Source organism: Neoarius graeffei, chromosome 22 (genome assembly GCF_027579695.1).
Source record: "Neoarius graeffei isolate fNeoGra1 chromosome 22, fNeoGra1.pri, whole genome shotgun sequence".
Classification (NCBI taxonomy): Eukaryota; Metazoa; Chordata; class Actinopteri; order Siluriformes; family Ariidae; genus Neoarius; species Neoarius graeffei.
In genome coordinates, this window is record NC_083590.1 from 56926516 (window position 1) to 57143913 (window position 217398).

General features: G+C 44.2%; 3 protein-coding genes across 6 annotated transcripts; 1 reads left to right on the forward strand and 2 right to left on the reverse strand.

The window, feature by feature from the left end:
* Positions 1–6637: 6637 nt before the first annotated feature.
* dazl (deleted in azoospermia-like) lies at positions 6638–51465 on the reverse strand. The gene is made up of 9 exons (XM_060903966.1): positions 51373–51465; positions 48638–48745; positions 42278–42369; positions 35590–35641; positions 35320–35404; positions 33318–33439; positions 26723–26803; positions 17113–17163; positions 6638–6775 (listed from the first exon to the last, which is right to left on the reverse strand). Exons 1-9 carry the CDS (start codon positions 51463–51465, stop codon positions 6638–6640), a joined length of 822 nt encoding a protein of 273 aa, XP_060759949.1.
* Positions 51063–144324, reverse strand: tbc1d5 (TBC1 domain family, member 5). Of its 4 annotated transcripts, none has more exons than XM_060905018.1 (23): positions 144237–144324; positions 95754–95806; positions 91982–92081; positions 88167–88209; positions 87961–88069; positions 87785–87874; positions 87615–87689; positions 87454–87521; positions 85797–85899; positions 85484–85572; positions 81162–81212; positions 79331–79400; positions 79059–79231; positions 72968–73110; positions 68106–68212; positions 62375–62460; positions 59849–60120; positions 59033–59095; positions 56773–56981; positions 54643–54739; positions 54457–54536; positions 53968–54225; positions 51063–52095 (listed from the first exon to the last, which is right to left on the reverse strand). In XM_060905018.1, exons 3-23 carry the CDS (start codon positions 92076–92078, stop codon positions 51868–51870), a joined length of 2511 nt encoding a protein of 836 aa, XP_060761001.1. In that variant the 5' UTR covers positions 92079–92081; positions 95754–95806; positions 144237–144324; the 3' UTR covers positions 51063–51867. The 4 variants fall into 4 exon arrangements, with proteins under 4 accessions (XP_060761001.1, XP_060761000.1, XP_060761002.1 ...); XM_060905017.1 differs by having other exon boundaries at positions 88167–88212; XM_060905020.1 differs by having other exon boundaries at positions 52002–52095; positions 53997–54225; positions 88167–88212.
* Positions 144325–190472: 46148 nt separating this feature from the next.
* Positions 190473–196200, forward strand: LOC132870336 (zinc finger protein 383-like; the record flags this gene model as incomplete). The annotated part of the gene is made up of 3 exons (XM_060903967.1): positions 190473–190623; positions 195039–195157; positions 195793–196200. Coding segments are annotated over exons 1-3 (678 nt in total), but the record flags the coding sequence as incomplete, so codon positions are not given.
* Positions 196201–217398: the final 21198 nt, after the last annotated feature.

Consider the following 217398-nt stretch of genomic DNA (forward strand, 5'->3'; position numbering starts at 1 on the left):
ACGAGACTCTCTCCATTCTGATGTTCTACGTGAACGTTAGCTGCAGCTCTTGATCTCTCTCTGTACGACTGGCCGATTAGATAACTGCAGAAACGAGCAGGCGTTCCTATTTAAATGAATGAGGACTGCAAGTGCTATTCTTCCTGCCTCCAAGCAGCACAAGTCTTCAGTCTTATCTGTAATGGGCTCGTGTGACTGGAGGCTTTCATTCCAAGTCAGCAGGACACGCACTTGAGCCCACTTCTTTAATCTGCTGATGTTAGTAGGCAAGGCCCCGACTGGGCCAGAACGAAGGCCTCCAGCCACATCGGCTCATTGTGGACAAGATTGAAGACCCCTATCTTGCAGAAACTATGAAATACTGGAAAAAAAAACCATTAATGAAGAAGAGGAGCGAGTTCTTACCAGGAACAGAGTCCACATCTCGACAGCCTACAGAAGTGTCAGCAACGTCTGGACTCCACAGTCCACAAAGTTCTAAAACACACATGCATGAAAATCAGTGTACTGCTGTAGAATTCTTCTCAACCTCCACTTAGGCTCACAGAATAGTACATACGGAAACATCTTGTTATTGCTTTAATTTTTAATGTATACAATTATTTTGTGCTGCTTTTACTTTCTCTTGACATTCAGCAATTATTTAGATCAAAAGCCCTCAGCTAGAAAAAGCTGTTATTACTTTCATTTGAATGTCTTCGTTATTCCAAAATTTATATATTTTATATACACACACACACACACACACACACACACAGTGGGGCAAAAAAGTATTTAGTCAGTCACCAATTGTGCAAGTTCTCCCACTTAAAAAGATGAGAGAGGCCTGTAATTTTCATCATAGGTACACTTCAACTATGAGAGACAGACTGGGGGGAAAGAATCCAGGAAATCACATTGTAGGATTTTTAAAGAATTTATTTGCAAATTATGGTGGAAAATAAGTATTTGGTCAATAACAAAAGTTCATCTCAATACTTTGTTATATACCCTTTGTTGGCAATGACAGAGGTCAAACGTTTTCTGTAAGTCTTCACAAGGTTTTCACACACTGTTGCTGGTATTTTGGCCCATTCCTCCATGCAGATCTCCTCTAGAGCAGTGATGTTTTGGGGCTGTCGCTGGGCAACACGGACTTTCAACTCCCTCCAAAGATTTTCTATGGGGTTGAGATCTGGAGACTGGCTAGGCCACTCCAGGACCTTGAAATGCTTCTTACGAAGCCACTCCTTCGTTGCCCGGGCGGTGTGTTTGGGATCATTGTCATGCTGAAAGACCCAGCCACGTTTCATCTTCAATGCCCTTGCTGATGGAAGGAGGTTTTCACTCAAAATCTCACGATACATGGCTCCATTCATTCTTTCCTTTACGCGGATCAGTCGTCCTGGTCCCTTTGCAGAAAAACAGCCCCAAAGCATGATGTTTCCACCCCCATGCTTCACAGTAGGTATGGTGTTCTTTGGATGCAACTCAGCATTCTTTCTCCTCCAAACACGGCAAGTTGAGTTTTTACCAAAAAGTTCTATTCTGGTTTCATCTGACCATATGACATTCTCCCAGTCCTCTTCTGGATCATCCAAATGCTCTCTAGCAAACTTCAGACTAGGGATGTTAACCGATGACCGTTTGACCGGTGGTTGACCGAATCAACGTCAACCGGTTAATTTTTTTTGGTTGTCGGTTAAAAAATAAATAAATAAATAAAATAAATCGTTTTGAAGCTGCCGATTTTGGAACGGACAGCTGACAAATCAGAAACACCCATTCAGTCATGTCCCGCCCAGCTGCCACTCGGTGAAAGAAAAGTGTAGACACAGGCTTGTTAGCTTACAAATTACTATTCTGTTTTTTTTTTTAATTATTATTAGAAGGCCCATGGAGTTTAGTCCTGCCTTGGCCAGTGCATTCTGAAAGTATGTTTCGGTCTGTAGCCAACAATGCATGTTATTGCAGATCAGATCTCTCCACACAAACTAAAGGTGCAGATGCCGACTTTTTTTTTTTTTTTTTTAATCGCGCAGATCTGTTTTTTTTTTGGGGGGGGGGGGGGGGGCGCGTTGGAGTGTCTGATTGTAATTTCAAGGTGGATTCTGTATTAAAATTACTAAAGAGGCGGTGCCGTTGCAGTCCATGAGGCGTGGGGGGTGTGAGAGGAGGGCAGTGGATCGGGGGGCTGCGCGCGTTTGCGCGGAAGCTGCGCAATCAGTAGATCAGAATGCGCACATTAAATTTTGCGCGGCTTCGGCGCGGCTTTCTGATTTGCTGTTTTCTTCTCATGCTTGTACTTCCTGTGTTTCGTGGACTGTGGCGGCATTTGCTTATATGCAGAATTTGCTTTGATGAAGTTGTGGTCGGACGCTCCAACGCCCCTCCTTGGGAAAGGAAGGTCGGATCTGCGCGATTCAGCCGTGGAGAGGGCGCCATCCGCCAAAAGGTGCGCCGTTTGCATCCCTGTAATAATTCCAATTCTAGAATTTTAAACTCCTAGGTTAACCGACTTTAACCGGCTAATGAGGCTCGGTGGTTGGTCAAGATTTTTTTTTTAGTTTTCGCCATCCCTACTTCAGACGGGCCTGGACATGTACTGGCTTAAGCAGGGGGACACGTCTGGCACTGCAGGATTTGAGTCCCTGGTGGCGTAGTGTGTTACTGATGGTAGCCTTTGTTACTTTGGTCCCAGCTCTCTGCAGGTCATTCACTAGGTCCCCCCGTGTGGTTCTGGGATTTTTGCTCACCGTTCTTGTGATCATTTTGACCCCACGGGGTGAGATCTTGCGTGGAGCCCCAGATCGAGGGAGATTATCAGTGGTCTTGTATGTCTTCCATTTTCTAATAATTGCTCCCACAGTTGATTTCTTCACACCAAGCTGCTTACCTATTGCAGATTCAGTCTTCCCAGCCTGGTGCAGGTCTACAATTTTGTTTCTGGTGTCCTTTGACAGCTTTTTGGTCTTGGCCATAGTGGAGTTTGGAGTGTGACTGACTGAGGTTGTGGACAGGTGTCTTTTATACTGATAACGAGTTCAAACAGGTGCCATTAATACAGGTAACGAGTGGAGGACAGAGGAGCCTCTTAAAGAAGTTGTTACAGGTCTGTGAGAGCCAGAAATCTTGCTTGTTTGTAAGTGACCAAATACTTATTTTACCGAGGAATTTACCAATTAATTCATTAAAAATCCTACAATGTGATTTCCTGGATTCTTTCCCCCCATTCTGTCTCTCATAGTTGAAGTGTACCTATGATGAAAATTACAGGCCTCTCATCTTTTTAAGTGGGAGAACTTGCACAATTGGTGGCTGACTAAATACTTTTTTTGCCCCACTGTATAGAAAGCATTTGCACACCAAAACATGACCTTACCTGTTACAACAAGAAGAGTTCAACCAATCGCATTAACTAAAGCTTGGACCAGGAGTGGGTTGCCTTCAAAAACAGTGCGAATTGCAATATAGAGTTAACTCCAGGGACTTTCATCACCCAGTAGTTCTTTTACAGCATTTAAATGAGAGCAAATGTACTGTAATACTTTTGGTTTGTTTGGCTTCACACTGCACATAATTAAACAAAGCAAACAGTGAAACGCCAGCTGGGGCGTCTCAGGCTGAAAATTCATTTTTGTAAGACTCTTAACTTCTGATCAGAAATACACTGATGAAAAGATGGCACCTTTCCAAAGCAGTAAAAATACCAGTGGAAAGTTGAGCAATTTCTCAAATACTTTGCTTCAGTTGAAAGAAAACCTGGACAGGATCAACATCTTAATGGTTTTAGAATTCTAAATGAACACCATGGTAATGTCAAGATCTACTGGAACAAAGATGGTACCCTTGGCACACAAGTTCTACTGAACAATTTGTTCTATTCAGTGCTGAATACCATAAAATGACTGAACTCACGATTTGATTGGCTCTGCAAAGAGACAATATTGTAGCTCCCTCTTCTGTGGTGTTGTGCAGCTTATCTAAACTGCAGCCTCCTTTCATTTGGCCTGTGTGAACTTGGGGGGATAATGCTGAAATGGCCCATAGAACACTACTGATCACATGCTCCAGAACTTGCAGCAGGTCAGTCGTGTAGCGACGGCCGCTGTACAGCGCACACGAACTCACCTTATAGTGCTCAGCTCAGGAGCCCGAATCATCACACAAAAAAGAGGAACACCCCCAAACAAACAAACATCACAGCCATGTTTTACTAATTTGCTCCCACAAGATCTGATCATTCCCTCGTTGTAGTTAAATTGTAGGCATGTTCAAAACAAGGGGACGGGTTATTAAAACTTGTGATGGATAGTCATGAGCAGGGCTTAACTGAAACTGACGGGTGGAAGCTGTTGTTGCCTCATTTGTTTTATAATTTAAGGCACAATGCACTTTCAAATAATATTTTATATATATATATTAATCTTCCTATATTAATAACATTGCCACAAAATACTTTGACAGTTCCACTGAAATGATTAAAATAATGGGTGAATATCGGGGAAAGCTATACTTTCTATTATAAATCCTGATCTACTTGGTTTTTTTTGGAAGTAAACTCCAGCAGGCTGCTTCTCGGACTCGCCTCAGTATCTCCGTGATTATAGCGACACTTATCTGGCGAGGAGCTTACAACCAGAAACAGGAAAAAATGTCCACTTCCAAATTAGCTCATCCTGTTGCTTTTTAAAGCAGCTGGAATCCAATTAAATATTATACAAAAGAATGCATTCGTTTAAAAAAGAGACCCTCATCAGTGTAACAGATGTTATTATCCAACATGGCATCCACTACAATAATTTATTTTTCTACAAACATCCAATTATAATTTCAGAGCCTAGGTTATTGGTGCTAGTTGATTATGTTAAATGAGTTTGAGATACATCAAGTGTGTGTGAGAGAGATAGAGACCCTCCATTACAAAACCAGACGGAAGTCACAAGTCATGATTTTGAGATAAATGGGGAAATGCATCGTGCGGGCTAAAATAGTTGGATTTTAGATAGTGTCACACCATCAGGGTATAACCGACACTTTCAGGTTTTGAAAGGATTTTGCAGAGATTCATAACTGATGACTTTTAAAACATGTTTTTACTGGATGATGGATTCAAATCCTGGTAGAAATTTGTTTATTAAAAAAAAAAAAACGCCCTTCAGACTTTTGGACCACTGATCTTGTGTTTCTGAGGAAAACCCTTCATGTCTCGTATTAAAAAGGCGCGGGGGGGGGGGGGCATTAGGCTGCATCAGTCGCCCTCACTTTCATAAAATCTGATGCATTTTTGTTCGGGTGTTCCTTTTCACCAATAAAGACATCCTGTAAAATGTTTTGACCATATTCAAAAGTCTAATGGTGGCACCATGAGGTTCATTTTTTGCCAAAAAACGCTTAATGTTTTCATGTAAGGTTTGAGTCACAGTGTTGGACTCCATTTATTGATTTCTTGTGACCCAGAGATCATGTTAAGAACCTTTGCAAGGGATGGAGAAGCATTAATGCGATTCATAATACATGTACATGTGTATCGTATACTGGTAAGTGTACAAGGGGATATGTAACACGCCTTGGTGGATTCCGGCTGTAACCAGACCTCAATCCACCAAAGCCTGGTGCAAAGTGAGGCATTTGGGAAAGCAGAAGTGGTGAAGGTACTGTGTGCGCACGGGGATGTTTACAACTACCCGTTCGTGTCCGTCCACATTCTATTTCGGGGAGAAAAGCATAGAGTAAAGGCGGTGGTTAATCCTTGACCCACCCACTCTTTGATATTGGGAACCGATTGGCCAGGATTTAAAGAACTGATGGAACACATGGTAAGAGGTGGTCCTGCATTAATACATCACTGGGAGATCCCGGTGTGGCACTGACTGGGGAAGCTGTCACAGAGCCGTCAACGTCAGCACCGCGTCAGGGTGATATGAGGAGTGAGGAGCAGCCCGCCCCTCCTCCCTCTCTTGGGGATTCCCTTGAGAATTTCCCGTTAGAGCAGTCGCGAGACGAGACTCTGCGTCATGCATTTGACCAAGCGAGTAACCGATGGTCAAACTCTCCATTCGAGCGCGACACTGGCCTTCCCCTATTTTGCTATTAAGGATAGGTTGTGCAGAGTGACGCAGGACACTCAAACTGGCGAACAAATAACTCCGTTATTAATCCCAAAGAGCTGTAGGGAACTCGTATTCCATGTGGCTCACTTTAATCCCATGGCCGGACACTTAGGGCAGGAGAAAACACTAGCCCAAATAATGGCCCGGTTCTATTGCCCGGGGATTGGCGGGGTGCGTAGCCACCCTTACCGCTTGCTCGAACACAAAAAAGGGTGATCCGGGATGAGCTCAAGGCCATACTCAAAATGGGCATAATTGAGGAGTCCCACAGTGACTGGAGCAGCCTGGTGGTCCTGGTTCCCAAGACTGACGGGTCGGTCTGGTTCTGTGTGTCCTATAGAAAGGTCAACATGGTGTTTAAATTTGACGCATACCCAATGCCTCGCATTGATGAGTTCTTCGATCAATTAGGTGCTGTTCGCTTTTATTCAGCACTGGATCTAACGAAGGGATATTGGCAGATCCCCTTGACTCCTCTATCCCGAAAGAAAACAGCCTTTTCCACACCCTTTGGGTTACACCAATTCATCACGCTTCCTTTTGGGTTATTTGGAGCTCCCACGACATTCCAGCGGTTTATGGGCAGGATTCTCCACCCTCACGCCGCCGATGCAGCAGCGAACCTCAATGACATCATCTACAGCAATGACTGACTGCACCACCTGGAACACCTTAGAGCCGTCCTAGAGTTGCCGAGGTGTGCGGGTCTCACCGCAAACCCAAAAATAGTGCGCGACTGGGCAGGTGGAAGTTCGGTATCTGGGTTTCCACTTCCATTAATGTGATTCATAATACATTTGTATTGTTTAAAAGTAGCTGAACAATGATTCAATGAACAGCTAAAACTCAAACTGTGCTTGATAATATATTTAGAATATGGACTAAAAATGTGTCTAAGATATTTGGTATACTCTATAAGGTGCCATAACGTTTCATGAAAAGTGATCGAAACTGTCATAAAATAGCAGCTTTTTCCATAACTTTGAGCTCCTGGTGCCACCAGTAAACTTGTGAATTTTGTCAAAATATTTCACCCAGTGTGTTTTCTTACCAAAAGGAGCATAAAAACAAAAATGCATCATGATCGGAGGAACTTTTCATTTTTAGGGGGCAACTGATGCACCCTAGGGGGCATTTCACACTCACTAGATTCAGTATTCGTTTTCACGTATTTTCAACAAGTAGCTGATAAAAGTAGGCTTGACGGCGCGCTGCTGCACTCATGAACCTCCTATACGTTTATACGGGAGAACAGCACGTTTTCATTTGGCCTTTAAAAGATGTTTAAAAGCATTTAATGTATATAAAACTAGAGTCAGTTCAAGGATAAACAACATTTACGGAACATCTTGTTAACTTTGTGCAGCATTGTGATGACCTTTTACTTCAAGTGTTTTTTTTTTTTAAACGCCGTGTAATAGAGCCCTGCACTCCCGCGGGACCCGACGCAAAGCAGTGCGGCGCGGGACAAATTCTGAAAGCTCATTGCGGGCGCGGGCGGGAGGGGGAGTGCACAATGCGGGCGCGAGAGGTGATGAGCTGCAGTCCCGCTAACTAAAAACATGTTTAAAATAAAATTTATAAATTATTAATTTATGTCTATCATATATAATTTGTGCTGGATATTTTATTTGGCGTTAATAAAAACATTTTAAGATGCCTAAATTTGCGGATGTGGTCTAATCTCGCATACGTTTCCGATTCCTTTCCGCTCTTCCGTGTTTGAGATCTCCGATCATGGCAGAAGAGCAGAGCTCCTCTAGTGAAGCTCACAGTGCTTCAGAAGTAAGTGCTGCTTTAAAAAGAGGTACATTTACTGTTAAAAAGTCAAGAGTCCTGAAATCAGACATTTGGAAGTCGTTCTCACTCGTGTACGAGGCAGAGGGAAATCAGCTGCCCTTTGCTTGTTGTGATAAGTGCCAAAAGGTTCTGACATACAACGGCCATAAATCAGGTACATCAGGCCTGAATCGCCATGTACGTACTGTGTTAAAAGGACAACAATTGTTGGAGTTCAGAGGGAACAACGCAAAAGTGACAGATGCGTTGAAGGCAAAGACCGTGGAGAAATGCGTTGATTTTGCTGCTGCGGACCTCCGCCCGTATGACAGCATCGCTGGTCGGGGATTAGTTCAGTAACCCCAGCACTTAGGCCGAATCCCATTTCACCCCTTGGACCAACCCCTTGGCCCTTCCCCTCCATTTTGCGCGTTCACGTGAAGGGGTAGGGGTATCCCAATCCCAGTTAACGCGGAGGGGTAGGGGAAGGGGTAGGGCTTCTGTACCCCTCCAAACGGAGATTTTCCTGGAGCTGACTCCGAACGAAGGGGTTTGAGTGATTTCCCACAATGCCATGCAGATTTCAGCGAGATTTCATGCGGATTTCAGAAAGATGGCGGTTCCCGCGGCGAAAGATTGTCATAAATGTATTTTCTCCATTATTTACGTGTTTTAAGTTGTTATCCAGAGGAAACACGCCGCTTGATTCGCTTTCGAGCTGAGAATGAGCAGCGATTTCTGAAATCCAAGCTGCTGCTAAAAAGCTTTGGGAGTGAGTATTGTTTTCGGTTGCTTGACTGCGTACGTTTTGTTCTGTTATTCTCGCTTTTATTGTTTACATGAGTGTTCTGACACCTCATTCTGTCGGATGTGGTGCACGAAGCGCCAAAGATATCCCATTCAGTGGTGTTAGTTAACAAATCACACCCTGCCAGCAGAGATTTCTGGTTCTGGCTCTGACTGTAGCGGCTGGTCGCAGCCAATGACGCATTTGGTCGCGTTTTGCTAACGTAAACGCTGACGGAGGTACGCGATGACGTATGCGATCGTTGAAGGGCTATCCCAATACGTAGGGGTTGAATTTCAAGCCCTATCCCTTGTAGCTCAGTTTCAAGGGGAAGGGCCAAGGGGAAGGGGGAGGGGTAGGGGTAGAAATTAGAATTGGGATTGGGCCTTAGTTGACACAGCAGCCACAATCGGCAAATTCGATGTGCGAGATATTCTGCCCCATCCAACAATTGTGTCACGTCATGTAGATGATAGGGCACTCAAATTTAGAAGAGCTGTTGTTGATGACATGAACAACGACAAGAACTTTTGTGAGAAATAACGCGAACGTCTGCATCATGCGGGATTTGCGGGCGGGAGCGGGACAAAATATGGCAGGCGCGGGCGGGAGCGGGCCTGAAAATCATAATTCTTTGCGGGAGCGGGACTGAAAATTCTGTCCTGCGCAGACCTCTACCGTGTAATGCAGTACATCAAACTGATGGGCGCCGCCATCTTGAGTTTGTTGGTGATATTCGTCACCGGTCGTGTGTTTTCTTGTTGCTTCCAGCTCACTCACTGTTTGTTCAATCAGCTTGAAACTCATGATTCCCCCCAGTGGTCGAATCCCTCATGTTGACTTGTTTTTCCAATAAAATCAGCTGAACACTTTGCTGTCTCGTGCCCGCGAAAGATCAGATCACTGAGGAAAATTTTGTATCCTTCCTAAAAATCCATGATTTTCCAAATATTTTTTTCATGGAGAAAAAACGAGGTGTGTAAATATCAGTAATACTGTTTTGAAGAGAATTAACAAAAAGTTTGAGCCTCTTCTACACAACACATTAGAGCACCGCCATCATTAGTCACGCTCGGTGTCCACAATTTAAAGTGAACATGCCACGAAATTCTGGTTTTTATGTTTAAACACACAGAATGGACCAGTTTCACTGAAGTGTTACGTTTAAGCCTTCGAGGTGCAGAATTGTGGTCTACAAGAAGAAGCCTTTATCTGTGCTTTCTACCCTGATACTCAATTCTACAGTACATCTCTATTTTTGATCAACTGATTTCTGATTGAGGTTTTTTCTCATGAAAGGAAAATTAAACCAGCGGAAAAATACGATTGCTGGTTTGTGACCGGGGCAATGGACAAAAATGGAAATTTTATAAAACAGTGGATTTTAAAACATTCATAACTGAGTTTTTTATGACATATTTACAAAATTGAACAAGTTTTCACACTCTAATCCCATACATTACACAACACTATGACGAATACTTTAAAGAATGTCCCATCACTGATGATAAAATGGTATAAAACAAACTCCTCTTTGTGTAAACAATTTGTATGATGATATTGAATCGCCTTGCTGCTACGCATGAAAAGGCTTCGGATTGAAACACCCCATTTCCTGGATGAACCATGTTAAGAGAAATCGCAAAGCTTGTAAGCTGCCATGACAGTTAAAAGTTAAGCGATTTAGCTGTGGATTTCTTTGCACAACCTGGGAAGAGGATAACGGACATCAATAACAACAAAGATTAATTTGAAGATGACGTTGGGGAGAAATAATAAAAGTTATTCTAGATATATTTATTGGTTCATATGTTTAAAATCTTTATTTTTCTGTAAAGCTGCTTTGCGACAACGTATATTGTTAAACACGCAATACAAATAAGTCCACTTGACTTTGGACCCTCCCCCCACCGCCAAAACAACCCTCCGATTTCAAATCGTCGTGGAAAATGCCCCCTGTGGTAAATATGCTGTCAATGCCAGCCAAGTCAAGTGAAAGTCTCGATTTATGCGAGTCATGGTTTTGCATCTTGTGAGCAGTTACTATAATCTTTCTGTAGTCTTCACTCTTACTCAGTATATACTTGTGTCTGCTAGCTCACCATTTTCCTCTCGTCTGTGGGAGTAAAACTGAAATGGTATAAATGCCACCCATTCAGCAGCACTCTCTTCTGACTCAACACTGTGAAGGGAAAAGACCCCAAGGAGCACTACCCCCTCAGCCTCATGAACACGGTCTGGAGGCAGAAATCAGGGAAGATAACAGAAGTACAACTTTTCACTCAAAAATATGCCAAACAGCAATCTCAGTCTATAGAGATTTTGCCCCCTTGCTTTCCGTCAGGGAAAATAAAGAATGCTTTGCATTCATTCACGGAACACAAAATCCATCAGTGTACGTCTGACCAAAGGCCAATTTATGCTGACAACCCAGTCCTCGCAGATAGCGTTGCAGACAGTGTCTGCGTAGCCCCCCCCTTCGCAGACGCTCTGCGCGCACATCCCAAAAATTGTGACCACCGCAGAAGCCTCGCAGACAGCGCCGCAGACAAGAGGGCTCCGATTGGTCCACTCTACATCCGCTGTACACGCACTTCCGCTTCCCTACTTTCCCGGTTTGGTTTCACGACCGGCATTTTTAAAAACACGAGCGAAGATGGAGCAGCATGAAGAGCGGTTGATCGAGGAAGTACGTACATCTATACGACTCCAGTTCTAGTCATTATAAAAAAAAAAAGTTCTAGTCATTATAAGTAACCGGAGGATAAACACTCCACTAACCACACCCACCAACTACTCCTAGCGATTTCACGCCCCCTTGCGTTATGCCGGTGAATAACATCGCGCACGCCTATTACTCCCCGCTCAACGATAAATTACAACTATCTGCGAAAAGCTATCTGCGAAAAGCTGTCTGCGAAAGCCTTGTCGCACGAGCATGCAGAGGCCTTTAGTTGACATTAGACATGTATATAATTTACAGTTATACCATGAAATCAAGTCGTACATGAGCTGATAGCTGACGAGGCGCGTAGCACGGAGCTGTCTATAATCCATGTACGACAAGATTGAGTGGAATCACGGTTTTATTCTGTCCACATTCACTGGATTTTGAGAAACAGAGCATTTTTGTTTTTTTGCAAATCTGATAAAGAAAAAAAACTTTATACAAAAACAAACATCCAACAAAATAATTTCTGCTTAGAATGTAAACAAGCCGGCAAAATGACGAGCAATTTGTGGTGATAATTCTTGAGAAATAAAAGATACATTCTTACCATCAAATACTTTTATTCCATATTTTGCTGCTTTTTTGTATTGTTTGGGGTTTTGTTTTTGAGTAAGTTTTTTTATTTTGTCCTCGGTTGGTTCAGCAACATGCCCGGCCATTTTGTTTTTCTTGACTCATGGTATATGAGCTGATATCCTAGTAGTAGAGTAGCCAATCAGAGCACGCGATTGATCATATCCCGTGAATGTGGGCAGAATAAATACCAGTATTTACTATATTTATTAGGATATCACCAAAAAACTCTAGCTGAAAATAGTCAAAATTGCCCTTTTAGTTTTCAGCTGCAAGAGAAAATAAAAGGTTTTGCCACAAACCGATCAAATCAAGTATCAAATCTAACACTTTACAACTTTTGTGAATGGAGGGCAGGGTCAGGGAAGGTGAGTGGCCAAGTTGTTATACCTGTTGTCAATTAATGTGTGTGTGTCTTGCAGTGATGGTGGAGCATAAGAGGAGTAGGAGAGCAGAGAGGAGCTGGCTGGGACCAGAACATACGTGTGTGTGTGTGTGTGTGTGTGTGTGTGTGTGTGTACGCGCTGATTGCCCTCTGGAAGGAGCAGAAAATGCTTCGAGGTCTTGATGCTGGCCCAGCAAGAAGACGGCCAGGCGTTCCGACACCTGCTCACATCGGCGGGGTCCTTGACCGCCACCGCAGCGGACCCTCCCCACCTCACCCTAACGAAGATAGGTCCGCACAATGATCCAGAAGCCTTCAAACCGCCGAAGCGTGGGGGTGGCCAGTTGAGCAGCGTGCCTACTTCCGCTGCTGAGTGGTGAGGCGCAGCTCGACGCACTAATATATATATAAGGGCTGTAACGATACACCCAACTCACGATTCGAATCGTGATTTTTGACCCACAATTCGATACGCCCATGATTTTTTTTTTAAATGTTTTTTTAAAAGTAGTAAATTTGACTTATTAACATTTACTTACTTACATTAACTATTTAATAACAAATAATTCAGACCGCTGCAGAGAATGAGTAATATGTATGCAAAAATGAACAAATGTATATCCAAAGACTGTTTTATTTCTCAAAATAATACTGTTGAGCCGAAAGCTCTGGTTTTTTCAGTTCTGAAAAAGTCATTTTTCCAAATCGTGTAAATCCGTTAAGATTTTTTTTTGGGGGGAGGGGTGGCTCTCTCACTGTCTCACTCTCATAGGGCCGATGATTTTCTGTGATCGCGGAAAACAGATGGAAATTACGGAATTTTTATGGTGAAACATCGCTCACGTGTCAAAATGTAACTGCCGCAGAAGGCTTCCGCCCAAGCAGACATGCCTTCAGTGTTGCCAGATATTGCTAACGTTTTCCACCCCAACATATGTTCAAAACCAGCCAAAAAGCACCTAAACCTGCCCAATCTGGCAACACTGCATGCCTTTCCGGTCAAGTGATTGTGATTGGCTTGTGGCACACCTAGCCAGCCAATGAGCTGCTTGTTTACAGATTCGCTCCCCGCGTCGCAACCAGAATGGCGAGCGCTTAAAAGAAATGAATGCTCTGCCAGTGGCGAGTGTGGACGTTGCGTGACTCGCAGAAGATTGTCGCAGGTCGGCGAAAAAACGACTTACTAATAGATATAAAAAAATAAAAGTAATTTAAGTAAGTTTAAAATGTAATTTAAATAAAAAGTAAAGTATTAATAAATTGAAGTTTGGAAGCGCCTCTGTTTTTGGGCTGAGGAGAAGTTTGAAAGGGTGTACCGCGATTCTGCCTTCTTGTATCGCGATACGGATCGTGGCTCTGCGTATTGCGATTTCGATACGCATATCGTTACAGCCCTAATATATTTTATATATATATATATATATATATATATATATATATATATACACAACCCCGATTCCAAAAAAGTTGGGACAAAGTACAAATTGTAAATAAAAACGGAATGCAATAATTTACAAATCTCAAAAACTGATATTGTATTCACAATAGAACATAGACAACATATCAAATGTCGAAAGTGAGACATTTTGAAATTTCATGCCAAATATTGGCTCATTTGAAATTTCATGACAGCAACACATCTCAAAAAAGTTGGGACAGGGGCAATAAGAGGCTGGAAAAGTTAAAGGTACAAAAAAGGAACAGCTGGAGGACCAAACTGCAACTCATTAGGTCAATTGGCAATAGGTCATTAACATGACTGGGTATAAAAAGAGCATCTTGGAGTGGCAGCGGCTCTCAGAAGTAAAGATGGGAAGAGGATCACCAATCCCCCTAATTCTGCGCCGACAAATAGTGGAGCAATATCAGAAAGGAGTTCAACAGTGTAAAATTGCAAAGGGTTTGAACATATCATCATCTACAGTGCATAATATCATCAAAAGATTCAGAGAATCTGGAAGAATCTCTGTGCGTAAGGGTCAAGGCCAGAAAACCATACTGGGTGCCCGTGATCTTCGGGCCCTTAGACGGCACTGCATCACATACAGGCATGCTTCTGTATCGGAAATCACAAAATGGGCTCAGGAATATTTCCAGAGAACATTATCTGTGAACACAATTCACCGTGCCATCCGCCGTTGCCAGCTAAAACTCTATAGTTCAAAGAAGAAGCCGTATCTAAACGTGATCCAGACGCGCAGACGTCTTCTCTGGGCCAAGGCTCATTTAAAATGGACTGTGGCAAAGTGGAAAACTGTTCTGTGGTCAGACGAATCAAAATTTGAAGTTCTTTATGGAAATCAGGGACGCCGTGTCATTCGGACTAAAGAGGAGAAGGACGACCCGAGTTGTTATCAGCGCTCAGTTCAGAAGCCTGCATCTCTGATGGTATGGGGTTGCATTAGTGCGTGTGGCATGGGCAGCTTACACATCTGGAAAGACACCATCAATGCTGAAAGGTATATCCAGGTTCTAGAGCAACATATGCTCCCATCCAGACGACGTCTCTTTCAGGGAAGACCTTGCATTTTCCAACATGACAATGCCAAACCACATACTGCATCAATTACAGCATCATGGCTGCGTAGAAGAAGGGTCCGGGTACTGAACTGGCCAGCCTGCAGTCCAGATCTTTCACCCATAGAAAACATTTGGCGCATCATAAAACGGAAGATACGACAAAAAAGACCTAAGACAGTTGAGCAACTAGAATCCTACATTAGACAAGAATGGGTTAACATTCCTATCCCTAAACTTGAGCAACTTGTCTCCTCAGTCCCCAGACGTTTACAGACTGTTGTAAAGAGAAAAGGGGATGTCTCACAGTGGGAAACATGGCCTTGTCCCAACTTTTTTTGAGATGTGTTGTTGTCATGAAATTTAAAATCACCTAATTTTTCTCTTTAAATGATACATTTTCTCAGTTTAAACATTTGATATGTCATCTATGTTCTATTCTGAATAAAATATGGAATTTTGAAACTTCCACATAATTGCATTCCGTTTTTATTTACAATTTGTACTTTGTCCCAACTTTTTTGGAATCAGGGTTGTATATATATATATATATATATATATATATATATATATATATAAAAACTGCTGTCAAGTGATTAAAATATTTAATCGCGATTAATGTCGCGACTGTCATAGTTAACTTGCGATTAATCGCAATTTAATCGCACATTTTTGTCACATGAAAAACCATTGTAATTCTCTTATCAGCATAAAAAAGTGAATGGGCTTGCTCACTGTTCGAACTACGGAGGTACTCGGGGGATCCGAGATCCCCTGAAACAGACATGAGATCCCTTGAAAACATGACTTGGGAAATGTTGGGGGGTCTCTAAAATATTGGCAAAATGATGTTTACTGACATAGCAATCGTGTGTAACGGGAAGCATTTGCATATCCGAAGTGAGCGCGCGATGGAGATCCGCGCTCTGAGACAAGCGCAAGCACCCCCCCAAAGGGAAAATAAAGGGACCCCCGAAAATATCGGCATAGTTCGAACACTGGTTGTACCAATGTTTTTTTTTTTTTATTGCAGAGCATAACACGTCTTGTCACAGCCACTGCAAAGTGGGGCTGGAGCCGCCGATGGGAAAACGAAACTTAAACCGAGCACCGTGGCTCTTCGGGGGAGGGCAGAGGACTCTGGCTGTGCAGGGCGTGGCATCATGTCACAGAGCGTTAATCTCGCGATAAAAATTATTGCCGTTAAAATTGAGTCAAGTTAACGCGTTAATAACGCGACATTTTTGACAGCACTAATATATATTTTTTTTTTTGCCCGCAGTCAAGCGCTGCACGCCAGAAATCCGGCAGGGGGCCGGAATACTTTAATCCCTGAGAATGGCCTGATATTTTGTGAGATATTACAGAAATAAACAGATATCACAATCACCACATTTCAGACGGAACTAAATTTCACCGATTTTATGAAATTGAAAGGCCGTCTCGCTTTAAATTAATTTAAAAAAATCAATAAATTTCAAATCCAATAAAAAATAAAATGCTACCAAAAAAATGAATAAATTTATGTTTAATATTATTCCAGTAGAGAATGTGGTCCAATGTTATTTTCCTCTTTGAGCACCTGATTCCTCCTGGATGGAGATATGACCCTTCTGAATGTCCATGCTGTACAAGGTGTCCAAACTTCCGAATTTATTGTTCAGAATAAAAACTTCCCATATAAAGAATCTTACTGGTTTATTGTAATTCCTCAGAATTGTGTGTGTAAAATACGTAGATTGGGGCTTGCAGATGACGAGAGGAATGTAATCTGGGAAAACATGTGGTCCAATATAAGAGATGGACTGAGGTCAGAAGGTCGCCATATGTGGAGATCAACTTTACTTCTTGTTTCTAGTTATATTTTATACAAAAATAGTTTTATTAATGTAATGTAATGGATTTACAGCATTTTGGGGGAAAAAAATAATCAGATTTTTAAATAACGTTAAAATCAAAATCTAGAGTTGCATTTTTAATGTTATTATAACCTAAGAGTGCTGTATTAAAAGTTTCAGACAGAAAATAGTGGTTTTCATGCTGCCAGTTTTTGGTAGAAGAAAACATGTTCTCTCTCGAGTTAATTACAGTGGATTTATTCCCACTGGAGTTTTGGAACCGAACTCTTCACACACACACCGCCAGTAAACTCTTTATCGGACAGGCTGTGTATGTAGTTTTTACGTCTGTTAACTGACGTTTCTTTTTTCTTTCAATTTTTGTTAAAATAAGAACAAATGAAACTGACCTGATTCATAAACCTTGTCCTCTGGTCACCACACCACTGTGGCAGAGAATACTGATGAAAAGGGAAAAAAAAAAGAAAAAAGGACAAACATCAACCTCTATGCTATAATTTTGCACTAAAAATTAGCATTTTTCTGTGTTATGGAATAAAGCTGTACTACTACAGAGATCTCAACATCGTCTAAATACTCTAAACACCTGTGGCAGGAAAAAAGAAATAAATTACAAGTACCAAGTCAAAGAAGTGTCTGAAGTCATGTGGTTTTATTATTCTTCTTTTTTAAGTACCATTTCCAATGAAATACAGAGCTTCAGTGATTTGCAAGCCACCACAGACTGTTATGTTTTACACAGTTTTTTTCTGTAATTGGGGCTGTAGTATAAACTGCTTTCAAACGTGCCCGTGTCTAAAAACTCTAGAACAGATAAATTAAAACTGCACTGGGAAAACGAAAATCAACTGATGAGCAAGTCATCACTCTCAAACCTCAAGTCTGCCTCAAGTCCTCAGAGACGCTTTCTCCTCCCTCCGTCCCTCTAATCTTCAAACAAGGACTCCCAATCAACCTTCAGCCTTACTTTACATTTCATCTGCGTCACCCGTCTGCTGCGAGCACCAAAATCAGTCATTTCTCTCTCCGTTATTCTAAAATGACTGACAGTACGTGGGAAGGAAGCTCCTCATAGCCTTTCCCTGCTAGTACTCTCTTTACCACCGTGTTTCCATCAAACCGTGTGTATGCACAGCTCATAAACGAGACCCAGTGTTTCAAAACGTTTCACCTGCACTGGAAGCGTGCACCTTGTTGCTGAAAGTTTGCCACAAGGGCCGTCCATATATAAAACGATTTGCTCATCACCCAGACATTCCAGGCCGTGTACGGTAACCTGCGTGTATATTCCCCACCCCCCAACGCTTCCAAGTGAAACAAGCAGTACCTGGCTGCTTCCCTACAAGACCATTTAAACAATAAAAATAAAAAAAGTGTGTATACACGTCTCACTAACACATGCATATGAGCAGAGCTACGCTTCAGCAGTGACCATTCACCCATGTTTAATTTACTCCGGTCCACAGACGGCACGGTTTAACTGTGATCAAAGCCATCACTGGGTTCTGTACCGCTTTGGTTAAGGCCCATTGTAGACCAAGTTAACTGCGGACATATCTATCTACTGAGCACAACGACTGGCTACATCACATCACATCACATCACTGACTCTTCCAGGGATGAGAATAGGACATTTAAAAAAAACTCTGAAATGTCTGCCAACTTTCCCATTTTATTTATATATATATATATATATATATATATATATATATATATATATATATATATATATATGAGTGATTCCACGCTTATGGGTACTGAAATGGGGACATGAACTTATTTTTAAAAATTCACCTAAAACCATTTCTTTTTTTACCATCAGGTCACAAAACATGTAATCTTTAATGAATGATATGTTAAAAGATAACTTTAATTTTCTGAGATGGAATAAAAACATATTTATATGCCAAAGTCAGAACATAACAGAAGTGTTGTGGACATATATATTCTCAATTTTAACAATGTAGAATTACTTTTTGAAACATAGGAAGGTGATGTTTTAGCAAATATAATTAATAAACATGTGTAGTAGAATAAACATACACATTCTTTCAATAAGATTAACATGGTATAGAGCTAGATTGTAATTAATTTGTAACAGACGCGAGATGGACAATCGTAACAGAAGTAATGTAACAGACACAATTTTGGAACTCATAGGCTTGACTTTGGCATATAAATATGTTTTTATTACATCTCAGAAAATTAAAGTTATCTTTTAACATATCATTCATTAAAGATTACATGTTTTGTGACCTGATGGTAAAAAAAGAAATGGTTTTAGGTGAATAAGTTCATGTCCCCATTTCAGTACCCATAAGTGTGGAATCACTCATATATATATATATATATATATATATATATATATATATATATATATATATATGTGAATGAATGTTTTCAAATTCACTGATGGCTTAAAACGTTTATAAACTTTAAGATAACAAATCCCTACAGATATAATTTTATATATCGTGAGCGATAATGGAGGTAACCGTAACGATAGATTAGATTCCTCCTGACTCTATCTTTGACAATTTAAGTAAAATCAGGGATGTGATTGGCCAAGGACAAAAAAGCAGGAAAATATATAGACCCGTAATGCGACGTGGCAGCAGTGTGGTATAAACAGGCAGTTTCAGAGAACTTTACCCATGAGATGTTATAATGACTCAGCACCCCGTTAATGGCCAAATGGAATTCAAGCTGAGCAGTTTAACTCCACACAGAAAGGCTCGAACCCAGGACCTTCTTGCTGTGAGGCAACAGTGCTAACCACTACACCACCGTGCAGTCTAATAATAATAATAATAATTATTATTATTATTATTATATAATTATATCATATAATTACCATCATGCGTATGAACAGGCCGAATCCCAAACAGCTCCTGGTTGGAGACGGAGTGCACTACTGTAGAAGCCTTTTTATACTTTCTATAGGGCGGTTTTGGAGAGAGCTGGGAGGCATTTGGGATTCAGTTAATTATTATTATTAACAAAAGAGCAGCTAGCTGCGGCTGAATCCCAAATGCCTCCCAGCTCTCTCCAAAACCGCCCTATAGAAAGTATAAAAAGGCTTCTACAGTAGTGCACTCTGTCTCCAACCAGGAGCTGTTTGGGATTCGGCCTGTTCATACGCATGCGTAATAGCGCTCGTTTATAGATGTGTTACTAACTAACTACAATTTCCAGTGAATTCAAACTGGGACACTTTAAAACTACTACCTGGAAAACAAAACTGTTGATGAATTAACAAACTGATTAATTCCTAACTTCACTCGTGTGTACTTACAGTGGGGCAAAAAAGTATTTAGTCAGCCACCAATTGTGCAAGTTCTCCCACTTAAAAAGATGAGAGAGGCCTGTAATTTTCATCATAGGTACACTTCAACTATGAGAGACAGAATGGGGGGAAAGAATCCAGGAAATCACATTGTAGGATTTTTAATGAATTAATTGGTAAATTCCTCGGTAAAATAAGTATTTGGTCACCTACAAACAAGCAAGATTTCTGGCTCTCACAGACCTGTAACTTCTTCTTTAAGAGGCTCCTCTGTCCTCCACTCGTTACCTGTATTAATGGCACCTGTTTGAACTCGTTATCAGTATAAAAGACACCTGTCCACAACCTCAAACAGTCACACTCCAATCTCCACTATGGCCAAGACCAAAGAGCTGTCAAAGGACACCAGAAACAAAATTGTAGACCTGCACCAGGCTGGGAAGACTGAATCTGCAATAGGTAAGCAGCTTGGTGTGAAGAAATCAACTGGGGGAGCAAATATTAGAAAACGGAAGACATACAAGACCACTGATAATCTCCCTCGATCTGGGGCTCCACGCAAGATCTCACCCCGTGGGGTCAAAATGATCACAAGAACAGTGAGCAAAAATCCCAGAACCACACGGGGGGACCTAGTGAATGACCTGCAGAGAGCTGGGACCAAAGTAACAAAGGCTACCATCAGTAACACACTACGCCGCCAGGGACTCAAAATCCTGCAGTGCCAGACATGTCCCCCTGCTTAAGCCAGTACATGTCCAGGCCCATCTGAAGTTTGCTAGAGAGCATTTGGATGATCCAGAAGAGGATTGGTAGAATGTCATATGGTCAGATGAAACCAAAATAGAACTTTTTGGTAAAAACTCAACTTGTCGTGTTTGGAGGAGAAAGAATGCTGAGTTGCATCCAAAGAACACCATAGCTACTGTGAAGCATGGGGGTGGAAACATCATGCTTTGGGGCTGTTTTTCTGCAAAGGGACCAGGACAACTGATCCGTGTAAAGGAAAGAATGAATGGGGCCATGTATTGTGAGAGTTTGAGTGAAAACCTCCTTCCATCAGCAAGGGCATTGAAGATGAAACATGGCTGGGTCTTTCAGCATGACAATGATTCCAAACACACCGCCCGGGCAACGAAGGAGTGGCTTCGTAAGAAGCATTTCAAGGTCCTGGAGTGGCCTAGCCAGTCTCCAGATCTCAACCCCATAGAAAATCTTTGGAGGGAGTTGAAAGTCTGTGTTGCCCAGCGACAGCCCCAAAACATCACTGCTCTAGAGGAGATCTGCATGGAGGAATGGGCCAAAATACCAGCAACAGTGTGTGAAAACCTTGTGAAGACTTACAGAAAACGTTTGACCTCTGTCATTGCCAACAAAGGGTATATAACAAAGTATTGAGATTAACTTTTGTTATTGACCAAATACTTATTTTTCACCATAATTTGCAAATAAATTCTTTAAAAATCAGACAATATGATTTTCTGGATTTTTTTTTCTCATTTGGTCTCTCATAGTTGAAGTGTACCTATGATGAAAATTACAGGCCTCTCTCATCTTTTTAAGTGGGAGAACTTGCACAATTGGTGACTGACTAAATACTTTTTTGCCCCACTGTATGTAAAGTATTAAATTAGTTTGCAAGCTAACAGTGTAATGTGTTTCTACATCCAGGCTGCTTTAGTGCGCGCGCGCACACAGCCAACATGGACTGAGAGAGGAACCCCACACACACACACACACACTCACCCAGAAGTTTCTTCACCTCATCTTCACTCATGTAAACGCTGACACTCTGGTGGTTGTTATGGCTGTTGGTGCTGATTATCCCGCTGGGTCTGGCGAGGCACAGGGCCGCCTGGAGCAGCAGGAGCAGCACGCAGCCCCCGAGTGTCCTGAGGGCTGGAAGCGGCCGAGCGCGGAACTCCATCCGGCGACCCTCAGTGCCCCGCGCCGCCTCCTTTTGCCCCAGCATCGCACCTTCACACTGCTTCAGCAAACCCGGTGCTTCCTGGCCGAGCTAACCGTAACGCTAACGACGCCAGCTAGCTAGCTAACTTTGTTCAAGTCTTCAAGACTCGAGTCACATAAAGGTTACTCTCACGTTATGCATAATGGGCTTTTTTTATTATTGGTACCGCTTAACCTAGGGTAGGTTATTACGCGCACGCGTGGCTCACTGGAGTTGCCTATGGATAATGTCACAGACATATAAACAGACGCCGCATTGAGCTGGTGGCCCGTTGCTGGGATACGTCAGAGTGTCCGCCATATTTGATGTGGCAAATCTTCCCCGTAAACCAATGCAAGTAAATGGACTGAACTTCATAAAGCCCCTTTCTACAATAATGTTTAACTCGATGCCTTTTATTCACCCATTAAGACACACACGTATATATTTGGGAAACAAACAGGCATCAAAACAACACATATAACTTTTAATGTGATGGTTATAAATAGTGTGCGAAATACCCTGTACACTGCAAACTAGCGACAGATCCGCGATAGATAGCTCAGGTAAGCTAATCAGGCAGCATACCGTAGCAAGCTACCAAAACCTGAGGCCACAATAACCAACCTACAAGACTGAATATGATAAATGATGGAAATAGTGGAAAAACTGGAAATAGTGAATGAAAATAAAAATGTACTGTTTTATTTATTGAGTCACCACACAGACCTGCTCTCGCTGAATAAAGTGAGCTGAATGAGCGCCAAACTGAGTTCGGCCAGGTTCTAACGTCATACCAAAACAAAACACATCACTGATTCCTTCCCATTCAGAAAGGTTAAAAACATTCATCATACGTTCAAAAACGTTCATCATAGTGTGGCGCTGTATTCTCTAATTCTCACTGCTTATAACTCTACACCCCCCCGGTGGAGATGAGCTGGGAAACTGCAGACTGAAGGAACAGGATTGAAAAGTATTTTTCCAGTCTCACCTGTGAAAGGTAATCCCATGTGATCTCGTTTGGACGGTAAACCTGTTGGTACGCTTTGCCACATCCAATATGGTGGCGAGGATGACGCATGATTCTACACAGAAGGCGGCGTCTATGTTTATATGTCTATGGATAATGTGGTAATGTGGTCCTACCCCCCCCCCCAAAAAAAAAAAAACTAATTTGCATGATTCACGAGTGTCGCATTTTTATGCCTGAAAATCCGTAATTCCGGAAAAATCCGGAAGAATCACATCCTCGAAAACGTACCTTTGTGCTTTTTTGTTTTGATGTGCTCCTGGATGTTTCTAGCTCCTCTGTTTCCATAACTGATCGTATCTGAGCACAGAATACACAGAACCTTTCCCGGCACGCCCACTTTTCGGATATGTTCCGTCAGGCACGTCGTCACAGTTCATGTCCCTATCTGCACGGTAACGCTACTATCGAGCCATGCCCATCGGAAACAGTTCTTTATCCCGTTCAATTTATCCATTTCCCTGGCACGATCCTCATTTTTGCGGTCCAAAACTTTCGCCATATTGGCGAAGTAACTTTGAAAACTAACCAAAATAACTAGAACTTAAGAAGCGATCAAAACCGCGTACGCACAGCTTGTTTCTCCGCGAATTGTAGAAGTGAGATGAAACTAGCGCCAAAACGTTGCCGGAAATCGTCGTGAGTCGTCGTTAGCATAAATACTGAAGAAATCTGAACGACACAGATCCGATTTTTTCACATGCGACCCAGGCCGCTTGGATATGTGGTCCTAAATCCGATGCATATCCGTTATTTTCACATGCGACTGCAGTCTGACCGGACACGTCGCATTCATGCCACCTACACGTCATCAACAAGAGACAAACGTCACGATTCTGCGTTGGCTAATCCCGCCTCTTTGGTGGAAAACAACAACATTTGTACAGTTTTCAGAATTTAAACAGACTTTTATAGAATTGATCAAGCTAATGGTGGATTTGGTAGGGACCTGGATGTTGATCTGTTAGCCTGATTAAATAAAACAGTTTCTATAACTGATTTATAACTTAAACCATCCTGTATTACAAGATTATAAGATTGTTCTGGAAATTTCCAGTAATTTGACACCTTCGGTCTCATTAGTCTGCTGCCCACATTAATCAGATTATTGTGTGAGTTCCGCCGCCGCCACAAAAACCACATCGCCAGGTCTCGCCTCATCTCCATGCTTTACTTGCAAACTTGAAGAGTGCGCTTTTTTTGTTTGTTTACGTATTACGTAGATGTGCTTATTACGTGTCAATTTGCGCATGCGGGACACTTTTGGGTCGTTTTCCGTTCATATTGGAGATCGCATACAAGTCTCATATAATTGGTAATGTGAACGGCCTAACAAAAAAAAATCGGATTTCACAACAAATCGGATATGGGTCGTTTCAGGTTGCAGTCTGAACGTAGTGTAATTTTGTGATGAGCGCTGCCGAAAGATGCTGGCGGGCGGGCGGGCGGTCCTGCCTGCTTGTGCCACCACAAGCCTCGCCTCACCTCACGCTGACCCCCCCCAAAATTTTCTCAACAGATTTACACATTTCACAAAAATTACATTTTCAGCAGGAAAAACTCGGAATTCCGCAGATCCGTGGAAAATTTTCATCCCTGCTCTTCTCATCAATAAAGAGATAAATATCTGTGTGAAGTAAAATGACTGGCTAAACGTTCTGGCAGGGAGCAGTTTAAGTGATTTCATTGCAACTCTTGTGCATTATACTGATGTAAGAACCAAAGTCGGGTCCGTCGTCTCCTTCCTGTCAGCGTTTTGGGGAACTCTGATGTCAGTCAGCGGTATCCTCTCGCTCCTATTGGCAGTCACTTCAAAGTTGAGAGCAGTTTAACTTGGTACCTGCCCACTTCGCATCACTAGCAGGCATTTCGCCTGTCATCGCTACACGTTGCTAACTTTCATTGACTTTACCTCGTCACTCATCACCACAAATCACTTCATGCGTGGACGCACACACACACACACACCCTACATTTTTATATACAGGGATCCCAGCAGTAATTGAAAAAAATAGAGGAATGTAAGAAACTATCACCGGGCGGCACGGTGGTGTAGGCTAGTGGTTAGCGCTGTCCCCGCACAGCAAGAAGGTCCTGGGTTCGAGCCCCGTGGCCAGCGAGGGCCTTTCTGTGTGGAGTTTGCATGTTCTCCCCGTGTCCGCGTGGGTTTCCTCCGGGTGCTCCGGTTTCCCCCACAGTCCAAAGACATGCAGGTTAGGTTAACTGGTGACTCTAAATTGAGCGTAGGTGTGAATGTGAGTGTGAATGGTTGTCTGTGTCTATGTGTCAGCCCTGTGATGACCTGGCGACTTGTCCAGGGTGTACCCCGCCTTTCACCCGTAGTCAGCTGGGATAGGCTCCAGCTTGCCTGCGACCCTGTAGAACAGGATAAAGCGGCTAGAGATAATGAGATGAGAAACTATCAGCAGGGGTGAAGGGGGCTGCCTGAAGCTGTTGAGATTTTAACATTTAAAGATGCTATAAAACACATTTTTTATAGATTTAACATAGAAAAGCAACAGAATTTAACCATAACGTGTATCTATTTGATGCCGTATTTTGTAATCAATGACATAAGCGGCAAAAAAAAAAAAAAATTATAAAAATTAGACGAAAATGTAGCTTTGAAGAATATACTTGCCTAAATATTCCACTGATTGTTATAACAATAGCATCCATAGTTCATCTCATTTGTTTATTTTTTTGTTTTAAGTTAATGTCGAAACTAGTCTAATATAAGCCACATTCATTTTTCAAAAATCATGAATATGAGCAGAAATCAATGATTCAGTAATATTAGATATAGACATATGTACAGCAAATACTGGAGATATTTGATTTAAACCTCTTTTTTTGAAAGGTTTCACTGCAGAGGAATGTAATGCTCTTTTCTGGGGTGCATTCTGTCTTTCCTCCAGTTTTCTCTGCTTTTGTTTCTCTGATCTTTCCTTCTGCTTTTCTGATGTTCCTGCAGGGCTCTGAATTAAGTTCAACGCATTAGAAACAAAAGCACGAACGGACTTAAAACATGTTTTCTAGCAAATGGGCGCAGCCGTATTGTTTTCTTGTTCTATCGCGTACAGTCTCGCGGTCAGTGTTGCCAGATACTCCTGACGTTTTCCAGCCCAAAATATGTTCAAAACCCGCCAAAATGCACTTGAAACCCCCAACTGGGCAGAGAACCGCGCAATCTGGCAACACTGCTCGCGGTATTTACATCAATTTAACTTCCGAGTGTTCCCGAATGTCAACGAGAACAAACGAAGCCGACGAAAACATCGCTAAACAAGCAAACCAAATCAGAACGTATTCTGCTGGTCATTTTACTTAAACATATTTTTAATGGATATACAAGAGATTTAAAAAAAAAAAAAAAACTTTCGCTAGAAAATAGCGGACGTCTGGGATCCCTGTATATAAATCTCTTGGAGCAGCCTACCACTGTTCGTACTGAATAAATTAATTGACAAACGCTGGTAGTTTACATCTAAATTTGTCTCATTAACCCACGCCAACACAATACATGGCATTCCTTCATCACCATTCAACTCACCAACAGGTTCTCCTGCAGGTTACTGTGAAACCTGCCACTGCTTAGGGATGAACATTACAGAAACACGCTAACGGTCGAATGTGAGCACTCTGGAGTGTTAGACAGACATGGGCGTGCCCAGCACTAAAACAGAGTGTTCGCTACAGAACGGCTGTGTACATGTGATGGTGACTGCATACCGGGTAGGCGTAGGCGGCCTGTGTGTAATTCACAGGCATCTGAGGAATCATTACTCCTGGAAAACTCGGGTAAGAATACGGCTAGAGAGACAAGACAGACATCATTGGTACGGCATGACTTTTTTTTTTCCTCCTAGCAAATACTACACAGCTAAGCAGCACATCTTATTTATACTGAACAGCCCGTTTACTTTCTGATTTAAATCTCATACACAATAACATCGAGGAAATGAACATTTTTTAAAATGCTGAACTTTGCTTATTGCAACAGACCCCTTCGCAGTAAACGTCATTCATACGCAAGAGGAAATTGCACGCGCAGCCTGGACTCAAAAAAGACTCAGCGACGGTAGAGACGAGAAGAAATATTTGGAAGAAATGCCTAGTTGTTGTGTTGTCGGGTGTCAGAATCGTAGCAGTGATGGGGTTAAAATGTACAGAATTCCAGCAGGAGCTCTCCCATTCCAAAAAAAAAAAAAAAATCGCCGACGTCTATGGCTACAAGCCATCAAACGTGTAGACTGGGATGAAAGCGCCATCAAAAATGCGCGGGTTTGCGGCGCCCACTTCATCACAGGTAAGATCAGGCTATTTATTAAATCTTTCTTTTTTATTCTTTCTAGTCTTCGTTTATTGATGTAACAAAATACTTTGGTAACGTTTGTCTGATTAGCTGGGTCATAGTTACACAATGTAATGAATATTGTTAGCATGTTAGCTTAAACCCCTCCTAGAACTGCCACCTTATTGTGGTGGAGGGGTTTGTGTGCTTGAATGATCCTAGGAGCTATGTTGTCGGGGGCATTATGCCCCTGTTAGGGTTTCCCAAGGCAGACAGGTCCTAGGTGACAGGCCAGACCAAGAGCAGTTCACCAAAAAACCCCTATGGAGAAAAAATCCAGGACCGTGACGTCGCCCGGTAGGACGCAGCCGGGGCCCCACCCTGGAGCCAGGCCCGGGGTTGGGGCTCGTATGCGAGCGCTTGGTGGCCGGGCCTTTGCCCATGGGGCCCAGCCGGGCTCAGCCCGAAGAGGTGACGTGGGCCCGACCTCCTGTGGGTTCACCACCCACAGAGGTAGCAGTAGGGGTTTGGTGCAGTGTGGATTGGGTGGCAGTCGAAGGCAGGGGCCTCGACGACCTGATCCCCGGACACAGCGGCTGGCTGTTGGGACATGAAATGTCACTTCGCTGGGGGGGAAGGAGCCTGAGCTTGTGTGGGAGGTTGAGAGGTACCGGCTAGAGATAGTCGGGCTCACCTCCACGCACAGCTTGGGCTCTGGAACCCAGCTCCTCGAGAGGGGCTGGACTTTCCACTTCTCTGGAGTCGCCCGTGGTGAGCGGCGGCGGGCTGGTGTGGGCTTCCTTATAGCTCCCCAGCTCAGCCGCCATGTGTTGGAGTTTACCCCAGTGAACGAGAGGGTCGCCTCTCTGCGCCTTCGGATTGGGGAGAGGGCTCTTGCTGTTGTTTGTGCCTACGGGCCAAATAGCAGTATAGAGTATCCGGCCTTCTTGGAGTCCCTGGGAGAGGTACTGAGGGGTGCTCAGACTGGGGACTCCATTGTGCTACTGGGGGACTTCAATGCTCACGTGGGCGATGACAGTGACACCTGGAGGGGCGTGGTTGGGAGGAACGGCCTCCCCGATCTGAACCCGAGTGGTGTTTTGTTATTGGACTTCTGTGCTAGTCACAGTTTGTCCATAACGAACACCATGTTCGAGCATAGGGGTGTCCATAAGTGCACGTGGCACCAGGACACCTTAGGTCGGAGGTCGATGATCGACTTTGTAGTCGTGTCATCTGATCTCCGACCCTATGTCTTGGACACTCGGGTGAAGAGAGGGGCTGAGCTGTCAACTGATCACCACCTGGTGGTGAGTTGGATCCGCTGGCGGAGGAGGAAGCTGGACAGACCTGGCAGGCCCAAACGTATGGTGAGGGTCTGCTGGGAACGTCTGGCCGAGCACTCTGTTGGGGAAGTCTTTAACTCCCACCTCCGGGAGAGCTTTTCCCAGCTTCCGAGGGAGGCGGGGGACATTGAGTCTGAGTGGACCATGTTCTCTACCTCCATTGTGGACGCAGCTGTTCGGAGCTGTGGCCGCAAGGTCTCCGGTGCCTGTCGTGGCGGCAATCCCCGAACCCGGTGGTGGACACCGGAAGTAAGGGATGCCGTCAAGCTGAAGAAGGAGTCCTATCGGGCCATGTTGACCTCCGGGACTCCTGAGGCAGCCGACGGGTATCGGCAGGCCAGGCGTGCTGCAGCTCGGGCAGTTGCAGAGGCAAAAACTCGGAACTGGGAGGAGTTCGGGGAGGCCATGGAGAAGGACTATCGGTCGGCCTCGAAGAAATTCTGGCAAACCGTCCAGCGCCTCAGGAGGGGGAAGCAGTACTCTGCCAACACTGTTTACAGTGCGGGTGGGGAGCTGTTGACCTCGACTGGGGACATTGTCGGGCGGTGGAAGGAATACTTTGAGGATCTCCTCAATCCCACCGTCATGTCTTCCACTGAGGAGACTGAGGCTGATGACTCAGAGGTGGACTCGTCCATTACCCAAGCCGAAGTCACTGAGGTGGTTTGCAAGCTCCTCGGTGGCAAGGCACCGGGGGTGGATGAGATCCGCCCTGAGTATCTCAAGTCTCTGGATGTTGTGGGGCTGTCTTGGTTGACACGCCTCTGCAACATCGCGTGGCGGTCGGGGACAGTGCCTCTGGAGTGGCAGACTGGGGTGGTGGTCCCTCTTTTTAAGAAAGGGAACCGGAGAGTGTGCTTCAATTATAGGGGAATCACACTTCCCAGCCTCCCAGGGAAAGTTTACTCCAGGGTACTGGAGAGGAGAATTCGACCAATAGTCGAACCTCGGATCCAGGAGGAACAATGCGGTTTTCGTCCTGGTCGCGGAACACTGGACCAGCTCTATACCCTTCATAGGGTGCTCGAGGGTTCATGGGAGTTTGCCCAACCAGTCCACATGTGCTTTGTGGATCTGGAGAAGGCATTCGACCGTGTCCCCCGTGGTATTCTGTGGGGGGTGCTTCGGGAGTATGGGGTTCGGGGCTCTTTGCTAAGGGCTGTCCGGTCCCTGTACGAACGGAGCAGGAGTCTGGTTCGCATTGCCGGCAGTAAGTCAGACCTGTTCCCGGTGCATGTTGGACTCCGTCAGGGCTGCCCTTTGTCACCGGTTCTGTTCATAATTTTTATGGACAGAATTTCTAGGCGCAGCCAGGGGCCGGAAGGAATCCTGTTTGGGAACCACAGGATTTCATCTCTGCTTTTTGCGGATGATGTTGTCCTGTTGGCTTCTTCAAACCAGGACCTTCAGCATGCACTGGGGCGGTTTGCAGTCGAGTGTGAAGCGGCTGGGATGAGAATCAGCACCTCCAAGTCCGAGGCCATGGTTCTCGACCGGAAAAGGGTGGCTTGCCCTCTCCAGGTTGGTGGAGAAGTCCTGTCTCAAGTGGAGGAGTTTAAGTATCTCGGGATCTTGTTCACGAGTGAGGGAAGGATGGAGCGTGAGATCGACAGGCGGATCGGTGCAGCCTCCGCAGTGATGCGGTCGCTTTACCGGTCCGTCGTGGTGAAGAAGGAGCTGAGCCAAAAGGCGAAGCTCTCAATTTACCGGTCGATCTACGTTCCGACTCTCACCTATGGTCATGAGCTTTGGGTAATGACAGAAAGAACAAGATCGCGGATACAAGCGGCTGAAATGAGTTTCCTTCGCAGGGTGGCTGGGCGCTCCCTTAGAGATAGGGTGAGAAGCACAGTCACTCGGGAGGAGCTCGGAGTAGAGCCGCTGCTCCTCCACATCGAGAGGAACCAGCTGAGGTGGCTCGGGCATCTTTTTCGGATGCCTCCTGGACGCCTCCCTGGGGAGGTGTTCCAGGCATGTCCCCACGGGAGGAGGCCCCGGGGAAGACCCAGGACACGCTGGAGGGACTATGTCTCTCGGCTGGCCTGGGAACGCCTCGGTGTTCTTCCCGAGGAGCTGGCCGAGGTGTCTGGGGAAAGGGAAGTTTGGGCTTCCATGCTTAGACTGCTGCCTCCGCGACCCGGTCCTGGATAAGCGGAAGAAGACGAGACGAGATGTTAGCTTAGCTTTGCGTGCAGTTTTGTTTGTAGGAGAGGTCTCGCTTGACTCAAGCAGTCCAGATTTTGTGCCGTCATTATTTGTGTTTGCCGAAAATCACAATTTTAAAGCAAGGATGGAAAGGTAAAATTGTGTGCCCTCACTCTAAATGCCAACTTACGCTGACTGCTCTACCCTAGCTCCCGCCCCGTTCAGTTCTCGCTTTTTACGCAGCTCTGATTTCTCTTAGCTGCACTCTTTACACCATCATTCCCTTCATGCCATCACCTCCTGCTAATTGCTGTTTAGTGTACGAGTATATATCTGGCCATTGTATACCAGGGAACTTACTAACATCGTCCGTCCACTCTTTAATTAAATGCGGATCCGGTAGGCGATGTCCACTTGTTAGAGTTAACTTATTTATGTAGCATTCTCGATCTTGTAACGACAATTGTTTTGCATAATCTGACAGCTCATAACGCCGGTCTATGGGCAGCGCCATTGAGTCCAGGCTGCGCGCGCATCCTGGCAATGGTCGGTTCGATTACAAACATGCGAAGGGGTCTATAATACACCACCTGGCCAAAAAAACCGAGTCACCATTTGGATTTAAATAAGCAAATATTTAAGAGCGTTTGATTGGATAGTTACTAGAGTGAGTAGCTTCTCTTTTCTTTAACAGCCACGTCAGATGACGTACCGTACCCTGTGGTCAGAGAGAACATGTAACTGTGCTTTAATTATTGCCCTGCGTCAAGCAAAGAACACTACTAAAAGAAATCCTGACTGACTGACTGGGAAAATCACTTAAACACTTGAAGTCGAGTTGTTAAAAACAAACAAAACCCGGTTTTGCGGTCGGGTTTCCGTCGGCGGGGGGTTTATAGCATCGATGAAACTGACTTCATGTTAAAACTGTTAATGTTATAGTCAGGCTGTCTGTTGTTGCCCAAATGAGGATGGGTTCCCTTTTGAGTCTGGTTCCTCTCGAGGTTTCTTCCTCATGTCGTCTGAGGGAGTTTTTCCTCGCCACCGTCGCCACAAGGCTTCATCATTGGTGGATAAAATCAGCTCATGTTTTAAGTCGTTCAAATTCTGTAAAGCTGCTTTGCGACAATGTTTATTGTTAAAAGCGCTGTACAAATAAACTGGACAAAAAAAAAAAAACCCTGACAGTAGAGCACACGACTGTTTAATAGTGAAAGTAAGATCATTTCCACATATAGCGGGATGAGAACTCCTAGAACTGGGACGAAATGGCTGTGCGTCCATAAGGAAACCACTTGTTCGGAAAAAAGGTTTCAGTTTGTTCAGGAGCATAAAGACTGGACTCTAGAGCGATGGAAAAAGGTCATGTGGCCTGAGGAGTCCAGACTGACCCTATTCCTGAGTGAATAAGAGTGAGGAGGGAAGCTCACGAACCGATGCCCCATCATGCACAGTATCCACTAGGGCTGCGTACCCAAACGTCAGGTACCGGTACAGAGGTTTAGGTACAGGTCCGGACCTGTACAACTTGACAAATTAACGTGTTCTGAACTTCTTCAATAATGACAGAAACATTAATAAACTGTTGACAACTTGTCAGTATCTTTATTCAAAGAAAACTGAACATAACTAGGTTTCCGACCTCACTTCTCAGCCACCCTCTCAGTCTCGCACTTGGTTAACTTGGGACAAAAAGTCAGAAGTTGTCTCACAGCGAGACAGCTTGCGTTCTGGCCCTCTGAAAGCTTTGTTACGTGATCCCAGACCTTACTGGTCTTCCCACGTGGCATGACAGACAAATTCACTCTGCGGCCTTTAACTTACGCGGCAAAATTACACAAAGCAACAAAGGCCGCCAATGCCAGCAAAGGAAAAAATGGCTGACCTGCTTTTGAGTCTTTTTGACCAATCAGAACGCTGGATCAGCCAAGCTCTCGCAATGTCTCGTGACACTGTGGCGAGAGGATCTCAAATCAAAGATGGCTCCGATTTCAAGTTTCAGCGCGGCATTTTGTCTCTTTTCCAGTGCTAAATTTTCGTCTTTGTGGTAGGATTTACGCATCTTCAGTCACAAAATAAGCAGATACTTGGTGTAAATTTATATCGGTACAGTACCGGTACTTCATGATCCGGTATTTTGGCCCGGTACCGAATCGATTTTCACGGTACGCAGCTCTAGTATCCACTGTCCAAGCCTCTGGAGGCAGTGTGGCGATCTGGGGTTGGTTCAGGTCGAGGATCAGTAATGTTATGATGACCTGAATGTACTGAACGACCAGGTTCGACTCTCCCATTGTCAAAACACGATCTCGGCGAAAAATCAGTGAAAATCTGGACGGAAAGAAGATTGAATAAAGTTGGCAAAACAACACCACGGCAAATGTGTGCCATAATCATAGCTAAAGGCAATCCAACAAAATACAAGTGCGCGTGACTTTTTGTTGGCCAGGCAGTGTACAGTGCATCAGCTGTGTGTATTGTGTATCGTTAAGGCTCGTGTTTAAAGCAGTATGACGATTCCAAGTGTTAAAATAAAGCTTACCTGTAGGTACTGTGCATCTCCACTGAGCACAGTGGGCGTGACCAAGCTGGGAGAGCAGCAGGTGCAGTACACACAAGGGCTTACCCACTGCGATGGGTGGATCAGAGGGGACTGGACAGAACCTGTATTATGAGAACATTCACCAGTTACACAAAGCTTCCCCGTTTCATGTCTTAAAGTAATGATGGATGTCGTTTCTCTTCACATAGTTGCTCAGTTCTTAAAATAAAATGGATTACTAGAGTTGTGGAATAGCGCTGTTTATTGTATTATTTGATATTTATTTGATCTCAAATGCATTAAGGAGGCAAGAAATTCCTCTAATTAACTTTTGACAAGCCACACACGTTAAATGAAAAGCATTCCAGGTGACTACCTCGTCTTTCTGCTCTGACAGCTTGGACTTTTTACAGAGGTTGGTGATCACCAAACGCCAAAGAGCCGAGTCTTGCATTCCTCCGGGTGCTCCGGTTTCCCCCACAGTCCAAAGACATGCAGGTTGAGGTGTCCTTGAGCGAGGCGCCTAACTCCCAACTGCTCCCCGGGCGCTGTTAGCATGGCTGCCCACTGCTCTGTGTGTGTGTGTGTGTGTGTGTGTGTGTGTGTGTGTGTGTGTGTGTGTGTGTGTGTGTTCACCGCTTCAGATGGGTTAAATGCAGAGAGGAAATTTCACAAGTGTGTGATGAATAAAGCTGTGCTTTCTTTTCTTCTTTCTATGCACAAACGCAAAGGAAATGGCATTTACGAACCTTCTGCAAATCCAGCATACACTACTGTTCAAAAGTTTGGGGTCACCCAGACAGTTTTGTGTTTTCCATGAAAAGTCACACTTTTATTTCCCACCATAAGTTGTAAAATGAATAGAAAATCTAGTCGAGACATTTTTCTGGCCATTTTGAGCATTTAATCGACCCCACAAATGTGATGCTCCAGAAACTCAATCTGCTCAAAGGAAGGTCAGTTTTATAGCTTCTCTAAAGAGCTCAACTGTTTTCAGCTGTGCTAACATGATTGTACAAGGGTTTTCTAATCATCCATTAGCCTTCTGAGGCAATGAGCAAACACATTGTACCATTAGAACACTGGAGTGAGAGTTGCTGGAAATGGGCCTCTATACACCTATGGAGATATTGCACCAAAAACCACACATTTGCAGCTAGAATAGTCATTTACCACATTAGCAATGTATAGAGTGGATTTCTGATTAGTTTAAAGTGATCTGCATTGAAAAGAACAGTGCTTTTCTTTCAATTTCAAAGTGACCCCAAACTTTTGAACGGTAGGTGTAAATATTTTTGTTTACGCAAACATTAACATAACTTTACTCGCAGAGTGAGGAGTGATGCCTGGTGTCAGGTTTCGTCAATAGCTCTTTAAAACCACAAAAGACCTGGAGCTTCTTTTCTCCCCTTTTTTCTGTGATGTTCAACATCATGTTAAAGAGGAATGTAATGCCGAGTTAAAGGAGACAGCCAAAGCTGGACAAAACTGCAGAGTGCGATGCGGCTATAAGACAGAAACGGCGCCGAGTTACAGCGCACTCTGCTTGGCTAGACGGCGATCTATGAGATGGCTGTATGACGTCTTTGATCAAATATGAAAGCTTTGGAATCCAATCTGTTTAAGCAGAGTATCCGGATAAAGACGCGAGAGCGCGAAAGACTTTAATGTAGAAATGGGGAATGGCTGTTTCCAACACAACAGAAAAGCGTTCACCCTATTGCTGGGAGATCGCAAGTGTTCCCCAGGTGGGAGGGGCATACTCCCTCTCCTCCCAATTACAGCGACACTAGGCAATCGTGGGTGTTTGTGAGCTCGTGCATGCGGAAGAGCGTGTTATGCTGCCCTGGGACACAGCATTCATGTCTCAGAGGAAGCAGGTGTGAGCCCTCACCCCTCTGAACGCAAACTATTGGACAGCACCAGATCCCACTCCTTGACCTTCTTTTGCTAACAGCACGCATGGCCCTTTCAAACACACTGCCATAAACACAGGACAAACCTTGAAACCCTGACTCGCGAGAACTCCGCTCCTTCATGATGGCAGGGCCCAGTTTGAGTTTCTTTCCTTTAAAAGTGATCTGTTGCTGGGAGAGAGAGAGAGAGAGAGAGAGAGAGAGAGAGAGAGAGAGAGAGAGAGAGAGAGAGAGAGAGACATCAGTGTTGCAAGGCCAAGTCATCAGCTACTGAACTCAAATAAGCAAACACATAATGCACTCCTATGGGTATAGTTATTATTACAGCTATTAATGCTTAACAATCATCTCCTTACTTCAACAATAGTCTGGATGTCGACATCCTCGCTGAAGTAAACAAAACCGTAACTAGAGAAGGGAAAAAAAAAAATTACAGCATCAGCAACAGTGGAGTCCCCTCCCCTCTCTCTTCTTACGGAAACGGAGCTTACTCAAAAAAGAATGTTTTAATAACTATAAGATTAAAAAACAGAACTAGAATTAAAAAAGAAAGAAAAACACCCACAGTCAGTGGGCTATATTAGGCCATTATTAAAAAATGTTCTGTTTCTGGTCCACCGGCCGGGTGAGTGCCGTTTGTGCGGTTGAAGTTTTTTTTTTTTAACGCCGGTTTTCCAACATTTTTTTCGGGTTCGTAAATCTAAACTCGAACTTGACATTTCCACATTCCAGGGCTTTCCACTAAGGCTCATACTAGCCAGCCATGACAAATAAGTAGCCAGCCGGGGGGAGTAAACACAAAATAAACTCCTGTGCACGCAGTTCCCAGGATTAAATGTATTTTCCACAGACCGTTTATTTATTCACTTTACTCAAATACAAAGTAAAATGGCAGTAAATCTTCTTTCTTTTCTTGCGTATTGCATCATGAGGCGTTCCTGGCTTGTAAATCTCTTATTTTCGGTGCATGACACATTCACGCAGCTGAGCATGCTATGAATTAACAACGACAACGGTCTGCAGTGGGGCGACACAATTACACACTCAGCCAACATTTCTCCATTTGTGTATGAAAATACACTCCAACCACTCAGTTTGGGTTCATTTACAACCAACGGTGTCTTTTGATGCCAGCACGTAATTGAACGAGACAAGACTGGTTTACCGGAGACAAAATAAGCGTTATCTCTGCTTCTGTTCCCTCCGACGGCCCCGACACACTACTGCCTCCGCCGAGTGCGCGCACACACACGGCGTGTCGGGGCCGCGGATGAGTTACTCTCCCCTGATCAACGAAGTCTGCGGGGAATTTGTGGTTATTATCGGTACAAACAGCGCGAATCACAACTTAAATGAGTGCGGTTCAGTTTGACATTATTGTCAGTCCGTTAGATAAACATTTAATTTTATTAAAATCGAAAATTAATATTTAGAGCCTGTGGGCTACAAAAATAGTCATTAAAGTAGCCGGCTGGACTTAATTGTGTAGTCGGCTGTATGGCCGGCAGCCGGCGCTTGTGGAAAGCCCTGCATTCCGCGCAGAATATAGAACTGAATCAGCTCTGCGCATGCGCCGTGCGGCACAAAAAAACGGCAGCCACCATGAAGGAAGGAGATCCGGAGTTTTCAAACATTTACTTAAGTGTGAAATCGCAAAATGGTATTCTAGCGAACAATAAAATAGTAAAGATTCAGAAAAACAAATCATTCAGTGATGATTTTAATCGTGTAATTTCATCCGAACTCGGCCTAACGCTCGATTTAGAACTACAAAAAGTCCGCGTGTCGGACATTTTAAGTACCTTTGTAAAAGTTCTGCAAATGTTGCAGTCAGCATTTAAAATGCTAACTTAAAGTTTTTGTACAAGTTTCAGTTGATTAAACTGTCATTTTATTAAATGTGTCTGCTTTTGTAATAAAGTACTGAAAGAAAAAGCAAACACAGCATTGCGATTTCTTATCCATCCATAAAAAAAAAAAAATCCCTCCCTCCCTCCTGACTGAAAATTTTTTGCTCACCCGGTGGACAGGAAACGGATTTTTTTTTTTTTAAGGATGGCCCTATGAAAATCAGATTTTTCCTGTTTTTGCAGCAACACAGGAAATTTTCAAAACTCCATGCTAAACTCACTATAATTATACTATATATATATATAAAATCTCAGCGATTAGTGAAAAATACAGGTGAGTGGAACTGCACGGTTTAGCTTGGGGTTAAAAGTGGATCAGGATTTCTGCTTAGGTTTGGAACAGCAATATTTTACAGCAGGCCTGACTTGAAAGACTACATCTGCGTATAAACATGAAAAATGCTTCGTCTGTGAAGCTGGTCTCTCGTATAAAAAGAAGTTCAATAAAACATGTATTTAGTATTTGTTTGTAGTGAATAATTACTGTGCACTAGTTTGGTTTTTGATGGCATGTGAATGAAATAAGACCCACCCGAACTACACGCAAGTCCCTTTTACACAGATATGACGCCCTCGTGATGGCTGCTTACACAGAACCACACAAGACCACGGCAACCTGTGTTTTTACAGTGATTCGGGGCAGAAAGGCACATGGACTTTCGGCGCTGTGGACAGGGTTTGAATTTGCGCTGCTCTCAAAGAAGAATGTCAACGTCAGAATCACCACACGCCGTCCCACAGGTCCCTTTTACACAGACAGACATCGATTCCAGCTCTCTTCCTCCCGATCGCTCTGCCTCAGATGCACAACAAAACGATCCCCCATTCCATATTCAGATGTTTTCCACAGAAAGGGGTGGCGGGAAAAATGTGCAAAATTCCCACCTTGGACAGTATGTGTAAAGCTGTGTTCACACTTATACCGGTACGATAGTGGTGTAACTGTATCGATACAAAGTATAGCGGTACAGTTTAGTGCATCTGTCCACACTAGCGAGAAATATTTGCGGTTTTCTTTCACGGTAGTTGAACTGCGCGTGCGCGAAATGTTTCCGTGGTTACCGAGTAACTTCCTTCCGAGAATATGGCGGATGAAACAGCGTGTGTGTGCTTTTTGTTGTCAGTGTACAGTCTGTGTTTCTGGTGGTCATTTATTCAGTCGAATCGTATAAAACGCGCGAGGCAGTTGAGAAAGAAACAAAGAAAACGAATCTCCCTTCTCCCCCCTCACTTTCTCCCTCTTCCTCCTTTCTTCCTCCCTCCTTTTCCCCCCCTTTCTTTGCTCCATGTAGCTCCACGGTCGTTTTGAGCCATTTTGATGTTTTATTTACAGCTGGAAAGCGCGTGCATATTGCCGGAAGACGTAGGAATGGTTCATTGCGCATGCGCATTATATTTGTACCGATACAGAGCTGCTTCATCTGTCCACACTACAGCGAAGCGCTACAGTACCGATACTGTACCGGTACGAAACCCATACATTTGTGGGTTTCGTACCGATACAGTTATACCGCTACAGTACCGGTATAGTTGCTAGTGTGGACAGGTGTTGCGGGACGAAAGTAGTTTCAAACGTTATCACCAAATTGTTTTTTGCATGGTAAATAGAGCCATCACAGGGCTATAATAAGTTTATTCAGTCAAGCCTTTTGATATTGAAGATAATAAGTGTTAAATGTGATTTTTAGCTTGCGTACCCTGATTGTAAAACAACCCACATATAAAAAAAAAAAAACAACCACAACATTCCATTATTCACTAACCCACTGCAGGCTTATTATCTCCGTTATGTTTGAGGAGAATTTCAGAAATGCCAAAGTAAAATTCAGAAAGGAAATTGACAGAGCAAGTGGACTCCAAAACCTATCAGAAGATACAGCAGCACTCCAGTATTTGAGGCTCGCTCGCCTGAAAGACACAGAGGTGCTCAACGTGGCCAGAATAAACCAAGGAAACACTGATGACTGAATGACGCCTGGCTATTGAATAACTGCTGTAATACCAACTGTTTGCTTAATTTTATAGCTGTGCATGAACTTGAAGAAAACGTAGCTAAGAGGCGAAACATTCACTGCAGAGCAGTGGCGGCTGGTAGTCTTTCAAACAGGGGAGGCTGGTCGGTTACGATATTTCCAAATTTCAAAAGAAAAAACACATCAATTTTGCCCATACTCTTGCCTCTGATCTGGCTGATTGTTGGCAGGGTCACCAACTGTGAAATAACAGGTTCTTTTGGCCCATTAGCCTACTGCCCAATATACATGATGGTGGTGTTGGGGGGGGGGGGGGGGGGGGGGGGGTATATTTTAACATTTTATATTTTAAAATTGTGGCATGTTGTTTAAAAATTGATCATTATTGAAAGCAGCTCTTTGTCAGGAACCTCAGCAGTAACAGCAGAGTGTTCTGGAATAGGCACAAGCACTGACCTTGGGGAGCCAAACATAGAGCTGGGGGCCACACATTTCATTCAATGACACTTTCCCTATATTTTACTTATTTTGACTGAGAAATGTTTTATTGACAATTTTGATAACCCTTCACTTTTAATCCAGGTCTGTAGTGTGAAATGTTCTCGGCTGTGTTTTTGTTTAAAAATGTTTTCCAAATTGTAGCTGTGTTTAATTCATATCCAGAGAAATATATATTCCAATATAATATACTCAGCATAAACATTTTAAATAGATTCTATATTTTTGGTCCATCCATGACATATTACTAAAGTAGCCTATGTTGTCAAGTTTGCTGACTAGCCCCCTCAAGTTCAAGTTCAGTCACTCAAATAAACGAAATTTCTGGAACTAAGATAGCAAACTTGACAACACTATATTTACACTTTATTTACAATGAAAATATATACAAACTAAAAAAGCTGGTAGAAACCGTATGTAATGAATGAAATCGAAATGTAAGCTGATCTCTTACAATACACCACAGCACTTGCGAATCCGCATGGGACTGAACTGAGATTCACCGCTGCCTGTCTATATTTGAAACGAGCTGTCAATCAAAGAAAATATCCGGCCGCTTTCACCAATCACCAGTCTCCTCGCGGAAACTGCCATGTCCCTCCCACTGTCAGGCTCGGAGTCCGTGGGCAGGCGTTTTCGCAGTATTTGTCCAATAACCGTGTTGCATTTTGAGATTGAAAAGCGCAGAGCTCCCAAATGCCATTGAAGTGCACTGAGGCTGGGCTGCATCGCGCTGTCACGAGGGGGAAAAACTCACGCGCACATTAGGCGAACTGGGGAAAGTTATAACGGAATGATTTCGCACTGTAGTGGGTTGAGCACATATATTTCTATGATTCTGGATCTGAAATAGCAATGTTATAAGGTCGGCTATAACATAAGCCTAGCGCAATTCATCCTACATGATGTTCGTCATTTTTAGAGGAGGCTGAGCCTCCCTCGCTGTCTTAGAGCAATCGCCCGTGCTGCAGAGCTATCTTAATTTTGTTGGAGCGACTGTTCTCGAGTGACTTTCTTTAATCCTTGCAACTCGAGCCTCGCAAAATAAAACACGGAAACGCGGTCAACTTTACATGCACAATCCGCAAACCACAACCTGCATGTCCCAACATCACACCACATCCAGGTGTGTATACAACACTAGAACAGTCATCACGCTACTTGCTTACCTTTCACTAGAACCTATTTTAGTTAAACTGACATGGTGCTCCATACAGGAAGAACTCAAGTGTGGCATTTGGATCTGTTCAAAGAAGAAACCTTTATTTGTCACATGCACAGTTCAAGCACAGTGAAATTCATCCTCTGCATTTAACCCATCTGAAGCAGTGAACCGGAGGAAACCCACGCAGGCACGGGGAGAACATGCAAACTCCACACAGAAAGACCCTTGCCGGCCGCTGGGTTCGAACCCGGAACCTTCGTGCTGTGAGGCGACAGTGCTAACCACTACAGCACAGTGCTAACCACTACACCAAGGAGTAGACATAAAGAAAGTTGGTGAATTCAAGTCCCTGGGGTCAACTGTGCAGGAAAATGGGGGCTGCAATAGTGAGGTGAGAAAGAGAATGCAGGCAGGGTGGAGCAGTTGGAGAAGGATTTCGGGAGTCTTTTGTGATCGGAAAGTCCCAGCAAAAGTGAAAGGTAAGATGTATAAGACAGTAGTGAGACCAGCTGTGATGTATGGATTGGAGGCCGTACCCTTAACGAAGAGACAGGAGGCAAAGTTGGAGGTGGCGGAGTTGAGGATGTTAAGGTTTGCGATGGGAGGTTGGACAGGATAAGGAACGAGCACATCGGAGGGACAGCACATGTAGAGAGCTTGGGAATGAAGCTAAGAGAGATGAGACTGAGATGGTCTGGGCACATCCTCAGAAGAGATGCAGAGCATGTGGGAAGGAGAATGTTGAGGATGGAGCTGCCAGGCAAACGAAAACGAGGAAGGCCAAAGAGGAGATACATGGATGTGGTGAGAGAGGACATGAAAGTGGCAGGTGTGGTAGAGAAGGATGTGAAAGACAGGGAGCAATGGAGACGAAAGATCCGCTGTGGCGACCCCTAATCGGGAGCGGCCAGAAGACGACGATGACATTAATTTCAATGAAAAAAAATTAATTCAGTTCACGAACTGAGTCAAAGAACGAATTAAGTTCATAACGCGAGGTACCACTGTATAGAGTTATACCTTTCAATCTTTATTTTATTATTCTGTGGGAAACTCTGTACACACTGGCGTAGTCTCCGTAGCCCCCACCAAGTCACTGAAACGGTGGTCTTGATCAGCAGGCCATATCTTCTGAATCAGATGAGGAGACCTCATGAAACTTTCACACTGTAATATTGAGATATGTGGAAACAAAATGCACTGACTAAAAACCTGAAACTAAACTTTCAAAAAATGGCCATTTTGGATCAGAAATGTGGACCCCGAGTGAAAACATGCAGTATGGAAATAAACTTGACATTCTATACCTTTGTGGAAGCAGTTTAGAGAAGAAAGACATTATAGGTGCAGTGTGTACTTTCTGACCGTGGTGTGTGTGTGTGTGTGTGTGTGTGTGTGTTGCCTTGTACAGACACCCCGAGCCAACACCAAATGCAAATAATGATTAGTTGGTACTTTGGTCCACTGGTGGCCCTTCAGGGCTCCCTGGCAGCCTCACCCTTTACAGATTCCTCCACGGTAGGTGATGATTTTAACCTCCTTCACTGCACCGTAGCGAGCAAAGAAATCCCGAATCTCATTTTCTTCAACCTGCACAGAGGGAAAAACGGCATGTAGGGAAGCTTTAAAAGCTCTTCTCACCTGTGTAGAAAGAAAGAAAGAAAGAAAGAAGAAAGAAGAAAGAAAGAAAGAAAGAAAGAAAGAAAGAAAGAAAGAAAGAAAAGAATATTTGCCAGCCCTCCTGATTTCGGCGGGAGGCTCCTGATTTTAGCCTCCATCTCCCGCCTCCCGATCGTGTTTGTTAAAACTGTATAATCTCCCGGTTTGGGAAATCCCTACCGGCAAGTTAAAAATACTCCTGATTATGTCCAATCAGAATCGTATGAGAAGCACTGCTGACGTCAACTGATTTTTAACCAATCAACGAACAGAACGACAGTCACTTCCGTAATGTAGGATTCACCCGGGCTGTCCGACATTTTTTATAAGCAGTCACTCATCATGGCCACTAAACCCAATACCACACGGCAAAAACATGAACACAAATCCCAGGTTGCCTGGGGGAATGAGTTTCCGTGGATAAGCAAACGCTCGACCAGCCAGTTACACATTTTAAGGTAAAGATCCCTTAAATCAGAATATAAGGGACATTCGAGTGTGAAATTAAACTCGTCTTCCGTAGCATTTCAGAAACAAACTGTACAACTTCTGAAGTGTTGCGTGACATTCTGCAGGACGGAGGATGTGTTTGGTGAGTGTATCTGAATAGCGTGGGAGTGTCTTACTGCTATTTTGAATTTGTGTTTGAAAGTTTACAAGTGAATTATCTGGAAAGGGACTGATTTTGATGGAGTTTTGAGGTTTTAAGTGAAAGAATGCTAGCGAGTGTATTTTGGTCGGACTAAAATGTTGCATTCGAGTGAATTTCTTTGTGGAGTATATTTTGATAGTATGGTAGTATTTATAGATAGGGTCTGGTGTTAACCAGACTATCACAAGTGAAATATGGTCTGGAATCCGCCTGTTGAATTTCTCGTAGGGGAGGTGTGGTTTACGATTGTCAACGGCCGTTTATTGGACGTTGCGAATGTCTATCATTTGGCGTATACGTAGCCCATGGCCAATCATGGCAGGTGTACCCGGTGACGACGTTGGCGCGACGAAGAGGCGAAGAAGAGAATGAAAGAGAAGGCAAAACAAAAATAGGAAAACAATGGCACCGAACGATTACTGCCGTTTGTGCAAGACAAATATGAGAGAAGCTGGTTTGGTTCGTATCGCTCGCCGCCATGTTAAATGTGATCCGTAAACAGTCCCAAATAAACTACAAGCTTCCGTTTGTCGAGTAGTACGCATCACCGTCTTTCCACCCCTCCCCACTCTCTGATTGGCTCCCTAACTCAGGCGAGCCTTTAGACCATAGTTTCCATGCTGTCTTTTCAGATCGGAACGATTGTGCAAAGCAGTATGGGATTTCCCAGGCTAATTTATAGAGCCATTTTTACATTTTGTTTGAAAACTTTCAAAGTTTGCAAACGAGCAAATTCCTCTGCTGCATTCCGATAGGATTTCTAGTGCTTTTTAAACATTCTGCTGGAAAGTGTTTAGTGAGAGAGATGCATTTCAGTCGTACTAAGACAGTGCAGTATTTATTTAATTGAGTTGTTACTATTTTGGTCAAATCTTATTAAAATTTAATTATGCCTCCGCCACCTTAAGGTGCAGGAGGCATTATGTTTTCGGGTTGTCTGTCTGTGCGTCCGTCCGTCTGTCCTGAAACGCTGTGAACATGATATCTCAAATGCAAATGAAAGGAATTTCACCAAACTTTCACCATTTGTGCGCTTTGGGACGAAGATGAACTGATTAGATTTTGAGGTTAAAAGGTCACAGGTCAAGATTACTGTGAGGTCAAATGTCCATCCCCAAATCACAACTTAATAAGGCGTGTAGTGTACCAGGCGGAGGCGTCCCCATCGAGTTCTATCTAGTGCAGGGGTTTTCAAAGTGTGGGAGAGTCCGCCCCCCCCCCCAGAGAGCAAATAAACAACAGCGCCCCCCCCCTTTACAATTTTGTTGTTGCTATACTTAATGTTCCATTCGTATTTTAAAAAAAAATGGTTGTTGTACACAATTTTATTTTTTTCTTTTACACATTAAAACATTGTGCTTTTTGAAAACATCTTTTTTACACATTAACATATGAGCTTTATTAAAACAATTTTTTTTTTACACATTTTAAACATGTGCTTTTTTTAAAAACATCTTGTTTTACACGTTTTAAACATCTCATAGCATCGTTAGCGAGCACCTCTTGGCAGACAACACACTGTGGCAGTGGAGCATCTTCAGATCCAGTCCATGAAAATCCAAACTTTAAATAATCGTGCTCATACTTCCTGCTTTTTTTGCTTGGCCCAGACTCTGTCTCCTCACTCACTGTAGCTTTAGGGAGTAAAAATCCATCCATTTTGTCTCTGGTAAAGGCTAGCTGAAGTTCGCTAAATGTCCGCAATAGTAACTTATTCTGGTTTATTTTTCCTCACGTTGCGCACCCCTCCTGAAGAACTCTGGCGCCCCCTAGGGGAGGTGCGCCCCACACTTTGAAAAGCCCTGATCTAGTTTATATATGATATTATAGTTCTGTGTGTTTTTACATGAGCTTACAGAAGGAAAACACATTTGCTGCAATCCAATAATCCTTTCATTCACTGTGACTATTTGAAGAAATGATAAACATTCTTCTAAAGCATCGCTTGTGTTATTTCCTGCGGGTCTCTGTGTGGATACAGTGTTCAGGCAGGAGATTTTTCAGCTCAAAATCTGATTTCAGACTTCCCTTTCACTGTTATTATGGGTTGTTTTACAATCAGGGTACACAAGCTAAAAATCACATTTAACACTTATTATCTTCAATATCAAAAGGCTTGACTAAATAAACTTACTGTAGCCCTGTGATAGCTCTATTTACCATGCAAAAAAAAATTTGGTGATAACGTTATTTTTGGTGAATGCATGGCAATATATGTGTCATATTTAGCAAAATTACTCGTGTCATTTAGAAAAAGTGCTTTTTTGACCACAGGTATCTCCAAAAGGGATGCACTTACATCATTCTTTATACCATAAAACACATATTTGGTTCCATATCATTGGAAACATGGTTAAGTTTTAATGTTGAATGCCAGTAAGTTTTCAGACTATTTTGATCAAATTAGTGTCAAAAAAATGTCCTCTCCGAGACAGCTAATTCTTATAAAATATATAAAATATATAATATAAAATAACATATCTAAACTGATTATTTTCATCCTAAAATGTGGTCGAGATATTGGGACATAAATATTAGAGACGACTAACACAAAGCTTACAGCCTTATATTTAAAAGCACTGTGGAAGTCGTGGATTCTGAATTGTCAAAAACCCCGTCCTCTCCGAGAATCACTTCATTTGTTTCTCCCAGCCCTGCTTAAAGCTACACTTCATCTTCATCTTATAGACCCCTTTCACTGACGTCACCCGAAACCGGAAGTAAACAAACCCTGCGCCATATTGGAAGACCAACAAACTCGTGATTAGGGGGAAATAACGGCAGCGCGCGGTATGTGAACCCACGAGGCACTTGGATCATCAAAACCCTACAATGGTAAACTTTTGTGCTGTGTTAGGGTTCTAACAAAGCTGATGGGAAAGGTGAAAAGAAGTCTTTCTACAGAATACCAGCTGTGATTGAGACACAAGGCGAGCAAACCAAGGAGCTTTCTGCCAGGAGACAGAGAGAGGATTTAGCTGCTTTATGCAGAGCGGATCTGAATACTTCTCGTCTACAGCAGTACAGAATATGTTCAGACCACTTTGTTACTGGTAAGTCACTAGGCTAGAGTGTTGTAGAAGATTTTTTTAAATGTTTACTGAATAAAAGCATCCTTAATTTTATCACATTTGTGTTATATATTTCATTTCTTCCTTTTGTTTTAATTTTCCTCCCTCCATCCCTCTTTGGATTTTAAATATAGTTTTTCCCCCATCCATGTCCAAATAATTCAAATATATATAAATAAAAAGAAATAAAGTAGTAAATTAAAAATAAATTATGAAATAAAAAAAATCCATCACAGCATGAATACAGATTGCAATAGTGGTCAAGTGCTATAATTTTTTTAACACGATAGTGGAGAATTTCATTTAATCTGCACTGATTATTATAGGAATGTTTACAATGTCTGGGTAGCAAACAGATGGCAGAATTGGTGTCCGGTCCTCCTTATGTTTCCCTCGCCGCGAGTCTTATCATATGGGTCAAACCCATCTATCACAGCCAGTTTCTCCACATACCGTGCCCTTTCTGCAGCTGGGAATGTACTCACATAACCAGAATTATCAGCCATCATGTCACTTAGTTTGTTTATATTGTGAGTATGTATGTATGTATGTATGTATGTATGTATGTACTTGGTCTTCCAATTAGGGTGGCCAGATGTCCGTCTTTTCAACGTCTTGTCTGGCGCAGCATCAAGCCGGACGCACATTTGTCCTCCTTTTAGAGACGATGAATTATATAATATCGACTTGCCAGACTGGAAGAGCAGAGTTCTAGAATAACCTTTTGTAGGGAAACTGCAGATCTGTGCTGCACACTAGTAATCTACAATAAAGAGTCTATGGCTCGATGTTTTTTGGCATGCAATGCGAGCTCCGCACCGCGACGCGTTGCGCTCTATCCTTTGATGATCTTCCTGGCGCGTGCCTAGTGCCCTGCCCCCCTGGCCCTGGCTGGGACTTGGAAACACGAGTCTGTCCGGTAGACCAGCTGCTCACAACTGAACTTGTTAGGATATGGATGACAGTGCAAATGCACATCTACTATATCTACCTTAAGTTTAATTTCAGTGGTTTGTTACTCCACAATGTTTTTAATAAATATAAATACTGTGTGTTCTAGCCAATTAAGAGCTAATACATGAATTATAATAAATACTATGAATGCTTTGACCTTACTCTTTTTTCCCCACAATCAATCTTTAACCCTACAAAATTGCGATGTTGATTTCACCAAACTTGAGTGACTTGCATAAAAATAATCCATTCTCAATCCTGCCACTGTGGTTTACATAAAAATTTGAGGGCTATGAATCAGATGGGATTTGCCATTATTCACCCTAAAATTGATTAGAATGCAGGAAATTGCATCTAAGAAATACAAAATGTTCTGGGGGAGGCCCCCAGACCCCCGTCCAAATAATGTCCTCCTTTTTGGTGTTATGCAGGCTTTCGTCTAAACGGGGAACAGGGGTGCTGCGCCCTCTTACCGACTCCGTGAAAACATCCCAGCAACACCACGTGACAATGTGTCTGATCATCAAATACGTTATAATTGCTCCAAAAATATTCCAATCATAGTAGATACACTGCCAGACGGTGCAAAAACAATCCGAATTGGCGTTTTCCAGACTGAGGCGCCATGGTGTTTAGTTGTCGCGGCTGCTCTCGCGAGATTTGACATGGGTTACATACAAGGTCAGCTTGTATGACTTGTAGAGCGAGATTTCTCGAGACTGAATGACCTTTCACCCACCGGCGCGGGAGCTTTTGACAGAAGTAGTTTGCGAGTTGTTTTTGTTGACACTTGGGCATTTAAAGATGTCATCCCGCGGCACGAAACGGAAGAAAGCCAAAGACTGTCCGGGGCAGAAGAAGATTACTTCTTTCTTTTTCAATGTTGACAGACAATTTGTTACAATTTCCCTCTCAGATACTCAGAACGTCCCATTGGAGCATTTTTCAAAGGCTTCGCACGGGGGGTCAACCGGCACCATCTCCCCCCCGCCATGGTGAGCGCCCTCATACTAAATTTTTCTAGAAAAACCCCTGGTATGGAAATGGAAATGGTCACCCTACTTCCAATATGGCGCCCTAACAAAATCTCGCGGTACAGTGACGTCATGCGGTAGCCCTGTATAGCAGATTACACAAAACTATCATAAACACACACACACACGTCAAAAAATGACCTGAAATCTGTTCTTTAACTTCTCCTTCACTTAAACACTGATACAAGAACCAGTTTAATCAATCTGAATTCTGGACCCTGATTGTAAAACATTAAAATTCAAGACGAGTATTATTTCAGGTTCTTCCCTCTCAGGCCTGATACAGGAGGAACCGGCAGAACAAAACCAACAACTCAAACTCTTTAACTGGGTAAACGGGAACTGGTTTGCGGTGAACTGGGATCCACAGGTTTTGTGGCGGGGGAGCTCGGCCACACTTTACTCCCTCAGGAGGAGACTGACCAGCTGGCAAGTATATATAGAGAGAGAGAGAGAGAGAGAGAGCAGGCCTGAGTGAGTCAGTGCACCTTCATGTCGATGCCTCCCACGAACAGGGTGTTGGGCGTCGTCCTGCCCTCCGGTAAGATGAAGCCGTTGGCCATCGTCACGCCGCCATGCCGCTGCTTGTGGAGCTCCTGAGAAGCAGCACTGCACTGTTAGCCTGAGGCCCACAGCTAACCGCTTTCACTCGGTGTAGTGACACAAATACAAACAGCTTTGTGTGAACAAACAACACGCTGTAAATTCCGCACAGTCACGCTATGCTAAGCTAAGCTGTGCTATGCTAGGCTAACCTCCTGCCGCTGCTGAGAGAGAGAGCGGATTGGCGCGTGCGTGTGAATATTAGCCTGTGCTAGCTAAGCTAAGCTAAGAGTCTGAAATTAGCACAACTCGTGTGAATAAACACATCAGCGTGAGGTTTGTTTCCCCTCAGAGGCAGCAGTGGCCGGATGAGCCGGGAGAGGACGGAGTTAATGCTGGCTAAGCTAACAGGCGGGACTGTGACTAGCACAGGATCAGCAGCAACTGGAGGTCTGAACAGGGAACGCCATGATATCAGCGCTTTCTCTCTCAGCAGCCATTAAAAACCTCGCTGTAAAGCTGATCTGCGGATCTGCGTGTAGCAGTGCGGGGTTTATTTTACTCACCATGTCTAAAACCTTAAAACTACTGAATAAATTAAAGCCGCTCAAATTTCCCTCCACTTCCCTCCAGCGCCGAGCGGACACGCCCCGCCCACACCCCGCACACAGCGGACACGCCCCGCCCACAGCGGACACACCCCGCACACAGCGGACACGCCCCGCCCACACCCCGCACACAGCGGACACGCCCCGCCCACACCCCAGCACTAATGGAGGCCGCAAGCTTTTCTTTTTAAATAAAGTTGAACAATATCACAGCAGGGCGGCACGGTGGTGTAGTGGTTAGCGCTGTCGCCTCACAGCAAGAAGGTCCTGGGTTCGAGCCCCGGGGCCAGCGAGGGCCTTTCTGTGTGGAGTTTGCATGTTCTCCGCGTGGGTTTCCTCCGGGTGCTCCGGTTTCCCCCACAGTCCATGCAGGTTAGGTTAACTGGTGACTCTAAATTGAGCGTAGGTGTGAATGTGAGTGTGAATGGTTGTCTGTGTCTATGTGTCAGCCCTGTGACGACCTGGCGACTTGTCCAGGGTGAACCCCGCCTCTCGCCCGTAGTCAGCTGGGATAGGCTCCAGCTCGCCCGCGACCCTGTAGAACAGGATAAAGCGGCTAGAGATGAGATGAGTCCCATCACCTGTACGGTATGGCTGTCCATCAATTATCACTCTTACCCCTTTCCCACCAAATCAGTTCCAGTGCTGGTTCACAACTTGTTCAACTTGCGAGCCAGCTGAGAACCAGTTTGCTTTTCCATAGCTCATGGTGCTAAGGGGCACCACATCATTGTATACATCAGTTACGTCGCTGCATTTGCATAAACCTTGGCACAAACATCGAAGCAACAACAACAACAATGGATGACTGCTGCTTTAGTGCATCCATAATATCTCATCACTTATTTAAAAATGGCGACCTTTCGCGGTCTTGCTATTGTTGTTGGTCTTAACAACTCCACCCCCTCACTGATGTAAGCGGTTCTTTCCTCTGGCCCAGCAAAGAGCTGGTGCTAGCCTTCTGGCCCCAGAGCCAGTTCTTTGTCAGTGAAAACAGAAGACCCGGTTCCAAACTAAGCACTGGCCCCGAACCAGCCCTGGAACTGATTTGGTGGAAAAGGGGCATCAGATACCAACATAATACCACCAGGCAGCACGGTGGTGTAGTGGTTAGCACTGTCGCCTCACAGCAAGAAGGTCCGGGTTCGAGGCCAGCAGCTGGCGAGGGCCTTTCTGTGTGGAGTTTGCATGTTCTCCCCGTGCTCCGGTTTCCCCCACAGTCCAAAGACGTGCAGTTAGGTTATCATGGGGCAGCCTTGGGCTGAGGTGCCCTTGAGCGAGGTACCGAACCCCTGACTGCTCTCCGGGCGCTGTAGTGTGGCTGCCCACTGCTCTGAGTGTGTGCGCGCGTGTTCACTGCTTCCGATGAGTTAAATGCAGAGGATGAATTTTACTGTGCTTGAAGTGACCAAATAAAGGTTTCTCCTTCTTCTTCTAATACTGTAGCTTACAATTAGGCCTTTCAGTATGTGTGTGTGTCTGGAACTGGTCTTATAACACCACATCAGTCTTCATTTACAGGTGAATACACTTTCACACAGCTGCACCTGAGCAACCAAGAGCATGAAGGCATGCCTCAGATCCACCTTGGGATGAAGCACGAGTTCCACAGTACAGATTAAAAAGACAGACAGACAGACAGACACCGCTATCCTTATGGTGTGGATACCTTTACACCAAACCAGGGACAAATCAGAGTTCTTTAAGAAAACACTCCTCAGACAGAAAATGATGATCGTATCACATATCAAAGTACACAGAGTTTGACAAGAGCAATAATGCCATTTATTCTTCTGGAGTTAATATCATTCCAAGATTCCACACGTGCAATGCCATATAGCGACCTTGAGGGCTGAAAGAACTTAAACAAAAGACAAGGGGGGGGGAGTACAGTTCACATTAAGGATTAAAAAAAAAAAAAAGATGGAAAACAATTTAGCAAAATCTTCCATTGCAATCTGTGTTAAAATTATTTAAGAAACATTGGAACAGAAGAACATAAACAGACGTGTACTGAGGCACTGGATAAACAACAATCAATGTTAGAGAAGGGGAAAAAACCCCAAGGTTACTGAGACAAAGTCCATGTCGATCACGTTTCCTCTTTCTGGCTTACTTAAGACACGTGGTTTATGTATGCCACCGCCCTCTTCTTTATCAGTCATTACGCCAACATGGAGAGAACGAGCAAGCAAGTTTGAGTACTGATAAAGATCTGAGCACTATTAGGAGTCAGGCTCGAAGTCTGTGAGGTGTGGTCCGAGGAGTCGTCAAATAAACTGGGTTTACTCATGTTTTAAAGTAAATTACAGTAATTAGGTATCGAAATCTGATGTGCAAACAAAAGGTTTGGGTCACAGGATACAGGTGTAGAGACAGATGATATTTAGTAATGCAGGCGTATGAGAACACAGATAGGAGATGAAATGGGGTCTGGGTTTAAAGGGATTAAGGATCCCCGAAGGCCATCAGCCCAAGTTTACAAGTGCAAAAGTCCAGCAGAATGTCTCATCCTCTTAGACAGGTTCAAAAGATAAAGATCAGAGAGACTGAATTAATTTCAGGGTTCAAATATCAGCCGGGTTAACAATGCTAAAATCAGAGTCCTTGCTGTTAGTGCTACCATCTTCTGGGCTGGAAGATCCAGATGTGGTTCCCATAAGAGGGTCCTGAAACTCTGCCATGCTGAAACCCCGCCCCTGCTTGAAGGGTACAGCAATCTCGCCCTCTGTTTGATGAAGATCCCCATCCTGGGAGATCAGGATGTAGTCATCCCAGTTCCTCCCCTCAGCAATCTGGCATGAGAGAAAGGAAAAGAAGGATGGCTAAGTTTGAAACGCACACATGAACAAGAAATAGGAAAAAAATGATTAAAAAAAAAAAAACACAGCACTCTCTTATAACCTTGGAGAAAACTGGTTTTTCAGGCAATTTTTAAATTTGTATTAGTCATAACTCAAGGCAGTTAGGTTTGTGTTATACAACTCCAATTCCAAAAAAGTTGGGACGCTGTGTAAAAAAAAAAACAATGCAATAATTAGCAAAGAGCAGAAACCCTATATTTCACTGAAAATAGTACAAAGACAACATATCACATGTTGAAACTGAGAAATTATTTATTTATTTTTTTAAATATGCTCATTTTGAATTTGATGTCAGCAACAAGTTTCAGAAAAAGTTGGGACGGGGCGTGTTTACTGCTGTGTTGCATCACCTCTACTTTTAACAACACTCTAAACGTTTGGGAACTGAGGAGACCAGTTGCTGTAGTTTTAGAAGAGAAATATTGTCCCATTCTTGCCTGAGATACAATTTCAGCTGCTCAACAGTTCGGGGTCTCCTTTGTCGTATTTTGTGCTTCATAATGCGTCGGATGTTTTAAATGGGAGACAGGTCTGGTCTGCAGGCAGGTCAGTTTAGCACCCGGACTCTCTTACCATGGAGCCATGCAGTTTTAATATGTGCAGAAAGCGGTGTGGCGTTGTCTTGCTGAAAGAAGGAAGGCCTTCCCTGAAAAAGATTTTGTCTGGATGGCAGCATGTTGCTCTGAAACGTGTAAATATCAGTCAGCATTAATGATGCCTTCCCAGATGTACAAGCTACCCATGTCATGTGCACTAATGCCCCCTCATACCATCACAGATGCTGAATGCTTTTGAACTGTGCACTGATAGCAAGCCGGATGGTCCCTCTCCTCTTTAGCCTGGAGGACGTGGTGTCCATGAGTTCTAAAAAGAATTTCTACTTTTGATTCGTCAGACCTCGGGACAGTTTTCCACTTTGCCCCAGTCCATCGTAAAAGAGCTCGGGCCCAGAGAAGGGGGCGGGGTTTCTGGATATTGTTTATATCTGGTTTTAACTTGCATTTGTGGATGCAGTAATGAAGTGTTTTCACAGACGATGGTTTTCTGAAGTGTTCCTGAGCCCATACAGTGATTTCCACTACAGGCACGTGTCTGCTTTTAATGCAGTGTCTCCTGAGGGACTGAAGATCACAGGCATCCAGTGTCAGTTTTCAGCCTTGTCTCTTGCATACAGAGATTTCCCCAGATTCTCTGAATCTTTTAATGATATTATGGACCATAGATGATGTGATCCACAAATTCTGTGCAGTTTTACATTGAGGAACGTTATTCTTAAATTGTTGCACTGTTTGCCCACGGAGTCTTTCACAGAGCGGTGAACCCCGCCCCATCTTTACTTCTGAGAGACTCCGCCTCTCTGGGATGCTCTTTTTTTGTACCCGATCATCTTATTGACCTGTTCCCAATGAACCAAATTAGTTTTTTTAAGCATTACACAACTTTTTCAGTCTTTTGTTGCCCCATCCCAACTTTAACGTGTTGCTAACATCAAATTCAAAATGAGCATATATTTAAATAAATAAAAAGTAAAATCTCAGTTTCAACATTTAATATGTTGTCTTTGTATTATTTTCCATGAAATACAGGGTTTCCATGATTTGCGAATTATTACATTCTGTTTTACCCAGTGTCCCAACTTTTTTTTTGGAATTGGGGTTGTAAAAACCTAAAAGGTCTTGAAGATTTTAGGATTAAATTAATTCGTTGGTCTTACTTTTACGATACATCAGTGATCTTATTATGTCCGAGACGTCATTAAAGACGAACATGTGTATGAACGCTACGTGTGTGATCCTCTCTAACCTGTGGTTCTGTGGTATGTACCCCCTCACTTGGCATAGTTGTCTTTTCCCGCGTCTCCATTTCTTTCTCTTGCTCAGAGAACTGGCTGACATCCAGCTGAGGGCTTGGCTGAGCAATTTCAGTCGTGGATCCATCCTGCTGAGCTGTGTTCTGACCTGTAGAGCAGTAGTGATCATCTGCTATTGTGATCTCCTCGTTCTCCTCAGCCTCCAGCTGACTTTGATTAAAGCGCAGTGCACCTTTTAAGATGTCCTTAATCTGAGGAAAGGCACAATGATGGTGTGTTTATGTCAGTGGGAAACCTTCAGCAGAAGCTCATGTAGAGGATAAAAATGAGCACATCAGGTATGTTTGACTTTTTGGACTGTGTGTTTTGAACAAAAAAAAAAAAACCCAAGCAGGACTGGTACGGGTTTATAATATCCTGTTAGCTCTGTTGTTTTAACAGTTTTGACTTTCATTTGATGTGCATCATGAATTAAGACAAACCTGCTTCAGTCCAGCAAGTGATACCAGCACCTCATCCTCCTTGTTCAGATGTTCCTGCAGTATCACATCCTGAATCTTGCCTGTTCATCATGTAGGGGGGGAAAAAAAAAAAAAAAAAGTTATAATTTCCAGTGAAGAACCTTCAGTATGACGTTTTTTTTTCCTTTCATGGCCTGTTCGACTTACCGATGTGCACATTCATCATTTTGGCACAATATTTACTCATGGCCTCCAGATCATTGATCTGCCCCTGCAGTAAGGACACTTGGGCCTCCAACTCTTCCTGGAGACAGACATATACCCGCCCACATGTGAACCAATGACTATGAACATATAACATCAAATTTAACTGTTCACCTCGATCAGCAAAATGCTGCATATTCTTCTATTCAACAAAAGTTTCTCCAACAGCTAATAAGGACTGCCTTTTATACACTTCCTAATATATTTCTTAGTGTTGCTTTTGAAGAAAAAACAACAAACGTGTTGTCGTTGAGTGTAGTTTTAGGCTTTTCTTCTTGAGGTGCACTGCAACACACTTTTTTCCCCTCAGTTTGTAATCTTGGCAGAGTGAGGTTTTCAACTGAACATTGACAATGCTTCTGCCCCGATATTATTCTGGCCTTAGACAGTATAGCATACTGTACAGCAAACTAATTAATTGTTTTACTGATTCACTACATGACCTACTTCATAGCTCCTGATAAGACCAATTTCTAAATCCACGTTTAACCAATTTCTGGTTAAACACTAATGTAAATCAAACTGTATTTTTCCATGACTGTTTCTTAAAAACTGCTCCAATTAGTAAATATCTTGATATGTGATGGACGGAAGGACCATGGAGAAGAAAACTGAAAGGCTGACAGGGGAACAGCGACACTAGGGTGCATCAGTTGCCCCCTAAAAATGAAAAGCTCCTCCGATCATGATGCATTTTTGTTTTTATGCTCCTTTTGGTAAGAAAACACACTGGGTGAAATATTTTGACAAAATTCAAAAGTTTACTGGTGGCACCAGGAGCTCAAAGTTATGGAAAAAGCTGCTATTTTATGACTTTTATGACAAAATTTCGATCACTTTTCATGAAACGTTATGGCACCTTATAGAGTATACCAAATATCTTAGATACACATTTTTAGTCCATATTCTAAATATATTATCAAGCACAGTTTGAGTTTTAGCTGTTCATTGAATCATTGTTCAACTAAAACAATACAAATGTATTATGAATCACATTAATGCTTCTCAATCCCTTGCAAAGGTTCTTAACATGATCTCTGGCTCACAGGTAGTGATGGGAATAATGGCGTTAGAAATAAACGGCGTTACTTTTTTTTAGTAACGAGTAATCTAACTAATTACTTTTTACATCGTTATAACGCCGTTCCCGTTACTTACAATAAAATACTATGCGTTACTTTATTAAAGCTGTTCTCATCTGGCACGCTGCTCGTTCAGCCTTTCTTTACTCTGCTTTCGTGTGGGGCGGGGAGACACGAGACAACGGCACAGTAAGCCAATCAGAGTAGATTTGGACAACATACGTAGGTAGGCCACGCCTACTGCACTACTGCGCACTCTTTCAATCGGAAGACCCAGCGATGGCGAGCGGTCAGCCCAGCACTGCGCTTTCACACTGGAAATACAGCCAGGACTTTTCATTACTTGAAATAAAAGGCAGGAGTGTTTACGTGCAATGCACATTATGTCGAGGAACAAAGCGTTTGTCCTCATCAGTGGCCAGTAATTAGTAACATAATTTTAATAACTACAAAAATATATTACATTTGATAGATGTCTTATCTCACATTGTCCCACAAAAATATTAACATAGTGTAGATAACGTTACTAACTGGTTCTGTTAAGTGTCCATTTCAGTCATTAAACACATTTAACATTCACTTTTATTATGATTACACTAATTGAATTTGTTTTTTTTGGGGGGGGACACAAAATGTAACGGAATAATTACTTTCCCTGGTAATTAGTTACTTTTATGACAAAGTAACTCCGTTACTTTTTGGGAAAAGTAACTAGTAACTATAATTACTTTTTGAAAGTAACGTGCCCAACACTGGTCACAGGAAATCAATAAATGGAGTCCAACATTGTGATTCAAACCTTACGCGAAAACATAAAATAAGTGTTTTTTGGCAAAAAATGAACCTCATGGTGCCACCGTTAGACTTTTGAATATGGTCAAAACATTTTACAGGATGTCTTTATTGGTGAAAAGGAACACCCGAACAAAAATGCATCAGATTTTATGAAAGTGAGGGCAGCTGATGCAGCCTAAGCGACACAGTGGCTCACCAGGTCCTTTTTTCCGATGGACTTGCTGTGAGAACGTGAACGACTGATGTTGAAGAACAAATCTTTCTTCGTGGCTGAGAGAGGCGGTGATGATGTGCTCGACTCCAACCCCTTGGAGGCAGGAAGAGGCGGGGATGACATGGTCTGGTCCCTCCCACCTGACAGACTCTCAATACTCGGTGAGGAGCTCACGGTCCTGGAGGTCTGACCTGAAAAATGAGCAGCAGACAGAAAATTGTACAATAAAAGGAAAATCTGTCATGAAAAAAAACACAAAGTAAAAAATGAGATCATAAGAGGAGAGATAAACTGTGCTAAATGGTCAATGGTATATGGTCATCTACTCATCACGGCCATATGTGGTTCTTCCCCAAACTGTTACCACAAAATTGAAAGTGTATAGAATGTCACCATTTGCTGCAAAATTACAGTTCCCCTTTACTGGAACTAAGAGGCCCGAACCCTGTTCCAGCATGACGATACTTCTGTACGCAAAGTGCTCTCCATGAAGACATGGTGTGAAGAACTCGAGTGTCCTGCACAGAGCCCTGACTGAACTCAACCCCACTGAACACCTTCGGGATGAACTGGAGCCTCAACATCTCAACATCAGCGTCTGATCTCACTCATGCTCTTGCAGCTGAACTGAATGAACACAAATCCCCACAGCCACACCCCAAAATCTAGTAGAAAGCCTTCCCAGAAGAGAAGAGCTTATTATAAGGCCAAAGGGGGAACAACTCTAGATAGGCATGTTCAACAAGCATGAGTATGTCTACAAACTTCTGGTCATATTGTGTATTTGTGATGTAATTTAAAAGAGAAACCAGAAAAAAAACAGGACACTGCAGAGGAAGACATGAAAAATTATGCATTCAGATAAAAATGGAGAATATTCAGGAAATACGCACCATTTTACACTTAAGCAAGCCTCTCAACTGATTCTAAACCATTTACCGCCATTCCATTGTTGCTGATGTTTAGTAAATGACCAAGACACGCTGAGTGCAGTCAGTAAAAATGGTCACTTTTTTGTAAAATGTTGAGTATAAAATTCTAAATCCTCCAGTTTAGCAGATACATTTGCCTATTAACTAATTTTATACACACACAAGCCACTTTTAGGAACATCCACCTGCTGTTTTCTGCAGGTCTCTAATCAGCCAATCCCTTGACGATGCATCAAATCACGCAGATACAAATCAAGAGCTTCAGTTAATGTTCACTTCAAACATCAGAATGGGAAAAACTGTGATCTCAAAGTGTGACTTTCTCTCACTGTGGTCTGGGTGTTGGTTTGAGCCAGATGGACTGGTAGTTTGGGTATTTCAGAAGCTGCTGATCTCCTGGGGTTTTCACACACAACAGTCTCTAGAGTTTATACAGAATGGTGCGGAAAACAAAAAACACTGAGTGAGTGAGCGACAGTTCTGTGGGTGGAAACAAACGCCTTGTTGATAAGAGAGGGTCAGAGGAAAATGGACAGATCGGTTCGAGCTTTTTTTCCAGGAAGGAACTCATCTCGTCTCATTATCTGTAGCCGCTTTATCCTTCTACAGGGTCACAGGCGAGCTGGATCCTATCCCAGCTGACTACGGGCGAAAGGCGGGGTTCACCCTGGACAAGTCTCCAGGTCATCACAGGGCTGACACATAGACACAGACAACCATTCACACTCACATTCACACCTACGCTCAATTTAGAGTCACCAGTTAACCTAACCTGCATGTCTTTGGACTGTGGGGGAAACCGGAGCACCCGGAGGAAACCCACGCGGACACGGGGAGAACATGCAAACTCCACACAGAAAGGCCCTTGCCGGCCCCGGGGCTCGAACCCAGGACCTTCTTGCTGTGAGGCGACAGCGCTAACCACTACACCACCGTGCCGCCAGGAAGGAACTCATAGTAACTCATATAATCACTCTTTATAACCGTGGTGAGCAGAAAAGCATCTCAGCATGCAACAGCAGAAGAACACATTGGGTTCCACTCCTGCAGCCAAGAACAGGGATCTTAGAATCAACAACAAGTTCCTGTTAAAGTGGATGGTGAGTGTATAATGTATTATTAACTTGGGGTATATTGTATAATTTTATTTGTTATAAATGCGGTTCCTCCAGTTGCTTGTATTAAACACTTGTATACAGGTAGACATGCAAGTTACAGTGATGCATGCAAATAATACGGGGAAAGCAGGCAGCTACACACTCGAGTACAGGGACACAAAAGAAAAACATGGTAGCTAAAAGAACAGTTACCTGGCATGTCAGATAGTATCTGGCTGGGAAGAGAGATCTGAGATACTCCAGGAGAACCTACATCTAATAGACATGAGGAATAAGTCTTCTATTCACACTGAACAGATACACCAATATTCAGAGGTTTGAATATTCATCATCACATCTTTGCAGTACTTCAGGGAGTGTTACTTTTTCCACGCGAAAAGGAAAAATATCAACCACCAATGCAACTCCGCACTAATAAATATGCCAATGTGCACTATATGGCCAAAACTACGTGGACAACTGATCACCACACCCATATGACTTTGTTGAACATCCCATTCCAGATTTCACTATTATATTCCAGATTGCTCCACTCTTCACTTCTCTTCTGGGAGGGCTTTCTACTAGATTTTGGGGTGTGGCTGTGGGGATTTGTGTTCATTCAGTTCAGCTACAAAAGCATTAGTGAGATCAGACGGTGATGTTGAGATGTTGAGGCTCCAGTTCATCCCAAAGGTGTTCAGTGGGGTTGAGTTCAGTCAGGGGTCTCTGCAGGACACCAGAGTTCTTCACTCCAACCTTCACACACCATGTCTTCATGGAGCTCGCTTTGTGTACAGGAGCATTGTCATGCTGGAACAGGTTTGGGCCTCTTAGTTCCAGTGAAGGGGAACTGTAAAGCTACAGCATACAGAGACGTTCTACACTATTGTGTGCTTTAAACCCTGTGGATGCAGTTTGAGGAAAAACCATATTTGTATCGAATGTCTGTGGATGGTGTAACAGTCAGAGGTCCAAAAACATTTGGCCATATAGTGTACATATCAGTGTAGGCAAGTGTGTTCTCACCTTTACTGAGATGCACAGGCATGCTCTCAGACTTCAGCAAACGCTGTTGTGTCACATGCATTTGTGGACGAGAGGACACGGTGTTAGATGGCTGCTCAGCTAAAGACCGAGGTGGCTGAAGTTGTGGAGATGGAGAAGACAGCACTTCACTGTTGACTGGCAAGACACCACTGGAGCCACCACCCATGGGGGCAATGAGCTTCCTCCCGAAGCTAAGCAAAGAGCTGGAGACCTTATTGATGTTAAGGGGAGCCACTTTGGTGCCAACAGTGCTGAAATGTGGAGACAGGGCGAGATCAGTAAAGAATAAATGACCTTGGGAAGGATGGTGGTGCTTACGGTGATGACCACAGACAAGTGTTTCAGAAATTTTAAGCAAAGTTCGCAAAAGAGTGCAAGAATTGTTATGTGCTTCATTTCCCATAAGCCAACATTTAAAGGACCCATGGCATGGTGGTTTGTTGATGCTTTAAACGGGCTCATGGAGGTTTCCAGATGTTATATCTGCAGCCTTTCTCGAAATGAACCCTCGGCACGTAGATATAGCCTCCTGGGAGAAAGCCCCATTTCAGCGCTTTTCCCAGTGCGTCATTTTGCAAATTAGAAGCAGGAGGCGGGGAAGGGTAGACGGTGGGGGCGGGTCTTATCATTAATATTCATGACATGTAAACGTGTTACCTCTGATTGGCTAACAGCACTGTGACGCTCCCTCCAGTGGGTCAGAACAAGCGGATGTGGGTGTCTTACTATGGCGAGAGAGAAGGAACAAACCGCGAAGAGAAAAATACCGCGCGCTGACGTCATTAAGGTGCGACGCGAGGAAATAAAATAAATTCAACAAATGTTTGGGTTTTTACTAGGGATGTCCCGATCCGATCACGTGATCGGAAATCGGGCCCGATCACATGGTTTCAGACTCGATCGGAATCGGGCATTGCCTCCCGATCAGGGATCGGATATATATCTATATAATATATTCTCATTTTTAACACATCAATAGCTATGCGTTGGCACAGAGTGAGACCAGACCTCTTGTCTCAACACAGCAACATCAACGCGTGCGGCATGACATCACTTTGTAGCGGAGACGCTATTGGTTATTGGCTGCCTGTTGCCGGCAAAGTTGAACACGGAAGCAGTTCGAAGCGGAAAGCAAAGCATGAGATCTTTTTTTTTTTCGTTGGATGACAAAAGAAACGGGCTCAAACCTGAAAGGGTAGAAATGCTTGTTTTCATCAAGAAAAACGTTCATTTCCTTAATTGAAATTACTGTACACCACTGTGAGATGCGTTCTTAAAAGCAAATTACCGGCACTGTGGCACTTTATTTTTTTTTATTTGTTTACATTCCTGCCAGGTATTTTAAGGTTATTTTTTTAATTTGTTATTTATTGTTCAAACTGCCTCACGTAAGTGCTCTGTTTGCTAACGGAGTTGTTGGATGTTAAAATAAGGTGTTAAATAAAAAATGAGGAACATCCTGGATCCGTTTCTTTCCTCGTCTTTATTTTTTATGGATTATAAGAAGTATCGGATCGGGACTCGGTATCGGCAGATACTCAAAATCAAATGATCGGTATCGGATCGGAGGGCAAAAAAACCTGATCGGGACATCCCTAGTTTTTACTGAACAAACAAACAAATAAAACGAACGAGTGACTTAAAAAAAAAAAAGAATGTGGGTGTCTTTGTAAAAACTGTTTTGATTGGCTATTATAACAGAGCATGCTGCATGCTTTTTGGTTTTGTAGCGCAGAGTACCTGGCTAACTGCAGGAAGCGGTTAGCTGCACAGCTAATGTAGCCATTGCAAGGCTAACGTGGCACCAATTTTAAAACACGGCAAAACGACTTAACAGTTCTACACTTACTTGTTCGGTGTTTGTGGCTGATGCGGCAGGGATGCTTGGTACGGACCCAGGCTTCAGTGACAGTTGATGTGCAAAACCTGCCCTGTACTGTCCCAAGTTGTGGAAACATTCCTCAGGAAAATGCTTCCGACAAACATACACCGTCTTAGGTAGACTCGACGGCGTATTATTGGAGTAAATACAATTAAGCCACTGCGTCTTCAGGGGCTCTCCCGTCGGCAGTAAAAACAGACTCTTTTCTGTGTTGTCACATCCATGTACAACGCAATTTCCATGTTTCGCTCGCTTAGGTGATGCCATGTTGTGTCCTCTATGGTCTCCTCACTACAACTGGGCGGGGCAATCCATACAGTGGGTGGGAATCCGGGGGGGGGGGGGGGGGGGGGGTGGCGGGGCGTGGGGATCATCTCCCTTGCTGACGTAGTAAAGGGAAGAGCTTATCAACGCGCCGTTTTGACGCGCCATTCTCAAATGTTGGGCATAGTTTGGTTTACACATTATGAAATTTCTAGCCACTGGGGTGACTTAAGGTCAGAGGAACTCATTTTAACGTTAAAAAACCTCAGAAAGTGAAAATTTCATGCCATGGGACCTTTAAGTGTTTTTTTTTTTACAATAATTAAATTAAACATAAAAGCAGTCCATCACAAACCTACCGTGTCCTGTCGACAAAGTCAGCGCCGTGGTTTTTGTAGTAGTCAAGGTTCTGTTGGAACTGATAGTTGACCGGCCTGGGATTATTCTGAAAGTTTAAAAGACAGAGAATGTTCTGATGTCTAGATGGCGCAAACAAGGTCACAAGCAGGTGACTCAGGACAATGTGAACAGTTTTAACTTTGTCCTGAATAAATATCATGAAAAGACCTGTCTTTGTTCTATATAGTGACCAGAGGTGGGCAGTAACGCGCTACATTTACTCCGTTACATTTACTTGAGTAACTTTTTGGATGAATTGTACTTGTAAGAGTAGTTTTAATGCAGCATACTTTTTACTTTTACTTGAGTATATTTGTGAAGAAGAAGCGGTGCTTTCACTCCGTTACATTGGGCTATATTCTGCTCATTACTCGCTACTTTAGTTTTATTGATCCGTGCGATGCGTGGTCTGTTTGTTTATGTTTTGTCGAGACTTCTGGCAGAGGCTCTGTCACATGACCGCATCTCACCAATCACATGGAGCAGCCAGAGCCATAGTGGGAGGAGCTATGGTTTAAACTCCGTTTCGCCAATCAAACAGAGCCAAGCTGCCGCGTGCACCCGCCCGCACACACACAAAATTCCCACAGCAAGACCAGTCCAGGTGGAAAAGAGCACGGAAGCAGAAGAAAAATGGCAGAGACAGCGGCCAGCGTTTCTCATCAAGCTGAAGAGGCACAGCCCGGCCACACATACAAACCATGTTCACTCTCCAAACAACAACAAATAATAGTTATGTTATGCGGTGTCACATGTGTCTCCCCAAACCAGTGGCCGTTTCAGCTTATAAAAACTCAACGCCGAATTTGAGGAAACACATTGCGGTCAGTAGGCTGTGTGCTTTTGGCTGTCTTCGTAGGCAGACGTTAGCCCTGTTGTAGCATCATAAATAACTGTAAAATACATTGTTTTGTGGAAATGTATTGATGCACTGCGGCCTCAAGGCCAATTTATGCTGACAACGCAGTCCTCGCAGATGGCGTCGCAGATGGCGTCGCAGATGGCGTCTGCGTAGCCCCCCCCCCTTTGCAGACGCTCTGCGCACACCTCCCAAAAATTGTGACCACCGCAGAAGCCTCGCAGAAGCCTCACAGACAAGAGGGCTCTGATTGGTCCACTCTACCCGCTGTACATGCACTTCTGCTTCCCTACTTTCCCGGTTTGGTTTGTTTTCACGACCGCCATTTTTAAAAACACGAGCGAAGATGGAGCAGCTCGAAGAGCGGTTGATCGAGGAAGTGAGGAAGTACGTACATCTATACGACTCCAGTTCTAGTCATTATAAGTAATCGGAGGATAAACACTCCACTAACCACACCCACCAACTACTCCTAGCGATTTTGCGCCCCCTTGCGTTGTGGCGGTGAATAACATCGCGCACGCCTATTACTCCCCGCTCAACGATAAATTACAACTGTCTGCAAAAAGCTATCTGCGAAAGCCTTGTCGCAAGAGCATGCAGAGGCCTTCAGACGGCAACACACACACACCAGAGAACCAAGAAATAAAACTACAAAAAAATCTTCCTAACAATCACTTTTTATTGATGTGAAACCAAAAAATGCTCATGAAAATAAGGTTGCTCGCCTAATGTCAGCTCCTCAATAGCGTTACAGCTGTACACGGCTCTGGTCAAAAACTGGGAATGGAAGACTGGTGAAAACTTACTAAATAACAAAACGCCTAACATATCGTTTGTGAAATCTCCATTTTTCAAGCTGCTGTACTTGTTGTGGATTCGAGGGATTTGTGAAGACTTTAGGTGTTTTTTTCTGTGAGATTTGTTTCATCACCCAGCCAAGCTGGGCACCGGCAGCTAGTTAGCAACCTTTCTGCTCGTTACTTCCACTTGCTAACTCCTCTGCAAGATGGAGCCAGTAAACAACTTTTTGGGAGATGAAAGGATTAACATCGTTGATTGCATCTTGCAGGATTATTTCCAGTCTTTTTCGTACGAGGAGATATTACGTGTGATGTTCGGCTGCTGTTAAAGCTCAACAGTCACTTCACAGAGTGAACATGCACGCGCGCACACACAGTGTGATGGTTTATGCGCAGACTGCCTTGAGCTTCTTTTTCTTTGTAACCTCTACCCATTGTTTTATTATTATGTTACTTTGTAAAGATTTAATTAATTAATATTTAATTTATTATTGTTTTCACCTGTTCACGGCTAAAAGGTCACAGCTTCACAGTGCAGAATTGAGAGCCAGCTGCTGTTAAAGTGCTGATGACACGAACATGACTCTATGCAATTTCTTAAATAAACTATACAACATGGCAAACATGTTAGATTTCTGTTATAATTACGTGAAAAGAAGCTGTTGTTACGCGAATATCCAACTTTTAATTGCACAGCGCAAGAAAACTGGGTCCGTGGCTCGCGGCCATGCTGTGACGTCAGCGGAAGAACACGCTGCGGTTCGCTGGCTGTCTACTCAATGGAAATGGAGCATGAAAACGCCGGTGAACTCTCTAGCTCTTCCTCTTCTGGGAGTCTAGAATTGTGTTGAGTGGGATAGATCGGAAGAATCAAGTGATGACGAACACGGGTGCATCCAACCGTACAGGTTTGAACCTGTTACTGTGCACCAATCTGAGAGCGACTCCGACTTCGACCCCGAGATGGACAGCGGACAGGCAGACAGCCCAGCACTGAACACCACAAGGTTGGATAACAAGGATTGGTAGGTCAACCCGTATTTGTTCAAAATGTTACGGAATCAATATTTTAATATTGTGTATTGTTGTCTTGCATGTGTAAACACTGCTTATATCATGTAAGCTGTATGCTACACTGAATACATAGTTCCTAATGGAGCATGCAAACGGCTAACATAATAAGCTTACGACTATGCCTGATCCGTGATACATTTAGGATAATATTGGCAGGCGCGTCTTCTAGTTTATAACTTCTTAGTTTTATCCTTGAATGAAGCAAAATATTTGATAACCTACATCAGCGTAAGCAAATGACAATCTGTAGCCTACTTGTCTGGCTAAGTTAGCTTTCCCTCAGTGTTTGCTTTGAGAAACAAGCTTTCACAAGCAAATACATGACTGATATCACGCCGACTTTATGATTACATTTATGATTATCATGAATGTGTACTCTATGATGTGTACTCTATGAGCGCTCTGGAGCGAGTCACTTCCAAGATGGCCGCGCAGACCGCATGGTTACTATTTTTAGCATCATGTCGGATCACTCTATAGCTCTACGTACCTTTATCTTATGTCATTTCTCAACACATGTTCTGACAGGAGGACTGTCTTTGGAGGAGTCGGCTTGTCCCAGGAGACTGCTGGATTCGGCAGAGCTACTAGTAGACCCCCTCCGGAATACTGTAGGCACTGCTGATGGTAGTAACACACGTTTGTGCTGAACTGAACACCCAAGAGATTCTTTTAAGCTGGGAAGGGTGTCAAAACAATCCAAATCGAAGTGTTCAGAGCACAGGACGGATGTTGGTGAGGGCTCCCACTTGTCACGAGTGCGCCTGACTTGCTTCACCCACTTCGCATGCAGCTCGGGATCTCTGGGAAACTTGAATAAACTTACCCCATCCTTGTGGGTTTTGGAGCAAAAGCCGGCAACACAACGCGAAGGCATAATAACTATTTTATATTATTTATATATATATATATATATATATATATATATATATATATATATATATATATAAATAAAATGTATAATAAAAATACTAATAATGACAAACTGAACATCTGTCGCATCAACAACAAACTGGTAAGTTAGGAGGAAGGTTCTTTCGCTGACGTCATATAGCCCCTCCTCCTCCTCCGTCTCCTGGGTGCTGCAGCCCCGTCAAATTTGCCCAAATAGCCGCGTTTTTTATCATAACTTGTAAAATAGGCGCCTTCGTGAATTAATATGGATCATCAAGAATTACGTTTTATGTTATAAAACATCACCAAAGATGTCAAAAACGTGTCATCAGCACTTTAAAGCTGAACAGTCACTTCATGGAGTGAACATGCGCGCGCACACACACAATGACTACGTTTCCATGCACATCCAAATCGAGCTGCTGTCGGTAATCGAGCTGAAGGTCCCAGCAGGGTGCCAGAGAAATCCAATCCTACATGCACACAATGAAATCGGGCTATTGTGTGAGGTGCATTGTGCACCCGAGCCACAGGTGGCGCTACACGCCCCATCGTGTTGGTACACTTCCAGTTGTCGTCATGAAGAAGAGTTATTCAAGAGTATAAACAAAGTTATCAGTTCCGTGTTCTCCATTGTGCGTTTTTCTCCCGTCCATGAATTTTAATATATTCAACTCCTTAAGCTGAATGAGCATGAACTCTGTCTCCTCATTGCTCCAGAAGTGCACGTTTCTGCTTGCCTGTGGCAGTGGGGGCGTGGTCAAGCGCCGGTCTGTGACAGGAGGGCGGAGCCAGGGAAGGTGAGTGGCAGAATCACTTCACCTGACGGTAATTAACCTGTGTTTGTGTGTCTTCCCAGTAACCGCGCCCTATTTAAGGAGGCAGAGGGAGAGCAGAGGGGACAGCTCATCCCGGGACTAGAACACAGCGCGCGCGTGTCTCTCTCTCTCTCTCTCTCTCAAGAATAAAAGTAGGCTGTTAAACTGAAAAGTCTGACAATAAAAAGCCTCTTAGTACCAGAAGCTTTGTCCTGCCGTCCTCTGTGCTCCACCCACACTTCAGAGAGCTCTACATCGCCATTTTCTCTTCTTCGTTTGTTCCTCCTGACCTCTTTTGCTGCTCGCTACTACTGTTGTCATGCCGACCGAGTGTTGTGTTTCCCGCTTGTGGTCTCGTCACTCGTCACTTCCGGAAGTAGCGCGACTACTAGCTCGACAGGGTATACATGCACAAAGTAGCTCGGCAGAAATCGCATAAACTAGGTCGTGTAGCTCGATTCCGAGAAATCAAGTTCGGTTCAATTTCAGCCGAATTAAGGTGTATACATGGCATTTTGAACTTCGATTTCAGTCGAGCAACGGCAGAAATTTGATTCTCTCTATGTGCATGTAAACGTAGTCACTGTTATGGTTTATGTGCAGACTGCCTTGAGCTTCTTGTTGTTATTGTTAATACACAGAACTACACACACAGTTTATATGTGTGAAATATATATGAAATCTCTGCCTGTTATGCCATCCTGACTGATAAACAAAGTTACTCAGCAGTTACTCAGTACTTGAGTAGTTTTTTCACTTAGTACCTTTTACTCTTACTCAAGTAATTAATTGGATGACTACTTTTTACTTTTACTTGAGTAATATTATTCCAAAGTAACAATACTCTTACTTGAGTACGGTTTTTGGCTACTCTACCCACCTCCGATAGCGACACAGCTTTGTCAACTTTATACAACTTAACATCGCAGTTCCTTTCTTGCACTGAACCGTGCTCTTGCTGTCACAAGCTGTTAAACTTGTGTACAGTAATCAGGAAAATTCTCACAGATGCAGATCATTGCTGCCCAAGTCCTTGAAAAATAAAACCCTTTTGCAAAACAGCATGGCGCGTGTGTGTGTGTTCTCACATATGTACTGTATTACGCACCAGAGTGGGAGTTCTCGCAAGTTCTTTAAATCCCTCTCACTCTTTCTCTTTGCTTGCCCTGCCTATACAATACCCTGCTCAGATCAGTCCTAATTTTCATTAGGATTGTGTGCCTCAGAATGTGTATACCGATACCTTTGGGTCTCTGAGGAACAGTGCTTTCTGGAGAAGAGCGTGAATGTCTCCAATAGGTGGGTAGTGCATCAGCAGGCCAAGACACGTCTGAAAGCTACTGGCAATCACTAATTACAGGGAAAAACAAACCATGCATGCCTTATTAAAAACATTACACATCTGCAAACATTCACACGAGTTTCCCTTCAGTTAACATTTAATCAACACTGCAACCATAAAACACAAATATAGCCCGTCTGTCTTAGAATTAGAAACTCTGGGTTTTTTTTTTCTAAACCTGTCCCCATTCACCTAAAGAAAACAAACCGTACAACATGACGTTCTACACTCACCGTTTTACCTTTCGCTCTTTTTCCAGTCTCTGACGCAGCATCACACTGAGCGCCTGTAGTCGATTATCTCATGGAGGCTGTATACTCTGGCTCAAATAAACAGGGACGGCCATCAGATTCAAACGCCTCACCCAGATCATCGTAATCAGCTAAATATTCGGAAAAACACTTCATGAGCCCTGTGTGACTTCTTTTGTAACGATCAGTCAACAGCTTCGTGTGATAATCCACTACAGACACTGAATGCGGCGCTGCGTCAGAGAGCAGAACAAGAGAAAGGTAAAACGACGTGTAGAAACAGTCAGTTAGTCATTTTCAACACTTTCTTTATGGTTATGGAGGTAAACAGATGCACCTTTGTAAGGATTTTATATATATATATATATATATATATATATATATATATATATATATATATATATATATATATATAAATAAATATAAAATTGTAATCTCAAAGTGAGACTTTCTTTCACTGGTTTTCTGCATGAGTTGGTAATAATAAGTGATCTGATCTTCATCCAAGTCACAGGTACTGATATACACAATGAGCTTAAGCCAATAACACACAAATTCTATTTTTCATGACTATTATACAAACGCATTCAACATTCACAGTAATGGTGGAAAAAGTAAGTGAACCTTTGGATTTAATAACTGGTTGACCCTCCTTTGGCAGCAATGACCTCAACCAGGCGCTTCCTGTAACTGCAGATCAGACCAGCACATTGTGCAGGGGGAACTTTAGCCCATTCTTCCCTGCAGAACTGCCCTAACGCTTCCATATTCTTGGGTTGTCTTCTGTGTGTGGCTGTCTTCAAGTCATTCCACAGCATCTCTATAGGACTGAGATCTGGGCTCTGACTCTGACATCGTGAGAGCAGCTGAGAGGATCATTGGTGTCTCTCTCCCTTCTCTAATGGATATCTATAACTCCCGCCTCACCCGCAAAGCCATCAGGATTGCAGGTGACCCCACCCACCCATCTCACAGCCTCTTCAGCCTGCTGCCGTCGGGGAGGAGACTGCAAGTCTCCGGGCCAAAACCAGCAGGCTCAAGGACAGTTTCTTTCACCAGGCGGTCAGGAGGCTCAACTCCCTCCCTGTTCTGCCACTCCTCCCCCCTCTGCCACAGATTCTGCCCACACACCCCTGCCCACACCCCCTTCAGCATCTGACATGGTCATCCTCACAGTCCCCCCCCCAAACACACACATACATCTCATCGTTCATTAACACACTGAACTCAGGGGCCGCACATCTCACTTTACCTCACTCATTTGCACTATTCCGCACTACCTCATCTTAACAAGTGCTAGTTTGTTTATTCTGCTTATTTCATGTTTACCCGCTATACCTCAAGTGCCCTTGACTGTTTGGTTATTTGAACCAATTTATGTGTGTGTGTGTGTGTGTGTGTATCTACAACCCCTGGCAAAAAGTATGGAATCACCAGTCTTGGATGAGCACTCATTCACACGTTTTATTCTGTAGAACAAACTCAGATCACAAACATGATACAATAATAAAGTCATTCCAAAGTGCACCTTCTTGGCCTTCAGAAACACTAAAAGAAATGAAGAAAAAGCATTGTGGAAGTCAGTAAATGTTACTTTTATAGACCAAGCACAGGGAAAAAATATGGAATCATGAAAAACAGACAAACAAAAGAACATTCAAAACACATCACTAGTACTTAGTTGCACCACCTCTGGCTTTTATAACGGCTTGCGGTCTCTTAGGGATGGACTTGATGAGTGACAAACAGTATTCTTCATCAATCTGGTGCCAACTCTCTGACTGCAGTTGCCAGATCAGCTTTGCAGGCCGGAGCCTTGTCGTGGACCATTTTTTTCAATTTCCACCACAAGTTTTCTATTGGGTCGAGATCTGGACTATTTGCAGGCCATGACATTGACTGGATGTGTCTTTCACCAAGGAATGCTTTCACAGGTTTTGCTCTATGGCACGATGCATTGTCATCTTGGAAAATTATTTCATCGTCCCCAAACATCTTTTCAATTGAAGGGATAAGAAAACTGTCCAAAATGTCAATGTAAACCTGTGCATTTACTGAAGAAGTAACCACAGCCGTCTCCCCAGTGCCTTTGCCTGACATGCAGCCCCATATCATCAAGGATTGTGGAAATTTGGATGTTTTCTTCAGGCAGTCCTCTTCATAAATCTCACTGGAACGGCACCAAACAAAAGTTCCAGCATCATCACCTTGTCCAATGCAGATTCGTGATTCATCACTGAAGATAACCTTCATCCAGTCATCCACAGCCCATGATTGCTTCTCCTTAGCCCATTGTAGTCTTGTTCTTTTCTGTTTAGGTGTCAGTGATGGTTTTCTTTTAGCTTTCCTAGATGAAAATCCCATTTCCTTCAGGCGATTTCTCACGGTTCGGTCACATACTTGTACATTGACTCCAGCTTCCTCCCATTTATGCTTCATTTGTTTTGTTGTACTTTTTCGGTTTTCAAGACATATGGCCTTAAGTTTTTTGTCTTGACGCTTTGATGTCTTCCTTGGTCTACCAGTACGCTTGGCTTTAAAAACCTTCCCATGCTGTTTGTACTCGGTCCATATCTTAGATACAGCTGACTGTGAACAGCCCACATCTTTGGCAACCATGCGTGAAGAGTTACCTTCTTTAAGAAGTTTGACAATCCTCTCTTTTGTTTCAAGAGACATCTCTCTTGTTGGAGCCATGATTCTTGCCAATCCACTTGGTCCAGCAGCCCTCCAAGGTGCGATAACTGCGCTGTTTCTAACTGCAGACTAACGAGCAGATCTAATCTGAGGCAGGTGTCAATTTAGGGAAAGGAAATTGACTGGGTGAGTCCTTATTTTCTACCTGAAAATTGAGTGATTCCATATTTTTTCCCTGTGCTTGGTCTATAAAAGTAACATTTGCTGACTATCACAATGTATTTTCTTCATTTCTTTTAGTGTTTCTGAAGGCCAAGAAGTTGCACTTTGGAATGACTTTATTATTGTATCATGTTTGTGATCTGAGTTTGTTCTACAGAATAAAACGTCTGAATGAGTGCTCATCCAAGACTGGTGATTCCATACTTTTTGCCAGGGGTTGTATGTATGTATGTATGTATGTATATGGAGTGTTTAGTCTATGTCTAGTTCATATCTAGTGTTTATATTGTTTGTTTTTTTCAATTATTCTACTTTTATTTTTATTTATTGCATTGCCAGTTTGCACCGTGGGTCAGAGAGGACTGAAATTTCATCTGTGCTGTATGTCGAGCATGTGTAGCATATCTGACAATAAAGTTGACTTGACTTGACTAGGCCATTCCAAAAGGCGGATTTTGTTCTTCTGAAACCATTGTGCTGTGGATTTGCCCCGATGTTTGGGGTCCTTGTCCTGTCCTGCCCAGCCTCTTCTGAGCTTCAGCTGACGGACAGACACCCTCACATTATCCTGGAGAATTTGTTGATAAATTTGGGAATTCATTTTCCCCCTCAACGATGGCGAGCTGTCCAGGCCCTGACGCAGCAAAGCCGGCCCAAATCATGATGTTCCCTCCGCCAGACTTTACTGTAGGGACGATGTTTTGATGTTGATATGCAGTGCCCTTTTTATACCAAATGGAGTTCTGCTTGTTCCTCTCAAATAGTTCAACTTTTGTTTCATCACTCCACAAAACATTTTCCCAGTACCACTGTGGAATGTCCAAGTGCTCTTTTGCAAAATTCAGGCGTGCAGCAATGTTCTTTTTTGACAGCAGTGGCTTCCTCCTTGGCGTCCTGCCATGGACTCCTTTCTTGTTCAATGTTTTGCGTATTGTTGAATCATGAACAGAGATGTTAGCGAGTTCTAATGACATCTTCAAGCCTTTCGCCGTCACTAGGGTTCTTCTTTACCTCATTAATGATTTTGCGTTGTGCTCTTGGGGTCATCTTGGTGGGGCGCCCACTTCTAGGCAGAGTAGCCACGATACCTAATCGTCTCCATTTATAGACAACTTGCCTGACAGTAGACTGACGAATACCTAAAATCTTTGAGATGACTTGTAACCCTTTCCAGCCTTACGTAAGTTAACAATTCTTGATCGTAGGTCTTCAGATAACTCTTTTATGCGAGGCATGATTCCCATCTGGATATGCTTCATGTCAAAAGTTCAAACTTTTCAGGGGTTTTTATCAATCAGAGTAATTCCAGGCCACACCTCTGAACTCGTTTCATTAAATGGAACCCAGGTGTGCTAAATTATGACTGCAATGAGCTTTTTAAAAAGTCGTTAGCTTAGGGTTCACTTACTTTTTCCAACCTTCAGTTTCACAGTTTGAAAATCTGTGTATCTTTAGTTATAGGAGACTGTCTTCGGTCATTATTGTGACTTACATGAAGATAAGACCATGTTTTATATGGGAATTAGACAGACAATTCCAAGGGGGTCACAAACTTTTTACTTTGACTGTACTTTCAAAGTAATCTACACGGCCATTTAAATGTCAGCATAATGGTTTGTGCGTCAGAAACAGACAGACATGCAGAAAACTCACGTGCGTCTCTGATGTAAAGCAGCATGGCTACAAACACATAATCCACCAGGTCCAGAGTGATGCTGTCCGCGAGAAGAGCGTCCCACACCACCAGCAGGTCCTGCAGAGGGAACTCCCTGCCAAATAACAGGCGGACCCAGCGACTATCTCACACACACACACACACACACACACACACACACACACAAAACAACAAAGGGTCAGTTACAATACCACCTTTTTTGCCCAATAATCAGTACATTCTCCAGTGTTCATGAGTGTCGCTATACCGTAGCTCTGATTATTATTTTGAGCTACCGTCTCATGCTGCTATTATAATAAAGAGTCTTTTTTTAACCTCTTGACATCAATTCCAAACCATTTGCTAATTTTCATTTTTCTAAATGTAGAAAATTCAACCATTTGAATCGATGCAATAGAATGATGTTCAGCCAAGCGTGTACTTCCTCCAGCGGGGAACAGCAACATCACCACGGAATGGTGCTAAATTTAGACTGCTTTCCGTACAATCAAAAAACTCTCATCAAACTGACATTTTGAGAGAACCGTTTCTAATTTTGGTGCCGTTGTATATTTTTCTATTTGACTTAGTAAATTTGTTTTCTCTTTAGTAACACCTCGTGCCGTATATGTAGGCTATGTTCACAGCAAATGATGGTAAATTATAATAGTAACCAGGGCTTTCCACAAGCGCCGGCTGCCGCCATACAGCCGACTACACAATTAAGTCCAACCGGCTACTTTAATGACTATTATTTTTGTAGCCCACAGGCTCTAAATACAGTAAGCCCTCAGTATTCGCGGGGGTTAGGGACCGAACATGGCCGCAAATAAGCCAAAATCGCGAATACTTGTAACCGCCCCCATTGTAGGGCGTAAAAATTATTCAAAAATACCAAGAATGCACAACACGTGAACAAGTCTGAACTACGGGAACCGCGAGACTGTACTGTACAATGCGCTCATTCGTATCAGCCAATGAGCAGCAGCCCGCCATTCAAACTTCAGCCAATAGCGAGCGAGCATTCGGCTCCGAGAATGTAGCAGTGCGTAGACGTTCGATATGTTCACCGCAAATGACCGCGAATCGCTGAGATTTCTGCGAATGTATAGGAGATATGTTCTATATAAAATCCCGCGAATATGTGAATTCGCGAATACTGAACCGCGAATAGGCGGGGGTCTACTGTATTAATTTTCGATTTTAATAAAATTAAATGTTTATCTAATGGACTGACAATAATGTCAGACTGAACTGCACTCATTTAAAGGAGTACGCCACCCCCAGATGAAACTGAGTCAGTCCCTGCAGTCCCTAGCGTTGGATGAGTGAGCCAAAGCGTTTTGTCGCCGACCCAGCCATTGTCCTGATCTGGAAACGTCCCGGTTAGCTTTAGCTTAGCGTAGTCGCTGTAATCTGGCGTGTCCAGCTAGCATTGTCGTTGCAAAAGCGAATCAAATAACTCAAGATTTTTTATAATTATTTCTCATGACCTGTACATTCACATCGAGTACACATATCAATGCAAATTAACACGAAGGGATTTACTAGACCAATTTATATCTGGAACTATTTTCGGCCACAGCACAGGCAAAGCACCGCTGCAGGCGCAAAGACACCGCGCAGCACCTGAAAACCCTGGTTTCCCTGGTAACACTGGTGTATTGACGGAAGTTGTGGTGCTGCGTGGTGTCTTTGCGCCTGCAGCGGTGCTTTGCCTGTGCTGTGGCCGAAAATAGTTCCAGATATAAATTGGTCTAGTAAATCCCTTCGACAATGCTAGCTGGACACGCCGGATTACAGCGACTACGCTAAGCTAAAGCTAACCGGGACGTTTCCAGATCAGGACAATGGCTGGGTCGGCGACAAAACGCTTTGGCTCACTCATCCAACTCTAGGGACTGCAGGGACTGACTCAGTTTCACTTGGGGGTGGCGTACTCCTTTAAGTTGTGATTCGCGCTGTTTGTACCGATAATAACCACAAATTCCCCGCCGACTTCGTTGATCAGGGGAGAGTAACTCATCCGTAGCCCCGACACGCGGTGTGTGCGCGCACTCGGCGGAGGCAGTAGTGTGTCGGGGCCGTCGGAGGGAACAGAAGCAGAGATGACGCTTATTTTGTCTCCGGTAAACCAGTCTTCTCTCGCTCAATTACGTGCTGGCATCAAAAGACACCGTTGGTTGTAAATGAACCCAAACTGAGTGGTTGGAGTGTATTTTCATACACAAATGGAGAAATGTTGGCTGAGTGTGTAATTGTGTCGCCCCACTGCAGACCGTTGTTGTTGTTAATTCATAGCATGCTCAGCTGCGTGAATGTGTCACGCACCGAAAATAAGAGATTTACAATGATGCAATACGCAAGAAAAGAAAGAAGATTTACTGCCATTTTACTTTGTATTTGAGTAAAGTGAATAAATAAATGGTCTGTGGAAAATACATTTAATCCTGGGAACTGCATGCACAGGAGTTTATTTTGTGTTTACCCCCCCGGCTGGCTACTTATTTATCATGGCTGGCTAGTATGAGCCTTAGTGGAAAGCCCTGAGTAACACATTCCACATACTTTAGACTCGTCCCTAGTCATGAATGCACACTTTCCTCTTACATGTAAAACACACAGACAACAACTAACACTGGCCAAGTGCTGGGGCCCCTCCTGTCTGCCATATATACCACCTCATTGGGCCAGATCATCCACTCACATGGCTTATCACATCACTGCTATGCTGATGATACCCAGCTCTAGCTTTCATTCCCACCTGACGACCATATGGTCTCAGCACAAATCTCAGATTGTCTCTCGGATATATCTGCATGGATGAAAGACCATCACCTCCAGTTAAATCTCTCAAAACCATACATCATAACATCTGTATCAAGACTGACTCCTTAGCTCTTGCTCCTACTAAAGTAGCAAGGAACTTGGGTGTCATGATTGATGATCAGCTGACCTTCAAAGATCATGTTGCCTCTGTAGCCCGGTCTTGCCACTTTGCATTATTTAATATAAGGAAAATTAGACCATATTTAACCCAACAGGCCACCCAACTGCTGGTGCAGACAATGGTCATCTCCCACCTTGACTACTGCAATGCCCTTCTAACAGGCCTCCCAGCCTGTGTAGTGAAGCCACTTCAGATGGTCCAGAATGCAGCGGCGCGCCTGGTCTTCAATCAGCCCAAAAGGGCACATGTGACCCCTCTGCTAATTGAATGACATTGGTTACCCCTGGCTGCACGCATCAAATTCAAATCACTAATGCTAGCCTACAAAGTGCTTACTGGGTCTGCACCTATTTACTTGAGTGCTCTAATAAAGACTAAGGTTACTCTTTCTCAACTCCAGATATCAAAAGAACGCCGTTTGCAGTTCCAGCACCGCGCACAAGACAATCCAGACTCTTTTCATGTGTTGTCCCACGCTGGTGGAATGATCTACCGAGCGCTACCAGAGCAGGGGCATCCCAGGGGCTTCAAAGTTTGGGAGAATAGCAGGGTACAAATAATTTACAGCAGGGTGCAAAATGGTAAAATGTCTGCCAGCGGCAGACATAATGCACACAAAGCGTGCAGGGAGATATATATATATATACACACATATATACACACACACACACACACACACACACACACACACACACAGAGAGAGAGAGATATATGCAAGTACGAATTTTTCATGGGGTGGGATGGTTTGGAACAGGCCGTCTAAAATTGGGATGACATTTACCCGGGACGGGTATTTGAGGCGGGTCGTCTAGCTTAAGCTTGATTAGCATTGTTACGCACGCCAGTGTTTCCCACAGAAATTTTGGAGACTATGGGGGAGGCGCGGGGGTTGTTTAAAATTGAGTGATATGTTAAATATTAAGTTATTACTGAAAAACTATTGATTAAAAAAACAGACACTGAGAAATGGTCCTATAAACAACTTTACCAATATAAAAGATTACCAGGACTACAAAAATGCAGAAAAATAGGCTTTACTTATCCAAATGCACCTGTTGGTTCAAAAGTTAAAGTGCAGAGAACCTCACAGCACAACATGAAGTTACCTTAAAATATAATATAAATGCCTCAGCTGTGTGCAGGCAGTCTCTCCTGAAGACTAAATTAAACAATAATTATAAACTAATAAAATAAATGGCTCAGGCTTCATAGAAGAAAAAAAAAACAATTTGAACAGAATCTCACAGTATGATGCTGAAGCTGCCTAAACAATGGAAAATAAAATACCATTTTGGCAAAAACGTTGGCATCCATTAATTTATTGTATTAAGTAAAAAAACAAGTTGCCAGATACTGCTGACGTTTTACAGCCCAGAATATGTTCAAAACCCGCCAAAATGCACTTAAAACCGCCCAAATTGGACGGGAAACCGCGCAATCTGGCAACACAGGTGGCAGTAATGGCTGCACTCATGTCGAGGATGTAAACACAGTTGACGCGGCAACGGACATGCATGACATAGTGGATGTAATTTACGTTCACAACTTTTTTTGCTGTCAGAAATATTTAATATTAAATTTTGTGACTCGACTGACAATAGCCGGTGGCATAACAAGCCACAGACGACGATTTGCCGCCGGTGACGGCTACTTTTGAGACCGCTGGCGTCCCTGTCTGTCTTCAAGAAACCCTTGAAGACTCAGCTGTTCAGAGAACGCCTCCTGTCCTGCACTTAGACTTTACACCTCCCCTCCTCTCTACTGCACTCATCTTGCACTTGAGTCCACTTTTGGACTCGCACTCTAAAGCTCCCTTTAGTGATATTTCTTTTAAGACTTCTTTTATGTATCTTGATTGTTAATTTTCTTTTTGTAAGTCGCTTTGGATAAAAGCGTCTGCTAAATGAATAAATGTAACTTAGTAGAATAACATTATTTACAGTGGATATAAAAAGTCTACACACCCTGTTAAAATGATCAGTTTTTCTGATGTAAAAAAAACCCAAGACCACGATAAATAATTTCAAAACTTTTCCCACCTTTAATGTGACCTATAACCTGTACATTTCAATTGAAAAACAAACAAATCTGTTAGGGGGAAAAACATTAAAAAAAAGTACAACAAGCTGGTGGCATACGTGTGCACACCCTTAAACTAATACTTTGTTGAAGCAGCTTTTGCTTTAATTACAGCATTCAGTCTTTTTGGGTCGGAGTCGATCAGCCTGCCACATCTAGACTTGGCAATATTTGCCGACTCTTCCTTGCGAAAGCGCTCCAAATCTGTCAGATTGCGATCTCTTGGTGTCTCTTGTGCACAGCCCTCAGTTGGGTTTAGGTCTGGGCTCTGGCTCGGCCGTTCCAAAACTTTAGTTTTCTTCTGGTGAAGCCATTCTTTTGTTGATTTCGATGTATGCTTGGGGTCACTTTCGTGCTGGAAAATGAAATTCCTCTTCATCTTCAGCTTTCTAGCAGGCACCTGAAGGTTTTGGGCCACAATTGACTGGTGTTTAGAACTGTTCATACGGTAATTCCCTCCAGCTTGACTAAAGCCCCTGTTCCAGCTGAAGAAAAACAACCCCCCCCCCCCCCCCCCCCCAAAAAAAAAACATGATGCTGCCACCACCATGCTTCACCGTGGGGATGGGGTTCTTTTGGTGATGCGCAGTGTTGTTTTTGCTCTCCTATGATGAAGTAAATTTCACTGTGCATTTGTGCAGTAACAAAGGCATTCTATTCTATTCTATTCTATTCAACAAAGCAACAGTTTAAGGGTGTGCACACTTATGCAACCAGCTTAATGTACGGTTTTTATTTTACCCCCTAACAGATTTGTTTGTTTTTCAATTGAAATGTACAGGTTATAGGTCACATTAAAGATGGGAAAAGTTTTGAAATTATTTATCGTGGTCTTGGGTTTTTTTTTACATCAGAAAAACCGATCATTTTAACAGGGTGTGTAGACTTTTTATATCCACTGCATTCCTTTAGTCCCAAAATTACATGCATTTTTTTTCCTGATGTACACATACACGCGCACACCCAAATACAAACATTTTTTTCATACGCTTAATACTTAAACTATTAGCACACACTTTTCCTCGCATGCGAGTGTGAGCACTGTATTTGTGTGCACTTACATGCCGTATATCTGAGGTGCGATCTCCAGGCGATTCAGGTGCATGTGCAGTTCAATATCATGCTTTTTTACCAGCTGGTCTTGAATTCGGTTTACTTTGGTCACAATGGCCACAGAAGGGCCAGAGTCCTGGGGTCTGGCAAAAGGAATGCTAGTGAGCATCTCTTCCTTTCCCTGCAACATCAACACAGCGTTCGCACGTCATCAATACAACACAGCAGGTATGCAAAGTCTGATTTGTGGGGAGGAGCTGAAAGTGCAGTTGGGACACACCTTGCGCACCTCCCGTTCAAAACTGGAGAACCAAGGCTCTGCTGTTTCCATGAGTTGTGAGAACATGGCACTGTGGGTAATGCGGGACAAAAGAGTGATTATTTATAGCATTGCAGGAATCAGTGGTAAAGAAGTCAAACTTGACATCAGTGTGGCATCAACGAGGACACAGCGCTCCACCACCAAGACTCCGCCCAGAGAAGGAAGTGACAGACTATCTTCACTGCTCTGTTGATAGTGGGCGGGGCTTGCTGAGTGATGAACTAGCTAGTGTTAACCCTCTCTCATGTTATTTGCGCTGTTGATAGTGGGCGGGGCTTGCTGAGTGATGAACAAGCTTTTTATCTGTAGCCTGATAACTAAAACGGGGCAGTCGAGCAGGAACGTTAGTCCGACACAGTAGCAGAGACGCTTTCACATAAAGGCAGCAGCAGTCACCGTCACATGGTGCGGTTGGAGTCTCGTTCTCGGACTCGACTGGGATCAATAGTGGACTAAACTCAAAACTTTCTTGAATGACTTGGACTACGTTCAGACTGCACCCTGAAACGACCCATATCCGATTTTTTTGCCCATATGCGACCTGTATCCGATTTGTTATTGACAATCTGAACGACACAGATCTGATTTTTTCACATGCAACCCAGGCCGCTTGGATATGTGGTCCTAATTCCGATGCATATCCGATATTTTCACATGCGACTGCAGTCTGACCGGACAGGTCGCATTCATGCCACCTACACGTCATCAACAAGAGACAAACGTCACGATTCTGCGTTGGCTAATCCCGCCTCTTTGGTGGAAAACAACAACATTTGTACAATTTTCAGAATTTAAACAGACTTTTATAGAATTGATCAAGCTAATGGTGGATTTGGTAGGGACCTGGATGTTGATCTGTTAGCCTGATTAAATAAAACAGTTTCTATAACTGATTTACAGCTTAAACCATTCTGTATTACAAGATAAGATTGTTCTGGAAATTTCCAGTAATTTGACACCTTCGGTCTCATTAGTCTGCTGCCCACATTAATCAGATTATTGTGTGAGTTCCGCCGCCGCCACAAAAACCACATCGCCAGGTTTCGCCTCATCTCCATGCTTTACTTGCAAACTTGAAGAGTGCGCTTTTTTTTTTTTGTTTACGTATTACGTAGATGTGCTTATTACGTGTCAATTTGCGCATGCGGGACACTTTTGGGTCGTTTTCCGTTCATATTGGAGATCGCATACAAGTCTCATATAATTGGTAATGTGAACGGCCTAACAAAAAAATCGGATTTCACAACAAATCGGATATGGGTCGTTTCAGGTTGCAGTCTGAACGTAGTGTTGGATTTGAACACTGGAGACTCGAGACTGGACTCGGACTCGAGGTTTAAATGACTCAACTACAACACTGCTTCCAACATGAAGGAAGCCACTGAAAGGAAAAAAAAAAAAAAAAAACCACAACTATTTGGATGCACCAAAGGTAAACATTGTAGATAGCCATGAAAGCTAATCTTGAGTTACTATGAAAGTATAAATAACACCTCTGTGTGACAAACAGGAAAGAAAACACTGAAGAAAAACTATCGGACGTTTGACCTTGCTGTAACATTGACTCTGCTTGGATCAATTCCAGAAGTCTAATCAAGTCATCTGACGGTCACAATGATAACACTATATAAATTATACAAAACATTTAACTACTCATTCATCAGATATCATTCTAATGAGAATCTCAGATGGATGGATCGACAACCCAAAAACATCATGCATTCCCCCAGTCAGGGACAGCAGCTTAAAAATGCAGTGACAGTTACTTAAATTCAGCACGGTTACTCACTATGCATCATGCTCATGAAACTTTGGATCCAGCACCACCTTCATCTCCTCACTGTAAAACACCACACTCACAATAATGAAACATATACACCAATTAGCCAGAACATTAAACACCACTGACAGGTGAAGTGAATCACATTGATGATCTCATTACAGTGGCACCTGTTGAGGGGCGGGGCTTATTAGGTAGCAAGAGAACAGTCAGCTCTTGAAGTCGATGTGTTGGAAGCAGGAAAAATGGGCAAACGCAAGGATCTGAGTGACTTTGAGAAGGGCCAGATTGTGATGGTTGGACGACTGGGTCTGAGCGTCTCCAAAATGACCCATCTTGTGGGGTGTTCCCAGTATGCAGTGGTTAGTACTGAACAGAAGTGGTCCAAGGAAGGACAACCGGTGAACTGGCACAACAGGGTCGTGGGTGTAGAAGGCTCATTGATTCACATGTGGCACAAAGGCTAGCACATACAGTGGGGCAAAAAAGTATTTAGTGAGCCACCAATTGTGCAAGTTCTCCCACTTAAAAAGATGAGAGAGGCCTGTAATTTTCATCATAGGTACACTTCAACTATGAGAGACAGAATGGGGGGAAAGAATCCAGGAAATCACATTGTAGGATTTTTAATGAATTAATTGGTAAATTCCTCGGTAAAATAAGTATTTGGTCACCTACAAACAAGCAAGATTTCTGGCTCTCACAGACCTGTAACTTCTTTACGAGGCTCCTCTGTCCTCCACTCGTTACCTGTATTAATGGCACCTGTTTGAACTCGTTATCAGTATAAAAGACACCTGTCCACAACCTCAAAGAGTCACACTCCAAACTCCACTATGGCCAAGACCAAGGAGCTGTCAAAGGACACCAGAAACAAAATTGTAGACCTGCACCAGGCTGGGAAGACTGAATCTGCAATAGGTAAGCAGCTTGGTGTGAAAAAATCAACTGTGGGAGCAATTATTAGAAAATGGAAGACATACAAGACCACTGATAATCTCCCTCGATCTGGGGCTCCACGCAAGATCTCACCCCGTGGGGTCAAAATGATCACAAGAACGGTGAGCAGAAATCCCAGAACCACACGGGGGGACCTAGTGAATGACCTGCAGAGAGCTGGGACCAAAGTAACAAAGGCTACCATCAGTAACACACTACGCCACCAGGGACTCAAATCCTGCAGTGCCAGACGTGTCCCCCTGCTTAAGCCAGTACATGTCCAGGCCCGTCTGAAGTTTGCTAGAGAGCATTTGGATGATCCAGAAGAGGATTGGGAGAATGTCATATGGTCAGATGAAACCAAAATAGAACTTTTTGGTAAAAACTCAACTTGTCGTGTTTGGAGGAGAAAGAATGCCGAGTTGCATCCAAAGAACACCATACCTACTGTGAAGCATGGGGGTGGAAACATCATGCTTTGGGGCTGTTTTTCTGCAAAGGGACCAGGACGACTGATCCGTGTAAAGGAAAGAATGAATGGGGCCATGTATCGTGAGATTTTGAGTGAAAACCTCCTTCCATCAGCAAGGGCATTGAAGATGGAACGTGGCTGGGTCTTTCAGCATGACAATGATCCCAAACACACCGCCCGGGCAACAAAGGAGTGGCTTCGTAAGAAGCATTTCAAGGTCCTGGAGTGGCCTAGCCAGTCTCCAGATCTCAACCCCATAGAAAATCTTTGGAGGGAGTTGAAAGTCCGTGTTGCCCAGCGACAGCCCCAAAACATCACTGCTCTAGAGGAGATCTGCATGGAGGAATGGGCCAAAATACCAGCAACAGTGTGTGAAAACCTTGTGAAGACTTACAGAAAACGTTTGACCTCTGTCATTGCCAACAAAGGGTATATAACAAAGTATTGAGATTAACTTTTGTTATTGACCAAATACTTATTTTCCACCATAATTTGCAAATAAATTCTTTAAAAATCCTACAATGTGATTTCCTGGATTCTTTCCCCCCATTCTGTCTCTCATAGTTGAAGTGTACCTATGATGAAAATTACAGGCCTCTCTCATCTTTTTAAGTGGGAGAACTTGCACAATTGGTGACCGACTAAATACTTTTTTACCCCACTGTGTCCCCAATCCCACAGAAGTCAAGGTTCAAGTTAAGTTTACTTGTATAGCACTTTGAACAATAGACATCGTCACAAAGCAGCTTTACAGAAAATTAAAGGCTTTAAACATGAGCTAATTTTATCCCTAATGATGAAGCCTGTGGCGACGGTGGCAAGGAAAAACTCCCTCAGACAATACGAGGAAGAAACCTCAAGAGGAACCGGACTCTAAAGGGAACCCATCCTCATCTGGGTGAGAACAGATAGCGTGATTATAAATAACTGTGCCCTACAGAGTCACAAAGTATAACTGTGAAACCAGGAAATTCATTATAGTTTAACATGAAGTCAGTTTCGTTGAAGTTGTAAACCGTTCATTGATGGAAACTTGAGTGCAAAATATATATATATATATATATATATATATATATATATATATATATATATATATATATATATATATGTCTTTATTGAAATTCGCAGTGAAGTCGCCACTGAATTACTTTCAATTTACAGACTTCTCATCTCATCTCATTATCTGTAGCCGCTTTATCCTGTTCTACAGGGTCGCAGGCGAGCTGGATCCTATCCCAGCTGACTACGGGTGAAAGGCGGGGTTCACCCTGGACAAGTCGCCAGGTCATCACAGGGCTGACACATAGACACAGACAACCATTCACACTCACATTCACACCTACGCTCAATTTAGAGTCACCAGTTAACCTAACCTGCATGTCTTTGGACTGTGGGGGAAACCGGAGCACCCGGAGGAAACCCACGCGGACACGGGGAGAACATGCAAACTCCGCACAGAAAGGCCCTCGCCGGCCACGGGGCTCGAACCCGGACCTTCTTGCTGTGAAGCGACAGCGCTAACCACTACACCACCGTGCCGCCAATTTACAGACTTAAAAGTTAAAAACTTATACGACTATCGATATTGCACACAATTAAAAGTAGCAAGATTGTTACACTATACCCCTTACACACAATGATTAACACATTCATAAAATCCACATAACTTAAATAAAATATGTATACATCGATTGCACTTAATTTTTCGATCGTCTGAAAACAGAGAAGTGTTAACGACATGGAAAATATTTGCGGCTTGCTGCTGATGGAAATTATTCCCCAGACTTACTGAGCAGGTTGCACATGTACGGAATAGGAGAGTTGCTATATCGGTTTGCTCGTTTTGGGGCAGTTCAGTTTCTGACCGTTCCTCGTGACACGGCCTGAGACCTGAAGCCTGGTCGGTGGCAGCCAGTCTCTGTATTCAGACTTCAGCAACGTCCTTGCGAACCTGAAGCAGAGCCGCTCCCTTCTCTCTGCTAATGTCACAAGACCAAGGCTTTGCAGTGCACAAGAGTAGCCTGTGTAAGCGTTCCCTAAAATAATACGGCACGCCCGCTTCTGGATTCTTTCCAGTTTGTCCGCTTGAGATTGGGTTAGTCCTGATGACCATGCGGGTGCCGCATACTCAAGAATGCGCCTGACATAGCCCGTATAAATCGTTGTCAGGTCAGCTGTAGACAGGGCGAACTTCCTCAGTCGTTTGAGGAAGTAAAGCTTCCTCGATGCTGAACTTAGCATTTGATCAACTTGTTTGTCCCATCGCAGATCTTTTTGGATGTGAAGCCCTAGAACTTTCAAACAAGATACAACGGCTAAGGGCGTTTCACGAAACTGAAGTGGTGGAAGTAGAGGAGGGTTTCGACAGAAAGTCACATGCATGGTGAGGCGTTTGGTACCGTTCAGCAGCTGTTCGTAGACCGTAAGTGTAGCTCGTCCAACTCCTGCTAAAGCAGAAAGGTGTCAGCATTCACTTTTTCAGTAGTTTGTGCTACAGGAGCACTTCTGTGGGATCTAAAGGAATTCGTCTAGCCATCACAGTGTGGCCCTTGTCAGAGTCGCTCAGATCCTTACACTCGCCCATTTTTCCTGCTTCCAACACATCGACTTCAAGAACTGACTGTTCTCTTGCTGCCTAATAAACCCCGCCCCTCGACAGGTGCCACTGTAATGAGATCGTCAACGATGGTCACGTCACCTCTCAGTGGTCAGAATGTTACGGCTGACTGGTGTCCATGCTACTTTTATGCGTACGGTAATTTACTGCAAAGAACTGCATTAATCGCCAGTAGGCAGATCTATCGGGTCTCTTCCGAACACAAAACTGCTATCAGTAGGATGTAAACACCAGCTAGGAAGTGCTGAAGAAGCACTGAGGTTAAAGAAGAGGGTGTGTCATGATCTGGTGGGCGGGACTAACCTGGGACTGCCAGTCTCACTGGCATGTTGAAATGTCTGATGATCAGAGTGTAAAACAAATACAATAGGAGCCAACAACTCATGCATGCCCTAGATAGATACAGAAAAACTTAGTGATAGGTAAAAAGACAAAGATTAAAAATAAGAGAGATAGTGAATCAGAGCAAGGTTGTAAAACAAACAAAAACAAGAAAAAAAAAGGTGGAGACGAGAACATTTTCACCAGCAGTTTCTGAACAACTGATTCTGAGGAGGTTACAGAAGCAGTAAAGGTACGGGACGTGACGTGTTGCTGCAGGCATGGAGGAGAGCACCTGTTTATAGAGTAACTGCTCATTTTCTCGTGCATAGCAAAAGAGAATATCCGTCAGTTTAGTCCGTACATCGTCCTCTTGGAAAAAATGCATCTCTGGAAACCTGTACAAATAAACATCAAACCCATAAACATCAACTGCTGCACAAACGATTGATGGTGAAACATTTCCTTATTGTTGACAAGCACATGAACGCCAAACAGCTCGGCACTACAAGAACATTAGTGTGAAGATTTTACATTATTTCCAAGGTAAGCTTTCAAATGTCATGCTTTCATATTCAGTGTTTTATTATACACATCACTTCAGACTACAGTGTCTTGTGGTTATACTGCCCTGTACTCTTGGAAGCGACTCTAGGATTGATTTAAAACAAAATTACAATGACAAAGCTTCTTCAACTTCTATCATAGTGAACGTTTCCAAACCTAGACCTCTGTAGCTTTATTCCAGCACAACTGCACGGTTTCATTATGACTGGACGGTCACATTTGAGGAACCGACAAGTTTCCTTCCTAAAATGCTGCTAGCAGCTTGGAACATGAAAATTAACCTGATGGCTAGTTAACGCATAGATTAAATTTGTTTTTGTTTGGAGAGTTTTGTGCAAAAATGTAAACCTACACTATACTGTCTAGTAGAGCCCTGCACTCCCGCGGGACCCGATGCAAAGCAGTGCGGCGCGGGACAAATTCTGAAAGCTCATTGCGGGCGCGGGCGGGAGGGGGAGTGCACAATCCGGGCGCGGGCGGGAGAGGTGATAAGCTGCAGTCCCGCTAACTAAAAACGTGTTTAAAATAAAATTTATAAATTATTAATTTATGTCTATCATATATAATTTGTGCTGGATATTTTATTTGGCGTTAATAAAAACATTTTAAGATGCCTAAATTTGCGGATGTGGTCTAATCTCGCGTACGTTTCCAATTCCTTTCCGCTCTTCCGTGTTTGAGATCTCCGATCATGGCAGAAGAGCAGAGCTCCTCTAGTGAAGCTCACAGTGCTTCAGAAGTAAGTGCTGCTTTAAAAAGAGGTACATTTACCGTTAAAAAGTCAAGAGTCCTGAAATCAGACATTTGGAAGTCGTTCTCGAATCCACTCAAAGTAGGGGGCGGGGCACCATCACGCTGTGTCTTTAAATTATATTAATTTCTTATAGGCCTACTTGTATTTCCGAGAATGTAAATGTGAGGAGTGACATAAGCTATGTGCAATGTACAATATTCTTAATATCCACTGTAGATTTTGGTAGGTGTATTGGGTATCTCTGTAAAGCCTCAGCTGTGCATGCCGCCTGGCAACGCGCACCCTCGCTACGTGCGCTAGGTGAAGGATCGGTCAGTGGAGAGCTCAGCTAAGCTCAGCATGTTTAATTCCCCAAGCCAATGACAAGAACTTTCGTGAGAAATAACGCGAACGTCTGCATCATGCGGGATTTGCGGGCAGGAGCGGGACAAAATATGGCAGGCGCGGGCGGGAGCGGGACTGAAAATTCTGTCACGCGCAGACCTCTACTGTCTAGGATTAATTAAAAAAAAAAAAAAAAAACTCTGCCACAACCATCTTTATAAAACTTCACTTTCATAGCCTGCCTACGAGTCTACCTACAAGTCCATTTGCTAGTGTGTGGGAGCCTTTTTGAGGATCACACACTCACGTTCTCAGCACGTCCTGCTTGATCATACCCCGCAACTCTTTATCCTGGAAGAACTTGTTCCACAAACTCTGGAGAGAGAAAAATGAGCAGTGTGTAAATAAAACATGCAGGTGCTTTCCACTGGGAAAAAAACAAAAAACTCATCTAGAAATCTGTTTCACCCCTTCATCTTGAGACAGCGGGTTGTTCACCACCAGGTCCTGCTGGCCTGCAGCTTTGCGTGGGTTTGTGATGTGCTGGAAGGAAGGAAGGAAGGAAGGAAACATGTGGTTTTACAACTTAAATGCCATGAACGATCATACACACACGCACTTACGGTACACACACTCACCCTCTCTTTGATCTGCTCGTACTGAGCTCGGCGCTCCTTGGTCTTTTTAATCCACTGGCTCTTATCCTCAGGCAGGAGATCCAAGTAGAGCTGAAAACATGCTCATTCATATGATAAACGTCACTGCTGACATCACTGTTGTAGCAGATACATTATGGCTATAATGTACATTATACCTTCCAGCATATGCTACGAAATCGGCTGCTCCTTAACTGGCCGTTAATGCCTGAATGCCTGATCCGAGCCAGATAGTTGCTGTTCTGGAACAAGTCATCCCATTCTTTCCTGCATAGCAATAAAGACACAACGCATACGCACACTAAAATGACTGAAGTTTTTTTTATACTCTAGTAAATATTTAATGGTGTTAACATTGAAGGACCTGTAGGACTGAAAGGTCGACTCGGCAGCACTGTTTGGCACGTCTCCTTATGACAAGGAAAAGACATTTACAAGTAGAGAAACAAACACTTAACATGCTGACCAGTTACATTCTTAGAATTTTCATTCAAAGTCCTCTAAACACAAACTCGCATCTATGACTTGATAAATAACAATTGCTAACAAAGCCCATACACCGTTAAACTATTCCTCAACCAGTTCCTACGTGAGCATGTTTAACAGACATTAATCTCACTACACTGTACCTATGCAGCATTTCTTCTCTTAGCTCGTCAGCGAGTTAAAACCGGTGCAGGATTAATTCTTGTCTGATTTCCTGCTCAGTCACTCTCTCTTTTCCTCTTCCTATCTTCCTCTAACAGCATCTTCTTCACTCTCTTAGGCTACATCCACACGACAACAGCAACGAGATTTTTTTTTTTTTTTAAATATTGCGTCCACATGGGCAACAGATCACTAAAATATCAGGTACATATGGCAACGCAACGCTTGCTGAAAACGATGCAATACACATGCCACACCTCTAGGTGCGCTGTAAGACGGTCCCTTCGGAGACACCAGAACAAAAGAAGGGGTTTACACATGTGCATAAACCCCTTCTTCTGTAGCATCAGCCACATAAAGTTTTGATTATTAATCAGTAGCGTAAAATAGTATCTATTGTCTAATACACTTATTTATATTTCATATTAAAACGTCTATGTACAACCCCGATTCCAAAAAAGTTAGGACAAAGTACAAATTGTAAATAAAAACGGAATGCAATGATGTGGAAGTTTCAAAATTCCACATTTTATTCAGAATAGAACATAGATGACATATCAAATGTTTAAACTGAGAAAATGTATCATTTAAAGACAGTCTGTAAACAGTCTGTAAACGTCTGGGGACTGAGGAGACAAGTTGCTCAAGTTTAGGGATAGGAATGTTAACCCATTCTTGTCTAATGTAGGATTCTAGTTGCTCAACTGTCTTAGGTCTTTTTTGTCGTATCTTCCGTTTTATGATGCGCCAAATGTTTTCTATGGGTGAAAGATCTGGACTGCAGGCTGGCCAGTTCAGTACCTGGACCCTTCTTCTACGCAGCCATGATGCTGTAATTGATGCAGTATGTGGTTTGGCATTGTCATGTTGGAAAATGCAAGGTCTTCCCTGAAAGAGACGTCGTCTGGATGGGAGCATATGTTGCTCTAGAACCTGGATATACCTTTCAGCATTGATGGGGTCTTTCCAGATGTGTAAGCTGCCCATGCCACACGCACTAATGCAACCCCATACCATCAGAGACGCAGTCTTCTGAACTGAGCGCTGATAACAACTTGGGTCGTCCTTCTCCTCTTTAGTCCGAATGACACGGCGTCCCTGATTTCCATAAAGAACTTCACATTTTGATTCGTCTGACCACAGAACAGTTTTCCACTTTGCCACAGTCCATTTTAAATGAGCCTTGGCCCAGAGAAGACGTCTGCGCTTCTGGATCATGTTTAGATACGGCTTCTTCTTTGAACTATAGAGTTTTAGCTGGCAACGGCGGATGGCACGGTGAATTGTGTTCACAGATAATGTTCTCTGGAAATATTCCTGAGCCCATTTTGTGATTTCCAATACAGAAGCATGCCTGTATGTGATGCAGTGCCGTCTAAGGGCCCGAAGATCACGGGCACCCAGTATGGTTTTCCGGCCTTGACCCTTACGCACAGAGATTCTTCCAGATTCTCTGAATCTTTTGATGATATTATGCACTGTAGATGATGATATGTTCAAACTCTTTGCAATTTTACACTGTCGAACTCCTTTCTGATATCGCTCCACTATTTGTCGGCGCAGAATTAGGGGGATTGGTGATCCTCTTCCCATCTTTACTTCTGAGAGCCGCTGCCACTCCAAGATGCTCTTTTTATACCCAGTCATGTTAATGACCTATTGCCAATTGACCTAATGAGTTGCAATTTGGTCCTCCAGCTGTTCCTTTTTTGTACCTTTAACTTTTCCAGCCTCTTATTGCCCCTGTCCCAACTTTTGTGAGATGTGTTGCTGTCATGAAATTTCAAATGAGCCAATATTTGGCATGAAATTTCAAAATGTCTCACTTTCGACATTTGATATGTTGTCTATGTTCTATTGTGAATACAATATCAATTTTTGAGATTTGTAAGTTATTGCATTTCGTTTTTATTTACAATTTGTACTTTGTCCCAACTTTTTTGGAATCGGGGTTGTAAATTAATACATAGAAAGCCTGGCCAGGCGCTGAACGTTCTTCTGCGTTCACTTTAAGAGAAATTCAGGGTGAGCATGAGCCTAGGTTCTTCCCTGTCACTGTCACACGCACACACCTTCTGCTCGTTTTTTGAATGGAGACGTGGAAAGAGGAATGAATGGGGATAGATGGAAGCCGCCAACATTCTGATATCCTCCAGAATTCTTTAATGGTCCGGAATAAATTGAATGCTACACGTTGATGGATTACTTTGCTCTTCTACGCCCTTTTTGAGGAATGTATTGTCGGACTTAAACCAACATCTGAAGAGGTGAGATCGCTCCTTTTTTTCTTTATTTGTTGACAACTCGCATCGAGTTCGTTACACTTCTACCCGGTGTCAAGCACTCACAGTCATGTGGTTGTGACGTCATCGTAAACAAATCCGTTCTACTCATCCAGACGACTTCGCAACGGCGCCGTTGCCAGATTTTTCCACTCTGGAACCCGTTCTCAAAAGATTTCGTTTTGGGGCATCCAAAACGCCGGTGCCGTGTGGACGCCGGGCCTAAATGATAAACAATTTTATCAGATTCACCTGAATCCGTTGCCGTGTGGACAGGGCCTTAGTCTCTGCCTTGATTTCCAAACTGAGGATACTGAGCTAGCTGCTGCTTCTTCTTACAGCTAGCTGGCAACCCATAGTTGTCGATGTGTGATGTGGTGCTGTAAACCGTCAACGCAGTTCTCGCGGGACGCTCCATCAGTTGCATAGTGCCGTTCTCCCTATTCCAAGTCAATGTGCCATTGAAATGATTTTGAAGCTGATATTTTTAGGTAAAATTCCTACATAATGCTGTATGTCTACATCTGTTTGGTTAGGTCACATGACCATAAAATGACTTATGTAACCCCCCTGAAGCTTTTCTGACAAGTCCATTTAAAAAAAAAAAAAAGTTTCATTTTCCTGTCTGTATTATAAACACATCCAATACTGTTTTTGTTTAGTTTTGGTAAGGGATGATCAGAAAGAGTAAGTGCTTCCTCGTGTGTCTTGATACTGAAGGAAAAATATTTTTAAAAAAAAAAGGCCTTTCCCACAGGATATGAGAGAGATTCGGAGATGCTTTTCTGCTCACCATGGTTGTACAAAGTGCTTATTTTGAGTTACTGTCACTTTTGTGTTAGCCTGAACCTGGCCATCCTCCTCTGGCTTCACAATTCAAACATTTCAACCACTTGCTCTTGATATCGCATACCAACGAGAATCATGGATGGACGCTCAACCCAGAAATATTGTGCCTCCACCACTTGGTGGCAAAGGCATAAAAATTACTGACATGATGGACTCCGACAGGACTAAACTTGTGGGCAGGGGCTGCTCAGTGGTTAAGACAGTGCACTTCTGACTGGAAGGCTGAGAGTGCAAATCCCAGCACCACCAAGCTGCTACTTGGCCCTTGAGCAAGGCCTTTAACTATCTACTGCACAGCTGTATAAATGAGATAAATGTCAGTCACTCTAGTTAAGCATGTTCTCTCTGTTACTCACTACTGAAAGTATTTGAACCATAATGCGAATGTGCCTTTACTCACGAGCTCGGTTTTGGTTATAGTTGTGCAGAGGGTCATAAACGGTTTCCTGTTCTTCTGCCTGCAGAGGGTGTCTCGTTTCAAAGGCTGAGTGCTGCATGTCCTGTCAAAAATTACAGATGTAGAACCAAAACCACAGACCACAGGAGTAACACTGGAAATGTCACTGACACCAAGATGATGTAACCACAGCGGGGTTTTGCATAATTACCTCCGCCAAGGAGGTTATGTTTTTGGTAGCGTTGGTTTGTTTGTTGGTTGGTTGGTCTGTTCGCAACATTACGGAAAAAAAGGTAATGAACGGATTGCTCTGAAGTTTTTTCCAGAGGTGTGACTGGGCACAAGTAACAATCCATTAAATTTTGGCGGTGATCCGGATCACCTTCTGGGTCCCGGGGTTTTTTTTTAAAAGGATTCTTGGCGGAGGTCTGCGCTCTCTGAGTGCTTTTCTAGTTCTCAATAAGATACCAAACAGAAAATTCTCAGCCAAAACTTCAACCGAATTTTTAATTTACATTTAAAGGGATTCTCTAGCAGATTTATTCTCAAACTTATTTTAAAGCTAAAATATACTTTTACTTTAAATAAAAAGTTTGAGAATAAATCCGCTGGACGATCCCTTTAATAAAATTACCACCTTGCTTTTTTGTACGTTGAAACTTGAGCATCATCTTGCACTGCTTTTGAAAGGTTTTGTATACATGGCACAGGCTGGTTTGTGCCAGATATAATGCAGTGTATGGATACTTCCAATAGCATAAGAGTACAGGATGATCTGCTTTTAATTGTTTTCCAGATTGTACAAGAGCACCACAAATGTAAGTTTAAAACATGTCTGCTACAGTTTGGCCAAGGTGAAAACAGCAGAATCACAAGGGCTCTTGACTAATCGGGGAACCCTAAACAATTTGCTGGCAACACTTCTGTGTCTCAGGAAAAGAGAGGGAACAAATAAACCGCATCCTCTGACCAGGACCAGACTGATTTTGTAACCAATACCAAATTTCAACAATGTCTGCTCCTTTAATGTAGCTTTATACCGTTTAAACAGCTTTACAGTATCCGGGTCCGTCTCAGAAACCGCGCTCTCATTTGCGACATGATGGTCAAATAATACATTTTCTAATTTTACTTTTTTTTTTTTTGCATTTCCCTAACACTCAATGTTCCTTTTGTCATGTTTAATAAGAATAAAGATAGCATCTTGCTTTATCTGGCCTCCACTGTGGAAAATTGTTTTGATTACAATTCAAATGCTTTTGTAAAATTGATTTCCATATAAAATAACTCCATCATGAAGAATTAAAGCCCCTCCTTCACAGATGAGTGAAAATATTGAATAAATTTCCTCTTTTTGATTGCTTGGGTTAAAAATGCCAAGTTATGATGACTGAATTGATTATTCACTTAAATATGAATAATATGATACATTTTGGGTATTTGATATGGCGAAATAGGACACAGTGGAAAAATCAAGAACACACCGGAAAGATGAGAATAACGGCGGTGGTAAAAGAACAGCGACTGTACCGGCTGAAGGTCGCGTGGGTCTCTGCTGCGGCGCGCGAGCAATGGGACATCACTACCGCACCGGACGGGGCGGGGCAAAATGACTGGCCGTAGATTCTATCTAAATTGACTATGGTTGCAAAATATTGGCCAAAAATACGCAAACACGACGAAATATGAAAGTAAGATGAAAAAGAAACATTCTATTGCCTTATACTGCAAGACTAAAACAAAATAGAACTGTCAAAACTCACCTTTTCAGTGATAACGTCCGAACAGATCACTCGCATAACAAAAATGGAAGCACGATCAACTTCTAACTGTTGGAGTGGAAAATTCCATTCTACACATGCAAATTGTTAATGTGTGTCCTTCCCCGCACACAAATAACACGCTACGGTAAAAAATAGACCACGACTCATTTCATAGCTCAGAAATTCATACAAGACCAGCTACCATCGTAACATATTCTGTAAGAAACATATTCTATACCTAACTTTCAGCTTTCGTTTTAAAAAACAAAATCGCAGATTTATATCTAAATTTTTATACGGCGTAGTGATTTTAAGTTACTACTTTTGGTGAGGTAGTGACCTCGACCCTGAGGCTTTCCGTTTAGATCAAAACACACGATCGTATTGGTTTTGGGTTTGCGGAAAATGGAGTTACGACGGTGATCAAATATTTTGCATGATGTTTTATTACGGTTATGATTATTCTGTGAGCGTACCAATCCTTAGGTGTATAAAGTTACAACTTAAAATACAAGTAGTGATAACTGTAGACTTTTCAGTGGACTACAACTTTAAGGGAACGCGATATAGTCGACCATTTATCATGTCCCAGATCAAGCCGCCATTTTTCCACAAATTTGCAGAATTTTTGCCAAATTCTGAATAGAGTATTCACATCAAAGATTTAGTTTTATCTGTATTATTTCTTTCATCATTTTATTTCAAATTAAAACCAACATCATTCAAAACCGTATAGTTTACTGACTGAGTATATTTAGTGGGGGACCCCCACAGTACCCGGTTTCTGAGACAGACCCATTTACACAGTATTTTTAGCCAGCATTTCTAATTCTCTCAATTAATACATGTTGTAAAGTGTTATATTCCTATATCGTTATAGCGGAGCAGAACCCCATACTTAAGACAATATGGTAATGCATCGACCTGATTTTTGATGGCTTTGACCATACAACGTCCGCATGCACGAACGTGTCCCACCACAGGGAACCTGATCGGCAGTGCAAGGCAATGCGTCTCAAAACACTTCACCAGCAGACAATGAAATTTGCATGTTTATTTCCATAACAGAGATGGGATTTTATCCGGCGCTTATTTTTAATTTGTTTTTCAAAAAATAACGTGTGATTATTTATGAACACGTCACAGAAATTATTCACAAGTTTCATATAAAATGAGTTAAAACAGTTTGATTAGTCCACTGGCTTGTTGGACAGTTTGTGTTGTGTTAGGGTGATCGAGGGATGTAATCGCAGGAAGAGTTTTATTGAAAACACGCGAGCAAACAGATCCAAAATGGAGACGAAGGCCGAGTGGAAAACCAGGCAGTGGTGGAGTGAGGCACAGACAGGATATCAGAGGGAATACAATACTCACAGGCCAAAAACACAAAACAGGGTCAAAACCAGAACAGTGACACAAAATACAAGACTTTCGCAAAGTCTGTGTGTTACTCAGAGTCCTTAAATATCTGTGCTGTGATTGAGCTCTAATCAGGAACAGGTGCATGGGGATTAGTCCTAATGGTGCTGCGTGTGTGAACGTGAGAGATGAAACCAGACGGCTGTTTGATGTATGGAGTGTGATATTGGATGGCAACTCTACAGTAAAGTGAAGGTTCACTGCCGGCACCCAGCAGAGTCACACCATAATAAACGTGGTGGTGGTGTTTCTGGCGCATGGCATGCGGCATCAAAGAAAGGAATAAATATGAATCATAACTGCGATGTGTACCTCATTATTGTTCTCACCGTCACAAGACAATGCAGTGAAAAACACGACAATCCGATGGTTCATATACTATAATATTCTATTCAGGTTGATTTTGTGCCCTTGTAAATATTGCCCTCATACACTCATCAGGAGCGCCACTGTTAGACAGTGACTAAATATCTACATTATTTAATCTTAAACAAAGTGGAAAAACTTTGATAACTTTTCAAAACTTTCACCATTTACTCAGAACAGCCCCAACAGTTGCTGAGAAATGCCTGAGGAATTAAATCAGTACTCACGACTGCTTGCCAGAAATCCGACCACAGAGGAGATCACTGTCCGACGACTTAATCTGAGAACAAGAATCAGCAGATCATTAAAAGATAGCATCTTTAAAAAGCCATTTTTATAAACTAACATTTTAAACACGTGCAAACATCAACCGCAGGGACCATTTTGTTACTGATGGACTCTAAACTCTGAAAATAAATGGCAAAACTATTCAACTGGAACATCCTGCCAAAGGAGGGCAGAATGCATCAGCTGTGTTCAACAGGTCCAACTTAACACCGTGATAAAAACAGGACCGTGTTGGTCAGTGAAACCAGACCAAATCTGGATCAGCATGGACAAAAAGTACCTTTATGTAGTACAACTCAGCCAGACGTATTCAGAATATGAAGAGGATAGCTTTAAGTTTTAAAAGATGCTAAGCCTGGAGGTTTAATACAAGCATAAAAATGATGACAGGTATGTACTGTGTGCTAAAGAACATAAGGGCATTATTTATGCAGCACAGGAAACAGTCCTCCCAGGACAACTAAAGTGAAGCTGAACTCAGAACTGTAATGGCCCTTTTCCACTACCCTTTTTCAGCTCACTTCAGCCCGACACGGCTCGCGTTTCGACTACCTCAGAGCAGCACGACTCAGCTCGCTTCAGCCCTGCTCAGCACCCAAAACTCGCACGGTTTTGGAGTGGGGCTGAAGTGAGCCAAACCGAGCCGAGTGGGGCTAGGGGCGTGAGCAGACACTCCCCTGTGCACTGATTGGTGAGGAGGAGTGTCCTCACATGCCCACACACGCCACGCGAGCACACTGGGATCTGTAAACACCGTAAACCCGGAAGAAGAAGAATTACGACAAAGATGATGATGATGATGATGATGATCTCTTTCTCAAGCCTTATGCGCCTCGCCTCATCTATACGCTCTTGCCAGTATCTGTTGGCGTTGTCGGTGACAACAAGCCACAGCACCAAGACCAGCAACACTAACGACTCCATGTCCTCCATGTTTATTGTTTACTATCCGGGTCGTGAGACTACCGCTTAAAAGCTCACTGATGTCACTGTTTGCGCCGCCTAACAACATCACGTGACGTCCACCCACTTTCGCTAACTCCACCCAATGTGTCCACCCACTTCCAGCCAGCACGGTTCAGCGCGGTTGTAGTCGAAATGCAACTCCAACAGCCCCGCTCAGCTCGACTCAGCCCAACTCAGCCGCGTTGGTAGTGGAAAAGCGGCATAAGATCCAAACCCTCCCCTCGCCACGTTACTACTCAACACACAGTTACACAACAGAGGCACAGGAACACAATCCGAACCATGTTCCTGATGTGAGGGAATTTAATGGAATTTCAGGAAGACATTCTGAAGAAAAAATAAAAATGAAAAAAAAAATAAATTCAGTGATGGAGAAACCACTGTTTTTCCAAAACTCCTAACAGAACTACTCAGGCCAATCAAGACTGTCCACTGAACTCGTTATAGCCTCTGTACGATCATTAGCATCGAAGCATTTTCATTGCATTACCTTCACATAACTATTATACAGGCAGTACACTGCAAAAACACCTTAGTGAGTGAATCTCTGTTATATTTATCCACTATTTCCTATTACAAGATTATTAAACTTATTTCTAAACATTTCAAATACAAATAATGTAACCTTTTAAAAAAATTAAAAATAAAAATCACCTTATATGATCTCATCTCATCTCATTATCTCTAGCCGCTTTATCCTGTTCTACAGGGTCGCAGGCGAGCTGGAGCCTATCCCAGCTGACTACGGGCGAAAGGCGGGGTACACCCTGGACAAGTCGCCAGGTCATCACAGGGCTGACACATAGACACAGACAACCATTCACACTCACATTCACACCTACGCTCAATTTAGAGTCACCAGTTAACCTAACCTGCATGTCTTTGGACTGTGGGGGAAACCGGAGCACCCGGAGGAAACCCACGCGGACACGGGGAGAACATGCAAACTCCGCACAGAAAGACCCTCGCCGGCCACGGGGCTCGAACCCGGACCTTCTTGCTGTGAGGCGACAGCGCTAACCACTACACCACCATGCCGCCATTTAACCTATTTATTTGCAAAAATAATCAAGTGAATAAATAAGCTCTATAAGAAAAAGAATGCAAATAACACATTCAAATAAATTACTGAAATTAAAGAAATAAATCACCAGTGAACAAAAGGCTAATTTTATATCAGACCAATGCTGCCAGTGTGTAAAGAGCAGATTAATAAATAGAGGAAAGCCCAACAAGAGTGTGTCTCATCACACACCAACCACACTTTCACTGTTCCCTTCGCAAACCAGAGCAAGGGTACTTCACCAAGTACACTACAGTCACGGCCAAAAGTCCTGAGACTGACACAAATTCTGGATTTCACAAAGTTTGCTGCTTCAGTGTTTTTCGATCTTTTTATCAGATGTTTCTATGGGATACTGAAGTACAATTATAAGCATTCCATAAAAGTTTCAAAGGCTTTTATTGACAAATACATCAAGTTTATGCAAAGAGTCAGTATTTACAGTGTTGACTCTTCTTTTCAAGTCCTGCCCTGGCATGCTGGATATCAGCTTCTGGAACAAATCCTGACTGACGGCAACCCGTTCTTGCATAATCAGTGCTTGGAGGAGTTTATCACAGTTTTGGGGTTTGTGTTCGTCCACCCGCTTTTTGAGGATTGACCACAAGTCTTCGATGGGATTAAGATCTGGGGAGTTTCCTGACCATGGGCCTAAAATTTCAATGTTTTGTTCCCCGAGCCACTAAGTTATCACTTTTATCTTATGACATGGCGCTCCATCATGCTGGAAAAAGCATTGCTCATCACCAAATTGCTCCTGGATCATTGGGAAAAGTTGCTCTTGGAGGATGTCTTGATACCATTCTTTATTCATGGCAGTGTTCTTAGGCAAAATTGTGAGTGAGCCCACTCCCTTGGATGAGAAGCGACTCCATACATGAATATTCTCAGGATGCTTTACTGTTAGCATGACGCAGGACTCGTGGTAGCGCTCACCTTCTCTTCTCCAGACAGTCATTTTTCCAGATGCCCCAAACAGCCTGAAGGGGGCTTCATCAGAGAAAATAACTTTACCACAGTCTTCCGCAGTCCAATCCCTGTACTTCCTGCAGAATGCCAGTCTGTCCTTGATGTTTGTCTTGGAGAGAAGTGGCTTCTTTGCTGCCCTTCTCGACACCAGGCCATCCTCCAAAAGCCTTCGCCTCACTGTGTGTGCAGATGCACTCACACCTGCCTGCTGCCATTCCTGTGCAAGTTCTGCACTGGTGGTGACCCGATCCCGTAGCTGAACCCTCTTTAGAAGATGGTCCTGGCACTTGCTGGACTTTCTTGGGCACCCTGAAGCCTTCTTCACAGCAATCGAACCTCTCTCCTTGAAGTTCTTGATGATCTGATAAATGGTTGATTCAGGTGCAATCTTACCAGCAGCAATGCCCTTGCCTGTGAAGCCCTTGTGATGCAAAGCAATGATGACTGCATGTGTTTCCTTGGAGATAACCATGGTTAACAGAAGAAGACAATGATTTCAAGCACCACCCCCATTTTAAAGCAACCAGTCTGCTCTTCTAATTCAATCCGCATGACAGGGTGATATCAGCTACCTTGTCCTCCTTAACACTTTCTCCTGAGCTAACGAGATCATCACTGAAATGATGTTAGCAGGTCATTTTGTGGCAGCGCTAAAATGCAGTGGAAACGGGGGGTTTGTGATTAAGTTAATTTTCATGGCAAGAAGGACTTTGCAATTAATCTGATGACTCTTCATAACAATCTAGAGTCGATGCAAATTGCCACCATAAAAACTGAAGCAGCAAATTTTGTGAAAACCAAAGTTTGTGTCAGTCTCAAAACTTTTGGCCACAACTGTATACACCATGTAGTACTATAACCACAATAAAGCATATACACAGAGCCATGGCTGATTTTAACTCTCAAAAATATATATTTTTTAAAATTCCCATTTATGCAGCATACAAGAGTCGAGGATGGAGATATTATCCACTCAAATTTATTTAAAAATAAAAAGGTCCTGCGTATCTGCTTTAACTTCAGATGTCAAGTATTCTCTTTTGGTATGATATTTCCCCTTCAGTAACCAGGTGAACCTTGACAATTCAACTATATGAAGAAGGTAAAATGGTCTTGTTGGAAGGTTTGCGTGGTGTTCAGTCAACAGAGGACTTGTATTCACTAAAACTGACCACGGTTTCTTTTAAAACAGTCCTGACAGAGGTGAAGCTCTGGTGCCCCTTTTCAACCAAAGCAGTTCCAGGGCTGGTTCGGGGCCAGTGCTTAGTTTGGAACCGGGTCTTCTGTTTCCACTGACAAAGAACTGGCTCTGGGGCCAGAAGGCTAGCACCAGCTCTTTGCTGGGCCAGAGGAAAGAACCGCTTACGTCAGCAGGGGGGCGGAGTTGTTAAGACTGACAACAATAAGACCGCAAAAGATCGCCCTTTTTAAGCGACGAGAAGCAGCAGCTGTACAAACGCAAAGTCATCCATTATTATTATTAGGATGCAGTGCAAAGCACTGCAACTATTGTTGTTCTACGCATTTCTTCTTCTTTTTATTATTCCTACGCAAATTTCGATTTCGAATAACTCAATAGCCATACGTCGCACACAGACAAACAATATATCAAAACGTGCGGCTTGATCGGACTCGCTATGCTATTACTTTTCTCTACAGAATACGATTTTTTCGCGACGTAGTCGCGAAAAAAATCGCCCAAAAAAACCCCATTCATTTCTATGGAATTAATTGAAAAAAAAAAAAAAAGCACTTTTTCAAACATCCGCTGCTCTGGCATGCTTTCACCTAGAGACGTGATTCAAACTCTAAAACGTAGGAAAACTTCTCCTCTGTGGATCTGGCATTCAACTTTTCTGCTAGGTTCTACACTTTCGGATCAGTCCCAGCTCAAACGCCATGTGGGTTCCGGGAGAAAATCCGGCTTTTGAATGGGTGTCTATTGCGTTACACACCAGTGGAGCTCGTTTAGTTAGAGTGTAGAGAGCTTGAAAAAATAGCTCAAACTTTCTCGCTTAAACTGTGGTTTCAGCCACAAATTTCACTCTACAGACATAAATCTCAAAAGTAGTAGTAAAACTTGTCCTGATTCACACAATGTGTCTACCTAAACGATAGGATTTACAGTTTTTGAATGAGAAGCCTCAAACTGAAGAGAGTGCAGCCGAGAGGCCTCATTGACACCCATTATAAACGGGACAGAAAAGTCACTCATTTTTAACTCGCTCTAGTGTCCTCATTTTTAACACTACAGTGAACCCTCGCTATAACGCGGTTCATCTTTCGCGGCTTCGCTGTTTCACGGATTTTTTTTTTTTTTACAGTGCATTGTGTTCAGAACACTGAACTTCAGCGAGTGGCACAAGAATGGGACCTGTTGATGTGTCGCTCGTTACAGTTTTCAAATATAATCGAAGGTGGCATGTCTGTTTACAAGAATCTTCTTGCCCAGAAGAAAAAAAAAAAGAGTGCCAACAACTACCCATAACTATGTTCTTCTCTCGGAAAAAGACACCTGCACCACAGCCTTCAGCAGAAAATGACGCTACAGCGGAGCGGAGTCAGGACGAAGAGGCACAGTCAGAGGGACTGTGAAATACGCGTGAGTCGCAATGTGTCTAACCTCGTATTCATTATTAAAAATATTATTTTACAGTATTATTACAGTATTATTTTAAAAGTATTAAAATCTGTCAGTTATTTGCAAGAACTTTTTTTTTTAATTTCTTAAACAAATGCTTTACATTTGTATTGTATAATAGTTGTAAAAAAATAAAGTTGACTATTTCACGGATTTCGCCTATTGCGGGTCCTTTTTGGAACGTAACCCCCGCGATAAACAAGGGTTCACTGTACAGACAAAAAATTAGATCAGTCTATTCAGGAGACCCTTCTAGCGCTCACTGTGAAAGAATTTTGTGAATAGCTGCTTTCAGTTTCGAGTTATTTGTCGTTGTTCGAGGCCTGCTCTTCAGCAAAAAACAGCAGAAAACTGACAAAATCTTGTGTGTCTTAGCGCTCCTGCTCAGGCCCGTCGCCATGCCGACTGGGGCCAGTGAGGGAGCAGAGGGGGGGGGCTGCTGTCTCAAGCGCACACACATCATGGCATTGTAGCTTCATAGCAGGTCACGCATTCACGGCCAGCGAACATGCGTGACCGAATTGCTTCGCGCACTGCATCCTCTCACAATTTCCCCCGGGGAATTGTCCGGTCTAGTTATTATTGTTGTTGCCGCTGCTGCTTCTTCCGTGTTGTTGTTGCTTCGATATTCGCGCCAAGATTTATGCAAACGTAGCGACATAACTGACATATACAGCGACATAATGACGTGGCTTCCCTTAGCACCGCGAGCTATGGAAAAGCAAACTGGTTCTCAGCTGGCTCGCAAGTTGAACGAGTTGTTTATTTTATTTACCTTTGTTTAACCAGGGAAACAAAATCACATTGAGATAAATATCTCTTTTACAAGTGAGCCCTGGCCAAGGCAGCAGCACACATTACAATACAACACACAAGATACAAGAAAAACAGAAAGAATTAAAATAAATATAAAATATAGAATATAATACAAAAGAAAATACATAAAACAAAATCAAAAATAAAACAAGTGCAAACAATTTTGCATGTGTGGTATAGTAAATACATAGAATACAACGTATAGTTAAATAAATACATAAAACAAGATCAAAAGTTAAAAACAAGTGCAAACAGTATTGAATGTATGATTAAGATAAAATTTGAAATCGTTGACAGACATAAAACTAGCAAGTCTGAGTGATTTTTGAATCTCATTCCACGCAGCTGAGGCACAATAACTAAAAGCAGTTTTACCAAATTCTGTCTTCATTTTGGGGACATTTAAAAGAATGTAGCTACTTGAGCGTAGATTATACCCTTGATTGCTAAAAGATAAAAGACTACAGATATACAAAGGAAACTGACCAAGTATCGCCTTATATACAAAGAGGAGCCAATGCTTATGCCGTCTAATATGTAATGATGGCCAGCCTACTAGATTATACAGTGCACAGTGGTGTGTAGAGTGATTTTTACGAGATATAAATCTTAACACGGAATGATAAACAGAATCTAAAGATTGTAAAAGTGCCTTAGTGGTGTTTCTATAAAAAATATCCCCATAATCTAGAACAGGTAAAAATGTAGCTTCTACCAACTTTCTTCTGGCAGACTGAGAGAAACAAGCACTATTGCGATAATAAAACCCCAATTTTAATCTTAGCTTGAAAAGCAATTGTTTTACATGGAGTTTAAAAGATAGATCTTCCTCCAACACAAAGCCTAAATATTTGTAGGAGGAGACCAATTCTATGGATCTGCCCTGCAGCGTATAAAGAGTTGGGGTAGAAGAAATACACTTCCGGCTCCTTGAAAAGATCATATATTTAGTTTTCTTATCATTTAATACCAATTTCAGTGATAAAAGATTGTGCTGAACCCTTACAAATGCTTCCTGCAGCTTTAAAATGCACCTGTCAATAGAGGGTGCAGAACAATAAATTACAGTATCATCTGCATATAAGTGTATACTTGCATCAGATAAATTATCACCAAGATTATTAATATATAATGTAAATAGCAGGGGGCCCAAAATAGACCCCTGTGGCACCCCAGTGTCAACATTAAGCCTGTCAGAAAGTAACCCCTTAATTTGTACCCTCTGGGTCCTATCATTTAGGTAGTTAGAAATCCAACCTACTGTGGACTCTGAAAGACCAATACTGTAAAGACGTGATAAAAGGATCCTATGATTAATAGTATCAAAGGCTTTAGTCAAATCAATAAACACTGCAGCACAAGATTTTCCACAATCTAACGCACAAATGACATCATTTAAAACTTTCATAGTAGCAGTTACTGTACTATGGTTCTTTCTAAAGCCTGACTGAAACTTAGACAGAATGCATTTACTAACCAGAAAATCCTTTAGTTGTTCACTAACAACAGATTCAAGAATTTTGGCAATAATTGACAGCTTAGATATTGGTCTATAATTATCTAAAATGGTTGGATCGCCACCTTTCAGCAGGGGTACAACCAAAGCAGATTTCCAGACATCTGGGACAACATTCTGTTCTAGTGATAAATTGAAAATATAAGACAGTGGCCCAGCAATAATCTCCGCAGCTAATTTGAAGAAATAAGGCTCAATTTCATCGGGCCCCGCAGACTTCTTAACATCCAGATTTTTTAGGGCCTTTACAACCTCATTTCTTGTGATGGCTGAAAAGCTAAATATAGGACCATTTCTTCTCAAAGGAGGAGATAAGTTTGGTGCATCACTCACAGAAGATTCATTAAAAATTGACCCTGAAGAAATAAAATGCTTATTAAAACTATTTACAATATCAAGCTTATTTGTAATAGACTGATCATTTAATAAAATATAATCAGGAAAGTCATTACATAATGTCAAAGGAGAAAGAGACTTTATAGTTTTCCAAAATTTAAGAGGATTATTAATATTTTGTGAAGTTTCATTTAGATAATAATCAGATTTTGATCTGCGTATCAGTGCTGTGCATTTATTTCTCAATGCTCTAAAAGCCACCCAATCCCTTTCTGAGTCCGACTTCCTGGCTGTGGCCCAGGCCAAATTTCTTTCATGAATAAGTTCAGATAATTCATTCGAGAACCATGAATTATCACGGCCTTTTACTCTGAATTTCTTAACAGGTGCATGCCTGTTCACAATTTTCTGAAACAAGGTGTGGAAATACTGCCAAGCAATGGACACATCAGGTATTAACAATATCCTGTCCCAGTCAGCTAAAAACAGATCGTGCAAAAAGCCTTGCATATCAAACAGCTTAAAGTTCCTCTTTATAACAATCCTAGGTTTTGCTTTGGGAATTTTGCAGTTTCTTATAGCAACTATCGCACAGTGATCACTGACATCATCAGGAAAAACCCCAATATGAGTATACTTATGGGGTTTATTTGAGAGTATAACATCTAATAAACTGGACTTGCTGGGATTCTTATGATTAAGTCGTGTAGATGATTCAATCAGTTGAGTGAGATTCACAGAGTCACAAAAGGCTTTGAACTGATCTGAGTTCGTTGACATCCAGTCCCAATTTAAATCGCCCAATAAAACAAAATCCTTGGTCAGTAAGTCAGTTAGGACAGCCGATAATGAGGATAGAGCATCACTAATAGCTGCAGGTGGTCTATAGCAGCCGACTAGACACAAGTGACAATCCTTTCCATATTCCAGATCAATAGCCAACAATTCAAACTGTTTAGGAAGAGAAACTGATTTAAGAACAGATGCGTGCAAGTTTGACTTAATATACAATGCAACCCCGCCCCCTTTACTTTTACAATCAGTTCAGAATACGTTATACCCTACCAAGGCAATATCGTGATTTGATATGGATTTTTTAAGCCACGTCTCAGAGATAACCAAGATATCTGCTTTGGTCGTGTTGGCCCAAATTTGTACTTGGTCCAATTTTGGCAATAAACTGCGAACATTTAAATGCACAATCCCCAGGCCTGACCGACTTGAAAATTCCAGAGGAGTAAGAACAATTTCAGCAGGGCCAGGATTTGGATTTATTCCGGCCAATAAAAGCAACAACATCACCAGAAATCGTTGCCTTAGATTTTTTAATGGGGGACTACACTGTTTGTCTGGAGAGTACGATACAGACTTAGATGGAAAGGCTATGCTCTCAGGCATAATAGCAAAGATGAATGAGATCTTTGGCACAATATCCAATGTCATAAGACTAGCCACCCAAGATATAAACAGGGTGTCCGTGTGTTTTGATGGGAGATGCATGTGAAGATGCATCAAGACACTTGCGTTGCCTTCTGAATTCCCTGAAGAGTCCCATAGCCCAAAAATGTGGATAACTACATAAAAAAACAGTACCTTCATGATGCTCGTGCCGTGATGTTATAGAAGTCGTACAGACACCCCCCTCCTCTCTGCGGAGGAGCAGACAACAGACAAAGCCAACAGCAGCCCAAGAACGTGGGAAATACGCAGCTGGAGAATTCAGATGAGGCAGAAAATCACCAACCTTAACTGCAAGTGTCCCGCTGCCACGATAACCCACGGGCCCCAGCAAGCCCAGTATCCAACAACTACGACTTTCCAATCGGTTATCGTTCGCTTTCCGGAGCGAGTAACCGACTGGTGCTGATGACCCGATGCAGCTCAACAGGCAGACAGCCCACAAGCCCAGGAAAAAAGGCGAAAATCACCAACCTGAGCTGCAGCTGCCCTCACAGTCACGGTAATCCCCGAGCTCCACAAGTTTGTAATCCAGGAAGACCTTCAGGGAACAACAGCGACTTTCCAATAGCCGAATTACCGACAAGGAGTACGTGTTGATTAATGTTGGCGGCCCAGTATAGTGCTACAGGTAGCCTTAAATTTTAGCCTTAGCTTCTCCCAACGCAGCAGGTTGCAGGTAACTAAAAGTCTATCAAAACAGGTATGATTTTATCCAAACTTAAAATTGTGATTTTGAGTGTCGCGCAAAATGTAAAAACATATAACATTTAGACAAACGAGACAACAATGCAAACAAATTTAACAACAGGTCGGACGAGACAAACAGAGTGCTGCCATCTTGGAAAACGCGATGGACATTAACTGAGTTGTGAACCAGCACCAGCTTCGACCCAGCCCTGGAACTGATTTGGTGGAAAAGGGGTATATGAATCTCTCCCCCAGTCAGTCTTCTTTCCTCCTGTCATGAGAGAGCACTACATGAGGCTACACAGCTAGTAAACACTCCTTGCGTTCAGTACTTCACCACGTAACTGCACTGCAACCACGCTATAACAGACTCTTACTATGATCTCTCTCTCTCAGGACTCTGATATTTCCACTCAACATTTTTTTTAATCAGGGTTGACGCGTGGAAATGGATGCAAGTGCAGAAACCTTTTGTTTACAGTGGACAGTCAAATAAATAAATTAAATAACCACCAAGGATGAAAACACTATAGTAGAAATAAGGCACACTTCTGGAAAATAATGACAAAATGCAAGACAGGAGCTGGAGTTTAAATAATGTGAGTAATAAAGTAAAGCATGTGGTTAATGCTGTCTATAAACAGCGTGTGTAGTTCAAATAGTTGTGCTTGTATGTACAAACGAGTCAGCGGATACTGTATGGTGGTCCTACTGAATAAGCAAAATTATTGTAGTCTTTGCTTGAACAACACAAATGTTCAGAAACAGGGAGTGAACTCTCTCAACAGAGACTTGATGCAGCTCGATGCGTGCCATGTTGCGAGCGAGCTAACCTCTCAGCTTGAACTTTTCACAGCAATGTTTGATGAATTATACATCAGACCTGGTCTCAGCATTCCGTTAAATACAGTCAGGAGTGAACACATGATATCGATTACTTTTTCGTTACGGAGCACTGAGTGGAAATGAAAATTTGTCATCATCTATTCCGTGTTGTTTTTACCTCATACAACAACTGATTTCATATTCCTGGAACAGGCTCCAGATCCCCTGCAACCCAGAGCCTTCGCTTACTGAAAATGAAGGTAGTGATGGTGGTGATGAACGATCAGGTCTCTGAATGTGAGGCTCATCAGCAGTGAAAGTAAAGTACTTTCCTTCCTATCCTGGGCTGAAAGGGTATGAAAAATTCATGGTATGACATCAGTATAGTGCAATATTGTGGAATCTGCCTCCAAGATTACAGCAGAATTATTCATTTATACAATTTATGACAATGAATCTGAATCAGGGATCGTGTTAACGCAGAAATCATGTATTTTTACGCACAAAAGTGTTTAAAAAAAAAAAAAAACCCCGCACGTTCAGAATTTTAATGCGTCCCGGGACGCTGGGCTCCTACTTGAATTTTTCTGGGTTGCCTTGGAAAATCTGTTAGATTATGTTGCTGAACAAACAAAGCAAAAGTGAACAGGATGAAAAGATCACATCATCATGGTCGCTTTCAGGTGACGTCATCGCAACTGCGGATTTGTTTACGCGGCCATGTTGCCTGGTGAGCTTCGTGTTTTGCCAGCGACCGGCACAAGTGTACGTGAGTGACTGTCAGCCAAATTCAGTAAACATCTCCAGATAAACCCAGAGAAGTTCCATCTAAAAGAACAATGCCAGAGACCTGTAGTGCTTTTGGACGGAATAACAGACGTGAAGATGAGCCTGGTTTAACTTTTCACTGTTTCCCAACAAACCCAGAAAGATGAGAAAAATGGCGAGCTGCAGTTAAACGGAACGCCAACAAACCATTTCCGTGTGTGTGAAGAATCTTTTATATCAGGTTAGTGTGAAATCTCTGTGCAACGTTAAAATGTAGATCTGGATGTGGGCTTTGGACGCAATGTATTTTTAGACCTAAGGCCCCGGTCACACCGCCCGAACTTTGCTGGAGCGTTCCTTGAACGGTAGGGAGGGGGGGGCCGAATTTCGACAACGCTCGTCACCGCGCACAAAATGGGAAAAAAAAAATCGAAAACACGGGCGTTGGCTTAGCGGTGCACCGCTGAAGCCAGCGTTGCTTTAGCGTTGGTTTAGCGGTGACGCGAGCGTTGGTATAGCGGCGTTCTGCGCATGCGGGCTTTGGCTCGGCGGGGGTATAAAGTTGATTTAGGGCAATTCCATGTAAATGTCAACCTCACCATGCAAAAATAAAGCAACATGTAATACATCAAAACCACTCCCAGAGATCTCACCTAGGCCTGTATTTTACAGATGTGAATAAGTTGAACCAGTTTGTAACCAACCTAATATGTCACAGTCAGTCTTTCTTTCTTATAATGTAAAACCCAAGCTAAAATCAACTTTGATCATGTACAATTCTATATTATTGCCACAAGCCACAGAAATGTATGCTAAAATCCACAAAACAGCAAAACAACAGCCATCCTAAATATTATTTAAGAACTTTGATAGTTTTAGCTGATATTTAGAGAGTTTTTCAAAGGGTTATGGTGGTTAAATTGCTGATTTTCTAAACATATGCCATGTCTATTTCAGACGCGTCACATCCATAACGGAATTTCGTCACATCCATAACGCTGACTTTTCCTTCCGAAACTCTGCATGAAATACAAAATATTTTAAACAAAGATTTTTTAATATTCACCTTGGACCCCTCTATCAAATGGATATCTCCATTTCGACATTAGGTTTACAATTTCACAGAGTTTGATAAAAATGTACAGTCACCCAAGAAAAGTGATACTTTTTCTGTCACATCCATAACGCATCTTTTATTGGCGTTTTCTGGCATGCCCTAGATGTACTATGGGAATTGTTCTTGTTCTATCACTTCTCCAGTATGGTACAGCCTTAAAATATGCAACACCTGTTTAAATACTGGGAGACAATAAAACATGCACTGGGTCATTTGTTGCCATTTTGAGTTCAAGTGTCACGTCCATAACGCTGGAATTGCTCTTTAGCGGCATACCGCTTGTGACTACGGAGCTGAACGGATCGTTTTGATACAAGTTCTGATAGATTTTTGATAGAAGCTCCACCATCAGCTTGTCATACAGTCCATGTTCAGGCCTTCTCAGTCTCCACTGTCTGACCCACACAACTCTGTCTCTCCTTCTTCTCTCTCTCTCCTTTTTTTTTTCTAGTTAAAATTCTTATTACTGTTCTGTTGTCTGTATAGCGTTTCCCCTTTTTTCACTGTTGTTTAGTTGATCTTATCATATTTTTATCTATAAAAACGTTTGTTATTAATATTATTTATATTACTTTATACTTTTTTATTATCATTCATATTACTTTATTTTTTGTTTATTGTTTGCTGTCAGTCAGATTATTTCTATTTTCATTATGTTTTTGCTGTCTTTTCCTTAATGTTATTATTATTTGCTATTATATTATCTTCATCATTATTTAATCATTTAATATTTACTATTAATATATACAACATTTTACTTTATAATTGTTATCCATAGGTACTAGTCATACTTTTTGAAATCAAATTTTATAATCAAATTCCAGTCTAGTCTATACAATGCATTTTCATTGTCTACTAGTCTAGTCAATTTAAGTCAATTTATTATTATTATTATTATTATTATTATTGTGGTTGTTATTATTATTATTTTCACCATTTACATAGTACAGTGAGTCAATATTAAGTCAAATCATAACGTTGCCATTGCTGTTTTACGTGTTTTAATGGGACCACAATGGAAATAAGTGCTTGCGCTTTCTTGTGTAATCCTGATTTTAATGTATTTTGTACTTCATTTTACATTATGATCGAATCAAATCAAATCAAATCAAAAAATCTGTCAACAGCTTGTTGCAATCTGAGGAGGTTCTGATTCTGCTGCTGGACTAGTGCACCAATCATAGCAAGTCTCTCAGCATCCATGGTGATACAGTTTTACTGTAACTTTGAGCAAATTCGATATAGATGAGGTCTGAACTCAACGGCAGCTCGATTCCAAATGAGCTCCTGGTCCATTTCTCCCCGTATTTATAGCCAAATTCTGGTCCCGCTCCGACACCTCTATACCAACGCCAAACCAAAGTTCATCGCCGCCATGGATAGCTGCTTCAACGCCCGACACCGTTCCAGCAACCCCGTGTCCGCTCGTAAAACGCTTACAACCGCTCCACCGAAGTTTGTGCAACGTTTAATCGCCGCCCGGGCAACGCTGGCGAAGCAGTGGTGGTCCAGCGTTCAAGATTTCTGCGTTGGCCTAGCGGACCCAAGCGTCCACGAACTTGCGTCTAGCGGTGCCAAACTTTGACTGGGCGTTGGTGGAGCGGGGGTGAACTTTGCCGGGGCGGAAAATTGCCCCCTCCTCACCGCTCGCAATATTTTGTGCAGCTCAAAACTTTCGGAGCGGTAGGAGGGCCCCTCAAGAAACATCAGTGGTGGCCGAGCGTATACGGCGTTGCTTTAACGGGGGCCAACTTTTGTTAAACGGTGGTGAACGGTTACGAGCGGTGATGAATTTTTTTCACCGCTCCAGGAACGCTCCAGCAAAGTTCGGGCGATGTGACCGGGGCCTAATGCTTGGCTCGACTAGCAGCAGGTTTATGTACTGATAATATAGACTCGGCTAAACACCATAAAATAGGCAAGCTCTAGGCTCTGGCTTGTTCATTACTGTTAGAAGTCCATGTTTGAGCTTATTTAGAAGTCCAAATATTAAATATAGTTCAGGATGCAGTAGTGTCCCAAATCAGGTAGCTGGTCTGACAAACACTTTTCAAATGGAATAAATACATTTGTGGGTAAATTAAGAAGCCTTTGTCACATGTAAACTAAGGCAAAAATCCTCCTCTGCATTTAAACCACCCAAAGCGGTGAATGTGCGCATGTATACACAGACGGAGAGAGTGTGCAGAATAAATAATAAAAGAAAAATACATTTGTGGGTAAATAATATGCCTCTGTGATGCCTGCATGTTTCAGGCATCACAGAACAAAAAATCCTCGCATCATCCCTGTGAATAACTTATTTGGTTAGGATATTCGTCTGAACCTTCGTGAGAAAGTTCTTCTTGGCCTTCAGAAGTGTATTAAAATAATTAATTCCATTTTGCCTGGTATGTTTGTTCTTTAAAAAGTAAGATACCTTGCTGGCATATTTTCATGCAGCAGCTGAAAACACAGGATTGTCTGGCAGACAAATTCTCCCGATTCTTCATCAGGGTGACCTTGTAACATACAGGTACTGGACACATCAGAGAAACACATCATACAGCACTCTCTCTGTGAGGGCTACAGCATGCAACTTTCACATCTCCACTGAACATGATGCTGCTAAGTCATGGGAAGTCATGGCCTAATGGTTAGAGAAACAGCTTTGGGACCAAAAGGTTGCTGGTTCGATTCCCCAGACTATCAGAATTGACTTAAGTGCCCTTGAGCAAGGCACCTAACCCCCAACCGCTCCGGCAAGAGTGGTGGTGTACCTTGTGTCTGATTAGCCAAAGAAAAACTGATGTGATCATCAGTTCGGGCATTGAACCCGACCAACTGAAGTGAACTGATGCTGCTAAACTTATTCATGATGTTTACTCTCTTTGAACCAAATGCCATTTCATACTTCACTACTCACGTGAAGTTTCTTGGGCTGTAACAATATGGTGTATTTTATCATTCAATACGAGGTGCTCTACTATGCAGTCTGCTGAATCGAGAAAAGCGAGATTAAATGTCATAAAATAATTATAATCTCATCATCCACACTTAAACCTAATCAAGCTCACAATCCTTCAACTGAAGAAAGCTACAGGGATTAAAAAAAAAAAATGCTGACCTAATAGTTAGAGAAGCAGCTTTAGGACCAAAAAGGTCACCAGTTCAATTCCCTGGACCAGCAGGAGTGGCTGAAGTGCCCTTGAAGGCACCTAACCCCCAACTGTGCCGGGTATGCTGGGCGTCGCTCGGGATAAGAGCGCCTGCTAAATGCCTGTAATTTTTCTCATAAGCACGCTGTTTCACATGACCTACCCACGAGCATGTAAATCAGTGCCGTCTCTCCGTCTCTCGCTCCCTCCCCCGTTTCCCCACATCCCCCCTTCTCTGTCTCTCTCCCTGTTCCCCCACCCTCTCCCTCAGTCTGCCTGCCTCTCCCCATATCCCCCCTTCTCTCTCCATTCCCCCACCCTCTCCCTCAGTCTGCCTGCCTCTCCCCCCCTCCCCACGTTCCCCCCTCGTCTGTCTGTCTCTCCCATATTCACCTACACTTTCTCCCTCTCCCCCATCTCTCCCCACATTCCCCCCCTTTATCTGTCCGTCTGCCTCTCCACAATTTCCCCCCTCGTCTGTCTTTCTCTCCTCCCTGTTCCCCCACCCTCTGTCTGCCTCTCCCCATGTCCCCCCCCTCGTCTGGATGGCTGGCTAGCTGTATCTCCCTCTCTCTCTGTCTCCTCCCTCTCTCTCCTCCCATTTCCCCCCTCATCTGTCAGTCTCTCCCCCGTTCCTCCACTCTCTCCCTCCCCACGTTCCCCCATCATCTCCGTCTGTCTCTCCCTCCCTCCCCCATCTGTCTGTCTGTCCCCTGTTCCCTCACTCTCTCCCATCTCTTTTCTCTCTCCCCATCTCGGTCTGTCTGCCTCTCCCCATTTCCCCCCTCTGTCCCTGTCTCTCCCTACATTCCCCCCTTCGTCTGTCTGTCTCCCTCTCCCTTCTACTGTCTCTCTCTCTCTCTCTCTCTCAGCACAGTGACTGGCAAGCTCATGATACAGTGGTGTTTGAAAGTTTGTGAACCCTTTAGAATTTTCTATATTTCTGCATAAATATGACCTAAAACATCATCAGATTTTCACACAAGTCCTAAAAGTAGATAAAGAGAACCCAGTTAAACAAATGAGACAAAAATATTATACTTGGTCATTTATTTATCGAGGAAAATGATCCAATATTACATATCTGTGAGTGGCAAAAGTATATGAACCTTTGCTTTCAGTATCTGGTGTGACCCCCTTGTGCAGCAATAACTGCAACTAAACGTTTGCGGTAACTGTTGATCAGTCCTGCACACCGGCTTGGAGGAATTTTAGCCCGTTCCTCTGTACAGAACAGCTTCAACTCTGGGATGTTGGTGGGTTTCCTCACATGAACTGCTCGCTTCAGGTCCTTCCACAACATTTCCATTGGATTAAGGTCAGGACTTTGACTTGGCCATTCCAAAACATTAACTTTATTCTTCTTTAACCATTCTTTGGTAGAATGACTTGTGTGCTTAGGGTCGTTGTCTTGCTGCATGACCCACCTTCTCTTGAGATTCAGTTCATGGACAGATGTCCTGACATTTTCCTTTAGAATTCGCCAGTATAATTCAGAATTCGTTGTTCCATCAATGATGGCAAGCCGTCCTGGCCCAGATGCAGCAAAACGGGCCCAAACCATGATACTACCACCACCATGTTTCACAGATGGGATAAGGTTCTTATGCTGGAATGCAGTGTTTTCCTTTCTCCAAACATAACGCTTCTCATTTAAACCAAAAAGTTCTATTTTGGTCTCATCCATCCACAAAACATTTTTCCAATAGCCTTCTGGCTTGTCCATGTGTTCTTTAGCAAACTGCAGACGAGCAGCAATGTTCTTTTTGGAGAGCAGTGGCTTTCTCCTTGCAACCCTGCCATGCACACCACTGCTGTTCAGTGTTCTCCTGATGGTGGAGTCATGAACATTAACATTAGCCAATGTGAGACGGGCCTTCAGTTGCTTAGAAGTTACCCTGGGGTCCTTTGTGACCTCGCCGACTATTACACACCTTGCTCTTGGAGTGCTCTTTGTTGGTCGACCACTCCTGGGGAGGGTAACAATGGTCTTGAATTTCCTCCATTTGTACACAATCTGTCTGACGGTGGATTGGTGGAGTCCAAACTCTTTCGAGATGGTTTTGTAACCTTTTCCAGCCTGATGAGCATCAACAATGCTTTTTCTGAGGTCCTTAGAAATCTCCTTTGTTTGTGCCATGATACACTTCCACAAACGTGTTGTGAAGATCAGACTTTGATAGATCCCTGTTCTTTAAATAAAACAGGGTGCCCACTCACACCCTGAATCTGCCTTAATAGCAACAGATCTTTTATTAAGTGTACGTGAATCTTTTCACCATGGCACACCTTCAGCCTGTTCAGTGTGCTGAGTGCAGGATGTTTAGCCATTCTTCCTCCGTCGCTAGCGATAGCTTTATTTGTGATAAGTGCAGATTAGTTAGCTCTCTGACGGAGAAGATTACAGTACTAGAAGCGTGTATCCAGGCTTTACAGAAGGTCAGTGAGCATGAGAACACTGTAGTTTCTGTAGAGCAAAGTCTGGATGCCCTAGGTGGAGTTAGTAATCCCCCAACTCCGGCATTAGAGCCCCTACAGCAGGGCGAATAGGTGACGGCTCGGCTGCATAAACGTAGAGCCAAAGCTACCGCTGAGGCTCGCCCATGGGAGCACCACTCCTCTCCGCATCACATGTCGAACAGGTATGCTCTCCTTAGGTGATGCACCCGCTGAGAAACCTGAAAGAGGTCTGGTTATAGGGGACTCCATCATACGGCATGTGAAATTAGCTCAGCCTTTAGGGGCACCAGCAGCTTTAGTCAGGTGTATACCGGGAGCCAGGTTGCCGGACATAGCAGGTAATCTTAGGGGCCTAGGCAAGCACAGGTTCTCAAAGATAGTTATACATGCAGGAGCTAATGATATACGCCTTCGTCAATCTGAGATTACTAAGAGTAACTTTGTAGAGGTGTTTAAATTAGCAAAGGCGATGTCCGATGCTGTAGTATGCTCTGGCCCCATCCCAATGCGGCGTGGTGATGTAGCTTACAGCAGGTTATGGTCGCTGAACTGCTGGCTGTCCAGGTGGTGCTCTGAAAACAGTGTGGGGTTTATAGATAATTGGGCTAATTTTGAGGGCACTGCTGGCCTGTTAGGGCGGGATGGTATCCATCCCACTCGGGAAGGTGCTGCTCTCATTTCCTGCAGCATAGGTCATAGTCTCAGAACAGGCCTAGTTAATTTCTGACAATCCAGAGCCAAGGCCAGGGAGCAGACGAACAGGCTAAACCGACTGTCTGCTAGCTGCACAGAGTCGTCACTCAGGGTCCACTACATCGAGACTGTGTCTGTTCCCCGAGCTCAACAAAAAGGTAGAAATATTCAGAGAGTTTGTTCCAGTAACCTAATCAATATAAAATTAGATCATACTGACTGTACAGCTGCTGCCAGCACCTTTGATCTAAAGGTGGGGCTATTAAATATTAGATCTCTTACATCTAAAGCGCTAATGGTTAATGAACTCATTACTGATCAGGAGTTTGATGTACTTTGTTTAACTGAAACATGGATTAAGCCAAATGAATATATAGCATTAAATGAAGCGAGTCCTCCTGGATACAGTGATATACACCAGCCTCGTCTAACTGGCAGAGGAGGAGGCGTCGCAGTTATTTATAATGATTATCTAGGTGTGACACAAAAACCTGGTTGTTAATTCTGTTACTTATTATTTACAGGCCCCCGGGGCCATATTCTGAGTTTCTTTCTGAATTTGCAGATTTGATCTCAGAGCTGGTTATTTCCTTAGACAAAGCTTTAGTTGTCAGAGATTTTAATATTCACTTCGATAACCCAGAAGACCCTTTAAAAACAGTGTTTGTGTCCATCTTAGATTCAGTCGGGATTAATCAGAATGTCATAGGACCGACCCATAATGGTGGTCACACCCTCGATCTAATACTAACATTCAGATTAAACGTAGACAATATAGTCACACTTCCACAGTCTGAAGTTCTCAGATCATTATCTCATCTCATTCAAAATATGCCTGAGTAATAATATACGCGCCTCACCACGCTACTGTATTAAACGTACATTCACGTCAACTACTGCACAGAGCTTTATAAATGATCTCCCAGAGTTATCAACTTTGATTGGGTCACTGTCAGCCCCTGCAGAACTTGATCAGGCAACTGAATGCTTAGAGTCAACGTTCCACCATACTTTAGATAATGTAGCTCCTCTTAAAAGGAAAATGGTGAGAGACAAAAAATTAGCACCCTGGTATAATGATGACACTCGCACATTAAAACAGACCACTCGAAAACTGGAACATAAATGGCATCAAACAAAATTGGTAGTGTTCAAATTAGCTTGGAAGGAGAGCTTCCTGAAGTATAGAAAAGCTCTTAGTGCTGCAAGATCAACATATCTCTCCTCCCTAATAGAAGATAACAAAAATAATCCTAGATTCCTATTTAATACTGTAGCAAAATTAACCAGGAATAAGTCCACTATCAACACATGCACACCTGCAGTATGTAGTAGCAACGACTTCATTAATTTTTTTAATGACAAAATTGAGAATATCCGACAAAAAATTCAAACTACTAATTTAAGGTTAGACAATGTAAGTGACCCTGTAGTTAACAATATAACTGTATCAGATCAGCAATTAGAATGTTTTACTCCCCTTAGAGAAACTGAATTACTTTCATTAATCTCCGCATCAAAAGCCTCAACTTGCGTACTAGATCCCTTACCTACACGTCTATTCAAACAGATAATACCTGAAGTAATTGAACCGCTTCTAAAAATAATAAATTCTTCTCTTACAATTGGCTATGTACCCAAATCCTTTAAACTAGCAGTTATCAAACCTCTGATTAAAAAACCTGACCTTGATCCCTGTCAGCTGTCCAATTATCGGCCAATATCAAACCTCCCCTTTATCTCCAAGATCCTTGAAAAAGCTGTGGCACAGCAGTTATGCTCATATTTACACAGGAATAACATCCATGAAATGTATCAGTCAGGATTTAGACCTCATCATAGCACAGAGACAGCTCTGGTTAAAGTAGTAAACGACCTACTGTTGGCGTCTGATCAGGGCTGTGTCTCGCTGCTTGTGTTGCTTGACCTTAGTGCAGCATTTGATACCATTGATCATTCCATTCTTCTGGATAGACTAGAAAATGTTGTGGGAGTTAAGGGAATGGCCCTCTCCTGGCTCAGCTCTTATTTAACTGATCGTTATCAGTATGTTGATATAAATGGTGATATTTCTAGACATACTGAGGTAAAGTTTGGTGTTCCACAAGGTTCTGTCTTGGGTCCACTGCTTTTTTCTCTATGTATGTTCCCTCTGGGTGATATTATTCATAAACATTGTATTAGTTTCCACTGTTATGCTGATGACACACAGTTGTATGTTTCTGCAAAACCTGATGAGAGACACCAGCTTAATAGAATTGAGGAATGTGTTAAGGACATTAGACACTGGATGCTTATTAACTTCCTTCTGCTTAACTCTGACAAGACTGAAGTACTTGTACTCGGACCACATGCAGCTAGAAGTAAGTTCTCTGATTCCACAGTAACTCTGGATGGCCTTTCTGTTTCTTCACGTGCAGCAGTAAAAGACCTCGGAGTGATTATTGACCCCAGTCTTTCATTTGAAACTCACATTGATAACATTACCCGGATAGCTTTCTTTCATCTCAGAAATATTGCTAAGATAAGAAATTTAATGTCACTACATGACGCGGAAAAACTAGTTCATGCTTTCGTTCCCTCCAGGTTGGATTATTGTAATGCCTTACTGCCTGGATGTTCCAATAAGTGCATAAACAAGCTCCAGTTAGTTCAAAATGCAGCAGCAAGAGTCCTTACTAGAACTAGAAAATATGACCCCATCACCCCTGTCTTATCCACACTGCATTGGCTCCCAATCAAATTTCGTATTGATTATAAAATACTACTATTGACCTTTAAAGCACTGAATGGTCTCGCACCACAGTACCTGAGTGAACTTCTGCTCCTCTATGACCTGCCACACCTACTTAGATCAAAAGGTGCAGGCTATCTGCTGGTACCTCGTATAGTGAAGGCTACATCAGGGGGCGGAGCCTTTTCTTACAAAGCCCCACAGTTATGGAACAGCCTTCCAAGTAGTGTTCGGGAATCAGACACAGTCTCAGTGTTTAAGTCTCAGCTGAAAACATATCTGTTTAGTCAAGCCTTTTGTTAATGGTGTTTATGAGGTAAAGGAGTAGATCTGGAGGATCCTCAGACAGAGTGTTTTGGTAAACTGGGATGTATGGATGCTGTCAGTCCCCACTCGCTTGCTGACTAGAGTTTGTTGACGGTGTAGTGGCTGCTGCTTTATGTCCCGGGGCCCCTCATGCCTGTGTTACCTTCTGGCTCTCTCCTTTTAGTTATGCTGTCATAGTTAGTTGCCGGAGTCCCCGCTTGTACTCAGTGTAATATGTATACTGTTCCTACTTATTCAGGTGACATTGGGCATACCTAACAACCTGTGTTTTTTTTTCTCCCCCCCCCCCGAGTTACATGTCGGTCCTGGGATTGAGATGCTGAACCTCTTCTGCCCCTCGGACCTGCCTGATCCACCCTGGTGCCCTGTGTCTGGTTGGAGTCTCATCACATTGCTCCTGTGGAGGACGGCCCCATATGGACAGTTGAAAGTCACACTTGGAAGACGCTCTGGACTCTTACAGTAATGCTTTTATGGCTGAGGACTACAGTTGACTTGCTAACTTTAGGATTGCAGTTGTCATGAACAGTTTTGCACTCAAGTTTCCATCAATGAAGAGTTTATAACACCAATGAAACTGACTTCATGTTAAAACTGTCAATGTTATAGTCATGTTGTCTGTTGTTGCCCAAATGAGGATGGGTTCCCTTTTGAGTAGGGGTCGACCGATAATCGGCCTGGCCGATATATCGGGCCGATATTCTGCATTTTTAGGGTTATCGGTATCGGCCATAATTTCCACCGATATGCCGATAACATGCCTTTTTGCAGCCATTTTGTTCCTAACGCGACTGTCACTGCACATCCTTTCCTGCACTCGCCTTTCTGAGTTCAAGAACACGGTCCCGCCCACCACAACATCTGATTTGTTTGGCACAAGAGATATAGCCAATCGACACGTGTAGCTAAACGCTGTGAACTGTTTCAAGGCGGCCGTATGGGCACTCGGGCAGAAGCGGCACAAGGGATACAGCCAATCAACACGCGTAGCTAAACGCTGTGAACTGTTTCAAGGCGGCCGTATGGGCACTCGGGCAGAAGCAGATCCCACTTCAAGGTAAGGACACGCTGCTTTTGCCGCAATAAGTCACAAACACACAAGTTGCAAAAGCACAACATCATTATATGTTTACGTTCTTCATCTACTACTCGTTAAAATTGTCCATTTGCATCTGTGTAGCCAGGCAAACTTAGCTTACGGAAGGAAGCACTTGAATTAGCCTACAACCAACTAGTCTCGCTGAAACTACATGTAATGCTTCCTTCACTACAATATAATCCTCCTAAATTGGGAATATTAGGCTTGGGCATTAAAAGCATTAGAATGTAGATGGTTACTTGTTAAGTTGTTACATAATAGGGAGTGACAGCCGACTTTATGTTTGATTTTACTTTTTAAAAAATGCTGCAGGCAGCTCCCTACACTTGATTTATTTAAAAACTACTTGAAGTTGGCAAGTCTTACTTAGTTCTTAGTGTAAAAGAACCCAGAGTGTATTTTCATTTATTTTCCACTGAAAATGGTGAGCTGTAATATAGTAAGGAGTGATTTATTTTTTTATTGGTGAATATTTATTTTATTATTATTTTATTTCTCATTTTATTCTAACTAATGTTTGACTTTATTGTACAAATGCTGCTGGCATCTCCCTGCACAAAATTTCATGTTCAATTTTACAATTAAACATACATTTCATGGATATGAAGGTCTGGGTCAGTGTGTGCTATGTTTAATTTCATGTGAATTATAATGTTTACATTTATCGGTTGCACATATCTGTTATCGGCATCCCAACTCCATAATAATCGGCATCGGCCCTGAAAAAAAACATATCGGTCGATCCCTACTTTTGAGTCTGGTTCCTCTCGAGGTTTCTTCCTCATGTCGTCTGAGGGAGTTTTTCCTTGCCACCATCGCCACAGGCTTCTCATTGGGGATAGATTAGGGATAAAATTAGCTCATGTTTTAAGTCGTTCAAATTCTGTAAAGCTGCTTTGCGATAATGTTTATTGTTAAAAGCGCGATACAAATAAAGCCGCAAGCGGCCTCGACGGGCCCTCGCGCCAGCGGCCAAGGGGGGCGGGGGCATGCGTCCCCGCGAAATACCTTCCACAGCTTCCTCGGCAAGAGACATTACTCCCACAATGGCGACAAAGCACAGAATTGGACACATGGCAACAATAGGGTCTCGCACTGTACGGTGCTCGGGGCCTAATAATAATAGCGAAAGTGCACAAAATTTGGCGTATATGTCAGGTGAGCTATGAAGAGTTTGCGTATGAAGTTTGATGACAATTGAGTAAATAGAAGATGAGATATAGATTTTTGAAGAATAAATTTTTTGGTTTTTCCCATGTCAGTAGGTGGCGCTATGCTGTACATGAGCGATTATGAGTTGGAGAAATAAGTGTCTACAACAGCAACGTACTATCACAAGGTAGTGGTGTGAAGGAAAAGCATTATGGAATTATTTCCCAAAAACCCGTTTTGGAGCAATTGCGTCGGCCAAAAACAGCGCCCCCCATGGACGAAAATTCCCAAAATGTGGTATACATGACATGGGAGGTAGTAAGAGGGTGGCCGTGAAGTTTGACCAAATTTGAGGAAAGATTGGATTTTTTGCCCCAAAATAGCGCCCCCAGTGGCGAAAGTGCACAAAATGTGGCGTATATGTCAGGTGAGCTATCAAGAGTTTGCGTATGAAGTTTGATGACAATTGAGTAAATAGAAGATGAGATATAGATTTTTGAAGAATACATTTTTTGGTTTTTCCCATGTCAGTAGGTGGCGCTATGCTGTACATGAGCGATTATGAGTTGGATAAATAAGTGTCTACAACAGCAACGCACTATCACAAGGTAGTGGTGTGAAGGAAAAGCATTATGCAATTATTAACCAAAAACCCGTTTTGGAGCAATTGCGTCGGCCAAAAACAGCGCCCCCCATGGACGAAAATTTCCAAAATGTGGTATACATGGCATGGGAGGTAGAAAGAGGGTGGCCATGAAGTTTGACCAAATTTGAGGAAAGATTGGAATTTTTGCCCAAAAATAGCGCCCCCAGTGGCGAAATATCACAGAAATTGGGTATCATGTCAGAAGCCCAATGAGTGATTTGCGTGTGAAGTATGAGCAGTTTTGAGCAATCAGAAGATTTGTTATGAATTTTTAAGCATGAAAAATTTTGCAGCGAAAATTGATTGACGTATAACTTCTGAACGGTTAATCCTACGTGAAACGTATTTAGTAACTTTTGTCAGCCATGTCTGTAGATGATGTGTATCAATTTTGGTGACATTCCTATGAACGGTCTAGGAGGAGTTGCGCCGTCTTCGTGGCCATGCATTTTGCACAAAAGTGAAATTACCTCACTTCCTGTTGGGCGTGGCTAATGCATTGGCATTACATTTTTGTCCGGCTTAGAGAGATACATATGCGTACCAAATGGCATGCCAATACTACAAACTACATGGCACCCAGGCACCTTAATGCGGGAGGCCAAAATCACAACGACTTAGGGGGCGCTATAGAGGCCCTGAGCCCCGGCCAAGTTTGGGCTTCTGGTTCTGAGTAGCGGTGGCAATTCTCGGAACTGCCGCCAAATTTCGTGCGTTTTCGCCCATGGCAAGTGCCCCGAAAATGGCCCAACAGCGGAGAAAAATAAAGAAGAAGAAGAAGACAGAAGAAGAAGAAGAAGACGGAAGAATAATTAAAGCCGCAAGCGGCCTCGACGGGCCCTCGCACCAGCGGCCAAGGGGGGCGGGGGCATGCGTCCCCGCGAAAGACCTTCCACAGCTTCCTCGGCAAGAGACATTACTCCCACAATGGCGACAAAGCACAGAATTGGACACATGGCAACAATAGGGTCTCGCACTGTACGGTGCTCGGGGCCTAATAATAAAAATAATAATAATAATCCTTCAAAAACAATAGGGTCTTGCACTGGACGGTGCTCGGGCCCTAATAATAATAATAATAACTAGAAACTATATGCCAAGCAGGCACCTTAATGCGAGAGGCAAAAATCACAACACGTTAGGGGGCGCTATAGAGGCCCTGAGGCCCGCCTGGATCTGGGCTTCTGGTTCTCAGTAGCGGTGGCAGTCTAAGAAAAAGGAGCCAAATCTCGTGCGTTGTCGACCATGGCAAGCGCCCCAATAAGGGTCTTGTAAAGAGTTTGCTTGCCAAGTTTGACAAATCAGAAGCTGCAATATCATTTTTGCCATAACCAGCACCCCCAGGGGCGAAAGTGCACAAAATTTGGCGTATATGTCAGGTGAGCTATGAAGAGTTTGCGTATGAAGTTTGATGACAAGTGAGTAAATAGAAGATGATATAGATTTTTCAAGAATAAATATTTTGGTTTTTCCCATGTCAGTAGGTGGCGCTATGCTGTACATGAGCGATTATGAGTTGGAAAAATAAGTGTCTACAACAGCAACGTACTATCACAAGGTAGTGGTGTGAAGGAAAAGAGGAAAGATTGGATTTTTTGCCCAAAAATAGCGCCCCCAGTGGCGAAATATCACAGAAATTGGGTAACATGTCAGAAGCCCAATGAGGGATTTGCGTGTGAAGTATGAGCAGTTTTGAGCAATTAGAAGATTTGTTATGAATTGTTAAGCATGTAAAATTTTGCATTGAAAATTGATTGACGTATAACTTCTGAACGGTTTATGCTACGTGAAACGTATTAAGTACCTTTTGGCAGCCATGTCTGTAGATGATGTGTATCAATTTTGGTGACATTCCTATGAACGGTCTAGGAGGAGTTGCGCCGTCTTCGTGGCCATGCAGTTCGCACAAAAGTGAAATTACCTCACTTCCTGTTGGGCGTGGCTAATGCATTGGCATTACATTTTTGTCCGGCTTAGTGAGATACATATGCGTACCAAATGGCATGCCACTACTACAAAATACATGGCAACCAGGCGCCTTAATGCGGGAGGCCAAAATCACAACGAGTTAGGGGGCGCTATAGAGGCCCTGAGGCCCGCCTGGATCTGGGCTTCTGGTTCTCAGTAGCGGTGGCAGTCTAAGAAAAAGGAGCCAAATTTCGTGCGTTGTCGACCATGGCAAGCGCCCCAATAAGGGTCTTGTAAAGAGTTTGCTTGCCAAGTTTGACAAATCAGAAGCTGCAATATCATTTTTGCCATAACCAGCACCCCCAGGGGCGAAAGTGCACAAAATTTGGCGTACATGTCAGGTGAGCTATGAAGAGTTTGCGTATGAAGTTTGAAGACAATTGAGTAAATAGAAGATGAGATATAGATTTTTGAAGAATAAATTTTTTGGTTTTTCCCATGTCAGAAGGTGGCGCTATGCTGTACATGAGCGATTATGAGTTGGAAAAATAAGCGTCTACAACAGCAACGTACTATCACAAGGTAGTGGTGTGAAGGAAAAGCATTATGGAATTATTTACCAAAAACCCGTTTTGGAGCAATTGCGTCGGCCAGAAACAGCGCCCCCCATGGACGAAAATTCCCAAAATGTGGTATACATGACATGGGAGGTAGTAAGAGGGTGGCCGTGAAGTTTGACCAAATTCGAGGAAAGATTGGATTTTTTGCCCAAAAATAGCGCCCCCAGTGGCGAAATATCACAGATATTGGGTAACATGTCAGAAGCCCAATGAGTGATTTGCGTGTGAAGTATGAGCAGTTTTGAGCAATCAGAAGATTTGTTATGAATTGTTAAGCATGTAAAATTTTGCATTGAAAATTGATTGACGTATAACTTCTGAACGGTTAATCCTACGTGAAACGTATTTAGTAACTTTTGTCAGCCATGTCTGTAGCTGATGTGTATCAATTTTGGTGACATTCCTATGAACGGTCTAGGAGGAGTTGCGCCGTCTTCGTGGCCATGCATTTTGCACAAAAGTGAAATTACCTCACTTCCTGTTGGGCGTGGCTAATGCATTGGCATTACATTTTTGTCCGGCTTAGTGAGATACATATGCGTACCAAATGGCATGCCACTACTACGAACTACATGGCAACCAGGCACCTTAATGCGGGAGACCAAAATCACAACGACTTAGGGGGCGCTATAGAGGCCCTGAGCCCCGGCCAAGTTTGGGCTTTTGGGTCTGAGTAGCGGTGGCAATTCTCGGAACTGGTGCCAAATTTCGTGCGTTTTCGCCCATGGCAAGTGCCCCGAAAATGGCCCAACAGCGGAGAAAAATAAAGAAGACGGAAGAATAATAATAGTGAACTCTTACAAGAACAATAGGGCCTTCGCCCATAGGGCTCGGGCCCTAATAATAGTGAACTCTTACAAGAACAATAGGGCCTTCGCCCATAGGGCTCGGGCCCTAATAAACTGGACTTGATTGAAAACACCTGACTCTAATTTCACCTTCAAATTAACTGCTAATCCTAGAGGTTCACATACTTTTGCCACTCACAGATCTGTAATATTGGATCATTTTCCTCAATAAATAAATGACCAAGTATTATAATTTTGGTCTCATGTGTTTAACTGGGTTCTCTTTATCTACTTTTAGGACTTGTGTGAAAATCTGATGTTGTTTTCGGTCATACTTATGCAGAAATATAGAAAATTCTCAAGGGTTCACAAACTTTCAAGCACCACTGTATTACTAATTAACTGGGATGTTATATTACTAATCAAGGCCACACCAATTCAATTAGTTGGTTCTCAGAATCGCCGCTTGAAGAAAATGCAAAATGAAAAAAAAAAAATCCAAATCAAACTCCCGCCAACAGAAAAGGTCATGTGACGTTGAAAACCAATCAAATCGCCCCTTTCGATAAAGACTTGTGGAAGAAACATGCCTGTGGAGGGGAATCCTGCAAAGCCTGGGTTTGTGATTGTTAGGGTATTCAGCAAACAGAAGCGTAAAATCTTTGACAGGTGTGCTGAAATTCTGTTTACTGGTTTGCCTGTATTGTTTGGTCCATTTCCACCGCTAATTTTACCATCAGAGCATTTTTTTAAATTTTATTTCGTCCGCTCGCTTCATATTTTTTCTGAAAAAATTCGAGAACCAACTAATTAAATTGGTGTGGCCCAATAATGAAAACGCTGCCAATGACTTTAATTGCAGAATTGTATAAAAACTCTGCTGATTGCCGCTGCAGCCCTACTATGTGCTGAAACAATGTTCTTCTGGATAATAACAGTCATATACAGTACGCTGTCCCATGTCATTTCACAGGGCTGTGGGTTATGACTACGCGAAGCTACGGCTGACTCGCTGATACCCCTGGTGGCAGTGTGAGGCTGAGACAGTCACAGCTACGTGTCCTGGTCATGTGGAAGTTGAATTAAGCTTTTGTGTTTGCTTGGTGTTCACGCTGTTAATAAAGCAAGTCAGAGTTTACATCCAGCTCCAGCATAATCACTGACAGGCAGAGGCTCCAAAGTGGCTAAGGTTTGTACAAATGTACATCAGGACATCGAGAAAATGGTTCAGTGGTTAGTGAATATGACAAAAATCTGTGATTTAAAAAAAAAAAAAATTCTAATTACGAGAGTTACTTAAATGCTTTAATTTCTGCACTAATTTAATTAATGTCAACATGTGGCTAAAACCTAAAGTGCATCTTTTACTTACTTTACTGGGTTAAAGTTAATACTCGTAATAAATACTCTCAAAATTAGAAAAAAAAAAGCTTGCATATATCAGCCATAACATTAACACCACTGACAGGTGAAGTGAATAACACTAATTCTCTCATTACAGTGGCACCTGTCGAGGGGCGGGGTTTATTAGGCAGCAAGAAAACAGTCACTTCTTGAAGTTGATGTGTTGGAAGCAGGAAAAATGGGTGAGCGTAAGGATCTATAGCACTCTCATGGGATTGGCCCATCTATGCCAGCCTTTATGCCCCATGTGAATCAATGAGCCTTCTACACCCATGACCCTGTCGCTGGTTCACCAGTTGTCCTTCCTTGGACCACTTTTGTTCGGTACTAACTACTGTATACTGGGAACACCCTAGCCTGGGAAATCCCATGCTGCTTTGCACAATCGTTCCGATCTGAAAAGACAGCATGGAAACTATGGTCTAAAGGCTCGCCTGAGTTAGGGAGCCAATCAGAGAGTGGGGAGGGGTGGAAAGACGGTGACGCGTACTACTCGACAAACGGACGCTTGTAGTTTATTTGGGACTGTTTAGGGATCACATTTAACATGGCGGCGAGCCATACGAACCAAACTTTCGATCAAGCTTTAGACACTGTTCTGAATAGTTTAGAGCGAAAGTTTGTTTTAAAAAAAAAGAACAGCGTTTGGCGTTACAGTCTTTCTTCGCTTCTTCGTCGCTCTAACTACGTCACCGGGTACAACTGCCATGATTGGCCATGGGCTACGTATACGCCAAATGATAGACATTCGCAACGTCCAATAAACGGCCGTTGACAATCGTAAACCACACCTCCCCTACGAGAAATTCAATAGGCGGATTCCAGACCATATTTCACTTGTGATATGGTCTGGTGTTAACCAGACTAGGAACACCCCACAAGATGGGCCATTTTGGAGATGCTCAGACCCAGTCATCCAGCCATCATAATCTGGCCCTTTTCCACCAAAGCAGTTCCAGGGCTGGTTCGGGGCCAGTGCTTAGTTTGGAACCGGGTTTTCTGTTTCCACTGACAAAGAAACCGGTTCCAGGCTAGCACCAACTCTCTGCTGGGCCAGAGGAAAGAACCGCTTACGTCAGCAGGGGGGCGGAGTTGTTAAGACCAACAACAAGGCCGCGAAAGATCGCCATTTTTAAGCGGCGAGAAGCAGCAGCTGTACAAACGCAAAGTCATCCATTATTATTGTTGTTGCTGCTGCTTCTTCCGTGTTGTTTTTGCTTCGATATTCGTGCCAAGGTTTATGCAAACGTAGCGACGTAACTGACGTATACAACGACGTAATGATGTGTCTTCCCTTATCACCGCAAGCTATGGAAAAGCAAACTGGTTCTCAGCTGGCTCGCAAGTTGAACGAGTTGTGAACCAGCACCAGCACTGGCCCCGAACCAGCCCTGGAACTGATTTGGTGGAAAAGGGGTAAATCTGGCCCTTGTCGAATAGTGCAGCAGATTAGTGTAAGAATCGTTCAACTTTGTGATACAAGCATGAAATTTGGCACAAATCTTCTTCTAGACCTACTTTACCCAAAAAGCCCGTTAGCCACGCAAAAAAAACCAATATGGCCGCCATTTTCCAAGATGGCCGCCTTCTGTGTGTTTTTTGTCTCCATTATGATTGGATAATCCATTTTTAATGATCCTGGTGTCTAAAAATAGGTTTTTGAGTACGGGAAATTCAGTTCTGCATTTAGAAATTCTAAAAATTGTGGTATATTATGAAGATAAACAAATGAATTGCATAAATAGTGCATTTTGGCATTGAATTTGACACGATATCTGGTCATGAAGCATTTCTACAAGGTGTCTCTTCCTGGTCTTTGAATATACAGACATCCCTATGTGAACAGGGAATGGCATTTCACGATCTTCTGAATGCCTTTGAGTCACAGCACCTTCTTTGTACTTCGAGAAGCAGTTATACTGAAGAAGCCGAGCCATAGCCAGGTCTGTCTTGGTTGCTCCAAACCTCAGCTGAGATTTTATGTCAGCCCCATGTTCAATCATACAGACAAACAAGCAAAGCTTGAGGTACTGAGTCAGTTGCAGAGCGTTCATGGAAATTACCCTCAAACTTGCACTTATGGTCAACCATTTGCCTTCGAAGTATTTTGGCAGCAGTGGCAAGAATAACAGCATCAGAATAGTTTGATGCATCTGACAAAACTGGACCAATGTCTTTTCTGAATGCCAGAAGAACATCTCTTCCTTTCTTGAATGCTTCCAGCTCAGGAATCTCTGCCAAAAGCCTGTCTTTCAATCTGGTAGCATTTACATCTGGGATGTCTGTTACAAATTGTTGAAGCCTCTCAACAATTACAGGTTAACCAGCTCTGCAAGTCGAAAAACAACAGGCTCATCCCTGTTGTTTCTAGTCTCAGTTATACAAGTAAGCAACTCTGAGAACCCCAGTAGGAGTGCTTCCTTTTCTGGCGACATTCCATTTTTGTCTTGGTTTTCTGCTGATAACAGATGTGCCCTCTCTCTGTTATACAGAGCTGCCAAACAGGAGGAATGATACTTCAACTCCTGTGCCACTACATCTCCACCACTCAAAAGAGCGAGACGTTTACCATCACTCAGATTACGAGCACATTTATTGAGTCTGTCATTCAGCTGCATGGTTATTGCCTGCTGTAGTTCAGACACAGGTTCCATCTTTTCACAAAGGAAACACTGCTGCACTTCAAGGGTAGTTCTTTGCATTTTTGAGTGTCCCTCATCAGGGTCATTCTGGACGCCTGCTGCCCTTTTTCTTGCACGCTCAAGCTTCCCGTTACTGAACATCAAATGGCAGCTTTGATGATATTTTGCATTATTCCTTTGCAGTGTGTCTTCAGTACCACCTCCATCATCCAATCATGACACGTCTAACATGATTGGCAGCTGATTAATTGCTTGAAAGAGTGGTAAATTTGTAGCAATCATAGAATAACCATCAAGACTGCAAGGATAATGTGTTGGAGGAGTTTTCAATTCTTCCTTTGACAAAGACAACATTTTGTCCAGTCAGTTTGAGATACACCACTCAGCAGATTGGAAGTGGACATTTTGCGTGACGGTTTAGGCCGAGGGGCTATCCTTTTACCACCCAACCATAAAAAACACCTAAGCACACTGAAGTATGGGATACAACTAGGTTCAAACATCAGTGCTCTACACCTAGCCCGATCGTTCATCCAGTGCCATTTACAACCCCGATTCCAAAAAAGTTGGGACAAAGTACAAATTGTAAATAAAAACGGAATGCAATGATGAAGTTTCAAAATTCCATATTTTATTCAGAATAGAACATAGATGACATATCAAATGTTTAAACTGAGAAAATGTATCATTTAAAGAGAAAAATTAGGTGATTTTAAATTTCATGACAACAACACATCTCAAAAAAGTTGGGACAAGGCCATGTTTCCCACTGTGAGACATCCCCTTTTCTCTTTACAACAGTCTGTAAACGTCTGGGGACTGAGGAGACAAGTTGCTCAAGTTTAGGGATAGGAATGTTAACCCATTCTTGTCTAATGTAGGATTCTAGTTGCTCAACTGTCTTAGGTCTTTTTTGTCGTATCTTCCGTTTTATGATGCGCCAAATGTTTTCTATGGGTGAAAGATCTGGACTGCAGGCTGGCCAGTTCAGTACCCGGACCCTTCTTCTACGCAGCCATGATGCTGTAATTGATGCAGTATGTGGTTTGGCATTGTCATGTTGGAAAATGCAAGGTCTTCCCTGAAAGAGACGTCGTCTGGATGGGAGCATATGTTGCTCTAGAACCTGGATATACCTTTCAGCATTGATGGTGTCTTTCCAGATGTGTAAGCTGCCCATGCCACACGCACTAATGCAACCCCATACCATCAGAGATGCAGGCTTCTGAACTGAGCGCTAATAACAACTTGGCTCGTCCTTCTCCTCTTTAGTCCGACACGGCGTCCCTGATTTCCATAAAGAACTTCAAATTTTGATTCGTCTGACCACAGAACAGTTTTCCACTTTGCCACAGTCCATTTTAAATGAGCCTTGGCCCAGAGAAGACGTCTGCGCTTCTGGATCGTGTTTAGATACGGCTTCTTCTTTGAACTATAGAGTTTTAGCTGGCAACGGCGGATGGCACGGTGAATTGTGTTCACAGATAATGTTCTCTGGAAATATTCCTGAGCCCATTTTGTGATTTCCAATACAGAAGCATGCCTGTATGTGATGCAGTGCCGTCTAAGGGCCCGAAGATCACGGGCACCCAGTATGGTTTTCCGGCCTTGACCCTTACGCACAGATTCTTCCAGATTCTCTGAATCTTTTGATGATATTATGCACTGTAGATGATATGTTCAAACTCTTTGCAATTTTACACTGTCGAACTCCTTTCTGATATTGCTCCACTATTTGTCGGTGCAGAATTAGGGGGATTGGTGATCCTCTTCCCATCTTTACTTCTGAGAGCCGCTGCCACTCCAAGATGCTCTTTTTATACCCAGTCATGTTAATGACCTATTGAGTTGCAATTTGGTCCTCCAGCTGTTCCTTTTTTGTACCTTTAACTTTTCCAGCCTCTTATTGCCCCTGTCCCAACTTTTTGGAGATGTGTTGCTGTCATGAAATTTCAAATGAGCCAATATTTGGCATGAAATTTCAAAATGTCTCACTTTCAACATTTGATATGTTGTCTATGTTCTATTGTGAATACAATATCAGTTTTTTAGATTTGTAAATTATTGCATTTTGTTTTTATTTACAATTTGTACTTTGTCCCAACTTTTTTGGAATCGGGGTTGTAAGTCCCGTGCGATCTGTACACCATCTGGGTAATTAAAGCCCCATTACCCTTGGCTCGGCTATCCACGCTGGCACATCCTGTCAATTCAGGTGCGGCTATCTAACTACAATACTACAACTACCTTGACTAGTTGGTGTATATACAGGGCTGATTAGATAGCATTTGGGACACTAAACTATACTGTAACTACAGTGAGTCCTACAGTTAGTACACTACAACTAGCGAGTATAGTACTTAGCGGACACCGAACCCCATGCTGAGTCTCACAGCAACGATGTCACCAGTGTGCCCTGGTTGTGCTTTGACATCACTCGCTTAGAAAAAGAACATCAACTGAGATTGATTACAATATTTTTACGTGGATAAAGAGCATTTGGACCTTGGACTGTTACTACTTTTTAAAAATCGCATTTCTAATCAACTTATGATGGAAACTGAGAATTTGAGTTTAAAATACCTGTCGTTTTGGATTTGCTTTGGCACTAATGAACGCGTCATGCCAAATTATATATAATATGATGCCCAGAACATCACAATATGTCCATACACTCAATTTCTACACTGAAAACCTTTACTTTCCATTTAACATGGCGGCCATCTTTAAAAATGACCGCCATCTTGGATTTTCAGGCGGCTAATGGGCTTTTCTAAAAAAGTGGGTCCTAATCATTGTTCATGCCAAATTTGGTGCTTGTATCACAAAGTGAACGATTCTTCTGGAATATTGACTTAATCTGCTGCACTAAAAGTCGCTCCGATCCTTACACTCACCCATTTTTCCTGCTTCCAACACATCAACTTCAAGAGCCGACTGTTCTCTTGCTACCTAATAAACTCCCCCCCTTGACAGGTGCCACTAATGTTCTTCACTTCACCTGTCAGTGGTGTTAACGTTATAGCTGATCGGTGTGATGTTAGGGCAGGGGGTTTGACCTCGATTTGTGTACATGTTCACAGAAGTTATCACTGATTTCATTTTGAACATTATGGATAAGATTTTCAGTGTTTCTTGTTTACACATGCTATTAAATGTTTTGAAAGATCAAGTGTTTAAGGAAAGCTTACTTGGTTCATCCTCTGTCTTTCTCAGGTCAGGTGTGTGCGTGTTTTTTTTCCCTTTCTTTTTTTTTTTTTACCAACAGAGTTTGGACATATTTGGGAAGTGAGGACCTTTTGTATGGCCCTCACTTCTTCAAAGGGCTGTTTGAGGGTTAAGACTTAGTTTTAGGGTTGAGGTTAGAATGAGGTTTCGATTCAGGTTAGGCATTTAATTGGGGTCGTTCAGGTGAGGGTCAGGGGGTAGGGAATGCATTACATCAATGAGTCCCCACGAAGATAGAAGTACAAGAACGTGTGCGCACGTGCACGACTTGCTCATCTGTCTTGAGTTGTGTCAGATCAGTCTTTCAGTTCAGAATAATCCTTATGTCGTGTAATCTCATCTCATCTCATTATCTCTAGCCGCTTTATCCTGTTCTACAGGGTCGCAGGCAAGCTGGAGCCTATCCCAGCTGACTACGGGCGAAAGGCGGGGTTCACCCTGGACAAGTCGCCAGGTCATCACAGGGCTGACACATAGACACAGACAACCATTCACACTCACATTCACACCTACGCTCAATTTAGAGTCACCAGTTAACCTAACCTGCATGTCTTTGGACTGTGGGGGAAACCGGAGCACCCGGAGGAAACCCACGCGGACACGGGGAGAACATGCAAACTCCACACAGAAAGGCCCTCGCCGGCCACGGGGCTCGAACCCGGACCTTCTTGCTGTGAGGCGACAGCGCTAACCACTACACCACCGTGCTGCCCTACTGAAAATATACCAAGTTAAATTTACTAAGATTTTTCTTGTGTGGAAATTGTTCCCACACTTTTCTTGAATAAATTTTGCTTCCTCTCAGTATAACTTTCACCTTATAGTCATACAGAGTGAACAAGAATGGCTTTCATGGAAGCATGGCTGGGGGAGGAGTGTTTTCTCTCAAAAAAAAAAAAGAATGTGGAGCATGACTTAGGTTTGCTAAATCGCATCTGAACAAACCACAAAAGTTCTGGAAGGATGCTTGGCGAAACCCAAAACACAGTATATCGTGACAAATACCTCATACTAACTGTGAAGCATAGAAGAAGAAGAAGCAGCACTTTTCATCACACGCTTGTGAAATTCCTCTTTACATTTAACCCATCTCAAGCAGTTAACATGCACACGCACACACGTGAGCAAAATAAGCACACACACATACCCAGAGCAGTGGGCAGCCATGCTAACAGCGCCCGGGGAGCAGTTGGGAGGAGTTAGGTGCCTCGCTCAAGGGCACCTCAGACCAAAGCTGAGCCCATATTAACCTAACTGCATGTCTTGGGTCTGTGAGGGAAACCGGAGCAAACCCAAGCAGACATGGGGAGAACATGCAAACTCCACGCAGAAAGGCCCCCGCTGGCTGCTGGGCTCGAACCCAGAACCTTCTTGCTGTGAGGCAACCATGCTAACCACTTACACCACCGTGCCTCCATGATGGTGGAGGGGTGATCATTCAGGCTCGTTTGGTGGCCACAAGGCCTGGGAAACTTTCAGTCACTGAGACAATGATGGACTCCACTTTATATCAGAATATTCTTGAGACAAACGTCATCAAGGCCATCTTTCCAGCAGCTTAAACCGGGTCATGCATCAGGACAATGACCCCAAAACCACGAGCAAATCAACATCTGAATGGGTAAAGAAGGGGAAAAAAAAAAAATCAAGGTGCTGGAATCTCCAAGTCCAACTTCAGACCTCAACCCAGTTAGATGCTGTGGCTAGATCTTAAGAGAGCTATTCATAAACAAATGCCCTCAAACATCAATGAACTGAAGCAATGTTGTGAAGAAAAGTGGGATAAAACGATGCGAGAGACTGATAAACTCCTAAAGAAAACTTTTACTTCAAGCTGTTACTCAACTTGATTCTACATGTTATTGAATCATAGGGTATACTTGTTTTTGTTTCCACTCCTGGTTTCTGAGTGTGAGTTTACTTTTTTTGGGGGGGAAAAAAAAAAAAAAAAAGACCTCACATTGAAATCTGTTGTGTCCTTTTGTCGTCACCTGAGGTTTGTTCATGTACAGAAGCTGGTGAGGACTGCACAACTGTTATTTTGACCCTGAAAAATAAAAACAGAATTTACGGAGGGTGTACTTTCTTTTTCTCATAACTGCACATCATTTCGCAACAAACCACACCAGGTGGAATACGCCATGCGTTTCAGTGGTTAGCATGGTTGCCTCACAGAGCTAAATAAGTGGTAGCTATGGAGCTAAACACTTGCATAGCTCTTTTTCCCCCACACTGAGCTTTCAGAGTGCACGTTTCTCTGCTTTTACACTAGAAGGAGGAACTGAGAAATGAGTGGAGCTAAAACTACAGAAACAAACTTCCTGAGCAACGAAACAAAGTACATACCTTAAACAAAAGCTGTGAAGTCAAAGATCTATGTTTACAAGATCTGATGGTGGAAAGCTACACACTAGGTTTTGGGGTTCTTTTTCCTGAGAACACAGGAATATTTGTACCCGTCATTACAAGGAAAATTTTCAAAACGCCACAGCATGAGAGCAAGCCACGCTCTCCGTTAGATCAGTGGCTAAATGCTTGTTAAATCAACTCACATGCCTGACCTTCATCAGCTGGTTACAGAGCTGCACCAATCACATGACCTTCAGGAATTCCACCAGCTTCAAGCAGAACTCAGATTGTAATAAAATATTTGAGAGCTAATATTACACTCGTGCCTCACACAGACTGCAACATGAAGTTCAGCATAGACTTTATTCAATCTGAGAACAAATCTAGAGATGATACCAAATCCTGATCACTCCTTCTTCTGGCTGTTCCCAATAAGGTCCTTTCATCTCCTCCTATTCTCTACATCTTCTATCACACCAACTGTCCTCCTTCACCACATCCATAAATCTTATCTTTGGTCTTCGCTTTTTCCTTCTACCTGGCAACTCCATCTCCAGCATCCCCCCCCCCAATATCTTTCTTCCCTGGATCTCTCCTCTGTACATCTCCAAACCATCTCAATCTCACCTCTCTCACTTTGTCTCCAAACCATCGGACATGTGCCATCCCTCTAATATATTCATTTCTAATCCTGTACAACTTTGTCACTCTCAATGAAAACCTCGACACCAACTCTGCTACCTCCACTTCAGCTTCCTGTCTTTTTTTTGCTGGCAACCTTCTGTCACAAATCACTCCTGACATTCTCCTCCATCCATTCCAACCTGCTTGCACTCTCTTCTTCACTTCTCTTCCATACTCGCCATTACTTTGTCCAGTTGACCCCAGATATTTGAACTCATCTGCTTTGACAACTTCTATTCCTTGTAGCTGTACCATTCCACTGTGCTCACCCTCATTCACACACATGTACTCCATCTTGCTCCTACTGACTTTCATTCCCCTTCTCTCTAGTGCACACCTTCATGTCTCCAAGTTTTCTTCCACTTGCTCTCTGTTCTCACTGTCCATCATTGTCCATGAGGCCTCTTGCCCGATGTCATCTGTCAAACTGTCCATTACCACTGCAAACAGGAAAGGGCTTAGGGCCGAGCCCTGGTGCAATCCAACATCCACCTTAAACGTCTCCGTCATTCCCACTGCACATCTCACTGCTGTCACACTCTCTTCATACATATCCTGCACCAATCTCATATACTTCTCCGCCACTCCTGACTTCCTCATGCAGTACCACAGCTCCTCTCTCGGCACCCTGTCATATGCCTTCTCTAAATCCACAAACACACAATCCAGCTCCTTCTGGCCTTCTCCATACTTTTCCATCAACATTCTCAAAGCAAACATTGCATCTGTAGTCCTTTTTCCTGGCATGAAACCATATTGCTGCTCACATATCTCCACCTCTCCTCTTAGCCGAGCTTCCACTTCTCTTTCCCGTAACTTCATGCTGTGGCTTAACCTTACGCCTCTATCATTACTACATCAACCTTGTTCTTGAATATTGGTACCAGTATACTACTTCTCCATTCCTCAGGCGTCCTCTCACTTTCTAAGGTCTTGTTAAACAATCTAGGTCAAAAAGTCAATTGCCGGGGGCGTCGTGGCTCAGGTGGATAAGGCGCCATATCATAAATCCGGGGACCCGGGTTCGATTTCCCGATCCCTCCCCGCCTCTCTCTCCCTCTCATTTCCTGTCTCTACACTGTCCTATCCAATAAAGGTGGAAAAAGCCCAAAAAAAATCTTTAAAAAAAAAGTCAATTGCCATCTCTCCTAAGCATCTCCATGCCTCCACTGGTATATCATCTGGGCTGACTGCCTAACCACTTTTTGTTCTTACTTCCTCCTTGCTAATCTGCTTTACTTCCTGATTCACTATCTCCACCTCAGCCAATCTTCTCTCTCTTTCATTTTCTTCATTCATCAGCTTCTCAAAGTGCTCCAGCCACCTTCTCAACACACCCTCTTCACTTGTCAGCACATTTCTACTGCATCCTTTATCAGCCAAAACTGCTGCACATCCTTCTCAGCTTGATCTCTTTGTCTTGCTAATCGGTACAGGTCCCTTTCTCCAGTTAGTTTCTAACCTTTCAGATAGTTCATCACACGCCTTTTCCCTTACCACTGCTCTCTTTGCTTTCCCCTCACATCTCCTTGTATTCTTGTCTGCTCTCTTAGGCTCTCTTTTTATCCCAGTTTTGCATTGCCAACTTCTTTCTCCTTATACTCTCCTGGACTTTCTCATTCCACCACTAAGTCTCCTGTTCTTCCTTTCTTTGTCCTGTCATCACTCCCAGTACCTTCCTCTCTGTCTCCCTCACTAGTTCTGCCATAGTTGTCCAATCATCTAATATCTCTTCACCCAATGTCTGTCTCACCATATCTCTAAATTCTGACTTTCAATCTTCCTTCTTCAACTTCCACCATCTGATTTCTGGCTTAGCTTTCTCTTTCTTCCTCTTCTTTACCACCAAGATCATCTTCCCAACCACCATCCGATGCTGCTTAGCTACACTCTCCCCTGCTATCACTTTGCAGTCTCCAATCTCCTTCAGATTGCATCTCTAACAGAAAATATAGTCCATCTGAGAACACCTTCCTCCACTCTCATGTTCCTCTATGCTCTTCTTTCTTCTTAAAGGAACAGTCCACCGTACTTCCATAATGAAATATGCTCTTATCTGAATTGAGACGAGCTGCTCCGTACCTATCCGAGCTTTGCGCGACCTCCCAGTCAGTCAGACGCAGTCAGACGCGCTGTCACTCCTGTTAGCAATGTAGCTAGGCTCAGTATGGCCAATGGTATTTTTTGGGGCTGTAGTTAGATGCGACCAAACTCTTCCGCGTTTTTCCTGTTTACATAGGTTTATATGAGCAGTGATATGAAACAAGTTCAGTTACACAAATTGAAACGTAGCGATTTTCTATGCTATGGAAAGTGCGCACTATAATGACAGGCGTACTAACACCTTCTGCGCGCTTCGGCAGCGCATTGATATCTGAGCTCCGTATCAATGCGCTGCCGAAGGTGTTAGTACGCCTGTCATTACAGTGCGGACTTTCCATAGCATAGAAAATCGCTACGTTTCAATTTGTGTAACTGAACTTGTTTCATATCACTGCTCATATAAACCTATGTAAACAGGAAAAATGCAGAAGAGTTTGGTCGCATCTAACTACAGCCCCAAAAAATACCATTGGCCATGCTGAGCCTAGCTACATTGCTAACAAGAGTGACAGCGTGTCTGACTGCATCTGACTGACTGGGAGGTCGCGCAAAGCTCGGACAGGTACGGAGCAGCTCGTCTCAATTCAGGTAAGAGCATATTTCATTATGGAAGTACGGTGGACTGTTCCTTTATAGTGTGTATTCACCACAGCTATTTCCATCCTCTTTGCAAAATCCATCACCATCTGCCATTTCTCTGCTTTACTCCCTACCTCTTCATCACCCCTGTTCCCTACTCCAGCATGCCCATTTGGGTCTGCTCCAACCACCACTCCTTCCTTTTTTGGTATACTTTGAACTCATTCCAGAATTCTTCTTTCTTCTCCATCTCGCACCCCACTTGATGGGCATATGCACCAACAAGCGGTGCTCATCACACCCATTATTCCATCACACACACACACACACACACACGTCATTCACCTGCTTACCTGACACACTGAGCCATGCACTTCTCTTCCCAAGAGAGACAAACAATAAAGTAATCAAGTCCGCAGTCAAGTTAACAATACATGGTAAAGCCACAAGACAAATGGCCCGTCCACATGAGTACGCGGCCTCCCCCAATACGCTGTCATTTTGAAAAAAATCTCCGTAAACATGGCGTCGTTTCCAGAAATATCTGCGTCCACACGGATTCACTGGAAACGACCCAAAACACTGTAGTACATATGCCAGGCCTGTATGTGGCGCCACCACACCAATACACTAAAACCGGAAGAGAAGCCACGGAGCATGCGTATAAAGGTCACGCGCGGTTTACAAACAAGCTCATAACACGAGAAGAGGACGATCGTGGCCAGCGCAACTATGAGAGGAAGAAGAGAGTCTTTTGTGTGGACTGACAATGAAGTGGAACTATATGGTAGAAGCCTGTAGTCCGCCATTGTTGTTGTTATGACACGTCTAGCGGCGGAGGTTAAAGGTTAGAGAGGCGGGGCTTATATGTCATCGTTTCTGAAAAAATCCGCATTCACCATCCAGACGACTCTGGGCTATCTGGCGTTTTAGGATTTTCCCACTCTGGGACCCGTTTTCAAAAAAATACCGGTTTCACACCTTGAAAAAGCCAGATCCGTCTGGACGCGAGGCCGAAACGATAAAGTATTTATGCGGATTCGACAAAAACGTACTCGTGTGGACGGGCTAAACAATGCTAAACAAGCCTCACTTAGGTGGGGTTTACATTAGACCGTATCAGCGGATCATCAGATTAATGTTTTTAAAAACGATTAGCGTGCACACACCAACGCCAATACACGATTTGCGTGCACACAGCAACACCAATACACGGATACGCTAATCACATGACTAATTCGGCACGTAAGTTGAAATGTGTCAGTGCGACTCATCGCTTCCTCCTCAGCGGTTGCGCTCCAAATCACTCCGCCCTGAACAGCGAGTGCCCTCTGGAGGGTGCGCACTCCGGCCTTGCGCAGCTCACAGAGTGCGCGAGTGAAGCGCACGAGCAGTGATTCGGGACTGAGCCGCTGTGCGCATATCACTTACCACTTGCAAGTGGAAGGATGGCAAGCCTAAAGACAATCATAACTACACAATGGGCAGTATTTGCATCAGTATTTGCAGTATTTTCATACTTTTATACTCTTTAATGAAAGGTGATACAAGGCGGAAGTCCGCGCCGTTTTTCAGCAGTCGCGTCACATGACCAACGCCAGCGAATCAGGAAGGTGGATGTCACAGTGACGTTGTCCAATGAGACGCCAGCTAGAGCTCAGCACAGCGTATCCGCGTATTCTGAATGTTTACACAGCACCGGATCAGACACGATCTGGATTGAATACGTGGACCCTGGCGGATTCCCGTTTCCAGGCGGTTTAATGTAAACGGACAGTGCATCCGCGAAGAAAACGAGACAGATACGGTCTAATGTAAACTTGGCCTTAGGTGTCGATTACTAACAGTTACTAAGAACAGCAATCAAAGGACGAAATGACTGCTGATACCACTAAACTTAACACTTGGTTAAAGCATACTGGCAGTGTTTTTTTTTTTTTACACCCTCTGCCCCGCCCAACCCCTCGGCACAACATAAATAACATCAGTGATTCGCAGCTCATGAATGAGCTGAATGGTGATGATTTAGAAAACACAGTGAGTCGGTGGGTGGACACTGACAACAATACACCAGTAACTGCAGTCATTTCCATAACAGATAAAGAAATCAATCATCGCCTCCGTTCACGATCCTTTAACTCTGTCAATAACGTGAGTTGTGACAAGTGGGTCCATTTCAGTATTAAGAACTTTTTGGACATCCGCCAAAATGTTTGTTAGACACATTAGACATTCCAGGCCTTTAGCAGACGCTCTTATCCAGAGCAACATACAGCATGACCCTAACATACCAACAGTAGTGGGCAGCCCAGGATTAGGTGTCTTGCTCAAGGGCACTTCAGCCATTCCTGCTGGTCCAGGGAATTGAATTATCGACCTTTTGGTCCCAAAGCTGCTTTTCTAACCTTTAGGCCATGGCTTCTTCTTTAGTGGGGTTGGAATGTAATTTGTGATTAAAAAAAAAAATTTTTTTTAAAAATCAAGCAACAAATACAGACGCATATAGAACAAACTGAACTGTCAGGACATTCCTTTACGACATAACAATACAAGTATGTAACCGTGGAGCTGCTACATGACCAAGTCATTTTAGATAGTGTGTGTGTGGAGTGAAAGGGGGAAATGTTACAATTACAGTGAACTACAGAGCACCTCAGCATTCCTGCTTGTTCTGTTGAATAAGGTGACCAGACGTCCCCATTTTCCAGGGACAGTCCCCATTTCTGGTGGCCTATCCCCAGCTTGAGCTGTCTCCGGAAACGTTCCCGTTTTTAACCATGACCAACAGACCCCCCCCAAAAAAAAGACAGAAAATTTAAAAAACAAAAAACACAGACTGAAACATCTACCAGATTTCAGCAGACGCCTCGCGTATTATTTTGTGCATCTCTTTACAGTGCACATCACGGGTAAATTCAGGAGTAAGATCAATGTAATTCTCCTATTCTATATTAAACTTTGGTCAAATATCTGTAACATTTCTGCATTCTCTGCAGTTTTTTTTTTTACCTTGTGCAATACCAGAAAAATTCAGTTGAAATCGAATTGGTCCGCCTCTGAAAAAACTTGGCATGTGGATTTCCCGGCAAACATTGATTTTCGTGATGTCGCGTGCGGGACGCCTCCCTCTGAATCCTACGTCAGCGCTGGTTTGTTTATGAGAAAACGACCTGGTGCTTTTCTGCAAATTTCTTCAACGTTATCAAGTAATTATTAAAATGGGTAACAGATGTATCGTAGGAGGGTGTAGTAACACCAATCGTGATGGGATTAGTACTCATCATTTCCCAAAAGACCGGACAATGAGAGAGAAATGGGAGCGCTTGGTCTACACAGGCTGTGCACTGAAACCGTGCAAAGCTTGTGCAGCCTGCTGGCGCTTAAGCAGGTAACGTCACAAATCTGGCTCCAGACTCCCTTAGGATTTTTCCAGATGCGTTTTGTTATTTTATTTTTTTCTGCTGTAGACAGATGGCCTTGTGCAAAATTACCTTTCTGGATGAGTGTGTAAAGGGACATACTTTCATATTAAAAAACACGAAATTGGTCCAGAATATGCATTTTAAGACGGGCTCAGGTCAATAGCAGAGATGTTCGAGAACAGAGGTTCTCAACCACTGGGCTGCAGCCCATTAGTGGGCCACGAAGCACCATACAGTGGGCTATGAATTATTTTCCAAGTTTGAAGCCAAACACGAAATAGTTCAAGATGTCACAGTGTCCCAAATCCGGTAGCTGGTTTGCCAAACACTTTTCAAATGGAATAAATACATTTGTGGGTAAATTAAGAACAAGCCTTTATTTTTGTCACATTCCTCCTCTGCATTTAGCCCATGTGTGCGTGCATGCGCACTCACACATGGACAGAAAGAGAGAGAGAGAGAGAGAGAGAGAGAGAGAGAGAGAGAGAGGGAGCACGAGTGCAGTGAGCAGAATAAATAAATACATGTGTGGGTAAATTCTATGAATCTGTGATGCCTGCTGGAAGAGAAGAGCAGGGAGGATTGAGAATCGAGCCGCTGTGGTTTGTTTACACCCAATACTAAAACTTGTAGCGTCGGAGCAACCATTGCAAAGATGCGTACAAAGCCCAGGAATTCCTCCCTACCCGGGCAAAAACAATACAGGATTTATCTTGCAGTGTCCTGATCCCCAGATCTTTAACCCAGCCACGTATAAAGAGTTGTTCTCCTCCATGCTCTTCCAGGTTTTCGTCTATGTGTCCATGTAGAACGATGTCTGCAGCACCAAGTAGTTTGAGATGTTTAAGGGGAGACCCTCAGAAAACCATCAGGTTTCAGGCCGATCCTGCATGTCTTGTATTTGTTATATCTTGTTAAGCCAATTTTGTTCTTGCATGTGCAATAAACAACAACAATATCAGGGAACTCAATGAATAGATAATTTTCCAACTCATAATGAATAAGTGAATAACTTTATTTAAACATGGTAAGTTGATCAGCAGAGCTGGTGGGGTCGTGCACGGACAGATGCAAATAATTACAAAAGTAGAAAAATATACACGATCTTTTAAGAAAATAAATAAATTAACAGATAAACAGATGTTAAGTTTATCTTCACATTAAGTTAATTAATAGTATACAGTGGTGCTTGAAAGTTTGTGAACCCTTTAGAATTTTCTATATTTCTGCATAAATATGACCTAAAACGTCATCAGATTTTCACACAAGTCCTAAAAGTAGATAAAGAGAACCCAGTTAAACAAATGAGACAAAAATATTATACTTCCTCATTTATTTATTGAGGAAAATGATGTAATATGGCACGGTGGTGTAGTGGTTAGCGCTGTCGCCTCACAGCAAGAAGGTCCGGGTTCGAGCCCCGTGGCCGGCGAGGGCCTTTCTGTGTGGAGTTTGCATGTTCTCCCCGTGTCCGCGTGGGTTTCCTCCGGGTGCTCCGGTTTCCCCCACAGTCCAAAGACATGCAGGTTAGGTTAACTGGTGACTCTAAGGCCCAATCCCAATTCTAATTTCTACCCCTCCCCCTTCGCCCTTCCCCTTGAAACTGAGCTACAAGGGATAGGGCTTGAAATTCAACCCCTACGTATTGGGATAGCCCTTCAACGATCGCATACGTCATCGCGTACCTCCGTCAGCGTTTACGTTAGCAAAACGCGACCAAATGTGTCATTGGCTGCGACCAGCCGCTACAGTCAGAGCCAGAACCAGAAATCTCTGCTGGCAGGGTGTGATTTGTTAACTAACACCACTGAATGGGATATCTTTGGCGCTTCGTGCACCACATCCGACAGAATGAGGTGTCAGAACACTCATGTAAACAATAAAAGCGAGAATAACAGAACAAAACGTACGCAGTCAAGCAACCGAAAACAATACTCACTCCCAAAGCTTTTTAGCAGCAGCTTGGATTTCAGAAATCGCTGCTCATTCTCAGCTCGAAAGCGAATCAAGCGGCGTGTTTCCTCTGGATAACAACTTAAAACACGTAAATAATGGAGAAAATACATTTATGACAATCTTTCGCCGCGGGAACCGCCATCTTTCTGAAATCCGCATGAAATCTCGCTGAAATCTGCATGGCATTGTGGGAAATCACTCAAACCCCTTCGTTCGGAGTCAGCTCCAGGAAAATCTCCGTTTGGAGGGGTACAGAAGCCCTACCCCTTCCCCTACCCCTCCGCGTTAACTGGGATTGGGATACCCCTACCCCTTCACGTGAACGTGCAAAATGGAGGGGAAGGGCCAAGGGGTTGGTCCAAGGGGTGAAATGGGATTCAGCCTAAATTGAGCGTAGGTGTGAATGTGAGTGTGAATGGTTGTCTGTGTCTATGTGTCAGCCCTGTGATGACCTGGCGACTTGTCCAGGGTGAACCCCGCCTTTCTCCCGTAGTCAGCTGGGATAGGATCCAGCTCGCCTGCGACCCTGTAGAACAGGATAAAGCGGCTACAGATAATGAGATGAGATGCATGTCCATTACTAGCGGCATACATAGTAATTAATTTAATACATTTATTTTCATGGGTCTAAAACGTCTATTTCAGCTCGCTTACAATTTAAGAGTCTATAAATCTACACTATGGACCCAGACCAGAGATTTTCACATTGTCTTTAGTTAATGTGAACCGAAAGCAGTTGCAGAATCGGCCTGCAGCGCACTCAGTGAGGAAAATCACACTTTTTAATGCAATGAGCAATCAAAATATATGAAAACCAGAAATGCCCCCCCCTTTTTTTTTTTTACAAAGATTAAAATATTAGATGGGTTTTTTTAAATATTTTCACCACTGAACCAAAAATGTCCCCAGTTTTCTTCTCAGAAATCTGGTCACCTTCCTGTTTAACCTACAACATTCAGGGGGGAAATATTCCTGTAAATCATAGCTTTAAAAAAAGGAGCTGAACTGATGGACTGAACACAATGACGCCTTTCTGACAGGTTCCACTGAATACGCAGTGCGTTCCTACAGAGAATCAGCGCTTCCGCACCTGAGTAATCACCGCATTAACTGCGCTCCTCATCCGCCACGAGAGTTTACTGAGAGCCAGGGCAGGTCGAGTGAGTCAGGCTGCCGGGGCAGGGTTAGCCTGCCTGCTAGCTGGGTGTTTTACTCACACACTTCAACCTTCATCACAGCTAATGACACTAAACAGGGTTATTTCCTCCCTCTGTCTCTCACACACTCTCACACACACTCTGACACCCCCGCGGGGAGTTTATTTACCTGCAGGTGTTCTTCACGCAGGGCTTTCCATCCTGCAGGCTGCATGTAAACACAGGAGCGCGAGCCAGGAGGAAGTGTTGCAGAGCAGCTGCTCGCACACGTGACACGACACCGGAAGTCTATGCGACACAGCACAAATAATATAATAGCTGTATTTTCAAAATAAAACACGCCTGTAGTTCCCCAGTCTGGAGCATATATATATATATATTAGCAAGAAGGTTCTGGGTTCGAGCCCAGCGGCCGGTGTGGGCCTTTCTGTGTGGAAAAAAAAGGGGTTTTTTTATTTGTATATTTTTATTATTTAACTATAGTATGAACAAAGCACATTCACATGACCAAAAAAATACATAATTAAATTTAAAAAAATAATAATAATAATCAAAAAATAAATAAATAATCACGGTTTACAGACAGAGCAAAAATGAAAATTGACACACAGAGATGTGTACAGCAGTAGGAGCCCTTACGAAAATCTACCATGGTTTACGATGGTGTTACCATGGTTTTTATGTAGTAACCATGATTCTACCATGGTATCTCATGGTTATTCTAAGTACTATGAATAACCAACCATAGTATTACTATGGTTCATCCATGGTACTGCAGTAGCTGTGGTAGCATCATAGTTGTATGTGTAATAGGTCATAGTAACTACGAAATTAGTTTAAAAAGGGATAGTATGGTTTTTAAAAGGATGCACTAACTGTAGTATTACCATGCTTTCGTCCAACAGTCAATGCTGTAGAGAAGGATCTCGATTAACAGCCCAGATCCATTAACATTTACTTAGAACCTAAAAATTGAAGTGAAGATTGAGGTAAAATGCACCATGGTTTTCATGGTTACCCAAAAAACCATGAAAACCATGAATAACTATAAACCATGGTAAAACCATGGTTAGTTTTCATAGTAAAACCATGGTTAATTTTCGTAAGGGAGTGAGTCAGTCTTTACCATTAATAAACATCAGGAAAGGATCCCAGATCTTATTGAAAAGTCTTATGCCCCTTTTCCACCAAAGCAGTTCCAGGGCTGGTTCAGGGCCAGTGCTTAGTTTGGAACCGGGTTTTCTGCTTCCACTGACAAAGAACTGGCTCTGGGGCCAGAAAAACCGGTTCCAGGCTAGCACCAGCTCTTTGCTGGGCCAGAGGAAAGAACCGCTTACGTCAGTGAGGGGGTGGAGTTGTTAAGACCAACAACAATAGCAAGACCACAAAAGGTTGCCATTTTTAAACAAGCGATGAGATATCATGGATGCAGTAAAGCAGCAGTCATCCATTATTGTTGTTGTTGTTGTTGCTGCTTCTTCTTCTCCGTGTTGTTGTTGCTTCAATGTTCACACCAAGGTTTATGCAAACGCAGCGACGTAACTGACTGTAGAGCTCTCTTAGGTGTGGGTGGAGCACAGAGGACGGCAGGACAAAGCTTCAGGGAACAACAGGCTTTTATTGCCAGACTTTTCAGTATAACAATCGTTCGTATTTAGTAAATACACACACACACACGCTGTGTTCTTGTCCCGGGAAGAGCTCTCCTCTGCTCTCCCTCTGCCTCCTTAAATAGGGCGCGGTACTGGGAAGACACACAAACACAGGTGTAGCGCTCTTTGAAGTGTGGGTGGAGCACAGAGGACGGCAGGACAACGCTTCAGATGCAAAAAGGCTTTTTATTCCCAGACTTTTCAGTATAATAGCCAGTTTTTAATCTGCTAGCGTAACACACACACACACACTGTGTTCTTGTCCCGGGATGAGCTCTCCTCTGCTCTCCCTCTGCCTCCTTAAATAGGGCATGGTTACTGGGAAAACACACAAAACACAGGTTAATTACCATCAGGTGTAGTGATTCTGCCACTCACCTTCCCTGGCTCCGCCCTCCTGTCACAGACCAGCGCTTGACCACGCCCCCACTGCCACATACCCCCACCGCCCGACTCAGGCTGGGCGCCCGTCTGGCCCGCAGCCGACTCCCCCCCCCCCCCCCCCCCCCAACGGGAGAGGAAGTCCGCCACAACCATCTGCACCCCTGGCCTGTGAACCACCTTGAAATTGAAGGGTTGGAGTGCCAGATACCAACGGGTGATCCGCGCGTTGGCATCTTTCATGCGGTGGAGCCACTGGAGGGGCGCGTGGTCCGAACAGAGGGTGAAAGGGTGCCCCAGCAGGTAGTAACGGAGGGCGAGGACCGCCCACTTGATCGCCAGGCATTCCTTCTCAATAGTGCTGTAGCGCCCCTCACGCACCGACAGCTTCCTACTAATGTACAGGACAGGGTGATCCTCCCCCTCCACCTGCTGGGACAAAACGGCCCCCAGCCCTCTGTCCGACGCATCCGTCTGCAACATAAAAGGGAGAGAGAAGTCAGGGGAGTGTAAAAGTGGCCCCCCACACAGTGCAGCCTTTACCTCAGAGAAAGCCCGCTGGCACTGCTCCGTCCACTGGACCGGATCTGGCGCCCCCTTTTTAGTGAGGTCAGTCAGCGGGCAGGTGACGTCCGAATAATTAGGTATAAACCTACGATAGTAGCCAGCCAGCCCCAGGAACTGTCTCACCCCCTTTTTGGTCTTGGGCCTCGGGCAGGCCGCAATCGTTGCTGTCTTATTAATTTGGGGACGCACCTGCCCGTTGCCCAAGTGGAAGCCCAGATACCGTACTTCCACCCGCCCAATTGCACACTTCTTCAGGTTGGCAGTGAGACCCGCCCGCCTCAGCGACCTAAGGACGGCCCTCAGGTGTTGCAGGTGCCGCTGCCAGTCGTTACTATAAATGATAATGTCGTCCAGATATGCGGCCGCATAGGTGGCGTGGGGCCGGAGGACCCTGTCCATCAGCCGCTGAAACGTAGCGGGTGCCCCAAACGGAAGTGTGACGAATTGGTGTAAGCCAAACGGTGTGGAAAAGGCCATTTTCTCCCAGGATAATGGAGTCAAGGGGATCTGCCAATATCTCTTCGTCAAATCCAGTGTCAAGTAAAAGCGAGCTGTGCCTAGTCGATCAAGCAGCTCATCAATACGAGGCATTGGGTACGCGTCGAATTTAGACACCGCGTTGACTTTTCTATAGTCCACACAGAACCGGACCGACCCGTCGGCCTTGGGTACCAAGACCACTGGGCTGCTCCAGTCACTGTGGGACTCCTCGACGATGCCCATTTTGAGCATGGTCTGAAGTTCTTCCCGAACCACCTTTTTTTTGTGTTCGGGTAGCCTGTAAGGGCGGCTACGCACTACCACCCCCGGGGGCGTCTCTATGTGGTGTTCTATGAGGTTAGTGCGACCGGGCAGGGGCGAGAACACATCCGAAAACTCGGCCTGCAACTGGGCGCCCTCCGTGAGTTGGGTCGGGGAGAGGTGGTCTCCACAGGGGACCGGAGAGGTACGTGATGCCAATGTCCCTTTTTGAACCTCTGGCCCCAGCTCCGCCTTCTCCGGAACTACCGACACCAACGCCACGGGGACCTCCTCGTTCCAGAGTTTAAGCAGATTGAGGTGGTAGATCTGTAGCGCCCCCTCCCTGTCCATTCGCCTTACCTCATAGTCGACGTCCCCGACTCGCCGTGTGACCTCAAAGGGTCCTTGCCACTTGGCGATTAATTTCGAGCTCGACGTGGGCAACAGTACGAGTACCTTATCTTCCGGAATGAACTCTTTAAGGCACGTGCCCTTGTTGTACAGGCGGGCTTGCCGTTCCTGGGCCTGCCGCAAATTCTCCTGAGTTAGGTGGGTGAGCGTGTGGAGTTTTGCGCGCAGGTCCATAACGTACTGAATTTCGTTTTTACTCTGTGAAGGTCCCTCCTCCCAATTTTCCCACAGCACATCTAAGATCCCGCGCGGCTTACGCCCGTATAATAATTCAGATGGGGAGAACCCCGTGGAGGCTTGGGGGACCTCTCGCACTGCAAATAACAAGGGTTCGAGCCATTTATCCCAGTTACGTGCGTCCTCACTTACGAATTTTTTAATTATATTCTTGAGGGTGCGATTGAACCGTTCAACTAAACCGTCCGTTTGTGGGTGATAAACACTGGTGCGGATCGGCTTAATACCCAATAGCCCATACAGTTCGCTCAGTGTTCGTGACATAAACGAGGTGCCTTGGTCAGTCAGAATCTCTTTCGGGATTCCAACCCGGGAGATGACGTGGAAGAGGGCCTCTGCAATACTGCATGCTGAGATATTGCGAAGAGGCACCGCTTCTGGGTATCGCGTTGCATAGTCCACCAGAACCAATATAAAGCGGTACCCTCGTGTTGACCGATCTAATGGCCCGACGAGATCCATCCCAATTCTTTCGAACGGGGTCTCGATTAATGGTAGGGGGCGCAAAGGCGCTTTTGGAATGGCCGCTGGATTTACTAACTGGCATTCGCGGCATGCCGTACACCACTTACGGACGTCGCCGCGAATCCCCGGCCAATAGAATCGGGCCATTATCCGGGCTAGTGTCTTATCCTGCCCTAGGTGTCCAGCCATGGGATTAAAGTGAGCCGCCTGAAATACCAATTCCTGGTGGCTCTTTGGAATTAACAGCTGTGTGACTCGCTCTTTCGTCTGAGTGTCCTGCGTCACTCGGTATAATCTACGTATCCTTCATAATAGAAAAATAGGGGAAGGACGGGGTGGCGTTCGGCTGGAGCGTTTGACCATCGATTACTCTCACTTGGTCAAACGCATGTCGCAGAGTCTCGTCTCGCGATTGTTCTAATGGGAAATCCGTGAGGGATTCCCCAACAGAAAGAGGAGGAGCCTGCGGCTCCTCACTCTGTCGCGGAGATGACGTAGACGGCTCTGCGACAGCAGCTCCAGCCAAAGCGACACCGGGACCTCCCCCTGTCAAATGGCAGGACCCACTCTTTACGAGGCGCATCATTAAACCCCGAAATCCCGGCCAATCAGTCCCCAAAATTAAAGAGTGGGTAAGGCGAGGATTAACTGCCGCCTTCACTATAGATTTTTCCCCTCTGAAATATATGTGGACCGACACCAAAGGGGAGCTGTGAACATCCCCGTGCACACACAACACCTTTACCCCCTGTGCTCCCCCCAATGCCTCGTCTTGCACCAGGTTTTGGCGGATCGAGGTCTGATTGCAACCAGAATCCACCAACGCCTGATATGTAGCCCCTTGTACACTCACCGGTATGCAATACGCTCCGGCCCGATCGAGGGCAGCTTCTGGTGCGTCGGGGATCCGTACCACCGCGCCCACCTCCATTGCTGCGCACTGTTGTTGCAGATGGCGCGGCTCCCCGCAGCGCCAGCAAACCGGCCCGGGCTTTCCCTCTGCACCTGTGCTCTGGGGCTCACTCACCTGAGGGGGGGGAGAGACAGACACAGAAGGGAGAAACGGGAGGGCACCACGGGTGCGGCGGGCCGGCTGGGGTGGAGCTGGGCCCCGCCTCCGTGGTGGGGGAATGGGGCGAGGACGGGACACAGAAGGGAGGGGAGAAAGAGAGAGAGAAGAGGAGAGAAGAGAAGACGTTGTCGGCCGTCCTGCCACCGGAACAGCCGCCAAATGATCCTCCGCCAGTCCTACTGCCTGATCCAGCGACGCCGGGCGGTGGAACTGGACCCACTCCACAGTTCCGGCTGGTAAGCAGGCGATGAACTGCTCCAGCACCACCTGATCGATGATTCCCTCAGCCTCGCAATCGTCGGCCCTCAGCCACCACCAGCAGGCATCCCGGAGCTGCTGGCCGAACACGAAAGGCCGGCCGACTTCCTCCAACCGCAGCGCACGGAAGCGCTGGCGCTGTTGTTCTGGCGTGCGCCCCACGCGCTGGAGGACGGCCGGCAAAGGTCCGCGTAGGCCAGCCGGCGGTCGGCGGGGAGCTGTAGCGCGGCCAGCTGCGCCTCTCCCGTCAGGAGGGGGAGGAGGCGCGCCACACGCTGCTCCATCGGCCACCCCGAGGCTTCGGCGACCTGCTCGAACAAGGTGAGAAACGCCTCGGGGTCGTCCTGCGGGCCCATCTTGGTCACGGTGAGGGGAGACGGGCCCGCGGCCGGGGCGCTGGTGGACCCCGCCGACGCGAGGAGATGCCGGAACGCCTCGCGATCTTCCTGCTGGGCCAGCACCAGGGCTTCGAAGCGCCGCTCTTGCTCCTTTCGGAGTGTGACGAGCGCCTGGTGCTGGCTTTGCTGAGCCGTGGCGAGGGCGTGGACCAGGTCCGCGAACGGGGAGGATTCCATGGGGCTGCGAGGTTGGTGCTCCACCTTTCCTGGGTTTCAGCACCACTGTAGCACTCTTTGAAGTGTGGGTGGAGCACAGAGGACGGCAGGACAACGCTTCAGATGCAAAAAGGCTTTTTATTCCCAGACTTTTCAGTATAATAGCCAGTTTTTAATCTGCTAGCGTAACACACACACACACACACACACACACACACACACACACTGTGTTCTTGTCCCGGGATGAGCTCTCCTCTGCTCTCCCTTTGCCTCCTTAAATAGGGCGCGGTTACTGGGAAAACACACAAAACACAGGTTAATTACCGTCAGGTGTAGTGATTCTGCCACTCACCTTCCCTGGTTCCGCCCTCCTGTCACAGACCAGCACTTGACCACGCCCCCACTGCCACAACAGGTTAATTACCATCAGGTGTAGTGATTCTGCCACTCACCTTCCCTGGCTCCGCCCTCCTGTCACAGATCGGCGCTTGACCACGCCCCCGCTGCCACACTGACATATACGGCGACGTAATGACATGGCTCCCCTTAGCACCCCGAGCTATGGAAAAGCAAACTGGTTCTCAGCTAGCTCGCAAGTTGAACGAGTTGTGAACCAGCACCAGCACTGGCTCCGAACCAGCCCTGGAACTGATTTGGTGGAAAAGGGGTATCAGTCTATCTTTGTATCTATTTTTTCAAGATGCAAAACATTCCCCATTTCCCTCAGCCACATCTGATAAGTTGGTGCAGAGTCACTTGTCCACATACAGTATTCAGTATGATTTTTCTTGCCACAACCATTCCCACAGATACAGCTTGAGCCTCATAAGTGTTAGACAAAGGTAAAGCACCCATCCCACATAAGACAGCTACAAGAGGACTTGGGGACCAAGTCTTCCTATAGGCCCTAGAGTAGCAATGAAAAATATCAGTCCGGTAAGAGGACAACTTGGTGCAAGACCAAAAGGTGTGGGCTAGTGTCCCCTCAGCAATCTTACACCTGTTACAAAGAGGTGATGTTGTTGGGGCAAACCTGTGAATCTTCATCTTACAATAATATAGACGGTGTATGGTATTAACCCTTTGGTGACTGACCCCTTGAAAATGGTTCCTCCAGGAACGATGATGTTTCAGTTGTCAAGACAATGGAAAAACTAAAATACAAAAACAGAAAGATACGTCACAATGCTCTTGTGCACAAAACAAAATGCTCTTGTATTTTAGTTTTTCCGTTGTCTTGACAACTGAAACGTCATCGTTCCTGGAGGAACCATTTTCAAGGGGTCAGTCACCAAAGTTAAACTGTATGAGGTTATGTCTAGTGTTAACTGAACAATCATTTACATTAGCCAGACACTGGTCCCAGAACACCTCACTTATTTCTTCACTCAATTCCAGGGCCCAGGCCTGTCTATTGGCAGAGGTATCTGTATGTGATTGTGCAAGCAAGGCTTTATAAAAGTAAGATACAGACCCTCGACTGAGAGGGTTAAATTTGTTGATGATGTCAAGGGTTTCATGGCGGGGGATATTCTGATATTTGGGTGTGTGCTTTCTTGTGAATTCACGTATTTGAAAATATCTGAAGAGATTTGACATAGGAATACTGTATAAACTCTGAAGTTGGGCAAAAGAGGCAAACGTACCATCAACATATAGGGCGTTCAAATCATTAATACCCATCTGTTGCCACCAGGCCCGCCGACAGGGGGGGACAAACGGGTATGTTGTCCCGGGCCCAGGAATGGGGGGGCCCAGAACTGGGCTCTCATGAAGTTGCGATTATTTTATTTCATTTCAAAATGTGTTGATTTGGGGGAGAAATGTGCTATATTTGCATTCAATAAATGATTTCTAGATCTTTTGCCTTTATTGTCTTTGAAAAAGGCCTCAAGAACCCCCTACCACCCCTAATGCAAAAATGGTTTGGTCTGACTCTTTGATTAAGGGGAAAAAAACGACATCGTTCGATCATAGCGCTTCGACAATCAGCGTGCATGCCATTTGCCAACATGCACAAGTCAGGAGCACAGAAAAGAAAAGAAAAAAGAAAATGAGAAGAAGAAACCAAGAGACTCAGGGGCTCACTGCATAAATATTTTAAAAAAGATTCGGATGATGCAGCAGGTACTAGCAAAGGCAGTGGGGCAGCTGAGCCAGGTAAGACCAGTGTTGGGCACGTTACTTTCAAAAAGTAATTATAGTTACTAGTTACTTTTCCCAAAAAGTAACTGAGTTAGTAACGGAGTTACTTTGTCATAAAAGTAACTAATTACCAGGGAAAGTAATTATTCTGTTACATTTTGTTCCCCCTCAAAAAAAATCAAATTCAATTAGTGTAATCATAATAAAAGTGAATGTTAAATGTGTTTAATGACTGAAATGGACACTTAATAGAACCAATTAGTAATGTTATCTACACTATATTAATATTTTTGTGGGACAATGTGAGATAAGACATCTATCAAATGTAATATATTTTTGTAGTTATTAAAATTATGTTACTAATTACTGGCCACTGACGAGGACAAACGCTTTGTTCCTCGACATAATGTGCATTGCACGTAAACACTCTTGCCTTTTATTTCAAGTAATGAAAAGTAATGGCTGTATTTCCAGTGTGAAAGCGCAGTGCTGGGCTGACCGCTCACCATCGCTGTGTCTTCCGATTGAAAGAGCGCGCAGTAGTGCAGTAGGCGTGGCCTACCTACGTATGTTGTCCAAATCTACTCTGATTGGCTTACTGTGCCGTTGTCTCGTGTCTCCCCGCCCCACACGAAAGCAGAGTAAAGAAAGGCTGAACGAGCAGCGTGCCAGATGAGAACAACTTTAATAAAGTAACGCATAGTATTTTATTGTAAGTAACGGGAACGGCGTTATAACGATGTAAAAAGTAATTAGTTAGATTACTCGTTACTAAAAAAAGTAACACCATTAGTAACGCTGTTTATTTCTAACGCCGTTATTCCCATCACTGGGTAAGACACAGCCAACTTTTTCCCGCCCCGTAAAGTAACCCCAACCAAGGCACGCGCGGCACGCAATTCATGTTACAAACGAGGGGAGAGCAAGTCACACTGAACACCATATCAAACGCACAGGGCATTGAATCATTTCATAACCACAACGGCTTAATAACATTGTGTTTCATATATCTGATTGAAGCTAAGAATATTCACATTAGCCCGCAATCATATCCCGCCGTTTCTCGAGCGGTGTGTTCTTCTCTGCTTTTCACACTGGACAGTACGCACGCACGCACAACAAAAGTCCGGCGCATTGCATTTCGCACCTGAATAGTTGCAGACTAAGGAAATGTTAAAATGTTAAAACTGTAAAAATGTTGAAATGCTAAAATGAATGAAATGGTTGTTGACCGGTTGAACGGTTTTTGAGTACCTGTCATTTAAGGGTTGGAGTGAGTAGAGACTGGGATAAGAGAGGTGGGTGTGTGTGGGGGTTCTAGAGCTACCACTGCTTCATCAGAAAGTTTAGGTATCTGCAAGTCAGTGAAGAACCCCTCTAAAATTCCTTTGTCTATGTTACCTTGTGATTTGTACACCTCAGCATAAAACTCCCTGAAACATTCATTAATTTTGTGAGGGTCTGTCAGGGTGCTTCCTGAGTTAGACTTAATTCGGTATATGGCCCTTGAAGATTGTATTTGTCTTAGCTGCCTGGAGAGTAAACTGTGTGGTTTTTCCCTAAGTTCGAAGTGTTTTTGTTTCATGTGTTAATAATTTAATTATGTCTTTGGAAGCCAGCACGTTGTAGTCATATCGCAAAGCCACAATTTTATTAAGCAGTTCTGTGTTAGGAGACAACTTATGTTTAAATTCTAGAATTGTTAGGTATTGTTCTTTCTCCTCTAGTTTACGCCTTGCCCTCTTCCTCTCTGCAGTCTCATATGATATTATATGTCCCCTGATAACTGCTTGCAGGGCTTCCCATAGTGGAGTCCTGAACATCCCCCTTGTCATTAGTGTCAATGAACTGTGAAATTTTGTCTGATATATAATCACAAAAGACAGAGTCTTTCAGTAGAGAGGTGTCCAAGCGCCATTTATAGTCCCCTCTAACTGCATTGAGTTTCAGATCAAGGGACACAGGGGAGTGATCAGAAATTAATATGTTGTAATAATTAGAGCCTGAAACTGAAGAAAGCAAACTAGAATCAAGAAGAAAGTAATCTATTCTAGAATATGATTTGTGGACAGGGGAGAAAAATGAAAATTCTTTTTTGGAGGGATTCAGTAATCTCCAGACATCCGCAAGCTTGTAGCTCTGCAAGAGGCTATTAAGCATGGAGCAACTTTTAGATTTTAAGGTCTGTGGGTATTGCCTGTCAGTCAGAGGATCCATTACGCAGTTGAAATCCCCACCAAAGGTCATCCTAGCCCCAGAAAGATTTGGTAAGACCCTAAACAAGGCTTGGAAGAATCCTGGATCATCATAATTTGGCCCATATACATAAGCCAATAACACTGACATTTCATTTAGCAATCCTTTAACAATTAAGTATCTACCATTGTGGTCAGAGATTGTTTGCTCATGTATAAATGAAACTTTTTTGTTAGTAAGGATAGCCACTCCCCTAGCTTTGACTGTGTAATGCCGCTTTTCCACTACCAACGCGGCTGAGTTGGGCTGAGCCATGCAGTGCTGAGTTGGGCTGAGTCAAGCTGAGCGGGGCTGTTGGAGTTGCATTTCGACTGAAAAATCTGTGAGGCCCAAGGTGGACGAAGCATCTTTGGTGCAGTCTTTTTGATGTGGGTTTTCTGGAGGAAACATATATCAGCTTTGAGTGACTTTAAGTGTGCATAAACTTTGCCACATTTAACAGGGCTATTCATGCCCCTTACATTCCAACTGACTAATCTAACTACCCCCATGCTGCAGCTCCTCGTGTTACTTAACATCCCAAACTGGTGTATATAGTGTATGTTCAAAAAACGCGTTAGTCAAAATGTATGTGCTTAAAAAAAATAAAAATAAAAACAAGAAAGAAGAACACAGAAACTTCCCAAAGAAAGGAACATTCTCGCCCACCCTCCCCACCCCATAACACCTTCTTCCCTTATGGAATACCACCACCTTGTGGTCTACGTTAGCAACGAAAAAAAATCGCGAACTTACGTTCCATCACCTAACAGTCCCAGTAAACTTCTATACTAAAAAGAATTGCGTATAAATTGGAATCAAACCTTGAAATGACTCAGCGTTTACATGTCCAACACAAGAAAGGCATAAGCATTTTTTCCAGAGCCCGCATACAATGTTCATTAGTTACCATCCTGACTCAATGATCCTCTTGAGTTTTGCTGTTGTTCGACGTCCATCTCTTGCTCCCAGCTTGCAGCTCTTTCGCATAGGAACTTGTTTGCCTCCTCGGGAGATTCAAACGTTTCAGTGCAACCTCCGGCCATAACGATAAACTTTGCAGGGTAGCGGAATCCATACCTAATATTTCTGGCCTTACACTTTTCTTTGATGGCAATAAATTGCTGACACTTTCGAAGGATATCGGCTGGTAGGTCTGGGTAGATGAACACTGGAGCATTGTCGTACTGTAGCTGGGAGGTCTCTCCAGCCAGCCATAGGACAAGTTCCTTAACAGCAAGGTGGTGGAATCTCACTGTGATCGCTCTTAGCTTACGGTCCTTCCCAGACTTTGAGTTCCAGTAAGCACTGTCAACCTGAATAGGCCTGCCGAAATACTGTTCCCCGAATAGACTTGGGAGTAGTGTACAAATAAAGTCAGACAGTCTGCCATTTACAGCTTTTTCCTTAATGCCAAGTATGTGAATGTTCTGTCGTCGAGCGCGTTCTTCAATGGAATTTAGCTTAGCCTGTTGCTGTTTGGATTCAGAAGTAAGGCTAGCACACAGCCTCTCCAGGACCTCAATACGTTTCTCATGAGTGACAAAAGCTTCTTCTCTTGTGGAAACTCTGGCGCCGATATCCGTCATAGCCGTTTCCAGACTGCTAACTGTAGTATTGAGTTCAGAAAAGCATTTGTCGACAGTGTTGTTAAATTTTCCAATGGCCACTAGCACGTCTTCAATTGTTGCTGCATCATTAGCAATATAGCCAGGGCTAGCGCCGCCATCCTCTGTGTCCTCAGAACAAGTGGTGCCTTTATCATTGCTCTTTCTCTCTCTGCCTTTCGACATATTGTCTACTTTGTGCAGGTCCCAGAAAAGTGGATTTAAAGGAAAAAATAGATTTTAAAAAGAGGTTTGAGATAGAAGTTAATGGAGCTCTCTAAAACGTCTACACCATAGCCACCTTGGCTCCACCCCACCTTCTGTGTGGAGTTTGCATGTTCTCCCCGTGTCCGCGTGGGTTTCCTCCGGGTGCTCCGGTTTCCCCCACAGTCCAAAGACATGCAGGTTAGGTTAACTGGTGACTCTAAATTGACTGTAGGTGTGAATGTGAGTGTGAATGGCAGAGGTGGAAAAACTGGATTGACTAAGTAAAAGTCCTGCTTAGGTTTTCCTTCTGCCTGTGCTCTCAACACAGGTGATTTCACCAATTAGCTCATCAACCTGGCTAAGGGGATGTGGTAATTAGGATCAGCTGGTTCACTGAATTGGCTGGAGCAAAAATGTGGCAGGGTTTTTACTTTCTGCACCCGGGTTTTTCCACCTCTGGTGAATGGTTGTGTGTCGCCCTGCGATGACCTGGAGACTTGTCCAGGGTGAACCCCACCTCTCACCCAGGGTCAGCTGGGATAGGATCCAGCCCGCCCATGACAGATAATGGATGGATATATATAGATATACACACACGTGCATGAGAGTAAGTCAAAAAGCTCTCAGACAAATGAAAAAAAAATCTTTATTTATGAAAATAACAAAGCTATTTCTCTACATAGCCTCCATTTAAGTCTAAACACTTCTGCAAGCGATGTTACCATTGGAGAATTCCTTCTTTGTATTCTTTTTTTAAATTCTTTTGAATTCCTTTTGAATTATAACATCTGTCTTAGAACTTTTTGACTTACCCTCGTGTATATATATATATATATATATATATATATATATATATATATTCTAATTCAGCCTCATTTTCTATCAAATTTGCTTCAGAAATGAAAGGATTACTGTCCTGAAAACATTAAAATCGAGTTATCCAATGAGATTGTGTTTGTTGTGTTTAGGCTAAGAAGATTTTAGAGCTGCTCACTCACTGGTGCGGACTTCATTGCCGGGACAGAAGGCCATGGCAGTGTATGTTTATGTAGGAAGTGACAGATGAATTAACCAATCAATTTTGATTTATAGTGAGACGGAACAAAAATTTATCGCCCTCATGAGCTTAACCACAAGTCAGCACTGTTAGCGCAGCAGTGAATTCACCTTCCAGTCGGTGTAGCGTTCATCAGTCATGTTAGCAAATGCTAATAAAGCGGTAAAGCCACTGCTGTCAAGAATAAGTAGCACAGGCTAATGACCAAGAAACTAAGATTTCTGACACAGTCTCAGTGTTTAAGTCTCGGCTGAAAACATATCTGTTTAGTCGAACCTTTTGTTAATGGTGTTTATGAGGTAAAGGTGTAGATCTGGAGGATCCTCAGACATAGAGTGTTTTGGTAAACTGGGATGTATGGATGCTGTCAGTCCCCACTCGCTTGCTCACTCGAGTTTGTTGACGGTGTAGTGGCTGCTGCTTTATGTCCCGGGGCTCCCTCATGCCTGTGTTACTTTCTGGGTCTCCCCTTTTAGTTATGTTGTCAGAGTTAATTGCCGGAGTCCCTGCTTGTACTCAGTGCAATATGTATACTGTTCCTACTTATTCAGGTGACATTGGGCATACCTAACAACCTGTGTTTTCTCTCCCTCCCCCCCCCAAATCTGTCCCTCTGAGTTACATGGAGTCAACAGGAAATCTTTTGGTGGAGAGGGTGGAGACCCCGATTGGCTCTCATAGCCTGCAGGGAATCGGCCATTAGACATTCTGTCGCATGTCCCAGACCCGGTGAAATGTAACTGAATTGTCTTGGCCAGCCCTAAGGGCTCCATGTGCATCTGCCTGCACTCACTCTGATCTATAATTCCAACTGTCTCATTGCTGAGGAGTGTGCTCCCATCACCCAATCAAGCATCCAGCCAGAGCAGGTCATGATATTTTTTAACCATATTAACATGCCATTGTTGTGTATTATGCCTGATGTCAGGACTCTCGTCTCTGTGAACCTACCACACAGACTTAATACTTGTGTTATTTTTAGACATTGACACCTGTTGCCTACACTTATTCAGGTGACATTGGGCATACCTAACAACCTGTGTTTTCTCTCTCCCCCCCAAAAAATCTGTCCCTCTGAGTTACATGTTGGTCCTGGGATCAAGATGCTGAACCTCTTCTGCTCCTCAGACCTGCTTGATCCATCCTGGTGCCCTGTGTCTGGCTGCAGTCTCATTGCATCGCTCCTGTGGAGGACGGCCCCATGAGGACAGTTGAAAGTCACACTTGGAGGACGCTCTGGACTCTTACAGTAATACTTTAATGACTGAGGACTACAGTTGACTTGCTAACTTTAGGACTGCAGTTGTCATGAACAGTTTTGCACTCAGGTTTCCATCAATGAAGAGTTTATAATATCAACGAAACTGACTCCATGTTAAAACTGTTAATGTTATAGTCATGCTGTCTGTTGTTGCCCAAATGAGGATGGGTTCCACGGGCGATTGCTCTAAGACAACGAGGGAGGCTCAGCCTCCTCTAAAAATGACAAACATCATGTAGGATGAATTGCGCTAGGCTTATGTTATAGCCAACCTTATAACATTGCTATTTCAGATCCAGAATCATAGAAATATATGTGCTCAACCCAACTACAGTGCGAAATCATTCCGTGATAACTTTCCCCATTTTGCCTAATGTGTGCATGAGTTTTTCCCCCTCGTGACAACGCGATGCTGTTAGGGTTTTGCTGGGATTCGAACCTGGTTCGTTAGTGTGATAATCCAGCAAACCCCCACTAGGCCACCAGGGGGATAACCCAAATGCAGAGGCGTGAGGCAGAAGTAGAAAAAGTATCAAAAGGTTTATTTATACTATATACACTATATACAATCCAGGGCAAAAAAAAAAAAAACAGAGTATAATCCAACGCTGGAAGACAAAGGGAAAAATAAAATATCCAAAAATTCAAAGTCCAAAAAGGAAAAGGCAAAAATGCAAAAGCTCAGAAGATCCAAAAACACAGTCACTACTAAATCCAAAAGCAAAGCAAAGTGCAAAACAAAGAACACAGTACAGAGGAAACTGGAGATAAACATAACAGCACAAAGACTCCGAGGACTGAACTCAGGGAGTATAAATACACAAACTAAATTGAACACAGGTGAAAATAATCAGGACTAAACAGGCAATTAACCCAAACACAAAACACAGGAACAGTGGCAGCCTCTAGAGGCCAAAACAAACATGACATGAAAAGGAAATAACAGCGGCCTCTAGAGGCCAAAACAGTCCCAGTCCTAACAGGACCCCCCCCCCCAGGAGCGTCTCCTGACGTTCCCAGGGCGATCCGGATGGGCCGAATGGAAGTCCCGACACAGTTCTTTATCTAGGACATCCCGAGCAGGAACCCAGCAGCGCTCCTCAGGACCATAGCCCTCCCAGTCCACCAGATATTGCAGCCCGCCGCGGACCCGGCGGGAGTCAATCAGGCGATGCACAGTGAACACAGTCTGACCCTGGAAGATGCGGGGGGTGGGGGGTTCCTAGGGGCAGGGGCATACGTAGACGTCAGTACGGGCCGCAACAGGGAAACATGGAAAGTGGGGTTGATCCTCAGAGTCCGGGGCAACTGGAGCCGGTAGGAGACAGGGTTCACCCTGCGCACCACCTTGAAGGGGCCAATGTAGCGAGGAGCAAGCTTGCGGTTCTCCACCCACAGCAGAAGGTCCTTAGTGGACAGCCAAACCCGCTGCCCAGGGCGGAAAGTGTGTGCAGGTCTTCTATGGCGGTTGGCCTGAGTCTGGTTGGTTCTGGAGGTCTGTATGAGGGTCTTCCTGACCTTGCTCCAGGTCTTGCGACACCGTCTCACATATTGGTTGACCGAGGGCACCCCCGTGTCCTCCTCCTGGTCCAGGAACAGAGGTGGCTGGAACCCGAATTGGCACTGGAATGGTGACAGCTTGGTGGCCGATGACTGCAGGGTGTTGTGGGCGTACTCTGCCCATGGCAGCCAGGTGCTCCACGATGTCGGGTTATCCATAGCCAGGCCTCACAGGGTGGTTTCCAGGTCCTGGTTGAGCCTCTCCGTCTGACCATTGGACTGTGGGTGAAACCCAGAGGAGAGGCTGGCAGTGGCTCCGATGACCTTGCAGAACCCGTGCCACACTCGGGAGGAGAACTGGGGCCCTCGGTCTGAGACGATGTCCTGTGGGAGACCAAAGACTCAGAAGACATGATTAAACATAAGTTTCGCTGTTTCAAGAGCAGAGGGGAGTTTGCACAGTGGTATGAAGCGGCAGGCCTTGGAGAATCTGTCAACTATGACCAAAATGACAGTGTTACCTTGTAACTCAGGGAGACCCGTGATGAAGTCGACTGCCACGTGGGACCAGGGACGCCGGGGAATGGTCAGAGGATGCAGGAGACCCTGGGGATGCTGTCGTGGGTTCTTGGTTCTGGTGCAAACCTCACAGGACAGGACAAATGACCTTACTTCCTTCTCCATGTTAGGCCACCAGAAGCATCTTTTCAGGAAGTCCAGGGTCCTCCGAGCTCCCGGGTGGGCGGTGAGAGGGGAAGAGTGACCCCACTGGAGAACCTTGGCCCGGGCTTGATGTGGGACGTACAAGAGGCCTGGTGGCCCCGTCCCAGGACCGAGGTCCTGGCGTTGGGCTCATCGGACAGCCTCCTCAATACCCCAGCGGACAGGGGCCACAAACCGGGACACAGGGATAATAGGCCCGACTTCACTCTCCCTGTTAGTGGCAGAGAACAGCCTGGACAGTGTGTCAGGTTTGGTGTTCTTGGAGCCGGGGCAGTACGAGAGGGTGAAGTCAAACTGACTGAAAAACAGGGCCCACCTAGCCTGTCGAGGGTTCAGTCTCTTGGCTTGCTGGAGGTACTCCAGGTTCTTGTGGTCAGTCCAAACCAGGAATGGATGTTGCGCTCCCTCCAGCCAGTGCCTCCACTCCTCAAGGGCCAGTTTGACCGCTAGCAGTTCTCGATCCCCCACATCGTACCGGGACTCCGCAGGACTCAGGCAGTGGGAGAAGTAAGCACAGGGGTGCAGCTTTCCTTCCGAACGTTGAGAGAGCACCACGCCGACACCACTGTCCGAGGCGTCCACCTCCACGATGAATGGTTGGGAGGTGTCTGGGAGGACCAGAATGGGTGCCGTGCAGAAGCGGTCCTTGAGGTCTTTGAATGCCTTTTCCACCTGAGGAGACCAGCCATAAGATCCACCTGACCCTTTGGTGAGGTCCGACATGGGTGCTGCTACAGAACTGAAGTTCCTGATGAACTTGCGGTAGAAGTTAGCGAATCCTAAGAACCGCTAAACCTCCTTAACAGACTTGGGAGTAGGCCAGTCCCGGACGGCCAGGGTCTTGGCAGGGTCCATTTGGCGTTGGCCTGTCCGTACAATAAATCCCAGAAAGGAGACCTCGGGAACATGAAATTCGCATTTCTGGGCCTTGGCAAACAGATTGTTCTGTAGCAGCCTCTGGAGAACCTGGCGGACATGGTGGCAGTGCTCCTGCATGGTCTTGGAAAAGATAAGGATGTCGTCGAGGTAGACAAAACGTACAGGTTAATCATGTCCCTTAAGACGTCGTTGATTAGGGCCTGAAAAACAGCTGGTGCGTTGGTGAGTCTGAAGGGCATCACCTGGTATTCGTAGTGCCCAGACGGGGTGTTAAAGGCAGTCTTCCACTTGTCTCCCTGTCGGATATGGATGAGGTGGTATGCGTTCCGTAGGTCCAACTTGGTGAAGACGGTGGTGCCTTGGAGCAGGTCGAAAGCAGTGGACATCAGCGGAAGGGGATATCGGTTGTGCACAGTGATCTTGTTCAGGCCCCTGTAGTCAATACATGGTCGGAGCCCCCCATCCTTCTTGCCGACAAAGAAGAAGCCGGCACCAGCAGGTGAGGTGGAGGGTCGAATGAACCCAGAGACCAGGGCGTCTTTGAGGTATTCCTCCATGGCCTTGCGTTCTGGCTGAGAGAGGGAAAACAGTCTGCCACGAGAAGGGGTAGTCCCAGGGAGCAAGTCAATGGCACAGTCATAGGCCCGGTGCGGAGGAAGAATGGCGGCCCTGCTCTTGCTGAATACCTCCTTGAGATCCCAGTATTCTGTGGGAACTTGAGATAACTCGGTGAGATCAGGGGGCTCGGCAGGAGACACAGGAGAGCTAGAGAGCAGACAAGAGACATGGCATGCAGGGCCCCATTCCACAACCTGGCTTGTTACCCAGTCTATGTGAGGGTTGTGGCGAGTAAGCCAAGGAAGGCCTAGAATAACTGGGAACTCAGGTGAAGGAATCAGATGCAGGGATATTTCTTCCTTGTGACCTTGAGACTGGAGGAAGACTGGAGAAGTAACTTGGGTGACTCTTCCATCACCTAACGCTTGGCCATCGAGGGCAGACACAGACAGTGGGACTTCAAGAGGTGCAGTCGGAATATTGATGCTTTGGGCGAAGTGAATATCCATAAAGTTCCCAGCCGCCCCTGAGTCTAACAAAGCTTGACAAGAGTGGACGGACTCACCCCAGGAGATGGAGACCGGGATGTAGATTCCTTGGCCAGGGAGTCCGGGAGAGAGGGTAGGCCCCATCACAACCCTCCCTTGGCTGGACGGGGCGGTCCTTTTCCCAAGAGTTCGGGACATGAAACTCGGAAGTGACCAGGCTTGCCACAGTAGATGCAGCACTTGTCCCTCCTTCTGCGCTCCCTCTCAGATGCGGAGAGGCGAGTACGACCCACTTGCATGGGTTCTGGACAGTCACTGAAGGAGGTAGACGGTCTCCAGGTAGAGGTAGGGAGGCTGGGGGGGCTCAAGGCTTGGTGGCGTTCTCTCATCCTGTTGTCCAGACGAATAGCATGTGAGATGAGGGTTTCGAGGTCACTTGGGCATCCAATAGAGGCCAGACTGTCCTTGATGGGGTCAGACAGACCATGGTGGAAGGCTGACACCAGGGCAGTCTCGTTCCATCCACTTACTGCTGCGAGCGTCCGGAACGAGATGGCGTAATCTGCGACGCTTCCTCCTTGCCGGATGGACATGAGCTTTCGGGCTGCGTCGGTACTGATGTCCGCCTGATCGAAGACCCAAAGCATCTCTTCAGAAAACAGCTGGAAATCAAGGCACTCAGGTCCCTGTCTTTGCCAGATAGCAGTAGCCCAGGCTCGCGCCTTACCAGCTAATAAGGTTATCACAAAGGCAATCTTGCGGCGATCCGTAGTGTAGGTGGTAGGCTGAAGCTCAAAGGTGAGTTGACACTGGGTAAGGAACTCTCGGCACTCACTGTGCTTGCCGTCATACCTCTGTGGTGCAGGAAGGCTGGGTTCGCGAGGTGAAGAAGGCAGCATGGCAGGAGGCAATGGAGCAGGAGCGAGAGCTGGATCAGGATGAGGAGATGCAGGCAGAGATGTCAGCTGTGCCAGGGTTTTCCCAATTTGCTGAAGCAGTCCCTCGTGGCAAGCAAGGGCCTCACGTTGGCTGGTGAGCGTACGTCCATGAGCATCCATGGTCGCTCCGAAGCGTGTCAAAGCTGCCATAATTCCCTGAAGGTTGGCCAGGTAGACAGTTGAAGCAGCCTCTGCTGAGTCAGTCATGACGGAGTCTTTCTGTTAGGGTTTTGCTAGGATTCAAACCTGGTTTGTTGGTGTGATAATCCAGCAAACCCCCACTAGGCCACCAGGGGGATGACTCAAATGCAGAGGCGTGAGGCGGAAGTAGAAAAAGTATCAAAAGGTTTATTTATACTATATACACTATATACAAGCCAGGGCAAAACAAACAAAAAAAAAAACCAAAGAGTATAATCCAACACTGGGAAGACAAAGGGAAAAATAAAATATCCAAAAATTCAAAGTCCAAAAAGGAAAAGGCAAAAATGCAAAAGCTCAGAAGATCCAAAAACACAGTCACTACTAAATCCAAAAGAAAAGCAAAGTGCAAAACAAAGAACACAGTACAGAGGAAACTGGAGATAAACATAACAGCACAAAGACTCCGTGACAAGAGGACTGAACTCAGGGGGTATAAATACACAAACTAAATTGAACACAGGTGAAAATAATCAGGACTAAACAGGCAATTAACCCAAACACAAAACACAGGAACAGTGGCGGCCTCTAGAGGCCAAAACAAACATGACACGAAAAGGAAATAACAGCGGCCTCTAGAGGCCAAAACAGTCCCAGTCCTAACAGATGCAGCCCAGCCTCAGTGGACTTCAATGGCATTTGGGAGCTATGCGCTTTTCAATATCAAAATGCAAGACGATTATTGGACAAATACTGCGAAAACGCCCGCCCACAGACTCCCACGGACTCCCAGCCTCAGTGGACTTCAATGACATTTGGGAGCTATGCGCTTTTCAATCTCAAAATGCAAGACAGTTATTGGACAAATACTGCGAAAACACCCGCCCACGGACTCCCAGCCTCACAGTGGGAGGGACATGGCAAAGCTTTCCGCGAGGAGACTGGTGATTGGTGAAAGCGGCCAGATATTTTCTTTGATTGACAGCTCGTTTCAAATATAGACAGGCAGCGGTGAATTTCAGTTCAGTCCCATGCAGATTCGCAAGTGCTGTGGTGTATTGTAAGAGATCAGCTTACATTTCGATTTCATTCATTACATACGGTTTCTACCAGCTTTTTTAGTTTGTATATATTTTCATTGTAAATAAAGTGTAAATATAGTGTTGTCAAGTTTGCTATCTTAGTTCCAGAAATTTTGTTTATTTGAGTGACTGAACTTGAACTTGAGGGGGCTAGTCAGCTAGCAAGAAAGCTGCACACGGATGCCAAGCATTGTTGATTTAATTTTGGCAAAACCATTTACCAGTCTTCCTTTCGAGGAAAAAATTAAAATTAAAGAGCAGGGTAGACCAATGCCTCAAATTGACTTGGTGAAAAAGGTAGGGAATAATACTCGTTCCTTTCAGCTCTCCTGGTACAAGAAAGTGAATTGGCTAACAGCAAGTGACCCACATCAACAACAGTAAATAGGCTACTTTAGTAATATGTCATGGATGGACCAAAAATATAGAATCTATTTAAAATGTTTATGCTGAGTATATTATATTGGAATATATATTTTTCTGGATATGAATTAAACACAGCTACAATTTGGAAAACATTTTTAAACAAAAACACAGCCGAGAACATTTCACACTACAGACCTGGATTAAAAGTGAAGGGTTATCAAAATTGTCAATAAAACATTTCTCAGTCAAAATAAGTAAAATATAGGGAAAGTGTCATTGAATGAAATGTGTGGCACCCAGCTCTATGTTTGGCTCCCCAAGGTCAGTGCTTGTGCCTATTCCAGAACACTCTGCTGTTACTGCTGCGGTTCCTGACAAAGAGCTGCTTTCAATAATGATCAATTTTTAAACAACATGCCACAATTTTCTCATCTCATCTCATTATCTGTAGCCGCTTTATCCTTCTACAGGGTCGCAGGCAAGCTGGAGCCCATCCCAGCTGACTACGGGCGAAAGGCGGGATACACCCTGGACAAGTCGCCAGGTCATCACAGGGCTGACACATAGACAACCATTCACACTCACATTCACACCTACGGTCAATTTAGAGTCACCAGTTAACCTAACCTGCATGTCTTTGGACTGTGGGGGAAACCGGAGCACCCGGAGGAAACCCACGCGGACACGGGGAGAACATGCAAACTCCGCACAGAAAGGCCCTCGCCGGCCACGGGGCTCAAACCCAGGACCTTCTTGCTGTGAGGCAACAGTGCTAACCACTACACCACCGTGCCGCCCATGCCACAATTTTAAAATATAAAATGTTAAAATATACCCCCCCCCCAATACCACCATCATGTATATTGGACAGTAGGCTAATGGGCCAAAAGAACCTGTTATTTCACAGTTTGTGACCCTGCCAACAATCAGCCAGATCAGAGGCAAGAGTATGGGCAAAATTGATGTGTTTTTCTTTTTTCTTTTAAAATCTGGAAATATTGTAACCAACCAGCCTCCCCTGTTTGAAAGACTACCAGCCGCCACTGATGGGTTCCCTTTTGAGTCTGGTTCCTCTCGAGGTTTCTTCCTCATGTCGTCTGACAGAGTTTTTCCTTGCCACCGTTGCCACAAGCTTGTTCACTGGGGATAGATTAGGGATAAAATTAGCTCATGTTTTAAGTTGTTCAAATTCTGTAAAGCTGCTTTGCGACAATGTTTATTGTTAAAAGCGCTATACAAATAAACTTGACTTGACTTGATTTCTGTTTCCAGACTGTTTTTCCATGCTGCACGCTCTCCACAGTATTTCTCACTCATACTTAGTTCTTCATTTCCCTCTGTAATTTTCTGAGTTACTTTTAAAATCAACAGTGACAGCTACACATAACAGAGTGACCTGGCAGCCTGCCATCAATCCCTTGCAAAATCCTTTGCCCTGCTGCTTTTTTGGTGTGTCTGGCTAAGTTTTGGCTGAGCTGAAGCCCCAGCTGTAATAGTATGTATATGGGTTCGTCTCAGAAACTGGTCTCTCATTTGGGACATTATGGTCAAAAAAATAAAATTTCCAATTTTACGATTTTTTTTTGCATTTACCTAACACTCAATGTTTCTTTTGTCATGTTTAAAAAGAATAAAGATAGTATCTTGCTTTATCTGGCCTCCACTGTGGAAATTGTTTTGATTACAATTCAAATGTTTTTGTAAAATTGATTTACATATAAAATAACTCCATCATGAAGAATTAAAGCCCCTCCTTCACAGATGAGTGAAAAATATTGAATAAATTTCCTCTTTTTGATTGCTTGGGTTAAAAATGCCAAGTTATGATGACTGAATTGATTATTCACTTAAATATGAATAATATGATACATTTTGGGTATTTGATATGGCGAAATAGGACACAATGGAAAAATCAAGAACACACCGGAAAGATGAGAATAATGGCGGTGGTAAAAGAACAGTGACTGTACCGGCTGAAGGTCGCGCGGGTCTCTGCTGCGGCACGCGAGCAATGGGACATCACTACCGCACCGGACGGAGCGCGAGGCGGGGGCGGGGCAAAATGACTGGCCATAGATTCTATCAAAAGTTCAATCTAAATTGACCATGGTTGCAAAATATTGGCCAAAAATACGCAAACAGTACGAAATATGAGATTAAGATGAAAAAGAAACATTCTATTTCCTTATACTGCAAGACTAAAAATCAAACTGTCAAAACTCACTGTGGCAGCGGGGGCGTGGTCAAGCGCCGGTCTGTGACAGGAGGGTGGAGTCAGGGAAGGTAAGTGGCAGAATCACTACACCTGATGTCAATTAACCTGTGTTTGTGTGTCTTCCCAGTGACCGTGCCCTATATAAAGAGAGAAAGAGAGAGGAAGAGGGTTCTCTCCTGAACCAGATACTTGGGTGTGTGTATGGAAGAGAGTGTTTTTGCATCTGAAAAGAGCAAAATAAAAAGAGTTATGGAACTTTATTCTGGCCTGCCATCTTTCTGTGCTCCTCCCCCTCCTACGAACTTCCACAGTGGTGCTGAAACCCGGGACGGAGCACAGGAAAAGAACAGCCCCATGGAGTCCTCCCCCTTCGCAGACCTGGTCCACGCCCTCGCCACAGCCCAGCAGAGCCAGCACCAGGCGCTAGTCACCCTCTGGAAGGAGCAAGAGCGCCGGTTCGAGGCCCTGGTGCTGGCGCAGCAGGAAGATCGACGGGTGTTCCAGCACCTCCTCGCATCAGCGGGGTCCACCATCTCCACTGCCGCGGGCCCTTCTTCCCTCACCCTAGCCAAGATGGGCCCACAGGATGACCCCAAGGCCTTCCTCACGCTCTTTGAGCAGGTAGCAGAGACCTCGGGGTGGCTGGTGGAACAGCGCGTGGCGCGCCTCCTCTCCCTGCTAACGGGCGAGGCGCAGCTGGCCGCGCTACAGCTCCCCGCCGACCGCCGGCTGGCCTACGCGGACCTTTGCTGGGCCGTCCTCCAGCTGGTGGGGTGCACCCCCGAACAACAGCAACAGCGCTTCCGCGTTCTGCAGCTGGAGGAAGTCGGCCAGCCATTTGCGTTTGGCCAGCAACTCCAGGACACCTGCTGGCGGTGGTTGAGGGCCAACAACCATGACGCCGAGGGAATCCTCGATCAGGTGGTGCTGGAGCAGTTCATCAGCCGCCTGCCAGAGGGAACCTTGGAGTGGGTCCAGTGCCACCGCCTGGCGTCGCTGGATCAGGCCATCGAGTTGGCGGAGGACCATTTGGCGGCTGTTCCGACGGCAGGACAGCGGACATCCTCTTCTCTCCTCTCTCTCTCTCCCCCTCTCTCCTCCTGTGTCTCGTCCTCATCCCGTTACCCCACCGCGGAGGCGGGGGCCGGCCCCACCCCAGCCGGCCCATCGCACCCGCGGTGCCCTCCTGTTTTTCCCTTCTGTGTCTGTCTCTTCCTCCCCTCAGATGAGTGAGCCCCAGGGCGCCGGTGCAGAGAGGAAGCCTGGGCCAGTTTGCTGGCGCTGCGGGGAGCCGGGCCACCTCCAACAGCAGTGTTCGGCAATGGAAGTGGGCATGGTGGTTCTGATCCCCGACGCGCCAGGAGCTACCCTCGATCGGGCCGGAATGTATTGCATACCGGTGAGTATCCAAGGGGATACATATCAGGCGTTGGTGGATTCTGGTTGTAATCAGACCTCAATTCACCAAAGCCTAGTGCAAGACGAGGCATTGGGGGGAGCACAGGGGGTGAAGGTGTTGTGTGTGCACGGGGAGGTTCACAGCTACCCTTTGGTGTTGGTCCACATTTTTTTCCAAGGGGAAAAATTTATAGTAAAGGTGGCAGTTAATCCTCGCCTCACCCACTCGATAATTTTGGGGACTGATTGGCCGGGATTCAGGGAGTTGATGAGTCATTTAGTGAAGAGTGGGTCCTGCCATAGTTCAGCAGGGGGAGGTCCCGGTGTCGCCTTGGCGGGAGCAGCTGTCACAGAGCCGTCTACGTCATCTCCGCGTCAGAGTGAGGAGCCACAGGCTCCTCCTTCCTCTCTCGGGGAATCCCTGGTGGATTTCCTGTTAGAGCAGTCGCGAGACGAGATTCTGCGGCATGCGTTTGACCAAGTGAGAGTAATCAATGGTCAAACACTCCTGCCGAACACCACCCCATCCTTCCCCTATTTTTCTATTATGAAAGATTATACCAAGTGACGCAGGACACTCAGACGAAAGAGCAAATCACACAGCTTTTGATTCCAAAAAGCCGCCGGGAATTGGTATTCCAGACGGCTCACTTTAATCCCATGGCTGGACACTTATGGCAGAATAAAACACTAGCCCGAATAATGGCCTGATTCTATTGGCCGGGGATTCACGGTGATGTCCGTAGGTGGTGTACAGCGTGCCGCGAATGCCAGTTAGTAAATCCAGCGGCCATTCCAAAAGCGCCTTTGCGCCCTCTACCATTAATCGAGACCCCGTTCGAAAGAATTGGGATGGATCTTGTCGGGCCATTAGATCGGTCAACACGAGGGTACCGCTTTATATTAGTTCTGGTGGACTATGCAACGCGATACCCGGAAGCAGTGCCTCTCCGCAATATCTCACCACGCAGTATTGCGGAGGTGCTCTTCCGTGTCATCTCCCGAGTTGGAATCCCGAAAGAGATTCTGACTGATCAAGGCACCTCATTTATGTGTAGGTGTAATTAATGATTTTGCATATTTAGGATTGGATAAGTGATCAATCTTTCATAATTACATGAAATCAGTCTCATTAAATTTGAAGGTTAATAATTAAAATGAATCAATCCTATTGAATTGTTTAATTTGACTCATTTGAATTGAATCATACAATAGAATCAGTCTCATTTGAATCGTTTGAAGTGAATCACTCAGGTGAATCATTTAGTGAATCATTTAGTGAATCGTTCAATGAATCATTTAGTGAATCATACCATTGATCCTGGATAAATTACCAAACAGCTAAATTATGGTATGTCATTATTGATCACTTACCATATTACATAAATTGTCTACACCTTTCCTTGAATTCTTTGCGATTGGGCAACTTCAAAGTATCGAAACAGCAGATAGACACCACACACAATTTCAATAATAATGGAGTTTATTATAACAAAGATAATAAAAATTGTAATAAAAAGAAAAGGAAAAATTGAACAATTTAATAGCAGCAGAATTGAATCTTCTGTAAACAGTGTGTGTGTGTGTATAAGCAGTTTTAGCTTGTGAGCTAACTGAACAAAAGAATTTCTAACTAGCCATGTGCTTCCAGCCTAGTGGTTAGCTTGTAGGCTAGCTGGACAAAAGGATGCTAGCTAGCATGTGCCTTTCCCGCCTAGTGTGTGATAAAATTAAAGTTAACAATTAAAATACATTCAAACGGTCATCCGTGGTGTGTGTGTATGTGTGTATATATATATATATATATATATATATATATATATATATGGCTTTAAACGTAGGCACAGGAGAATTTGCTATAAAGGTTGAATTGAATCAGGACTCAGGATGATATCTAAAGTTGAGATAAGGACCTCTTGGAACAAGGGGAAGGAGGAGGGGTTTGCCACATGTTTCCTTTCTAGAACAAAGAGTTAGCTCTGCCTTGCTAGCTTAAGCATGCGGTCAGGGCCTGTTTGGGCCTGTGAACACGTGTTGAAAGCCCTCCTTGGAGACAAAGACTTTCCAAACAGCTAACCCCCTAGTTTTAGTATTATTCAATTTGCTGAAATCTTAATGAGGTCAAAATATGGGTGAGTAGTGAAATTAAAATGTAAAAAGGAGAGAGAGAACATGCAAAACTTATGGATTAACCAATTTTAAATCAACAAACAAATGATAGAGAACCAAAATTCAGTGTATACACTTCATTTAACTTTATATAACTTCACATTAAGTGAATAACTAATTCCTAAGACTTAAACTTCTGCCCAATGCCTGTTCTTACTGCAAAGAGTCTTGTCTTCTGTCTGAAGAAATTCGAGGCGGAAGGTTATGCTCTCTGTAGAGGTAGCTCGAGGAGGCTGAAAGCGCTTCGGTGGGGAAGAGAGAGATTTGAAGCTTTCTTTGGTGATCTTCGTAGTTGATAAGATGAAAAATCTTTGTTCAACACCGTGCACGGATTTAAAAGAAAGAAAAGAGGGCCAGCCGCTTTTCAGAAAAACTGCTTTTGCTTGCAGTTGCGTACGCTTTAAAAGAAAAAATAACACTTGCAAAAACCGGTTTGATAACTCGCTTGAGTTGATGATCGCGTGTTTCCAATATCTACTTTGATCAGGAGCAGATTAAAGAAGGAAACGCGCTGTTTAGACGTCTGATGGTGAGTACTCTTCGTTCAGTCCGTCTTGCTGAGAGTCGGACACGAAAGAGCGAAAATGGCTGGATTCCAACTCTTTTTCTTGGAATGCTGAAAGATGTGATGTAAGTGATCCTGCCCAGGCGTGACGTAGTCAACACGGAAGTTGGCTGGGAGTTGTAGTTCTTAGACACAAGATGGCGCATGATACCTACATATGTCATGAACACTGAACGAACTGTATAGGTTATTAGGTATTAAGCCGATCCGCACCAGCATGTATCACCCACAAACGGACGGTTTAGTTGAACGGTTCAATTGCACCCTCAAGAATATAATTAAATTCGTAAGTGAGGACGCATGTAACTGGGATAAATGGCTCGAACCCTTGTTATTTGCAGTGCGAGAGATCCCCCAAGCCTCCACGGGGTTCTCCCTGTTTGAATTATTATATGGGCGTAAGCCGCGCAGCATTTTAGATGTGCTGCGAGAAAACTGGGAGGAGGGACCTTCACCAAGTAAAAATGAAATTCAATACGTTATTGATCTGCGTGCAAAACTCCACACACTCACACACCTAACCCAGGAGAATTTGCGGCAGGCCCAAGAACGGCAAACCCGCCTGTACGACAGGGGTACGCGCCTTAGGGAGTTTGCACCGGGAGATAAAGTACTCATACTGTTGCCCACATCGAGCTCCAAATTGGTCGCCAAGTGGCAAGGACCCTTTGAGGTCACACGGCGAGTCGGGATGTCAACTATGAGGTGAGAGGGACGGACAGGGATGGGGCGCTACAGATTTACCACCTCAATCTACTCAAACTCTGGAACGAGGAGGTCCCCTTAGCGTTGGTGTCGGTGGTTCCAGAGAAGGCGGAGCTGGGGCCGGAGGTTCAAAAGGGAGCATTGGCATCGCATACCTCTACGGTCCCCTGTGGAGACCACCTCTCCCCGACCCAACTCGCGGAGGTTGCCCAGTTGCAGACCGAGTTTTTGGACGTGTTCTCACCCCTGCCCGGTCGCACCGACCTCAGAGAGCACCGCATTGAGACGCCCCCGGGGGTGGTAGTGCGTAGCCGCCCTTACAGGCTACCCGAACACAAGAAAAAAGTGGTTCGGGAAGAACTTCAGACCATGCTCGAAATGGGCATTGTCGAGGAGTCCCACAGTGACTGGAGCAGCCCAGTGGTCTTGGTTCCCAAGGCCGACGGGTCGGTCCGGTTCTGTGTGGACTACAGAAAAGTCAATGCGGTGTCTAAATTCGATGCGTACCCAATGCCTCGTATTGATGAGTTGCTCAATCGACTAGGCATGGCTCGCTTTTACTCGACACTGGATTTGACAAAGGGTTATTGGTAGATCCCCTTGACTCCATTATCCCGAGAAAAAACGGCCTTTTCCACACCGTTCGGCTTACACCAGTTTGTCACACTTCCTTTTGGGCTGTTTGGGGCGCCCGCTACTTTTCAGTGGCTGATGGACAGGGTCCGCCCCCACGCCACCTATGCGGCTGCATACCTCGATGATATCATTATTTATAGTAATGACTGGCAGTGGCACTTACAACACCTGAGGGCCGTCCTTAGGTCGCTGAGGCGAGCGGGTCTCACAGCCAACCCAAAGAAGTGTGCGATTGGGCGGGTGGAAGTACGGTATCTGGGCTTCCACTTGGGCAATGGGCAGGTGCGTCCCCAAATTAACAAGACAGCAGCAATTGCGGCCTGCCCGGGGCCCAAGACCAAAAAGGGGGTGAGACAGTTCCTGGGGCTGGCTGGCTATTATCGTAGGTTTATACCTAATTATTCGGACATCACCAGCCCGCTGACTGATCTCACTAAAAAGGGGGCACCAGATCCGGTCCAGTGGACGGAGCAATGCCAGCGGGCTTTCTCTGAGTTAAAGGCTGCACTGTGCGGGGAGCCACTGTTACACTCCCCTGACATTTCTCTCCCTTTTATGTTACAGACGGATGCGTCAGATAGAGGGCTGGGGCCGTGTTGTCCCAGGAGGTGGAGGGGGAGGACCGTCCAGTGCTGTACATCAGCAGAAAGCTGTCAGTACGCGAGGGGCGCTACAGCACGATTGAAAAGGAGTGCCTCGTGATCAAGTGGGTGGTCCTCGCCCTCCGCTACTACCTGCTGGGATGCCTTTTCACTCTCTGTTCGGACCACGCGCCCCTCCAGTGGCTCCACCGCATGAAGGATGCCAATGCGCAGATCACCCGTTGGTATCTGGCACTCCAACCCTTCAACTTCAAGGTGATCCACAGGCCGGGGGTGCAGATGGTTGTGGCGGACTTTCTCTCCCGTTGGGGGGGCGGGGGAGTCGGCTGCAGGCCGGACGGCTGCCCGGCCTGAGTCGGGCGGTGGGGGTATGTGGCAGCAGGGGCGTGGTCAAGCACCGGTCTGTGACAGGAGGGCGGAGTCAGGGAAGGTAAGTGGCAGAATCACTACACCTGATGTCAATTAACCTGTGTTTGTGTGTCTTCCCAGTGACCGTGCCCTATATAAAGAGAGAAAGAGCAGAGGAAGAGGGCTCTCTCCTGAACCAGATATTTGGGTGTGTTTGTGTGTATGTATGGAAGAGAGTGTTTTTGCATCTGAAAAGAGCAAAATATAAAGAGTTATGGAACTTTATTCTGGCCTGCCGTCTTTCTGTGCTCCTCCCCCTCCTACAAACTTTCACACTCACCTTTTCAGTGATAACGTCCAAACATATCACTCGCGTAACAAAGACCGCAAATGGAAGCACGATCAACTTCTAACTGTTGGAGTGGAAAATTCCATTCTACACATGCAAATTGTTAATGTGTGCCCTTCCCTGCACACAAATAACACGCTACGGTAAAAAATAGACCACAACTCATTTTATAGCTCAGAAATTCATACAAGACCAGCTACCATCGTAACATATTCTGTAAGAAACATATTCTATACTTAACTATCAGCTTTTGTTTTAAAAAACAAAATCGCAAATTTATAACTAAATTTTTATATGGGGGCATCACGGTGGTGTAGTGGTTAGCGCTGTCACCTCACAGCAAGAAGGTCCTGGGTTCGATCCCCGTGGCCAGCGAGGGCCTTTCTGTGAGGAGTTTGCATGTTCTCCCCGTGTCCACGTGGGTTTCCTCCGGGTGCTCCGGTTTCCCCCACAGTCCAAAGACATGCAGGTTAGGTTAACTGGTGACTCTAAATTGACTGTAGGTGTGAATGTGAGTGTGAATGGTTGTCTGTGTCTATGTGTCAGCCCTGTGATGACCTGGCGACTTGCCCAGGGTGTACCCCGCCTTTCGCCCGTAGTCAGCTGGGATAGGCTCCAGCTTGCCTGCGACCCTGTAGAAGGATAAAGCGGCTAGAGATAATGAGATGAGATGAGATGAGAATTTTTATATGGCGTAGTGATTTTAAGTTACTACTTTTGATGAGGTCATGACCTTGACCCTGAGGCTTTCCGTTTAGATCAAAACACACGATTGTATTGGTTTTGGGTATGCGGTCAATGGAGTTACAACGGTGATCAAATATTTTGCATGATCTTTTATTACGATTATGATTATTCTGTGAGCGCACCAATCCTTAGGTGTATAAAGTTACAACTTAAAATACAAGTAGTGGTAATTGTAGGCATTTCAGTGGACTACAACCTTTTTAAGGGAATGTGATGTAGTCAACCGTTTATCATGTCCCAGATCAAGCCGCCATTTTTCCACAAATTTGCAGAATTTTTGCCAAATTCTGAATAGAGTATTCACATCAAAGATTTAGTTTTATCTGTATTATTTCTTTCATCATTTTATTTCAAATTATTGGATATCATCATCAAGTTTTCTAGAGACACAAGCTGTCTAGAGACACAAAGGTCAGTGTTCAAGGCCTCAGTCGAATCCATTCTTCTCTATGGATCCGAGTCTTGGTCTCTAACATGAGCACAAGAGCAATCCTTGGATGGCACATACACCCGCATGCTCCACAAAGTATTCAACGTCAGCTGGCAGGACCATTGGACAAATGCCCGCCTGTACGGTTCCCTCCCACGCCTCTCGACCATAATCGCCAAACGCTGTCTGGCATTGTGCGGCCATGTGTTTCGTCACGATCAACCTGCTGCACAAGTTCTCTTGTGGGAGCCTGAGGTGAAGCGCAAAGTCGGTCGACCACGTACCACCCTGAAAACGGTCCTTGAGCGAGAGACGGGGTTGAAGGAAGAACAACTCAGAGCCGCTATGCTCGACTGGCGGGTCTGGGATAGGATATCTTACCAAGTCACCAGCCCGCCGGATGACAGATGATGATGATGATGATTTCAAATTAAAACCAACATCACCATTCAAAACCGTATAGTTTATTGACTGTGAGTATATTTAGTGGGGTACCCCCACAGTACCCAGTTTCTGAGACAGACCCATATAAGCATTTTATTACTACTTGCACCGATCTGCACATGCATGTCATTTTTCTCCATGTCACCCCATTTTGTGACATTTTTACACAACTTGTATACACACACACACTTAGGAAGAGCATCACTTACATTCTCTTTTAGTAACTGGAATATTTTATTGATATTAAAAAATATCTAAATATACATTTATAAAATCATCTTTCGGCTGTTCCCATTAGGGGTCGCCACAGCAGAGAATGTCCCTCCATCTCCTCCTGTCCTCTGTATCTTTTTCTGTAGCATCAATCGTCCTTATGTCCTCCTTCACCATGCCCATAAATCTCGTCACGCCACACCAAACTGGTCAACACGGCCCTAAATGACATCTGTTGCATTATCACAGGATGTGTCAAGACAACACCTATCCCGTGCCTCTATGCGCTAGCTGGCATCTCTCCCCCACACCTCAGATGATCAGTTATCGCTTGAAATGAGCGGAGAACACAGGAGACAGACACCAGATGCCCTTTGCATGGCCATGTAGCACCCCAACGCAGGCTTCCATCCAGAGCCAGCTTCATGCAAAGTCCTGCCCCTCCAGACAACCAAACAGGAAGCAAGGGCCAACATCTGGAAAGATGAATGGCAAACTTATGACACACAAACACTTGAATGGTCAGACAGAGGAATCACACCCACAGAAAGCCTCGCTAGTGGCCACGACCTTGGCTGGGTAACCTGGAAGTTACTAAACAGACTGCATGTGGAACAGGGGAGGTGCAAAGCACTGATGAAAGCTTGGAAGTACATGACAGAAGACACAGGCAGCTGTGGATCGGTGCGGACAATGTCTCATCTACTGGAATGTGTTGACGCTCCCCAGTGTACTCCAGAAGACCTGGCAGAACCTACCCCATCAGCTGTGGCCTGTGCCGGATACTGGCAGAATGACATCTAAAATTTCAACAGACTCGAAGAAAAATCTTTGGTCTTCCTCTTTTCCTTCTACCTGGCAACTCATCTCCAGCATTCTTTTCCCAATATACCCTGGCTCTCTACTCTGTACCTGGCCAAACCATTTCAATCTCACCTCTCTCACTTTGTCTCCAAGTCATCCTACATGTGCCGTCCCTCTAATATTCTTGTTTCTAATCCTGTGCAACTTCCTCAATCCCAATTCGAATCTCAGCATCTTCAACTGTGCTATCTCCAGTTCGGCCTCCTGTCTTTTTGTCAGTGCCACTCTCTCCAAACCATACATCATAGCTGGTCTTACTACTGTCTTGTACATTTTCCCCTTCACTCTTGCTGGCAACCTTCTGTCACAAATCACTCCTGACATTCTCCTCCATCCATTCCAACCTGCTTGCACTCTCTTCTTCACTTCTCTTCCACACTCGCCATTACTTTTCCAGTTGACCCCAGATATTTGAACTAATCTGCTTTGACCACTTCTATTCCTTGTAGCTGTACCATTCCACTGTGCTCACCCTCATTCACACACATGTACTCCATCTTGCTCCTACTGACTTTCATTCCCCTTCTCTCTAGTGCACACCTTCATGTCTCCAAGTTTTCTTCCACTTGCTCTCTGTTCTCACTGTCCATCATTGTCCATGAGGCCTCTTGCCCGATGTCATCTGTCAAACTGTCCATTATCATTGCAAACAGGAAAGGGCTTAGGGCCGAGCCCTGGTGCAATCCAACATCCACCTTAAACATCTCCGTCATTCCCACTGCACATCTCACTGCTGTCACACTCTCTTCATACATATCCTGCACCAATCTCATATACTTCTCCAACACTCCTGACTTCCTCATGCAGTACCACAGCTCCTCTCTTGGCACCCTGTCATATGCCTTTTCTAAATCCACAGACACACAATCCAGCTCTTTCTGGCCTTCTCCATACTTTTCCATCAACATTCTCAAAGCAAACATTGCATCTGTAGTCCTTTTTCCTGGCATGAAACCATATTGCTGCTCACATATCTCCACCTCTCCTCTTAGCCGAGCTTCCACTTCCCTTTCCCATAACTTCATGCTGTGGCTTAACCTTACGCCTCTATCATTACTACATCAACCTTGTTCTTGAATATTGGTACCAGTATACTACTTCTCCATTCCTCAGGCGTCCTCTCACTTTCTCAGGTCTTGTTAAACAATCTAGGTCAAAAAGTCAATTGCCATCTCTCCTAAGCATTTCGATGCCTCCACTGGTATATCATCTGGGCCGACTGCCTAACCACTTTTCATTCTTACTTACTCCTTGCTAATCTGCTTTACTTCCTGATTCACTATCTCCACCTCAGCCAATCTTCTCTCTCATTTTCTTCATTCATCAGCTTCTCAAAGTGCTCCATCCACCTTCTCAACACACCCTCTTCACTTGTCAGCACATTTCTACTGCATCCTTTATCAGCCAAAACTGCTGCACATCCTTCTCAGCTTGATCTCTTTGTCTTGCTAATCGGTACAGGTCCCTTTCTCCAGTTAGTTTCTAACCTTTCAGATAGTTCATCACATGCCTTTTCCTTTGCCTTTACCACTGTTCTCTTTGCTTTCCCTCACATCTCCTTGTATTCTTGTCTGCTCTCTTAGGCTCTCTTTTTATCCCAGTTTTGCATTGCCAACTTCTTTCTCCTTATACTCTCCTGGACTTTCTCATTCCACCACTAAGTCTCCTGTTCTTCCTTTCTTTGTCCTGTCGTCACTCCCAGTACCTTCCTCTCTGTCTCCCTCACTAGTTCTGCCATAGTTGTCCAATCATCTAATATCTCTTCACCCAATGTCTGTCTCACCATATCTCTAAATTCTGACTTTCAATCTTCCTTCTTCAACTTCCACCATCTGATTTTTGGCTTAGCTTTCTCTTTCTTCCTCTTCTTTACCGCCAAGATCAGCTTCCCAACCACCATTCGATGCTGCTTAGCTACACTCTCCCCTGCTATCACTTTGCAGTCTCCAATCTCCTTCAGATTGCATCTCTAACTTCCCCGTCACCTTCTCATCACCACTGTTCTCTTCTCGAGCATGCTCATTTAGGTCTGCTCCAATCACCACTCTTTTCTTTTTGGTATACTTTCAACCACTTCATCCAACTCACTCCAGCATTCTTCTTTCTCCTCCATCTCGCACCCCACTTGAGGGCCATATGTGCTGACAGTGTTCATCACCACACCTTTGATTTCCAGCTTCACATTCATCACTCTGTCACTGGCTCTCTTTACCTCCAACACACTCTTAGCATACTCTTCATTTAGGATCACCCCTACACCACTTCTCCTCCCATCCATGATAGAAAAGCTTGAAACTACCTCTGATGTTCTTGGCCTTAGTTCCCTTCCACTTCGTTTCTTGTCACACGGGATGTCAATCTTTCTCCTCTCCCTCATATTAGCCAGTTCTCTTCCTTTACCAGTCATAATTCCAACATTTAAACTTCCACCTTTCAACTCCACTCTCCTGCCTTTTCTATTCTCACATTTCTTCCAAATTTGCCTTCCACCTCTTCCAAATTCCTTTTCCCACCAGTAGCATAGTTTCCACTGATACTCTGCTGGGAAGCAGTTCCAGTGGCAGTCATTGTTAACCCGGGCCTCAACCAATCTGATATGAAAGTTCTCTTCATCATCTGCATAATTGATTTGGCATGAGTTTTATGCTGGATGCCCTTCCTGATGTGCATACTATTCCCATAAATTAATTTCAACCAATCAGGTTTTAGATGGCATCAGAAGTTTAGATGTTACCCTGACAGTAACTGACTTCCTTTGAAGTCAGGAAGCTGGACACTGCAGTAAGGTTTGTGCAGTTCAATATTTTATCAACAAAAATGTGTATTTTCTACTTCACCTCCATTCTGTGGTGTAATGTATGCTGGTGAATTCGGGATTACTTAGGAATGAAAGTATGGAGCCAAGAGTTACCGTATATAGTGTTATTTATTAAACTTAAATTCTGGGGAAAAAATATTTAAGGATTTTTTTTTTCAAAATGTCCACATAGAAAGAGTTGAGACAGCTCATCATGTTACAGGTTTTTTCTTGTGGTTTACAAATATAAAATTGTTTAAAATGTTTGTTAAAAATGTGGGCACGTTCCTGAATGAGGACTGAACTTATTTCATTCCTTCGTGAGAATGGAACTATTTTGTCAGGTCAGGTTTTGGCTAAACTGACATTTTTCTATCACTGTACCAGCATTGTGTGTTCATACAGTAAATATGGTACAAGTTTTGATAATAAATAAGAATTAAACATGCAAGCTTAGGTATTTTATTTTTGTTCCATGTCTCCCCACTATGTCCCAACATAATGTTCCATGTCTCCCCTGTAAAAAATAATGAGAGAAAAAGTGAAACCTGAAGGCCAGTATATGTGACAAGCTGAGAAACTAATGTTGTGGTAAGAGGGTATAGTAAATGAAGAGTTTGGTTCCAAAACGCTATAAACATTGAGGAGAAAAAAGTATTTTCTTTAGCAAAAAACTGGTCATATGAAAACCACTATTTTCTAAACCATAACACAGAAAAATGCAATTTTTAGTGCAAAACTATAGTATAGAAGTTGACTTTTCTGTTTTTAATTTTTTGTGCCAGTATTCTCTGTATGAGTGGATAAAACTCCTGGAGGTATTACAGAGCACTGGTGTCGACTGGCGTGACAGGAGGCTAATAGTGGCTTTATATATGGGCCAAACCACTATTGTGAGAATGAAAGATGGTGTCACAGAGCCAGCAGATATTGGACATGGTACTAGACAAGGTTGCTTTCTGTCGCCACTTCTATTTAACATCTGTGCAGAAGCAATGCTCAGAGAGGCTTTATCGGATATCGAGGAAAGCATTTGTGTTGGTGGCCAGCTGGTCAAGACAGTCAGGTATGCAGGTGATGGTAGCTAGTTCTGCTGAGGGGCTGCAACACATGATGGATCGAATGATGGTTACTACCGTGTGTTATGGTATGAGGATCAATCTGAAGAAAACGAAGCTCATGAAGATTAGTACAAGGCCTGGTGAACAATTTGAGATCCATCTTGAGGACAAGAAGTTAAAACAGGTAACACAGTTCAACTACCTTAGAAGTATTCTAACTGAAGATGGTATTGTGAAAGGGAGGTCAGATCAAGGATAGCTCGAGCTAAAGATGCCTTCTTGAGTAGAAAAGAGTTGATGTCCAAGAACTTCAACTTCAGTTTGAAGAAGTGCATCATCAAAGCTCTTAGCTGGAGTACCCTTACGTACGGTTGTGAAACATGTTCACTGTGTAAGGACAAGATACGCAGGCTGGACAGCTGTGAAATGTGGATATGGAGACAAGTACTGAACATTGTCTGGTCAGACAGGATCAGTAATGAAGAGGTACTCAGGCATGCCGGGGAAGACCGTGCAATTATACACACAATCAACAAGAGGCAAAGATCCTGGTTTGGGGACACACTTCGGCATGGAGACCTGCTGGTCAAAGTCATGGAAGGCTGTATGGTAGGAAAGGGGCCTCCTGGGAGACGAAGAACAGGGATGTTAGATCGTATCAGGGATGGCCACTCTTGCTCAAGAGTAAAGAGACTGGCACTAACAAGAGACCTACTATAAGGCTGGACCTGCCTTAATACGGCAGAGCACTAGAGAGAGAGAGATTCTCTGCCACAGTGGTGTGGTGACCAGAGGGCAAGGTTTATGAATCAGGTCAGTTTCATTTGTTCTTATTTTAACACACACACACACACACACACACACACACACACACACACACACACACACACACAAAAAAAAAAAGGAATACCAGTTAACAGACATAAAAACTACATAAGCAGTTGTGCACATACATTACCGTTCAAAAGTTTGGGGTCACCCAGACAATTTTGTGTTTTCCATGAAAAGTCACACTTTTATTTACCACCATAAGTTGTAAAATGAATAGAAAATATAGTCAAGACATTTTTCTGGCCATTTTGAGCATTTAAAGGTGGGGTACGGAATAACGGTTCCCGCAAGCCATATTTTGAAAAGAAACACGCCCGCCCTCGCCATGCTCCCACCCCCCGCGTCTCCACCCCTCCTCCCCCTTATAAAGCCTGAGAAAATCAGGCTTTATAATGGGTGTCTATTGCGTTACACACCAGTGGAGCTCATTAAGTTAGTGTAGAGAGCTTGGAAAAATAGCTCAAACTTTCTCATTTAAACTGTGTTTTCAGCCCCAATTTTCACTCCACACACATAATTTTCTCAAAAGTAGTAGCCACACTTGTCCTGATTCACACAATGTGTCTACCTACACGATAGGACTTGCAGTTTTTGAATGAGAAGCCTGAAAGTGAGGAGAGGACAGGCGCGCAGCCCCATAGACCCCTTCGCAGTAAACGTCATTCATACGTAAGAGGAAATTGCGCGCGCAGCCTGGACTCAAAAAAGACTCAGCGATGCCTAGTTGTTGTGTTGTCGGGTCTCAGAATCATAGCAGTGATGGGGTTAAAATGTACAGAATTCCAACAGGATCTCACCCATTCCAAAAAAATCGCCGACGTCTATGGCTACAAGCCATCAAACGTGTAGACTGGGATGAAAGCACCATCAAAAATGCGCGGGTTTGCAGCACCCACTTCATCACAGGTAAGATCAGGCTATTTATTAAATCTTTCTTTTTTATTCTTTCTAGTCTTCGTTTATTGATGTAGCAAAATACTTTGGTAACATTTGTCTGATTAGCTGGGTCATAGTTACACAATGTAATGAATATTGTTAGCATGTTAACTTAGCTTTGCATGCAATTTTGTTTGTAGGAGAGGTCTCGCTTGACTCAAGCAGTCCAGATTTTGTGCCATCATTATTTGTGTATGCCGAAAATCACAATTTTAAAGCAAGGATGGAAAGGTAAAATTGTGTGCCCTCACTCTAAATGCCAACTTACGTTGACTGCTCTAACCTAGCTCCTGCCCCGTTCAGTTTCATTTCTGGTCTCTGCCTCTCACTTTTTATGCAGCTTTGATTTCTCTTAGCTGCACTCTTTACACTATCATTCCTTTCATGCTATTACCTCCTGCAAATTGCTGTTTAGTGTTGGTATTTGCTGTTGTAGCTAAAGTCACATTGCCATCACATCACTGGCATAATTTGATTAAAACAAAATGAATATGAATGTCCCATTGTTAATCAAGTTGTACATGCCCGCACATAACATAATCATATGCGTCTAAAGACTTGTAGGCATGAAGTTTTTCATGGGTGTACACTGAAGTCTTGTCAATAAGGTACGAGTATATATCTGGCCATTGTATACCAGGGAACTTACTAACATCGTCCGTCCACTCTTTAATTAAATACGGATCCGGTAGGCGATGTCCACTTGTTAGAGTTAACTTATTTATGTAGCATTCTCGATCTTGTAACGACAATTGTTTTGCATAATCTGACAGCTCATAATGCCGGTCTATGGGCAGCGCCATTGTTTCTGAATCCAGGCTGCGCGCGCATCCTGGCAACGGTCGGTTTGTTTACAAACATGCGAAGGGGTCTATAGACTGCCATTATAAACTTGGCAGAAAATTCACTCATTTTTAACTCGCTCTAGTGACCATATGTTTTTAAACAACAGACAAAAAAATTACATCAACGTGTTCAGGAGAGCCTTGTGCCACTCAATGTGAAATAATTTTGTAAGTATCTCCTTCCGTTTTTGTGTAAATCCCCATTGTTTGGAGGGAGCACTCTGAGGGAAAGCTGCCCTTTTTCCTCTGCTCAGCGTGCGGGTTGGGGGTGGGGCTGCTCGCTCTCTCACACACACACACACACACACAGAAGGGACGGGCTGCTCGCGGGCTTCAGTCTGATTGACATGTCAGTATCCATTCATTTTGAGGTGGTACCTCGATAGGATTGGATGGTGTTTTTTCCTTTATTTTACACTGTAGACTGGATTAAAATATTTCGTTTTTGGGTCAAACCTTCTATTGTACTGCTTGCAACATGGGTGTGAGGAGCTTTTCAAGCAATATGGTAAAAAATACTCCTGAAAAAAATCTCATACTCCACCTTTAATCAACCCCACAAATGTGATGCTCCAGAAACTCAATCTGCTCAAAGGAAGGTCAGTTTTATAGCTTCTCTAAAGAGCTAAACTGTTTTCAGCTGTGCTAACATGATTGTACAAGGGTTTTCTAATCATCCATTAGCCTTCTGAGGAAATGAGCAAACACATTGTACCATTAGAACACTGGAGTGAGAGTTGCTGGAAATGGGCCTCTATACACCTATGGAGATATTGCACCAAAAACCAGACATTTGCAGCTAGAATAGTCATTTACCACATTAGCAATGTATAGAGTGGATTTCTGATTAGTTTAAAGTGATCTTCATTGAAAAGAACAGTGCTTTTCTCTCAAAAATAAGGAAATTTCAAAGTGACCCCAAACTTTTGAACGGTAGTGTATACAGTCTGTACAATAAAGATTTTACTAGGTGTCTGTGTGTGTGTGTGTGTGTGTGTGTGTGTGTGTGTGTGTGTATGAAGTGTTTGGTTCCAAAACTCCAGTGGAATAAATCCACTGCAATTAACTTGAGAAAGAACATATTTTCTTCTACCAAAAACTTGGCAGCATGAAAACCACTATTTTCTCTTTGAAACTTTAATACAACACTTTTACGTTTCAAGATAATGGCATGCACAGACGCAGCGGCTCTTCGCTCTCTGGTCTGGTGCTTCTTTTGTACATTTTTGTTTGTTTGTCTGCTCATTAATGCGAAATTTAATCAGGCGAATCCCATCTATAGTCGACTGGATATTTTGGACATCGATGCAATCAAGCAGTTACAAATGATTTTCTGCGGACACACAACATACCGGAGGAGATAGCCAGAACACCGGGCTCTCCATGGATTGTTATTGACTCTGGCAAGTGTTGAAGGCGGGCAGCACGGTGGTGTAGTTGTTAGCACTGTCGCCTCACAGCAAGAAGGTCCAGGTTTGAGCCCCGTGGCCGGCGAGGGCCTTTCTGTGCAGAGTTTGCAGTTTGCATGTTCTCCCCGTGTCCGCATGGGTTTCCTCCGGGTGCGCCGGTTTCCCCCACAGTCCAAAGACATGCAGGTTAGGTTAACTGGTGACTCTAAGGCCAAGTTTACATTAGACCGTATCTGTCTTGTTTTCTTCACGGATGCACTGTCCGTTTACATTAAAACACCTGGAAACGCCGGAAAACGGGAATCCGCCAGGGTCCACGTATTCAATCCAGATCGTGTCTGGTCCGGTGCTGTGTAAACATTGAGAATACGCGGATACGCTGTGCTGAGCTCTAGCTGGCGTCGTCATTGGACAACGTCACTGTGACATCCACCTTCCTGATTCGCTGGCGTTGGTCATGTGACGTGACTGCTGAAAAACGGCGCGGACTTCCGCCTTGTATCACCTTTCATTAAAGAGTATAAAAGTATGAAAATACTGCAAATACTGATGCAAATACTGCCCATTGTGTAGTTATGATTGTCTTTAGGCTTGCCATCCTTCCACTTGCAAGTGGTAAGTGACGCGCATGCCCGATATGCACTGGGATCACACACACAGCGGCTCAGTCCCGAATCACTGCTCGTGCGCTTCACTCGCGCGCTCTGTGAGCTGCGCAGGGCCGGAGTGCGCACCCTCCAGTGGGCACTCGCTGTTCAGGGTGGAGTGATTTGGAGCGCAGGATGCCTGCGGAGCCGAGCGTATCCGTGTATTGGCGTTGCTGTGTGCACGCGAATCGTGTATTGGCATTGCTGTGTGCACGCGAATCGTTTTAAAAACGGTTAATCTGATGATCCGCTGATACGGTCTAATGTAAACCCCACCTAAATTGACCGTAGGTGTGAATGTGAGTGTGAATGGTTGTCTGTGTCTATGTGTCAGCCCTGTGATGACCTGGCGACTTGTCCAGGGTGTACCCCGCCTTTCGCCCGTAGTCAGCTGGGATAGGCTCCAGCTTGCCTGCGACCCTGTAGAACAGGATAAAGCAGCTACAGATAATGAGATTAGATAAGAAGTGTTGAAGAAGGCGCAGACACAGGAAACAAAAGCACAGATGCCAATCGGGCCTACTTGCTAGGCTAAAGAAACTACACAAACCACCTCTTCCCAGAGTTTTCCTCACCAATACCAGATCCATCACCAACAATATGAACGAGTTACATCTCCAGAGTTTCACAAACAACCTCATAAAAGACTGCTGCATTCTACTAATAACAGAGACATGCCTAAACCCGCACATTCCCGATGCTGCTACGGAGCTAGCAGGCCGCACAATGTTTCGCTGGGACAGAAACAAAGACTCCAGTAAAAACAAAGGTGGCTGGCTCTGCATTTATGTACACAACAACTGGTGCTCCAACACCATCATCGTAGGAAGGCATTGTTCTCCCAATCTGGAGTACCTGATGATTAAATGCAGGCCTTTCTACCTTCCAAGAGAGTTTACCGCTGTAATCATTACAGCTGTTTACATTCCACCAGATGCTAATGCTAGCACAGCACAAGGCTACCTGCTAAATGCCATCAACTCCCAACTAGATACCAACCCCGAGGCTGTACACATCATATCCAGGGACTTCAACCATGCGGATTTAAAAGCAGTTCTCCCAAAATTCCACCAACACATCAGGTGTGCAACCAGGGGGAAAACACTTTGGACAAAGCCTACTCAAACATCAAGAATGGATACAAGACCAAACCACTACCTCACTTAGGACAGTCAGACCAACTATCCATGCTCCTAACCCATGCATACACCCCACCCCCACCCCCCAGGAAGAAAGCTCCCCCCACCACCAAAACTGTCAAAACATGGCCTGAAGGAGCAATCTCACATCTCCAGGACTGCTTTGAAAGAACGAACTAGGACATTTTTGAGGATCATGACCTAGAACAGTACACATCAGCAGTGCTCTGTTACATAAATAACTGTGTTGACAGTGTCACTGTTGACAAACGTATCCAGATACACTCTAACCAGAAACCCTGGATGATTTAGGAGGTCAGAACGCTCCTGAAGGCTTGCAATACTGCATTTAAATCTGAGGACAAAGCCCTATACAGCACAGCCAGAGCCAACCTCAAGAAAACCATCAAAGGTGCAAAAGCTGAGTATGGGAAAAAGATTGAGGACCATTTTGCCAACAACGACCCACGGAGACTATGGCAGGGGATCCAGCACATCACCAATTACAAAAACAGCAATCACAGGACTGTTGAGGTGATTGCCATATTAGCAGAGGAGCTTAACTACTTCTTGCCCGCTTTGAAGTAAGAACAGCAGAGGCAGCAGACCTTACAACCACTCCCACCTACAACAGCCATATGCTCAGTGTACAGGAATATGAAGTGAGGCATGTGCTCAGGGCTGTCAACCCCAGGAAGGCTGCAGGACCAGACGAAGTGACAGGAAGAGTACTGAGAGAATGCGCAGACCAGCTCTCAGCAGTCTTCACAAACATATTCAACCTGTCCCTGTCCAAGGCCACCATCCCGGCCTGCCTAAAATCAGCAACGATTATCCCAGTCCCGAAGAAACCAGTCATCAGTGGCCTCAATGACTACCACCCAGTGGCACTCACCCCAATCATCATGAAGTGCTTTGAGAAGCTGGTCCAGCAGTACATCAAATCCAACCTCCCAGCCACCTTTGACCCACACCAGTTCGCCTACAGATCAAACAGGTCTACTGAGGACGTGATAACCACTGCCCTACACACTGCACTTTGCCACCTCGAACAGCAGGACAGCTAAGTGAGGATGTTCTTTTCATAGACTACAGCTCTGCATTCAATACAGTCATCCCAGACAGACTGATTCCCAAACTGTCTGACCTAGGACTCTCTCAAACCGTCTGCCACTGGATCAAGGACTTCCTCACTAACCGCTCCCAGATGGTAAGACTAGACCCCCACACCTCATCCACCCTCATACTCAGCACTGGAGCCCCACAGGGCTGTGTGCTGAGCCCCCTCCTCTATGCCCTTTACATCCACGACTGCACTCCCACCCACCCTACCAACACCATCAAGTTCATGGACGACACAACTGTGGTTGGACTCATCTCAAGAGATGACAAGACAGCCTACAGTTATGACGTCCAAAAACTGAAAAGGTGGTGTGAAGAAAACAACCTAGCCATGAACCCATCAAAAACAAAAGAACTAATAATAGACTTCCAAAAACACAACAAGGACTACACTCCATTGCTAATCAGTGGGGTCAGAGTGGAAAGAGTGCCCACTTTCGAGTTCCTGGGCACACACATTGCAGAGGACCTCACCTATACCACAAACTCCACAGTGGCAGTGAAAAAGGCACAGCAGCAACTGTACTTCCTGAGGATCCTCAAGAAGAACAACCTCCACAAGCAGCTGATAGTGACCTTCAACCACTGCTCCACTGAGAGTGTGTTGACATACTGCATTGCTACTTGGTACACCAGCGGCTCTGTGGCAGACAAGAAAGCCCTTCAAAGTGTCATTGACTCTGCACAGAAGATCATCGGCTGCCCACTGCCCTCTCTCGAGCAACTCTACACCACCCATTGCCTCAGCAGAGCCACCAACATCTTAAAGGACCCTTCCCACCCTGGACACCAGCTTCTTGAACCACTGCCCTCTGGTAAACGGTTCAGGTCCATTGCATAATGGACAAATAGACTAAAGAACAGCTTTTACCTGAGTGTCATACATGAACTGAACAAAGCCAGTCACCTACACAGGTGCCAGTGGTACGGGCAGAAACAGGACTGAACGGTAACACAAACTGTCTACACCTCTACATGCCTACCTCTTACCTGAATAGTATGTTTTTACAACCACATGTACTTTATTCTCTCAACCACCTATATTTATTTATTAATGTTGTTCCTGCTCAACTGCACTCTGTCAACATGGGCAAATGTGCAATTATCACACCTAATTGTGCAATACATTCACTTATTACTGTGCAATAACTCGCTGTATCACTGGTCACACCCTAGATACATAGAATTACTATTTTTTAAAGCAGTTATTGAAAAAACATTGTTTATCTTTTTTTATTGACTTATCTATCTTGTATAAATTTGTTTATCTTTTTACTTGAATGCTTATCTTGTACAGATCTTACTCCCCCCCCCCCCCCCCCAAAACTAAGTGTTTGTTTTAATACACTGACTGGAATGCGTGCTTCAATTTCACTGTACTGGACAGTGCAGTGACAATAAAGGAATCTTGAATCAGGTTGTAATAACATAAATACAAAATTAGATTTTGATGTTTAAAATTTGATTAAAAAAACTGATTTTTTGTCATGCTCCGCCCCGGACATCGGCTCCTGAGTTTGCGGATCTTCCATGTCAGTTCCGATCTGGATCTGGGACGGGAATTCCATCCTGCCTGCTTCCCCATTCAGTGAGTGCTCACCTGCATTCACTTCCTGATTACCACCGCTACCTTTTTAAATGCCGTTCTCAGCCACAGACAGTGCCAGAACGTCTCGTATGTAGACTCTAGCCATTTTTTTGCCCTGAGAGTTTTTCATGTTTCTTCCTCCAAGTGTTTTTTCATGTCTTTTGCCTGCCTCGTTTTTCCAAGTCAAGTTTCATATTTTTTTATACCTGGACTATTTCCGTTATTGTTTTCTTAATCAAGTTTGTTTACATTTTTGCCACACCCCTTTCTGGATTAAACCTACTACGCTTCTTGGATTACTGTCTGTGTGAGTGTTCTGCTTTTGGGTCCTAATTCACCACATCTCCAGCAATCCTAACAGTACGTTCTGGCCAACATGGATCCAGCAGAATTCGCCCATCTGAGAACGGCTGTCCAACAACAAGGGACTCTCTTAGGGACCCATCAACAAGACCTACAAGTCAATCAGACCCTTGCCACCCTGTCCGACTTACTCAACCTCCTCATGACACAGATGCAACGTTATCAAGCTGTGTCTACCCCTGCCCAGCCATCTCCAACTCCAGCTCCTGCCACCGCCTTTCTCCGTGAGCCAAGACTCCCAGCACCTCAACCCTACGATGGAGAACCAGGTACTTGCAGATCATTCTTGTCTCAATGCTCATTAATCCTAGAGCTACAACCTCTGGCCTTCCCCACACAATGCTCCTGGGTAGCATATACCATCATGCTCCTCACCGGCAAGGCCAGGGAGTGGGGAACAGTGGTCTGGGACACCAATGCACATTTCTGTTCCAACTTCAAAGATTTCTCCGAGGAGATGAGGCGAACTTTCGATTGCTCTCTGTCTGACCAGGAGGTGGCTAGAGAACTCATGGAGCTGCTGCAGGGGTCCTGGTCTACCTCAGACTACACCATCGAGTTCCAGACGTTGGCAACATCGTGCAGTTGGAACGAGAGCACCCAGGACGGTGCGTTCCTGCATGGCTTGTCCGACGCCATTAAGGACGAACTGGTATCGCGGGAACTGCTATTGGACCTCTCCAGCCTCATGGACCTCGCCAACTGTATTGACACCCATATGCAGCAATGGAGGAGAGAGAAGACTCACCCCAGCTTCACCTCCTCTCTATTTCCCGCCTCGTCCGTCGAACCCATGCAGGTAGACTAGGTTTGGGTGTTAGCTGAAGAATGACAGCGCCGGCGGAGCACAGGGGCCTGCTTCGACTATGGTCAGCTGGGACACATCGTCCGAGCCTGCCCGTTAAAAGGACGAGCCCACCAGTGAATCGAGGGGCCCTGGTGGGCAACACTCGAAACCAGCCCCCCACTGATCGACCGTTACTCCCTGTCATCATCCTCTTTGACAACCAGCATCACCACCTCCAGGCCATTGTCGACTCAGGGGCGGACAGGAACCTGATCTGCTCCGCCACCACCAAGCGTCTGGGAATCCTGCTACTTGCTCTTGATGTTCCTCTCACCGTTCTGACACTCAATGGCACTGGCTTGACCACCGTCACTCACCTCACCGCCCCTCTCACCCTGAGGATTTCCAGTAATCATTCTGAAGCCATCCAACTTCACGTCATGAATGACCCCCACGTACCCATCGTTCTAGGATTACCTTGGTTAATGCAGCACAACCCCCACCTAAACTGGGTTGACAACACCATCTTAGGCTGGAGCCAGTCCTGCCTAGCTTCCTGTTTGCACTCCGCTCTGCCTCCTGCCAAGCCACTGCAGTCTTCAGCCAGCGAGTTCCCCGACCTCTCTCATGTGCCTCTGGAATACCTGGATCTAAAGCTTGTCTTCAGTAAGACCCAAGCAGTGTCCCTCCCTCCTCACAGACATGATGACTGTGGAATTGACCTCCTACCCGGGACAGCGCCATCCAAAGGATGACTCTACTCTCTCCCATTGAAAGGCAAGCCATGGAGAAGTACATTTCCGAGTCCTTGGCAGCTGGGATAATCCGCCCATCCTCCTCCCCAGCAGGGGCGGGATTCTTCTTCATGGAGAAAAAAGACAAGTCACTCTGCCCCTGCATTGATTATCAAGGTCTCAATGCCATCACGGTCAAGAACCGCTACCCACTACCGCTCATGACCATGGCCTTTGAACTACTCCAGGGAGCAAAGGTATTTACCAAGTTGGATCTATGTAATGCCTACTATCTCATCAGGATGAGGGAGGGAGACGAGTGGAAGACGGCCTTTAACACCACCATGGGTCACTACGAGTACCTCGTAGTCCCCTTCGATCTGAACAACATTCCCGCAGTCTTCCAGGCACATGTGAATGATGTCTTAAGGGACTATCTCAACATCTTCGTTTTTGTGTACCTGGATGACATCCTGATCTTCTCCCGCTCCCTGGAGGAACAGTGGGGTCATGTCCGGCAGGACCTCCAGCGCCTGCTAGAGAATAAGCTGTTTGTCAAGGCAGAAAAAAGTGAGTTCCACCAGAGCTCCGTCTCATTTCTGGGGTTCATCATCTCCCCAGCGAGGATCCAGATGGACCCCCTCAAGCTTGAGGCAGTCGCTGGCTGGTCCACCCCATCCTCGCGATGGGAGCTCCAGCGTGTCCTGGGGTTTGCTAATTTCTACAGGCGCTTCATCCACGACTTCAGCACAATGGCTGGGCCTCTCACGGCATTGACCTTAATCAAAAGCCTGTTAAAGTGGTGGGAGGAAACAGAGAAAGCCTTCTCCATGCTCAAACGCAAATTCACTACAGCACCCATCCTCATCATACCCAATCCGGCCAAACAGTTCATTGTGGAGGTCGATGCTTCCGAGTCCGGGGTTGGAGCCATTCTCTCCCAGAGGGCCAATGATAACAAGGTCCACCCCTGCTCCTTCTTCTCTCGCTGGCTGTCCCCTGCTGAGCAGAACTACGACATTGGTGACAGAGAGCTGTTGGCTGTCATGCTGGCCTTGGAGGAGTGGATACACTGGCTCGAGGGGTCGGATCTCCCCTTCATTGTCTGGACCAACCACAAAAATCTAGAATAGTCCACCAAACGTCTCAACTCACATCAAGCCTGATGGTCTCTCTTCTTCTCCTGATTCTGGTTCACGCTCTCCTACCGCCCAGGCTCCAAGAACGGCAAATCTGACGCCCTGTCCAGGATATTCTCTTCCCACCAGGAGGAGTCTAGTATGCCCAAAACCATCCTCCCCACACGCTATCTGGTGGGGGCCGCCCTACTTGAGGTAGAGACGTGAGTGTAGAAGGCCCTGGAGCAGGACCCCGGGGCTGGTAACTCTAGCAATATACCATGTAACCATCTGTTTGTTCCCTGTTCTGTGCGAACTCAGGTGCTGCAGTGAGGTCATGGCTCCAAGTTGGCTTGTCACCCGGGAGCTGCTCAAACCCCGGCACTCATTCAACAATGCTTCTGGTGGCCATCGATCAAGGGAGACATCCAGGAGTTCATGGCAGCCTGCGACACGTGTGCCCAGAACAAGACAGCCAATCGACCCCCTGCCGGCTTGCTGAGACCCCTCCCGACTCCTCATTGACCTTGGACTTCATCACAGGACTCCCCAACTCCGGTGGCAACACATGCATTCTCACAGTCACTGACCGTTTCTCTAAGTCAGTCCACTTCATCCCTCTGCCCAAGCTTCCCACAGCTAAAGAAACTGCCGAACTACTCATCCTCCACATCTTCCGCATACACAGACTCCCCTCTGACATCGTCTTTGACCAGGGTCCTCAATTCACTGCGCAGTTCTGGAGGGCCTTCTGCAAACTCATTGGGGCCTCCTGTAGTCTCTCATCAGGATTCCACCCTTAAAACAACGGCCAGGCGGAACGGGCAAATCAAGACTTGGAAGTAGCACTCAGGTGCATGGCGTCCAGGGATGCCAGTTCTTGGAGTAAGTACCTACATTGGGTTGAATATGCTCACAACACTCTGCCTTCATCTGCCACAGGTCTCTCGCTCTTCCAGTGCTCCCTAGGCTACCAACCACCACTCTTCCCCGACCAAGAGGAGGAGGAGACCTTCATATGCCGCTGCAGGAGGACGTGGGCGTTGGCCTGGAGAAGACTCCTACGCTCCACCCTAGCATCCAAGAGGCAGGCCAACAAACACTGCTCTACGGCACCCACCTACCAGGTGGGGCAGCGAGTCATGCTCTCCATGCGCCATCTGCCTCTCAGAACTGTCTCCCGCAAGCTGGCTCCCAGATACATAGGACCCTTCCTCGTCAGTAAGGTAATCAATCCACGTTCCATCAAACTGGCATTACCACTCACCATGCGACGCATTCACCCCACATTCCATGTATCACAGTTGAAACTTCTTGTCTCCAGTTCTTTGTCGTGCCGCCCCTGCATTGACTATCGGGGTCTCAACACCATCATGGTCAAGAACCGCAACCACTACCGCTCATGACCACAGCCTTCGAACTACTCCAGAGAACCAAGGTATTTACCAAGTTAGATCTACCCAATGCATACCATCTCATCAGGATCAGGGAGGGGTACAAGTGGAAGATGGCCTTTAACACCACCAATGGTCACTACGAGTACCTCGTGCTCCCTTTCGGCCTGACCAACGCACCTGCAGTCTTCCAGGCACTCGTTAATGACATCTTAAGGGACTTCCTAAACATCTTCATTTTCATGTACCTGGATGACATCCTGATCTTCTCCCGTTCCCTAGAGGAACAGTGGGGTCATGTCCGGCAGGTCCTCCAGTGCTTGCTAGAGAACAAACTGTTAATCAAGGCAGAGAAGAGCGAATTTCACCAGAACTCTGTCTCGTTTCTGGGATTCATTATCTCTCCAGCGAGGATCCAGATGGACCCCCTCAAGCTCGAGGCAGTCGCTGATTGGCCCACCTCATCCTCATGACAAGAGCTCCAGCATTATCCAGGGTTCGCTAATTTCTACAGGCGCTTCATCCACGACTTCAGCATGGTGGCCGGACCTCTCATGGCATTGACCTCAATCAGGAGCCCATTCAAGTGGTGGGAGGAAGCAGAGAAAGCCTTCTCCATGCTCAAGCGCAAGTTCACCACAGCACCCATTCTCACCATACCCGATCTAGCCAAGCAGTTCATTGTGGAGGTCGATGCTTCCAAGTTAGGGTCCAGAGCCAGTGATGACAAGGTCCACCCCTGCTCCTTCTTCTCTCGCTGGCTGTCCCCTGCTGAACGAAACTATGACATCAGCGACAGAGAGCTGTTGGCCATCAAGCTTGCCTTGGAGGAGTGGAGGCACTGGCTCGAGGGGTCGGATATCCCCTTCCTTGTCTGGACTGACCACAAGAATTTAGAATACTTCAAGTCCACCAAACGTCTCAATTCACAGCAAGCCCGATGGTCTCTCTTCTTCTCCAGTTTCCGTTTCACGCTCTCCTATCGCCCAGGCTCCAAGAACGGCAAACCCGACAACCTGTTCAGGATATTCTCTTCCCGCCAGGAAGAGTCTAGAATGCCTGAAACCATCCTCCCTCCACATTGTCTGGTGGGAGCTGCCCTACTTGAGGTAGAGACGTTAGTGCAGAAGGCACTGGAGCAGGACCCCAGAGAAGGTAACTCAAGCAACACACCACTTAACCATCTGTTTGTTCCCTGTTCTGTGCGAACCCAGGTGCTGCAGTGGGGTCATGGCTCCAAGTTGGCCTGTCACCCGGGAGCTGCTCGAACCCTGGCACATATCCAACAATGCTTCTGGTGGCCATGCATCAAGGAAGACGTCCAGGAGTTCATGGCAGCCTGCGACACATGTGCCCGGAGCAAGACAGCCAATTGACCCCCTGCCAGCTTGCTAAGACCCCTCCCGACTCCTCATCGACCCTGGTCTCACATTGCTCTGGACTTCGTCACAGGACTCCCCAACTCAGGCAGCAACACATGCATCCTCACATGCCCCTTTTCCACCAAAGCAGTTCCGGGGCTGGTTCGGGGCCAGTGCTTAGTTTGGAACTGGGTTTTCTGTTTCCACTGACAAAGAACTGGCTCTGGGGCCAGAAAAAACAGTTCCAGGCTAGCACCAACTCTTTGCTGGGCCAGAGGAAAGAACCACTTATGTCAGCGGGGGGACGGAGTTGTTAAGATCAACAACAATAGCAAGACCGCGAAAGATCGCCATTTTTAAGCAACGAGAAGCATTTTACTCAGCAAGGTGATCTCCAAAAACACGAGCGCATTCACACAGGAGAGAAGCCGTATCACTGCTCACAGTGTGGAAAGAGTTTTACTGAACGGAGTGCTCTCCAACGACACCAGCGCATTCACACAGGAGAGAAGCCGTATCACTGCTCACAGTGTGGGAAGAGTTTTACTCATCAGAGTCATCTCCAACGACACCAGCGCATTCACACAGGAGAGAAGCCGTATCACTGCTCACAGTGTGGGAAGAGTTTTACTCTGCAAGGTGATCTCCAACAACACCAGCACATTCACACAGGAGCGAAGCCGTATCACTGCTCACAGTGTGGAAAGAGTTTTACTGAACGGAGTGCTCTCCAACGACACCAGCGCATTCACACAGGAGAGAAGCCGTATCACTGCTCACAGTGTGGGAAGAGTTTTACTCATCAGAGTCATCTCCAACGACGCCAGCGCATTCAGACAGGAGAGACGCTGCATCACTGATCACAGTGTGGAAAGATGTTTACTTATTCAGTTACATTTAAGTACACTAACTCAGAGACATTGCATGATTTAAAGTAGTCACATTAAATATGGTTGTTATTATGATTGTTTTGGCTGAAAATGACCTGTAATTTTAAATTTATTGTTCATGTTACATGACTGTTTTAAAATATGTACCTTTATAGTGATGTTTAAAACAAGATTATTAATGTTTTCTTTTGACCTTAAAGGAGTACTCCACCCCCAGGTGAAATTGAGTCAGTCCCTGCAGTCCCTAGAGTTGGATGAGTGAGCCAAAGCGTTTTGTAGCCAATCCAGCCATTGCCCTGATCTAGAAACGCCCCGGTTAGCTTTAGCTTAGCGTAGTCGCTGTAATCCAGGGTGTCCAGCTAGCATGTCATTGCAAAAGTGAATCAAATAACTTAAGATTTTTTATAATTATTTCTCATGACCTGTACATTCACATCGAGTACACATATCAATGCAAATTAACATGAAGGGATTTACTAGACCAATCTATATCTGGAACTATTTTCGGCCACAGCACAGGCAAAGCACCGCTGCAGGCGCAAAGACACCACGCAGCACCTGAAAACCCTCAACTTCCGTCAATACACCAGCGTGACTACTAAGTTCTCTGCTACTAGCAGTGTTGCCAGATACTGCTGACGTTTTCCAGCCCAAAATATGTTCAAAACCCACCAAAATGCACTTGAAACCGCCCAACTGGATGGGAAACCGCCCAATCTGGCAACACTGGCTACTAGGCTGACACTGAAAGGTGCTGCGTGGTGTCTTTGCGTCTGCAGCGGTGCTTTACCTGTGTTGTGGCCGAAAATAGTTCCAGATATAAATTGGTCTAGTAAATCCCTTCGTGTTAATTTGCATTGATATGTGTACTCGATGTGAATGTACAGGTCATGAGAAATAATTATAAAAAAATCTTGAGTTATTTGATTCACTTTTGCAATGACAATGCTAGCTGGACACGCTGGATTACAGCGACTATGCTAAGCTAAGCTAACCGGGGCGTTTCTAGATCAGGGCAATGGCTGGGTCGGCTACAAAATGCTTTGGCTCACTCATCCAACTCTAGGGACTGCAGGGACTGACTCAATTTCACCTGGGGGTGGTGTACTCCTTTAAGTAATCATTGATTACCACTATACAAGTAACGATGAAACTGCAATTCTCATTAGTGTAGTGCTGCAGCATGAGACTAATTGGTAATGGAATTATTACTGATCAGGAGTTTAACATTACTATGTTTAATGGAAATGTGGATCAAACCAAATGACTATGGAGCAGTGAAATGATGCTCGTCTAGCTATATGCATCCGCCTCGTCTCACTGGTAGAGGAGAAGGCATCAGTTATTTATAATCATAATCTAGGAGGCGTACAAAAACCTGAACAAAAATTCAGTCTGTTCCAAGTTCTTTATCCTAACATATGTAGCTAAAAAAAGTCTATGCAGTTGATTCAGCTCATTATTATTTATAGACCCATGGTCTATATTCTGAAGTTCTTTCTGAATTTGCGGATTTCTTTAGACAACGAATTAATTGTTAGACATTATTTGTTTTGATCACCTGGAAGACTCTGATTCCCCTTTTCCACCAAAGCAGTTCCAGGGCTGGTTCGGGGCCAGTGCTTAGTTTGGAACCGGGTTTTCTGTTTCCACTGACAAAGAACTGGCTCTGGGGCCAGAAAAACAGGTTCCAGGCTAGCACCAACTCTCTGCTGGGCCAGAGGAAAGAACCGCTTACGTCAGCAGGGGGGGCGGAGTTGTTAAGACCAACAACAATAACAAGACCACGAAAGATCGCCATTTTTAAGCGACAAAAAGCAGCAGCTGTACAAACGCGAAGTCATCCATTATTATTATTATTATTATTATTATTATTATTATTATTATTATTATTGTTGTTGTTACTGCTGCTTCTTCTGTATTGTTTTTGCTTCGATATTCACGCCAAGGTTTGTGCAAACGTAGCGACGTAACTGACATATACAGCAACATAATGACGTATACAACAACGTAACTGATGTATACAGCGACGTAATGACGTGTCTTCTCTTAGCACCATGAGCTATGGACAAGCAAACTGGTTCTCAGCTGGCTCGCAAGTTGAACGAGTTGTGAACCAGCACCAGCACTGGCCCCGAACCAGCCCTGGAACTGATTTGGTGGAAAAGGGGTATGTGAACAGCATTCGTGTCCATTCTAGATTCAGTAGGGGTTAATGAGGATGTCATAGGACCTAACCCTATTTTTGTTCAGGTTTTTGTATGATTCCTAGTGGTCACACTCTCAATCTAATACTTGTATTTATATTAAACATAGGAAATATCATCACTTCCACAGTCTGAAGCTCCCTCAGATCATTATCTCCTCTCTTTTGAAATGTCTTAGCAATAGTATGTGTACCTTGCACACCATCGCGTCAAAAGTACATTCACGTCAACGACTGCATAAAGTTTTATCAGTAGTCTTCCAAGTTATCAACTTTGATTGGCTCACAGTCAGACCCCACAGAACTTGATCAGCTAACTGAATGCTGAGAGTCAACATTCTGCTTTACTTTAGATAATGTAGCTCAACTTAAAAGAAAAAATTCAGCAGAAAAAAACCCCTAGCACCCTGGTATAACAATCACACATGCGCCTTAAAACATAAAATTAGAAAATGGCATCAAACAAAATTGATCGGATTCCAATTTGCGTGGAAGGAGAGCCTCTGGAACTACATGGAGAAGCTTTTAATGCTGCTTGATCAACAATTTTCTCCACCCTAATAGAAGATGATAAAAATAATCTTAAATTATGTAATACATGTGAGGGAAATTTAGTGGATGAACATTCCTATTCTCTGTGTTTCTGTGTGTTGAGCTCAAGTGGCCTAGTGTACTGAAATGTTTTTCCCATGTTGTAATCGCTTTTCTGTGGCCTTGGTGGTGATAAGCAGGGTGTCTGAGTTCTCCATAACTACGCATCCGCCTGCACATACCAGAGCACGCCAGGTGCACGCTTTAACAAAGCTTCATAGAAAATCTTGAGCCAATCACGTGAAGATGCAAGCAGTAAGCAAATGCCTTTTAGAGTATAATAGATAACAGCCACTAAAACACAACTCAGAGTGCGCGTACTCTCGGCATCATCAGAAGTGGTGTCTTCTTCTTTTTCCTTTCCTATTTTATATGTCTGTTTTATACGATCTACTATAATAAATAACTGAAAAGACAACTGCTAACCGTTCTGAAGTGTTTATTAGAAGTTTCCATTACAGTTTGGCATCACTGGGTGGGCCCTACACAACTGATCCTCGGACGACGGGACACTCCCAAGGCTATGGTGCGGAGCTGAGAACTTGGACGAGAGACCAGACCGTCAGGGCTCACCGAACCAGTAAGTGATAACTTTGCATTCTTGTGTAAAGAAATTAGTGGAAACAGTATTTAAAGACTGATACAAGAGATGGACAGAGATTTGTCCTAGTCAATGAAGACTGATGTAAGAGATGGACAGAGATTGTCCCAGTCAATGAAGACTGATATAAGAGATGGACAGAGATTTCCCCAGTCATCAGGCAAAAATACCAAACTATGAATTTAAAACTAGACAATTTGTTAAGTACCCCTGGAGAGAACAGTATAACTACATCACAACAACAATTTGTTTTACACCCCTTAGAGAGACTGAACTAATTTCACTTATTTCCTCATCAAAATCTTCAACCTAACAGATAACAACAGAAGCAATCAAACCTCTTTGAAAAACAATTATTCTTTTAGCAATGGCTGTGTACCTAAATCCTTTAACCTAGCAGTTGTCAGACCCTTGATTAAAGAACCTCACCTCAACCCTTGTCAGCTGTCCCAGTATAGGCCAATATCAAACTTCCCATTTATCTCCAAGATCCTTGAAAAAACTGTGGCATAACAGTTATGCTCATATCTACATGGAAGTAACATCCCTGAAAGGTATCAATCAGGATTTAGACCTCATCATAGCACAGCGACAGCACTGGTTAAAGTAGTAAATGACCGACTACTGGCTCCTGATCAGGGTTGTGTCTCCTTGCTTGTGCTGCTTGACCTTAGTGCAGTTTTTGATACCACTGATCATACTATTCTCCTTGATGGACTACTAGAAAATGTCATTGGTGTTAAAGGAACGGTCCTCTGGTGTCTCAGGTCTTATTTAACTGATCATTGTCAGTTTTGATATGCAAATGGTGACTAGCATGCATACAGAAAAGTTTGGTGTTCCACAAGGTGCTGTCTTTGGCCCATTGCTTTTTTTCTTAAAAATATGCTACCTCTGGGTAATATTATTTGTAAGCATGGTATTACTTTCCACTGTTATGCTGGGGGTACAGTTGTATGTTTCAGCAAAGCCAGATGAGAGACACCAGCTTAATAAAATTAAGGAATGTGTAAAGGACATTTGACACTGGATGCTTATTAACTTCCTTCTACTTAATTCTGGCAAGACATTACGAGGACCACATGCAGCTAGAAGTAAATTTTCTGATTAAATAGTAACTCGAGATGGCCTTTCTATTTCTTCGTGGGCAGCAGTAAAAGACTGGTGTGATTATTGGCTCCAGTCTTTCATTTGAAGCCCATGTAGATAATATTGCTTGGATAGCCACCTTTGAGCTCAGAAATATTGCAAAAAAAAATAAGTAACACTGTAACTACATGATGCAGGAAAACTAGTTCATGATTTTATTACTTCTAGGTTGGATTGTTGTAATGCCTTACTGTCTGGATGTTCCAGTAGGTGCATAAACGTGCTCCAGTTAGTTCAAAATGCAACAGCAAGAGTCCTTACAAGAACTAGAAGATATGACCACATCAACCCTGTCTTATCCTCATTGTACTGGCTCCCAATCTAATTTCATATTGATTATAAAATACTACTATTGACCTTTAAAGCACTGAATGGTCTCAAGCCATAGTACCTGAGTGAATACCTGCCATGCCTCCTAAGATCAATAGGTATAGGCTATTTTTTGGCACATCAAGTAGAAAAGGCTACATTGGGGGCAGAGCTTTCACTTAAAAAGCCCCATATTTATGGATCAGCCTTCCAAGTAGTGTTCATGACTCAGACATAGTTTAAGTCTAGGGTTAAGGGGTTAGGATTCGGTTTCATGGAGGCCATGTTGTGCACTGTCCCTCCTAGGGCTTCTCCTTGATGTTCCACCAATGCCATGCAGTCATCCCCATGTTGCATTGGGTTTTTCTTGGGGGAGGCTTTATTTTAAGATTGTGAATAGGGAAGAGGGAAACAATGAAGGTGAGGTGCTGAGGTGATGGGTTAGGGTTGGGTTTAGGGGTGAGGGTTAATTTTGGGGTAAGGTATAGTGTTAGTCGAGGGTAGGGGTTGTGGAATAACTATGCTATGCGCAGGCCTATTGGAGTTTTGGGGGTGGAAAGAGAGGGCCTGGTGAGGCAAAAGCCTGTAATCAACAGAAAAGTAGAAATATTCAGCGAATTTGTTCCAGTAGCCTAATCAATATAAAATTAGATCATACTGACTGTACAGCCGCTGCCAGCACCTTTGATCTAAAGGTGGGGCTATTAAATATTAGATCTCTTACATTTAAAGTGCAAATGGTTAATGAACTCATTACTGATCAGGAGTTTAATGTACTTTGTTTAACTGAAACATGGATTAAGCCAAATGAATATATAGCATTAAATGAAGCGAGTCCTCCTGGATACAGTTATATACACCAGCCTCGTCTAACTGGCAGAGGAGGAGGCGTCGCGGTTATTTATAATGATTATCTAGGTGTAACACAAAAACCTGGTTATAAATTTAATACATTTGAAGTTCTTCATACTGATATAATGTATGTAGCCTCGAAAAATAGGTCTACCCAGTTAATTCCATTACTTATTATTTACAGGGCCCCAGGGCCATATTCAGAGTTTCTTTCTGAATTTGCAGATTTTATCTCAGATCTGGTTATTTCCTTAGACAAAGCTTTAGTTGTCGGAGATTTTAATATTCACTTCGATAACCCAGAAGACCCTTTAAAAACAGCGTTTGTGTCCATTTTAGATTCAGTAGGGATTAATCAGAATGTCATAGGACCGACCCATAATGGTGGTCACACCCTCAATCTAATACTAACATTCGGGTTAAACATAGAAAATATAGTCATACTTCCACAGTCTGAAATTATCTCAGATCATTATCTCATCTCATTCAAAATACGTCTGAGTAATAATATATGCACCTCACCACGCTACTGTATTAAATGTACATTCACGTCAACTACTGCACAGAGCTTTATAAATGATCTCCCAGAGTTATCAACTTTGATTGGGTCACTGTCAGCCCCTGCAGAACTTGATCAGGCAACTGAATGCTTCGAGTCAACGTTCCGCCATACTTTAGATAATGTAGCTCCTCTTAAAAGGAAAATGGTCAGAGACAAAAAATTAGCACCCTGGTATAATGATGACACTCGCACATTAAAACAGACCACTCAAAAATTGGAACGTAAATGGCATCAAACAAAATTGGTAGTGTTTAAATTAGCGTGGAAGGAGAGCTTCCTGAAGTATAGAAAAGCTCTTAGTGCTGCTATATCAACATCTCTCTCCTCCCTAATAGAAGATAACAAAAATAATCCTAGATTCCTATTTAATATTGTAGCAAAATTAACGAGGAATAAGTCCACTATAGACACATGCACACCTGCAGTATGTAGTAGCAACGACTTCATGAATTTTTTAATGACAAAATTGAGAATATCCAACAAAAAATTCAAACTATTAATTTAAGGTCAGACAATGTAAGTGACCCTGTAGTTAACAATATAACTGTATCAGATCAGCAATTACAGTGTTTTACTCCCCTTATAGAAATTGAATGACTTTCATGACTCTTGGCATCAAAAGCATCAACTTGTGAACTAGATCCCTTACCTACACATCTATTCAAATAGATAATACCTGAAGTAATTGAACCACTTCTAAAAATAATAAATTCTTCTCTTATGATTGGCTATGTACCCAAATCCTTTAAACCTGACCTTGATCGCTGTCAGCTGTCCAATTGTCGGCCAATATCAAACCTCCCCTTTATCTCCAAGATCCTTGAAAAAGCTGTGGCACAGCAGTTATGCTCATATTTACATCGGAATGACATCCATGAAATGTATCAGTCAGGATTTAGACCTCATCATAGCACAGAGACAGCTCTGGTTAAAGTCGTAAACGACCTCCTGTTGGCGTCTGATCAGGGCTGTGTCTCGCTGCTTGTGTTGCTTGGCCTTAGTGCAGCATTTGATACCATTGATCATTCCATTCTTCTGGATAGACTAGAAAATGTTGTGGGAGTTAAGGGAATGGCCCTCTCCTGGCTCAGCTCTTATTTAACTGATCACTATCAGTATGTTGATGTAAATGGTGATATATCTAGACATACTGAGGTAAAGTTTGGTGTTCCACAAGGTTCTGTCTTGGGTCCACTGTTTTTTTCTTTATATATGTTACCTCTGGGTGATATTATTCATAAACATTGTATTAGTTTCCACTGTTATGCTGATGACACACAGTTGTATGTTTCTGTAAAACCTGATGAGAGACACCAGCTTAATAGAACTGAGGAATGTGTGAAGGACATTAGACACTGGATGCTTTTTAACTTCCTTCTGCTTAACTCTGACAAGACTGAAGTACTTGTATTCGGACCACATGCAGCTAGAAGTAAATTTTCTGATTAAATAGTAACTCTGGATGGCCTTTCTGTTTCTTCATGTGCAGCAGTAAAAGACCTCGGAGTGATTATTGACCCCAGTCTTTCATTCGAAACTCACATTGATAACATCACCCGGATAGCTTTCTTTCATCTCAGAAATATTGCTAAGATAAGAAATTTAATTTCACTACATGATACAGAAAAACTAGTTTATGCTTTCGTTCCCTCCAGGTTGGATTACTGTAATGCCTTACTCTCTGGATGTTCCAATAAGTGCATAAACAAGCTCCAGTTAGTTCAAAATGCAGCAGCAAGAGTCCTTACTAAAACTAGAAAATATGACCACATCACCCCTGTCTTATCCACACTGCATTGGCTCCCAAACAAATTTTGTATTGATTATAAAATACTACTATTGACCTTTAAAGCACTGAATGGTCTCGCACCACAGTACCTCAGTGAACTTCTGGTCCTCTATGACCCGCCACGCCTACTTAGATCAAAAGGTGCAGGCTATCTGCTGGTACCTCGTATCGTGAAGGCTACATCAGGGGTCAGAGCCTTTTCTTCCAAAGCCCCACAGTTATGGAACAGCCTTCCAAGTAATGTTCGGGAATCAGACACAGTCTCAGCATTTAAGTCTCGGCTGAAAACATATCTGTTTAGTCAAGCCTTTTGTTAATGGTGTCTATGAGGTAAAGGTGTAGATCTGGAGGGTCCTCAGATCTAGAGAGTTTTGATAAATTGGGATGTATGGATGCTGTCAGTCCCCCACTCGTTTGCTCACTCGAGTTTGTTGACGGTGTAGTGGCTGGCTGCTTTATGTCCCGGAGTTCCCTCATGCCTGTGTTACCTTCTGGCTCTCCCTTTTAGCTATGCTGTCATAGTTAGTTGCCAGAGTCCCTGCTTGTACTCAGTGTAATATGTATACTGTTCCTACTTATTCAGGTGACATTGGGCATACCTAACAACCTGTGTTTTTTTTCTCTCTCTCCCCCCCCAATCTGTCCCTCTGAGTTACATGTCGGTCCTGTAATCGAGATACTGACCTGTTCTGCTCCTCAGACCTGTGTGATCCATCCTGGTGCCCTGTGTCTGGTTGGAGTCTCATCTCATCGCATCGCTCCTGTGGAGGACGGCCCCATGTGGACAGTTGGGGGTCATGCCTGGAGGACGCTCTGGACTCTTGCAGTGGTGCTTTTGTGGCTGGGGACTGCAGCTGACTTGCTGACTTTGGGACTGCTGTTGTCATGAACAGTTTTTTGCTTGGGTTTCCATCGGTGGGGGGGTTTATAGCATCAACGAAGCTGACTTTATGTTAGGACTGTTAATGTTATAGTCATGTTGTCTGTTGTTGCCCAAATGAGGATGGTTTCCCTTTTGAGTCTGGTTCCTCTCGAGGTTTCTTCCTCATGCCATCTGAGGGAGTTTTCCTTGCCACCATTGCCACAGGGTTGCTCATTGGGGATAGATTAGGGATAAAATTAGCTCATGTATTAAGTCATTCAAATTCTGTAAAGCTGCTTCTCAATAATGTTTATTGTTAAAAGCGCTCTACAAATAAACTTGACTTGATCAAACCTGCGACCTTCTGGTGGGTGGGCTACCATTTAACCTGTTGAGCTGAAGATCCTCTCATGTGATGCATGCTTACTAAGTGATAAAAGAGAGGGGATTGGGTTCGGATTATGGGTGGGGGAAGGGGAGAAAAACAAACCCTGGTTTGGGTAGAGGGTGGGCGGGATTAGGAATAAGGTTTGAAATGCTTAGGGTTAGGAATTGGGGTGAGAGAGGTTAGGGAGTGGGAGATGATAGGGTTGGGGATTAAGGGTTTGGAGAGCTGAGGGTAAGGGATGGGGCTGTGGACGACTGGGATTAGGAATTAGGAATGGGAGAGGTTGAGTTACAGATGAAGAGTTTAGAAAGGTAAGGGATTGGGGGAGGGAATGGTTGTGGAGGGTTAGGTATTGAGTTAGTGTAGGGTTGGGGTAGAGGAATAACTCTGCGATGTGCAGCTCTAATGGAATTTGGGGGTGGAAAGCGAGGACCTGGTGAGGTGAAGGCCTGGCATCAAACCCATGACCTGGTGGATGGGCTACCATTTAACCTGTTGAGCTAAAGATCCTCTCATGAGATACAGAAATGCTTGAAAGTTTGTTAACCCATTAGAATTTTCTATATTTCTGCATAAACATGACCTAAAACTTCATCAGATTTTCACACAAGTCCTAAAAGTAGATAAAGAGAACCCAGTTAAACACATGAGACCAAAATTATAATACTTGGTCATTTATTTATTGAGGAAAATTATCCAATATTGCATATCTGTGAGTGGCAAAAGTATGTGACCCTCTAGAATTAGCAGTTAATTTGAAGGTGAAATTAGAGTCAGGTGTTTTCGGTCAATGGGATGACAATCAGGTGTGAGTGGGCACCCGGTTTTATTTAAAGAACAGGGATCTATCAAAGTCTGATCTTTACAACACATGTTTGTGGAAGTGTATCATGGCACGAACAAAGGAGATTTCTGAGGACCTCAGAAAAAGCATTGTTGATGCTCATCAGGCTGGAAAAGGTTACAAAACCATCTCTAAAGAGTTTGGACTCCACCAATCTGCAGTCAGACAGATTGTGCAGAAATGGAGGAAATTCAAGACCATTGTTACCCTCCCAGGAGTGGTCGACCAACAAAGATCACTCCACGAGCAAGGTGTGTAATAGTCGGCAAGGTCACAAAGGACCCCAGGGTAACTTCTAAGCAACTGAAGGCCTCTCTCACATTGGCTAATGTTCATGAATCCACCATCAGGAGAACGCTGAACAACAACAGTGTGCGTGGCAGGGTTGCAAGGAGGAAGCCACTGCTCTCCAAAAAGAACATTGCTGCTCGTCTGCAATTTGCTAAAAATCATGTGGACAAGCCAGAAGGCTATTGGAAAAATGTTTTGTGGATGGAGGAGACCAAAATAGAACCTTTTGGTTTACACGAGAAGCATTATATTTGGAGAAAAGAAAACACTGCATTCCAGCATAAGAACCTTTTCCCATCTGTGAAACATGGTGGTGGTAGTATCATGGTTTGGGCCTGTTTTGCTGCATCGGGGCCAGGACGGCTTGCCATCATTGATGGAATGATGAATTCTGAATTATACCAGTGAATTCTAAAGGAAATTGTCAGGACATCTGTCCATGAACTGAATCTCAAGAGAAGGTGCGTCATGCAGCAAGACAACGACCCTAAGCATACAAGTCATTCTACCAAAGAATGGTTAAAGTAGAATAAAGTTAATGTTTTGGAATGGCCAAGTCAAAGTCCTGACCTTAATCCAATCGAAATGTTGTGGAAGGACCTGAAGCGAGCAATTCATGTGAGGAAATCCACCAACATCCCAGAGTTGAAGCTGTTCTGTATGGAGGAATGGGCTAAAATTCCTCCAAGCCAGTGTGCAGGACTGATCAACAGTTACCGGAAATGTTTAGTTGCAGTTATTGCTGCACAAGGGGGTCACACCAGATACTGAAAGCCAAGGTTCACATACTTTTGCCACTTACAAATATGTAATATTGGATCATTTTCCTCAATAAATAAATGACCAAGTATAATATTTTTGTCTCCTTAGTTTAACTGGGTTCTCTTTATCTACTTTTAGGGCTTGTATGAAAATCTGATGATGTTTTAGGTCATATTTATTCAGAAATATAGAAAATTCTAAAGGGTTCACAAACTTTCAAGCACCACTATACATGCTTACTAATTGATAAGAGAAGGGATGTGGTTAGGGTTATGGGGGAGGAGGGGTGAATGCAAGCCTTGGTTTGTGGAGGGGATGGGGTTAGGATTAAGGATTTGGAGAGGTTCGGCTTGGGGATTGGGAGTGGGGGAAGGTAGGGTTAGGGATAAAGACTTTGGAAAGGTTAAGGTAAGGGATTGGGGGAGGTTGTGGAGCGATTGGGAAAGAATAGGTTTTGGAATTGAGGATGGGAGAGGTTCAGATTAGGGATTGGAAGTGGAAGGGGTTAGGTGATTGGAATGGTTAGGGCAGCGGTTCCCAAAGTGGGGGTCGCGACCCCTTTGGGGGTCACGGAGGGACTCCAGGTGGGTCACGGAGGGACTCCAGGGGGGTCGCGGAGAGACGGGACTGTTTGCATAACACAGAAAAAAAAACGGGCATTGGAATGTTTTGAATGGCGTCGGAATGTTGGTAATGCATCAGTGTATAGCTGCCACGGTCATTAGAATTCAATTGCTCCCTTTCACTCAGTAATCGCGCTCCGCCCTTGAATATTAATTCCATTCAATTTATGCTAAACTGCCAATCTGTTGGATTGCTCTGATATTGTTGTTGTTATTAGCAAACCCTCCTCCTGTGAATACAAACTGTATAAAACAGGTCCCTATTTTGAGATTCAGAACAAAACATCGGACGGTGACTTTATGACAACATGGACAAGTTTCTACGCGTGCTTCCTACAAAACACAAGGCTGCTGCACAGGACGAGTTCCCATGCACTTCGGCAGCGAAAAAGCTAAGGCAGTATGATGATGCATACATCGAAATGGGCTTTACGAGCACATTGGTGGGTGGTGAGGAACGACCGCAGTGTGTTCTCTGTCTGAAGGTGCTGGCGACAGAAAGTTTAAAGCCAAACAAGCTGAAGCGTCACCTGGACACGGCACACCCCGAGCACAAGGACAAGCCGGTTTAATTCTTTCGGCGGAAACTTTTGAACTTTCAGGCACAACGGGTGAACTTCACTAAAGTTGCGTCTGTCAATGTCAATGCCAGCTCGCCTCCTACAAAGTGGCCTACCTCCTTGCGCAGAGCAAGAAGCCACACACAGAAGCGGAGGAGGTGATCCTGCCCTGTGCCATTGAAATGGTGAGGACCATGGTCGACGAGGCAACAGCAAACAAGTTACGGGCGATCCCCCTCTCAAATAATATGATTGGAAGACGCATACATGACATCGCTGGCAACATTGAGGAGCAGCTCACCGACCGAGTACATGCAAGCACCCGGTTTGCTCTGCAGGTCGACGAAGCCACTGACAGCAACAGAGACTGTTTATTTATCACGTACATCCGTTTCGTTGATACAGAGGACATGAGAGAGGATCTGCTATTCTGCAAGGAGGTGAAAACACGAGTCACTGCTGATGAACTGTTCCGAGTGATTGACACTTATTTGCAAGAGGCAAAATTGAAGTGGGAGTGCTGTGTTGGAGTGTGTACGGACGGGGCTCAGGCTATGGCTGGGAAGCGCAGTGGGCTACAAGCGCTCATAAAGCGTGTGTCCCCCAATGTGCAGTGGACCCACTGTATGATTCACCGAGAAGCGTTGGCATCGAAGCAGCTGAGTCCCGAACTGAACAAGGTGATGACGGACGTAATTGCCACTGTCAATTATATCAAAATGCGCCCTGTTAAAGCTCGACTCTTTGCTGCTCTCTGTGAAGAAATGGGCTCCAAACACACGGCAGTTCTGTTTCACAGCGAAGCGCGATGGCTGTCACGTGGGAAGGGATTGAACAGGGTGTTTGAGCTGCGAGAGGAGATACGGATTTTTCTCAAGGAGGAGAATCATGCACTGGCACTCTGTTACAATGACGAACGGTTCCTGATGACAGTTGCCTACCTCAGTGACATTTTCCAAAAACTGAACGAACTGAATCTGCAAATGCAAGGACCCAACACCCATCTCCCTCAGCTTGTCACTAAAATGCAGTCATTTACAAGGAAATTGGAACTGTGGGGAAAGATGATTGAGGAGGGAACAACAGATTGCTTTCAGAACTTGCATTCATTTCTCCATAACACCAACAGTCACAACACAATCATGCCATGCATTCGTTCACACATTTTTGCCCTCCAACAACATTTTCAGAGGTACTTTCCTGTTATGGATTTGGCACACTATGAATGGATCACAGACCCCTTCAATACAAGGCCACCTGCTCATCTCAGTGTTACTGAACAGTAACAGTTCATTGATGTGACCTCAGACATAGGATACAAACAGCAGTTTAGGGCCAAGTCACTGTCTGCCTTTTGGATTGGGGTGGAAAAAGACTACCCACTGTTGGGTGGAAAGGCTGTGGCCATACTCCTCCCTTTTGCCACATCCTACCTCTGTGAGGTGGGCTTTTCTGCAGTGGCCTCCATCAAGACCAAATACAGGGCAAAGTTGAACATTGAAAACGAACTAAGGGTGGCGATCTCACAGTTATCACCAAGATTTGAAAAACTCTGTACTGAAAAGCAAGCACACACAAGTCACTGAAAAAATATTCTGATGTTCTGTGTAATGTTCTGTTTTATTATGATGTGCAATGCTCTTTTGTGGATAATGCTCTTCTGTGAATAAAAAATAGCAACTTTAATATCCGTCTGATTATTATTATTATTATTATTATTATGGTTATTATTACTACACTACACACTGCATAATGGGTGGTGGGGGGGGTCGATGTCAGGGGGTCCCCAAAATATTCTGAAGTCCAAAAGGGGGTCCCCAGCCAAAAAGTTTGGGAACCACTGGGTTAGGGTAAGGAATTAGGGAAGGGAGAGGTTGTGGAGCGGTCAGGATTAGGGTTGGAATTTGAGTGTGGAGATTAGGTTAAGGGATTGGATGGGTTAGGATTAGGATTGGGGTAACCTTTAGGACTGGGGAGGGGGAGGGTAATTAATGGGACATAAAAGGCCCCCTGCATTGTAGAGAATTAAAAAATTAAAAACCAGTGATAAGTGCTCACATACATAAAAGTGCTCCAAACCATAAAATCTCATCTCATTATCTCTAGCCGCTTTATCCTTCTACAGGGTCGCAGGCAAGCTGGAGCCTATCCCAGCTGACTACAGGCGAAAGGCGGGGTACACCCTGGACAAGTCGCCAGGTCATCACAGGGCTGACACATAGACACAGACAACCATTCACACTCACATTCACACTTACGGTCAATTTAGAGCCACCAGTTAACCTAACCTGCATGTCTTTGGACTGTGGGGGAAACCGGAGCACCCGGAGGAAACCCACATGGACACGGGGAGAACATGCAAACTCCACACAGAAAGGCCCTCGCCGGCCACGGTGCTCGAACCCGGACCTTCTTGCTGTGAGGCGACAGCGCTAACCACTACACCACCATGCCGCCCGCACCATAAAATCACAATCAAAAATAAAATAATTTCCACCACTCATGACAAATATGTGTTAGTGCTTCAAATAAATATTAAAAAGTAGAATGTGTCATTTAATTAGGACAAAGGGGGTTAGTAGGGTGTCATTGGTTAAAAAAAAGTGTCTCTTGGTTGCTGTGAAGCGTCTAGTGCGTAGAAGCTTGTAGAGTGTAGCTTGCATACTCTCTTCTCCCCTTCAGCCAACGCTGCTGGCTAGCTACTAGAGTGAAAGGAGAGCAGAGTGCGTTCGTCTCTCTTGCCAGTACATAGTCTCTCCAGCAGCAAGCTTTATGCAGTACCTCTTCACGGTGACACACATGAGCTGGGCACCTTGCAGCCCCAGGCTAAACTGCAAAGGACTCAGAGGAGACTTGACTCCAGACTTGTGGCATGTAGGCCCACCAGTGTGCGGACACACCCTAGTACCCAAGAACCAAGTCCCCAGCTATGGATAACTAGTAACAAAACCACCTATGGTTAAATAGGAGATGCTTCTCTGGTGTCTGGCAATAATGCCCAAGGGTGGAGGAGAGCACTAGTGTGATTTAACGGCCAGCAGATGGATGGAAAGGAATGGTGACCACTGTCTGCATTAGTTATATATTAATAATCTTCTCGACGAGAAGCCTGGGTTTGGGGGAACCAGCCTGTCCTGCCGGAACGTTCGCAGCTGGCTACACGATGGACGCATGGGAGAGGTGGCAGGTCGTGTGCCTGGCGGTTCTTTCTGTGGAGGACATTGAAGACATCTACCTATTTGGGACCATGATTACAGGACTTTTGCTGATTGGATTAAGCATTGCCCTGGTTTATCGAGGGAATCAGAAAACGGTGACAGCTGTCCAAAGCTCCATAAAGCTGCCCGACATGATTGAAGCGGTGGGCAGAGCTGTTGGCACTCAGACTGTGGCTATTCAGAACTTGAACCACAACATGGATAACATCATGGAGAAGCTTTTGTTTTTGCAAAGGAAAATGGATCGATTCAGAGACAAGAATGGACAAACAGAGTTGTCGTATAAAGGAATGCGTCTACTCGCCCCAAGACCAAACAATCCCAATCTTATCTGCTTTCGGCTCCCTCAGACAGCACTGGCCTTGGCCAAGGCTGTTGCTGGGACAACAACAACTCCCCCCCTGAAGATCACTGCTGTTAGACTCTCTCGTATTCCTTCCCCCACTTCCCACGGTTGCCACTTTTACCCCCAGTGTAACAAGTGGGTAAGCGCCATCTTCGGCTGCTTGTTTGCATTGGGTTACCTATACCTCTGCCCCTCTCCCTCCCTCCCTCCCTCCCTCCCTCCCTCCCTCCCTCCCTCCCTCCCTCCCATGATCGCCCCCTCCCTCACTCCCTTCCCCCTCATGTCCCGAGTCATGTGTAAAGTGTACTGTGTTATTTTTGTGCTTATGTGCTGAGGTGGTTTTTTTAATGTTCCCACACTGTACTCCCCACAGGAGCATAGTGTGGGGGTTGCTTTTTTCTCCTCCCCTCCCCTCATGTTACTTTATTTTTCATCCCTGTCTTCCTGTCCTGTCTACCTCCCCGTGTCAACTGTATGTATGTGTATATGTACAGATGGGTTGACAGCTAATTTCACTGGTACTTGTGACTAAGTGACAATAAAGGGTGGGTTCATTCATTCATAATTGGCTCCCCGGCTCAGCTTGCTGGGTGAGGTGGGTGTGTGGGGCACCCAGTAGGATTAAAACAAGACCTATCAAAGGGCGGATGAGCCCCTCGTGAGCCAATGACCACCCCTGCAGTCCTGGGCATGGCAATAAATTGCCTTGCAGCTGCGTGCCTTCACTGGTGTCCTGAACCTCATTCTTGCCCCAGAGTCTGGGACACATCGCTAGAAGGATGACGGATAGTGCGACCAGCATCACCACCAAGCACATGCTTCCATGATGATAAACACACCAGACCAAAGACTATGCTACCATGTCTGGGGCAACTGACATGCCATTTGCACTGGCAGCGGCAAGAAATATACGAAGTCCAGTCACTACCTCTGCTTCCGGGGTAGCTGACGTGCCAGCCGTACTGGCACTGGTGAGAAATATGCAAAGACCAGTTAAAAATTCAAAGAAGACAGCTGACATCACTGGAGAGTGTGTCCAAAGTGTGGCCATGCTTGCCGAGATTGCATTAGCTTCCTCTCCCATCTGCGGACACAGAAGAAGTAAAATCATCATGGTGCCTTACTCGAATCGAGTATCAGCGACGATGCCAACTGTTAAAAAAACAAAAACAAATTATAATTCAAGGAGGATATATTGTGAGAGTAAGTTATGGACAATTCTATGTGCAAGCTCAGAACTGAATCAATGACCTTTGGATTGAAAGACAGCCATTCTAATCACTGAGCTAAATCTCCCTGTTAAGAACTGGTTTACTCGGTGCTAGAAAAGGTATAAGGTTACTCATAAGTGGCAAACAAAGGGAGGGAAGGCAAGAGAGAGGTGTCCAACTCTATAGTAAAAAGCGGTTATACTTTTGTCATTAATGTTTCATTTTCTTTCTCATTTAGTCCATTTGGAAAATTTTTTATTTAATTCTAAGATGTCTTTTCAAGTAAAAATATCTGTCCATGCAGCAAGATAATTTCACTGGTATTCAGTAATTTTCTCCTCAAATTCAGTTTTCAATTTTTTGCACTGTGGGTTGGAAGGAGGGAGGTGTCGGGTGAAAGAGGTATGGACTAGAAGATCTTTGAGGTTTTTATTATCTTTGTAGGTGGATATGAGAGTGTGGTTATCAAAAGTTTGGTGTTGTGTAGAGAAGTGGGTGACGTTCTCAGTTGTTCATGTAGGAATGGTATATCTTGAGAGAATCTGGTGATGAGGGGTTTGGGGAGGTGTATTAGTGAGTGAGTGAGTGAGAACAAGTCTTACCAGTGTTTGATTTTTAATGTCGCGGAGGAAATGTTTGGAATAATGTCTGGCATGTAGAGATTTGAAAAGTATGGAAATGATGGGGTGAAACTCATCTGAAAAGGAGCAGATATGGTGGAACTGGATGATTTGCAATTTAATAATTCCTTTGAATGTATGTTTCAGATGGTTACTTTGTTTATGAAAAAGGGAATGTGTATCAGTGGGTTTGAAGAAAACTTTAGTGCTAAATTTCTTATGAGTTGGGGAAATGGGTGTGAAGAAAACTGTCATGTCTAAGAAACTGACCGATTCAGGATGGATGGTGGCTTTAAGTTGAACAGAAGGATGAGAATTGAGTTGAGAATGTCTAAAAAGTTATAGAAATCCGGTCGGGAATATGGTCAAGCTCCAATAATGTCATCTTGGAAACGGAAGAAGAAAGTGGGTTGTTGGATAAGGCAGCTTGTTCCCACTCACTCATGTATATGTTGGCACATGAAGGTGCAAATCTCTGACCTACAGCAGTCCTATGAATTTGTAAGTAATATTTATTGTCAAACAGGAAGTCGTGTGTGAGACTATTTCTGTTAATTGAATGAGTATGTGAGCTGGTCTGGTGGGGTCTGCATAGTTATGGAATGTATTGTGTAGGGCTTGTAGGCCCATGGATGTTGGTGTATAAGCTGTCTACATCAAGGATGAAGAGGAGAGTGTGGTTGGGGGCTGCCATGGGTCGGATTCTGTCCAGGAAGTGGTAGGTGTCTTTAATGTAGGAAGGGTGTTTGGTGGAGAGGGGGTTGAGCTTGTGGTCAATGAATATTGATACATTGTAGGTGGTACTATTACAGTTGGAAAAAATAGGTCTTCCAGGGGAAACTACAAAGGGAACAGTCTATGTTTCTGGTGGTTTATGAATTTTAGGAAGGAGGTAAAATTGGCATGGGCGGGGTTGATATGGTCTGAATAGGAAAATTTCTGTCTTGAATTCAGGGATTTATTATTATTATTATTATTATTATTATTATTATTATTATTATTATTATCCTTTATTTAACCAGGGGAGTCATATTGAGACTATTGTCTCTTTTTCAAATGGTCCCTGGCCAAGAACGGCAGTACTTTAAAAAATTTAAGTAAAAAATAGAGAAACCTCATCTACAAAAAAAACAAATAGACCAACATCAAACAAAGCCAAACACACACAAACAGCAACAAACACCAATTAATACAGACATAAGAACACAGAAGCAACAACAAACAGAGCACACCATATTACACAAAAAGATAGAAACATCACACAAATCACACCACATGACACAGCAACATAACAAAACACAACACCTAGAACAAAAATTAAATACAGTGAAAAACAAAATATAACGCAAGAATATAACATACAACAACCAAGACATGATACAACAAACAGCATAAAAAAACACAAACAAAAAACAAGAGATAAGAACAATAAACTACATACAATCACACTTATAGCTGAAGGCCTCTGAGACACAATTTAAACTCATTAAGTGAGATAAAAGTGCTTAGCTTAAACTGTTTCTGCTGACTTGGCCTTTTCAGTATGTCGGGCCGATACGCAATGTTTCCTTACTGCTATGCCCACAATATTGCTGAGACTCCTGTAAAAGTTGCTGCTATACAAATAAAAAGACTTGTCAATGTTGAAAATGTGGTCCTTTGTTTAATTTTCTCGTTATTCCACATGGCGATGACAGCGCACTGCCATTCGAATGTTCTACATTTGGACATACTCCACTCTCTGTCCACGTAAGCACCCAATGCATAGCTGCCCGATTAGTTCCGTGTGGAGATTGTCACTGATCATGCTAGTCCGGTTTACCTCTTTCCTTATGCTGTGTTTGCTGTAAAGTGCCATCTGTGTTAAGAGGCACTTAACATGCCATGCACATAATACGTGCCGGTCCCGGGAAATTTTTTTTTTACACTGTATTGCAATTAAATGGCTGAAGCTGAAAATAAAGCTGACACTTGGTGAACATCAAATGGTTGTTTTATTTTTATTCCATTAATATGTCACCAAAATAGTTTAATATTAATTATAATTAAGTCTTCAATCATAAACAATCACAGCAACTTTTGAAAAAAAAATCTCATTAATATTACCAAAAAAGAGTGACTTTCAGGGAGGCTTGCAAGTCCCAGGAAATGCACTAGAATGCATCTCCGAGCATGTAGAATCCGTGAGCTTTCAGGGGCCTAAGGCAGCCCCCGAACCCGTGGCCTTTATGACTGGTGCCACTATGTGGATATTTTGGTCTAGTTAGAACCCTGTGAATTGATAGCGTTGCTGGTGAAGAGAGGTGATTAATTGATGGATTTGATATTGTGCTACGGGTTGCGTGGAATGAGAGATGGGTTGATAATATTTCTGATTGGATAGCTGTCTGTTTGCTTCTTGTAGATAGTGGTGGGTGTCCATAATTACGATTTTTGAACCTTTATCTGCTGGTTTTATGACTGTATTTTTGTTTTGTTGAAGTTGTTTGATGGCCTGTTGTTCAGAAGTTGAAAGGTTATGGTGAGGAGGGTGGTGGGGGTCCTGAGGAAATGGAAAAGTGTGTTGTGAGTGTCCTGAATCTCAGCTGGTCCCCCAACACCAGCTCCATAGTCAAGAAAGCCCCGAAGCACCTCTACTTCCTACGGAGGCTGAGGAAAACCTCTCTCCCATCACCCATCCTCACAATATTCTACGGAGGGACTATTGAAAGCATTCTGAGCAGCTGCATCATAGTCTGGTTTGGGAATTGCACTATCTCGGATTGCAGGACCCGACAGCGGATAGCGAGGACAGCTGAAAAGATCATCAGAGTCTCTCTTCCCTCTATCATGAACATTTTCAACACACGCAGCATCCGGAAAGCCACCAGTATCATGGCCAACCCCTCACACAATCTCTTCACCCTCCTGCTGTCTGGGAAAGGGTACTGAAGCATTCGGGCCTTCACAGCCAGACTCTGCAACAGCTTTTTCCCATGTGCTATCAGACTCCTCAACTCTGAGGGACTGGACTGATTCTCATGGACTGTTGATCACACCACTCACACTGTAGTATTTGCACAGTGGACAATATTGCACTATTGCTTCCAGTGGTTACAATGTCTCTCTCTCTCTCTTACACACACACACACACACACACACACACACACACACACACACACACACACACACACACACACACACACAAGGCTTGCATTTATTTATTCCATTTTCATACATGACTTCAATTCCTCATGCCATCAGACTCCTCAACTTGGACTGATTCTCACAGACTGTTGAACACTCACTGCAATCTTTGCACAGTAGACAATAATG

Excerpts from the sequence above, each read along its gene's own strand:
- dazl (XM_060903966.1), bottom strand. The coding sequence starts at position 51,465 with ATGACTGATAAAGAAGAGGGCGGTGGCATACATAAACCACGTGTCTTA. Across the intron at positions 48,746-51,372 it reads TCGACATGGACTTTGTCTCA|GAGCTCCACAAGCAGCGGCA; the intron begins GTAACCTTGGGG and ends GCTGCTTCTCAG. Across the intron at positions 26,804-33,317 it reads GAGATGCACAGTACCTACAG|CCGTATTCTTACCCGAGTTT; the intron begins GTAAGCTTTATT and ends TTGTCTCTCTAG.
- tbc1d5 (XM_060905017.1), bottom strand. The coding sequence starts at position 92,078 with ATGCAGCACTCAGCCTTTGAAACGAGACACCCTCTGCAGGCAGAAGAA. Across the intron at positions 88,070-88,166 it reads TCGACCTTTCAGTCCTACAG|GAAAGAATGGGATGACTTGT; the intron begins GTCCTTCAATGT and ends ATTGCTATGCAG. Across the intron at positions 60,121-62,374 it reads GACTTTGTCGACAGGACACG|CACTGTTGGCACCAAAGTGG; the intron begins GTAGGTTTGTGA and ends TCCACATTTCAG.